Genomic DNA, 249,363 nt, shown 5'->3' with positions numbered 1-249,363 from the left:
GCTCTGCCTCTTGTTATCAAGTTATTTTGCCTCCTTGCTTCAGTTTCTTCATCTGTTAACTATTGACTACATCATAGGATTGTATTGAGGATGAAATGAATCATATGTGGGAGATATTCATTCAGTACAGTGCTTGGCATCCCCTGAGAAGTTAATTTTTCTTTCTATCGTCATTTTCATTCTGTTTCTGGGAAAAAATAAGACTGACATCCTCCCTGAAATCCACATGGTTTTATCTGTGCCTGTATCTCTAGTCTCTCTGTTCTGTTTAAATGATGTCATGGCTAAGTAATTCCAGAACATCAAAAAGCTAACTTTGCTCACATGTGAGTGACAGCCAGCTCCACCTAGTGGTGACGATCCTATCTTCTAATGTATCCCTCCCAAGTAAAGTTCCCCAGTTCCTTGTTTGCCATGGTTTCCCAACTCTAGAACTTTTCATATGCTGTTTCTTTTACTTGAAATGTCTCTTAACTCTACCCAGTCTCTCCACTCTTCTTCTCCACCTCCTACACGTTAAGTGCTGTCTTTATTCCCATAGCATTTCTTTTCTTTTTTGGTGTTATTGGGGATTGAATCCAGGGGCACTTTACTTCCCAGCCCTTTTTATTATGAGATTGGGGCTCTCATTAAGTTGCTGGCCTTGACTTGTGATCCTCCTGCCTTCTTTTCCAGAGCTATTGGGATTACAGGCATGCACCATTATATCTGGTTCTTTACGTTCGTTTCTTTATCAGAGTACATACCATATTATGCTACCAGTTTGCGTCATCCACACTAGGCTGAGCTCCATGAGTCCATGGGATCAGAAACTATTTTTGTCTTTTTATTACAGCTAACCCAATTCCTGGCTCACAATAGGCATCTAAAAAATGAATAACTTAATAATGTAAAACATTCTTGAGTAAATTGTTATAACCAAATCAAATCTCAAATTAGGTTATGGTGGGTTCAAATTTTTATGAGATTTGATTTGGTTGTAACAATATGTGTGAAGACTGTATCAGTCTAGCATATTCATAACAGTAAGTCTGTCAGCAGCTAAAATGATTGTCAGAAGCTACAAACATGCCTGAAACTGCAGGACTGCTGAGCGATTTGCAACCATCTTATACCAGTTTTCAGTTAGAGTAGAAAACTGAAATTACAGGTGCTAAAACACTACTTTTGTAAAACTACAGGGGCTACGGTCTTGAGTTAAATGGATCAATGTAGGTATAGTCACCAGTTTCCCTCTGTTCTGTGGAGTTGAGGACAGTAAAACAGACTAAGGGGGCATTGGGAAGAGGAAGAGTAAGGCAATGATCAGAATTCTGACAAAATGGTATGTCTGCACTGTCTACCTACAAGTCTCTATGCTACTATCACCACTCTGTGACCTTGGGCAAGTTAAGTAATTTCTCTGACTCATTTTTTCACCTGTAAACTAGAGGTCTCTCTTACCTACATCTGAAGTACCTATCTATCTCATGGGATTATATATTTTTTTTTTAATATTTATTTTTTAGTTTTAGGTGGACACAGTATCTTTATTTTACATTAATGTGGTTCTGAGGATGGAACCCTGTGCCTCATGCATGTTAGGCGAGCACTCCACCACTGAGCCACAACCCCAGCCCCTGGGATTGTAATTTTAAGATTAAATGAGATCATTATTATACGTGCCCAGTAAATGTTAGCTATTATAGTTTTTTCTGTTTCAAAATGGTGAGAGGATCAATTGAGAGAAGGTCTCTGACATTAGAGATCATACCTGCCTCGGTCACTACTGCAGCTCCAGCACTTGGTCTGCATATGGAGGCTATTTAGCAAATGTTTGTTAAATTACTACATAAAGACAATTATGGTAGAGTTTTTAGAGATCTGTGAGTATTGTGTTCTTTCCTAGCCTATCTCTGGCTCATGAAGCACTTCACTTCTACTGCACAGTACTTGGATTCTTGAGTTTTCTTAATACTTCTTGTGTTAACTTTGGACTATTCCAAGAAAACAAATATAACTCATTCCTATTAGGAAGAACTGGTGTCTTATCAACACTTAAATCCCCCAAGAATGGCAGCAATGAGGTTTCTATCTGAACATTTATTCCACAGTCATAGAAACTGAAGATGGAGAAGACCTGAGGACATCTTGTCCATCCGTGTTGTTGTACAAGAAAGTGGCTGGAGCAAAACAGCCTGTTCACTTGATGCTCACAAGACAGCTTTTGGTTCTTGGAGCATAGGGATTGCACACATTAAAATGAAGACACAATGCAAATACTCTTCACAAACCTTCAGAAAATACTTATAATTACATTATTTTCATAAAATGATCAGTAACTAAGAAGAGTGAGTGAATCCTGGGTTAGATGGGCGTTTGAGGTGGGTGAAGAAAGAGTAACTGAACAATGCAGATAGTGATTTTAATGACTAGAAAGCAATTTCCTTGGGATTTTCTGGTTTGCGTATCAAAACATAAATTGGGAGGAAAAGAGGTTTTAAAGTAGTTTCTTTTCCCTTTATTCTTTGTCCACACCAAGGAAGTGCTTAACTTGCTCCAGGGCTCAGACAGACCCAGCACCAACACTGAGACAGATCATAGCACTGTTGCACTGGACTCTTGTTCCACTTAGCACTTCTTGGGCTGACAGGGAAACAACAGCTCCTTATAGGGTTTGTGCATCAGCAAGATTCATGAAAAATGAGGAGTCTCCTCCACGCACATTAAGACCTCAACTGATTGGGCTCTGTGGCTAGCTGCCTCACTTGGCTGTCCCAATCTTTCTTCCAACCTACTTTTATTTATTGGAGAAATCGCCTTTCTCCTTTACCTTGTGGCATAAACGCTTTGGGGCCCTTATTATTTATATGAACCAAGAAGACATCCATTTCAGCTTGCCCAGTATGCTGTATGTGCTTTCTGTGCCAGGATTTCCCCTTTGGAGGATGGGACATGTACCAGGTTTCCCAGCACCAGAGCTTGGAAGAGAATAGAAGTCTTCCTGATCTCATGAAATAGAAGCCAATGAGAGGAGGCAAGGTAGCTAGCATCTCTTAGCTCTTTCTAATTTACCAAAATGCAACCCTCCACCTGAAGTACCTGAAGTCTTCTGATCTTTGTTGTTGGGTCTTTTTTTTTTTTTTTTCTGAGCCTGAGGAGGGAAGTTGAGAGAAGAGAGGTGGAATAGAACAGAAGAGTTTCAAGGACCCACCATTTCATGAAGTCTTTTTACAAAACACAATACACTGTTTCACAAATTGCAAAACACTTTTCAATTACTACCATTTAAAAAACCATTGCTACTGAACATGAAGACTGCTTCATTTCAACACAAGCAATTATGGTTTTTCTTTACCCAAGACTTGGGAATATTTTAAGCAATATTGACAGCAGTAAGCCTGCCTTTGCCGCCTGCTGCTTCTCACTGCATTTGGCCACAATTTTGGCCAGGTACTTCCTCAGAAGGTACTCTGTGGATAGGGTGGTATGATTGCCACCGCTCAGAATGCCTCAGTAGAGAAGCTTAAGGTAAACCTGATATACAAAAATCCAAACTTACAAAACAGATACATTAAGGGATAATTAATTGCATTACAAAAGGATTCTTTACAAAAGAATTCACCTCTGGGTTCCCTTAAATAGCTTCTCAAGTACAGTCACCATATGAGTTGAGTTACAAAAATGTCCACATACATTAGGAGCATGGCTGTTAACACGAATTGAGGTACACCTGTACATCAGCCTTCCATGCTGCACAGATATCCAGGGGTGCTCGGAGTCTGGTGGCAGAATCTCTAGATATCCTTGTTGGTCAGAAATGGGTGGGGATGGCTAAGGGGCATGATCTTCCAAAGGCAGCTATAAACCTACTTTTGGGCTTAGGGTAGGGTTGTGGGGAGGGGGAAGATACTTTAAAGCAAATTGTCCTTTCTGGTTTGGGAGCTCACCTGATCCCTCACTGTTGAACTGTTTCGTCTGAAGTTGACCGCAAGTCTAATTTTGGAGTCCTCTTACCTCCCTTATACGCATCTCTGAATTTATCTCCACTCCTGAGTTTTCTCAGTTAACTAATTGCTAAGGTGTTATCTAATTACAGGTTAAAGTATTATATTTCCCCTAGAGCACTGGATAGCTCTTGGTGGAATTGCAGACATAGTACTAAAAAAAAATAGAGGACAAACTGAACTTTCTAAAGATCTGCATACTTCTTGGCCCACTGCTGTGAACTTACTGTAGATATTCAAACTGATCAGGGTGGGGAAATGAATACCGAGTGGATAAAGCAACAATTGATAAGAAAACCTAGTCCTCAATGGTGCCCTAGGGTCAGGGTGCACTGTGAAAGGTGAATCAGCAGATTGTGCTGAACTTAAAGGAAAAAATTCTCAAAAAGTGTCTCCACACTTCTCCCCATGCATGATGGCAGCCAAACTGAACTTCCAAAGTAGTGTTTCTTCATGAGTAATTTTAGGACCCCTGCATGTGTTCCTAGGGGAAGAGCTGTTAACGCTGTTTCTGAGCCCACCTCCCAACCCCAACTCCCATAATCTCTGGGGAAATGTCCTGGCCATCAGCATTCTGAGGAGTTCCTTAGTTGATTCTCATCTGTGCTAACACCTGGGAACTGAAGTTCTGGAGTTCATATATTTATTTCTTTTTGCATGCCCAAGCTATTGTTACTGGGAAAAAAATCCCTAGGCAAGGGGGAAGCTAGGTTATTTATATCAGTGTTTGATGGGTCCTGGAAGATAATCAAAGGGATCCAAACCTGTTCTTAGCTCCTCAGAAGTGAGTGGATTTGAGGATGGGAGATTGACTTGGTAATATCCATATAGTTATGCAGAGCACAGACTACTGAATGCTGAACCTCCTGATGTTCTTGGGCTGAAGGTTCACTTTTTGGATTCTTATGGCTGATAAGTGACTGCTGATCTGAAAATGATGTGCAGAGCATTTCCCTTAACCTGAAGTCCAATTCACATGCCCTATTACAAGCCATAAACAGGGATATTCCAAGTTCATCCTAACATTGCTTTGCTTTTCTCTTTCCTTTATAAAAGGCACGCACTATAGTGGAAATGCTTAGTTAGGTTAGAAGTATAATCCTATTCATTCTTTAGCCAAATGGCCTATCTGGTCCAGAGATTTTGTTGTAAAAGCATGGTGTGCATTTTTCAAGCCCTTTTTGCCTGACCTCTGTCCTCCCTCACTGCATTCCCATTCCTTTTCATAGTGGCATGTAAACATGTTCCTATTAAATGTTAGGATGGTGTCAGAGATCCAGAACCTTCTCAAGAACTTGGCTCTTTGCCTGATCCAGTCAATCCTTGCCTGCAATGATATTGAGTTTGCTTTATTTTTAAGTATGCCTTCTTCCTCAAGTTATTCTAGCACTTATACTGCTCCCCATTCAGAATGTGGGTACAAATCTAGATTGGGGAGTTGTACCAAAAGCTATAGCCCTGGGTAATTCTGTTTTATGTTAAGATTAAAACCAACAACCCAGTAAGACACAGGTTTGAGTAACAGTTTTATCTCTGGTTGATAGTGCAGAGAAAGGGCTAAAACTTGGAAATATTATTGTGGCACCTGGTGAAAGGTTAACAGGAGCTAGGGGTTGTCTGATTGTTCACAGGTCCCTTATACAGAGGTTACTCCTAACTTTGGACTCCTGGTAGGAAAAAGCTTTTTACCCTGGAGACCTAGGGGGTGAGTTTGGAAAAAGAATCACTGCCGCATGATAGTCTGGGGAGAGCTGACTTGACCCCTAGAAGACCTAGATAGATCTTGGTTTCCCTCTCCTTTGTCAATCCTTACAAAAGAGCATTACAAAGTATCTCGAGGGCTCAGGAAAGCCAGGAGTTGGGGGAGGAGGGCAGCCTGATTGCCTAGGACTCACAAGTCCGATTTGTCCTTTGATACTCTTCCAGCTCCGTTTTTCTGCTCACAGCCAACTGTAGCTCCTGGCGGATCACCTGAATCTGCTTCTCCAGCTCTGAGAGTTCCTGCATCACTGAATTCCGAGCTACGTTGAGGTTGTCGGCTTTCCCATTGGTGGTCAGTGAGGCAGGGAGCTCTCTTCTCCTTGGAGGGAGAGGGATGTCTTGGTGGGTCCGAATGCCCAGCTGGTTTTGTCCTCCCTCATCACTAAAGATGTATTTTCGTTGGTTGTCATGACTCAGATTGGAAGTATTCCACACCATGAGTTGATGGGGTCCTATGTTGGACCTAGGAAGCAAAGACAGTTCAAATTCAACTTCCATTATGCAGCCTTCCAGTGCTCTTCCCCTGCTGGCCATGTCCTGCATGAACAATATAGAGCTGGGTATGCCTTTCAAGTTGAAGTTACAAAGCCATTGATAAACTTGCTTGCTAGGTGGGTGGTGGGGGACTATAGGAGCCATGAACTTTCAACTGAAGTTCAAGGTCTTGTCTCTTTTTGAAAAGAGAGAGAGAGAGAGAGAGAGAGAGAGAGAGAGAGAGAATTTTTTAATATTAATTTTTCAGTTTTCGGTGGACACAACATCTTTATTTTATTTTTTTTTATGTGGTGCTGAGGATCGAACCCAGCGCCCTGTGCATGCCAGGCAAGCACATTACCACTTGAGCCACATCCCCAGCCCCCTTATCTTGTCTTTTGTGCTTTAGAAATGGAATAGGGTATCATTTGATGGTATGTGGTGTGGCACATTCTTTTGTAAAGAACCTTAGGTGCCTTCCTGCATGGGAAGCACAGTAAGCAACTCTGCCTTGAATAGCCTATGACTGTAAAGATGATGATTTAGTAAGAGTGAAAATCTCTTTATTCAGATGTTGGCCTGCAAGCATCAGTCTGCTGATAGATATAATTATATGGCTTATCTCAATCTCACAGGGCCATGCTGATGTTTACTACTTGATTAAGAGGAGAATAAAAGTATATAAGCCACAGGTTTCAGCAAAATGCTTTTTATTACAGGGATTTTTTATGTAGTTTGAGAATGACAGGTCAGATCTGATGCTTAAAAAAAAAAAAAATCCCAAGAAAGACTCAGGTTCTTGCTGGGATAATGAACGTCAAGTAGAAATGCATTTGAGGTTTGTGCTCCTCTTTCAGGCTTGCATTGTGACTCCTATCATCATTGTGGAGAAGTGGCTATAGACAGTAAGAAAGTTATTGCTAGATAGGTACAGGAGGGAGGTGATCTTGTTTCTGAAATGCACTTTGGTAGTTGTATGCAATGCGAAGAGTTTCTCACTACAAGAACAGTTAAGAGCCCTAAGCAGTAAAACTGATGACTTCTATCCTAGGAGAAGACCAAGGAGGAAGATTATGACTTTATGACTGCTTTTTCTGTCTGGGCAAAATGCAGTAGAAACACTCTATTAAATCCTTGTATTTTTGCTCCCACCCACATTACTAAACTGACTATTCCTTTTTACCTGCCAGGGAGAAAGGGAAGGGGGAGTAAGGGCAAGGGTGATAAAGTCTTGATGCATTTACATGATTGAGAACAAAAACACAAGGACTTTTGCTTGCCCTGAGGTAGATTGGAAATGTGGTCTGGTCCTTCATTCCTCCTTTCAGCCATGCTCCTCTGTCATGGGACTTGGCTGTAAATCCCTATCAGGATGCTTCCCTTCTCTTTGAATGAGGACTGGCTTTATAACTTGTTTTGACCAATAGAAAAGGTGGCAGTTCCAGCCTAAGCTTTCAAGAAGCATTTCTCTTCTAGTCCCCTGTTGCTACAATGTGACAAGTCCACATTAGCCTGCTGGGTGATGACAGACCATGTGGAGAGAGTCCTCCATCGCCCTAGTAGACCAAATGAGATCAATCATAGGCCAGGCAGCTTTTAGTTACTCTCCCCCTCCCCAAGCTGGCTGCAAACATAAGGAAGCCTGGTCCAGCTTAGCCAAATCTGGCTCAGATCAGCAAACTGCCCAGCTGATCCATAGATTAGTAAACAACTCACTATTGATGAAAAAATTAAGTATTAGAACAATTTCTCACACAGTGAAAACCAACTGCTACATTCCACAAGCCATTAAAGCACACAGACATACCAAACTACCCTTTAGTTCTTTAATGTTTCTCTTAGTTTGTTTCGTATTAATGAGCAGAATGTACCAGAGCTCAGTTTTCCTATGTCCTAGACTGGGTAAAAGTTCTATAATGAACCCACTTAGAGCTCCCCTAACTTTAGATTAGAATCAGAGAGAAGACAAATAATAATTTTTCTTCTGGCCTTAGGGTCCCCTTAATTTTTCACATGTTGACTATGTATATATAATCTCTTGCAATATTCATTTGTTTCTCTGCATTAAATCAAAAAGGAACAACATCTGCCTCCATACTAGGGCTCAAAATTTTTGCAAGACTTTCCTCAAGATCATGTTAATAATTCATAATTCGTGGGCAAAGGAAATGTGGGCCCAAGACCACCTCTCATTCATAACAGAAAACAAAGGGGTGGGCAGCATGGTTGTTTTTCATAGCTGTATCTCCTATGGGGCTGCTGCAGTCCCTTCCCTCCAGGTCACATCTAACTAATCAGGAAGGTTTCCACTTTTCCTTACAGCCTCTCTTTCCAGTCAGAGAGTGCTTCCTGACCCCTGTCAGTCTGTGACATTCCTGTATCACAGTTCAAGTCTGTTAGTGACAAACTGTTGGTTACTCAGGTCACAGCTATGAGGACTTATTCTGTCTTAGCTTTGCCTCAAAGTAAGAGATTCAGAAAGGAAATCTGCCAAGAAATCCGGTAAGTTGAATGAGCAGACACACTTGGCTCCCAATTGAGGTGAGATAGATGTGAATAAGAATGGCATCACAGTTGGAGACGAGATCACTGGGCTTCCTGTTTATTGCTGGAAAACAAATGTTTTGTCATTGTAAGACTGCATCTTTGCTGCTGCTGTGTCTTCTTGTGTTCCTCTCATTAAAATTTTATGTTAAAAATAATTATAGAAAAATCTATGTAACGTGACATGGAACAGCTGTGACCCGATTAGGCTACAGCTTGTCACTAAGAGACTTTCACTGTGATAGAGGAATGCCACAGACTTGAGAGGGAGCAGAGAGTGCTCTCTGACTGGAAAGAGAGGCTCTAAGAGACAATGGGAAAGATTCTGACTAGCTAGATGTGCCCTGGAATGAAGGGACTGCAACAGCCCCATAGGAGATACAGCCATAACAAAGAACCATGCTGTCCACCCCTTTTTTCTTCTATATAAATGAGCGGTATAAAAATCAGATTTCAAACCTACCTAGAAAATTACACTTTGAAGCTGAGATACGCCATGGATTGCAGAGTTGCTCAGAGCAGATGCCCCCATCTGAGGCCTCTGGGCACATGGAAGAACCAGCAGGGCATAGGCAAAGAGGCCACCAGAAATGCTTCTGAAATCTTTAGTCACCATGAATGAGGTGACAGTCGTGCACAGGTGGCCATGGTGAGGATGTGGAGTTTGAAGTTTCAAATGTCATTGATGCATTTAATGTTTGCTATTTTCTGCCAATGAAGTGTTGTTTTCTAGGGAGTTCTAAGAGTGAAATCTAACGAAATAGATTAGGAAGGACACGTCTGTTGTGTATTTCAAATACTCCTAGGAGTGCTGGAAAGAGGTTGGAAGTAGAAACATGCCCAAAAGACAATAGCACATGAAATTATAGCACTCATGAATTCAGTTTCAACTGTATTCTGTACATAATAATAGTTAATATTTATTAGGCATTTGCTTTGATTTCAAGGTTTGGCAAATATTATCTCTTTAATCTTTACAGCAACTCTAGGAAATAAATATTGCTTTTCTCAGTTTCACAGATGAACCTGAAGCACAGGGAGGCTCAAGAACTTGTCCAAGGCCACACATATTGTAAGTGGTAGAGACAGAAGGATCCAGACACTTGACTCCAGCGTCCACACCTGCACTTTCAACCATGACAGTATTGTGCCTATTTTGCACGTGTGTGTGTGTGTGTGTGTGTGTTTTAGTTTATCTAAAACTATATGTACTTGTATTGATTTTGTTTATCAACAAATTGTCCTGATTTGATCTGAAAAATTATTTAATCATAACTTCCCTTTTGGGCATGGGTTCTCAGTTATGTCTCTAAACTTATTTTAGCAAGTACAAAGACAGCTGGCATTGGCCTCCTCTTACCTCTTTTCCACACGTTTGGTCTTGAAACGCTGTTGCTTTTCTTCTACAAATGATGTGTTTAATGCTCTATGAAATCTCTGGTGGAAAGAACAGATTCAGAGGTAGAGATCATTAGAAACACATGGGTCAGGAGACAAAGTACCGCTTGGGATTTAATGGAGTATCTAGTCTCTACAAAACTTGGCCTCTTTAACCAAATTTCAAGGATGCCTGAAAGTATATCAATATTCAGCCTCAAACCTCAGGATAATAAGAATTCTAGTTACATGCTATTATTCTACTTGGAGGGGGAAAAAGAGATCTATTAGGAAGTTTGGAAATGTTTTGGATTGTAAAAAGGTGTGTGATATAAAGAAGTGTGAACATAGCCCATGTGAAGTAAGGCCTTGTACATTTGCTAAAATGATCAAAACCTTGTTCCTACATTTTGGCAAGAGAAACATAAATCCTGAGAGTTAAACTAATTGTATTAACATATTAGCATACAATGGAGATCACTTTGTGGAACTCTCCTAGGAGATCAAGTTCTCCCGGGAAGGAAGCAGGAAGAATAGGATTCGACTGAAACCAAACCAATGATAGTATTCTATATAGAAAAAGAAAAGGTACAGCATTAAGGAAGCCAGAAGGTCAGCAAGAAAATAGACAAATGGGGGCAAGAGAGGCAAAATACACAGACTCACTGGTGAGAAGTGACCCGGGGTGTCCAGGTAGAGGGATCCCGCAACTGGGGAAACCAGGACCACCCACCCTCCTCACCTTAGCGGGTGAAAACACTCTATTTGTGAGAGCCTCTCCATTATAAGACACCCTCTGATCACATTTTGGTTTTCCATGCCAATATCCTGCAGGTAAGTATGGGAAGGATACATAAGGGGTTGTCAGAATGGTTGGTCTGCCAATGGTTTCTGTCCTCCCTGTACATCCAGGTGATGGTGTCTGGGTTGCATGCAATAACTGTGGCACTATTAACCTTGGCTTGAGCACCAGCAGGCTAAGAGGACCCTCAAACCTCTGGACTAGAGAAAAAAACAGAGAACAGGGCAAATAGAGTCACTCAAAGGGAAATAGGGATCTTGAATTCATTTAATAGGGTTCAATTTTGGCAAGAAAAGAATCTGTAGGTAATACATTTTTCACACCATCTCTTAACATGGTCACCATTAAGTGGAACCTCATTAAAAATAGTTCTATTTATTCTGTTATGAGCAGCAGTGGAGAGTTATAGGAAAGGAAGGGACACTGGGATTGCCTAATTTAGGGGGAAGGCAAATCAATGGGACAGAAGAAAATCCATCTTCTAATTGAGTGCCTACACTACTCTTGTTCTTTTGGGGGTTTGCCATTTGTCAGTCTGACATAGGGCTCTAGATCCTCCCATCACTGAGTATGGGAACATTGAAGCGAGAGACCTATAGCACTCACCTGACTGGTGTGCAGCCAATATTGCAGTTTGGATTTGTTTTTGATTCGTGGTAACAGCAGCCTGTACACTATGTGCTCTCCAATGGTTGTCAAGATGGACAGACCAAATCCAATGCACAGCAGCACGAAGAGTCCAGAGAAATGTTTGATGCCCATTTGCAAAGTCTGTGACAAAATAGGAAAGGCCGTGAATGTGATGCTCCATGTGACCCAATGCCAATTCATTTTTTTCTTTTCTAGAGTAGTACCCCAGGGCTTGTGCTCTGCTCCCACCCTCAGTCCAGTACTGGCTGACATTCACACAAGCCCTGGGGTACTACTCTCATATTAATCTCATTGTATGAATAACACCTGGTGTTGTGCCAAGGCCCTGGGTGTTAACAATGTCCCACGCCCCTTAGAGATGGAGAAAGTAGAGACAAACAATTTAATATGTTCAAATGCTGAATAGCTGTGAAGGAAAGAGACTCTCTCAGGGACAGAGAATAAATAGATTTAAGGAGAAAAGAGATGCCTTTAGTAGTTGTGGAATTTAGATCTGACAGGGAAAATGGAAATCATCTAGTTCAATGCCTTCATTTTACAGATAAGGAAACAGACCAAAGAAGTGTAGTAAGTTGAACCAGGCCATGAAATGAGGTAGCTGAGGAGGAAAAAGAGAAGGAACTTAATATTTATTGGTTGCAAACTTTTTGCCAAGTATTTTGCATTTAGATAGGTATTATAATACCCATTTTATAGTTAAGGAAACATACTATGCAAGTCCTTGGATGCCATGCTAAGGAATATGGGTGTTATTTGTCATCATTACCACTGATAATTATTTAGCACTTACTATGCATCAGACACAGTTCTGAGTACTTTATCAATGTAGCAACTTGCCTAATCTTCATAACAATCTGTGAGGAAGGTACTGTTTATATCCCTGTTTTATAGGTGAAGAAACAGCAACAGAGAAGTTCAGTAACTTGTCCAAGGTCACATAGCTAGAAAGTTAGTGCTGGGTCAAGACATGCAGTCTATCTCCAGGAGAACCACACTCTTGACTTCCTCATCTGTCTGATGTGAGTGATCCTCCTATTCTCTTTAAAGGATTTCCTTTATTTCATTCTCCCTGACTCTCCCCACCCAGTCCTGGAGAAAAAGCCAGCCAGGCATGGTTCAGACACTAGGTGCACTGGGAAGTCTATCTTGGGATCAAGACTGAGAGATGGAGCCTAGTTCATTGATTCTCTTTTCCTCCATGATAGGACTTTGGGCAAAGACTGTAGATCAAAGATCAGCATTAGAATCTCCAAAGAAGGAAAGAAAATAGCTGCTCAGGGGCTCAGAGCTCTAGGAGACTAAGATATAGGCAGGAAAATGAGGCAGAGGACTTCAGAATAAAGGCAGATGCCTAGACCCTGCTGGTCTAGGAGAGGGTTTAGTGAGGAGGTACACTGGGCCCTCAGGACTACATAGGTACTGGGCCTTTTCCCTGGGAAATCTCTGTACAAGAAGTGACAAATTACATAAAATTAATCTCTAGAAAGTACATACAAATGTGTTGAAAGTAGATCTTGCCCTGTGTTTATTGTAAGGTGAACAGGACTGGCTATTAGAAATATCCAATGAGGAGTTATTGCTATGGATAAAGGAAAAAACTGGGGAAATTCATTTTGGACTTTAACACTAACATCATCAGACATTCAGTAAAACTCTGAATAGACAGATGAGCATTGCTTCCTTAGGAAGCTAAGACATTGCCAAGATAAGGAAGAGAAATGAATACAACTTATAACAAAACATCTTGCCTTTGAACACAGGGTTCTCTCTCTGTTTTTCTGTGCATAACAGTAATTAGTCTCATTTTCCTCTGGTGACCTCAGTAATAAGTAGGCTATATTCAATTTATATTGCATATTTCTTTCTTTAAACTTCTGATGTTTATACCCTCATACTAACAGATTATAGAAGTAGTTGTATTTTTATTAGGCATTTAATATGTGTGCCAGAAGCCACATATGCACATTATGATCTTAAAATAACCCCATAAGTTAAGTACTATTACCTCCATTTCACATTTGAGCAAATGGAGGATCATGGAAATTAATTACATTATCCAAGATCATACAAGCAAATATGTGGGGGAGTCAGACCTGGTAGTGAATCTGGGCAGTGTTATCTCTTGAGCAAATGCCACTTATAGGTATCCTTTACTCTCTGAATTTTCACTTTCTACTCACTGTAACAACTTGCAAAAGAATTTTATTAAAAAACTCAGCATCTAAATTGAAAATCCATTATAATCTGCCTGTAAGCACCAACCAAAATGTTTAAGTTGTGTCTGAGTCTGAGTGATAAGATGTGCAGCTGCAGTTGATGTGCAGCTGTGGTTGTAATTTGGCCTTTCTTCCCCTAGGATCACGGATCTTTAAATGTGCTATGCATTGGATATTCACATCCACCCCACATTATCAAGTGAAAACCTTTTTTTTCTAAAAAGGTGGAACTTGCTCAACTCGACACTCATCCTTGGATAGGGGGAAAAATAAAAGAGGAGCAATGAATATTCGTTGTCAAGTATTTAAAATAAATTTAGCTGATGCAGACAAAAAGATCATTGCAGTTTCAAATGACATGAGCAGAAGTATATTTAAAAATGCAATCATGAGCCTGTTCTCATGTTGCTGAGAGCTGTGTAAGTGAAAGCTAAAAGAATGCAAGCAAACTAAACTTTTGAGGTTTTTTTTTTTTACTCCGTATTAATCCCATTGCTTCATCTGCAGTTTCGTTTGATGGCTTACAGCCACCCTCTTCCAGAGCCTCCAGCTTCAAGAGAAGATTGTCCCAGGGTTTAGCCATGGGAAAATCTTATATAGTTAATGGCTTCACTTAGTTCTTCACTTAGTCCTACCCCCTTTTAGGCAAATCTTTCATCAGTAAGTAACCATTCAAGAAACTGCATTGCTTATTTTTTAAAATTTTATTTTATTTATAATATAAAGTATTTCACTCATCATTTGCCTGAGATGTTACTGATCAAATCCTATGCAACTAATCTTCTCTACCTCCAATCCACATCTCCCAACATATATCAACATATATATTATGTTTGGCATTCTATTTTTTGTTAATTTATATTAGTAAACATTCATTGCACTGTGGAGGGAAAGCATAGTTTGTATCTGATATCATACTTTGCATATTGCACCCAGGGATATCCACTAAATAAGCACTAAAGAATTGGCATTATAAATACTCTATATTATGCAGAAATTCTTGGTGGATTGTCATATAAAACAATCTATGCATTGTGCATTAGGTATTTGACAATGATAGGTGTCTAAGAGTATTTTAGTGATACTTCGGGAAAAAGGCTGGGATTCTTGGATATGGTGAGAATCATTTTTTATAATTTTTTCCATCTGGAAATTCACCAGTGAACACAGTTCTAGGAGCCGACTAGATTCAGATAAAGAGGGAGATGCCTTTGCTATTAAAAGTGTTCTTTTTGCCCAGATCATCAATGCTTCCAGTAAAATGTAGGGGTCATCATTGGTGGGGGGAAGAAGCAGCAATTTTGCTGCTGCCCAAACCTTGTTTTGCATCTTGCTCAGATGTGGGCACTTGAAACATCTGACATCTGACTGGATAAGTGACAAGTTTTCAAGCCTCCAGCAAGAAATGCAATTAAAGTATTTCACTCATCATTTGCCTGAGATGTTACTGATCAAATCCTATGCAACAAATCTTCTCTGCCTCCAATTCACATCTCCCAACATATATCAACCGTTCAATTTCTCTGGTTCTCTACAGTTTCTATATTTATTGGTTTCAATTCTCCTCTCATTGTCTCCTGGACCCACTTAACTCAAGCTTTTGTTGTCCCCTGCCCTGATTACCTGTCAAGCAACTCCTATCAGTCATCAATTACCTCCACATTATCAAATTCAGTGATCAATTTTCACCTAATTCTTGTATCCGCAGCTTGGGCATTGTTGATTGCTCCTTCCTCTTTGATATCTTTTCTTCAATTTGTTTTTGGAATACCCCTATCTCTTTGTTCCATCTCAATCTCTTGCACTGTTCCTCCGCATCTTTCTGACATGCCTTCAATCCTTTGCTCTCACTTTCTCATCCACAATATGGCTTTAAATACCACCTATACGTAATGATTCCTAAGAATTTGGGACTTTTATTCCTCAACTCCCTATTCAACTTCTTTACTTGATTATCTAATGGACATCTGAAACTTAAAACATCAAAAATGAACTCCTCAGAATACAACAGACACTAGTATGGCAGTATGTAAAAACGTGGATGTGTAACAGATGTGATTCTACAATCTGTATACGGGGTAAAAATGGGAGTTCATAATCCACTTGAATCAAATGTATGAAATACGATATGTCAAGAGCTTTGTAATGTTTTGAACAACTAATAATAATAATAAAAAATAAAAAAATTATAAAAAAATGAACTCCTAATTTTCTCCTTGAAAGCTGCTTCTTACATTGTCCTTCTCATCTCAGTGAAACTCCATCCTTACAATTGCTTAGGGCAAAAGCTGTAGAGTCATCTTAGACTCCTCTCTTTCTTTTGCATTCTGTATCTCATATGCCTCTAAATTTGTGGTGGACCTGATGTTCAGAGTTGATCCAGAATCTGATGACCTCCCACCACTTGGACCATACACCCTGGTCCAAATTACCATCACATCTTACCTAAATTATTGAAATAGCTTTGCAATTATTTTCCTTGACCTCTTCAGCTTGTCTTTTACACGGCAGCTAGAATGACCCTCTCAAAACATCATGTCCCTCCTGTGTTCAACACCAAGGTTTTCCATCTCATGCAGAGTAAATTACAGAGTTTTATAATGGGCCTCAAGCCTTATGTGATCTTGTCTCACATTTCCTAATTGCACATTCTTTCTCATTTGTTACTCTGCTCAGCCTGTGGGATGCCTCAGTGTTCCTTAAATCCAATCAGCAAATAGTTGCTCGAGGGATTTTTATTTTCTGCCTGTAAATTCTTCTGCCAGGAGTCAATATTGCTTCTTGCCGACTTTTCATCAAGTCTCTGCTCAAATTCACCTATTGGTGAAGTCTACCCTAACTACAGTGGCTCTTCTCCCTCCTCTCTCAGACAATCTGTCCTCCTAAATCTTATTGATTTTTCTCTTGACATATATTTATGTATTCATATTTCCCTTCTCAAGTAGAACATAAGCTTCAGGAAGGCAGGGATTTTGTCTATTTTGCTCAGTACATAACCTGATTATCTAGAACAGGGTCTAGCACACACCAGGTGTTCCATAAATATTTCTTAAATGAATGAGAACATCTAAAAGAATCTTATTTGTGTAACATAAACTTGTATATTTTCTTCAAACACTTTCATAAACCTCAGGAGTTCATAGAATAGTTTTGTGAGGAAGAAAATGAGAGGTAGAGATTTTCAACTGATAGTTGAGAAAAATAAAGCCCAAAGAGCTGGAAAAACTTGCCTCCTTGACCTGATTATGCTGGAAGCTGGAATTCATCAATCCAAGGAGCTAATGTGGGAACTGGGAGGAAAACTATGTTTTAAAATACAGACAAACACTGGGTACTGGACACAATAATTTCAGGTGTTTTGTGGTGAGAGAGAGAGAACAAATCTTTTTTTTTTTTTTTTATATCTTGTAGATGGACACAACACAATGCCTTTATTATTATTTTTCTTTATGTGGTGCTGAGAATCGAACCCGGGTCCTGCCCATGCTAAGCGAGCGCTCTACCGCTGAGCCACACTGTACTGATTTTTAAGATCCTTTCCCTGGGAAAGTGCTCTCCTCTTACCTCATGTGGTTTTGGTGTTTACCTATCAATCATATACTCATTGTTCTCACCAGTCCCTGGTCCTGGGCCAACCATGTGACCCAAGTAGGCAGAGACATTTGGAATCTAGGTGGTTGGAGCTGAGAGACTGCCAAAGTTAGTGCTCCCAAGACATAGTCCTCTAGTTGCTGCTTAATGACCCAGGAGTCCTGTGGTTTCTGAAGCCTCATCTGTTGCTTCTTTCTTCCTTCAGAGAATTGAGCTTCCCCATTATTCTTTTGATAGTTTTCTTAAATTAATCTGTTGCTTAAAACAAGAAAATCAGAGCTGATAGACTATTAGAAGAATTAGGTGTGACTCCAACCTCTTTTGAGGCAACCTCTATTTCTCATGGAGCTTACTGAGAGGAGTGGGTAGAGCCTATTTGAGGAGGATTTCTCTGTGTGGGGCTGCGCCTTTTTGTGTGTCTCCAGAAGCAGGTGCTCAATAAATGCTTGTTGAATGAAATACATATCTGGAAAGGAACTCAGTTGCAATTACACTCAAGATTTTCTATTAATACTTTTCCCCAGGGTCTGATGACTACAAGAGCCTGGGGAAGTCATTTTTATTTTTAGCATCTAAGTGTATTAAACTTTGCAGGGATTATCTCCTCTCTGAGTTTGTAAATCCAAATCCTGATATTGAAAAATTTTTTTTTTCTTTAATAAGAGGGCTGGGGGTAAAGGAGGAATAACAACTTTATTGAGAGGTAAAGAAAATGAAGGCAATAGTACTCCCCAAATATCACTGACTCTTAATAGAACAGAAAAGGAAGAATTGAATACCATTTTCTAAAATTGAAGTTTTTTTTCCCTCCTATTTTCCCCAGCATAATAGTAGCTAAAAAAAAAATTATTGGCAGATTCTCTGTTGTGCTTATACAAATGGCCTTTGTGGCTCCATATGGGTATCAAGGCAGAGTGTCCTGGGGAGATAAGTTTGCTCCATTGGAGAAAATGGGGTAAGATTGTGTGATGTCCTATTTTGGAATTAAAAAAGAATCACTTTAAAACAACCAGGAGAGAGAGGAAGAAGCTCACTCAGAGAATCTGGAATTTTCTCATCAACCAAGACAGAGTAAAAGATCATACTTAGCTGGGTGTGGTGGTGCACGCCTGTAACCCCAGTTGTTTGGGAGGCTGAGGCAGGAGGATTGCAGGTTGGAGGACAACCTCAGCAACTTAGTGGGACTCTAAGCAACTTAGAGAGATCTTGTCTCAAAAAAATAAAAAGGGTTGGGGTTGGGACTCAGTGGTTGAGCACCCTTGGGTTCAATCCTTGGCACAAGGAAGGAAGGAAGGAAGGAAGGAAGGAAGGAAGAAAAAAGGATCATACGTAACAAAAGAAACAGAAGAAGATGATTTAGCAAATCCAGGGAAGCACTGTATGAATCCACATCAGCAGTGCTCAGGCATTTGGATAAGCAGAAGGATTCCCTAAGCAATCAGGTCGGCTAAAATTTCCCAGCAGGTCCTGGAGTTTGGGGGCTGGGAACTCTTTGTCTTCCCTATCCTGGAAATTGCTTAGCAGCTCATCCCCCAGGGATTGCCCTTGTTGCCTCAGGCTCCTCGAGCCCCCATGCTTTCCAAGCTTGGGCAAACATCTTTTATGCTTGAAACTCTATTTAATTTGCTACATTAATTCCATGGTTCAGTCTTTTGAAAAATTTGACTTATTCTTAAAAGAACCCCAAAAATTGTTTTCTAAAAATAAATTTGAGATTATTCATAATCCTTTTGCTATAAAATGATTACTTTGGATTCTCCCTGTTCTTTTATGAACTATGATCATATGCATACATATTTTCCAGAGTAGTAATTGTGCATTATGCTGTTTAAAAACTTGCTATTTTGTAAAACAATAAACTGTTTTAATATTAATTTAAAAAGTATTATTTTCTAAAAATTAATTATCTATTAATTTTAATGTGTTAAACCTATCACTTATTGTTTTACATAATCAACTTGAAGATTCTCAAACTGTCAGTTACTATTGTAATTTTTATATATGAGAAAAATATTGCTGTAGTTAAAACATTTTGTGTATTGCATTTTAAAATATCATTCTAGATTATTAGTTTGAGATAAATATTGCAATGGGTATGGTTACAGAATCAAATGATATAACTGTTTTAAAGGCTGGTGATGTGTGAAATTTTGCCCTTAAGGAGGGCAAAACCCATTCTCAATGTCACTAAAGTCCTACAAAGGCCTGGATATTCACATTCTCACTCACTTTGTTTTATAACAACTTTAATTGTTTGAATATGTTGTTTGTTATAATAAATATCTTGTGTCTATAGTGCTGTAATTTTAAAAAAATGGTTAATACTTCTGTTCATGTTGAAAATTTTTTTTTTTGAAGTGCTGGGGATTGAACTTATTATGCATAGTAGGCAAGTGCTCTACCACTAAGTTACATCCCCAGACTTAATTTTTTTTTTTTTAACCTGAGACAAGTTCTCATTAAGTTGCCCAGGTTGGTCTTGAACTTGTGATTCTCCTGCCTCAGTCTCCCAAGCAGGTGGGGTTATAGGTGTGCACTCACCACCATGCTCAGCTCCAGCTTGAACTTTTGTGCTAAGAGTGGAACTATCTTAATTTCTCTTCATTGAAACTTTTAATTTTCTCCCAATATTCAGAGGCTTCTCGACTCACAAAAGGCCTCTTCCATCCTAGGGTGGCCTCATTCCTTTATGTTAATTTTAATTAAAAAAAAACTTCAGATTAAAAAAATGGCAAATGATTAAAGATCATTGTGAGAATAAACACCATGAGAAACCAACACCAAAAAAATGCACATTTGTGACTTAGCTTTAGCCTATGGACTATCAAATTATGTCCTCCAATTTACACAACTTATTGCATGTGTCATGGTTTTCATTATGAATCAACTAATTCATTTAAAAAGGTGATATGACACATGGTTTATGTTATAGTTTGGAGATGGAGTATTTCCTAAAAAGCTCATGTGTAAGGCAGTAATGGAATGTTCAGAGGTGAAGTGATTAGATTATGAGAGCTGTAGCCTCATTAATGGATTAATAATAATTTTGATTAATAGGTGGTAACTGTGGGCAGGTTGGGCATGGCTGATGGCATGGTCTTGAGGATTATATTTTCTCCCTGGCCCTTATTCTCTTTCTGCTTCCTGGTTGCCGTGAGCTGAGCAGCTTTCTTCTGCCTTACCTTTCTGCCATGAGGTTCTGCCTCACCTTAGGCCCAGAGCAATGGAATCAGATGACCATGGACTGAACCTTTGAAACTGTGAGCCAAAATAATAAGTCATTCTTATCAGGTTTTTCAGTCACAGTGATGAAAAGTTACCACATTTTATAAGTCACAGTCACTGACTACTAACATAGGTATAGTAGCTAATACAATAGAAGAAGAGTTCAGAGCTTGGGGTTAGCTCAGTGGTACAGCACTTGGCCAGCATGTGTGAGATCTTAGGTTCTAACCTCAGTACATATATACAACCCCCATGTGCCCCCCTCCCCCCAAAAAAGGAAATAAAAAAGGAAAAAGAGGGGTCCAGAGTCTAATCTGAAGTCTGATTCTCAGACTAGTGGCTTCAGTTCTCTACCATGAACACCTATCTTAAAAAGCCTCTGAGTGCTCCCTTTTCAAAACATGGAAAATAGATAAAACACCACAGCCAGACTACCTACCTACTCTATATCCTAACAGAATCAGTAGCATAAGTGAAGGATGAATTTGTAACTTTTAAATTTCTGGAAGATTTTCCCTTGAGAATGTTTCTAAAGCATGATAGACTTGGAATATAAATCAATTGTGCTGAGGCCATATTTTCCCCTCTGTTTCAAAAAGAGTGTTTCATGGCTTGGAGACGGCGACATATGGTAGCAAGCAGACACAACTCATTAGCATAGATTCATAACAACATATTGTTACTAATCTGTGCAGTCTCAGAGCATATTGGTTGCTGTTTTCAGTTTAATCTAAATACTGTCACCTTTTTCTCAAAAGATGAGATGAAGGAGGAAAATGGTTTTAAACTGTCTTGTCTAATATATTTGTTTCTTTGCTAAAAGTGAAACCAAAGTTATGGGGGCTGGCTGCTTGCTTCTTGACAAGTAATTTACTTATTTGGGCCTCAGTTTCCTCTTTTGTGAACATTAAGACTTGATTTGATTACATTAATAAGACTAACAGAAATAATTTGAGACAGGTACATATGGAGCCACAAAAGAGGAATGCAGTTGAAATATAAATGAAGCGCAGGGTTTGGGGTCAGAAAACCTGGTATAAATCCTTGCTTTGTTACTTACTGAATGAATGGCCTTGGGGAACTTCCAATCTTTCTATGCGTCATCTGTAAAGCTGAGATGATGGTGCCCATATCACAGTGTTGATTAAATGATATAATAAAGGTTGTACCAAGAATTATTGTAGCTCTATAAATGGTAACTATTATTGTCACTCCAAGGAGTTGTACAAAACTAAAATTGTTGACAACTGGCAATCAACTGAGAGGAAAAAAACAAAACAAAACAAAGAATTCTAACTTGGAAGTAAGTATGATCCATTTTCCCATCAGATCTTTCCAATGCCGAAAACAGAAACAAGTTCTTGATTCAATTATTGCCACAAAGTTTTGGGCAGCTATGTTAGGTAGATTGATGAAGCAATCATTTAATTCTAGTCACTCCAGAAACTAAAATATTTTTCTTTTCCTTGTTACATTTGCATACATAATCCATGTTTCAAACCCATGTTCATAATTTCAAAATCTCCATATTTTGATGTACACATTGCCACTAAAAATAATGTCCCTCTTTTAGAGGTCTTCTTGGCCAGCATGACATGTGCTCACTTTCCCCATGTAAAATTCCCTCCACAAAGTCAAAGAGGCACTGCCCTCTTTTAAAGTTTCCCCAGTTCTCAAGGAGTCTATTATTCCCTCTGAAAATGGGAGGTGGGAGGGAGGACATTGACATTGTTTCCATTGTTTCCTTTCTGGGCAAGAATCACAAAGATATTCAGTTAACTTTAGAGTGGGTTTGGCTAGGTAGTAAATGTTTCTACCTCACTGTTTTTATGGTCCCTGTATTTACCTGTCTCAAATAGTGTTATTACTAGAATCAAATCAAGTATCAATTTTCATAAAACAGGAAACTGAGGCCTAAAGTGAACTTTGCTTATTATGAAACAAACAACGGCCACCTCATGTCTCCTTTACATACTGATAAGGGAAAGTAGGGAGAAGGGAATCAGTAGCATGAACATATTGTATTCTAGGTGCTTTACACATTTTAAATGGTATAGATCCTCATTTTAATTAGGTGGAAAGACATAAGCTAACTTGCTCATGTTCAAATAGCTAAGAGACTATGATAACCCAGTTGCAACTGAATTCAAATCCAGTGTGTTTGCATCTTTGGTCTATATTACCCTGCAATAGGGTCATGACTCATATCACTATAGGATTGGGAGTGTTTATGATTGTTAATACATTTCTTTAGGACTGCACATGAATTAAAGTGACAGGGACTCCTATTTGTGGTTCTTTAAAGTATAAAAAGTATGTCAGAATGCCTTGCAGATAGTTGTCCTGCCAGTCTATAAGTCTAGTTGCCAGCTTCTTCAAAATGAAACAATAATAAACTTATCTGAAATGGATTTTTCTTATCCTGAGAGAAATCACCTGAATGGTTTCCCTTGGCTAGGTAAGTGTAAGAAGAGCACATTTCATTTTTCTAGCATTTTGGGAGCCTTAGACATCTTTATGGGGAGTGGTCCTCTGTAAGAAAGAAAATTATAGTGAAATAGCAATGTTACAGAAGGAAAAGAGCTTCTTGAGAGGAGTTTTCAGTTTCTCTGCTCTGCCTCAGATCTAATTTCAAAATCAGCCAGTGCTGCCACCATTCACCTCTGCTTAGAGACTTATTTGCAAATCTCTGCATCTATGAGTACCAGAAGCAACACTCCTTTGGCATTCCCAGGAGAGTCACTGCAGCCAGAATCTTTACTGACTCTGTCCTGTGGGAAGGCTGACTCTATATCTCTCCCATTTACTCCAACTAAGTGAGCTGACAGAGTTGAAAGTGAGAGTGCTTTCTTGGAAGGTCCCTGCCTTGTTTGACTAGAAGATCCCTTTTCTGAACTTAATACTGGAGCTGGTAGCCAACATGGAATATCCACTGCCACTGCCGGTTATAGTTGGGCTGGGCACTTGGTGCAGGACTCACAATTTTTACATCAGCCCTGGAGGATCCCTACTGGACTCTTTCCCCTGAGTAGATGCATCATGGGGAATGGAGCTGCAGCCTACTATGAGAAGAGATGAATTTTTGTTGCATGGAGAGTAATTGAAAGACGCTCAGTAGGGAGTCCTTGTGGCTACAACAAGAAGTTAACAATCTGTCAAAGGCATCTGAACACCACAAGTGAATGAATGGTTCACCTAACACCGATAACAAATTGTACAATTTCTTCCTGCATACAAAATCATGAGAAAGGCAGGCTAAGGTATATATTTTCTTATTTTAAAGTTTTTGACTACAGTTTGGGATCTGAATCAAAACAAAGAAAAAGACATTTATAAAAGACTCTTTTTTTTTTTTTCCTTTCCCACTTTGATGCTTCATCTTGCTCTTCCCCCATTTGGGGTGATACCCTGAACCACTGAGATAAGAATTAATAACACTGAATTGGTGATGAAGCACATGTTAGAAAATGTAGCTTCCACAAAGAGAAATACTTCTGGGTTAAGTCAGAGAGACAGTTGATGGATGCCTGGAACAGATCTTGTAAGAAAGAAGAAAGCTTTGGGCAAAGTTGTTTGGGCAATGTTCTTTGAAAACAGGCTCACACAGTCACTATCAACTTCTTGTGGACTTCCAGGTCTCTGACCACAGCACTGAATTCCTCAAAGGATAACTTCCCATCGCCGTCCTTATCCATGATGATGATGGTTTTGTCCACGAGCTGCTGTAGCTGCCAGTCCTTGAGGTTGTTCCCCACCATCATCTTCAGCACCTGGAAGAGCTCCCCGTTGGAGATGTAACCATCTTTATCTACGTCGTAGATCCTGAACGCGAACATCAACTTCTGCTCCTCGTCCCCTTTGACGCTGAACTGGGAGGTCCCCCGGATGAATTCCGTGAAGTCCACTTCTCCATTGCCGTCGGTGTCGAAGATGTCGATCACTCGCTTCACCAATGGGTTCTGCTGCAGCTCGGGCAGCGACATGAACTCATTCACACTCAGAGCGCCCGACTTGTCAAAGTCCAGCTTCTTGAAACTCCTGCCCAGCCTTTTAATTTCTTCGGGTTCGAAGTGGCTGCACATCTCCTTTGGGTAACTGGCCTCGTTTCCCATTGCGGACGCGGAGTAGCGGCTCGCAGGGTCGGAGGAAGGAGCTGGTGCTGTGGGCGCGCTGGGACCGTTGAGTCTCAGGACCGGCAGGGTCGGGGCTCGTGACTGCCTCGTGGAAACCAGAAAGTGGGCAGCGATAGGAGCAGGGCAGAGAAGAGTGGGGGTCGGTGAGGAGAGGAAGAAGGAGAAGAGGGACTTTGGAGGGGGAGAGGAGGGCGCAGCTAGGGGATGCCCAGCAGGCAGATAGATGCATGGAGGGCTGGGCTACCCTACCCCTCTCTTCTATCAAACCTCTTGTAGGGTTCCATTATCAGCCCTATTTCCCTTAAAATCATCTACTCATTTCCTCACTTTTTTTTCCCCCCACTCTGGGAAGATAAACCCCAAGTGAGCAAAGGCCATGTCTAGATTATTTCACTGCAGTATCCCCAGCACAGTGCCTAATATACAATGTGTGCTTAATAAATTTATCTTGAATGACTTCAGTGAACAGCATGTCACCCAGGACTCCGTAGGATTTCTTGGGAGGCCTAGAATAGGCTTTAAGTGAAATGACATGTCTAAGTGTTGCTATTATATAAATTTCCCATAATTCCCAGGGTGGGCATTCTTCTGGACCTTTGTCAGGACATGGGGTTCAGAATTTCTGTAAGAGACCCCACCCAGCTGTCACACAGTTTTCTTATATGGATCATCTATAGGCACTAACACATTCTTGGGAAATACACACAATGCTGCAAAGGGGCATTTTTCAAGAAGACACAGGTCCCAAGAACATAGCCTCTGTTACTCTATTACTTCAATCTATGCTGTCTGGTGCCTGGCAGATGCTGCACAAAGACACTGGGGACCAGCTGCCATGGGCCCTATATGTGTGTTGAGAGTGATAGTGGTCTCTAAACTATCTCACTTCCCGCTCTTTGCTTCCACTAGATTTGTTCTTTCTGTTGAAGATTAATCTTATAGGTTCCCTCATATTCCTTCCTCCTTTAGGAGCAGCAAGCACATCAGTTAACTCTAAATACAAAAGAAATAAATGTGGTCCAAGAGCAATACAGTTCAAAGGGACTTGGGGGAACCTCAAGCCACTAAATCAAACCGAAGGGGCAAATTCTCCCTTACTTTAAAAAATATGAGCATGTTATATGTTCTGTAGTTCAACTGAAAGATCAGTCTAAAGGTAACCAGGCTGAAACTGGCACAACGAAGCCACTGGATACCTTACCATTAAGTATGGTACTTTTTATTTTCCTTTGTAAAAAAAATGATAATCCATTGATTTTTTAAAAAAAATCATCATGAGTATTAACTAACATGTATAACAACTAAACAGTAATATCATACTGGGAACATGTTTGGCCCTACTTACTGGCTTGCTTTCCAGTTGCTCAGAGAAATGAACAGGATACAGTTTGAGTATAAATCTATTGAATTTGCAATGTTAAAGGGATCACTTTAGATTTTAATCCAAGATGACTAAAATCAGTGTTGTCTCTAAATGCTACCAACGTTTAGAGACCAACTGGTTTATTTCTAGAGCATGAAGATTTTTCTGGACTCTGCAGGGAGATACACAGGCCCTACAGCTACGGTTCTGAGAAGTCACAAGCCTCAGGGGCAGCAACAGAACTCTATCTTTGGGTCAAGGTGATTTAGGGTTTCTACAATTGTGTTATTGGCCCAATCTTCTGTCTTTAATCACAGTGTTATTAAAGATCCTTGGTTTAAAGAGAACTAACTTCTAAGGAGCTTAGCAAAAACATTTTTGGTAAGAATTTCACATAATTGAAAAAAGAGATAGACGATTCAGTATTAGGAAGGGTGAAGATCCAGCTGGATTTAAGGAACAATTGGAACCAAGGCCACAGGGTTAGTAATATAGTTTGTAAGCCCAGAATAAAATGAAAATGTAAGAACTTTTTGTTTGAAATTTATTATACATTTCAAGTCATCCACAGAAGAGCATCAAACCAGATAGGGGACCCTGTGAGACCCTGTGAGACCACAAGGGCCGTGTGCTCATAAAACTAATCCTGTAGAGACTTGGGTCCATTTATCTCTGTATCTCTCACCTCTGCTTCTATTTGCTTCACTCTCTTCTATGCTGAAGGAGCTTCTACCACATAGCAGAGAACCTGACCACTGACAGATTCCAAGTTAAGACCCTCGGGGTTTTATCATTAGAAGATTGACTTTCCCTTGTTCTGGTTAGATGCCTACAAATCCCAGAAACAGGCTTGGATTGGTCTCAATTGGATTGGATTCCCACTTCCCAGTCATCAGACATGGCCTATAGTAGACGGAAACTTGAACCTCCTGGCTGGACCTGGGATCTTGAGTGGGGGTCCGGTAAGAAGAACAAATGCCAAAGAAGTATTTGTTCTTCCTTATAAAAAGAGGTGATGGTGAGCAGACGGTACAATAGCTGGACATTAGATATGACCACTAGTGCTGACTCCATAGGAGGGAGGAGTCATTTTGTGTGAAGAACTCCCTCAATTTGACCAATTGATAGGGCCACAGGATTTGCTGTAGCTGCAGGCCTCCACTTGCTAATGAATTTCTGCCAGGTTCAACTAAATAAACTTGTTATTTATCCCCCAAATCCTTTCACCTTTGTGTAGGTTAAATTAGTATCTCACTTGCAGACGCTGCGCCTAGTTTTATACACTGGGTTGAAACACATTAGTAGGTTGGGAATTTAATTTTTTGGGTTGCAACCAATGTTAAAAAAATAGAAAGGGAGATAATTGAGAAAATATTAGTAAGGGGAAATTCATTTCTCTGAGTAAACATTACTTAACAAAACTGTTCATTTAGTTATATTGATATGTAATTATATAAATCTAAATGGAATATATTTATAAAATATAAAACAAAGCTAAATAGAATATATTTTATATAAATAGAATATATGTATATATGACATAAACATACCAGGTTATTCTGGTTTTGCAACAGGATGGAGATATATATATATATATATATATATATATATATATATATATATGATTATTTTTGCCATGGATTATGGTAAATGATAAAAGCAGTCTGTCAGATACCACAGAACTCAGAGTCTGAACATCTTTGTTATAGGCTTATGCTGTGAGAATGATTCAAACTGAAGAAATTTTGTTCCTATTTTATTCTGATGTCAGCCTGTGGGGAATAAAGTTGATGAAATTTGAAGCAATAATCTATAGCAATACTGTCCAATAGAAGCATAATGTTAGCCATCTATATAATTTAAATGTTTTTAGTAACTACATTAAAAAGCAAAAAATGAAGACTGGGGATGTGGCTCAGGCAGTAGGGCACTCGCCTGGCATGCGTGGGGCGCTGGGTTTGATCCTCAGCACCACATAAAAATAAAATAAAAGATGTTGTGTCCACCGAAAAATAAAAAATAAATATTAAAAAAAATTCTCTCTCTTTAAAAAAATGAAATTAATTTATATTAATATAAATATATTAACTGATATTTAATAACATCTTTTATTTAATAACATTTAAATTATATTAATGTTTTACATTTTTCAACATGTAATCAATATTATGATTTATTAATGAATTATTTTACCCAATTTTTGTTTTGCTAAATGTTGACTTTATACTTCTAGCATTTTGAGTGCTCATTAGCTCTCATATTGAATAGGATAAACTGAGGCAGTTAAGGGAAAAAGAAAGATTTGGAAGCAAAAATATTTGATGATTAAATTCCAGCTAACTGAATTAATAGGATCTGAAAGAAGCATTATAGGGTGAAAAGTATTTAGAACAGGATAACCCAACATCAAACTTTAACTGTCCACCTAATAGTAAGATGTTGAACTAGTTGCTTGACATTGGTTTTCCCATACAAAAAAATGGGGCTACTGCCTACTTTGTATAGTCTTACAAGGATTTAAGCAGAGATTAACCAATATGATATATTATTGTCATTGCGTTAGTCACCTTTTGTAAAATGGTGATAAAAACTATACCTGCTCTCTCAACTGCACAAGCTTTTGGTCACCATGACCAAAATACCTGACAAAACGTAAGGAAAATTTTGCTGGGTTTATGGGTTCATTCCATGGTTGGCCAACTCTATTGCTCTAGGCCTGAGGTGAGCAAAACGTCATGGTGGAAGGATGTGGCAGAGGAGCCTTACCCAGCTCATGACAGCCAGGAAGCAGAGGGAGAGAGGACCCAGGGAGAGAGATATATAAATATAAAACTATCACTATATATATAATATAGTGACCCCAGTGACCTATTTCCTGTAGCCATGCTCTACCTACCTATATTTACCACCTATATTTACCACCCATAGTCCATTCAAATTATTAATCTATCAAATGGAATAATCCACTGACAAGGTTATTGCTCTCATAATCATTTCGCCTCTCAACATTGCTGCATTGCCTAACATATGAGCTTTTCAGGAGACATCTTTTTGGATCCAAACCCCAACGGTCATTGTTCACTTTGCTAACTTTATTATAATTTGCCATGCTAGCAAAGATGAGGTCTTAAAGCAAGAGTACCTGGCAGTTCCAGGCACATAAGTATAGGTCTGTCATTTTAACAAACGCTCCTTAGATATCAGTTACAGTCTGCTGCATATGACTCTTAAGTGCTTTACCGGCATCAATTTTGGTTCCTCCATTCAGAACTCTTCCAGGACTGATCACAGACTTCCCATTGCAGGATTGAGGACCACAGAATGACCATAACTGACCTATCAGACACTTACAGATTTCTTTCTCTCTTTGCCCTGAGGAATTCCCTGATGGTCTTTCTTGAGAAAGGAACCACTGATATGGACACTCTTCCTAAGCTCTGTGTGAGTCCCCAATTTGGAGGCAACAATGGGGTGGCAGAGAGAGAGTTCAGGAGTTAAATGGTATAGCTCCAGTCTCACTTCTGCCTCTTATTAGCTGTGAGGCCAGAGTAGCCATCACTATGCCAGTCCCGGTGTCCTTATTTGTAAAATGGTGATAATAGCTATACCTGTTTGTCTACTGCACAAGATTATTGTGAGAGGCAGACAGATAAGGTAATGTATACAGGTGTTTTATAGGCGTAGAAACTTGTCATAAGTATTAACTAATTTAATGAATGAACAGGCAATACTGGCAAGATGGTGCCATTTCAATGACTCTGATGTGCAGGAAGAATCATTTATTCCCATGGAGTAGAGCATGTAACATTATGTGGGAGCTGGAGATTTAGTTCACATGAAGTTGAGTTCCCCATTGTTCTGCATTTCATAAACTTTACGATTCTGCATTATCATGCCACCCAATGCCGTGGTTTAAGTTTCCTCTAGGCATTATTCTTAGGCATTTCCATTTCCATGGAAAACACTATTTGTTACTCTTTCTGTTTATCACTGTGGAGTGATGTGAATCACAGGGCATTCACTGTGGTGAGTAATTTAAAAGGGTAGGCCGATGATTTGGAAGAAACCAGAAGCCTGATGGCAATTCGATTTCAGCAAGTTTTCATTTCTTTGCCTCAAGGGTTTTCAGATTAAGAACTATGAAATGGTCACATGCAAAAATAACTGATATTGGAAAATACAACAGACAGAAATGGAAATGATGAGACCTGAGGCTCATGTTCAGCTTCCTCTTCCATGTCTGACAGGAGAATGAGTTTCTGAGTCACACGTTCATTCTAGAAGCTTTACAGGAGATCTGGAGACTCAGCTGGAAGCTCTCCCCTCCTTACGGTAGTTCCTGTCACCATATTTAACATCTCATGGTACTGACATCGGCCACAACCACGAGTGTAAACTGTTTCCAAACATGAGGTTTCCCATCTTCAAGGCAGGAGTGATATCATGTTCACAGAGTTACTGTAGGTGTATGTGAGATAGTATCTAAGAAAAAAGAATTATTTATTTAAGACGTCTCTTAAAATAGTGCTAGCACACACTAGGTACTCAATATGTTTTATATCCTGTCTCCTTTTTTCTTTTCTACTTTTTTGTTTCTTCTTTTCTCTCTTCCTCTTTTTTCTTCATTTGCTTTCTCAACAAATATTTATTGAGCATCTTTTAGGTGAGAGGGATACAACAGTCGCCTTTGCTGTCTCTGTTTTATGGAACTTAGAGTTTCAGAAAGAAGACATTAACCAAACTATCACATTCGTAGACATCAAGATGCACTACCTGTGTTGAGTGCTACAGATGACAGGGATGTAGTGCTAGGAGAATTTGCACAGCAGGAAACCTTTATTGGGGAAGTGATGATCAAGCTAAAATCTCAAGGAGTAGACAAAGTCAACCAGGTTTTCTGGGAAGGGATGAGTATTCCAGACAGAAGAAACTCCATATGCAAAGGCACTGGGCTCGGAAGAGCGAAACAGGGACTTCAAGGTGGCCAGTGTGGGCAGGAAGGTCAAGAGAGTGGATGGTTAGACATTCTCCTGAACTGCAGAAAGGACAGAATGAATTATTTCTTATAGGACATCATTTAGGCAACCATGGAAAGCACTGAGGGTATTCAGAGATGATCCCTGCTCAGAAAGCTGACTGAATTAAAGCATAAGAGAATCACAACACAAGATAAAAAATGAAAGCTGTCCTCCAAGAGGTCAGGGCAAAGAGCTTCAAGAACTCAGAGAATTTAGAAATCACTTTTGTGGGGAATGCTTGGAGGAAGTGTTTATTATTTTTTCTAAGTTTTTATTTTCAGTAAGTGTTGGATCCAGATGGAGACGAGGTGGACTAGTACTACAATCACAGAAGTGAAAAAATGGATGTGGGCCAAGTGTTTTAATGAGCCAAGTATCAGGTGTGCTGGAACAAACCAGATTGTGGAGGGTGTTGACTATTGGGCTAAGACATCTGGTTTCTATCTGGCAGGGAAAGCACAGGTTCTAAACAGAATAATAGTCTAGAAAATCCACCTGGCACCATGAAGGGTGGATGGAGCAGGGTGAGAGCCTGGCAGCTGTGAGAACAGAGGAGCAATGACAACCACGCGTGTGTCTGGAAAACTAGGGCCTCGGTGAGGGGATGGAGGCACTGGAGGGGACAGGCTGGTGTACTAGGTTCTCTAACATTATGTGGGAGCTCTGAAGCCTCAAATCTAGGAACATGCTCCTTCTGCAACCTGTAAGGCAGTCCTTCTTTACATCCTCCTAGTTCTCAGGGGGTTGCCGGGAATCTTTGGCATTCTATGGTGCTGTAGTTTGGGTCTTGGATGTCTCCCAAATGCCCTAGTGTTAAGGGCTTGGTCCCCAGCTCAGAGCTATTGCGAGGAGGTGGAATTTTTAGAAGACTTAGTGGGAGGTCTTCCGAACATTGAAGGTGTGCTCTTGAAGGGGACGGTGGCACCAGAACTCCTTCCTCTCCTTTGCATCTCTGCTGCAGTGTAGAGTAGTTTGGCCTCTCCCACGTGTACTTCCTGCCATGATGGGCCGGCTGCCTTGCCATGAGCACAGTGGCAGGGACCACTGACCATGGTCTGAAACCTCCAAAACTGTGAGCTAAAATAAATTGTTTCCTCTTAATAAGTTGATTATCTTAGGTATTTTCTTACAGTAACAGAATGCTGACGGATACACTTGGCCTGCAGCTGCCTAAATCCATTCTCTGCTTTTGTCATCACACAGCATTCTCCCTGTGTGTCTCTATTTTTGCTCGGTAGTTGTTTTCTTATCAGAACACCAGTCAGAGTGGATTTTACGGTAGGCCCCACCCTACTGTAAAATATGTGAATCTCAACTAATCACATCTGCAATGACCCTACGTCCGAAACCAGGCCATTAGGTGCTGGGGGTTAGGATCTTAGGATCTCAGCATATGTTTTGTAGGAACATAATGCAATCCATAGCAGTAGTCTTGGATTTTTATAAGCTAGGGTAGAGAGAGGAGGCAAATGTGAGTCTCCAAAGGGAAGTCCCCTCTACTGTAAGGGCTCCAGGCTCCTCGCCTTTTCATCCAGCACCTACTGAAATTCCAGCAACTCCTACCATCACTGCATGGGGAGGAAGTCTCCATAGAAGCCTTGGAGAAAAAGTTGGGGCAATTTCTCACATTCTTGTATTTGGTTAATGCCATTTGTGAGAAACAAAAAAAGAAGGCTTTTGTGATATTCTGCAACACCTCTCTTCAGAGCCACTAGATGGCAGTCTTCACCCATTTCCTTGCCTTCTCTGTTTATTTCAAGCAGGACTCTTCAGAGCCTGGAGGCAACTACTCTGCACAGGGAATGGAGATCAGGGAAGAATTCCTTTTCATGAGACCCCCCACAGTGTTTGGAAGTCTAAAAAAAAAAAAAAAAAATGGAAGGAAGACTCTCTCACAATAGTTCTAATCAGTTTGAGAACTGTTATACCTTCTAGTTGCCTAGTAAATATTCTGGTTTTGTAAATATTCATGAGTTCATTGGATTTAACTAGGAGAAAAGCAAGAACTACTAACAGTATGTGGTCTTGGATGTAATTTATACCCAAGCATCTCTTGTATGTAAAAGAGGAGACCCTTATTCCATGAGATCTGTTTACTTGCTCATTAGCAAAGGTAAAGGGGATACTGACTGGATTAATCTTTCCTTGTATCAGAATGCAAACTTCTGTCATTTATAATAATCAGAGAGCAACAGAGAAGTAGCCCTAATTTTGTAATATGGGGTGAGGGGAAGAAAGACTGGAAAATTGTAGGTTTCTGGCCTTCCCACTTAGCAACACACTATGGAATACACTGACGACATTTATAGACAATAGCTACTGTTGTTTCTTTAAAGATCAGCTGAAGGTGCTGCCTAATAGTTTGCAAAACATGTTTTCCCACTCAAACCTAGATGCTGCATTGGAAGAAAGAAAAAAAAATACTATAAATCTAGTCAACCTAGAACTTTGCAAAGTAGAAAATTCCAGAATCATGCATTTCTCAACTACTCATCAAAAAGTCTTTGGTTCTGTAACATATATAAAAAATAATCAAAAATTTGTGTTCAAATGATAAGGTGCTTGTAATGAAGAGGTGCTCCTACATTTTTGGAAATGGGTCCAAGGGGAAAATTTGAAGATGCAGCAACCATAATATCTCAGGGATTGTTATTATTCACCAAATATGTTTTTCATCTTTGTCTATTGTTCTGTATTCAGGGAAGGAGGGAAGAACATTTATTATGCCAGGTGTTTTTCATAAACTATTTCATTAAGTCAACTGCTTACTTTCGAGCAGTCCCTATTATCTCTGGTTTCTAAGGGGAAGGTCTGAAATGTGGGAAGTCGCATGGCTTGCAGAGACACAGTGGAGCGCTGGAGTTGACATTGCTATGTCTGTTTCCTGAGCTGAAGCTCTTTGTTATTCCAGGTTGCCTTCCACATGAAGACTAGGAAAGATGCCCCAGCCCTTGCGAAGGTTGTAGGGAGGTTAAAAGCCTATCATTCACTTGTGGGTCTAGCTGTGGCCATATAACAAGTGGGCCAAGGGTGGGGACCACCTATGATTTTAGGATCCCTGAGGCTCTCATGATCCGGTGCGGTGTCTTTGGAGGGCAGGGTTAAATTGCATTGCTTATCATTTCAGGTCTCTTTGGCTTGCTCATACTTTGCCTGGAGGGTTCTTCTCCCTACAGGGGGTTGCCTCTTCCAGGAAGCCCACTGTTTTCTTCTTGCTCTTCCATGAGTGAATCGTGACCCGGTTTGTGTCACTGGTCTACTTTGTATCTTGCGTCTTCCCCTATTGCTGTCCCTGTGGTGGTGTGGAATAGGGTCTGAGCAGGAGCCTGTCTCTCCCTGCCTGTGACCTCTGTGTGAACCTCTGCATTGTCTGCACCTGGCACTGGACCCGGTACACAGGAGTTCAACACGTGTTTGCTGGTGGGTGGATGGAAGAACAAATGAACGCATGCGTTTGTCCTGGTGGCAGAGTAGAGGAAGGTGAGGCCTTCCGGAGACTGCTTTCCTTTATTCATCCCAATTCTAGTCTACATCACAAAAGGATACACGCACAACTTTGTGCTCCTTTGGGTTTCCAGAAAGTACTACCTGGACAGGTTCCAGCTGACCTTATGCTTGGCTTAAATATTAAACTTAATTACTTAGGCTATTCCAAGGGAAGCACTCAGCTGTCACGGTGGCTCCCGACATACACGGGTTTTCAATTTAAAGCAATCTACAGTCATTAACTCTCCTTGCCTCGCCATAACTTTCATCAGGTTGAATAGCAGACAGTGACATTTTAAATTGAATAGGGAAGGGGTAGCGATGAGAGGGGCAGCAGGGTGTTGAGATGTGACCTAGTTGTCAAGAGCAGAAGAGACTGTTAAAACTCGCCCCTCTCCCAATGCCCTAATCATTCCCTTTGGGTTTTAAATATGAATTAAAGATAAACTAGGGGCTGGGGATGTGGCTCAAGCGGTAGCGCGCTCGCCTGGCATGCGTGTGGCCTGGGTTCGATCCTCAGCACCACATAAAAACAAAGATGCTGTGTCCGCCGAAAACTGAAAAATAAATAAATATTAAAAAAAAAATAAAGATAAACTAGATGGAAGACGGGCACTAAAGCTTCTTGATGGAACTTGTGTGATCCCCTTTGGCTTTCGATGTACAGTTAATTAACCCTCTTCTTATGTCTCCCTAAAAGATTAGCAGAGGGGAAATGGATATGCTATGAGAAAACTATAGTTTTCTTGGCAAACGAGTATTGATACATCAGGTATGCATTTTGGGTGGTAAAATCTGGCGCAATGGTGAGGGGTGGAGAGGCCAGATTGGAAGTCAGTCAATCCATGGTCCCTGTCCTCCTTTATTGAGTCCCTATCTTTGGTTAGATAAGATCAGATTCCTTTAAAGAAACCTACTTGAGAATAACCACATCCCTTTGCTGGCTGTGGCCTTTTTAATTAAGGCAAGGAAACAAGTTTAGAGACATTAAGTGATTTGCCACAGGTCATGCAACTGGATCACGGTAGAATTGAGACAAATTTGCTAACTACCATCCATTCAGCACCTACTATGTGTCAGACGCTTATGGACATTATCTGTATTCCTTATTCCAAGCCAGAAACACAGAATATCATCTCCATTTTGCAAAGTAAGGAACACAGAGAGGCTAAGTAATTTGAGCTCATGACATTTTGATGTGGTTATTTTGATATCATGGTTATTTTTACTTTTGCATCTATGCAGTGATCCTAGGTAACAAGCCATTTAGACTTCATCTTTTAAAATTGCCTCATAATAATTTTAACAGATATTGTCACTTCATCCCTGCCCGGCATCCCCTAGGGGGTAAAGTTCAAAGCTGGGGGTCGGGGAGGCTGAAGATAGGAAGGGGCGAGAATGGACGAAAGCTCAGGTTGGTCAGGAACAGGGTGAAATGAAGGATGAGATAAGTTCAGGAATGGGCCTAGTTTCCTGTGGTGCACTTTCCTTGATAAAAGAAACCAAAGTGTGGTGGTTTGCTTTTATACAATTTCAAAATAAACTCCTTTTCCCCATCCCATGCGATTAAGGCCTCCAGTTCCTACAAAAGAACTTCATTCCCGTGTTCAGCCTCTTGCTCAGTATCTTTTGTTTCCCTCAGTATTGAAACTACCCAAAGAGGCTCCTGGATTCAATCAGAAGCCCTGTAAGGATGCAACAAGATAAACATTAACTTGAGGCTCAGAAAGGTTAAGTAATTTTCCCAAGGACTTAGAGATGCCTCCCCACAGTATTGGTAAAGCCAGGGTGGGTCTGACTCCCAAGACCAAGATCATTCCAGTGAACTTGGTTGTATTTATCTCTTCTTTCTGAACAGGGCAAGGCAGTCTCTCTCTCTCTGCAGAATGGACCTGTGTCTGAAGGTGAAGGAGCTGCCCATTCTCAGATGGTCAGGCTGTAGACACTTCCCTGAAGCTGGCTCATTCCCCTTTCACTTGCCACAAGGGCTGTGCTGGATATTCTTTTGCCTTCTAGATTCATTCTCCATTTTTCTTCGTCCTTCCTCATACCCTGGGAAGTGACTTGATGGACCACATAGACAGGCTCCCTTGATCAAAGGTGGAGGTGGAAGATGGGAGGGTGGTGGAAGCTGAGGGAGAATATTTATTCCCTGGTTCTCTCTCAGTGAGGTCACCATGGGAGGGCTGTGCACATTATCAAATGGCCGAAGCTCTTAGAAAGCCCTTTCCTGTGTCTCCCAGGTTCTAGGAACCTATCTCTCCATTTTCCCTCTCCGGCATAGGGGTGGTAATGTCTTTCTTAACTTACCCACTCGGGGAGACTGCATTGTTTCTGTTGATTTTCTTAAATCACGGGTTTGCAAATAGTTTAAAAAAAACTCTCCTCTGTCTCTTGGAATATGCTCTCTGTTCCTTGCCAAGACCACTTTTTCTCCTTCCTTCTTAACTAGACCCATTTAGCTAAAAGATGCAATTATTCAACCCATTATTTAAGGGACATTTGCAAAAAGAGAACTCATTGTATGTCTTAATAATACCTTGAAGAAATTTAGGAGCTTGCTCAGCTGTGATTCTCTGTCTTCCTTGCCTGTTTGAGAATAACAGATTACATAAAACTTTTGCCTTGGAGCTCTTAAATTTTGGAAAAAAATTACATTTTTTTTTTTTTTTTTGGCTGAGTCAAAGGGAGATGAAGGGAATTTACACCCTGCCATACATTTTTCCCAGTAGAATTGATCGACAGTGAGCCCACTGTGGCAGTGTCACAGTTGTGCTGGAAGGACTATTGGGGAAGCATTGAGGTCAATTTAAAATTCCTCTCTGAAAATTGCCTAGGTTTGGTCTGCAGAATTGGACGTGCAATTTCCTGGGAGACTCTGGGGAGCAGACAAAGCCTTGGAATTTTTTTTTAAAATGAGTTTATCCTCCAGAGAAACTGCAGCTAGAGTGCTCTGGTGTTGGAAAGAGATGGGGGAGGTGGTGCATAGATCAAGGTCTGCACATGAGGCCAAGTATTAATGTCTGCTGGAAATGGTGGAAAAGCATCTTTCACGTTTTAGTACTAGGTGATTATATAATACGTTTATTCAAACTAGGATTTTTTTTTTTTTTTTTTTAATTACAAGAAGGTGTTGAATCGCTCTGTGGCAACAGAGGTGGCAGTACTTGGCAAAATGGAGTGTGAGGTCAGAAATAAATGAAAAAATATCTTCATTTATTTAGAGTACCTGTTGGGAGAGGTACTGTCCAGAGCATCCCTCCTTCTGCTGCACTGTGCTCGGTGCCCCTTCTCCTGGACAGGGGCAGAAGAGTGGATGGGTGGGGAGGGAGGAGGGCCATGCTTGTTAAACTGTGATCTTATTTTCATCTCACAAGAGCCACTGAGAGATGAAGAATTTGAAATAGAGCTGGGTAAGTTGATTTTCCTAAGGTGAGCTGATGCTAGGGGTAGGCTTCAAACATGAGTTGTCCGATTTTGAAGTCAGTCAATTTCTTTGCACTAACCCAGCCTAGTAGTGCATGGCATTTGAGACAAAAAGAAGGCAGGCAAAGTACTAATAGGCATGCTTTCTTCTTGTGACCTTTTCTAGGAGAAAGCAGAAAAAAACAAACAACAAACAAACAAAAATAGCAGGTGGAGACTCCATGTATTGGTGTGTTGAGCAAAGGAAAATCCAGCAGGCAGAGGCCCTTCACAGAGGAGACCCAGCTCAGCCCCTGAGCTGAAGACTGGTTTCATTTAATTGCATTCTATCTTTAGGTCCTGAGAGGATCAGTCTGAGGTTGTGTCTTAGGTGGTTCAAGACAAATATGCCAGGCAGTGCACAATCATATGTATTACTGCTTAAATGCACACAGGTGAGCATGTGAACATCATTACGAAACTATCGTTGCATAGAACAGGATATTCCATAATGCAGACCGCCATATCTGGAAAAGAATACTTCCATGTGTTTTAATTACATTCTCTGAATCTGGGGCTCCTCTCCCATCTCTACAGTACACATTGATGTTACCAAGCCCTCTTTTACTTGGGTCTCTGAAGTTCTAATTATATGCTTCCATTCTCTTCATTGCTACTACTTTCTTCTTGCCAAATTCAGCTGACCTGGGAAGTGGACCCAGGATGTCTTAACAACCAGAATTTGATCTGAAAATGGCCTCTAATTGAGTGCTTCCAGCTGACTACATCAAGAATTCCCCAATTACTTTCCTTAAAATAAAATAGTGGTTGAAAAAGTGTAAGTGTATTTTGTATGCAACATCTAAACCAGCATCTTATCAAGTAATGGTTTTGATGTTTATTTGTTTCTTTCCCCAAATCTGTCTCTTTTTTGGTACACTCTTAATTTGTTTTTGTTTGAAAATGCTGATAAATTTGTATTGCCCTGGACATTTATAGTGAAACTTCATAATCCTTGACATAAGTAACTTCATGGTTATCATATTTGACTGTATGTTCAATATTTTAAAAGCCTTAGTTGATTTAATTTTTACCATAATCCTATTAAGTAGGTATTACATTTCCCCACCACTTTTTTAGATGCTGAGGCTCATAATGGTAAATTAACATGACTTGTGTCAGATAACTTGTAGATCTGGGATTCAAATATAGAACTGTCTCCAAAGACAATACTTTTAACCACTATACTGTAATCTAAACTTTATTAAATATTTGTACTTGAGGTTGACATTGATATTAAGGGAAGCCAGAATCACTATGGGAGGACCCTTGCAGATGATTAAATTCAGATTCCTATACAGATGTCTAGAGGAGTGGAATGAGAAAGGAAGCACCTTCCCCAAATCTAGAGTTACTTATTGGGGATTTTTCTTTTCTTTCTTTATTTTCCTATCTTTTCTTTTCTTTCTTTCTATTTTTAATGTAGGCACTCACAGCTATAAAATTTTCTCTTAGAACTGCCTTTGCTGTGTCCTAGAGATTTTGGTATGTTGCATTTTTAATATCATTTAATTTAAGAATTTTTAAATTTCTCCTTTAAATTCTTCAGTGGCCTACTCATCATTGAAAAGTATTGTTTAATCACTATGTCTTTGTATAGTTTCTCTTGCTATTGGTTTATGATTTATTTCCATTCCAATCTGATGAAATGCAAGGAATTAGTTCAACATTTTGGTATTTACTATGATTTACTTTGTGGCCTAAAATATGATCTTTTGGAGGAAGTTCCATGAGCAGCTGAAAAGAAAGCATATTCAGCTATTGTTGGATAAAATATTCTGTAGATATCTGTTAAGTTCACTTGACTTACAGTGTGAATGAACTCTGTAGTATTTTTGTTGATTTTATGTCTGGATGACCTATCAGTGAGAGAAGTGTATTGGAATCACCTAGTATGATTTTATTAGGGCCTATTTGAGCCTTTAAGTTGAGTAGTGTTTGTTTCATGTAGTTAGGAGCACTGAGATTTGGGGCATAAATATTTAATATTGTTGTTTCTTCTTGTTGGATTTTTACTTTACCAATATGTAGTGACCTTCTTTGTCTCTTCTAACTAATTTTGGCTTGGAGTCTGCTTTGTTGGATATGAGAAGAGCTACTCTGCTTGCTTTTGAATTCTGCTTGCATGGAATATCATTTCTCCATCTTTTCATTTTCAGCCTGTGGATGTTTCTACATATGAGGTGTTTCTTTCAGGCAGAATTTTATATATTTCAGAATTTTATATATTTCTTTCTTATATACTTGGGGTCTTTTTAAAAAAAATCTAATTTGCCTCTTTTAACTGGAGAACTGGAACCATTTATATTCAGTGTTATTATAGAGAGGGATATATTACTTCCTGTCATTTTGATTTATTTCTAATGTTTGCTTCAATACTGATTCTCATTTGCTTGTCTACTCTTCTAATGAGATTTATTCTTTCCAGAGCTCTCTTAGTTGTTTATCCTCTTCTCTATATAGGATCCCTTTAAATATCTTCTGCAATGCTGGATTAGTAGTCATGAATTCCTTTAGTTTATGCTTATCCTGAAAGGTTTTTATTTCTTCTTCAATGTGGAAGTAAGTATAGCTTCTTTGTATATAGCAATATCGATTGGCACCTATTTTCTTTCAAGGCTTAAAATGTGTCATTTCAAGCACTCCTGGACTTTAGGATTTCTGATGATTGGTTTTCCATTAAAGATGACCTGGTGTCTCTCTCTTATCTCTTATTTTTTTTCTTTGATCTGGATTTTTTTTTTTTGCATTTTAATATGTTGTGGAGGGGTTCTTTTCTGGTGTTGTTTATTTGGGGTTCTAAATGTCTCTAGCATATGGGTGTACTTCCTGTTCCCAAGGTTTGAAACATTTTCTGCTCTTATTTCACTGATAGGCATCCATACCATTAGCTTGTGTCTCCGCTCCTTCTTTGATGCTATGAGACTTAAGTTTGGTGTCTTAATGTCCAAGAGTTCTTTTCTATTCTGATCATAGTATCATATTTTTTCTTTAATTACTATCTGAATGTTCAAGTCCATCCACTTTGTTTTCAGGCTCTGAGATTCTGTCTTATACTTGGTTTAATCTCTTTTGAGAGATTTTCAGCCAGCCAAGTTTGTTTGTTTTTTCCCCCCAACTACTAGGAACTGAATCCAGGGGTGATTTATCACTGAGTAACATCATCAACCCTTTTAATTTTTTATTTTGAGATAGGTCTCACTAAGTTGCTGAGGCTGCCCTTGAACTTGTGATCTTCTTGCCTCAGCCTATCAAGTAAATTGGATTACAGGCAAGTGCCACTAAACCCAGCTTCAATAGAGTTTTTTTTATTTGACTTTTTGTGCCTTTACCTTCTAAGATTTCTGTTTGTTCTTTTTTCCAGAATCTTGATCTCTTTATTAAAATGCTCTTTCATATCATATATTTTTCCCTGTTCATTCCTTTTATCTTTTTAAAATTTATTGATTATCTTAACAGCTAAATTTAAAAATTTTTTTGCCCAGCATTTCACTCAATTGCATACCTATAGATGGATTTGTTGAGGGATTATTAATTTTTGGAGCATCTTTTTGCCTTGCTTCCTCATATTTTCAGAGTGTCTATGTTTTCCTGCATCTCTTGTGATGAGTTTCTTTTCTTCTATTATGTGAGGTCTTTTAGAAAGTAGCGATCTCTTTAATATACGTCCTGCACTGGCATATCTTAGCATCAAAACATCCAGGTAGCATAATCGAAATATTAAGTTCAATCATCAGCTCTGCTTTGAGAGGAGAGAATAACTGCCAATAACAGTGATAACTAATTAATGAAACCTAATTAATTAAAATGCACAAGATTAGAAAGAACTATGAAAAAATAAATAATGAGGGAAAACACATCAAAATACTTTATGTAAAACAGCTAATGCAACAACCATCATAAAAAGATTCAGTTTTCTTTTTGCCAAGGCATTTCAAATAGCAACCCTTTTTTCCTGGGCTTCAATTTTAGGATCCCCTGGCTTTGAAGAGGTTTGTGGGACACAATTATTATATTGTTTGTCTTTTTTCAGCTCTGACCCAAAACAGGCAAACTTACTGGGGGAATCGGTATGTTGAGCTCTGCCCCTCCTTGTCTGCAAGTCTTGGGGGAGCTTTATTTGTTTCAGAGCAGAATTCATCCTCAGCATCACTGTGCTTTTTGGATCTGGGGTGGGAGTGTTATTCTGGTGGGAGTTGCCGTCCATCTGTCTGGCCCAGATAGCTTGTTGACTGATCTAGATTACACCACACCTCTCATTCTGAAAGCCTCAATCCATGTGCCATGGGAAGTGTGTGGGAAGTGCCCAGGTCATGTCTGAAGATCCTTGAGGCAGTTTGGGCATGGGGGAGGTGACAGGGCCTGCAAAAGAATTCTGTGGGTAGCAGCTTTCCACCTGACCCAGAGCCAACCGGCTTCCACTCCCTGTCAACCTTGCTCCTTATCACAGTTTGAACCACCAATTTCAAAGGAAAACGCCCTTCACTTTTCTCTGCAGACCTGCAGACTAGCAGCTGCAGCTCCTGTTGCTGTCCAGAGCTCCCCAAAAGTCCATGTGATAGTCTCACTCTTGTGCCCAGATTGACTCATGACAAATCCAGTAAGAAATAATGCATGGAAAGTTTAAACAATGAGGCTTTTTAAGGTAGCACTGCTTTCTCACTTTTACTAAATCTGCTTGGAAGTACATGGTCTCTCTCCCATGCTGGGACATATCACTCCTGCTTTACGTTTTTACCTTCCAGACCCCTGACTTCTTTTCGGCTATGTTATTCAGTTTATCTGATTTATCTATTCGATAATTACTTATTGAGTGCCTGCTATGTAGGACACACTGACAATATAATAGTAAGTGAAGGTTTTTTCCCCCCCAGAACTCTTATCATCTAATGAAAAAGAGATATACTAAAAACAATTATTGGATTAAATATATGCTTAAAATAGTGAAATTTATAAATTATGTCCAAGTACTATGAAATAATGTGAGATATATGAAATCATGAAGAGACATATGATTCAGATTGGTCAGCATCTATCAGGGTCTAAAAAAATGAGATTTTAGCTGTGAGTTTGTACATGAAGGTGTTAGCTGATCAAATATCAGGGGTAAGAGCATTTGACGGGGACTAGGTAACAGCAGGTTCAGGGACCTCAAGGCAGGGAAGCTACTAGTGTATCTTCATGTAAAAATGATCATTGCAAAGGAAAAAAAATATCCATTGTATTGCAGCGTGAATGAGCCAGGAAGAAAGTGTCAGGAAATGGGGCTGAGAATTGGGCAGGCAGGTACCAGGCGGCATTGTAGGCCATGCCAGACCTTCAGATTTGTCCTCATGAACATGGGAGGACATTGCAGGCTTCTAGCAGAAAAGCCATCTGCCCATGTGGAAAGCAAATTGGAGGGAGGCAGGAGTGAAAACAAAGAAACCAGTCAGGAGGGCTTTTGGAGTGGTCCAGGTGAGGGATGACAGCTCCAACTAGAGTGACGACGGTGGAGATGACAATAAATGGCATGTTTGAGACATACTTTACAGGAGGAAATGATATGGTTTGTTGATGGATGCAGAAAGTGAGTCATGAAAGGCATTAACGATCCCTGCCAGTCTTTAGGATGAGTAACTTGATGTAAAGTTACCATTATCAAAATGTGAAACGCAGGAGGAAAAGCAGGTTTGGGAGGGAGGATGGAGGATTAAGGTTTTGAGGAGTGAAATTTGAGATGTCTGTAGGATATTTAAGGAGAGACATCAAAATAGGAGGGTGAGTATATATGTTCTGAAGTTCAAAAGAAGAGTCTGTGTTCAAGTAGAAATTTGAGAGTACCTGCACACAGAGACTACTTAGAACCATTATTATAGTATTCATTTTTTTTAAACATAAGGCCAACCTTGTACTTGTTTATTTGACTTCTCTCTCTCTCTCTCTCTCTCTCTCTCTCTCTCTTTTTAAATATTTGGGCCTGTTACTTTGGTTACACCTTTCAATATTCTATTTTGGTCATCCCAATTCCACCTTATTTTGTAGGTTTCTAATTACACTGTAATGACAGAGTATTTCAATAGAAAGAAGCAGATTTTGACTTTTTGTGTGCCTTGGGCAAATCACTTAGTTCTCTGTGTATTAATTTCCCAATAGTAAAGAGGGGAATTGGTTGTGTTTAGTTTTAAAAATCAATGATTCTGTAATACAAGAATTATTGGCTAAGTTATGTCTAGATTTTAAATCCATAAGGGATGACTAGATAATTATCATTTGGAAGTTAACAAAGGCTTAGATTAGCTATTGCAGGATATTCTGAAGTTCACATAATAACCAGCAACTAATGGTTAAATTAAACACTACTGATGTAATTCCCAGAGTCTATTACTGTAATTTAGAGCAGTATTTCTTCTTCTTTTTTTTAATGTTTTTTTTTTTTAAGAGAGAGTGAGAAAGGGAGAGAGAGAGAGAGAATTTTAATATGTATTTTTTAGTTTTCGGCGGACACAACATCTTTGTTTGTATGTGGTGCTGAGGATCGAACCCGGGCCGCACACATGCCAGGCGAGCGCGCTACCGCCTGAGCCACATCCCCAGCCCTAGAGCAGTATTTCTTCTTCACTTGTGAATACAGATTATAGGATCAACTAGAAAATTTGACATTTACCCATCAAAATAGCATCACCTTGAAATCTAAGACAAGCATGTTTCACTGAAAATTCTTATAGGTATGGTCACTCTTTAAGCAAAGTTAGGAATAATCCAAATATCATGGAGAGTCCTAGTAAATTAAATAGCTTGAATTATTGACCACAAGGCATAGGTAACAGCGTTTCCTTATATTATTCAAATTAAAGCTAGGCGAAGTGTCAACATTATCAGCAGTTTTTCCATACCTCAGTGACAGCGAAAGTTCTCTTGCCACAGGGAACCATCTTGTACCACTTGTCGTGTAGCACGTCCATAAACCCATGTGACTTATATTGGCTGATTAGCTCTGATATATTGGAGGTCAGTGGAGAGTTGGGTGGAAGACCAATGCCATATCCTAGGAGAAAATAATCTCACATGAGTTTTTCACATTGTTCTTGAGAGGTTGCCACCATAACTATATAGCTATTGCTATCAGATCTGACAATAAAGGAATGGTGGGTTTGCATGATCTTTCCTCCAAAGGATCCTAAGACATTCTTAATTATGATTACTTTTAGAACAGCCAAATCTCTGAATAGATGAGTTTGAAAAGGATAGGGGTGGGCTGTGCACAGTTTTCTAGGAGAACACTTCAAAATAGTCCTTAGATGCAATCTTTGAGGCCATTACCAAGGCCAGGATTTCCTATTCATCTCTCCAGAATCCAGCCTCTGGATTTTAAGTAACAAAATTGGATTCATCATAATCTTTGGTTTATGACATTATCTTATTATTGTTAACACATGACCATTTTTTACTTTTGTGATTCATTTTATTCTGTTTGTGGATAATATAATAAGATCATGTGGACATTTAATACAGTATGTAAAGTAAAATATCCAACAAGAAATTATAATGACTTCAATTAAAAAGTCTGGTAATACCAAGTGTTGGAGAAGACGTGGACCAGTCAGATCACTTATACACTGCTTGTTGAAACACAAAGTGGTATGATCATTTTGAAGAACAATTGGTTATTATTCTTTTATGGTTGAACATTTATATACTTGAAGATCAGCAATTCTGCTCCTACGTATACTTTCAAAAACCTCTACAAGCATACCAGGAGATGTGATCAAGAATGTTGTTAGAAGCACTATTTTTAATAGCAAAAATTGAAACCAACACAAATGTCCAAATGTTCTTTGGCAAGAGAATAATTAAATAAATATTATAACAAACTGATTTGAATATTATACAATGAAAATATTTGAACTAGAACTAGACACAATGATATGGATGCCTCAGCACTATGTTGTTAGGTGAAATGTGACAATCCCAAAAGATTACTTGGAGTATGAATGCAAGGTGTAGATGTAAAAACACTCAAAACAAGACAGTGTATTATTAGGAATACATATGTATGTGATGAAGTTTTATTTATGTATTTATTAATTTATGGTACCTGGGATTGAACTTAGGGGCACTTAACCACTGAACCACACCCCACCCTATTTTGTATTTTATTTAGAGACAGGGTCTCACTGAGTTGCTTAGGGCCTTGCTAAGTTGTTGAGGCTGGTTTTGAACTAGCAATCCTCCTGCCTCAGCGTCCGGAGCTATTGGGATTACAGGCATGTGCCACCTTGTCTGGCTGAAGCCGTATTTTGAAAAAAAAAATAAGAATATGATAAATTAAAGATCCAAGATTGAAATTATATAAGGCACAGGAGCATAGGAGAAAGGGGAAGGGATGGAGAGAGAGAGAGAGCACCAAGATGGATATGGTTTTATTAATCATCTTAGTCTCTATATTCTCATTCCATGTAGCTTTACTTCCTTTCAAAATTGTTCCTACACTGTTAATATCTTTTATGAGCCACGTGAAAGAGACTAATAAACTACATCTTTTTTTTTTTAGCTGTTAGATACCATGGTAAAAAAAAAAGATTATTTTTGCCCTCAAGATAATTAAGGAAGATAAATTAAAAATGCAGTTAGTTCCTTTTTCACAGATAAAGACTAAAAGCCTGTCAAGAATCCAAAGATACTTAATGGAAACAAATATTTGCTATAATTATTCTATCTTAAAACTCAATGCCAAAAATATTAGCTTTTGTTCCTGTTTCAATGCAGGCATTCATTTTTAAGAACATGAGGCTTGAGATGTGTGTATAACCAATGAAAGGGTTGAAATAAATAATGCCAAATAATTTTTGAGTGTTAAAAAATTGCACATTTTTCCCCTGATAATTTTGTTTGTTCCTTAACAATAGGGAGTCAAGGAAATGATGACAATGTCAAAAACATGATTAGAATTTTCCATTCAAAGAGCTATTTTGAGTGCCTGTCTTGTGCCTATTAGTTTGGTTTGAAAGGAAAGACTGATGATAAAAGACTTTGGATGGACAGCATTTTCTTTTTCTGATGTTATCATTAAATAACATTTTTAAAAATATAATGGGCAACTTTTTATAAGGAAGTTACCAGTTTTCTTTAGGAATCTCAGTTGCCCACACATGTATTCAGTACTTGTTTACATGCCAGTTACAACATTAGATACATAGGCAATAAGATTCAACAATTCACTGACACACATTCATCCATTCATCAAATATCTTATTGAGTAAATAGGCTGTGCTAAGTGTTCAGGATTTAGCAGAGAGAAAAGCAGACACTGTCTCTGTTGTCACAGACTGTCTTTGGGGAGACATTAAACAGTGCATCACATAGTGATTATTTTATTTCAATTGAGACAGATGCCATTAAGGAGAAGAAATGGGGCAGGTAAGAGTTATCTAATGGGAATGTCTGGTGGTCAGGATAATTAGTTTGGGTCAAATTTGATGAATATTATTGTGTTTTCCCTTTAAAGCAATAGGTTTCAGCAACAACAATTTCTAATATTTACTGAGGGCTCACTATATCCCAAGTAAAATTCTTGGACAAACGTTTTGCATTCTCTACCCTATTTTGTGAATCATGTACTGGCCCAAGATTGTGTGCTAGATTGTGGCAGTGTGTTCAGTTAAATCACTCTGGTATCTCAATAGTAAAAATTAGGACATTCTGAGCCTTCCTTTGTGCCAGACATTTCCTCAATGTATCCCTATGTGCACCCATGACAGAGTACATACTACTCAGAGATTCAGAGATTGAATAAGTAACTGATAACATCACATAGCTAGCTTAGCTGGCAAAGTCAGTATTTGCAAAGAGATTTGTTTTATTCTAAAATCAGTGCTCTTTCTACCATGTCCATCTCCACAAGTCGAGTAAGGGAAATACTTGACCTATTTCTTCCTTTTCAGTACTTCCTATCACTGTAGCCACATTGATGCACTAACCCCCAAATAAGGTAATTCATTTAAAAACCACAACCCTCAAAACTGGTGGTTTGTTCTGAGCAAACACAAATATTTATTGTTCACAGGTAGATTTTATTTATAAACTTTTCAGCAAGTGGTGTCAATGTAGTAAGTTTGCATATGATTATATATGCTAGGAAATTCCCTAGCAAGGATGCTTACTAATTATAATGTTTCTCCTAAAAATCCTCTTAAAGCTAATAATTCCAACCTGCATTGGAGTTATAATAGTTTTCATTTGATAGGCATTTATTGCATACCTCAGGTTCAGAAGGAGAGATTGCTATCAAGTAAAAGAAAGAGAGAGGCATATTAGACTAATTCTTGATAGTGACATTTTTGACATAAGGCAAAAATACACAGGGAAGGGCTGGGGATGTGGTTCAAGGGTTCTCACCTGGCACTCATGAGGCACTGGGTTCTATCCCAGCATCACATAAAAATAAAATAAAGATACTGTGTTCACCTAAAACTAAAAAATAAATATTAAAAAATACATAGGGAAGTTAAAAAAATTTGAAATTAATACAATAAATCTACATAATCTAAGAACAGAATTTTGATACTATAAGAAAAATGTTAAAATACTCTTAAGAAAAAAGCAATATTAAAGTTGCAAGACAGTTATAAAAAAATTGCTATGCAGGAATTAATAAATATTAAATCACTCCACTCCATCATGCTTAGTTTAGTTTGCAATCGGCTGATAAAAATAGATTGTTATCCTTTTAAATTTTTCTATTTTAATACATATATTGGATAGTGACACTGTAATAGCTCTATTGCTAATTATTATTAGCTAATTAAAATGAATTTTGATATGGAATGAGGAAAGAAATAGGAAAAAATTATGTGGCAACGAGAACAGGTCTTTGTTAAGAGATATAAATATCCATTTTGTTCAGAAACATAAAAAAGTAAAACCTTGAAGGTTCCATTTCCATACTTCTGTTTTCTCAGTTGCTTCTCAAATTTGATTGTGTTCATTGGTCAAAGAATTGTTATTTTTAAAATGCTGAGTCAGCCTTAGTTGCTTTCATTATCATTAGAAACGTAGCTTTGAAATAAAGACAGGGTTGACTATTTTGTGGTTGATGGATGAAGCAAAATGAAATCCTTCAACCCTAAAGATGAAGGCGTCAGGCACCCTGGAAATTGGATACAGCTTAATAGCCCAAGAGAACAATTTTCAGAATAGAATCCTGATCTTTTCCCCATGGATAAATCAGCTTTACTCAGCTAAGAGCAGAGGGAATATATTTTTGACTAGCAAATGTGTAGTTAGAAATTCATAGACTAAAAGAATCTTCCTGAAAGGTGGTTGGAAAAGAGATATTTTGAAAATAAGACCTTAGATAGGGTTAAAGAGACTTCGGGAAGGAAGAATCATTCAGTTTTGTACTCTGTCCTTGTAATACCAATTTTAACCACTTTGGGACAATGGTTGAGAATATATTGTGAAAGTCCCAATTGCAAAGGGAACTTTATAAATGGATTTCCCTTACCCTCCCTTACCCTTAGCACATCAAACGGGGGAGAGAAGAGTCTGGGAAAAGCTGAGATCAATGAAGACTATCCTGGGAAATTTTGTAGTGTATTGGTCTCAATTTATCAATTTGACATATTGGGTAATAATTTATTGATGACTTCCTATGTACCAGGCATGATTCTACATGCATTCTGTTTATTGTGTTACTTAATACTTACAACATCACTGTTATAGGTGTATTATTCACATCCTCATTATGCAGATGAGGAACCAGGAGAAATGATTAAGAAATTTGTCAGTTATTGAGAGCTTCTAATCTAAGCTCCCAGACCCCAGAACCAGTGCTCCAAGCAGTGTATTAAATAATTATTGGCAAAGCAAGAAAAAGAACAAGCTGAAAAACAGGCAAGTCTTTGGCAGAAAGGTCACAGATCATTATTTTGCAGTTACATTGGTCTTTTTCCTTGTTTGACCTTTATTGTCCTGATTCATGAATTTGGGACATGTATTCATTTATCTCAAATCTCTCTCTTTTTTCCCCCCAAGAACACAATATGTCTTTATGTCCCTAGCATTTAAGTAGCATTTTGACCAAAGACTTTCCACATGCTCTTGAATTGAGCCAAATTGTAGGATGGATTTGCTCCATTGTGTACTATTTAGTAGCAAAGAATACCCATCATGAAGGGTTTTAAGCTCAACATGGAGCTACTGTCTCTCACTGGCCTTACTTTTCCCTTTTGAAAATAAATATGCATAGAAGGGTGAATTTGTAGGTATTTTAGTCTCCTTGAGTTACTAGAGCAAAATACCAAAGTCTTGGTAGCTTGTAAATAACGGACATTTATTTCTCACAATTTTGAAAACTGGAAAGTCCAGGATCAAGGTGGCAGCAGATTCAATGTCTGGTGAGAACCAGCTTTACGGCTCATAGATGACATCTAGTCGTGTCCTCACATGATAGATGAGTGAATGAGCTCCCTCCCAGTGGCCCATTTGATGAGAACACTAATCCTATTTTATAAGGGCAGAGCTTTTATGATCTAATGACCTCCCCTAAGAGCCGCATCTTCTAGTTGGGAATTATGTTTTGACATATGGATTTTGGAAAATATGCAAAAATTCAGACAATAGCAGTGAATATAGAAGTCACGTAGGAGTCAATAGATTCTATTGTCCCTCTTCAGTTCCTGAAAATATTTAAGCCCTTGGAAAACTATGTGCAAACCATCAGGATACTTTTGATTAACAATATTTGTAAGGGAATTAGGTTCTTATTTTGAATTTAAACTAATCAACTATATAATTGGTAATACATCAATTATTATATGATTGCTGTATGACCAGGATTGCAGTAGGCTCTGTGGAGGGATACAGATAGGCATCTGCAACATTTCTGAGTTTACTGGGGAAGCATTCATCATAAACTGCTATGATGATGTTTTTATATTTATGCAATCTAATTAACAACAAAGCCTACATTTGAACAAGTTCAAAAAACCTAAATGTTGTTAAAGAAAAGCATCTCATATTCTCAAAAATTTCATTAAAAAAAATAAGAGAGGGCTGAGGTTGTGGCTCAGTGGTACAGCCCTTGCCTGGCACGTGTAAAACACAAGGTTCAATTCCCAGCACCACATAAAGATGAGTAAATAAAATAAAGGTCTTGTGTGCATCTACAACTAGAAAGAAATATTAAAAAATATATATAAGAGAAAATTTCATTGGGAGATATTTTTCCCCAAATTCTTGAGTTAAACATTAAAAAAAAATCAGCAACCAAGACTTAGCTTTTTGTTGTTGTTGCATGTAATTTATAAGAATCCTCCCTTTGAGTTTTTTCAGGGTCTGTTTTTAGGTTGTGAACTTGTTGGCAGGGGCAATATTGAATTAAGTGTTCTGATTTGTACTTCATCCATTATGAGTATGTATCAGTAATGATGACGATGCTCTCTCTTTTGGAATCTGCCATCCTTCTGCTGTCTTACCGGGAGAGCTCTTCCTTGTGTCACTTTGTTTATTCTCTTTGAGAACAATGTGGTGTCTAGAGATGATAGGAACTGCAAGACACCAAGTCTCATGAGCACAGATGGAAATGGAAACAGGAAAACAGTGGGGAGTTAATTGTGTGGCATCTGGCACTGTGGTCCAGAAGAGGCAAAAAAACCATCGTATTCTGCCTTTTGACAAGATCAGGTGGCCCCCCCGAAGACAAAGGTGGAAAATGAAACCCCTCATTTTTATGCCCATAAATTATTTATTATTAGTAGCACTATGGCAGGAAAGACTTCCATTACCCCACACATTTAGGATGTAAATAAAATGTAGTATCCTTTCCATATCCCTTACTGCCACACACACACAAAAAGGAAATTTTCCATTGTTACATTAAAATGGGGTTTACTGAGCATATACTGAACGTTCTTTTGGTTTTCTAGTGTTTGCTCTTTCTCTCTTTCTCTCTTTATGGTTTTGCTATTCAAGACTGCAGTCTTAATAAAAGACCAATCCCACTCTCTTCCTGAAGTCCATCCCTGACCCAGGTGGGGGTCATTTTGTCTAGACTGAAGACTGGTTTCTCCTTGGACAGGTCTAAAGAAATAGCATCAGCTGTTATATTCTCATTCATCACAAAAAACAGACTGAAGCAAAAATATCTGCTGATGCGTTTAGGAGAGACAGAGACCAAGTATGATTGGGAAACTGGGAAATTGGAATAAAATAGTCTTGATACCCTAGTTAACATACAGCAAAGCACAGATTTCTGGAAATAGGACTTGTGCACCCCCTTGGGATTGTTTCAAGCCAAAGTGTTTTCTGACAAGTGAGCATGGCTGTCTTGAGAGCTAGCATGCATTGTCAGGGAGGGAAAGCTGGGAATTGGGAGATGTGAAATTTGCTGGTTCAAACTATCAGCTCCATATATCAACTGTCACTCAGAATGAAAGAAGCTACTGACAAAGCAGTCCTTCTTTGGTTCTGAAGTTTGATTGATTGGTTGATCTAGTTGGAAGCAAAAATTGCTGCCAGTGGGGAGAAAGGCAAACCAAGGGTCCCAAACAAGGTTTTTGTTTAGTATCTTAAAGGGTAGTAAACATTAAAATGAATCCCCCCCCCCACTTACTTTCCAACTAGTGAAAAACACTTATATTGGAAACTGAGATTTGGATTTTAATCCCACATTATCATCTAATTATATAATTATGAAAATATGATACAATATCCTTGGATTTTCTTATGTCTAAAATAGATATATTGGATTAGATCAATGTTGGGGCTCTGTTGTAAAATATAATCATTCTCTCTTTCTTTTTTTTTATTTTTGGTATTGGGGATTTAACCCAGGGGCACTTTACTACTGAGCTATATCCCCAGGCCCTCCCCAAATTTTTATTTTGAGACTTATTAGATTACTTAGGGCTTTGCTAAGTAGCTGAGGCTAGCCTCAAACTTGCAATCCTTCTGTTTCAGCCTCCCAAGCCACTGGGATCTCAGGCATGACCACCACACCCAGCTTAGTCTCATTTTTGTATCAGATTTATTACAGTGTTTGGCCATTCAAAAATAAAGATGAGGGGCTAACGGTTTAGCTCAGTGGTAGAATGCTTGCCTACTCTGTGCAAGGCCCTGGGTTCCATATCAAGCACCAAAAAACAACAACACTAAAAACAATAAAACAGGGAAAACCAAAATTCAAACAAATAAAAAACACAGATCAAATTAAAACTGGACTCCCTCTTTTTGTCACCACTCCCAGATATCTGAACCAACACATTTGAGAAACAATTATTTTTTTTCACTAACAATTGCATAAATAAATATTTGTTGAGTTGGAGAAAAATAATTTCTAACTTCAGCAACTTAATAGCTAAGTGCTTATGAGTTGAAAATGAAAACAAGGGAAGATGAATAGCTCCTTGCCTCCGACTTTGGCATTTGTGACTTGCTAGGTTAGCAAACTGAGCACATCCTGAGTAAAAGCAAATCAAGAGTGACTGATTAATACCTTCTATGGCAAACGGCTTCCCCACGGTTAGAAGTTTACAGTCAGCATCTATTGACACTTCATAATCCAGAAGAGCTTTGTCCATGATGAAGGCGTCTAGTTTCTCTGGATCATTCCTATATTTAAGACCAAGAGAGAAAAAGTGAACATGATTCATTAATGGGCAGGAAGCATTAAGCCTGACAGTTGGCTTCTGTTTAGGGGACAGACACCTGAACACTAAGGGCAGCACAAGCTTGCTTGCTGCTGACAGATTTGTTGACATCTCACTGACCTGGAGAGTACAGATCAGGGGAAACAGATATTCTTACAAGAAAACATGATAAACCTCTGTGTTTATCTACCAGTCTCTTTCATGACTTCTAAACCCAACAACAAAGCCAACGTGACTGAATTGAATAGGAAGGTGTACAGGGAAGGTTACTTCCTGGTAGGTTATCAGAGAAACTCGTGTTAGGTATTATAGTCATTGTCTTCCATACAGTTTATCATTCATAAAGGCTGTGACGTAATCAATGAGAAAACTGAGGCTCAGAGAGTCGAAGGAACTTGATCCAGGGGACATAGCTGATAGAGTTGCAGCCAGTTGGTCTCATTAATCACACGTTGAAAGTTTAATCTTTTTTCCTGAAGATCAATATCATATTATTCAGAGATCAAGTATTATTTCATATTTATGAGTAGTTATTAAGGAAATATTTAGAAGAGATCTAGTATTCTTGAGAAAAGGAAGTTAGAATAGTCTAAGTCCATGGGCTAGCATTCAACAAATGGAAGGGGAAGCTGATGTAATAGATCTTAGTGGTCCAATTTATTAACATATCTACAGAAATTCATGTTACATCCCAGTAGGTGGTTCTGGCAATGATAATTTACAGCAGTTGTCCCTGGGCTGTATTAGTGAATTGGCAATGGGCTCAAATTGCTATCAGAAGTCTTGGGGCACTTGGGCATCCTTTATGAAAGTCGTCTTCTTTTTTTTTTTCATACTGGGGATTGAACTCAGGGAGCTTAATCACTGAGCTACATCTCCAGTAACCTTTTTATTTTTTATTTTGAGATAGGGTCTGGCTAAATAGCTTATGGCCTTGCTGAATTGTTGAGGCTGGCTCTGAAATTGTGATTCTCCTGCCTCAGCCTCCTGAGTCACTGGGATTATAGGTGCATGTTTTTCTGAACATTAATGCAGAAGAGGTTCAGGGGAAGGCTATGTCTCAGCATAGGCGGAGCTCCAACTTATAAAAAGGGCAAGGGCAGAGAAGTAAGAAAGTGAGCTGTTTAGGTCACTTTTTTTTTTTTTTTTTTTTTTTGTGTGTGTGTGTGTGTCTTCAGCCAGTAGGACATACATATACTGAAGAAAGGCTATTCTATACTCAGGATTATCTAAACAGCTTTGCAAAGAAAACAACTCTTCTCTATTCAATTTGGCCTCAATGTGGTATCTTAGAACAAGGAATAAGGCTGTTCAAATTCAACGCAGAGAAGTGGTTTCTAAACTCAGAGAAGAGCAAGGCGAGGGCTCATCAAAAATTTAAAAGAGAAAGACGTCTCAAGACAGGAATAAAGTTCATCACTTGGCAGGAAACATATCTTTACATGGATGGATTTGTTTGGACCACAGATGGACACATAGTAAGTAGTTTAACTTTTCTTTTTGGTGCCAATTACCATTGCTTACTTTTCATTCTCTTCCAGTAAGTGAAATAAAAAAATTTAAAAAGTATCCTCTTTTCCAGAGGTATTGAATTTAAGTGATAACAAAGTTCATGTTTGGCTTTAACCAAAATGAAATCACCTCTCAGTTCCATCCATATATTTATACAACTATTCTTAATTTTGGAATGAAAAAGTGCAGTTGGTTATATCAGATTTCTATTGCATAGGAACTAGAAGCAATCGTCTCACACAGACTCCCCTGGGACCATGAGTCACTGGTGAGGAAGTGGCCAAGTGTGATTCAGGTATTACAGCTTCTGGACTGAGTCACCATTGTAGTTGATAGGGCCTCCAGTTGATTCTCCCATTATAGAATCATGCTCTTTTTTTTTTTTTAGCATTTATTTAAAAATACATATTACATGCTACAAAGTCATATATTAATATACTGAAGGAAGTGTACATTTTAATAGGATTAATTTATTGTTAAATTGTCACCTTAGGGAGCAGGGCCCTGAGAGAGTTGGTATAAGGCTGAGAGAATTTTGATGGGAGAGGCAAAGGACACAGGAGACTTTCAAGTACAGTGACTTTGGGTGTTGTTCCCTGTAAGTAAGAGCTTTGGGATGCTAGAGGGGCAGGATAACATGAAGACTGCAAATGCTTTGAGTAATGTCTAAGAGTATCAGTAGTGACTAGGTCAAAAGTAGAGAAACAAGGATGAGAGAGCAGTGAAGTGGTAGTAATGATAAGCTCTGCCTGTATTTCTCTTCCACATCAATCAGTGACCCATCTGGGGAACTTGTTGCAATGCAGATTTGGATGCAGTTGGTTTGGGATGGGGCCTGGCATCTTGCATGTCTAACTAGTTCCCAGATACTAACTGGAACACAGATGTTTCTGTAACATGGACCATTCTTTGATCATCAAGGACCTTTCATTATGGTTTCCAAACCAGCTTGAAGTAGCGATTGGATTACAAAGAACTGGCTCTAGTCCTGATTCTGCCACTTGTTAGCTGCATTACCATGGAAAGCTTACTTATTTCAGGCCTTCTTCATCTGTGACTACTTTTCTAATGATTGCTTCTCTCCAGGCTAAGGTGGGGCCAATGCTGGGTAAGGGAACCTTCTCAAGTAAGGTCACTGGAATAAATGAATGCATGGAGTGAAGAGGAAATGCTGGGAACCCCAGCAGTGGTTCATCTCATGCTTGTCACACTGCCAGCAGAACTCAGTTTGTCAGCCATTATCTAGCTGGGAGCCCAATGCTATTTCCCTGACATCTCATTCTCTCTCTCCGCTGTGTATTTGCCTGAAGGAAGGAATACATACAGAAGAGGATCTGGGAGGCAATGGAGCTCTAAACTCTGTGCCAGAGAGGGACTCTAATGTTTTGATGTTTTTGCAAAATTAAAAGTGCCATTTCATAGTACTTAAGCATCATATATACTTTGCAAATCTAAGAGTGTGTGGCTTCCTCTCCAAGCTCTCATTAAAAGTCCATAAAATTGTTTAAGGGGCTGATTACTAGAACTCTTAAGAAACACAAAGCCCTTATGTTCCATAAAATCTTTTATTTCCTCTCTTTTAAGAACTTGAGGTGGCAGGCCCTGTTGTCCATTGGGGAGATTATTGTAGCTGATCATAGAGAAACCAGCTTCCCAATGCTGCACAATTATAAGGATTGGAGGGCTGGATGCCTGTTATTGCCCTGATGCCAAGAGGGAGGGCGAGAACTGCTCACCCTCAGGCAGTGGTGCTTGTTGGGATCCATGCATTCACTTTCCCAGGCAGACTAGACAAGCAGACCCATAACTGCATGGTCCTCCTCTGCATTCAGTTCACTGAATCACAGGCTCTGATGATCTGCCATGGCAATGTGATTGCCTTTGATTGCTTTTCATAAATTCTGATGAGAAGGATGCAGACATGGGAAGCACTGCCTTCTATCTTTCCTCTTTTCTACAGGAAATCCCTAAGATAAATTCCATTTCCTCATGGCAAGAGTAGGCATTCCATGGGCTTAGAGATTCACTGTGAAGGAAAGGGTTGCTTTGGGACACTTTATCCCCTGGCCATATTCCCTGTGTGTTTGATCATTTCAGCACCAGTGTTTTCTCAAGTGATGTCAAGCCAGCTTTTATTTCCCCCACCATCTGCTGCAATAATGACTCCACTGGCTCTTGGAGCAAAACTACTGCCAACTTGAGACTATGCAGGTAACTAGTAATAGAGACCACATAATTAAATGCACATATTCCATACTGCCATACTACCTTCTGGGTCCCACACAGTGTGATACTACTGAACACAGTGGAAATACTTGTCATTAAAAAAAACCAGCAACAATAAATCGCACCAGTAGCAAAATGACATCTCTTTCAGTGAGAACTTTTAGGATCCAAGAGGTTGACACTCACTTGAGATACTGCACTCCATCAGGGGTGGCTGGAACATTGTACCTCCTCATATACTCATGCATCTCTGGGAAGCTTTGCCTCACATAATCTTCAGCACTGCTCTCCCGGACAGTTCCAAACCGGAAGCCTTGGGACGGATGGTGCAGCTGAAGGAGAAAAGAAATGGTTTTAATATAAGTTACTATTAGAATTGTTTCCAAATTTTTCCTTTTTCATTATTATTTGGAACCCAGGGATAATTTTTAGGACTTTTAAAACACACAGAGGCACAAACATATAATAAAGATGTGCAGATACAGGTACATCCTCTTCCATATCCCAGTTTTTACATCAGAAATTGTTCTATCTTCAGAAGCAAACAGATGGGAACAAGAAATCTAAACTACACAACATTGTTTTTTCTTTATATTGACAACCTATGATAATGCTTTAGAAGCTGTACAACTTGGCATGTAGAATCAGCTTCATATTCTAAAGTGTATTTTGAAGTACGTAATTAAGATAATAAATCGAAGATTATGATCCCCTTAGTTAGACCTACACAGAGGCCTAGTTAGAAACCTTGCATCCTCAGATTAAAATATACCCAACTCAACATTGTGAACATATCCCTCTCTTTTTAATTTTAATTTTATTTTTAATTTATATATAATAGCGGAATGCACTATAATTCTTATTACTTTCTTAAGTATCAGTTATATTACATGTTAGGTGTGTTGATTTTATTTTTGGTATTATTATGAAATGCTCTTGTTCCTTTATGAAACTGTATTATCCAATGCTGAGTCATGCTGTATATTTCCTCAGAAGGAATAGTGTGTAAGAAAGTTGAGATCAGTGGAGGTGGGGGGTAGCAGGAGTAGACTCAGTAATGTCATAGTTCTCCAGGATGCAAGACTGCATGGTGAGGCTGGGCAGTGCACTGGGAGTCCTGCTGAGACCTTTCCGTCACTAAGAATAGAAAAGATACATCACATGAAATGTTACTCAGTGAAATCTGGGAGAAGCCTTAATATGGGATCCAAAACTTGGACAATTTCAAATTTAAGAACAAACTGAAATTGGGCCATATTATGAAAGTGATGAAATATCCTGAAATTTTTTTTTAAGTTGTTGATGGACCTTTTATTTTATTTATTTATATGTGGTGCTGAGAATTGAACCCAGTGCCTCACATATGTTAGGCAAGCACTCTACCATTAAGCCACAATCCCAGCCCAATAACCTGAAGTTTTAGGGCTACACTTCTCCACCAATGTTACAGTAAAGTTTTTGAACTTTTTAATTCTGTTTCATTTTGATGTATTTTATACCACTGGTTCTGACTATAAGTTGTGGGGACCATGGGTCCATAGATGGGCTTCATGAACTTCAAAAATCTGAAATTTTGGGCAATAGTTTATGTAAATACATATTTGTAAATTTTACCTATGGAAGGAGAAAATACAGCACTCTTTAAAAATTAATTAGGCTTTCAAGTTGTTTACAACCCCCAATGAAAAAGATAGAGAACTCACTGGATATGGTAACAAATACCTTATAATCAAAGATGAAGTAATTCTGACACACACTAAAGGCAATATGACCATAATTAAATAAACTATATAGCATGTCCTTATAAGATGTCATGAAATCTATAAAACAAGTTTGTAAAATATGCTTATAAAATCTGGCAGCTGCTCCTATGAAAAAATGGAAAAAGTTTTTATATCATGACCAAAATTAAATATGTGCATATTTATTTAAATACCATAATTCCCATAAGTATCACATATGAACAGGCACACACACACACACACACACACACACACACACACACCTTGGAAGAAAATATATAAAGGTATTAGCAATGGCTGTATGACTGGTGATTAAATAATAATAAGTTTATTTTTAAGTTATGGGTTGTCTTCAGAAACATATATAATGTTTATAAGTAGAAAAAACTTCCTGCAGTCACTGCCATATAGGAACGGATCCACTGGTTATTCATGATATTTCTTTGGATACCCCACTGGGGAGTAGGTAATATGGTATTATGCCCTTTGTTTAATGTAATTACTTCATACAAATTCTAACATTTTATGTCAGTGCAACCTTAATGAGGCATAAACAATAACAACAGTTAACATTTACTGAGTACTTATCGTGTGCCAAACATGATACTCAGCACTTCATGTGCATTATCTTGTTTAATCCTCATGATGGCTTCACAGGAGGACACTATTACCACTTTCTTTTGAAGAGCAGTATACCGCAACTCAGAGAAATGAAGTAATTGGTGTAAGATCATGCAGCTGGAAGTAGTAGGGATTGGATCAGAACCAGAATCTGTCTGATTTCAAAGCTCTGGTTGTTATCCACCCCATCATCCTGTCTTCCAATTCATAGCAGTAACTGGAGTGACGAGATTATTAGAGGGAATTCATCAGCCTTTTCTTAATATTCTCATTGAGACTTCAACCCCCTGGCAATTCTCACAATAGCAAATTGCTGTCCTATGGATGGAGAAAAGCAAATTCATCAGCATTTTCTCTGTACAACACCTATTCATTTTTTTTTAGGCCTACATCAAGATCTTCTGTGCGAAGTCTTTGGTCTTATATAGTTTCACCCTCCTACCCAAAATGATAACAATAAAAGCGATTAATTGCTTATTTATCTATATCAATACAGCAAACTATGTACTTACAAACTATGTACTCTAGCTGTTTATTTAAGCAAACCTTTACATTTCCATGAATCATTTCTTCTGATCCACCTGAGAAACCTGTGACCTAGGTATTTTCACTATATTCATCTCACAGATGAAGGAACTGAACATTAGAAAGTGTGACATTTGTCCAAGGTCACAGAGCTAGTAAAAGCAGCACCTGGGATTTGAACCCAGACAGTCTGATGGAAGAATTCGGCTTTGACCCCTGTAAAACACAGCTTCTGACATATGTCATACTCACTCCCTGGGTCTGATCTTTGCAAAATCTGCTAGTTATGTGCCAGAGTTAAGGGTTTCAAACCTTTATAATCCTCACAATAATCATGGAATAGATGTTATTTTCTTATTTTACAGATTAAGACACTGAGGTTTGGGTAGCTAATGACCACATTTTCATAGAGATTATCAAGTCTTCATATTATACATAAAGATGCATTTCTAAGCGTAGTTGTGTTAACATTTCATTAATGCCTAGATTCTTAACTTCTTCACTGGGCTGTAACTCTGTAAACAAGAATCCTGTCTATTTTAACTCACCATGGTATTCCCAATGGCTTCCATCAAGTAATTGATCAATGGAATGCTTGATAATGGATTAATTCATAGATATTCTTTGAACACAGGGAGATGATGGCTTTTTCATTCATTTAGTACAAAAAGTGCTAACAGCTTGGCCTACCACTTAAGCATTGCCATTAAGCCTTTTCTTTAAGGTCAAGGAACATAGGATCATTAAATAACATACTTTTGTCTTGTATATGAAAAGACTCTCTTCCTGGAGTCTATTTCCTCACCTTATCCAATGGCAATACTTTTATGGCCAATGAACAGTTTCTAGGCAAACTCTGCCTTTCTGGGATTTATTTGCTCTGCTGAAAAGAAAGGGTATCCTTTCTTTTCCAGGCACTAGGAAGGAGGAAGGATCCAGTAGACCCAGGCTCAGAATTTCAGTTCAGGACTGGCTCTTTGTATTTTATCTTTTCCATAACTTTTGGCTGCTATTTGCTCATTAACTTTCACATTGGCCTCATGTGACTCTGTGGAGGCAGTGGTTTTGAGGTTTGGAGAGTGGAAAGTTCCCCTAAAGCATGAATGAATAGGAGATGATGCATTCTGTTAGCTGGATGGGAGCCTCACTCTTACGTGGAGATGTTTTACCTACAACTTCAATGGTCTGAGTCATCATAATCTCCACCCTCCACATGTTCCTCTCCAACTTCCTCAGTCATCTTAGAACTCAAAGATGATCTGATCATCATTCATGGCTCCCTATCCACCCTTGGGATAAAGTCCAGACTTTACCCTGGACTCTAAGATTTGGCATGATTCTATTCCTGCCTTTTTTTTCTAATTTCATTTCCCTATTCTTACCCCTTACCCTCTGTACTTTTGTCAGTTTTCTCAGTTCTTCCAACATATACATCTTGCTTGATCAGAGCTGTTTACACAACCTTGGCTCTGTCTGGGGGTGATCTATTTCCCTATTGCTACTTCTCCTTTATCTCGTTAACTCTTACATGCCATTTCCTCAAGGAAGCATTCATTGACCCTTGGGGTCAGTTCATCTGAAACACTCGTATTGCAACTTCAGTTTCACATAGCACTGATAATATTGGAATTATTTGCTAAATCTGCCTTCCTGGCTAGATATAAATTTCTACTAGCTCATTCATGTGGTCATAAGTCCTCAGCAAATATTAGCTGCAATCATCATCATCACCATCATCAGCAGCATCATCACCATCATGCAAAGATACGGTACTTGGCACTTAGGAGATTCTTGGTACATACAGGGATAATAAGTGAATCATCATTTTTGACATGAAATCCTTTTAGGGTTGATGCATTACAAATTTCATACTTTTATCCTATCTCTTTTTCTTTTCCCTTAAAGATTATTTCCCCCCTCTAATTGTTATCTTAATTCTTTCAAAGTAAGATATTCTTTTTTATTATCTGTGTGAGGTTCTAATGGAAAATAACAGCATACTACTCAGCAGTCACAGAATAATAGAATTGGAAAAGTGATCTAAGAAGCGATTGATGCAACCCAGTGGGCCAGCGTAGTCTGCCCTGTGTGTAATTCAGCCATCGAGGGATGTCAGAAAGCCTGCATCAAGGAAGGAGGATAAAAGTATACAAAGAGCTAAAGTATTTGAGCTGTATTACAACCATCACCAGGAAGTCCCAGAGAGAAAAGCATTCTTTAAAGTTTCAGCTGAACACTTTACCAGCTCTTCCAATTCTGTTTATATTTGCATAAACCTCTTTGAGCCTTGGGGAAATATCTAAGGTTAAACTATCTATTTGTATGTGAATTGTTCAGTATTAATGAAATGCTGAACTCTACCTAGAGCACATGAAGAACAATCAGACATGCATTTCCCAGAAAGCAGGGAAGTAGCTCAAAACAAATGGAAATAAACTTAGGAAAGAAACCACTATGACCAAAGTAGGAAGGATGCCTCAGATGAAAAATAATCCCAATGCTCTAGGGTTTATTTAAGATCTATATTTGTACCTTAATGCGATTGGTACTTAAATCATACATGGAATGTAGCTACTGGACACTGTACAATGTTCTTTGGAATTGGGTGGAAAGGGTCATTTTTAGCTTGCCCGGTAGAAGGGGTATACCAGCTCCTTCCCATGATGTTATTTTATCCACTCCAAACCCATGGACTATAATGCCAAGTGGTCTCAGGTTTCAGAGTGACTTTTAAATCATCTATGTACTTTAATCCACTAAAGTCTGAATCATTCATAACATGGTAAAATGTACAACACTGAGTTTCTTCAAAATAAAGTTTCTTAATCTTTAGGTCTAGGTTGGAGATTTTGCATGAAAGAATTCCTGGTTGATGATGCTACCATGGTTCGTGGACCAGACTTTCAATAGCAAGTCTATAATCTCACCAGAAAGTGCTGTTAAATTGGTTTGCATGTCTCTAGTGTCAAGCAAATTACTCCTCTTGAAGCGTATCTTTCACTTATAAAGGATGACTTTGCATTCCCACTCAACAAATTTATTCCATTTAAATATATAATAATAATGATAATAGTAATAAAATTAATGACAGTATTTTTGGATATTTACTGTATGCTAATACATTTAAATATAACAAGATCACTACTTTTATTATTTATTGTTGCGTATGAAAAAACTGAGATTCAGGGAGATTGAGTGCATTGTTTAAAACCTGCAAAAAATAAGATTGGATTTGAACCTGTCTGACTCAAAGCCCTTACTTCCTCTTATCTAGTATTACATTCTGCATTTATAGACTTATTGTTCAAGCTTTGGTGAAATGGTAAGTATGTACCTATTTGTGCAACAATTTCATAACAATTTTGGTTATTATACTTGTGGTCATACAATTTATATTGTAAACAAGGACACTTTTTAAAAAGAGGTCACTGTTGGTAATTATACAGGAACAACGGACACACGAGAACTGTCCCTATCTAACAAGGACATATCTTCCTCCTGGCTATTATTCATGCTCTGGACTTTAGAATACAGAAACATAAGGCTGAAAATGATGTTTTTGAGCCCTTCAAAAGTGAGTTCTGGTTACATCTTATGCTTCATTTTTTCCATGTTATTCTTCTTCTACAGAAGCTGCTTTCTCTATCTAAAGTTAAGCAGTTTACTGCCTTTCCCTTCATTTTCTGTCTGGAGATGACCCTTTATGTTAGGTCAGCTATCTATAGTCAAAAACATTCTTCAACTATAAGCTTGATTTATAGGAGCTTTGGACCTGTTCCTTCTGACAACTTGAATCATTGTATCCAGTTCATATGTAGATGACGTGTCAGCAGAATAGGGCCCATGGGCCAAATTCAGCCTGCCACCTGTTTTTGTAAATCAGGTTTTATTGGACCATAGTCCTGCCCATTCATTTACATATTGTGTGTGGATGCTCCTGTGCTATATCCAGTGGAGCTGAGTAGGTGCGCAAGAGACTGTCTAATTCACATAGCCTAAAATTTTTACTATCTGGCCTGATCAGAAAATGTTTGATGAACTTCAGTAGGGACAATGTAGATATAACTATCTCCTTAACTCCCACATTTCTAGTTTTCCTCTCCATTCTACAATCCTAACATTCTTTTGAGAAGATCCACATTTGCAGGTGAATGAGCAGAGGTAGGTGTGATTAATCTCAGCAAGCCAATACTTAGGCTTTAGTACGATGACAAACCCATTTCCTCTGCCCTGGTGTATCAATCTTCTAGTAGGTCCTGACAACTATAGTCCTTTGTTTCTTTCAATGGCCAATAAGTAAAAGAAAATTCTGGTCACCAAATTTCAAGTTGAAGTGATAGTATCACATGCGGACAAATTTTAAATGCTATCCTAAGGGCAGGTGTTTGGGGACAACCTCTACAGACCTGAGTTTATGAGAACTGACTATTTCCATACCTACTAACGTTAGTGGAGTTATTCATTCCATCTTTTTTCTTTGCGCTTCCCTCTATTCCTCAGCCTTTTGACCCTGGCTTTTTATACCTGCCGACTCATCAAAGCTGGAATTATATATTAATTGTATATTATGTCTTCCATCATTTTCTTTTTTCTTATTTATTTCTTACATACATGACAATAGTGAAATGCATTACATTCATAATTATCCACTCACAGCACAATTTTTCGTAACTCTGTATATAAAGTATGTGCATGACAAATAATGCCATAATACATGAGCTCTCTCTTTTTTTGCATTACAATTCTTAATACACCTTTATAACACAATTTATCATATCTCTGTTTACACACAAGGCATTATTTTCTTTTTTTAAACATCATTTTTTTAGTTGTAGATGGACACAATATCTTTGTTTTATTTATTTATGTGGTGCTGAGGATTGAACCCAGTGCCTCATGCATGCTAGGAAAGCACTCAACCACTGAGCTACAACCCTAGCCCTTCCATTATTTTCCTAATAAGCTAATCCTTACTGGGAGTCTCCTCCATTCCAGGCACAATGCCAAGAACTTAAATTCATCACCTCGTTTAATCCTCATAACAGCTCTTTTTAGGACATACAGTCATTATCCCCATTTTAAAGATGGAGGAACTGGAGCTTGGAGTGATTAAACAACTTGCTCAAAGCCATACAACCAGAAAATAGCAGAGCAGGGAGATGAATCCAGAAACCTGAGAACTTGTACTATTAATCTCTAGTTCACTTATCTCTAGTACATATTATCTCTAGTATATTGTATTTCTCCAGCACATTGTTGCCTTCAGGGAAGGTTTCTCTTTTTGAGAAACTATAGATAAGGCTTATATCCCTCAAACATAATGATCAATTTAATCCAAATGACTAAAACCAGCTTACAAAAATAAGACTAACAGCCCATTCCCTTTGGGTTTTTAAATAAGATGTTTATCACAGTTTTAGAAACAACAGCAACAATGGCAACATTTGAACTGTGCTGTTTACAAAACTCATCCATGCGTATTATTCCATTCACAAGGCACAAAAAGTCTGATGGCTTCTATGTTCAATTCATAAATGGTAAAAAACAAGCTAAATGGATTGGCTAAGTTACCTAAAATAAGACGTGCATCCTGTGTCCTAGGGGTTCAGATACTTGGGTTGGCTGTCTAGCAGTCCTGGCAGTAGGTTTAGGGCTGAGCCCTGCTCCTTCCTCCCTTGTATACACATCCCTCCACCCCGTACACATACACATCCTTATACACATCTCCCTTGCTATAGCAATCACCTTTTTGTTTATTTTTTCACTCTACTTGGTTTTTGTTTGGGAGTTAGGGAATGAATTAGAAGGGAGATGCTAAAGTTGGGAAACTATAAAAATCCAGGACAGTGGAAAGATGAATAACTGGAGGAGATGTTAAAGATTATTCAGTCCATTCATTTATTTTCCACATCTTTTTTTTTTTTTTTTTTGGCTGTGTAAACCCAGGGTCACTACTGCTGAGCTATGTCACCCCATTCATTAATTTTATAGGTAGCAATATAAATAATTTCCATTTGTTTGACTTTCCCCATGTGTCAAACATTGTGCTAACACTTTAGGATGGATTATATGATTTAAAGCACACAAAGATGACACTAAGTATTATTATATTTATCTTTCGTGTGAGAAACCAAGACTTTAGTTTAAACAACTTGCCCCAGAGAATTCAGTCAATAAGCATAAAGAAGAGTTCTGAACTCAGTCTGACTCCAGAGCCTGAACATTACACTGTCCTCCTTCTTGAAGGAGATTTAGGCCCATAAGGTGAAAAGTAAAGAAGGAACTTGCTCCAGGTCACACAAATAATGCAAATGTGAGCTTGATAAATCCTAATTTGGGATCCAATATAATCTTCCCCACATGAATGTGACTGATGAAATAATTATTCAACAACATTCCCCCATCTACTATTTATGAAACATAAGTTTCCAGTCTTTGTTTCATCCTAGAAGAAATAATCTGAATTAAATTTGCTTAGCAAATTCCATGAAATAGCCTGCATTAGCCTGCAATAGTATGCATTTACTGAGCTTCTAGAAGTCCCTGGCATCTCATTTGGTATTTTGTTTTTTTTGGTAATACAACAATGGGGTCTATTGTCATGGTATCCAAGTGAAGAGTTTGCCTTTAGACACTCTAAAGATAAAACCAAAGAATTATAGGATTTCTACAAAGGAATCATTGCTGTTCTGAGACAGATGTTCTACTTCTTTGTTTCTGGTTCTTTCTTTTCTTCCACCAAGGTCATTTTGTTTTGCTTCTTCTCTGTCCTTGGTCCTAATGTCGTCTTATCTTGTTCATCTGTAACAGCCTATCCTTCTCAGTTTACTGAGCCCCTTCCAATTGTCATCTCAAAAATCTCCCTCAAATCCTATTTTAAATGGACAGATAGACAAATGGAATAAATTCACATGTTTATAGCCAAGAGACTTTCAACAAAGTTCCAGAGAATCCACAATTGGGATTCATCTTTGATAAATGATGTTGAGAAAACTGAGTATACATATGTAGAAGGAAGATCTGTGTCTCATACCATATACAAATATCAACTTGAAATGGATTAAAGACATAAATAAAAATTGAAACTATGAAACAAATAAGGGAAAACACAGGGAGGACATGTTTTCTTCTCCATGACATTAGTCTGGGCAGATTTTTTTGAACATGACCTTAAAAGCACAGACAACAAAAGCAAATATGGACACATGGAATTATATCAAAAACAAACAACCAAAACAAAACTTCTGCACAGCAAAGGGGGAAAAAAAATCAACAACATGAGGAGCAACCTACAGAATGGTAGAAAATATTTGCAAGGTACGCATCTGACAATATGTTAATATCCAAAATATATGAAGAACTGAATGCAATAACAAGAAAAAAATAACACTATTATAAATGGGCAAAAAACCTGAAACAGACACACAGTTGGACAACGGATACATGAAAAAAATATCTCAACCTTACTAATCATGAGCGAAATGCAAATCAACATCACAATGAGATATCACCTTGTGCCTGTGAGAATAGCTATTACAAAAATCACAAAAGATAAAAAGTGTGGAAAATGTGAAGAAAAGGGAATCTTTGTACACTTTGGCAGAAATGTAAATTAATATAGTTGTTATGGAAAGCAGTATGGAGCTTCCTCAAAAAATTAAAAATAGAACTGCCATCTGATCCAGTAATCCAGCAGTAGGGTATATACCCAAAGGAAATAAAACCTGCATGTTAAAGAGCTATCCATACTCCTACATTTGTTACAGCACTGTTTGTAATAGCCAAAACATGAAATCAAACCAAGTGTTCATCAGTGGATAAAGCTAATGGGGTACTTACATACAAAGTAACACTAATTGGTAATAAAGAATAAAATCCTATAATTTGCAACAACATGGATCAACCTGGAGGACATTATTGCTGAGGGAAATAAGCCAGGCACAGAAAGACAAAAACATGATGACGTGAATCATAACTGAAATCCAAAAAGAAATTGATCTCATAAAAGTTGAGGGTAGAATGGTGGTTACCAGAGTCTGAGGAAGTTGGAAGGTGAGTTGAGGAGTTAATAAAAAAATTATGGTTATATAGTAGGAATAAGACTTATTATACAGATGGTGAATATAGCTAGTGATATAATCTTGAAAAATACTGAGAGTTGAATGTTAAGTGTTCTCATCACAAAATGATAACCATATAAGGTAATTCATATATCACTTAGGTAGATTTATCCATTCCATAATTTGTATACATTTAAAACATCGTGTTGCACATAACAAACAGTTTTATTTGTTACTTTAATCAAATCAGGAAAAATATCCCTTTTCCTGTTGGATCATCTTGTGCAGTTAGGTCCATTTCTCCCTTACATGTCTGACTATTTCACTAATATATGCTGTTAATACAATTTTCTCTGAACAAAGAAGCATGGAGCAATAATAATTACAATGGTGATGATGATATAGCTCAGCATGTGCTAGGCACTGTTGAAGTGCTTTATACAAGTGAATTTTCAAGATCTTTACAACAATCGCCTGATGTGGACTCTATTATTTGACCATTTATTTATACATGAGAATTCTGAGGTGCAGAGCTGCTAACTACCTTACCTGAGCTGATGGAGCCAGAAAACAAGAGAGCTGGACAGATTGTGTGGTTCTGTCATTCTGGACAACAACAGTACGCAGTATAAAAGTTTTTTGGCTTTGCCAGCTATTCGCCTAACTACTGCAAGACTCACAAAATCTGCAAAACGGCTCTTTGAAAGAGTTCAGTCCTCCCACATGAAGCTAATAGCCCAAGGTGGAAACTTAATTAATCCCTAATAATTTGTCAATATCAGTAGCTATTATTTATTATGCTGATTATATATGTGGCCCTTATAGTTATCATCTCATTTCAGTACGATTATCCTCCTATGATGTAGGTTCTGTTAATAACTCCAGTTCATGAGTGGGGAATTTAAGTTCAGAGATATAAAAGAAAATTTCCCCAGGTCTTCAACACATGCTGTTAGAGTAAGTTGCTATCTAGACATAGGAGCTGATTCCAGAACCTAACTACCATGTGAGGTATTTTCTTACATGGGATTTTCAAAGGAAATTAATATCATAATATAGTTTAGAATCATCATTCCTCTTAAGCTGTGTTTCCATGGAAGGTGGAAGACTTGGGGATTGCACCAAGTAAGCTGGGGCCAAAACTGAGGCTACAGAGGCTCTTTCAAAAAAAAGGAAAGGAGTAATCCTTTAAGCCACAGTGTCAAAATAACCCTGGATTTTTGTTTATATAATTGCCTTGCTATACAGCCAAATTTCTAGGTGAAAAATGACCTGTGGTCTGTGGAACTCAAATTTCTCACTCGAGTCATTGCCCCTCACCAGCAAGGTATTTACTGTAGGTTGCAGACTGTGCAGGCAGAAAGGTCCTTGCTGAATCTAGAGTCAGCAATTCTGGGCTGATTAAATGCAAATGAACGCAAACAGCTATAAATTTACCTCCAGCCTAGTGATGTAAGGCATTTGGCACAACTCTACTGACATCCTCATGGCATTGGACTTTTTTTTTTTTTAATGCCAGTTTTTATTTCATTATGTAACTCAGATGAATTAAATATCAAAGCATGTCCCATTTGGCCTTCATACAAGGTGGATTGGGTGTAAAAGTATCAGTAGGAGGTTTAGCCTCAAGGTCAGCAATCCTCTGACATAGACCCTAGAAAACCAGCATCTAACAGAGGATGCTCCAGCAAAATGTCAGATAAACAGAAAGACAAATCCCTGAATAGCAAGTAGTAAGAGAAATCCTTTCCTCTTGTTTTATTTTTCTCTTGGGTAGCACTTGGGGTGACTTGCCTGTATCTTATACTTTCATTTGCCATGATTGAATGGCCAATCTGTCTTTTCTCTGGAGTACTCAAGAAATTAGTGATTGAGCCATTCATTATGAGGAGGGGTCCCTCAAAAATCCAGGCACCTATTCCAAATGCATTCAGGGAGGATAGGATGCCTCCTGTCTCTCCTTCCTCCCCCAGGGAAGCCTGCCTGTGGCATCCCTCCCAGCTTTTCTACTTGAAACCATCTCTGAGTTTATGACTGAGCTAGTGTTTGCTTATCTTTCTTTCTCTATTCAGCACATTTGCTCCAGTTAAATGAATCACAAGAGCAGCACAACTAAAGTCCTATTTTGTTTTGTGAGCCAAGCATCAAGGGCAGCAGTCAGCTGAGTTAAAAAAAGCATTTTCTTTCTCTTTCTTAGGCAAATTTGAGAAAATTTTCATGCTGTAATAAAAAAATGCAATGATTCATAAAGTTTGCAGTTGAAAAAAATGAGGATCAGTGAGATTAAGCAATTTGGTTAAGATAAGACAGCTAAGTGGAGCTATGTCATATACACATTTAAAATATTGCACTTGTGTGCTGCCTCTGGGACTTAACCTGAATGTCAATTCAGTTTCCACAACCTTGAGTAATACTCACAGCACACAGAGTAGGAGCATAAAATGAAAAGTTCATAATTCATGTGTAGAAACTGGCTTGGTAAAACCTGGAAGAACAGATCAGCTCCATGATTTGACTTTCTGGGTGACTAGATGGTAACAGTAGATGTTTATTAAGTGTTAGGTGAATGAACATAGCCATACTATAGACAAAGAGTAAAGGAAAACTGACTCATTGTGTCAATTTATACAATCACACAAATCAAATGTATTTCATTGGTTTAAAAAAGTGTCAGTGGGGCTGGGGGTATAACTCAGTGGCAGAGTACATGCTTAGCATGTGTGAGGCCCTGGGTTCGATCTGCAGCACCCAAAGCACAAAACAAAACAAAACAAACAAACAAAAAAGCAATTGTGAGTGATTTCTATTTGACCATTTTAAAATTATCATGTTATATCAGTATTCACTTTAAAATAACAACATATTTTTAATTAAAAAATTGATGATCTTGCAAGCCCCCAAAGACCTCAAATAGACAAAGTAACCCTGAGCAAGAGGAGCAAAAAAGCCACAGGAATAACACTACCTGATTTTGAAACATACTGCAAGGTTATAGAAATCAAAGCAAAATGGTACTGATATTAAGAACAGACTCATAGACCAAGAGAACCGGATAGAGAACTCAGAATAAACCCATGCTTGTACGGCCAACTAATGAATTTCAACAACAATGGCAATAATATACAATGGAGAAAGGAGAGTTTCTTCAATATGTGGTGTTGGGAAAGCTGGATATTCACATGCAAAAAATGAAACTGGAGTCTTGTCTTAAACCATATGCAAAAACAACTCAAAATGGATGATAAATATAAGACCTGAAATTATAAAAATATTAGAAGAAAACATGACAGAAAAGTTCCTTGACTGTGATCTTGGGAATATTTTATAATTATAACTCCAAAGGCACAGGCAACAGCTAGACAAGGTGATGCACACCTGTAATCCAAGAGACTTGGGAAGCTGAAAGAGATGGATCATAGGTTCAAGTCCAGTGGGGGCAACTCAGTGACACTATACCTCAAAATAAAAAAATAAAAAATGATTGGGGATATAGCTCAATGGTAGAGGGCCCTTGGGTTCAATCAATTCCCTGTACCCAAAACAAGCTAACAAATTTCATAAGCAACAAAATCAAAGATAAACAGATGTGACTGCATTAAACTAAAGTTTCTGCATGACAAAGTGGTAAAAAAAATGAAAGGACCATCTATGGAATATTTGCAAAACAGTATGTCTGATAGTGGGCTAATATCCAAAATGCATAAGAAACTCATACAACTCTATAACAAACAGACATTTCCCAAAAGAAGACACATAAATGATTGCCAGGTATATGAGAAAGTACTCAAAATCATTACTCAACAAGACATGCAATGAGAAACCACAATGCATTATCACCTCATACCTGTTAAAATAGCTTTTTAATCAAAAAATCAAGTGGTAAGTGTTGGTAAGGTTAAAAGGATATACATATAAAGTATGTACACTGTTGGTGGGATTATGAATTGGTATAATCATTTGGGAAAATAGCATGGAATTTCGTAAATAAAACAATCATAAATCCAACAATCCTACTTCTAGGTACATATCTAAAGGAATTGAAGTCAGTAACTTGAAGAAATATCTGTTTATTGCAGCATTATTTTCAATAGCTAAGACATGGAAGCAATATAAATTTCTGTGATAGGTGGATGGATAAAGAGACTGTGGAAAATATATAAATATAAATATATATATGTATACAAATATACATAAAATATGTATAAATATATATGTATACAAATATATAAAATATATGAAAATATATATAGTAGAATACTTTTCAACCCTATCAAGGAAGAAAATCCTTCCATTTTTGACAATGTGGATCAACCCAGAGGATATTGTGTAAAATGAAATAAGTCAGATACAGAAAGACAAATTCTGTACAATTCTACTTTAATGTGAAATCCAAGAAAAAAAATGAACTCATAAAGCAAATAATGTCTGACAGGGGCTGGGTGGAGAAGATGGGGGATGTTGGTCAAACGGTATAAACTTTCATTCATAAGATAATAAGTTCTGAGAATTAAAGACTATAATTTACAGCACTGTATTGTATATGTGAAAGTAACTATATGAGGTTATGAATATGTTAACCATGGTAATCACTTCACAGTGTATATAACAGATCAAAACATCATATTGTACACCTTAAAATATATTCCACTTTTATTTGTCAAATACATAAAGTAGATTTTACAAATTTGCTTAGTTATTAAAATCTGAATCAACTCTTCCTTTATTTTTTTCTTTTACTGATAGTTTTCCGATGATTTTGAGGTAAGCTGGTTCATTTGCAAATGGATAGTTTCTTTCCAGAATTAAAGACTATAAAACTAAAATGTTTAAAATGATGTATAACTTAATTCAAAACAGAGGAAGAAATCAAAACTGTTCAAGTATGAGTGACTTGTCCAGACCAAAGACTTGATTATGGCAAGGTAGAGACCAGATCTAGTTTATGAGTCAAGGAGACTCTACTCCTTCCTCCAGATATAGCCATTGTGGGTGTTTTGGGTGGTTATCATGAATATTCTTGAAGTCATCTCATTCTCCCCCTTTTCTGGAGCAGAGTTTGGCATTTAGATGTCCTTTTTTTGATTATAGCTTGGAAAATTTCTAGGCATTTTTGAGACAATAAATTTCTTAGGAACAAGAAGTAGGGGTTTAAGTGTGTGACTATCTGGTGCATAAACCATGAAGGGATACCAATCTCTTAGATTTCCTTAACTTTTTTGGGTATTCATGTATTTATTTTTAGTTGAAAGACTTCAAAAAATGCTTTTCGTACATTTCTTCCTTACCACCCTGGGATGTCTGGAGGAGAATTGTGTCCTTCATTTAATGAAAAGGGAACCAATCCTAGAGAGATTAAGTGGGTGGTGTGCACTGATTATACTAATGGGCTTCAATTCTTTCCTATTTTTTTTTTTTTTTGCTTTATGGTGCTAGAGATAGAACCCAGGGCTTCCTACATGATAGACAATGCTCTACCACTGAGTTACAGCCCCAGTCCTTTTCATTTTATTCTGATGCAGGGTCCTGCTAAGGTTGCCCACCCTGTCTTTGAACTTGTGATCTTCCTACATCAGCCTCCTAAGTGGCTTGGGTTACAAGTGTGCACCAGCATGATTGGGTTATTCCTCCTTTTTGACTCATACGCTTTACCACATCACTGTGAGTGTCCTCTCTCTTTGCCTCTGGTCCCAGCCATGTGACTCGCTTTGGTCACTGCAGTGTAAGCAGACTTGATGTCAGCATAGAATTGGAAAAGTATTTGCACCTTTTTGTTTGTGTTATAGCCCCTGCTATCACCATGGGAAGACATGCCTTAATCAGCCTATTGGAGATTTGATATTTAGGGCAGAGTCATATCACCCCAGGAAATTATTGAATCTATCCTGTATTATCCAAAACCCAGCAGATTGTAAAATATGCAGAGTGTTGATTAGGTCAGCTAAATCTGGCAAACTTGAGAGCTACATAAATGCTCTTTGTTGGATTCCACAACTTTTTGTTGGATTCCACAATTCACAGTTGCTTGTTTTGTGGTATTATTGTAGGAACCGGTAACCAAGGCCATGTTAACAACTCTAAGTGAGAATCCAGAAACTGAACCAAGATCTTCAGTCACCAAGCTCAGGGCTCTTGTCATTTGGCCTCAGTCTTGCCTTTTACCATTTGCATAAGCTGTTACTTCTATCTGGAATTTCCATTTTCTTTTGGTTCCAGAGTAATCACCATTCGGTACCCTTGCACTCTACCATCTTCTTCCAAAAGTTACTCATCCTCATGGGTTCTATGTCTCCCTCTTACCTATTTTTATTGTTTCATTAATCACAATGTTTTATAATTAGTTGTTTACTTATACATCTTTCTAAAGGAAATTTGTTTTTCTGAAGTCTTTTAGAGCCTATTGCAGTGCCTCATTATTAATTTTGGAATTCTATTAATTGGTAGAAAAAAGACTTTAGAAAAAAAAAGAAACAAAGGTATCTGGATGAAATGTTTGAATCATATTTCTGATTGATCTCATCTGCCACCTAAGGATCCCTGGATTAGGTGACATGTTTGAGAACAAAGAACCCATCAATTCATCATATATATACACATTTATGAAGGAGAAAAGTGGTGTGATGTGATAGCAATCCTGGTGGGGAAGCCACTCTAGGATAGACGAAGATGCTGACATATTTATTGAATGTCCAAGGGTGAACACACTTCTTTTCCGTGTTTCATTGTATTTTAAACTTCACATGATTGTAAATTTTCTGAGGACAACAATTATGTTCCTTATTCTTTGGATCCTCCATAGACTACACATAAGAGAATCGCTTGTTGGCTGATTTATTAGTCTGATAAGGAGGAACACATAAAAGTTCATATTCTCTCTCTGTCTCTCGCTCCCTCCCTCCCTCGCTCCCTCCCTCTGTGTGTGTGTGTGTGTGTGTGTGTGTGTGTGTGTCTTTCTTTCAGATTTAAAATTTATGTGACTTGCTTAGAGGGTTATTATAAGTCTGTAAATTCTACAAATAAATTTCATATTCCTTGGTAATGCTTCTGAGTTTCTTCTGAGATTCCCTATTTAAAAATGGTCACAAGCTTTATTTTAAAGATGTATGTCTACACAAATCCTGAATACCATGAATGTTGGCTGTAATTCTTTCTGGAGAAGTGAAGGATGCATTTGGTCTTGTTCTATTGTTAAAGGTATAAGAAAAAAAAAAACGGACTAGAGTGGGTCCTCAGGTCTTATATTTAATATAAAAAGTCCTTCATTTACCTGGTCATTACAACTGAAGTTATAAGGAAGTAGAGAATTTAGGTGTGACAAAATAATTACAGAGTATTGATACTGAGCAGCCATATGCTGAGGGATTTTATATGCATTATCTTATAATCGCCCAAGGACAACTCTACAAGTACTTAAGGTCACAAAGTCCAATTGTGTAGGAGAGACAAAATTCAACCTCAAAATTGAGAAATCTTGAAATGGAGTTTGGTAACTCCCCCTCTCCCCCAGTAAATGTTTGTCAAGTGCCAGGTACTTCATATTTTAGAAATAGAAATCACATTTTGGAAATAGGGTTGCACCAGATGACATGGGGAGGTTCTCATAAGGTACTTTCCATGATACCCCATGAACCTCAGAAGAAGAAAGGGAGACAAGAAAATGAAGAAAGAAGAGTAGATCGGGCTGGGGATGTGGCTCAAGCGGTAGCGCGCTCGCCTGGCATGCGTACGGCCCAGGTTCGATCCTCAGCACCACATACAAACAAAGATGTTGTGTCCGCTGAAATTAAATAACTTGTCTAAGGCATATAGCTAATAAATGACAGTAAAAAAAATAATATTTCTTGGAAGAGTAGATTTGAGGTACTCTGCATAGCAGTTCGCCTATTTACAAGAGTGACTCTTGTGTTAAATTCCCAGGACAGCCTGCGGTTTCCAACTTCCTCTTCCCACAAAGGTACAGTTCCCAGTGATGGAATTGACCTCTACTGGGTCAATTAGGAATCTCAGGCAGGAAATCCTGTAGTTTTCATGCCTTTTTGAACCTCTTTGGACCAGGTATGCCTTGGATTGGGACAGACTACTTACTTTTCACATTTGCCGTCAGGAAAAACTAGTTGAGTAAACTTGTCTATTATGAGGCTTGATTTTCTCTCAGCTTTTAGTTTTTTATGTGTTCAAACTTTCCTCTAATATGCATAATTGCTGAAAGAAAAAGGCTGTACAGCAGCCATGAATTATGGCTTTTAGGGAAATGAGCATTGCAGTTAATGTTGCAAGACAGCTTCCATTATAATCCTCTGTTTTCACATCCTTGTGATTTTTTAGGTGGGGGATGAAAGGGGGGAGGAAGAATTTTCTTGTGAGCTAAAATTTTCCATGGTTTGACTCAGCCCAAGGTGATTTTTGAAAATGAAACATTTTCAAAATTGTTGCATTTGGAAAGTGCTTTTCATTTTTACTCCAAGTATTATTAATGCATAAAAATTCCAAGTATGAATGGGCTATTAAAACTTGTCATCACATGTCACTTGTCTTAGGAATGATATCCAACTAAGATTTTAACAGAATTACAATTCCCAGAGGCTAGGTTCTTCCTTTTTAAAATATATTAAAGGGTTTAGTACAAAAATGGCTAAAATATTTCATTATATTCATAGTTTCATTATAGTACTTGTTTAGAACACAGGCTTTCAGAGTAAATAAATATTTAGGTCACTTTTACTATTTAAATTTGAGATAAACTCTAAAAAGACAAAACATATTTTATAATAATTTCTGTACTTTTTCAACTATATTCATCAAGTTTTTGATTTTTTAGGTTAGGTCAAAGCATATCTTATGGCACATTGTTGAGACATTTCCCAAAAATATAGTTCTTTAAATGAAACCAACTTTTAGGGAGTAGGATTACCAATAATTACTTAAAAATATCAAAACTTTTTTTTTCTTACAAATACCTATTTAGAACTTGGGACGCATATTCAAATAAGAATTTTGATCTATTGGTTTGTGTCTCTAATTCATTTTCTCCATAAGATATTCGAGATATAATCTTTCTTGTGTCTATTTTTTACTTTCTGTGTATAATTTTAGATGATTTATTTATATTTAACTATGCTAAAACTATACTGTTACCATATCTTGTCACTAAGCTGAGAGTACGTGATATTGTAAAATATAATACAAATGAAAATTGTATCATTGAAAATAATATAATTTGTTTGAAATGATGGCAAAGTATTATTCAGAAAAGACTTGTGTGGTCAATCACATGGTGGAAATCTTTGTATTCTCCTCCAAAAGAAATTACATCTTCACTAGTTAAATGTTTCACATTGAATAACCTCTTGGTCTCTTTTAGACTCCTGTACCTGTTTTTCCATTCAATACAGTATTTTATGATCTTATCTGATTTTGTCATCCCAATTACTCTTTGAATATTATCTCTATAGTCTTTGCATCTTAAAATATTTTTTTCCTTCTGACTGCAAATGAGGCATTTTATAGAACATGGTTTGGTGTTTTATCATTGCAAATTCTGCTCTGGTAAACACACATGAAAACATATATATGTGTATATATATATACACACACACACACACACATATAAGTATATGTATACATACATGTGTACATACATAAAGTATATATAGCTTTATATACTATGTTACACATACTTTGTTTCTATATATGCACAAAATTACATATATGGAATATATGGCATTTATATGCTACATACAATATAATACATGTGGTATACTTATATCTATATATTACATACCTATATATGTAATGAAAAATCTATGTGTTTACATATCATTTTTAACTGATGTCCTGGTTACATCATTTTTATTTTACACATTATTTTCTGATTCTTTCCCACTTTTCCCTCTAGCATATCCACACAGCTCTTCCTCTTAGTTAAAGGGAAGTTGGACCTCTGTGTTCTCTTTCCACAGTCTCTTTGGTTACTTGCTTGTTAAGAATGAACTTTTTATAAGAAGTTGTGAGGGGAAGGGGAAAATAAACAAGGAGGGAAATGAATTACAGTAGATGGGGTAGAGAGAGAAGATGGGAGGGGAGGGGAGGGGAGGGAGAATAGTAGAGGATAGGAAAGGTAGCAGAATACAACAGTTACTAATAGGGCATTAGGTAAAAATGTGGATGTGTAACCGATGTGATTCTGCAATCTGTATTTGGGGTAAAAATGGGAGTTCATAATCCACTTGAATCTATTATATGTAATATGAGATGTCAAGAGCTTTGTAATATTTTGAACAACCAATAAAAATAATAATAATAATAAAAAAATTTAGGTATAAAAAAAAGAATGAACTTTTTAATTTTCCTTTATGATTGTGATCCATCATTCAGAGTTCAGTTTTCTGTTGACTTCCTCAAGGAGGCTTTGTCTGATGGTATTTTCCCCTTCCTCCTCAAGTTGGTGAGTTCCTGCTAATGCACTTGGCTTAGCACTCTGACCATCATCTAGACATTTCATGTCTTATTCCCCTACTGGAATGAAAGTTCTTTGAGGGAGGGGTTAGGGATCTGACTGGTCTACTTATCTTAGTGCCAGGTATATGGTGACTTACAAATATTTATGGAATGGATGTATGAATGATCGCCTGCCTGCCATTCTCATTTTAAAAAATAACTTCTATATTTGAAGTCATTAGTCAACATGACTAGGCATTTAATATAGTTTTTCCTATAATTGCTATAGAGGACAGGCTAGTTATGGTACTCAATGGCTGAAAGCCTTTCAACAACTTTTGCCCATGGGGAGCTATAATTTCACCTTATGATATCATAAACCACTCAAGGATTTCATGTAGTTACCAGAACCTTGGGCTGAAATTATAACCCTGGGAACCCTTGGTGCCTATTAGTCATTTGGTACATGACACAAAGCAAAATATATTCTGTGTTCTTGGACTTCAGTTTGGCTCTCAGTGTATTGACTGCTTGATTTTATATTTGACCTGCAAAATATTCAGCATCCTGAAAGTTAAACCATTGAAAAACTTGTGGTAATTCTAAAGTACTATATTTTCATTGAACAATAATTAAATGAACATAGCATGAGTTTCTTATCTGTTTTGATACTTATTTTTAAAATATTTATTTTCTAGCTGTAGTTGGACACAATACCTTTATTTATTTATTTATTTATTTATTTATTTATTTATGTTTTGTGTTGCTAAGGTTTGAACTCAGGGCCTCACAGGTGCGTGCTAGGCGGGTGCTATACTGCTGAGCCACAACCCCAGCCCTGATACTTATTTTTCTCAAACAACAATCTTAAAATTCTGAATAGGGTTTTGGTAGCCAGAGCATGCCCATCATAGTATGTTTAATATCTTTTTGAACATAGCTTAATATACAGCAGCACATTGTACTGGAAATTGTGAGGGATCTGAAATTAGGAAACTTGAATGTAAGTAGCAGTTTGAGCCCTTGGAAAAATCACTTTACACCTCTGAGCTTCCATATTCTCCCTTGTTAAATGCCTTTTCTACATCCCAGTCTTATGGTTAAGATATGAATTTTCCCCATAAGCTCAAGTGTGGGACAATGCAAGAATGTTCAGAGGGGAAATGATCCCATTGTAAGAGCCTTAACACAAAAGTGGATTAATCCACTGATGGATTAACTGATAGTAATTGTAGTCATGCAGGGTCTGGGTGGAGAAAGTAGGTCACTGGAAGTATTCCTTTGGATTTATCTGTTATCCTGGTGAGCATAGCTCTCTCTCTCTATTTGTTTCTCATTTACTGAGCTGCTTCCTTCTACCATACCCTTCCCACCATGATTCAGCCTCACCTTGGACCCAGAACTATAGAGTTGTCTGACCATGAACTGAATCTCTGAAACCCTGAGTCAAAATAAACTTTTTATCCTCGGGTTTATCTTGTTGGATCTTTTGGTCCCAGGAATGCAACACTGACCAAGACAGAAATTGGCACTGAGAAGCACGGTCACTGCTGTGACAAACCTGCCTAAATGGTTCAGAAAACTTTAGAGCTAGTTCATGGGAGGAATTTTGAGAAGTTTAGAGACTCAAGTTGGAAAAGCATTACAATTTTATAAGTAGAGCTTAAGGGGTGATTTTTATGGCAATTCAGAAGATAAGAATGTCAATAAGACTGTGGACAATAGACACTGGCCTCATGAGGTTTCAGAAGATAAGAAGGGATTTTCTGGAAATTGAACTAGACCCCATTTGTGTTACATTCTGGAAAAGAAGTTGTGTATATTTTGCCTATGTCCTGAGACTTTCTGTGAGACTGAATTTAAAGGAGATGGGCTAATTAACCTGGTGGGGAAATTTCAAGGTAGCTCAGCATTCAGGTAGTAACATGGACACTGTTGGTGGCTTTTAGCCAGATCTACTGTGATAATCAAGTGCACAAAGCAAAGCAGAGAGATTTGAAGAACTTGCAGTTTGGCCACAAAAGTGTAAAACTGGGGCTAAGAAAAGTATGGTTGTTAAAGAGATCATAGCAACTAAAGAGATGCTAAGTACTTTGAACAGAAACAATAAGAAAGATGACTAGAGGGTATCTCAGGAATTGGTGATACCATACTCTCAGGCTCAAAAGTGAACAAATAAAAATCCTTTTAAGAAGACATCATGGGGTAAGCTGATTGCACAGGGATCCCTAGAAAGTTGTTTTATTGTGCTCAACCACTTAGACACTAAGAGGTGGTTGCAGCCAGGGTCCTAGGAAGCTTGGCTACCACTTGAGATGGTGGCAGATTTTGGTGTCCACCACATGACACTGGTTCTGAAAGAATGCAGGATGCTGGAATTGTGGTCATGGAGACTTCCACTGAGATTGCAAAGGAAGGCTTGGGTCACCAGGCAAGGTGTGTTAAAGTTGGAAGTCCTTAAATCAACCCTTGAGAGAGTGAGCATGAAGATATGAGAAGGAAGCTGAAGCTGCTGTGTAAAACCTTGAGATTAAGAGATGCCAGTAATATGGAAAGTCTGTTGAGCAGTTGCAGGAATCCAGCATAGACAAGCCAAGTGAGAAGCCACGTGGATTGCAACCAGCAAGGCCATGAGGGTGGAACTACATGAGCCCTTGAACTACATGAGCTCATGATGCTATGAGCCTTACTTAGATAGTAGATGTGGAGGTATTATAGGACCTCTTGGCCCAGCTGGATTTTAGTCTTGTTTTCATCCCACTTCTTCTTTCTGTGATCCTATTTCTCCCTTTTGGAATAGAAATGTTTATTCTGAGCCATTATATACTGGATATATGTAACTTGCTTTTGATCTTTACAGGGGCTCAAAGGAGTTTGCTTTGAGGGGCTAGGATGTGGATCAGAGGTAAGTGCTTGCTTAGTATGTGCAAGGCTCTGGGTTCAATCCCTAGCACCACCACCCCCCCCCCCACACACAAAATGGTGGGGGGTTTGATTTGAGTCTTAGATGAGATTTTGGACTTATACTTTTGGGCAATGCTGGTAATGTTAAGACTATGGGGATTTTTAGACATGGACAAAATGTAATTGGAATTGTGTGATAGACATGAGCTTAGGGGGGGCCAGGGTGGAATGATATGGTTTAGATGTGAAGTGTTCCTACAAAAAATCATATGGTAGACAACACAGGAATGTTCAGAGGTAAAACAATTAGATTATGAGTGCCTTAACTTAGTCAATGGGTTAATCCATTGGTAGGGATTAATTAGGTGGTAACTGTAGGCAGGTAAAGTGTGGCGGAGGAAGCAGGTCACTGGGGCTATGCTTTTGGGGTTTATATATTGTTCCTGATGAGAAGAGCTCTTTCTCTCTCCTACTCATTTCCCATGTCCTAAACTGCTTCTCCCTGCCATGCCCATCCACCATGATGTTTTGCCTCACTCACAGCCCAGAGCTATGGAGCTGTCTGACCATGAACTGAATCTCTGAAACTGTGAGCCAAAATAGACTTTTCATCCTCTAGGTTGTTCTTGACCAGTCTTTTGGTCACAGTGACACAAACCTGACTAAAACACATAAGGATGTAGGAAATCAACTGAGTACTGAAGTGAAGGTGCTTGGGAGGTAATGAAGGCTTTACGAATGTTGTGTGTCATTGTTGTCACAGTAGTGAAGCAAGATAATTTTTCTAAAAGCATGATAAAATGAAAAGAAAATCACTGAATTGAGATAAAAGCTTGTACTTCTGCTATGTAACACTTTTCCCTCTTTTAGCACTCAAGTACAGATGAGAACCCGTGTCAAAGTGCCAGTGGTAAAGTTAATTGAACACCAGGGCAGCACCTTCCATTTCTCCAGGGGAGATGGAAATAGTGATTTGTCAACTGGTTTTATAAGATGTGAGGAGCAGATGAGAACTGGGTTAATAGTTGCTTACCAAAGAGGCTGACGAAACTGGGTACTATTTCCATAAAGCAAAGAACAAGAGTAAAAAAGCTTTTTTGAAGGAAATCCTGTCTGAAATTTCTTAGAAGAAGAACCCCGTGTGTTTCTGGTTTGGCTAGAAGGCCCAGAAGTAGAATGGATTGGTTTGTTAGAGGTTGTGGGACAATTCTGTGTAGACAATGTAAAAGAGGACTGTCTAGGTCTATTATCTAAGACGTCAACAAGCTGGGATAAAATCCTCAATGGCAAGCCAGGTGTAGATACTTGGGGAGAGGACCAGAGCCAAGCAGGATCACATTATGGCAGTCACTGGAACATGGAACTTCTTAATAGGACACAGAGCCAATTCTAGTATAAGGGAAAGTTTAGTCTTAGAAAAATATCCTGGATTCAAGGGTAAAGAATAAGAGTTGAGACAGCAGCAAGAGAAGCCTGATGTTGGGTCATGTGGGAACTGAGGAATTGCAGTCATTTTCTGATTGTATCCACAGCAAAATACCCAGAGATCTTGTAAAATGCAGATTCTGGTTTAGGAGGTCTGGTATAGAGAGTGAGGATTTGGCATTTATAATAAGCTTTTGGAGATACCTAAACTGCAGTTTGCTTGAACCACACACCTCTGAGAAGAAAGAATCTGGAGAGAGCATGGTAAATCCTCCCTCTGTGAGAATAGGGTGAGTTCTTGGGCCTGGTTGAGGGAAAGGTAACTAAAAAGATAGTGCTTCACCTGAGGGTGAAGGAGCCTCAGCTATGAGAATCAAAACTGACAAGGGGCTGAGTCTTGGCAGGAAGCTGGACTGCCTGCCTTCTACTGTGGCCTCTCTTTCCATAAATCCAATGGTTGGTGTCTCCTCCATAAAATTCATCAAACTGTTCAGTGGTACATGGTTTCTTGCTCTCAATGTCAGCAGAATCATCCCATCTAAATTAATAGCCCATATAAGAAACTAACAGAAGTCTCATTTGTTTCAGGGAACATTTGTCTTACCTTAAAATGTATGCAGGATAGTTAGGGGCCCTTCTAGAGGAAGGTTTCTTAATGTATAAGAAATGGCTTTTAGGAGAGTTTTCAGAGTGTGGCAGAAACTGAGATGCCTCTGAAATCTTTATGTTCTAGTGGCAAGTAACTCTTTACACCAGTGACAAGTCAGTAAAGCTAAAATGTCAGCAGAATGTTTTGACACACTGTTTTTTAAATTTTACATTCATATTTTAAAAAATTTCTCATTTTTTCCCCCTTAATAGCAATACTGGATTCCAACAAAGGATTGAACTCCACTTAATACAACACGTTTTCTTGGTGACTTTAGATTATTTCTGATCCTTCAATAGTGTAAACAGCATTCTGATGAACAGGAACTGATTTTATGCTTTGAACAACATCTATGTGGATTGAGCATAAACAGTGCTGAATATGGGGTGGAGCAACAGCTGGAGAGGACAATATGGAGGTTGACTGGCACCAGAGGTCAGAGCTCTGATGCTGCAACTCCATTTAGAGATGATCCTGGGGGTGGGGAGGCAAGAAGCTGCTATTTCACGGGGGTGGTGGTCAGGGAGTGGGATGGCATCTGAGACCTTGAAAGCATGGAGTGGATGGAAGACACCATGCAGATAAATACGTTCTCAGTCTATGAAGTACACAGAAGGATCTATTCCTGCTTAATACTTCCCTGAGCAGGATAGTAGGGATCATGATGGTGTGTGTTGGGGGATGAGTTAATCCCTTTTGGGTATGTGTCTCTTTAGATTCCTTAGCCCTTACTGAATTATACTCTGTGTGTGCACAGATCCAACTGTTCCCGCCTTTCCAGCCATCTCTGCTTTTGAATCTTCTTTGTGGTCTGAGAAGCCTTACCAGCCTAAGTCTTGGAGTAAGGAAAGGACTGGTTGGAATAAATCAGGTTAGGGAGCACATTCTTACTGCATGTAAATGAAATACTAAGTAGGAATAATTCATAGTCCCATATTACTGGGTATGAATCCTCCATCTGTCATTTATTAGCTATATGCCTTAGACAAGTTATTTAATTTCTTTCAGCCTATTCTATTTATCTGTGCAGAAGTAGTAAAGTTTAATTAAATCTATTTAAATTAGTGGAATTCCTGGAACACAGTAGGTATCCAATGTATATTATTATTTGTTGACATTGATGTTTTTAGTTCCTGTTCCTGAAATTACATCTCTGGCCTCATTACAAAGCCAAGTCAGTCATGTATGACCTTTGGTATCATGACCGATTATTACATAAAGCACATAGATCATAGGAGATACATATATTTACATAACTATATTCACTTAAATCTTATGTGCCAATAGATCCAGCTACATTAATTCGAGGCAAAAACAAAACAAACAAAGAAACTAACAACCCCCCCAAACAAAAGCCTAGTTGAAATATAATTTTAAAAGCATTTATAAGTGCTGGTTTGGTTGGTCTTGTTAATTATTTTTCACTTTACATCTTTTAGGCAGCACCTTCTTGATGAAATACTATGGTGAGTGTACTTTTTGAATTTGAAAGACATTAAAAGGTTCTGACAAGATGCTTTTCTGAACTTAAGCAAGAATAACCTCATATACGTATGTGTGTGCACTTGGCTAGAGCAGGCTTGCATCTAGATGTAATTGGGAAAATTGAGCCCTAACTGGCCAAATTTCCCAAACTGAGTTCACAATGGAGCTGAAGTCATTTGTGATTCCTGATTTGTCACTGAATACAGCAGTGGTTGGGTTACACTAGCTCCTGATCTGATTAAGGATTAAAATATCCAATTGAGGCTAAATCAAAAAATTCAACATTCCACTTAGTTTTCACTATGTTTTCAGAGCTAAAATGTATATTTCAGATATAAAAGGAGCCCCTTTGGGAGACAGCTTGCAATTTCTTCACAAACACATGAATATTTATTGAGCATGCAAATGAGATTGTTCACAGGGAAATGATCATTAGCTTAGTGCTCCCTAATTTGTAAGATGTGTGTCCATTTAGCCTGTATTAACCTTTTAAATAATATAAAATATCTGTATTTACATAGAGCCAATAGACATGCATATGATAATTGTTCATAATTATATAAGATAGAAGTGACTATGGATATCTTACAATGTAATCTTTGGTATCAAAGGAATCTATGTACACAGAGAGTGCTTGCTAAGAACGTTAATAATGTAAACAAAGTTATAAGCCAATTTCCCCCTAATTTAAGAGAAGGCTTTGCAAAATGTTGGCATACTCTCTGTTTGTATTCAAACGAAGGAAATGATCTTAGACATTCATTAAAGCAAACTCAGCAGGGTGTCTAATTGAAAATACTTTGCTGCAGTTAGTATGAATTACTGTATCTATTTGAAAGTAATAAAACTGCAGTTATTCAAAAAATTATGTAAATACTCCATTTCAAAATGGTTTTGGAAGTAGGTGAAGACATAAATATATCACATGCTCATTTGTTTTGTTTTCTATCTATCAACTTGAATTAGCAAAATCTTGATGGTTTTCCTAAAGTTCCTTAAATTGGAGAACATTAAGGAAGGGAAACAAAATAATTTCTTCAACTCCTAATAATTGCCATGCACTGTTAGTTTGACTAATACTGAACTCTAAATAGTTCCAACTGTACCACCAGGGACCCAGAGCCACCCAGGCTGGGACAGCAGTACATGTCTTATGTTGCCTCAGAGTGCCCTCCCACTTCAAGATTCTACATTTCAGATCTTGACCCCACTATAGGGATTATGGTCCTGAGTTTTCTTTGCTTTGGTATACATACAATCTCCTCGCTAAAACTCTCTGGATTATTCTTGGATGTAGTTTGGAACTCATCTGGCCACACCTTCCAACTGCAAGTGAGAGGTGCTCTTTACCTTCTGTCTGTCCTGCTAGACTTATAGTAGCCACTTCTGCTTGGTCTGACAATCACATCCATTTATTTACACTTAGCTAAACAAATGGTTGTCATATGCTTAGGAATTAAGGCTACAGGTGCATAAGACAGATTTGGTCTCTATTCTTATGGGATTTATAAAATCTTGTGTTAGAGGGAAACAGAACATCGGCTGGATATTTCACCTTCATGTTTTCCTTTAATTCTCTAAGATGAGGACACAAGGGCCATGAGAGGCTCAGGAACTTGCCAAACTTCACATAAGCAGCATGAAATTAACTCAGATATCAAACAGACCTGCAATCAGAACTGTTGCTTTGCAATATATTACTTTGTCCTTTACTCAGGCTTTCTTTCTGTTTTTCTATAGCATCTAGTAGGAGACCGATTGTGCAAAATTGTATCAAAAGCATTGATTTCAGGTGGCCAGTCCCGCGCAGCAGTTTGGGAGGAGCGGCTGGAGGTCTTTGCTGGATTGGACGAGGCCCACCTGCATTATGATGTGTAGTCTGCTTTTCCCAGGATAGAATTTATGTTAATCTCCGAAACAACCTCCGAGACATACAACATTAACCATTCACGCCCCACAATGATCAGTTCTGAAACTGAGACTTCATGGCCTTTTGCAACCTGTGCCCCCAAAGTTGCATGACTTCTTTTTCCCACATTCTTCAGCTGGGCACAGACCCTCAACCCCTTCCTTGATGGGAAGAATGTCAAAGAATATGCAGTCTTCTTTTTTAGATGGCTGCTCTCTATATTGGATATCTCAAATTTGATAACATCTTTCAACACCTTTCCAAGAAATGGAAATACTTGAGATCCAACATGGCAGCAGGAGCAGAGAGATCAAGTCTCTGACCTCTCCAGCTGCGCAGGCATAGGGAGTTGTAAACTGTCTAAATGATGTTTGCTCAGGATCACTAGGCAATGCTGAGCTGACGTGGATCTGGGGCAAACAGTTTGGGCCTCTCAGAACACACACCGAGCCCAGATAGGCTGCATTCAATCTCCGGTTTGGCTGCATTCAAGCTCCGGGTCGCCTGCGTCTCGTGACTCAGCACCAACGATCCCGCTGAAATAACTGGTCGGCCCCTCTGAATTTACAGAGGTAAAACCAACCGAGCCTACATAGGCAGTGGCCACAGGACTGAAATGGGGCTTGGGAGAGACAATCAGGACCCACCCGTTGCATTGGTCACCCGGAAAAGGGAATGAACAGTCACCATTTGCATGGGATTACTCCATGGCAGAGAACTGACGTCACTCGGAGGAGGAGATAACTTCATTGAAATCAGCATTGAAATCAGCAGCGACAGGTGTGTAATCCCCTAGCCTTCCCTCTCCACACAGTGGGGAAACCTTAAGGGCCCCTCCCAGCTCTCCCGTGAGCGCGATAGCCAGACCCAGGGAATAAGGAGTGGCGTGGGACTTGCGGCGGGGGACTCACGGCGGCAAGGAACTCCCAGCTACCGCTCCCACCAGTGCTGACAACTGAGGTCTCCTGCACCATCTATTGGGGACATGGCTACTGGAGTGCAAGCAAATTCGCTGGGGGTTCTCAGCCCCAAGCTCTATAATCTTAGGGTCTGAGGGAGGCAAACAGGGAGAGTGTGCCCAGGCGTTCATGAAAACAGGGCTCCCAGGAGCAGCAGACCTGGCGTGTAGCCAGTATTGTGGTGAGCGTCACAGGTGAGCGGGGCCTGGCTTGAGGAAACACAAGAGAAGGCCCTAGGCACTCAGGATTGGAGACCTGCCCAGTCTGGGAGGAAGAGCTGCTGCACAGTGATTGGTTCCCACCTACTGAGAGGAGAAGCTTGGCCCGGTGGGCACAGCTCCACCTACTGGAAGAGAAGTTAATCAAACTCTATGACTGCATTTATTATTATTATTTTTAATTTGGGTCTTTTTTCTCTTTCATTTTCTTTCTTTTTGTTGTTGTTCTCTAACCTTTTTTTAATGTTATTAATTTTTTAAAATTTATTTTATTTTATTATTATTTTAAATTTCGATTTTCTTTTTATTATTATTATTTTTTTAAAAATATTTTTTTCTTTATTTATTTTCTATTTTTTTTCTTTTGTCTTTTCATTTCTTTTCAATTTTCTTATTCCCTCTTCCTTGAATTCTACCTGCCTACTCTCATTCTCTTTAGTGACTTCTTCCCTTCCCTTCTAATATCTTTCCTCCCAAGCATCAAATAAATTTATAAGAGTAAACAGTAACTCAACAGTCACACAGAACAAGAAGTAACATGAGCAGCATAAAAAAGCAAGGAAGAAAAGGAGTACAAAAAATGAAGGACAGCCTAAATATTCAGGAGGAACTAGAGTCATCAGAAAAATGGTCATATAAAGAACTCAAGGAATACCTTAGACAGATGGAATGGAACCTTAAAGAGGATATGAGACAGCAAATCCAAACAGTGAAAGAACACATTGAAAATGAATTATATAAACAGATAAAAGAAGAAGTTAAGCATCTTTATCAGGAGATAGAGATTATAAAAAAAAATCAAACAATAATTCTAGAAATGAAGGAAATGATAAACCAAATTGAAAACTCAATTGAGAGTATCACTAACAGAGTGGAGCAAGTAGAAGCCAGAACGTCAGATAATGAAGACAAAATATATCATCTTGAAAAGAGTCTAGCTAACTCAGAAAGGCTGGTAAAAAATCACAAGAAAAACATCCAAGAGATATGGGATAACATAAAAAAAACAAACTTACGAGTCATCGGGATAGAGGAAGGTACAGAGATTCAAACCAAGGGAATGAGTAACCTACTGAAGGAAATAATTACAGAAAACTTTCCAGAAATAAAAAAGGAAACGGATATACAAATTGTAGATGCATACAGGACACCGAGCACACAAAATCACAGTAGACCAACGCCAAGACACATTGTTATGAAGATATCCAATATACAGAACAAAGAGAAAATATTAAAAGCTACAAGAGAAAGGAGGCAGATTACATTTAGGGGTAAACCAATAAGGTTAACAACGGATTTTTCATCACAGACTCTGAAAGCGAGAAGATCCTGGAACAACGTATTTCAAACACTGAAAGACAATGGATGCCAATCAAGAATTCTGTATCCAGCAAAATTAAGCTTCAGGTATGATAAGGAAATAAAAATCTTTCATGATAAACAAAAGTTAAAAGAATTTGCAGCCAGAAAACCAGCATTGCAAAGCATCTTGAGCAAAACACTACACGAGGAAGAAATGAAAAACAATAACCAAAACCAACAGTGGGAAGTACCTCAGTAAAGCCAGAGGGTGAGGGGAAAACTAATCATGGAGAAACAAACCAAATTAAAAAAAAAAAGATAAATAATCAACCATGGCTGTAAGTACAAACCATATATCAATAGTAACTCTAAAAGTTAATGGCTTAAACTCTCCAATAAAGCGACATAGGCTGGTAACATGGATTAAAAAACAAATCCAACAATATGCTGCCTCCAGGAGACACATCTGATTGGAAAAGATATACACAGGCTGAAGGTGAAAGGTTGGGAAAAAATATACCACACACACGATCCTCGTAAGCAAGCAGGGGTGGCCATTCTCATATCAAATAAAATCGACTTCAAGACTAAGTTAATCAAAAGGGATAAGGAAGGACATTATATACTGTTAAAAGGAACCATTCACCAACAAGACAAAACAATTATCAATATTTATGCACCAAATAATGGTGCTGCGACATTCATAAAACAAATTCTCCTCAAGTTCAAGAATCAAATAGACCACAACACAATAATTATGGGTGACTTCAACACACCTCTCTCACCATTGGACAGATCCTCCAAACAAAAGTTGAATAAAGAAACTATAGAACTCAATATCACAATCAATAACCTAGACTTAACTGACATATATAGAATATATCAACCATCATCAAGTGGGTATACTTTTTTCTCAGCAGCACATGGATCCTTCTCAAAAATAGACCATATATTATGCCATAGGGCAATCCTCAGTAAATAGAAAGGGGTGGAGATAATACCATGCATTATATCTGACCATAATGGAATGAATCTGGAAATCAATGATAAAAGAAGGAAGGAAAAATCCTACATCACATGGAAAATGAACAATATGATACTGAATGATCAATGGGTTACAGAAGACATAAAGGAGGAAATCAAAAAATTCTTAGAGATAAATGAAAATACAGACACAACATATCGGAATCTATGGGACACAAAGAAAGCAGTTTTAAGAGGGAAATTCATCGCCTGGAGGTCATTCCTCAAAAAAAGGAAAAACCAACAAATAAATGAACTCACACTTCATCTCAAAGCCCTAGAAAAGGAAGAGCAAAACAACAGCAAATGTAGCAGAAGGAAAGAAATAATTAAAATCAGAGTGGAAATCAACGAAATTGAAACAAAAGAAACTATTGAAAAAATTAACAAAAAAAAAAAATAAGATTGACAGACCCTTAGCCATGCTAATGAAGAGAAGAAGAGAGAGAACTCAAATTACTAACATACGGGATGAAAAAGGCAATATCACAACAGATGCTACAGAAATACAGAAGACAATTTGAAATTACTTTGAAAACCTATATTCCAATAAAAGAGAAGATAGTGAAGACATCGATAAATTCCTTAAGTCATATGATTTGCCCAGACTGAGTCAGGAGGATACACACAATTTGAACAGACCAATATCAGTGGATGAAATAGAAGAAGCAATCAAAAGACTACCAACCAAGAAAAGCCCAGGACCGGATGGATATACAGCAGAGTTTTACAAAACCTTTAAAGAAGAATTAATACCAATACTTTTCAAGTTATTTCAGGAAATAGAAAAAGAGGGAGCTCTTCCAAATTCATTCTATGAGGCCAACATCACCCTGATTCCGAAACCAGACAAAGACACCCCAAAGAAAGAAAACTACAGACCAATATCTCTGATGAACCTAGATGCAAAAATCCTCAATAAAATTCTGGCGAATCAGATACAAAGGCACATCAAAAAAATTGTGCACCATGATCAAGTAGAATTCATCCCTGGGATGCAAGGATGGTTCAATATACGGAAATCAATAAATGTTATTCACCACATCAATAGACTTAAAAATAAGAACCATATGATCATCTCGATAGATGCAGAAAAAGCATTCGACAAAGTACAGCATCCCTTTATGTTCAAAACATTAGAAAAACTAGGGATAACAGGAACTTACCTCGACATTATAAAAGCTATCTATGCTAAGCCTCAGGCTAGCATCATTCTGAATGAAGAACAATTGAAGGCATTCCCTCTAAAATCTGGAACAAGACTGGGATGCCCTCTATCACCACTTCTATTCAATATAGTTCTCGAAACACTGGCCAGAGCAATTAGACAGACGAAAGAAATTAAAGGCATAAAAATAGGAAAAGAAGAACTTAAACTATCACTATTTGCAGATGACCTGATTCTATACCTAGAAGACCCAGAAGGGTCTACAAAAAAATTACTAGAACTAATAAATGAATTCAGCAAAGTGACAGGATATAAAATCAACACGCATAAATCAAAGGCATTTCTGTATATCAGCGACAAAACTTCTGAAATGGAAATGAAGAAAAACACTCCATTCACAATATCCTCAAAAAAATAAAATACTTGGGAATCAACCTAACAAAAGAGGTGAAAGATTTATACAATGAAAACTACAGAACCCTAAAAAGAAGAAGATGGAAAAATATATCCTGTTCATGGATAGGCAGAACTAACATCATCAAAATGGCGATATTACCAAAAGTTCTCTATAGGTTTAATGCAATGCCAATCAAAATCCCAATGGCATTTCTTATAGAAATAGATAAAGCAATCATGAAATTCATATTGAAAAATAAAAGACCCAGAATAGCAAAAGCAATTCGAAGCAGGAAGTGTGAATCAGGCGGTATAGCGATACCAGATTTCAAACTATATTACAGAGTAATAGTAACAAAAACACATGGTAATGGTACCGAAACAGGTGAGTGGACCAATGGTACAGAATAGAGGACACAGAGACTAATCCACAAAGCTACAACTATCTTATATTTGATAAAGGAGCTAAAAGCATGCAATGGAGGAAGGATAGCATCTTCAACAAATGGTGTTGGGAAAACTGGAAATCCATATGCAACAAAATGAAACTGAATCCCTTTCTCTCGCCATGCACAAAAGTTAACTCAAAGTGGATCAAGGAGCTAGATATCAAATCAGAGACTCTGCGTCTGATAGAAGAAAAAGTTGGCTCCGATCTACATATTGTGGGCTCGGGCTCCAAATTCCTTAATAGGATACCCATAGCACAAGAGTTAATAACAAGAATCAACAAATGGGACTTACTTAAACTGAAAAGTTTTTTCTCAGCAAGAGAAACAATAAGAGAGGTAAATAGGGAGCCTACATCATGGGAACAAATTTTTACTCCTCACACTTCAGATAGGGCCCTAATATCCAGAGTATACAAAGAACTCAAAAAACTAGACAATAAGATAACAAATAACCCAATCAACAAATGGGCCAAGGACCTGAACAGACACTTCTCAGAGGAAGACATACAATCAATCAACAAGTACATGAAAAAATGCTCACCATCTCTAGCAGTCAGAGAAATGCAAATCAAAACCACCCTAAGATACCATCTCACTCCAGTAAGATTGGCAGCCATTAGGAAGTCAAACAACAAGTGCTGGTGAGGATGTGGGGAAAAGGGTACTCTTGTACATTGCTGGTGGGACTGCAAACTGGTGCGGCCAATTTGGAAAGCAGTATGGAGATTCCTGGGAAAGCTGGGAATGGAACCACCATTTGACCCAGCCATTGCCCTTCTCGGACTATTCCCTGAAGACCTTAAAAGAGCATACTACAGGGATACTGCCACATTGATGTTCATAGCAGCACAATTCACAATTGCTAGGCTGTGTAACCAACCCAGATTCCCCTCAATAGATGAATGGATAAAAAAAAATGTGGCATTTATACACCATGGAGTATTACGCAGCACTAAAAAATGACAAAATCATGGAATTTGCAGGGAAATGGATGGTACTAGAGCAGATTATGCTTAGTGAAGCTAGCCAATCCCTAAAAAACAAATGCCAAATGTCTTCTTTGATATAATGAGAGCAACTAAGAACAGAGCAGGGGGGAAGAGCAGGAAGAAAAGATTAACATTAAACAGAGACATGAGGTGGGAGGGAAAGGGAGAGAAAAGGGAAATTGCATGGAAATGGAGGGAGACCCTCATTGTTATACAAAATTACATATAAGAGGTTGTGAGGGGAATGGAAAATAAACAAGGAGAGAAATGAACTATAGTAGATGGGATAGAGAGAGAAGAAGGGAGGGGAGGGGAGGGGGGATAGTAGAGGATAGGAAAGGTAGCAGAATACAACAGTTACTAATAGGGCATTATGTAAAAATGTGAATGTGTAACTGATGTGATTCTGCAATCTGTATTTGGGATAGAAATGGGAGTGCATAACCCACTTAAATCTAATGTATGAAATATGATATGTCAGACCGGAGCAGGAAGCCGCGACAGCTGCCCAGCCAGACCGGAGCAGGAAGCCGCGACAGCCACCCAGCCAGACCAGAGCAGGAAGCCGCGACAGCCGCCCAGCCAGACCGGAGGAGGAAGTCCGGTCCTGCCCCAAGCGCTAGTCTCCAGGATGCCCATCAACCCTTAAAACCCATCAAAGTGGGTGTGGCTACCAGCACAGTTGCGGCTGATCCAGGTACCCGGTTTCCAACTCCCCCACCCTTAGCTGCGATAACTCAAAATATTTCCCACAAGCTTTTGGGGATTGTAGCTATCAACACAAAACAACAACTGTAGAGGCACCTGGTTTCTACCTCAGAGACTAGAGTAGGGAAGATACAGGTGGAAGCTCATTTCCCTTCACACTGGCTATACCCACCACCCTGAATACAGAGGCTCAAACTAGGAATAGACAACGCCACCTACTGGAAGCAAGGAAAATAGTTTTCTGAGAGACTTTTTTTTTTCCTCTCTTTCTCTTTTCTTCTCTCTCTTCCACAACTTCAGCATATGTGAAACCAAGAACTGAGCATGAACAACTGAATTACCAAAGTAATATAATATAGAGGAATTGCATATACCCCACCTCCCCCCTATTTTTTTTTCTGTATTTCTATCTTACTTCCCTTTCCCTTCTCTTATTTCTCTTTTCTTCCTTGTTATTTCTTTTCTTTTCTTTTTTTTAATTCATATTCTCTCTATACCACTTTCAATCTCCTAACTTTTGCTATCTATACATAGGGTAACTATCTAAATAGGAGGTTGAGTCTATACATTCTTCCATAAATTACCAGTCGAGTGGTTAGAGTTCTCCAAAGGTGCTAAGTTAGTTTAACCTCATTCCCTCACTCCTTTCTCTTTAAGTATAACATCCTTCGTCTGAAATTAAGTTTTCTATATGCCACCAGATATGGTACGCCTTTTATGAAACTAAGGAATATATTCTTAAGTAATAATTAAATCCAATATCTATAGTCTTAGAATCTAACTATAAATGTGTTAATAATGAAAACTTGTCCTTAGATAATGTACTGTTGATATTGGGATCTGTTAACATTGTCTTTCTCCGAAAAAGAGGGATATTGGAGCTATTCAAGAACAATACAAATATATAAGGGAAAAAACATTAGCTCAACAGTTTCACAAAGCTAGAAAGAATCATGAGCAGTATGAAAAGACAAGGAAAGAAAGGACCACAAACAATACAGGTTAATCCAACATTAGATGAGGTAATATCTGCAGCTGATGGAATGTCAGACAAAGAGTTCAGGATATACATGCTTCAGATGATCTGGAGTCTCAAGGAAGACATTATTCATCAAATTCAGACAATGAAAAATCACTTTGACAATGAATTACATAAACAAATCCAAGAAGCAAAAGATCAACTCTATAGGGAGATAGAGGATATAAAAAACAAACAAACAGAAATCCTGGAAATGCAGGAAACAATAAACCAAATTAAAAACTCAAATGAGAGTATTACCAGCAGAGTAGAACACTTGGAAGATAGAACTTCAGACAACGAAGACAAAGTTTTTCAACTTGAAAAGAACATAGACAGCTCAGCGAGAATGTTAAGAAATCAAGAGCAGAACATCCAAGAATTGTGGGATAACATCAAGAAACCAAACCTAAGAGTTATTGGGATACAAGAGGGTACAGAGGTCCAAACCAAGGGAATGAGTAATCTATTCAATGAAATAATACTAGAAAACTTCCCAGACTTAAAGAATGAAAAAGAAATGCAAATACTAGAAGCCTACAGGACACCAAATATACAAAATCATAAGAGATCCACACCAAGACATATAATAATGAAGATGCCCAACATACAGAATAAGGAGAGAATCTTAAAAGCCACAAGAGAGAGGAAGCAGATTACATTTAAGGGTAAACCAATCAGGATAACTGCTGATCTTTCAACACAGACTCTGAAAGCTAGAAGATCTTGGAACAACATATTTCAAACGCTGAAAGAAAAAGGGTTCCAACCAAGAATCATGTATCCAGCGAAATTAAGCTTCAGGATTGAAGATGAAATAAAAATCTTCCACGATAAGCAAAAGTTAAAAGAATTTGCAGCTAGAAAACCAGCTCTTCAAAACATCCTTGGCAAAACATTACAGGAAGAGGAAATGAAAAATAACAATGAAAACCAACAACGGGAGGTAGTACAATAAAGGAAAAACTAAGCATAGAGGAAAAACTAATCATGTTAAGTATCATACATAACCAAATATGGCTGGAAATACAAACCATATCTCAATAGTAACCCTAAATGTTAATGGCTTAAATGCACCAATCAAAAGACATAGGCTAGTAGAATGGATTAAAAAAAAAAGACCCAACAATATGCTGCCTACAGGAGACTCATCTGATAGGAAAAGACATACACAGACTGAAGGTGAAAGGTTGGGAAAAATCATATCACTCATACGGACCCCGGAAGCAAGCAGGGGTGTCCATACTTGTATCAAATAAAATAGACTTCAAGCCAAAGTTAATCAAAAGGGATAAACAAGGACAATACATACTGCTCAAGGGAACCATACACCAACAAGACTTGACGATCATTAATATATATGCCCCAAACAATGGTGCAGCTACGTTCATCAAACAAACTCTTCTCAAGTTCAAGAGTCTAATAGACCACAACACAATAATCATGGGAGATTTTAATACACCTCTCTCACCAATGGACAGATCTTCCAAACAAAAATTGAATAAAGAAACCATAGAGCTCAATAATACAATAAATAACTTAGACTTAATTGATATATACAGAATATACCACCCAACATCAAGCGGATACACTTTCTTCTCAGCAGCACATGGATCCTTCTCAAAAATAGACCATATATTATGTCACAGGGCAAAGCTTAGCAATTACAAAGGAGTTGAGATACTACCATGCATTTTATCTGATCATAATGGAATGAAATTGGAAATCAATAATAAAATGAGAAAGAAAAAACCCTACATCACATGGAGATTAAACAATATGCTACTGAATGAACAAAGGGTTACAGAAGACATCAAAGAGGAAATTAAAAAATTCTTAGAGGTAAACGAAAACTCAGAAACAACATATCGAAATCTTTGGGACACTATGAAAGCAGTACTAAGAGGAAAATTCATTTCATGGAGTTCATTCCTTAAAAGAAGGAAAAGCCAACAAATAAATGACCTCATACTATACCTCAAAGCCTTAGAAAAAGAAGAACAAATCAGCAGCAAATACAGTAGAAGGCAAGAAATAATTAAAATTAGAGCAGAAATCAATGAAATCGAAACAAAAGAAACAATCGAAAAAATTGACAAAACTAAAAGTTGGTTCTTTGAAAAAATAAATAAGATTGATAGACCACTAGCCACACTAACAAGGAGAAGAAGAGAGAGAACCCAAATTACTAGCTTACGGGATGAAAAAGGCAACATTACAACAGACAATTCAGAAATACAGAGGATAATTAGAAATTATTTTGAAACCCTATACTCTAATAAAATAGAAGATAGTGAAGGCATAGATAAATTCCTTGAGACATATGAACTACCCAGATTGAATCAGGAAGATATAAACAACCTAAACAGATCAATATCAAGGGAGGAAATAGAAGAAGCCATCAAAAGACTACCAACCAAGAAAAGCCCAGGACCAGATGGATATACAGCAGAGTTTTACAAAACATTTAAAGAGGAACTAATACCAATACTTTTCAAGCTATTTCAGGAGATAGAAAAAGAGGGAGAACTCCCAAATTCATTCTATGAGGCCAATATCACCCTGATTCCCAAACCAGAGAAGGACACCTCAAAGAAAGAAAACTACAGACCAATATCCCTAATGAATTTAGATGCAAAAATCCTCAATAAAATTCTGGCAAATCGTATACAAAAACATATCAAAAAGATTGTGCACCATGATCAAGTAGGATTCATCCCTGGGATGCAAGGCTGGTTCAATATACGGAAACCAATAAACGTTATTCACCACATCAATAGACTTAAAGATAAGAACCATATGATCATCTCGGTGGATGCAGAAAAAGCATTCGACAAAGTACAGCATCCCTTTATGTTCAAAACATTAGAAAAACTAGGGATAACAGGAACTTACCTCAAAATTATAAAAGCTATATATGCTAAGCCTCAGGCTAGCATCATTCTAAATGGAAAAAAACTGAAGGCATTCCCTCTAAAATCTGGAACAAGACAGGGATGCCCTCTCTCACCACTTCTATTCAATATAGTTCTCGAAACACTGGCCAGAGCAATTAGACAGACGAAAGAAATTAAAGGCATAAAAATAGGAAAAGAAGAACTTAAATTATCACTATTTGCGGATGATATGATCCTATACCTAGAAGACACAAAAGGGTCTACAAAGAAACTACTAGAGCTAATAAATGAATTCAGCAAAGTGGCTGGATATAAAATCAACACGCATAAATCAAAGGCATTCCTGTATATCAGCGACAAATCTTCTGAACTGGAAATGAGGACATCTACCCCATTCACAATATCCTCAAAAAAAATAAAATACTTGGGAATCAACCTAACAAAAGAGGTGAAAGATTTATACAATGAAAACTACAGAACCCTAAAGAGAGAAATAGAAGAAGATCTCAGAAGATGGAAAAATATACCCTGTTCATGGATAGGCAGAACTAACATCATCAAAATGGCAATATTACCAAAAGTTCTCTATAGGTTCAATGCAATGCCAATCAAAATCCCAACGGCATTTCTTGTAGAAATAGATAAAGCAATCATGAAATTCATATGGAAAAATAAAAGACCCAGAATAGCAAAAGCAATTCTAAGCAGGAAGTGTGAATCAGGAGGTGTAGCAATACCAGATTTCAAACTGTACTACAAAGCAATAGTAACAAAAACAGCATGGTACTGGTACCAAAACAGGCGGGTGGACCAATGGTATAGAATAGAGGACACAGAAACCAATCCACAAAATTACAACTATCTTATATTCGATAAAGGGGCTAAAAGCATGCAATGGAGGAAGGATAGCATCTTCAACAAATGGTGCTGGGAAAACTGGAAATCCATATGCAATAAAATGAAACTGAATCCCCTCCTCTCGCCATGCACAAAAGTTAACTCAAAATGGATCAAGGACCTTGATATCAAATCAGAGACTATGCGTCTGATAGATGAAAAGGTTGGCTCCGATCTACATATTGTGGGCTCGGGCTCCAAATTCCTTAATAGGACACCCATAGCACAAGAGTTAAAAACAAGAATCAACAAATGGGACTTACTTAAACTAAAAAGTTTTTTCTCAGCAAGAGAAATAATAAGAGAGGTAAATAGGGAGCCTACATCATGGGAACAAATTTTTACTCCTCACACTTCAGATAGAGCCCTAATATCCAGAGTATAAAAAGAACTCAAAAAATTAAACAATAAGAAAACAAATAACCCAATCAACAAATGGGCCAAAGACCTAAACAGACACTTCTCAGAGGAGGACATACAATCAATCAACAAGTACATGAAAAAATGCTCACCATCTCTAGCAGTCAGAGAAATGCAAATCAAAACCACCCTAAGTTACCATCTCACTCCAGTAAGATTGGCAGCCATTATGAAGTCGAACAATAACAAGTGCTGGTGAGGATGTGGGGAAAAGGGTACTCTTATACATTGCTGGTGGGACTGCAAAATGGTGAGGCCAATATGGAAAGCAGTATGGAGATTCCTGGGAAAGCTGGGAATGGAACCACCATTTGACCCAGCTATTGCCCTTCTCGGACTATTCCCTGAAGACCTCAAAAGAGCGTACTACAGGGATACTGCCACATCGATGTTCATAGCAGCACAATTCACAATAGCTAGACTGTGGAACCAACCCCGATGCCCCTCAATAGATGAATGGATAAAAAAAATGTGGCATTTATACACAATGGAGTACTACGCAGCATTAAGAAATGACAAAATCATGGAATTTGCAGGGAAATGGATGGCACTAGAGCAGATTATGCTAAGTGAAGCTAGCCAATCCCTAAAAAACAAATGCCAAATGTCTTCTTTGATATAATGAGAGCAACCAAGAACAGAGCAGGGAGGAAGAGCAGGAGGAAAAGATTAACATTAAGCAGAGTCATGAAGTGGGAGGGAAAGGGAGAGAAAAGGGAAATTGCTTGGAAATGGAAGGAGACCCTCATTGTTATACAAAATTACATATAAGAGTTTGTGAGGGGAATGGGAAAAAAATAAGGAGAGAAATGAATTACAGTAGATGGGGTAGAGAGAGAAGATGGGAGGGGAGGGGAGGGGGGATAGTAGAGGATAGGAAAGGTAGCAGAATACAACAGTTACTATTATGGTATTATGTAAAAATGTGGATGTGTAACCGATGTGATTCTGAAATCTTTGTAATGTTTTAAATAACCAATAAAAAAAAAAGAAAAAAGAAATATGATATGTCAAGAGCTTTGTAATGTTTTGAACAACCAATAAAAAAATTTTTAAAAAAGCATTGATTTCAAAGTGACCATTGCAGAATGTTCTGCCTTTATTTAATGGTGCTGTTGCTTTTCATTCATTTAATTGAACAACGCTAAGCAACCCTGTGCAGGGTTCTGAGGACCCAGTGGTAAGCACAGCAAAGTGGGACAATTAACAAAAATATAACACGACAATCACTGATTGTGTTAAATCCTATGAAAGGAATAATCTGTGTGGGAATGAAAATTTGCATCCAAAAATATCCATGGACAGTATAAGTGTGTGTATTATGTAAACATTCCATGGTGATGCAACTCATAGGGGAACTCATCATTTCATCTGGATTTCAAAGACTGAATCGTGGCAGCAAACATTGCAATTGTGACTATTTCTGTTGCCGTGGATGTGTGTGATGTCTGAATTGTTCCCATTCCCACTTGGTTTATTAAGTGCTTTCTCATTACATAGGAATAGAGGAACACTGGAGAAATATTTATTTTTTTAATATATTAATTATATTATTCTATTCACTGTGTAGTTTACAGTAAATATTTATTGTGTTTTCCACTGTAGAAATACACTAATATTTCTTTTAATTACATTACCCAGATATCAGTGCTCTGATAGCTTATGTATATTATATCATATACATTGTGTTGTATTTCCTTCTAATCATTTCTCTCTACAACATGCACCTAGATATGTATATTACACAATTGGAAATGTGCATGGTTTTGTATCCTGACTTTTCACTTAACACTATATTTTGACTTTTTTACATCTTTAAAGACTCTTCAAAAATCATCTCCACTGGCTGGATTTTTATTGCATATAAGAATATTATAATTTATTAATTGTGCTATATGTTAAACACTTATATGGTTTCCAGGTTTTTGTTATTTTGACTAAGGCTGCAGTGAATACTTGTAGTAAAATGTTGCATTCATACTAAATTATTTTGTTTGCACAGATTCCTAGAAATGGAAGCCAAGGGTGAAAGGGCATGCACCCTTTTAATGCTCTTGATAGCAAATGACCAGGTAGATTTATGAACACAACCATAAACTTACTCTCCAACGGTGTTGTTTACTGGTGTTTGTCTTATTGTGTATCTACCATGAATGAGCACTATCCATAAAAATTTCTAATTTGATAGGTAAAAATATAATCTCATTACTGTCTTAATCAGTTATTTAATTACAAGTAAGATTTAAATTTTAAAAATATTTATTGTTTGATTTTCTTTCCTGAGTTACTATTATTTATTCACTTGATTTAACATTACTGTACTATCTATCTATCTATCTATCTATCTATCTATCTATCTATACACACACACACACACACATACATACACACACACACACACACACCTTGCTTCATTCTCAAAAAGATTTAAAGATCACAAACAATACAAGACCTTATAAATTAAAATAGAATAACCTAAGAAAAAGAAATAACAGGAAACCAGGAATCATGCTTAAAATGCACACCACAGTAACAATAAATCTGCTATTAGTGGACAAGAAAATAATCTCTAACCTCCATTCTAGAACTTAGCTCAAAAGGGGAATCTTTCCATTTACTCAGTTCACCTTGACACTGTGTGTGTGTGGGGGGGGTGAGAATTGGTATAAATATAATATTGATATTCTATCCGATAAGACTTTTAATTTTGATATATAATATCCGATAAGACTTTTAATTTTGGTAGTATTATTTTGTGTCCTCTATGTATCAGATACTGTGCAAGGTGCTTTACTTTGGGTTATAATTTGGATCTTAAATGTACCCCAAAGGCCCAGGTGTTGAAGGCTTAGTTTCTAGCCCATGGTACTACTGGGAGGTGATGGAACCTTTAGGAGGTGGGACCTCATGGGAGGAAGTTACACTTGAAAGGGATTTTGGGAACTCAGCTGCTGTTTCTCTCCTTGCTTTCTGGCCACCATGAGGTGAGAAGCCCTACTTTACCACATGTTCCCCACCATGATGATCTGCTTCACCAAGCCAAGCAACTATGGACGAAAACACTGAGTCAAAATAAACCTTCTTTTCTTTAAGTTGTTTATGTCAGGTGTTTTATCACAGTGACAGAAAGCTGACTGACACACACAGGTTATTTTATTTAGTCTCTATAACACTTAATAAGGAGAGGTATTGTATTTGTTAGTACTAGTATCTGATATGTGAAAAGTGTCCAAGGAACATTATCTTTTCTGTTTCTGCTCATATTAAGTATTTCAATATCTACAGATGAACCAAACTGAGACTTTTAAAAGAAGATTAACATTTATGTATATTTTTATCAGTATATCTTTATTTAAGATTTGGCAATAACTAAACAAAAACTCAAAAGAATCTCTTTGGGGTTTTGATTGGATTTTCTTTAAATCTATAGACTAACCAAGGAAACTTTGATGGCTTAGCATATTGAATCTTTCAATTTGGTAATATGGCAGTTTATTTTATCCAACCATCTTTTTATTTCTCACTACATGATTTTTTTTTCTCTTAATCTAATACTTATACAGGGGGCTGGGGCTGTAGCTCAGTGGTAGAGTGCTTGCCCAGCATGTGTGAGCCACTGGGTTGGATTCTCAGCACCGCATATAAATTAATAAAATGAAAGTCCATCAACATAATATTTTAAAAAATATTAAAAAAATACATATACAGGACACTTCCATAGTCTGCTATGAATTTTTCTTGTTAGAGTAAATGAGATGTTTTACTTGTTCTATTTTCTATTTGCAAGTATGCAACGCTTGTGGGAAGCGCAGTTATTCCCTGACAATGGCATTTCTTGGCATTTTTTTTTTCTTTTAAAAATGTGTGGTACTCAAAATCCTCTCACCTGTTACTTTTCCTCATTTCATTTGTCTTGTCTTGGCTTTCCAGCCAGTCTTGTAGATGGTGATGGAGTGGACTCAGGACTTCTGTACACGCTACCCTTCACCCTAACATGCATTTCCCTAGAATCCTCCTCAAATCCCCCGTAGCTCACTGACCTCCTGCAGGGGCTTCTCCTAGTCTCCATTCAGATCACGTCTCCTGCAAGGCTCTTAGCTTACGCTGTGGTATTTCCCTCCACAGTAACTTTACTATGGTTTAAATCCTTAGTTGATTTGTGTGCTCCCTTGATTAAGTGTCTTCCTTTCCCATTAAATTCCACTTTGCAAGGATGGTGTCTATTTTGCTTACTACAAAAATCCCCAGTCACCTAGAGTGGTTTCTGGCATAGAAGCTTCTATTATTGGATGAATGAAAGAAAGAAAGAATGAAGGGATCATTGTACTTGTCTTTTACCTTCTCTCAAGCCCCATTTTCAGCATCTTGTTTGCCTTGGAGTTATGGCATCCCTTACTTCTTCATGGTCAGCTTTTATTATATGAATTTATAGGTTTTATTGGGCAGCCACATGCTGTTATATGAGGATCAATAAAGGTGGTTTTTATTATTTTAGAAGCATTTCCCATATGGCTATGCTAGTGTCTTTTGCTTCAATATTTCTGATTGAAAGTTCACTCTTGTCCTCATATCAGGTTTATTTAATTTTTAATATTTACTTGAATGTTCATCAGGATTGTTGTTATAAAGCAGTACTGTCATTTGCCATACAATGACACTAGCCTTATATTTGCTCTAAGGAACCAACCCCTTCCTTCCTTCTTTCCTTCCTTCCTTCTTTTTTTCATTTCTTCCTTCTCTCTCTCTCTCTATCAGAGACTCAGGGATAAAGGGGACATTTTATGTGAGAAGCTGGAAAAGAAGTACTAGAAAGTCTGTTAAATCAGCAAATAGCTCATTTTGAATCCTCTTGTGCCCTTTCAACTGAGCTAATTTAGTTCTATGAGGGGTTTTATTTTCCAGTGTACTTCATGATGTGTGAAGTGATTTTCTCATCCTGTCTTATATCCCAGCACAGTGGATGCCAATGGCTGGAGGTTTCTAAGAATGCCCAGATCTATATCTTAGACCATAAACCCACACGGAGGTCTCACTAGATCAAAATAATGCTGTAGATTCTGTTTACCTATCAATCATCCTAAAATGCTGAAACGAAATGACTTTGAATGATAGGCGATGGATGCTTGATTCCATCTGTCTATTTTCTGCATCACCTATAGTGAACAGTGCTAGTTTATTTTGGGGAAATATCCAAATAAGCTCTATTAAATATATCACTCATAAATTACTGCTCTCTTGGTCTCATGCTTCAAGAGCCCACCAGTTTGCATGGAACTTGCTTTCCAGAGGAGTAGATGGGAGGCTGCAAGAAGCTTAACATATTACTTTTAACATAAAAAAAAAATTATTCTGGAAAAAAGACTTAAAGAAAGATAGAATCATCTCTTGAATTTCATGTGCATAGTGGGCCAGTCCCTGTCCTGTGGGGTTATCTGTAGGAGCAGCCAGCAGCAAGATTATCTTTTCTCTCTGACCACATATCAGGGAAAAAATTTCCAGCCTGTATAGGCTGCTGCAACATTCAGTGAATCATAAATCGATCTCTCTTACACAGCCATTGCTTTTAATTTCATTTCTGATTCAAAGTAGTTGGTTGAAGCCAATCCCAAAACAGTGATAAAATATTCACCCTCTTAATTCTTAACAGTTTTATTAATCGTGTTAAATGGATAGCTTGCATGCTAAATAATTATGATCAAGAGGAAACATGGAGCCATTAAATTTATTGTTAGTTATTTGAAATCAGGCTTATAGACACTTCTGCTGCCAGGACTCAATTTGCAGACGAACCTATGTAAATAAAGATCATCACAAATCTTGCTTTTCGAGTTAACAGATTTTTGTTCAAACACATAAATTTCCCATAGAAATATTTTATAATTATAAGACTAGTTTTTTTTAAAGCAAAACCATAGCTAGAATTTTGGGCTAGAACCAGAAACTACATAAAAGTAAGAGAAAGCTGTTATTAAACTAATTTAAAGTATTATATGGAAAGAAAAGTAGTTTAAGGAGAGTATATGAAACTCTTGGGAGTCCCTTTCTCAGATTTAGGGTGGGTGCTTAAATAGACTATAAGAGCTAATGGCATCAATTCCTTGGAGCATATTTTTTTCTTTATTTTTTTGATCAAATATATTTTAAAACTGATATATAAAATCATAAATTGTACATATACAGGGGTACCATGTGATATTTTGATACAATATATGTTGTGTAATGTTCAAATCAGGGTAAACATTTCTGTCTCCTCAAACATGTATTGTTTCTTTTGGGTGAAACACCCAAAATCATTTCTATATATATATTTGAAATATATTTGAAATATATTGTACATAATTGTTATTTATAGGTGCCCTACTGTGCAACAGCACACCAGAACTTACTCTGGTGTAACCAGAACTTGGTTCCCATTGATCAACCTGAACACCTTTCTCAATCAAATGCTTCTAGAGAATTCTGCAGGTTGTCCTTCTCAAAGGTCTGGAGTACACAAAATATAATAGAGAGAATGAAAGGGAGTATCCCAACATAATTAAAAGAGAGCTACAGGAGAAGGGATGGAGGCAGGTATTCAAGGGCATTAATGTGAACACACAGGAACTTCTCTCTGAGGTAAAGGAACTGGATTGTGAATAAGGAAAACAGGAAGAAAAAGGCAACATGGTATAAGGGAGCCACCCTGCCATCTAGCAGATGACAGGGATGAAGGGTGTGAAGAGAAATGAGGCAGACAGTGCCACGGAGGTGGAATAATCTCCAGAGTGTGACCAATATTTCATATAACAAGTCGTTTCTGGTTCAGATTGGGAGGATTTTCAGCTTACAGCAGAAAAACAAATGTCCCCAAAGAATCACAAGAGATCTGTGACTTCTATGTAAATAAGTTCTCTTTCATCAGAACTAACATGCTGTGAAGTGAATTCGAAGAATGAGATGGGAATTTTAAACAATTCCAGAAAATAATCAAATCACATAAATCTAGTTTTATGAGACACCACACACACACACACACACACACACACACACACACACACACACTTACTAATTCTCCTGGTTTGAACTGGGCACTGATCCATCCTCGTCTTCTCTTACAACCACGGGTAAGAAGTTAAGTACAGCAAGGAAGGATAATACCAACCTTCTTAAAAAGTCAGTATTCAATCTACTGAGTGGCACTGAAGGGTCCATGTGACTTCACTATGGGGCACTTTCTCTCTTTCTCTTGCATCTCATCTCCCCAGAGTTCTTACCCTCCAGCACCTGGTGTGTTAGTCACCTTTCCCTCACTGTGAGAAAAAAACCTGACAAGAGAAACTGAAGAGGAGAAAAGTTTACTTTGGACTCATGGTTTCAGAGATTCAGATCATGGTCTGCCAGCCCCATTGCTCTGAGCCCCATCTGAGGTGGGACATCATGGCAGAAAGGCATGGTGGGAAAAAGCTGATCGACACCTGGCAGCCAGGAAACAGGAAAAGAAAAGCATCAGGGACAAATATAAACTCCAAAGGCATGCCCCCAGTGACCTACTTCCTCCAGCACACCCTACCTGCCACTCAGTAGAGTAGTCCTTTCAATAATCCATCAGGTGGTCAAGCCACTAGTTAGGTTACAGCTATCATAAGCTACTAATTTCACCTCTGATCCTTGCTACATTGCCTCCTGAGCTTTTGAAGGACACCTCATATTTAAACAACAAAACTTGGGGACTCCTTATTTATGGTGCTTTCCCTCAAACAGCAATTTTTCTCCCTACTACTTTTATCCCCTGGGGATCTTACACTCTTCAAGGGCTTTAACACAGCTTCTCTTCCCCACTCAGGGTTCCTACTAGCTTCAATCTCACTCCTGAACTCTGGCTCCATATTTCCAAATGCCAACTAGATTTCACCTGAGTATTCAAAATATATTCCCTAGCCTAGAAACTGCTTTGTCTGCCTCCTTGAATAGTATCATCATTTTCTCAGGCACTCAGGACTACATATTGAAAGTGTGACTGTTTGTTGCTTCTCATGCCCTATTATTTGCTAGGTTCTGCTGATGTGATCACAATATTTCTTGCATCCTTCCTTCTTCCTATCAGTGACCATAGCTATAACTTCAACTCTGTTTATTTTGTTTTTCTTTCAGTCTTGTTTGTTTGCTGCTCCCAATCAGTCTTTTTTTTTTTTTTTTTTGGGAGTGGGGGCACTGGGGGTCAAATCCAGGGCCTATAGCATGAGAGGCAAATGCTCTGCCGCTGAACTACATCCTGACTCTAGCAGTCAGGTAAATGGATGCCTTTCTACTGTGCTATTCCATTGTTCTAAAGTGGTGGTGAGGATCTATTATCAGAAGTTCACTTTTCTTCCCTTGACATTCAAGATCCTCTGTTACCTCACCTCAACTTGCTGTTTTCAGACTTGGATCTTATATCTCTCCCCTGCTGTAACACCTGCTGTGGTTTAAATCAGACTCCATCTGAGTTCTTGAAAGTGCTTCATCCTTTCCACCTCCAAGTAGTTCATTATGCTCCTTTGCTTGGAATGTACATTCATCCTCCCCTGATGCATGTGTCTAAATTCTGAGTGTTCTTCGGGAAAAAGCACAACTTTTGCCTTGCTTTCCACTTAGTAAATTAGTTAAATTACTGAGTTGAAGGTGATCTTTCTTAAACTTAGACAGATTTAATCTGTTTCTTAACTTTGGAATGTTTATGATTTCTAAGTTGTTTCTCTTTTTTTAAAATTTATTTTTTATCTTTAGGTGGACACAATATCTTTATTTTATTTTTATGTGGTGCTGAGGATTGAACCCAGTGCCTCACACATGCCAGGCGAGCGCGCTACTACTTGAGCCACAACCCCAGCCCTCCAAGCTGTTTCTCTTTGTGTTTGTCTTTTGACCTTACTTACTTAAGTCAAATTATTTGAGTTTTTTACCTTCAAATTTCTCCACATCACTCAGTGTAAGAAACAGGTAGAACTCTCCTCAATGTAGCATCGATAGGAAAGAAGAAAACCTCATGCTAGTAACTATGATATACTTAAGAATGAGTGATCAGCAGGTATGAAAATTATTTTTATCTCAAGTCTCTGTGGGAGGGTGAGGCTATTATGCAGTTTACATAACATCATGTGTCTGGATGAAAACTGAAAAACGGATACTAAGTATACCAAGTATGGATACCAAAATTTGGTGTAGCCAAATAATATTGGTGCCTTTATGTGAAAACTCTATAAATGAGAGATTTTTTTAAAACATAGAAACAGTACTAGTACAGAAACACACACACACACACACACACACACACACACACAATTTTTCTGAGCCTTCATTGGAAATTCATTCATTATCTCAAACTGAAAATGGTTTAGATTAAGGTGTGTCCCACTTCATCAACCATCATATGACCCAACTATCACATTCCCTGATATTTACCAAAAGCATTGAAGTCAGTGCACCACAGTGATACAAGCACATCCATGTTTATAGTAGCACAATGCATAATAGCCATTAGGATCCAGCCCAGGTGTCTTTCAATAGACATATGGATAGAGAAATATGTGGTCTGTATACACAATGGATTTTTACTCAGCCATGGATAAAATGAAATCATGGTATTTGCTGGTAAATGGATAGTATCTGAGAACATCACACTAAATAAAGGAAGCCAGTCTCAAAAGAATCAAGGGTCAAATATTTTCTCTCATATGTGGAAAATAGAAAGAGAAAAAAAGGAATAAAATGGGGATCTCACGAAAATAGAAGGAAGACCAATAAAGTAGAGAAAGGCAGTTCAGAGGGAGAGAGAAGGGAAGGGGATGGGGAAAGTATGCTGTGTCCATGTATGAATATACCACAATGAGTCTGCTTTCATATATAATTATGATGCATTAATTAAAAAAGTAATAATAGAGGGGAGACCAGTAGAATAGGGAGGGGAGTTATGACGACTGAGATTGATCAAATTATGTTATGTGCATGTAGGAACATGGCATAAAAGATCCCACTATTATGTATAATTGTAACACAACAATGAGAGAGAGAGAGAGAGAGAGAGAGAGAGAGAGAGAGAGAGAGAGAGAAAGAGAGAACTGACCACCTATAATACTAAGCTGACTTTTTCCAGTTTTTCAGACATTTTCATGGGGACTGGGTTAGCTTTCTCAAACTTTCACTTCTTTATTTTGCTGGAGTTGAGGATGGATTAAGTATTCCTTTTGGCTTAAAAACTGTTTTACTATCATGTATTGTTTATCCATCTGATTTCTTTTTAATCCTCAAGAATAGTCACTACTATAAGCCTTTCATGTAACACACCCATGACTTAATTTTGGCAATCCTTGGTTCTAATCAATGAAACTCTAGTTATAATTGTGTTCAACCCTTTATATCAGATAATGTTTGCCCAATGGGAATATATTGTTTTTCTCTAACAGATTGGATTGAATGTTTTCATTTTGAGTTTATAATTTAGATGTCACATTGGCAAGATTCTTGCAGAAAAACTCTGTAACTATCTGGTAAGACTGAATCTTCAAAAGATCTACAGGATTACTGAGGAAAAGGGCAACTATGGGATGCCAACACTGCTGTTGAGTGTGAATGCTGGCTTATCACCAGAATCTCTCTTTGGGGTGGGGTAATGCAATTTTTTATGTTCAAGAATTTATTTATGTTCACTGTATTCTAGTTCATGACATAAAGTCCTGAGTTTTCATTAAGAAGCAACATGATTATTTGCTTAGTTAGTAAGGCATTGTTAGCTCTATTTTTTTTTTTAATAAAGCTTGTGTCACTCATCAGGAGGTTTGCTGTATATATGGGTCAATTTTCTTATGTTCTTTCGGTTGCAAAACAGACTTTACATCCTAATTGAAACTGTCCATGAGAATTCTCTGAAGTTGCCACCAGATCTCTGGTCTATTTCATCAGTTGCTAAAGATAGTTGCAGATGTCCTATTTGTTCATGCTCTATGAAGTTAATTTTAAATGTTTAACAGAAATTTACAGTAAATGATTCAATACCTTGAGATTTGGTGTGACACAAGGTATTTGAAAACATATGATGAGTATTTCACCATTTGAAGGACTCAGCTTAGTTCAAATTGCTTGGAACATGGTGTGTTCTGAGTGAGCCCACTGAACTGGAGCATCTTGCAATCTTTACGAGGTGTGTCATACATAATTTGAATGCACTGCTCAGGATCTGTATTCTGTTCCCCATCAGGACTGCAATATCACCTTGAGACTCATGCCGATGGTCTTAGTCCTTGACAACCTCCTTCTCTTTACTCCTACTGGGTGGGCTAGATTCTCCATACACCCAGTCACTCATAGGGACCTTGTTTTAATCCAGAGAGAGCATAGATATGACTGTCTTTACCTGATTGTCGTCATGCTCTACTTGTTTCACTGCATTCTGTCCCCATGCTCCTTTCTGCCTGTAAGATCAGGTGTCTCTAAGACATAAACATATCTTAGATAGATGCAATTTTCTTGAACACACTTTCCTTGAATGTCCCTGGACATTAATTATAATGTGACTGCTGGAAACCTTCCTTTAGCCCAAAGGGGTCAACTATGATAACCTGCCCTACTCTATTAGAGCACCTTGTCCTTGTTAATTCTGACATCCCAGTTCAGTACTCCTTGTTCAGCATATCTATTGGCATGCTTATGGCAGAATATAAGTTCTCTCAATTTTTTTTAAGCAAAAATGCTTTACTATCTGTTATGGTTTGGATGTGAGGTGTCCCCCAAAAGAGACAACACAAAAAGGTTTAGAAGAAAAATGATTGGATTATGAGAACCTTAACCTAATCAGTGTTTTAATCCCCTGATAGGGATTAACTGAGTGATAACTGAAGGCAGATAGAATGTGGCTGGAGGTGGTGGGTCACTTGGAGTGTTGCTTTGGGGTACATACATTGTATCTGGCAAGTGGAGTTTTTCTGCTTCTAATCATCGTGAGAGCCACTTCCCTCTGCCACATTCTTCCACTATGTTGTTCTGTGTCACCTTTAGCCCCGAGGAATAGAGCCAGCTGCCTATGGACTGAGATCTCTAAAACCATGAGCCCTCAATTAAACTTTTCCTCCTGTACAATTATTCTGGTTTGGTCTTTTAGTCATAGAAGAGAAAAAGCTAACTAAAACATTATCTAAAATATGGATCCTCTTATTTATTTCCATTAAGTCCTGAGAAAAGTATTTAATCAGTTTTGGAGGTTTGCTTGGGTAAAAATACTTTGGAAAACTATTTCCTGATGGATTCTTTCTGTCCAATGGTCAAACAGCACAAGGAGAAGCTGTACTAATAGATGTTTCTGTTAGAAATACTTTCTCAAGAACAATCACCCACTGAAACACCTCACTCTTTTGTTTCATTTAATAAAACAATAAAATATTTTGGATAGTCTCTTTGTTTTCTGAGAGACTATTCTTGCATTAGAGGAAGAAGATATGCATACTATAACATAAGACATAGCATATGGAGTTATAATGGCAAATAACGAAAGAGTAAAAGAAAGTATTACCTTAGGGTCATGTATTCCAGAAAGCTCTTCATAGATCTTCTCACCTACCATGACAGCAGCCAAATTTGCTGTATATGTAGAAAGGCAAAACATACAGAAAATGGCCCAAAGGTTCATTAGAAATCTTCCAGTCCAGCATTTTGGAGGTTTGATGGCTGCTGTTCTACCAAACAAGAGGGCATAACAGACATTCAAGGCTGAAGAGAAGGAGAAGACTTTATTTCTGTTCCGCCCCTTGGGAGTCATACCAAATGGACTTTTCCATTCATACAGAGTGAGAAAGATGGCAGTGATATGCAGAGCCACAAAAATCCCCAGCCACATAGTCCAGTGGAGTGGCCACATGAAGGCTCCAATGGGAGCTGCTGTATCTCGGGTCCTCACTAAAATGCCCAAGCTGGTGGAGAAGAAAGGGCTAGTGAAATCAATCACCTGGCTCCGTGCAGTGTTGATGCTGAAGGAAGTGACTGCCATGTGGGCAGTCCCACTCAAGAGATCACCCACCAGCCCAGTCCAGTGCCCATTTTTCCAAGCTCCATACTTTCCATCCCCAACAATATAGAGGTCAAAGTCAAAGTTCATGTCTTCTGCTAGCTTTTCCAGCAGATCAATGCAATATCCATAGCAACACTTCTTGAATTTGATTGGCACTGTATCATTACTGCTATGGAGGCTACTAAATAGGCCGTCCAATAGGGAGGAGTCATTAGTCATAGGGTCTAGACAGAGTTGGCCAGCAGGGCACAAGCCTTCATCATCTACTTCCCTTGTGAAGACAAATGGGTGTTCAATCAGGGTAACCACCCTTAAGTGTAGCTTACTTGGGTGCTGGAAGTGGGTTTTATGCCTCTGGGCCTGTTCTGGCCAAATTCCATAGTCCATGACAATCTTCCCGCCCTGCCAGCTGCCCAAGCGGGTCCACATTGGCTTTTCCATAGGGTCATGTTGCAGATTCCAGATGAAAAAGTTGTTTTCTGAGCTGATGATGGTGGAACCTTTTACTTTGATGGAACCACTGAGGCCTCTGAACGTGGTGTTGGCTAGAAACCTAGTAAAGAGGAGCAAAGGCAAAAAGTAAAGAAGAGGTGAAGCCAAAGGTAGTAAGCCATGCTTATCTTTGCCTCTCTGTTTTAATAACATCCCCCCCCCCTTTTAAAGGTATTCTCCATACTTTCTTCAGGCATTAATAAGCTAAACTCTGTCTGGGAGAATATTTCTATTTCTCTGAACTAATGAGAGCTTACACTCAGGTTTTAACATCCCAGCCAGATGTTTAAAAATTGGTCTTACTCCAGATCTCTTAATTTTTAGCTAAGTGATGTATTATTGTTTTATGTTATAAACTGTTACTTACTTTAAAAGCTTTTCAAGTTTGGGAGATTCTGAGCATCTTTAACATAAACAATTTATCCATTCACTATATATTTCATTGCAACCAAATCTGCTCAATAAATATTTCTGGTTTTAAAGTGAATTTTAGTAAGTAAGCAAGCATCTACTTTTATAATCACTTTAAAACTGCAAAGGTTATGTTTCAGTGGGGCTGGGATTGTGGCTCAGTGGTAGAGTGCTCGCCTAGCATGCATGAGGCACTGGGTTCAATCCTCAGCACCATATAAAAATAAAAATTAAAGATATTGTGTCCACCTAAAACTAAAAAATAAATATTAAAAAACCCTGCATTCATAACATCAGAAATAGCCAAATCTTGTTACCATGTTTCTCCTTATAGAGTGTTAACAATTAATATATCTTTCCACATGGGGCCAGTTCAGCGCTGTATATTGGATATAATCCATGAAACAAAGAAAAGAATGATAAATAAACTTGCAGTTCTCTGGATAGCTTCAGGCTACCCTCCCTTGTCATTAGAGAAAAACAATTGGCCTTGGCTCTAGGGAGATCTTCTGCCAAAAGTCAAAGAAAGGAAAATTACCAACTAAATGATAAACCCATTCCTAACTCTATGAATTCAGGCACTTTCAGTACATGTTCTGATATAAACTGGACAGGAAAATGCTTGGTCATAGCCTCTGTCTTTCTTGAGCCTGAGAAGATGAGAAATAAGAGGTAACACATAAACTGTGGCATCTCTATACTTGCCTTCAAGGCCTCCTGTCAGAATAATAGCCCCAAACTTTGGCATCAGATTCAACTGCATTTTAATATTGACCCAGCCACCTGCTAGCATTGACCTTGGTCAGTTTACTGAACTGTAGGCTTTAGTTTCATTCTCAGCAAAATGGGGAAAATAATCCTTCCTCCATTGTAAGGGTTGAACATAATGCATATAAAGCACATACTATGCTTTCTAATATGGAACAAATATTCTAGACATGATAGCTATCATTCAATGTCATTCAAGTTTTGTTTTCAATTGAGGCCATCCCCAGGTCTCTTTTTCAAGTCTTTTATTATAATTTTTCTAGTTGGACACACACACACACACACACACACACACACACACACAAATACTGCATTAAGATAAACCCATAGCAGTGACTCAAGACACATTTCAAATTAAAAGAAATTAAATTGAAATGTGGAATGTCACATAGTAGGTATTCTGAGGAACCAGATGACATAAGTCTAAGTGCATAGCAAAACACATTCACCCATTGCCTGTCATGAACAATACTCCATAATCTACAATTGCTAATAGAAGTAGTATCCAGTTATGTTGCCACAGAAGGGACATAGAAAAATCAGAAAGTGTGAAGTATGCACCAATGTTCAATAGAGATAAATGTAAATCATATTTGAAGATGCTACTATCATTATATGCAACGAAACTCTTCATTTTGATAGATTGCATGTAATAGCAATTATTCATGTTAGCACTCCCTAGTGGGATTCTATCACTTAAAATAATTTCTATTATTCAACAAGTAATGAAGTCTCAGCTATCCTAGACTTTAAAACAGTTTTCTGCTTCTTCAGAGAAGCAGGGAACCAAATCATTAAAATATACAGATTAATCAATTGATAATTATCTTGGTCCCGTAAAGGAAGGGGGACTATGATTGTATTTCTGATAAGAAATCTACTTTTAGATTTCTTAAAACATGGACATATGAACATTTGCTGACATAACCTAGAGAATAAAAAGGCCATTAGTAAATAGGTAATTTTATTTACTCAGTTTAGTAATCTGGAAAGCAAAGTTGAAAGTTGTAGAAAGGGGATTCTTTCATTATTTTAAGAATGTTTGGGGCTTGATGATTATGGATTTTTAGCTTGATGAACCCTTGAGGGACGGCCTCTGAATAAGTATATCCTTAAAGCATCTCAGAAGGTGGCACTAGAAGGCTTCAGAATTTTTTTTTGCAGATAATACAGCTCCCTCCTTTCAGTAAAGCCTATTCCTCATTAGCAGTGGTAGCAGTTAAGATGACCATGACAGGAGGACAGTACTCAGTTGGCTTTGAGACAGCCATCTGTCAAAGAAAGCAAATCAATCAGAATCCAAAGGTCTCCAGCTTTCCCAGCCCAGAAAACCCAGAGTCTTTTTTCACTGTGCAATTGGCACTGATATATTGGGCGCCAGAGAATCTCCATTTATGACAGATTATTTATGCCTAGTTTATTTTCAGACTTACAGAGAGGGTAAATTAAAGTAATCTCATCAATACTTTTTAGCAACAGTTGCCTTCTCTATATATTCTTTGAAATGTAATGATAATCAAGCAGAGTATAAATGCTTACTCTATTAGTTGAAAGATTAAAAGTAGTGCAAAGTTATGTTGCCATCCTGCTCTTGCATAAATTGAATTTTACCATGCTCCTTTCTACCTTGTCCTGGACTCTTGAATGAACAAGAACAAGAACAAAAGCAACTAGGCACAGTTGTGATGGCATGATAAACTGAGAAATACCAGGTACCATTTTACCACTAATAGTTACAAAGATGAAAACTCATTAGTCTTGAAGAGCTCAAAATCTACTTGTGGGGGGAAAGAAAGCGAAGAAGCAATTCACACCAGTTTAACGAGTATCCTGATAGAGGGAAATCTGGTGTCACCGGAAGAGAGAACACAGCCACCTGCAGGTTTCACCCTAGACCGTGTGCTCAGGAACGCTTCGTAGAGGAGGAGGTAGCAGCAGAGCGAAGTCTTGAAGAAGAAAATACAGTTATTCAGGGAGATAAACTGGAAAATAAAGTTATCAGCCCCGAGAGATGCACAAAGTCCACAGGTGGAGAGTGCAAGCTGTGGGACAATAGGTGGTGAGAAATAAGGCTGCGGATGAGGGTGGGAAATGAATTATGTCATCTCTGAGGTCACATGAGGCCATGGGGAGACACTGAGGAGCTTCTGTCTGAGGAGGGACATGATCATCAGAGATAATTTTAGAATACCTTTTCCCCTTGCTGGTTCTACAGGAAACAGTTTAGAAGGAGGAGGTCCCAAATATAATTCCATGTGCCAGGCCGAGTGCTTCCTCCTTCTCTCTCCCTCTCTCTCACTTCTCCCTGTGCTAATTTTACAAGGTAGTAGCAGGAAAAGTTGAAAAAAAGATGGTATGATCAAGGGATATTTTGTCTTCATAAAAAAAGCAGTGATTTTTCAGAGGGTCAATGCATAGGATCATATTTAGCTCACAAACCACGCCAAAATGGGTCATATAAATAAGACCTTCAGTATTTAGTTGAATGTAAGCTCAGTGTAAGCCCAGAGAGCAATGTGTGCATAAGAAAAGATCAAACTAATCTTTAGTTCCTTTAATAGGAATTAAGAACTTGAATCCAAGGGAATAATACCAACACCATTCTTTATGCTGATCAGACAACTGCTCCAGCCTTGATATGCACCGTAAACAAATCTTCCAGATTCAGGAATGTTATAAAGATAAGAAGATGAAAAGCACAGTGAGGAATGTGGCTCAGTGATAGTGTGCTTGCACAGCATGCACAAGGCCCTGGGTTTGATCCTTAGCACCATCAAAACAGAACAAAACAACAAAAGATGGAAACTCTGAGAAGGGTCAGTAAGCACAACAATCAGATTGGAAAGCAAGGTGGAGAAATATTTGAAACAGAAAAACACACTGCAGCTAGACTGCAGAGAATTTTTACACACTCATTTTATGAGATTGGATTTTTTTAATAGTACAAAGGGAGCAATGAAGATTTCTGAGCAGTGTAATGATATAACCAGAGGGCCATATTAGTAATACTGACCTGCAAGCAAGTAAAATGTGTATATAGGAAAGAAGAGATGGTGACCCAGAGACCACTAAGAAGAATATTACAACACCTTTGCAATCATATGAGGACCTGGCTCTCACTCTAGGAGTGAGGACCTAGCTTAGCACTGTGCCTTGCACACAGTGATGTTTAAGAGACCAGTCCAGTAACACCCTCACTACCACCGCAATCCTCTCTGCTTAAATGAATGAGGCTCGTTAGTTAATTTTACTTTATTGAAAGTTCCTGATTATGTCACTAGTTAAGAATAAGTTTGATTTGTATGGCACCTGAGATAAAATTGGTACTTTGTAAATTACTTTAAAATGTTTTGAGACAGTTCAATATATAACCAAGATCTGTATTTACTATATTTATTATCTACTCTCGAAGCCGTATTAGCACACGAAATCCCAACATACTAATTAAAGGATTTTCATACTTACTCATTCAAACAAATGAGCAAAGATATTAACAAACAACACATTACCCATTCAATCATTTATGCATTCAACGATACTCACTAAATGCCAGGCACTGGTCTAGGTGCCTAGCAGTGAATGAAGACAGGAATCTATGCAGCTTATATGCAGCTTATATTCTATGGAAGGAGGCAGAACAAATATGCTAAATGGATAATATGCATGAGATATTAGATGGCACTCAGTGCAAAGGACAAAAATAAAGTAGGAAGACCAGGGAAGGCTTTCTCTCTGAGAAGGTGATATTTGAATAAAGAGTTGAAGGAGGAGAAAGAACTGGGCATGAGGATATCTGTGTAAGGAGCATTCCATGTACAGAGAAAAACAAGTCCCAAGTCACTGAAGTGGGAGTGTGTCTGGAACATCTGAGGAGGGATGAGGGCAGAGTAGTTGAAGACGCAGTCAGAGAAAATTTGTAGGAGGGTGGGTTTGGGAAAAATAGGTTTTTCTAGGTCATTGTAAACATTCTTTTTCCTTGATGTGAGATGGACAGCCATTGGTGGATTGTGAATACAAAGATGATTTGATATGACTTGTGTTTTAACAGGATTGTCACAGTGCTGCTAAAAATGGACTTCGGTGACAAGAGCAGAGACAGAGGGACCAGTTAGGAAGCTACTTCACACATGTAGACAAAAGGTGATGGTGGTATGGACTGAGGGAGAAGTTATGGTGGTGGGAAGAATTAATTGGATCTTGATATGTTTTGAAGCTGGAGCTGACAGAATTTTCTGACAGCTCAGACAGGGTTGCTAGGAAAAGGAGGGTCAAGGATGCCACGGAGGTTTGTACCCTGAGCAGCTGCAAGGATGGAATTGCCATTGAGACAAAGAAAACCATAGGGGAATCAGATTTGAGATGGGAGAGAACCCAATTTTATGGCTGTTAAGTTTGAGATAACTTATAAAGATACAGACTCGTGTCAAGTAGGCAGTTGGATCATCTGGAGCTCAAGAAATAAGGTCTACACTGCAGATGCAAATTAGGAAACCATCAACATATACACAGCATTTAGGACCAAATGAGATCATTATGTGAATGATTATAGGTGAAGAGAAGGTCAGTGAATGAGTCCTGGGACACTCTAACATTAACAGGTGGCACTGGTGAGGAAGAACTATGAAAAGATACTGAGAATAACCACAGATGTAGGAGAACAGGCTGTGATGTGTTTTAGAAGCCAAGTAAAAGGTGTTTGAAGAAGGGAACAGTGATGGAATATATCAAATGCTTCTAGCAGATGGATCAAACAAAGACAGAATTGACCATTGGCTTTAGAAATGTGTAGGTCACTGGTGACTTCTGTAGGGTGATTTTGGTAAAGTGCTGAAGCCTAATACCTCAGTGGGGCAGATTCAAGGGAGAATGTGAAGAGAGAAATGGGAGGTAACTCCTTAGAACATGATGGTGTAAAGAGAAGAACACAAATGGAATAGTGATGGAGGGGGAAATCAAGTAAACATATACATGAGTATGTGTGTATATCATACATGCATAGGTGTATATATTTCAGGTGGAAAATGATGCACTGGTTCTTATGCCAATGGGAATGATCCAGTTAGGTGGAGAAATCATTGATGTATGAGAGACTACAAAGGCTCAGCAGTAGAGCCTTTGCCTAGCATGTGCAAGGTACTGGGTTTGATCCTCAGCACCACATAAAAATAAACAAATAAAATAAAGGTATTGTGTCCAACTATAACTAAAAAAAATGAAAGGAAACGTGGTCTATATATACAATGGAGTTTTATTCAGCCATACAGAAGAAATAAATTATGGCAGTTGCTGGTAAATGGATGGATCTGGAGACTATCATGCTAAACGAATAAGCCAGATCAAAAAGTCAAAGGTTGAACATTTTCTCTGGTACGTGGAAGCTAGTTCAAAACAAGAAGGAAAAAATAAGAGAGAGAGGGAGAGGGAGATGGAGATGGAGAGGGAGAGGGGAGGGAGAAGGAGAGGGGAGGGAGAGGGAGAGGGAGAGAGAGGTGGAGGGAAGGGGAGCGGGGAATGGAATTCCTTGAGAATATAAGAATGGTTGGTGGACTAGATGAAGGAGAAGAGGGGGAGAGAGAAGGGACAGGATAAGGGAAGAACAGAGGAATGAATCTAACCTAATTTTCCTATGTCCATATACAAATATACCACAGTAACTTTTACCATTATGTATATCTATAAAACACTAACCCCCTGCCTCTCCCACAAAAAAATCTGAAAGTAAATAACAGAAAGATCAATAGAGTAAAGAGAACATGGAGAGGAAGGAAGAGAGGGAAAGGGGAAATACTGGGGACTGAATTTGAGCCAATTATATTCCATGCTTTTAAAAAATTTTATTAAAATGAATCCAAAGGTTGTGTATAACTAAAAAGGAACAATAAAAATAAAAATTAAAAAAGTAAATTATAGATCTGATTATACTTTACCCCTAGGTTTTATTGTACTTTCAAAATCAGGTGGAAGGTAGTCTTAAAAGTCCAGGAAGGGAAGAACTTTCTATAAGAAACATTTTAGGTAAATTTCAGTTGAAATGATTAGTGTTTTGCTTTTCCGTTTGAGTTTATGGGTGTCAGTTCTAAAACTATCTGGACCTGGCACTTAAAAAAATATAATCCTGGGCTGGGGTTGTGGCTCAAGCGGTAATGTGCTTGCCTAGTGTACACGGGGTGCTGGGTTCGATCCTCAGCACCACATAAAAATAAAATAAAGATGTTGTGTCCACCAAAAACTAAAAAATAAATATTAAAAAAATATATAATCCTTCAATTCATTTTAAAATTTCTTCTATTAAACTTTTTACTTTTCCTGGTCAATTTTGGCAAATGATAGTCTTCTGGGAATGTGTTGCTAAAGAGGTGCATACAATGTCATTTATGGTAAATTAGGAATTTCTCCTCAATTAATTTTGACTTTTCATTTAAATTTATCTCTTTGTTTTTTAAAATATTTTTTTAGTTATAGATGGACACAATATCTTTATTTTGTTTATTTATTTTTGTGTGGTGCTGAGGATAAAACCCAGTGCCTCATATGTGCGAGGCAGGCGCTCTGCCACTGAGCCACAACCCCAGCCCCTACCTCTTTTTTTTCTAACTTATTTATTTATTTATTTTTTGATGAGTATATATCTGTGCTCACAATTTATTTTATAATAATAGAGGCATTTAAAGTTATAAATATACCATCAAATAGAGCATCTTTATTTCTAATTGTATTAGAGGAAGTGAATAATAAACTATAATTTTTTTTTTCGGTGCTGGAGATGGAGCCCAAGGCCTCATGCATTCTAGGCAAGCACTCTGCCACTGAGATATAACCTCAGTCCCTAAAATGTTTGCTTTTTATTTTTAAAAAATTTAGTAGAGTTTTCTTTGTAAGAAAATGCTTGTTTGAGTTTTGTACATGTATAATGGATGAATAAAAAATTTATTTTAGTTTTACATCTTAAATAAAACTTGCTGTGTTTTTTATGTTTTCTGTGTTCTTGATTTTAATTTTCTTAGATTATATGACAAAGGGCATGTGTAAATCTCACACTTTTTCTGTATGTGTTTAAATTATTTTCTTTCTATTATTTAAAAAAATACTTTAACTGCCATATGCTACATAGATATTTGGTGTAGGTGATATATAGGGTTAAAAAATATTCTATTTTTTTTTTTTGGCTGTGTTTTTTTCTTTAAAAAAAAAACCGTTTAGACAGATCTGTATGTTTAGAAGTGCTTTTTATTGCTTTTTAGATCAAAAGTAGTAAAACTGGTGGTCCAGAGTTTTGCAATATATATATATATTTTTTAAAAAATCACTTATGACAACATAATTAATAATCATCTAAGACAACCCGTAAAAGTTGATGGATTGGGGTTGGGTTGTAGCTCAGTGGTAGAGTGCTTGCCTGTTATGTGTGGGGCACTGGGTTCAATCCTCACTACAACATAAAAATAAATAAATAAAATAAAGGTATTGTGTCCATCTACAATTAAAAAAAATTAAAAAGTTAATGGATCACAGAACTAGAAATAATTGAAAAAAAATTAAGATAAATAGAACACCTGTTGGAAATGGACCCCTATTCTAGAAAAACAACAACCATCTGGAGCTAAGGAGAGACTTCCCTTTGGATGGGGCATGGCCTGGTCCACCCTGGGCCAGTGGGTACATATGCATCTGTGCCAAGTACCATTCTATTTGTTAGTATTACAAATAAGAGTAACAATGTCTGGTATTTCAATTTATGGTCACTATTTAACATGGTCATAGTATTCAAATTCATTTTGATAATGTATGGAAGTTTCTTGGCATGGTGTTAAGAACAAATATTTAATATATGGTAACAGAAATTATTTTTAAATAGCTAACCTTGAATTGTGAACTAAGCACTCTGGCATATAATCAAGTTATTTTCCATCTTTTTTTTTTTTTTTTGCATTGGAATACAGTATATATCTCATTGGAATTGTCTATTTCTTAAAGATTTGAAAAGCTGCATCAGTGACTCATCCATTTTAGGTATATTTATTTATCTTACGGTCTAGTGTGTGTGATCTTTGTGTGGTGGTAAACATTTTGATCATATCTATATTAGTTAATTTTTTTGGTCTACTCAAATTTTCTACTTGTCAATTTTAAGAATTTTGTGTTTTAGTAGAATGTCACACACTTTACTGACATTTCCAAATTCACTATATGTATTGTTTTATTATAATAGAAAAACCCATTTTCATATGCTATACTCACCCTGTTATTAGCAATTTGCTTTTTAATGAGGCTTAAAGAGATTTAAATATTTTTTAAAAGCAGCCCTTGGATTTATTTGATTTCATTATTTTGATGTTTTATAGTATGTCTTTTATCTTATGTGTTAACCCTCAAGTTTCTTTCTTCCTATTTCCCATGTTTACTGTTTCCTTTTTAGAATTTAATTATTGAAATCTATCAGTTTAACCATGATTATTGCTTTGTTCAGATGTAAATGATTTTAGTATGTTGATCTTTTGTTTTCTAAATAGCTAATAATTATATTACTGAAATGGTTTGAGCTTTAGTTTTTTGTACTTTCCATATAAAAGTGTACTCTCTTTTTTATTTTTTATTTTTTAGGTTCCAGGGATTGAACTCAGAAGCACTCAACCACAAGTCACATCCCCAGCCCTATTTTGTATTTTATTCAGAGACAGGGTCTCACTGAGTTGCTGAGCGCCTACCTCACCATCGCTGAGGCTGGCTTTGAACTTGCCATCCTCCTGCCTCAGGCTTCCTAGCCTCTGGGATTACAGGTATGTGCTATTGCACCCGGCTACAGCCTGTTTCCAGTGCTACTGGCATTTTTGGTAAGTATTCCATGCACTTACTGATGTGAGTATATACATTCTCTATGCAACGTTAACTGCAGTGTTTATCTTAATTTTTCTGATCAATTACATTATTCATGTTTTACTTGATTTTTATTGTTTACTTAATTTGCATGAATAATTTATATTATTCATGCTTTACTTTTTGTTAACTTGCTCTACAATTTACTAGAGCCAGATTTTTAAAAAATCTCCCACTAGAAATACTGCTCTCTTAAAGACTTGTGGAACTGTTTCCCCTGATTTTTCTTCTTATTCGGCATATAAAGTTTCACTAGTCTTAGGTTTTATTTATTATAAATCAGTATTTTTTCCTGCTTTTGTAATGGTTCTGTAATAGTCCAGCTGTTTCTAATCTTCATTTGGCAACGCATTAATGAACTCTTGTGTTGTTTAAAGGCATGGACATCCTCCTGTGCCCTTTTCATATTCTAAGTGTTTACAGGTCATACATTTATTTTTACTTTGATTTTTTTTCACCCATCAACTTCTTTGTATATCATCTTCTCTCGCTTGTGTTCTGTTTCTTTGAAATTGCCCTATTATCTCTGCTTTTCCCCTAATGTTGCCTTCCATTAATCATATCTGTACATGTGAATATCTATTTTCTCTGTAAAGCCCTGAAATTTATTTTTCCCTCTGGGAAATTTCTTGGTATCATTAAAAAAAAATCTGTATCCTCATTCTTTTGTATCTTGAAAAATGATCTGAATTTTTCCCATGATCATCTCATCATATTTAATATTTTCCCCCTGAGGAGTGAGAGATTGGCTTCATCCTCCATAATGCTTTATCATTTTTTTCTTGCCTGTGAGAACTTAATTTTGTTTTTTGCTTTTGCCTGATTAGAAATCTTTGACAGTATTTTTACCATTGACCTTCTCTCAAACTCCCCCTAATCTGTACAGCACCATCTAATTCTTGTTAGTTTACTGGGTTCAGTTGTCAGTTTTACTGGCTCCTACACACTGACTCTAAATATTTGCATCTTGTTCCTTTTTTTTATTTGGCTCCAGATACATCAACTCTTGATTACAAAACCCATCTCAGTAAAGGCGTTTTGTAATGACACAAAGAAATGATCTGAAGGTTTCCTAATTTTCTGGGATCGGAGGAGACTTGGGAAGAGACCCATGGACATTTAGAAATCCTATCCTTTCTTCTGATGACTCATATCTGCCTTGAATCTTCCAATAAAAAACACCTTTGCATTTCTCATAAGCTCACACTTACACACACATTTCTCCTCTTTTTTACCAGGAGCTCCAAATTATTCTGTTTGGATAGTCTTTTAGAAATCTTATGCCCAATTCTGATTATTTCACAGTCTACACAGACCTCCCATTGTCTAATTACTAGCTATTTATATTTTTCTGTTTGTATTTTAATCCATGTGTGTGATATTCCTTCATATATCAGAGATTGTCCCTAGACTCTCCTACTCCCTACATTCTCATTTCATGTCTCTTTCTCAAGCTTGTAATTCTTTTTCTTCCTTCCAGTATTTTTAATGGTTTTTGGTATGAGGGTGAATCTACAGTTATCTTATTAAATATTCTTTGTCTTATTGTACTGAGTTTCTTCCTTTCCTCCATCCCTCTGCCTCTGTCTAATCTTTTGGTGCTCTCCATGCAACATTCTGTCCTGTGGGCAGAAAAGCTTATCTGTATCAACTCTTGACCATTCCCACTTGAATTTCTACTTGAATGGACTTTTTCTCCTTAGTTGCCACACTAGTTTCTCTCTCCCTACTCTCTGGAATGCATCTATGTACTTCCCTTTATTTATTTATTTTCCAGTGTCTGCTTTTGTCAGCCCACCCTTTTTCTTCCAGCCCTGGAGGATCCTTGTCTATACGCCATGGTTACTAGTTTATCTCTCACTTGGTGGCTTGTTTCACAGAAGGAGACCCTTGTGGTATCTGACACATCCTTATGGTATATGACATTATAAATTTAGCCATCTAAGCCACAGAGCTTATCTACTACCCTATTTATATATTGCCAACTCTTGATTGACTTTGTTCTTCTCACACAGGACCACTCTCCAAATGCAACATTAGATGTAGATGATTTCTTGAACTACATGTAAAATGACTCCTTGAACATCCTAATCTTCCTTAGCAGCCTGAAGTGCAAGTATTTGGCAGTTGATTAACCTCAGCTCTGACTTTTTAGACTGAGATCCTTGAAGGCATGGACTTTGACAGACTACACATCCCTAGAGCCATATCTTTAGAGTTGCTGTCAGGAATGAACACCCCCATCCTGTTCCCATTACTCTGCACCATACCACAACAGGCTGCTAGGCTAAAAGAGACTTCCGTGTTCATCTAAGCACCAATCACACTAAGTCATCTGAATCCTGGGCATAACACAGTACCTGGCTTTGCAATTAAATACATGTCTTCTGCTCAAATCAGACATGTATCTCCTTAGGAGTTCATCACTTTCCAAAAGAATGAGACTCAATCAGCCAGGAAGCATTTGCATTTGCAATTTGTAGGTTGTTTGAAGCATTAAGATTCTAATACATTTTCCTCCTGAATAATGGATAGTTTTAAAAATAGAAATTAGCTCAATGGGAAGCCTCTCTGATAAGGAATTTAAAACCGCTAAATTTCAATCCTGAGCAGAGGGTCCTATACGCTGTAATCATTTATTATGTTATCTTCTCAAACAATATACAAGGCCTATTTTTTAAAAAGTGGATTTCTATTAGTTAATGGGTAATAGCAATTTACTAATATATTAAGTATATACATATATACGAATCACTTGGGTCTATGTTTTGCCAATATCTACAAAATCCAGTTACTTACAAGTAAAACCGTGTAGTGGAAGAAGAACTTCTTGTATTTTTGAATTTTTTCCCCCAAATGACCTATGTGATTAGGTCATAATGTAATACATGCTTTGGGCCGTGTTATTATTGGTGTGTGTTGGGATGTGAGTGTATCAAGAAATCAAACATGAATTTGGTACTCTCTTTTTCTTGCTTCCATGTGTTATAAATGACACTGTTCCCCCATGGTTTCTTCTTCCTTATGGTACACAGCCGTTACCTCTGTTCCATATTCCCAGTCATTGATTTTCTCCTTGTGGCCCTGACTCTTCTCCATATTTATGGTCCGTGCTTACCCTTAAACCATTTCTGGTCATTATGTATAATAACCAATTTAATTTATTCTGGCTCTTTTGACTTGGACCTGGTGCTAGCCCAGGCACTGATTTCCCCCGGTATTCTCTTAGAATACCCCCAGCAATGGAACATTGTACAGAATTTGCCAGTGAAACATCCCTCAGAAAGTTCGTAGGGCATGGAGATTGAGGTAGTCCTGAGACAGCCATTGATCTGGAATTTGGAGTAAATTTACAACATTAACCCTCTATAACTTTAAACTTTTTGGGGGGCATATTTCCAAATTTTACAACATGCAAATAAGGTCAAAAAGTTGACAAAGAATATGATTTCTTCTCAGGCAAATAAAAGCTTGGGAGTTTCTCTACAATGGAAAAATGCCAGTTTAAAGCTTGCTGGAAACCTGGATTAAATTCATTTGAGCTGTACTTATCAAAATAGGGTCATGGAGGAATACATATTTTCCACTGTTCCTTCTTAAGTCCCCACGATTTAGTGAAAAATTTAGACTTAACTCTTTTTATGACTAAAATGACCAGAATGGGGAAAAAATTCAAAGGATTTCAGTCAGTTAGTCCAGTGACAGGGAATCCTGATGGAAGTATCTGGAAAGGCAGGTCTTACACATTGCTCCCTGAGATCATGAGAGGTGTTCTCCAGAAGTTTTAATTCCTTGGCAGCTCTGGCTGAGTTAGTTAACCTAGGAGGGAAGCTGGATGTGGTAGGTCACTTACAGCAGTGCATTTTTCCACAGGGCTGCAGAGAGCCAAAGTTAAGCAGCATCTGACCTCTGGCTTTCACACTCAATGCAACTTCTTTTAAATACATGTTGAAACCTATAGGCTAACTGTTTGGATTTGGCAGATATCTTTAGGACAAGAATCTAATACTGAGGAAATTACACCTCAGATTTTATATTGCTTTTGGAAGAAAGAATATAAATTACAAAGTAATAGGATCCCAATTAAGGTAGATTTATGTTAATTCCAAGAGTCCAGAACGTGGATTTCGGTAAGCTGGTTTTAATCAAGGTACTAGCTAAGTGACCTTAGGCATACAAACTTAAGTTTTTGAGATAGGAATCTTTGTAGTTGAGAAAATTAAGGTTTATAGAATTTAAATAACTTTGCTAGCATCGCAATGCTGCTATGTTATAGTGGTTGTTAGATAGGAATATGCAAAATTAAAATTATACCATGCAGTCTCAAGTGTTACTGGAATTCTTCTGGGATATCCAGGAATAAATTATGGAACATCATCAATTTATACCTTGGGTTTTTTTGAATGGATATTTGTTTTGGTATTTTTTTCTGAAACTTTTTCTAGTATCTCAACATACCTGGCACATAATAGGTTCTTTTTAAAAAATTTTATTTGTTATTTTTAGTTATAAATGATAGTAGAATCTATTTTGATATATTTACAAGAACACAGAATAGGTTCTCCTTTTATAATTATAACTTCACTCTATTTTTGGTAATTTTAGTAGTAGATGGACACAATAACTTTGTTTATTTTTATGTGGTGCTGAGGATCGAACCCAGTGCCCTACATGTGCAAGGCAAGCACTCCACTACTGAGCCCATTAATAGGTTCTTAATAATATGTGCAGAATCAATAATTAAAGGATTTGCTGTTAATGAAAGGCCAATTAGTCTTTGTATTGCTTGACCCATGTAAACATCCAGATGAACATAATTTGTAGGAGAAAAAGATTTTAACAGGCCGGATCAAGCTTCAAGGTCAACTGAAAGGGGGACTAGAAATGCCAGCTAGTGCCAGAGAATAATCACAAATAGAATGGGTATTGGCTCAATAAATAATGATAATCAAATATCCAGGTCAAGAAAAATGGATAAAAGTATAGATAATTAGGTGGGTCTATCCTTTGCTGGTGTGAGAATAGATGCAAGGGATTGTCAGCTTCTTGAGAGCAGGACCCTCTATTTCTTACTCTTTGTGTCTCCAGTTGAGGGTTTTTTCTACTTAATATTAGCAAATTTCAATAAATGTTTGAATGAATAAATGAACTAATTATTTCCTGCTTCATAGAACTCTTGGAGGATACAGAAATGAAGTTCAGAAGCTGTTTGAAGAAGAAAGTCAAGATTTCACATCCCTCTTAGAAGCTCAAATAACTATCAGGATTATAATTACTTGGGCAAATGGTCAGGGACTTTTTTCAGGCCAAGGATAAGGGGTATTTACTGGGGTCTATACTCTTAGAAATTTAAAGGGTAAGTGCCCTTGACCTGACTGTGAGTAACCCATGAAGGTCTTTCTCTAAGAACAATGGATTCATTAGCAATCAGGGCCTTCAAATCAGCAGGTGCAAATCTTATTCCTAGGAACAGCAGGTAAATCCTCAAACTTTTGTTCATTTTTATAAGTTTAGTGTTCATGGTACAGGAAGGAGGGAAATGTGGGCAAGGCTGAAATTAATTTTGTGAAATAAAAATAATTTTTGTATCCTAATGGTTTTAAAATTTATTTTCAAGACTTTTATACTCTCTCATTTTATTTAGTTAATTTGTTACAAGACTATAATTTTATAAATGTGTCATGGCTAATGTTCTGCCATTCTGCTGATGTCTACTGTGCTTATGATGCAAACCCTTTTGTGTAGCATAAAAAAACCCGAGTGCTATGCTGTCAACTTAATTACTTTTCCAGAGTCATCTCAAATCCTCTTCATATGCAATTAATGCTCCAACAGTACTAAATTTCCTTTTCTGGTCTTGAAAAATCCGCATATGACATTTTCCTTGCCTGTCCATTTGTTCCAAACCTGAAAAAATCAAAGTCCATCACCAAATATCTAAGAAGAGTTAGTTATTTATTTCTCTGTGTTTCTGAACAAATTTTTATTTTTATTTTGGTACTGAAGATTGAATCCAGGGGTGCTTAACCACGCAGTTAAGCCCTTTTAATTTTTTATTTTGAGACAAGGTCTTGCTAAGTTCCTATGGCTGCCCTCAAACTTGGGATCCTCTACCTCAGCCTCTTGACTCTCTGGAGTCAAGAGTGTGCCACCATGCCTGGCCACATTTCTATTCTTAAAAATCACACATCGCATTGTTTATAACTCTTACTTACTTTTAAACCTCATGTGTTAGACTGTCAACTCCGAAAATGGCAAGATTTGAGTCTTTATTTTATTGACTTCTCCCTAGTTCAACAAATGGTCATTGGTTGGACAGATGCATCCTGACATGTGCATCTATGGAAGAATTATCAGAATAATGTGCCAGCTATACTGGCTCCAAATAATTAAGATTTAGTAAAGCAACTTGTAAAGAAATTATTAAATATCACACAAGAAACTGGGTCCCCAAACAGTTTTTGTGCATTTAGTTATGATGGACATTTACTCTGGCATGCAGGGAACTGGGAAGAATAAAATCTTTTATACCTGTAATTATGTCTATGTACTCTGCCATTAGAAATGATTTTTCTAGTCTAAAAGTCTATACTGAAAATGCCATGTTTTGGGTGATTCTGTTAACATTTTGAAATGTTAACAATACTGTCAGCCCAAACTGAAAATGACTGTGTGAGAAATGAAAGCTTGCATAACTCTGACATGGCTCATTATCCTCCTGGTTTTTATTATGCAGTGAGGTAGTGGGGTCAGCCTCACAAAATTTAGAAACAATTAAGAAAATTACTATATGCAGATGTGACTTATGGACTGAGAATAACTAACTTTCTAAAAGATTGAATTAAACCAAATAAATAAGGATGATGAAAGATCCACAGATGTTTCATGGCTTAAGGCAGATTCTAAGTTATTCATTATAAAGACTCCTTCCAGGGTTTCACCCACTTCCCTTGACCCTTTCCTGAACACTTTGAAAGTTTCTCTTTGACTGCATTCCTCAGGGAGTTGAAGAAGTCCCAGGCATAGTTTCTGAAGTTCTTTGAGTTCATTTCTCAAACACATCTATGGGGATGAAAATATTGTCACTGACCCTAATACGTTGTGAATTGCTGCTGGGTTCCAAACTTCACACTCTTCTTTCACAGTTTTCAAAATTTGTGGAATAAAAATGTGGAAATAGTCATGATGAGGTTAGCAATAATCCACTGACTTAACATTCCACACACATACAAAAATTTAAAAAAAAAGAAAGAAAGAAAGAAAAAGAAAAAGAAAAAAGGGAAAAAAGATAACCAGACAGTATTATCTATGTAAGAAAAAAATGTTTATAATTTAGATAATATTTTTCTACCAACTATCCATTTTCTTCTACAGCAACAGAAAATTTAGGATATGCATATAAAAGTAAGTTTCCTTTCCTTCTTCTTTTGTCCATAAATATCTATTAAGTGCCTGCTGCATGCTAGGTTTTGGACTGGGCTGAATCATACTGTCTCCACTTAATAGAATTTATATTCTAATTCAGAAGTGAGACACAGAGACAAATAATGGAGACAGAGTAGAGTAAGTGCCATCATGTACTTTCAAAGTGCAGGGGATCCTTGTGGAAAGAGGCACGTCTTTTTGATATAAACTACATCTTGGGGAACCAGATATATTGGTTGATCTTGATAAAATGAATCCCTAAGATATATGCAACCTAAGTCAACAAATATTCTTTGTTTAGGATCCACACAGAATCATTTTTCTTGTGTTCTTCATTTTACATGAGGACAGAAAGATGGTAAACAACTTAATGTAGCTTTCACTAGTGGTTTTTCTTGTCTGTTGTTTGTGATTCTCTTTCCAAAATAATGCCTGTTTGAAATTATAAATCAAAGCTTTGCTTATATGTTTTCTGTGAAGGGGAATGTTTCTTTTCTTAGATAAAATCCTGAGCTTCAGTTATCTATAAAGAGTAGATTAAACTGGACAACAATTGTAAAATAGAATAGGCATAGACTTTAATCTTATGAAGACTCAAAGGTAATATCGAGAAATGGAAAGTTCTGATGATGATAGAACATCTAATTTTATCATTAACAGATTTTTAAGAAATAAAAGTCTGAATTATTTTATATTTTATCAACAACATTCTGAAAGGAGTTTGTAGATTTTGCTTAGTCTTATATTTGGCATTTAGCATGTTGCCTTGAATATGGTAGTACCCAATCCACAAATGTAAAATTCTGAGGCTCCCCCTGAACTTTTATTCTTTAAAGGCAAGACACTACGAGGTTGTCTTGTGTTTCTTTGTATTGTTAACTGTCATTGTTCTAAGAGGACTGCCTAAAAGCAGGGCCTAGACTACAGGTGAGGTCTCACCTCTGGAATACCAATAATTCTCTGACTTGGCATCTCTGACCATAGGTGATCCTTTAACAGAAGAAAATATAGGCCCCTACAAAATATCTTCTTTTCCCAGGTATTATGAAAATCATTTCCATATGACGGGTTACTCTTTATTTTAAATAAGCTGTTTCATTCTAGCTTTGGAATCAGTTTGAGGTACTAAGTAGAAAGGTGCCTAATTTGAATATATGTATGTGTAATTATTTATGTCCCAAATAATAAATAATAATTGCTAAAAATAAAAAAAAATACTCTTATGGAATTCATAGACCTATCTTCCTATGTATCTATGAATCCATTTATCTATAATATATTCCAATTCCATGGGTCACAGGATCCAGTGCCATATCCATTTTATTCATAAATTGATACAAAACATAAGAAACTAAGACTGAGCAAAGTTGAATAACTTGATTAGGTAATGGAAGTAGTAAGTCACAGAGCTAAAATTCAAACTCAGTCTAACTCTAGATTCTGTCTTTAATCTTTATAACTGTTCTAAGTATCAAGGCCTGCGGGCAGAGAGAAAAGTAGATTTCCTGCTTGAGTAATTTTGTCTTCTTTATATATTTAGAAAGATTTTTTTTAAGCCTATCTATATGAAAAAGAATAGGCAGGAAAGAAATATTTTTATTTAGTTACCATGAGTCCATATGGTGTTAGGTACTTTTAATGTTAATTAAGATACTTTAATATTAATAATGGTGTCATTATTATTCTCTATCCAGCTAGTTAGAAAACCAAGGCTCAGAGGTTTTAAATAACTTGCCCAAACCAATGGTGAGTAAGGGGGTAAGCCAAGATCTAAAAGCAAGACTGAGTACTTGCTGTCACATTGGTACATCAAATTACAGCTGATAAATGAAGATACTAACCTTAGGTAACTGGAAGCACTTTCAGAAATATTACTAGAGTTCAAGACTACTCAGAATCATAGGGGACAGAGAGGAAAATCTTACTTCCTCTCATGGCCCTTGAATCCTACCTTGATAAATATTGTCCTGAAGTGAGATTTGTAGTTTTCACTTCCATGCAGTTCATCGTGCTGGGAAGGAGAGCAAGTTCTGGCTGGATCATGGTGGCGGTGGCTACGGCTCTTGCGACCAGTTCCATGGCATCTTGCACATAGTGCTCAAACACTGACTGGGTAGTTTTCCCATGAGCAATGAGCCCTAAGGGTAGACCTTCTGTCCTCAGTTCCTCCACATTCTGGGAATCTCCCAGCACCCAATGAAGCTCAAGGGGTGTTACCCCGAACTGGGTGGTAATTTCAAATATCTGCCGGATACTCTCCATGTCGCAGCCAAACATCACCATGGTGGGTGTGCTGTTCTTAACGCTCTCCAGTTGGACCTGCAGGAAGCTCAAGAGGTCCTTGGTGGAGGAGAGGTTAGCCGTGATGTTGATGATAGACCCGAGGTGGAACTTGGAATTGTTCTGGGTGAGGAGGAGGAAGTCAGTGATGTTCCAGTCTTCCTGGCACAGCAACAAGCTAAAATTGTACCAGTTGTTCATGGTCAGGATTGAGACAGTGACATCAGCATCAGAACTTAATGAATTTTCTAAACTCAGTTGTAGGTGAAGGGGATTCTGTATTTAAAGATATGAAAAAGAAGAATTAGAAAGCATTGGCCAAAGACTGTAACACTGGGTACTTTCTGCTTTCCTATGAGGCTAAATTCTTTATTTTTTCCCTGTGGTATTCAGATACTTCTGTGATAAAATTCCCATACTTTTGGAAAATATGCTTTCTATCTGAGGGAGACATTGATTCCTAACACCTTATTTCCTGACAATTTTTGCTACGAACACCAGAGGACAGATGGTTCTTGGCCTAAATGCAAGAGGTGGCACACCAAGCATTTGGTCTTTGATTTTTATAAGGCTCATCATCCTTATAGGCAGTTCCCTTTATGCATCCTATTTCTTAGATTTCTGCTAATAACTCATTTGTTAAGGTTTCAGGTGAAATAATTAATTACTTTTACTTTCTTTAAAAACTAATAGAAAAACCTTTTATTCTTCTTCTTCTTCTCCCCGCCCCCCTTTTCCCAAAGAAATCTTAACACAGCATAAGTTCTTACATGAGGAAGTAGGGAAGATGAATAGATCATAGTTCCCTAAATTCTAGACCCTTGAGTGAAGCACGCCTAATATATATGGAGTTATTAGCAATGGTGTTTCAAGATCAATATGTGTTTCAAGATCCAATATGATGTTGAAGGCTTGATTATATTTCTGTATCTACTAAGCTTGGATTCTTGATGTGAAATGTAAAATGTGTGCAATTAAACACATTGATGTAGCTTCCATCACAATTCCTTCTATTTATAGAACTCATCAATTCAATGGGGGAAGAGTATCTGGTTTGAAAAGTCACAAATTATTAATCATATGGATGAAGTATAAATGGTCTTCTAGTATTAATAAATATGTGAACTATTCTTCCCAAGAGCAGACATTTGACACATTTATCCTTTAACAATGGCAGCCTAAGAATGTTTATAACAATGCCTTGTACATATTGTAGAATAAATATTGGTGAGGTTGAACTAAGTATGTTCGAATTGGGAGTTATTGGAATATTTGTGAGCCCTTACCAAAAATTTGGGTCAATAATACATGTTCAACAAATGAAGAGGGTTTTCTCAGTTAAATTTTAAGCCCTTGTATAAAATGAAAGTGGCATGGATTCCCCTACCTGCCCCCCCCCCAAAAAAAAAACCAATGTGTAGCAAGAAACAGAGCTAGGGTTGTAGCTTAGAGTAGAACACCTGCCTAGCATAGATGAGGTTCAATTCCTACACTGCAAAAAAAAAAAAAGAGGAAAAAAAGAAAAGAATTTGAGTTGAACTTTGAGCACTGAAAGGTTTTGACTTGGGTATAATGAAGGAAGGGATGCTGAGGGTGTTTACAAGAGGAAAAGTATGATCACAGGCAGAAAATGAGAGCACTCATGAGGGTAGATAGGATAGGGGTTTTAAGTATATTCTGAAAATTTGACTTTTGTCCCCACAAATTTGGCTTTTTTTTTTGGGGGGGGTACTCGGATTGAACTCAGGGGCTCTTTACCGTGGAGTTTCATCGCCAGTCTTATTTCTTTTGAGGAAAGTTCTAAGTTGCTGAAGCTGACCTTAATACTTGCTGTTCTCCTGCCTCAACCTCCTCAACTTCCCACTGAAGTCTCTGGGATTGCAGTCCTGTGCCACCACAGCAGCCTAAATTTAACCTTTGAGCAAGGCTCCTGATGGTAAAAACAATTTGGTGAGGGTGATCTATGGGATATTTAACAAGAAGGGAGAAGAAAGGCCTCCAGAATATTGACTAGGTGCTGAGTGGTTAAACTGGAAACTCCTGCTGGTGATGGCAGGGAGGGCAATGAGAAAGGTTTTTCAAATTGAAAAGGATTTAGGGACAAAATCAAATGTAAGAAGCAAAAGAGGGGATGATATCAACATTCAGGAGTCAGTATTCACCAGGTAGCTCCTGGTCTCCAGGCCAAGATGCCAGAGAAGATCTGGAGGTGAGAGGAATGGAAGTTTCACTTCCTCTTTCCTCCTTTTGATGCATATAAGTTGCTCCAGAGAGTTCTTTCTGTTCTCTTTTAGCTTTCTCCTTTTCCCTCTTCCTTTTCTTTAATTCTCTTCCAACACAAGAGAACAATGGAAGGCAAGCTCCAAATTTAGCTGGCAGGAACAAATTATTCCCAACTATTTTCTTGGCTTCAGCTCCCTAGTTTGTAGCCAGTTTTGTTTTGTTTTCTAAAACGCACATAAGACCATATCATTTTCTAGTACTGCAACGTCTGAATAACCAATGGATAAATTTCACAATCAATAGTATGGCATAAGGGGTCATCCCTACCTCATTACTAGCTCTATTTCCAACACTGCATGTGTGCTGTAGAAGAGCAGAATATGCCACTCCAAAGCACGTCCCTTTAGTGTAAAGATTATTTTGAAAAAAAACCCAAAAACCAAAAAACAAACCTGCAGACAAGAGGAGAAGCTCTGGGAGCAGAGCAGAAGTTAGCTTCTATATGGGGAAATTTACATCTATGAAGGAAACCTTCATTTATGAAAGTTTTCCTTTTCTGTAGCAGGAAGAGAAGGATGAGTCAATAGAGAAGGTAGCATAAATCTATATAGTGACGCTTACTCATATTTATTGTGCTTTTCCTGGCTATTTTCCTATTACCTGGCTATCTACTTAGCCACCTTCTATCTTTGTTTCAGCTAAAGATGGTATTTAAACACAAACTTAAAGTCATCTTTTAAAGATTTGCTCACTTCCCTGGGTATCTCCCATGAGATACATGTGTTGTTAAATTTCTGTTGTTTTTTCTCTTGTTAACCCTGCCTTTTGTTATAGAGATTGTCCCAACTAAGAACAATGAAATATATAGAGATAATTAATTTTCCACCCCTGCAATGCACACCAACTCAGATCATATTGAACAATTTGTTTTTCTTGAATGGGGCAAGCATTGTCATGCTCACACAAATTTGATTATACTAGCTTTCTAACTAGAAATGGATTTGCCTATATTCTTATTCAACTTTCAAAACTCAGCTCCTCCCTGCAGATTTTCAGAAACTATTTTTGCATTGTGTTTACTACTGCTTCTGCTGAGCTTTTTATTTGCTTATATGCAGCTGAATTTCTCTGAAGAAGCCACAACTACACTCAAGACGTTGCAGACTAGCTTTAGCTGAGTAGCACATCATGGTTGTGGAGAGATGATATGTTCCATGTTTAGAACTAACATTGTCTAGGGCTATGTTAAGCTCTTTAGAAAAATAGTCATTTACTTTTAACTTTGTATCTGACCTAACAGCTTTGTGACTATTAGTGAACCTCTGGGGATGTGTTTTCAATTTATCTGATCACTAGCCTCTGCCAACTCTATAGCTTAGAATTCTGTAAGATAATATCTGAAATCTATAGGAAAGAATTCCCTAAACTGTAGTAGCCTGTCTAACTAATGCCCCCACCAGTGTATTTACTGAATGGCTTTTGTGTGAGGAACAAGTTTTCATGGGAGCAACAATGGACTGTAATATTTTTCTACAGAGAAAGTGAAATTAACTAATTATATTGAACAGTTAGTGCTACACAGAGAAATAAATGCATCTGGCATAAGAAAGCAACATGAGATTGAATTAAAGACCCCTTCTCCCTCCCCTCAATGGATAATGTTTAATCCCTGTAATCATGCTCTACCCACAAACAATTCTACTGAGAAATTCCAGATGTTGAAGTTAATCATTTCACAGACTTAAGGGACACAATTCTTCAAATAAATATTTATTAAGTAATAGTTTAGAAGCCTCTAGTGATATATTATTTGCTTAGCGGCCTCAAATTCATTGTCTTCTATCACTCCACATGAAATGATAAAGTCACACATGCACAAAGATATGAAAGCTTATAACACTGAAATTCAAACCTGTAAGTATAACTTTTGTCTAAATCTGGGACAAAAACTAAGAAAGTGCTATAGGGCCAAATTAAGAAAAAATGGAAAGAGAAAAATAATAGAAGGGTCTTGCCTTAAAGAATATGAAAGCACATTAGAAAATGTAATTGTTGGGCTGGGGTTGTGGCTTAGCAGTAAAGCACTAGCCTAGTACGTGCGAGGCCCTGGGTTCAATCCTCAGAATCATATAAAAATAAATAAAATGAAAGTGTTGTGTCCAACTACAACTAAAAAAATCAATATTTAAAAAAAAGAAAATGTAATTGTTATACAGCAATAATAATTAAAACACTGAATTACTACCAAAAGGATTAATAGGGAAATAAATAGAACAAATGCTAATGCATGTAAAGAAGAACCTCAAGTTAATATAGTAAATTAATATATTATACATGAAGAATCATAAAGAAATATGAAGGAAATATGAGATTACAAGTTGAGAAAATAGATTATTTATCAAAATAAAATTATTAATTACTAATTCTATCATGTATCAAAAATAAATTCCAAGCCACTTAAGAGCTAAAGGTAAAACATCAAATCATTAATGAAACTCACCATTCTGTATCATTAATATGCACCAATAAAAAAAGACCAAATATGTCTTAGACATAAAATATGTCTTAGAAATCACCATGGTAAAGAGCAATATACTAAAGTTAATCTAATGTTATTCTGGCATTAAACACCTATCATAAACCAAAAATAACACAAAAAATGAGAACATTAGTAGCAAGTTAGTAGACAAAGAGTTAGGTTTACAAAATATAAAGAAAATTTATTAGTCAAAAAGGTAATAAAATCTTTTACTAAATACTTATTCAACCCAGAAAAGTAATTTTAACCTCCCCTACAGTAAGCCAGGCCCACTGTAAGATATTTTTGGTTGTCTATATAGTAATGAAAATATATAATTAAGTAGACAAATAAGCATTTCATATAATTATAAATAATAGAAATTACTATAAGTGAAACTAATAGGATAGGACAAGATGGAAAGGGGAAGAAAAACATCCAAGGAATAGTTTATTAGGGATGGGCAGATGTAGGTATTAGTGCTGTACAAGCACTGTCTAATTGGGACATTAAGAAAGAATTTGAAAACATTCATCACTATCTAGGTAAATACATACAATGATTTACTGTAAAACATAAACATCTAATTAAAAGTTAATCATTTAACTAAACATCTCATTGGGACCATCCATTCTTCTTTGACTATTATTTTTCTAGTACTAGGTAAACAATTGTATCTACCACCTATTCCTATATTCCCTCTGTTTGATTTTGCATTGTCTTCTTTAGTAGCATCTACAAAGTTCTCATTTAGGTCTCAAGTTGTCCTTGCTCGTGGGGCTACTGTCTTCTTTGGTTAGTTGACCTTTTCTTGTTTCTTCTGAGAAGCAGTGGTTAGGACTTAAGAGTCAGGGAGATCTGTTCATAAATGAGGTCTCCATATTTCTGAGCCATGTGGCCATCTGCAAGTCATTTAGCATTTTGGGGTCAGTCAGGCTTTCCTCATCTCTAAAATGAAGACAATACCACCTCCTACCTATAATTCCTTATGCAAATTAAATATGAAAAAGTGTCTGGCATAGAATGAGGCCCCGTAAGTGGTAACAGTTGTGGTTTACACATAGAATTTAGTCACTGTGTTGGAAGTGCTTGCTAAAGTGATTGCAATATGGTCTTTTTCTTTGCTGTTGCTCTTTCTTCTGTGTCTCATCTATTTGCAAGCAATGGTCTCAGCAATTGATTGCTTTTACAAATATCAATTACATCAACTTCTTAGCAGGAAAATAGAAGCTCTAACTCATGCTGGGAGAGGCTATTTATTTGGGAAATATTAACTCCACAGTACAGTCTCCCCACCCCTACCAACTCTCCTGTCTTTGGTAATAAGTTCCAGTACTGCTTCACCAATTGAGGAGTTTTGGGCATCCACTTTTGGAGATTCCCCCATCACTCTTTGTTCTCCCAGAGAGACAGATTCAGCTCTTTTCTGGGGGCAGTAAAAGTTTGAAAATCAGAATTGGCTTCAAGAAAGAGCTTGCAGAGAGCTTTGAGATATACCCTGACAGAAGAAATGAGGTAACAAAGCTGGTTTACTTTAAGAGTGGAGAAAAGATGAAATTCTCTCAGCTCCTTCCTGGACCAGCAGACCCAAATGAGGTAGGGCAAAGCCCAGAAAGCTCAATTGAGCCTAATATTTCCACTGCTCTTAACAGATGAAAGTGCCTCCGTCCATGGGGAGGCTGCAGATTAAACACAGTAGAGGGCTCGGAACAGGCTTTCCACCCTGGCATAACTTCTTGTCAGCCAGGAGGCCACAGGAGGTTTCGTTTCTCATTATCTCACACCTCATTTGACCTATGTGATATAGAAAGCCCTTTTTTTTTCTTCTGAAAATTAAAGCTTATTCCTTTAGAAAACCAGGCTTTTAAATAAATTAATTGTTTTTATGGTTGCATTAAAGATTTAGGCAAACAGAAGGCATAGTTCCTGCCCAGAAATTGTAATCTAATAATAATTATAAAAAGAACTAATGCCTCCCGACGTCTCAATTACATTATGCACATTGCCTTATTTCATCTTCACAGTGGTCTCATGAGGTGACTACACTGATTAGCCTTCTTTAACAGATGACAAAACTGGGGCTCAGAAAGAGGAAGGAATTTTCTCAAGGTGGCATAATTACTAAGGAATAGAGCCTGGATTTAAACCAAGAAGTTGGTATTGAAAGCCTGTGCTGCTGACCGTTTCCCTGTACTGTCCCCTTCACTTGACATGACCATGGGAAGCAGACCCCTGGCGTTGTGGATTTAATATTTACAGCTCCAATTATATGCAAACACTTCTAAAAGCTCATGAAAGGAAGTCATTTTAAGATGCGTCACAGTATGTGTTACAATGACATACTATCCAGGATGCATATGGCCTCCTGGCCATTTCTCTTACTCATCCTCCTACATGTAGCAACTTCTGCAAAATGCTGAAACTTGCATTTCTTCATTGGCGATAATTTTTTTAAAAAGGAAAGATGATTGCATAATTAATAACATCAGTTTTATGTCTTGTAGAATAAATTTGGAAAAGAGCACTTACAATTTTCAGTATGTATAGAGATGTCAGATTTTAGGAGACCTATACATCAAGATGTTTGAGTATCTGATATATACAGCAGTGCATATTAAAGTTGTATGATACAATGAATGCTGCTGAAGGCAGGGTTATGAATACATGATGCAGTTGGCATAATATTGTTGGTACCACTGAGAGTTGCCTGTTTCACTGGAGAAGTGTGGGAAGGGCTGAGAAGTGTGGGGACCTAGAATGTGGCTCACTCTTGGAATAGAGCAGACACTGGTAGAGTAGCCCTGTACCATTTAGGGGGAAGTGCTGGCTTGCGAACACTATTGTCTTCATAGATAACTGTCTGATTCTTTCATCCCACAGAACATGTGCTGAAAGTCCATTATATTCCAGGACATCAATACAGACATGCAAGTTTTGGGGCAGAAGAAATAGCAGAAGCATGCATACTATGCACTTTGAATGAACTCAATCCTTCTGAGCCCCAGGCTGATTTTCAGAAAGGAATGTTAGGGGCATTAGTAGGTGGTTTTTACCACTCACTCAAGCCTCCTACACTGGGCTCTTGATCATAGATTTTTTCCCATTCTAATTCCACCGAATGATTGATAGTGGACCTGTCTATCTATATTCTACCCCACTTCTGCTTTTTGCTCTGTATGGTTATACTTTGTTTCTCAAATCTATCTCTTAGTAATCTTGAAAGCCTTTGGCTATGACTCATTTTTTGGGTCCTCTTTTATAGATGTGCCCTACCCTGAAGCAACTACTGTGGCCTAAAAGCATACTGGGGAAGGGCTTTCACCAGGAGGGTGTGGCTACAGAAGATCAGCTTAAACAATCAGCTTAAACGAGATGTCCCAACACAGGGATGGGTAACACAGGAACAGGATGACTTTGGAAATGTGGGCATTTGACATCAGGAAAGATTGTGAGTAAGCAATAAGATTCAAAACCTTGACTTGAGGTTCAGAAGTTCACTGAAATTTCCAGGAGAGTCTAGAAGAGAGAACATAGGGCTGCCTTTGGAATCACTCAGATTCTGTTTGAATTATGGTTGTGTGTATCAGACTTTGTGAAAATCATTTAGCTTTCATTTTCTCCTTTGTGCAATAAAAATGATATTATCTGCCAAATAAGGTTCATGAAAATTAAATAACATCATGTATACAAAGAAGGCCCCTTTTTTCCCCCTCATATGGTACAGCATATAGTATATCCCCAGAAAGTGGTGCTTTGTAACCATGGTGATAATGACACTCCTGATGAGATTAGGAACCTTATACAAGAGGACCAATGTGTAGGGACCAGCTAGAGTGGTAGTACATTGAAGCTTATTTAATAAGTGTTCAAGCACCTATTTCATGCTACTTATTGCTAAGATGACAGTAGTGAATAAGATCAATAAAGTCTTTTTTTTCAGGATCTTAAAAATCGAGGGGATAATATTGTCTGTGCTAGGACAGGAACTGAGGAGATGGACAAGAATCAAGGCCTGAAGTCTGAGCCAGTCTAAAGTGAATAATGACTTGGTATTTGAGTTTTAGATCACGAGGCAAATATCTTCGCAGCTTTCCTACCTACGATTTAGACTATTCCTGGTCACTCTAGTAAGACTGAGTCTGCAAGTGGGAGTCCAGGGACCGTAGATAAGTGGGAAGAGGATAGGAGGCTGAAAGACAGAATAGCATAGTTAAGGATGCTTTATCACTTGTCTGATATGTAGTGAGTTCTGGGTAAATATTTGCCTTGTTATTACTGTTGTTCATAACAGCACACCTCCTTGGACTAGCATTCGGATCCTTGCCTGAAGACAGTAGTGTTCTGATGTCAGCACCAGTCACAGGGCCTGGCAGCAGAACCATGATGTTCTCAGGGCTACAGAGGCAGCCGGTTTCCAACTTCACCACCAAACCAAGTGAAGTTGAGCTTGTGGCAATGCTGGGGCTCTTGATTCTCTTTAGAGAACATATTTTCTTTCTTTTTTGCTAGTGTCAGGTATCTACTATCTCTGTTGGTTATTCCAATGGGCCTACTTTCATTAATCACTTTTTTCAATCCCATTTAATAAGCTTTGAGCCGAAAAAAAAGTATAATTGGCATGTCATAATTTTACCCCAAAGAGTAAAATATATCAAGGTCCATTCTATAAGAAAAAATGGATTGACTTTAACAGCATTGAGAAGGCCAAGGATTTGAAATCAAGGCTCTTCTGACAAACTTCAGATTTCCATTTTTGCACTGTGACAGAAGAATAGTGTTAACTATCAATCACCTACTTCAGGGCAATGTGGATACCACATGGTATTATATATATTAATGCTTTATGGAGTGGAGAGCACTATAAAAATAGAAAACATCATACATTTGTTTATCTATTTCCAGGATGATAGGGATGGCTGGATCAATAATCTAGAAAGGGGTGAAAAGTAGGCCATTCTGTAGTAGTATATCATAATTATATAATTTTCAAATTCTATGCCAATTTTTCCATCTTTATATTATAAAAAGAAAGATTATTTGTTAAATTTTAGAAACTTTTGGAATAAAGATGTTGCTTCAGGGCTGATTTTAGTTCCTATTTTCACCCCTTAGCTTTGGTCAAATTTAGTGATATCTATGGAACACACATTTATATGTATCAGCAGGCAGATGATTTATAAGATCATTAAAATTTATTGAATATTCAAACTATTGTTATAGACATTCTCGGTGACAAACTCAGGCATATTTTCTTATAATGGGAACTATTGAAATATGTACCAGATAATTAAGCTGTCTAGCATGGAAGTTAAATTTCCTATGGAAATTTGATTACTTTATGTCAATGCAGCCTGAAACTATTATTAAGAGATGGCTTATGTCACATGCTAATTTGCTTTATTGCACTAAGAATGAAAACTCAGCTAAATGTTGATTATTTCTATTTTAAAAAGGCTCTAGATCAGACACCAGAGTTTACATCAACTTTTTTTTCTTCAAGTTCATAAACCATTTTTTAAAAGTACAGGTTTTATACATTTAAGCCATGTTTCAACTTATTGTAATGTAATATATATTTTATTTTTTCTGGTTTTTCACTCCAGATTATTTTCATAATTATTAATTCAGTTTAATTGCATAATGACTTTTTTTTTAACCTGGAAATTTAAAAAAAACCCCAACATTATTGACTCACCTTCTTGCTTGCTACCTGACTTTGACCAGTTTAAAACTAGAAATAGCATTAGTGGGTCATTAAACAGTATCTCAGTACATTTCCATTTTAGCACCTTATTTCAAAACTTGTGATCTACTAATTATGATTAAGCTTTGCTGCAATGACATTCGATTTCACTTGAATTGCTAGGAGAACATTTGTGTAATTAATTCTTTGTACCTTTCAAATCCTTGTTCAAAGTAAGAAGGCACTGGCAATGTTGAACTTGGTTCTTAAAGTCTTTGGTTACAGAGGCAGGATTTTCCAATGAATTAGTGATAAAACTCAAGGGCTCTTTAAGCAATCTGGTGACCTTACGTCCAGGACAGCAAATGCTGGATGAACAGGTCTGTGTTCTTTCAGGAAGGTCTATGTAAGCACCATTCAGAATATGCAATGAAAAAAAGCCTAGTTGGCTGATTTTCAAATTCAAGACTTGGGTTCCATCTGGCCTTTTTGTGAACTCACTTGCCAAATTATTGCCCACATCTACTCAAACCCCATAATCAGATAGGGCTGGAATACTAAGTTTGAACTTTCTATCAGATGTCAATTATTGAACCTATGATTTCATCACTTGGTTTGAAAGGGAGCTTGAAGCTCATTTCTCCCAAACTCCTATGCAGTTTACAGAAGCCACAAATTAAGGAAAAGGAGTGAAGTAGAGGCTTTTCTCTTTCTACTAAAAATTTTGTTTAATTGAGGTTATTTGTCCTCATTATAATCTTTAGTGAATATGATTAAATTTTACTTGATTAAATATGTTTAATTTTACCTCCTGAATTAAAAAAAGGAAGATTCAGGCTCAGCCAAAACTTGCAAGCAGCCTAACATCCCTGTAGTATATAAGTCATGTATAATTGCCCTTTATAAGGAGGTAGAAAGAATATAATGCTTATGAATTTACTAGTTTTACATTTCCACAGTGACAACTGTACACAATACATGGAATCACAGTGTATCTTGTGAGCATAGAATATTAATTATTAATATATGTAATGCAAAAAATGATCAAGTAAAATAAAATGAATCTTCTGGTTTCAAGTGATTTACTATAAGAACTCTAGAAATATTTATTGTACATATATATTCATTTCTGTTAGCATTATTTGGCATCTCCTGGCATTATTTTATTTAAAATTCATGCATATTATGCCAAATCCTTTTAGGCTTTAAAAATGAGAAGAACCTCCAAGGACCATTATTATGTTTCTTAAGTCAGTCCAGGGAGCATAGACTCACAAAGATAGCAGGGACCTTGAGAGGTTATTATTTCTGAAAAAAGAAAGGAAGAGAGAGAAAATGAAAGAAAGGTAGAAAACAGACCATTAAGCTTTAATATCATAGTACAAAATGTGAAATTCACAATGTTGACCATTTAAAAATTTTTCTTCTCTGAGTCCTGAGTGGTGACGGAAGCTCAGAATCTCTTGCCTCCCTCCCCAGTTTAAATAAGACCCATCAAAGTAGACAGCTGCAACTCTATGTGTTCTAGCTCTCACATGCTTATTGGAAGCACAACAGAGGTGTCACCTTGTCCTGCTTATTCAGTTGTATAAATGTATCTCTGCTTCTGATTACCTTGAAGCCACTCCAAAAAACAAAACAAAACAAAAGAACAGCCTCCAAACAAAGAAATGAAAAACAACCCTGGAATTCTGCAAGTGCTCCACGCTATCTTGCCTCTACCTCCATGGGTAGGTCATTTTCTTTGCCCAGAGAACTTGAAACCTCTTACTTTGCATTGTAAGCTCCCAGTCATCTTTCAAGTCTGTACTCAGATTTTTCATCTCCCATTTAAACACCCTGACCTGTCTCACTCCTAAGTTGCAATACTTGCCTCTCTTTGGTCTACTGCCCACCACTCTCTGAACATACATTCCTCCGTCAGTTATTACTTGGTCGGTATCAGTACTCATCTCTCTTCTTCCCTGGACTGATTGGGGGCTAGGGATACTTCTTTTGTTTGTTTTTTGTTATTTGTCTAATAGCAAAATTCAGAGCAACCTTGCTTAGAAAATAACTAACTCAGTGAAGATCTGTTGATTGAGTGAGTAAATGAGTAAGTGATGATGCATAGAAGCTAGAGAGGAAAAAGGAAAAGAAATCGGGGAGGATCTCATGAAAATCAAAGGGAGATCAGTAGAATAGAGAAAAAAAACCAGGGGGAGGGAGGAGAGGAGGGAAAGGGGAAAAACAGTGAACAAATTATATTGTTATATTGTGTATGTGTACAAGTGTATAACAACAAATCCAATCATTAAGTGCAACTATAATGCACCAATAAAAAAAATATCAGAGAGGGCTGATCTTTGGCTGAGGTGTCTATTTTTCATGAGTCATTTTGCTTCCGATATGACTAATATGGCTTTTCTCTAGAGGCAAGAGTAATTATTATCTGCTTTCCCATAAAATATTATCTTTTCAGATGACACAAATCTTCTCTGATGTCAATCAGAAAAGTGGCACCTTGAATGCTGAGAGGATTGACAGAATCCTTCAAGTGCATATGTGCCTGCGGCACTTGTTAGAAATACAAGTGAATCATGATATGTGCAAACTCAATGTGTGCCAGTTATTTTCTTTGCACTAAAGATGGTTGTGGGGAAAATATTTATTGTGCTTTATACATTATTCATCACTGAATTTGCTTAAGTGCTCCACACCGATGCATTTAAAACATGATTCAAAGGTATTAATATTGAATCAACCTTTCAACGGATTATCTGTTAAATAAAGTGATGAACACTTGAACGGGAGACATGGGTTTGAAATCTCAGTGACCATGAAGAATGGTATCCTGATGAATTAAAAATGGAAATGATAGCAAATAAAGGGGAAAGTGTTAAGAGGAAGAAGAGGACAGATAAAGGAAGCTGTCAGAAGTTTTGGCAAGATTTTTGGAAGTTAAATAACACCCCTATTATCATTATGCATAAGCAGTCTGGCTTCTGTTACTTGAATTTAGAGACACAATCAGAGAGGATGGGAAGAGGGGGAACATGGACAACCACAGTATGAATTCTTCTCTGCACTTGCCCTGATTAGTCTGGTTTGCCACTGGGTGTATATGCTGCAAATGTGAAGATGCTTATTCCTGAAGCAGGGAATAAAATTTGGACGGCTGTGAATTGAAATCAGGTGATACTAGAATTTGTTCCTCAAGTGCCTTGCAACTTTTAGCCATAAAGAACATCAAGAAGTTTTTCATTTTTCTGTTACGTCCCCAGTGACCTTGCTCTGGAATCTATCAGTAGTTTCTCCTTCCTCCCTGGGACCTCTCATAAGCTTATAAGTATACTTACTATCATCTTTTTTCCTCTGCAAAACACTCTTCCATATGTTACTTGTTTTTAAGCACAAATATGAGATTTATCTATATGAACTTACAATTGCTAATTCTTTATTTACTTTCTTGTCTAATCAAGCTTTCAAATTGACCATAAATCAACTTTAGTTAAAGCAATCAATGACCACATCTTGCTGAAAATTTAATTTTCAATCTACAGGAGACTCATCTCTCAACACCTTCACTCTCTGGTCTTGTCAATTCCAGAGGCCTTGTTTTCTTCTAGCAAGTTGATGTGTCCCAGGGCCCTGCTCTTGTGTCTCCTCTGGTAAATATGGGCACCACCTATACCTTTCATTCTGTAACCCAGACCTTGTGTATTCAACTGTTTTCTCACCCATCTTTTGGGTTTCTGTTAGGTACTTGAAACTTAAGAAGTCCAGAGAGGTATGTTGCTTTCTTTCTTCTTATGCTCACTCCAGACACTCCTCCAAAGTCATTTCCCTCAAAGCTTCTCCACATCACCATAATCATACCATCACCCACACCAGTGACTCAGGACAAAAAATAAGAAATTAGCTTCTAATCCTTTGTTGTTCACATTACTCCTTAATCCACTAGTAAGTTCTATTTACTCCAAAATGTAACTCAGGATTCTATCATTTTTGACATCTCACTGCTTCTAGAAGGGAGCCTTCCTGGTCTATCATCTGGACTAGGATGACAGGATAGTGTGACAGATTCACAAGTCTCCCTGTCTCTACCACTGCCTGTCCAGCAATCAGTTCAACATACAGACAAAAGTGATATTAAACAAAACAAAACAAAAACAACTTGGGCTGGGATGTAGCTCAGTGGTAAGGTACTTATCTAGCAAAAGGCTCTGGAATTGATCTCCAGCAACACACACCCACCCATACACACCCACCACCCCGACACATACACAGACCCCTTCTAAGATTACAATTTTCAGTAGTTTTCCATCCAACTAAAGCAAAATGTGAGTTCTTTAACATTCCTTCCTAAATGATCTGGCTCTGCCTATTGTCCTAACCTCACAGACCATGCATGGGGTCTCAAAGCCATGGTGCTAGAGCTCACTGTGGTCCCACAGCCATAAAGTTCCTGCTTCTGATTAGAATGCTCTTCCCCCACATCACTACATGAGGAAGAGTCTCAGCTCAAATTTCAGCACCATCCATCCACCTTAACATGAACAGCCTCCTGCTGGCACCCCCTCCCATCAAGTCCAACATGTTCTTCATATTCTACCTTCTTTGAAATACTGTCAATTACTGAAGTTATTTTACTTGGTTCCTTATGAGTTTGTTGAATAATTTCTCACTCTGGAAATCCAAGTTCCTCAAAGGCCCAGAACTTGTTTCTCACTATATCCCCAGGACCCAGGACAATGCTCCACACCGTTTGGTGGCAGACTTGCTGACTCAGGATGCTTCTGTATCATGCATTGAAATTTATCTCTGTTCTGAAAACTCCAAAACTCATGTTTTGATGAATAAACACACTTCTCACATTATCCTAATAGAATTATTTTGGGGTTTACTGCTATTGTTAAACTTTGAGATTTAATATTCATTACTTTGGGCTGACCTGTAGAAATCAGTCCCTATGTTCCTGCCTGTCACTCCCACTGCCTCCTTTCCTGTCTCTGTCTCTATTTTTGTCTCTCTCTTGATCTTGATCTTAGCCTCTAAATCCCTCTATCTAAATATTTGCTTCCTTTGTGGTTCTGTTTCTTTGTCTTTTGTTTAAACAGAAGGCAAAAGGCTTCCTTTAAACAAGCATAATAATAGCAAAATAATGTATTTACTGAGCATTAGAAACCATTATCATCATATTCAAACAGCTTGCTACTTTGGCTAATGTTTTAAGAAGATGAGCTATTTTAGCTATTATTATTATTTTTTTAAAAGAAACCTCATTATGGCATAGCTCTTTACTGCAAAATTGGATATCCTGTGGATCCAATCATGTTTCCTAAAATATTCTCAAATAGATTTCCTGAAGGGGTAGAGCTGGTCCATTCCACCTCTTAATTTCATGTCACACAGAGGCCCAACTTCATCTTTTGGTGTTTGAGGTCATGTTCACTACCAGAGTAAATCATGTTTCTAGGCAATATATTTTAGACTTATTGATTTTTTACTGTAAATAAATTTGTTGAATTCCTAATGTATGCCAGGCATTGTAACATGTATTATGAATGCAGTAGGAATGAATGAACAGACATATTCTCTGCCTCCAGGTTTTCTTAAGAGGAGGGCAAATATCCATAAGATTGATAATGAGCCATATAACCTATCCATAAGATATATCCATAAAATATCCATAAGATTAACAACAAGCCAACATGTATTAGGTGGCTATTATAGTGTGGCAGGCACTATTCTGATTGCTTTAAATTATTCACTCATCTAATCCTCATAAATCTATGATGTAGAAACTACTATAGTCCCATTTTACAGAGGAGGAAACTAAGGCACAGAACTGGCAAGAAGCCAAGATGGTATTCAAAATCAGGCTTTAAGCTGGGTGTGGTGGTGCATGCCTATAATCCCAGAAGATGGAAGGCTGAGGCAGGAGGATCATGAGTTCAAAGCCAGCAAAAGCAAGGTGCTAAGCAACTCAGTGAGACCTTGTCTATAAATAAAATACAAAATAGGGCTGGGGATGTGGTCAGTGGTTGAGTGTCCCTGAGTTCAATTCCTGGTACCAAAAAAAAAAAAAAAAAGAAATCAAACTTTAGAGGATATATATATATATATATATATATATATATATATATATATATATATATTTTTTTTTCTAGTTGTTGATTATTTATTTTATTTATTTATAGGTGGTGCTGAGAATTGAACTCATTGCCTCACACAAGCTAGGCAAGCTCTCTACCACTGAGCTACAACCCCAGCCCCTAGAGATTGTATTTTTAATCAGTACATTTTACTGGGACTTTGATAAAATAATGAGAAGAATTATTGAAAGTGACATTATAACAAAAAGTTCTATGAACCTATTGTAAGGAATATAAAGACAGTACATTCCCCAATTTCCCAGAGTGACTTAGTTTGGAGAATCAGGGAAGATTTTCTTGGGTGTCAGAATTGAGGTGGTAATGCTTTAATTAATTTACATTTCATTCTCTTTATCCCTGTTCTACCTCATACTTAATACTACTCAAAACTTCTTTTGAAAGGAATATGGATAGAGGCTCCTCATGGACAATTTGGTGTTAATTCATACTTCTGACCTTTCTACTACTTGCAATGTAATCAATCTTTACTGTTGCTCAACATAATGCGAAGTCAGAACAAATGAACACAGATTAGATGCCCTTAAACAACTCCCGTGGTTCGCACAGTTTGTCTCGAGGATGGATGTAAATTTTTGACACCTTTAAGGGTTACCCTATGAAGTAAACAATATTAACTGATTCTTTTGTGATCTATTCTAGTCCCTTGTAGATAAAGCTGTCATTTGGAGAGAGACTGGAGGCATTTAAGAATGTCATAATTAGATTAAGCAATCAGGGCTCTAGAAAAACAGATATGATTGCTTTTAATTTCTGATACGTACATAGTAAACTATTTCAGGGAAAAAGTGTCTCTCCTTTTAAAACTGGTCATTAGGAAAAACCTCCTCACTGTGCATATGGCAGAGCACTGGAATGTGCTGCCAGAGAAGGTCACTATAGGCTCCTTTTAAGTAAGAGCTCGTTTAATTCCCAGATGGCCTAGAAAGCTTCAATTTGTCCCTTGGACACGAATTTCATTCTTCACCCCCACACTTATCTAAAAACATAGAATGTTGCACACAAAGGAAGAAACCAAGAGAAAGGACAAGAATGAATGTATTGCCAAATGACAAGTTTTATGGTCTCTCAAGTATATCGATCTCTTTTTCTTCCCTCTCACTTGCTGATAAAACTCACAGATTTCAGAAATGAAGCCACAGACTTTTAATGAGCCTGTGAGACTAAATCAGCAAATGAGAGGCAAGAAGCATCCCACCAGCAATTATTCAACAGCAGCTAAAATTTGCAAAAGATGCCAGTATCTCCCAGGAGAGTAAACAATTGTGATGTTGAAATGTCAACTGTGGAAATAGCAGGTTAAAAATGCAGTGCAAAATTTCCCAGCAGTATATTTTGTCATATGGAGTGCGGCATTACACAAAGAGTCCACAAGTAGCCCCCGGGGTTGTAGCTCCATCAGCAGAAATGGGAGTCGTGTAAAGAACTGAACCGGAACACACTGGCTAGCTTAATTTATTATCACCAATCATTGTTGATGTCTAATGAGGTTAAATGATGGAATCCAAGCCCATACGCCAGTTTGACTGCTCTTCTTTGTGGCTACTTTATTATCTAATTCTGCATATCTTTGGCAGAGTCAAGAAAGGTTTCCCTTCGGCTTGACTTATTGATGCCTTCTTCCTAGGTCTTCTAAAATGTACCAGATCTGCACTTCCTCAGATATGAGAAATGGATACAGATAGGAATCATATTATTTTAAAAGTTAACTAATTTTAATAGATTCATTCCCCTAGTTTAAATAAGTGCTTCATTTGTCTTATTTTAGCTTTTTACAGTTGTTCCCAGTAATAACAGAAACATTTCAACACTGCATATGTGCCCACAATTTTAATATAATTTTGAGATGACTGTTTTCACCCTTGACTCTGCCAGACAAATCTTTCTAAGGATTTGAGATTAGTGAATAGTGAACTTTTGCATCCTTCTTAGAATACAGTTGCCCCTCATTACCCACATTGGTCCAGGATTCCATGTGAATACCAAAATCTCTGAATGGACGCTTAAGTTCCTTATACAAAATGATGTAGGGTTTGCATCTGCTCACATCCTCTTGTATACTTTACATCATCTCTTATTGATTACTTATAATTCCTAGTACCATGTTAATGCAACAGAATCATTATTACATTCTAGGGAATAATGATTTTAAAAGTCTCCATGTGATCAGCACTAACATACTTTTAAAAAAAATATTTCTTAGTTGTAGTTGTCGATGGACCTTTATTTTATTTATTTATTTTTATGTGGTTCTGAGGATTGAACTCAGTGCCTAACATATGCTAGGCAAGTGCTGTACCATTGAGCCATATTCCCTCCCCTCCAGACACAATATTTAAAGAAATTATTTTTGATATGTAGTTGGTTGATACATAAATACAGGACCCATAGGTATGAGAGGTGATTATACTCCTTCTTGGGAGTTTCTGGAAAAAAGCCTGTTTTACAGAGCTTCATGCTTAATGTTTCTACAGGGAGGGAGTGAGAAGTAGCCTGAGGTTGGAAGTTTCTCTCTTCTTTATGGATAATTCTTTGGCAAGGCTTTTTCTTCTTCTTTTTTTTAACGTTGATAATTGCACCTTGTTATCAGGTGAGGAAAAGGGAGAAGATGGGGGCAGTCTATGGAGTGTGGGAAATCTATGCAGGTAGTGAACATGTAAGAGACTTAAATAAAAGGAGAATGAGAGCAATGTTACAAATTGGATGAAGAGTATACAATGAAATTAGTTGATGAGACTATTTTCATTCTAAGGCATGCCGAGGCCATGTCAATGAATGACCACTAATAAGTCAGTGGGTCATGGAGTAAATACAATGATCTGATTTTAAAAACCTGAATAGCACATTGGATTTTTTTATTTTCTGAGATTTAATATTATTTACTTTGGGCCATCTGTGTTCCAGTTTTGGGGAGACTTGCATCATGTGTCTTTTAAATATCTCTCCAAACAAGATGATGTCGTTTTCATGATGTCTTTATAAATAAAGCCAATTAAAGCATGTTCTTCTCCATTGGCACCAAGGGGCTATTTGTTAGTATTTCTTAAGAATAACAGGAAAAGAAAACACTATATGGAAGGAGAGATGATTTCTTGTGGCATACACTGCAAATGATTTCAGTGTCATAGATATTAACAAGGCTTAGAAAATAGTTATATGATACCTACCATGATAAGGTTCTGTCCATATTATAGTTAATAAAGGGTCATTTTGGCTTACAGATCCAGAATTAAATTTATCATCTCTATTTAAGGCATAAATCTTCAGAAATAATGGAATAGCAATTTATCTTATGCATTTCTATGGCTAGCCTGACATTTTTATGCCAAATGAGTGAGCATCTAGCTCTCACATTATGAGGTCTACACTAACATCTCCCAGATGTTTATTAAAAGTCCTCAAAGTAACTTTGCAGATTCTCACATAAAATTTTGCAGTAAATCTCTAACATATGAATATGTCATAGAACATATTTTATGAATCTCACATAATGGTAGAAAGCTCAAGATTGAATTTTTAACTGTTGTAAATGTTTTCAAAAACCTCTGAAAAGGATGTGAAATAACCATAACACACAGGCAATTTCAAAATGCTCCTATGACCCTTGGCAATAGACTGATTCTTTTAATAGCATGTTCACATATTCCCAGCCATAACCTGTATTCCAGTTAAGGATTTCTCTCTCTCTCTCTCTCTCTCTCTCTCTCTCTCTCTCTTTGAAACTTATTTTTCCTAGGAAGATGGGTTGCTTAACATTTCTAGAGGCTGAACATGAGTAAAGAAAGAAAATGGTAAGTATGTTACTATATCTTCAAGGTCAAATAGGTCTCAAGAAATTCCAATAATCTTTTTTGTAAGAAACAAGATTCATTATTTATCCATCCCTCCATCTCTTATTTTGAGATGCTGAAGGGTCGTCTAAAGGCAGTTTTGAAGAATATACCATTTATTTAAACAGAGAAAAACTTGCTACTTTATGGTTTCTTTGGTAGAATATCCCTGGTTTTCTGAGGAAGCAATATCTGGTGAATAAATTCTCAGGATGTTTGATTTCTAATGTTATGTTGTAGTTGTTCATCCAGTTTCCACCTAAGCTCTCAGAAAAAAAAAATTATGTATATATGGTTAAATGATGGAATCCAAGCCTATATATATATATATATATATATATATATATATATATATATATATGTGTGTGTGTGTGTGTGTGTGTGTGTGTGTGTGTATGTGTGTGTACACACACATATATATATTATGCATCTGAATCTGGAGTGATTTAACAGGAAGAGGATTAGATTTAAAATCAGAAAATTTCTTTTAAATACTTAATTGGTAAAATAAGCTCCCTGAGCCTCAGTTCCACCATTTGAAATTTGGGGGAGTGCTATGGTTTCAATAAGAATTGTCCCTACTGAAGGTCCTATTGAGGCTTAGTGGGAAGGTGGCAGTATTTGGAGATGGGACAAAGTGTTTAGTAGAAAGCATTTACATCATGGAGACAGAGCCCTCAGGAAGTGATTAATGCCTTTCCCCTGTGAGTTAGCTTTTCTTTCATTGGAATGGTTTACTTACCATGACTGCAGGTTGTAATGAAGCAAGGCCACCTTTTATATTCTCTCTCTCCTGCACATCTCCACTTACCCTTTTAATTTCTGCCTTGAGTTGCTACAGCACAAGGCCCTCACCAAAAGCTGAGCAGATGTGGCTGTTTGATCTTGGACTTTCAGCCTCCAGAATCATGAGCCCAAATCAAGTTCCTTTCTTTATAAATGACCCACCGTCAGGTATTTTGTTATAGAATCAGAAAATGGACTAAGACAGGAAGTAATGTCTTCCTCCTGGAGTTATTGTGTGTTGTTATATATATGTGAGATTATGTGACTGAAATCACTTTGTAACGGGTAGAATCCTTATCAAATATGAGTGATTTTTTTTATTATAGGTATACCTGAGACCCTAATGGAATGAGATACTATGCCTTAAATTCACCACTGCACTTCTTCTTCTTCTTTTTAAAAATATTTACTTTTTAGTTGTAGTTTAGGACACAATACCTTTATTTTTATTTATTTTTATGTGGTGCTAAGGATAGAACCCAGGGCCCTGCACATGCTAGGCGAGCACTCTACTGCTGAGCCACAACCCTAGCCCTGCACTTATTCCTTTTTTAGTTATCAAAGTTTGTTACAGAAATGGTATTTTTATAATCTATCAATGTAACAGTGTAAATGGCCTTTTCAAAAGTATTGTTCATCTGCTTCGAACTTAAAGCTATTCTATATACAATCTATCTCCTTTACTATTATTCTTCTAAGTTGTTTTTCATGGTAATTGTTTGTTTCGTGAACTCTTGAGTGAATCCTAGTCATTTTGGGGTTTGGGAGAAGGAACTCTAAAAACATTAGACTTGAAATATTTGCAGTGTCAGTCCAGTATTTACAAACTGGAGAGGTATTTAATAACAGGTGAATAATAATTGTGAGTCTAGACAGAGTGGGGGTGGGTAAGTGGAAATTAGGGAGCTAGGATAATTAAGGCTGTAAGTCTCAAACATTAAGAAATTTTGAGTGACAGGAACTTTTTTGTATTCCAACAAATTTTTCTATCTCAGAGATTTCTCAGAATTTTTTGAGTCTCAAGCATAAATGCAAATTAAGACAAAACTTCATTAATTGTTGTACAGAAAATGCCAAATATATGCAAATATTAGCAAATTTTGGCTGACATCAGTGTATATATTAAGTTTTGGCAGATGATTGATGCTCCAAGTCTGTACTCAAGCGATAGTTTATTCTTTGGACAGAGATATTCACTAGTCTATAGAGATCATATAGATCCACATTGTAACTCAGCAATTTCTATGGGAAAAAAATGTATGATCAGTTTACCCAAGTTGTTAAGGAAGGGCTGCTGAGAAGTGCTAGCCTCTGGGGATGTCTTTTCTAAGGGAGGAATTTTGCCAAAATTATAGGGACATTTTGTGGCACAAAGTCAATTTGCATCCAGGCATTATTCCAGGCAATTTGAGCAACAAAATAGATGGCCAAGGCAAATAATTCACATTAATATAGTTTTTTCTAAAGTTTGAATTGTCTGATTTGATTATATGTTTAGTCCCGATGAACTGGAAAATTGCCCAGTCTCAACAGCTCTGAGCAGTTAGGCACACAGGCCTAATGTACTAAGTTCAATGTTGTGAAATAATAACTTTATTGAGACTAAAACAAAAGCAAACAATTTTGAGCAAAGAGGCATCAGTTACTTACAAATGCATCTCAGTATTAGAAGAAATCATAGTACCAATACTATCCACTGGAGGAGGCAGAGCTGCATAGAGGCTTTGGAATTAAAAAAAAATGAAGCTTGATTCCCTGGCAGCGTCTCTTACCACCAAGATGGAGATAAAAATTGAAGCCACTTGAGAAGATTTAGTAAAAATTAAAGGTGATATTATGTGATGCCTATAACATGGTAGGGTGCAAAGAGTGCCCACAATCATTAACTACTTCTTCTTTGATAATCTGGGGGTGACTCACTGTGCCAGATATGGCTATCAGCTCTCAGGTCCAACCCTCTCTTTCTCTTCTCCAATTTGAGATGCTGGAGCTAGAATGCCATAGTACTCTGTCAAGTGGACCCTAGAAGGATCTGCCAATGGAGGTTGCTAGGAGGAGAGTGCCAGGAAAGAAGAGAAGGGGCTTGCCTCTTTCTGTTTTCTGTCTGTAGGTTTTCTGTGGAGTTGAGGTTCTTATAAGCATCAGCCCAGCAATACTTCTTCATCCATGCAGAGAGGTTCCTATCCCAGGCAGCAGCTTTTCCAATGTTTGCAGAACCATTTTATTCTGTGTCCTCAGAGGTTCCCAATACCAACCAGCTTGAGAGGTCTGGTGCCAATCCCCTCAGGGGCCTTCCTTGGCCTCAGAGATGCCATCATCAGCTGAGCAGTGTGCTTTTTCTTAGATATCTTGAATTTCAGCTTTACAGTGCTCCCTAAGTATTCTTATTTCCAAATTCTTTATTATTTCTTTAGCTACATGCATGCTAAATGGTTGGAAAATTACCTGTCTTCATGATACCATAGAGTTTATTTATTATTCTTCCAGTTACAATAATTAACAATTTTGTTCTTAGTTAATAATGCTTTACTTTGACTTTTCTCTTTTTATTGACTGACCTTCATCAAAACATGCATTATGTTTATATATATATAAGAGCACCTGGACAGATCTTGGTTTGGAGCTACATTTCTCTCTTAGTGACCATCATCACAAGGGAGTCATAGAGAGAACAACTTTCTTCCTGGATTCCACTAGCTTATCTAGTTTTGGCTTGTTTCAAAGCAGGTTCTGAGTTTCAGCACACTTCAGAGCTGCTCCAAAGTCACAGAGTTAAGTGGAAGAAGAAATGAGGTAGACAAGGCAGCCAGTAGGAAATGGCATGAAGGCATAGATAGAAATGAAATGATTGACTTTCTGTGCAACCTGAAGCTACAATGATGGATCACCATTCTACAACTTATCCATAAAATCTAATAAAATGCAGAAACTAATCTGATGCAGCACCCCTCAACTTTCCACCAAAATATCAAATATGACATACAAATATGAAAGCTCACCACTCTAAAAACTTCTATTAGCAATCAACACATTGCTAGAATGGAAGGATATTGCACAAACTACAAGCCAGTGGAATTAGAATGTAAAATTGATATTGACTTTAAAAATCATACCAGATAATATTTCTTGACCACAGTATGAACCAGGGAATTCTTAATGCTTTCTATAAATTATTTCTCTTTATCTTTCTTAAAATTCAGTGAGATAGGTGCTGATATTCCCATAATATAGATGAAGACTCTAACACACAGAAAGGTTAAGTAACTTACCCCACTGAATTTAGCTAGTAATTAGCAAATATGGAATTAAAATCAAAGTAATCAGGGTCTTCTGACTTTTAATTTATCTAATGACAGACATTCTTTATCATTTAGTTCAATTATAAGAGTCACTGTGGCCCCTCTACTGCATGGATTTTGCATTTCTGAGGCAGCAAGAATAACATTCGATCACTTCCCTCCTCCGATTAGCATCTTTATTTTTAAATCTAGATAGAAACTACATTTTCAAGGAGAGTGTGTATGTGAGAGGTTTAATATCATAAGGTAAACACACTGGAAGTAGCTGAATTAGGAATTACCCTACTGGACATGAAATCTGGCAACTGTTCTTTTTTTCTCAATTTTTAATATACATAATTGGTTTAGATCATGATTTCCAACCAAGAAAGAACGTCAGAAACACATGGGATTTTTTTAAAATCATACTCTAGCCTATATATCCTAAGATTTTGAGATAGGAGGACTATGGTAGAGTCCAGGTGTATACTTTGAAAGAGTTGATTGGGTTGAGGAACAGATTAAAGACCACTGGCTCAGATAATCAGAAAGCAAAGCCCGCAGGGGAGAAGCAGATGCCAGCCTGGCTCAGCAGAACCACACCACATGCCTGACGGCTGCTAAAGACTGGGATTTGGTAAAGGAAATGTGCACAGCCACTTAGTGCCCACCTGTATTTATTAGAAAAGGATTCAGCCTGCATATGAGTGAAAGCAAGGTAAGGCAATTAGCAAGTTCAGTAACCTGTTTGTTGGCAATCAGAGGGGATGGGTTGATTTATTTTTCTAAAATAAAAACTCCTGCCCATTTACCCAATTAAAACAAAACAAAACAAAACAATATGGGTCCTAAACAAATGCTACAAGGAAAAGAAAGTCACATTATGAAAATGATTCTAGAAGCCAATAGAAAATTGGAAAACAAAAACTCTGGCATTTAAAATCAGGCAGGATAATTTGATGTTTACGAAACATAAAAAATTCACAAAAAGAGAACATGTGAGGATAGATCATAGTGGGACGGGATGGAAAGGAATAGTGTTGATAAATGGAAAGAAACAGAGAAGGTGCAAATCCAACAATAAATTTGAAATTATGCTTTGAGAGCAGAAAAAGCATGACAGATATTGCAAAACCCTGAATTAATGAGATGGAGACAAAATTAAGAAAATCTTCCAGGACACAAAATAAAAGGATCAAGAACTATAAATAATGAGAAAGACAACAGGTAGGTGGCTGTGTGTCAGTACTCAGATCACCACTACTCTTTCCTCTTTCAAAATTTCCTCAATTGCACTTTGGTCACCTAGGCTAGGTAAATAAAGAATATAGGATCAATATAAGAATTATAGTGTAGTTAAGGAAAAAAAAAAAGCAGTAATTAAAAGACATCTGAACTTTTTTCCTAGGATTAAAAAAATCTGAATTTGATGGGCATATCACATTCTTGACAAAAATCAATAAAAGTGAACTATACCTAGACATATCTGGCAAAGTGCTTTAATAAAAAAATTCTGTCAACCATGCAGGAAGAAAGAAAATTAAAAAGGTAACCTTCAAAAAGATAAATACCAATACCATGGGCTTCTCATTTCTGCTACATTAAATTCTCAATGATGGTAAAGTGATATCTAACTGAGTTTGTTTGGGAAAGAAATTTTATGCCCTGTCAATCTGTCTTTTATTTGTAAGAAAAATAACAAAGACATGCTGGGATACATATGAATGCAGAAAATACGCCATTCATAGACCCTATGTGAAAAAAGTCTTTGGAAATACTCTAATTAGCTAGTATTTATTTTCCTGTTCTAGGAATCTATGCTAAGAAAACAATCCACAAAGTGGGAAAAATGTGAGAGAACAAAGATCTTTGCTGTGGAACATTTTGAGACAAAAATCATAACCATCTTAAATGTCAACATTCCAAACATATTTGATAACCTGAAATACCATTATTTTAGTCAGCTTTTCTGTTTCTGTGACCAAAATTTCTGATAGGAACACTGTGAACAGAAAAAGTCTACTTGGTGCACTATTTCAGAGGTCTCAGTCCATAGGCAGCCAACCTGTTGCTCTGGGCCTACTGTGAAGCAGAACAGCATGGCCGAAGTGTGGCATAGGACAGCTGCTCAGGACATGACAACAGGAGAGAGAGAGAGAGAGAGAGAGAGAGAGAGAGAGAGAGGGAGGGGGGCGGAGAGGAGAGAGAGGGGGAGGAGAGAGAGAGAGAGATAAAGAGAGAGAGAGAGAGAGAGAGAGAGAGAGAGAGAGAGAGAGAGAGAGAGAGAGAATGCTTTCTCTGCTCATCAGGGACAAAAATATAACCCCTAAAGTCATACCCCCAGTGACCTACTTCCTCTGGTCACACCCTACCTGCCTACAGTTACCACCCAGTTAATCCACATCAGTGAATTAATCCACCCATGAGACCATATCTCATAATCTAATCATTTTAGCTCTGAAAATCCTGGTACTGTCTCATACACAAACTTTTGGGTGACATCTCCTATTTACACCATAACAACTATGCATTTAATAATGTAATGGTGTTACTGGGGTTCCCCTTACAAGAGAAAATACAAACAATGCCATATTAAATAGAAGAATTTGAGTTAAAATATTCCATTTTTTTAAAAAAAAGTCTTACACAGAAAATTCTAGAAGAAAACATCTCAAGTTAAGAGTGATTGTCTCTGGATAGTGGGATTGACAGTTTTTTCTAAACTTTCACATTTTCCAGATTTTATAGTCAGAAAATGATTAGCAAAATGGGTAGAGAAGTATGATTTACTTGGGATCTGCAGAGACTTATAAAATTTTCAGCATAATGAAGTGAGTAAAGCAGAATATAAACTTGATTGTACCTCATTCATCCCTTAAACAAATACTTGAGTGACTACTATGTGCAAAGCACTATGATAGACTCTTGAATTGCAACAGCAAATAAATCATAAAACAGAAGACTCCCAGAGATAAAAACACAGACACAAGAGGACAAAAATTGGAAATATAGATAAAATGTATGTGAAGATAGTAAAATTATTAGTCTTTTAAATTGTAACATTTTAGAACATAACTATGAAATTATTTTCATATGAAAATTATTATTTTTTAATATCAGTATATAGCAGAGTGCAATAAAATGAAGGCAACCTTCCTGGCCCACAGTGTTATCTGCTTTTCCAGAATTATCCACAGGAGTTCTTGAGACAGCTTATTTAGTGGCTTTCTTTGCACAGGATTTGGAGCCACAAAAAGTAGAGGAAAGAAACTCAGGGATGGAGGCAAAGACATTCTCCTATTTGAAATGACATTTCTCAGGAGATTCTTGAATCACCATCTTGTTAATTATCTCATTAAAGAAATGTTATCAAGAGAGTGTGTCAGCTCTTTGCCATGAACCTGCTTTTCTTTAGTGCCTGCTGAATTAGTGTGAGAAACAGAAACCTAAGGAATGGGAAAATAAATAAACACTTATTTTATTTATTTTTGTGTGTCTGGGATTGAACCCAGGTCTTTATGTATTCTAGGCTTGTCCTTTACCCCTGAGCTACATGCCTACCCTTGCCATTTAAAAAAAAATGGAATAGATATTATGTCAGGTGCTGCTGTTAATCCACTCAAAATAAACTATTATTTATATAGTATTGATTAGCTAATACCTATCAATAAATACATGATTCTTATATTAAATATGTATTATTTATTGATAGATATTATTTAATCAATACCTTAAATACTACTTAATTGATACCTCCAACATTATAAGTAGTTATTATCTCATTATCTCTCTTTTGTAAGTTTTATAAGATGCATTTATGGGCACACCAGGAATAGATTATATTCATTCATTATCTGTTAGCACCTTTCCCCACTTTTCTTCTTTTGCTTCCAAATGAAGGTGTCTAGCTCTCTCCATATGAACTTATTCTAGCTCTTTCTAGTTGCACCTTAGAGGTATCGTACTTGTAATAGCTACAGGTCTGTCACCTCCTATTACTTAGGCAGGCATCAAGGCATTCCTGGTTAATGCTCATCTGCTACGAATGCCTTGACATTTCCTAGTGACCCTCCAGTGCCAGCAGTCTGGAAGTTTGTTTTTTAAACAGTAACTGAGTAGTCAACATTTAAAGATATTTTTTTAAATATTAATATAAATATAATTTTTAATATAAAAAAAAAAATCTGGTCTCGCTTTTTTCAAAAACGATATCTGGCCAGATTCCCTGTGAATCACAGCTGGTTGCAGCTCGGTGGGGCCGGCTGCCTGCTCTGGAAAGGTCAGCACTCTTGCGTTACCTGTGATTTTGCTACTCCCTACTGTATTATTTGGGACTGGTTTTGCACATTTTCATTACCTTCCTGGCCCCTACAAAGCATCTAAATTTGCGATCTCTGCCCTGGGTCATTAGCTCTCAAACTGTACTGTGCATATGTGAATTACCTGGGGGAGATTCTTTTTAAAAATGCAGAGAGGAGGCCACAGCATGTAATTTTGTGGAACTTAGTGAGGCTGAGAATCTACACTTTAAAAATTACCAAATGTGATTTGGTTTCAGGGGGGGTCTCCAGTCACATTTTGCAAATTATATGAGATGAGACTCTTAGGATAATATGGTCCCAAAGAATGTTATTCAGGATCACTAGCACACACAACCACCTGTGCTGTTTGTATTGTAGATAGATTTCTATGCTACAGCCCCAGGGCTTCTTATGTGGTGAGTCTGGGAACCCATATTTTGAAAAGTTATCTAGGTACTGCTAAGATGCCGATGGTTACCTAAAGAGTTATTCTTAGTGACAGCCAAGCAGTAAGCTCAATGGAGAGGTGGGGACAGCATTGGCAGAGCCTAGACAGGTCTGATTTCTTGTCGGAATTTTCTTTGATAGGAGATGACAGGATAAAATATAACTCCGGGCTTTTTCTTTTTCACCAATGATTAATTCCAGGAACTTTACTTTTCATCAACTTTGACTTTTTCTAATTTTGAAAGTCAGGAAGAATCTTTGGCTACACTCTGTGGTGAAATTACCTGAAGGGAGGGAATGAAGGTTTGAGTAAGCAGTGGCTCAAAGACCAGAGAACAATGCCACTTTTCTGTCACTTGTGGCCTACAGGAAATTAAAAAATGATCTGGGGACAATGAAGTCAGTACAAGAAGTTTAACAGGGTCATAGAAACAGGTTTTCTATTTCCTATGAAATCAACTTCCCCCAAGGGCCTTACTCCCTCAGCTTTGTTCTCCACTGAGTACTAAATTCTGGGCGGTCCTGACCTCTACCTTTCTGTGAATGGGGAACCTCTTTGTATGTCAGTCTACATCCTTAGGTTCACATCAAAGTACCTTGAGAGACAGTGGGTTTTCCACAGGGGTTACATAGCTCTTTTACTCAGGAGGGGATGGAAAGATCATCTGTTCAATGTAATCAATAATCACTGGGCATCTATTATGAGCCACACACAATATGAAGAGCTTAGAGTTCAGTCTGGTTGAGGAGAGTTGCTTTACTATGCAATCTAGAAAGACAAAGCCACAGAGAAGGGAAAGGAACTGTAATGGGGGACAGGGGGAGGCAGAACTCCATGTTCAGAAAAGGTGATGTTAGAGCAAAGGTTTGAAGGTTGAATGGGAGTTTCAGGCAGACCCAAGGGGAAGGTGCATGCCAAACAGTGAGAGCAGCGTGTGCCAGGGTTTGGTACAGCACTGCCCCTCTAGGCATTGCTGGAGAACCAAGTGCAAAGGCCAAGGCTGCTTTTAAGAAATAAGCAGAAAAGTTAAGCAAGGACAGGTACAAAAGGGTCTCTAATGCCACACCAGGCTGCTCAGAATTCATTCTGTAGGTTAGTGTTTGGCAGACTCTAGGTGGTTCAAGGCATGATTTTAGGTGGTTCATTAAACAACACTGAACCACACACTGAGAAACTTAATCCCTTTTCAATTTGCATTTCATTAGGCTGCTTGGTCAAGGAGAAGCCTCTGGTGTCACTATGACTCTCACACTTCTCTAGCACCTAAAAATTCCTCCTTTAAAAAGGGCCTCAAGTTCAGGCCAGGGTATCTAGCTAGAACCCTTATGTTTTCATTGCGTACTTATTTTTACCATTACTTTCTATTAATGGTAGGCAGTACTAGTTTTTCATTTATGTTATGATGAAAAGATTTTTAGAAATATGTTTATTCAAAACAGCAAATGAATTTAGAAAATGAGTAGCAGCAGGTGATGCAGAGATAGGGCAAAATTATGAAGCAGTATGCAAATCCTGAAATTTGGGGGCACACGGCTCTCATTTTGGAAAAGTGAAAGGGCGTAAGCAGACTAGAAGCCTTCTTTTCTTTCTGACAGCAGCTTGTAGAATAGAATAGAGATGGCAGAGAAGCCAGGTAGGAGGTACTGAAGTACTGCAGGCAGAGGTGGTGTGGCCAAGGCTGTGTTTATTGATTTATTCCTGATCTTTCGGACTGTGACTGCCGTCTACTTCCGCAAAGGATGTACTAATGGCTCTCTTATACTAACCCGTGTCCTAGCTGTAATCTACCTTTCCTGTCAGCTCTCCAAACCCCCTTCTTCCCTTGTAGGCCTCAAGGCAGGCAGAGGAGTTGATTGAATTCCCCTCCCTGACTATAGGAGCATCAAAGATGGAATGGATAAAGAAATGTGGTATATATACACAACAGAATATTACTCAGCCATAAGGAAGAACGAAATATGGCATTTGCTGGTAAATGGATGGAACTGGAGAATATCATGCTATGTGAAATAAGCCAATCCCCCAAAACTAAAGGCCAAATGTTTTCTCTGATATGTGGATGCTAATTCACAATAAGGAGGGGGGCATGTTAGGGAAAAATAGAAGTACTTTGGATTAGACCAAGGGGAATGAAGGGAAATGAGGGGGAATGGGAACAGGAAAGATAGTAGAATGGATGGGACATTACTATCCTATGTGCATATATGATTACACAACCAACATAATTCTATATCATGTACAACCAGAAGAATGAGAAGTTATACTTACATATCTATAACATGTCAAAATACATTCTACTATCATGCATAACTAATTAGAACAAATTAAATAAATAAATAATAAATAAATAGACAAACAAATGAATAAATAAAACATTTTCGAGGTCCTGCTTGGGAAGTGTGAAAACTTGTTTTCTTCTACCTGCTTTTCAGTTGCTGCTGACCTGGTAGAAGTTATGGTACAACCACTTTGGTCTACCGCAGCAGGATAGAACAAGGGTAACCTAGACTTCCACAATTGAGACTAGGGGTGAATTTTCTTGAGGAAAAAGATGTTTCAATAATAATGCCTTTCATCTGTTTTCAAAAATATGAATTTGCAAAGTGTTTCTTATGTACATTAACTCCCTGAAACCTGTGCTAGTTTTTTATAAGAGCACAGGAAGCACTCAACAAGTACCTGTTAAGTGGGTGACTATTTATAATTCATATGGAGGAAACCAGGCTCTATGGATGATTCTGGAACTCTAACCTGAATGAAGCCAAGTGTCTTGTTCTCCTTCGTGTTCCACATCCCTTTGATCTCAGACAGAAAGTCTGTTATAGATAATGTTTAGTGCCCATAGCTATTAATACCCGAGTTCAGCTATATTGTGGGTCAAACAGGCTCTTGTGGCCTGGCTTGAGGTCTGAACAGTCATAGATAACATTGTTTTGATGGAAAAATCAATCCCAAATTAGAGCATAATTCATCTGAAAATTGTGAAATCTTGGATATATCTCCTTCTTTCTATATAGTTATATAAAAGAGAAATGCTTTTTAATATGATGATTTACATTTATTGATTTTTAAAAAAAATTATATATACATTTTAATTCCAAGAGATCTTGTGCTTTCTGAGTATCTGTATCTCAACAGAATATCATGAACTGGAAAGGGTTCATTGCATATGTTTGTAGAAGGCTCTGGGGACAAGTTCTGTAAGTTTGCAGATGACTGACCTGTGTTTCTCTGGCCTTAGGGGAGGCATGTCAGAACATTAGCATGTCAGTGGGGATGGAATGATTTTTTTGAATTATAAGCACTTACAAAACCTGGAGAATCTGATACATTCTCCAAAGGGTAGTATGCCCCACTCCAATTTTGTGTAGTACTGTTTTAGTGAGTCATTGTTATTTAAGGTGTGTGTTTCATCCTGTTGCTGTACTGAAACATGGAAAAGCAAAGAGAATATTGTGTAATAAAATGAGCAGGGGTACCATGAAATTCAGTGTATTATACTTTCATGAATAAGTGAATAAATGAAAGTTGCTTCAGGAAGATTTACCTAGCAGCAGGGTATAGCATGGTTTGGTGGAAAGAAACTAGAGATTTAGAGGCTACTCAGGATTGTTGGTGGAAGGACATAATGTGAAAATAAGAAGGAAGGATTGGACTATGAAAAATATGTCCAGGAAGGTAACAGAACCTGGCAAGGAAAGGTAGAAGTGTAAGATGTTATGAGAAGTCTTATAGGTGTAACAGAGCCCTTTCTCAGGATGTCTTTTAATATTTTCAATCTAAGATGTTGGAGCTATAACTGGAAATTCCATTTAGAGATCACTGGTCTTGCCACATGCAGAGGTGATTTCAAGATTTGAAACATGGGAAATGCTAAAATGGGTATACCAGATCAGGTTATTTCCTCCCTATTTACACGTGCTTTAGACTGTGTCCACTAACAAATTGTGTTATGGATGTCACTAAGAATAGTCCATTTGTCCAAAAAAAAAATGTTTAGAGTTCTGCTTCTTCCTACCTCAGGATCTTTGCACTTTTCTCACCCTTAACTTGTAAAACACTTTCCTTAGAAACAGTCATAATTCTCTCCTAAACCTCTTCTCTGCTCAGATGTCACTCCTCAGACAGGCTCTCTTTGGCCACTATGGTTATTATCTAATCCTCTTTCCTGCTTTAGTTTTCTCTAATGTACTTGTCTTTACTTAAAAATAACATCCTCTATTTATTTGTGGCCACATTTTTTTTTGTTTGTTTGTTTTTGTTTTTTGTCTGTCTCCCCTGTTAGAAGGTGAGTTCTTTGAGAGCAGGGGCTTACATAATTTATTTACTGTTGTATTCTAAGGCTCACACTGAGTACCTAACTCAGGAATCTGGCCATTGCTGATTGGATTAAGGGAATACATATGATTTGGGATGGAGTGGGACCCATCTGTGTGGGTTAAGCCAATCTGATGTTGGGAGAATTTAAACTAAAAATAAAATGTAGTCAGATGATTTGATTAGAATTGTGAAGTCATATAGAGATCAGGCTGTCCTGTCAAAAGAACCATGAAGTTACACATAGTAAGGCAGGGGGAGAAGTTAGTCCAGAGTGAAGGATGAAGGGATATGAAGTGAGAAAGTAGGAGAAAGCCAGTCAGCAGGAGCCCTAGAGGAAGGGAAAAGAAATTAACTGTCAAATCACTTCCCAGTGGTGCAGACTAGCAACCCTTTACATGTTCTTGTTTCTTCCAGTTTCCTACAGATTTTCAGCACAAACCCCTGTCCCTCATTTTGAACTTCATGAGTGAGTTTTTCTTCCTTGCAAGTATAATTCTTTGATAGCTCTGTCCAGTAGAACTTTCTATGAAAACAGAAGTGTTCTGGGTCTTTGCTATCCCATACACTGCCCACTGCCCATAGGTGCCCATGAAATACTTGAGAGATAGTCTGTACACTTTAGGAATGGACTTTTAAATTTTGCAGAATTCTAATTAATTTAAATTTAAACATACACATTTGAGTATTAATTATCATACTGGATAGCATAGCACTCTGGTTGTTATTAATAAGAGGTCAGAGATAAGAAGCATAATCAATAAAAAATAATAAAAGAGCAGGAAAAAGGAGGAGAAAATTCACAGAACCCAAATATGAAGGTGCTCCATAGTATAAGAAACAACAAGAATATTAAGAAAGACTAGTCTGGTAAAGTCTCATTAGTGGCAGTGCTATGTAACTTCTAATGAAAACAAAAACAAACAAAAAACAAAAAACCTGATCAAACAACAAGGGTTATGTAAATAAATCATTAAATAACCCATTCAGAGGCAAACTATGCAGCCATTAAAATAATGGAAAATACTGATTACACAGAAAGATGATTATTATATATGGATGAGTTAAAAAGAGAATTAATAAAATAGCATGACCTTAATTTTATAATTCAGACAAATATCTATAGATTTAAGGGCTCTGGATTTGTGGACAATTTCATTATTTAGCATTTTACTAAATTTCAGAATTACTCACAGGCATATATATTTTTTTAAATCAGAAATAAATGATATGCTTAACACAATAAAATGGCTGCATCTTTTCATGTTTCTTTAGGAACATAGTGATACAAAACAGTTATTTAAAAAGTATCCTCAAGAGCCGGAGTGGTGGTGCACACCTGTATTATTAGGCTGAGGCAAGAGGATCATGAGTTCCAGGCAAGAGGATCACGAGTTCAAGGCAAGCCTTCACAACTTAGGGAGGCCCTGTCTCAAAATAAAAACATGAAAAGGGATGGGGATGTGATTCAGTGGTTAAATGTTTCTGGGTTCAATCCATGGTACAAATAACTAACTAAATAAATAACCTCTATGCAATTCTAAATTTATTAAAAACCTTCATGTTTTTCTCTCAATCCCTCTGGACACACACATTAAGATTTCTTACTTTGTGGCTTATAGCTGCAATTTATAAATATGCTGGCAGAAGAGCGTGGTTGTTGAAACTTTTTCTTAATGGAAGGCAGAAGTTCTTCTCTTTGGTGGATTAATCTAGACTTCCCACAGTCAAAATACCAGGAAAGGAGCTAGTAATAGCTGCTTGGAATCCTTTCCAGTCCTGAGGTTGGATTCCTAGGATGCTTCAATTTAGAGCTGTATTTTGGAGACCACTAGATGGCGCTCTGTGCCTGTGACCAGGTGCACACTGGTTTCATTCAGGTGTGGACTTCTCATTCCTCTTTAGATACACATTGAAGCATTTGTGTGTGTAACCCAATGCACCAAGAGACTCAATACAACAACATCTCTCTCTTTGTGTATCTGTATTACCTGCTTCTATTACATTCACAGTATAAAGAAGCAAATTATTTGTTTAATGGAATCCCCATTTTAGAATCTTTGATTGGGATACAACAAATAGCGTTCCATAACCAAAACTGATCATAATTCTTTTAAGTAAAGACATGGATGAGCATTTAGCTTTATTTATGAAAGTCAGTAGCTTTTAATTTTAATCTGGAATATGAACCCAACTTTTGATTGGCTTCGAGTTGAGGAGTTCAATACAAAAAACATCAACAGGTTGCTGCAGTTTGTGTAGCCATCAAAGTGCTTGGTGTTCTAATGTTCAGTAAGTTCAGTTAATGACTACCTCTAACTGAGAGGGCAGTAGTGGCAACCCATTTCTAAATCATTCCTAAGAATGCTACTGAAAGATGTAGGTTGAACTATTGTTTGGAGCTATTCAGATTCAGCCGCTTTCAGAATCATTAAAAAATACAAAGGCAGGCTGGAAATACACAGGAAAATCCCACCTTTTAATATAGAAATATTATAAGCTCAAAATTCCCACAGTTCAACTGCCTTGTCAAATCTGACTTTTCAGAATTTTAAAAATGGACTTTCTTTTACTTTCTTCTCCTTTTCTTTGCCAATGCATAATTAGAATGTCAATAGGGCTTTCCTTAATTGAGAGAATAAAATGCATGAAAATGTTACTCACAGTTATCTGTGGACATGCATGAGTAGTGGCACATATGCAGTACTTTTGTAATCAGAAAAACAATTGCATTTAAAAAAATCCCTCCAGGTTGTGTGCACCAAATGGCTTAGATATAGTCAGCATCTAATAAAACACAAAGAGTTTGCTTCATAGATGCCTATTTCTACAAGCCTTAGTACATGGCAGGGGTACTAAGTATCCCTTAGTTATTGGGATTATGGTAAGTCACAGTCAGTTACATTAATACAGATAAAGCCTTTGGAAAAAAAGGGAAAATTTTGAACTTTTATTCCGTGTCAAGTTAGACTCTGCCCTTTTTAACAAAAGCCTAAAACATCAGTTAGGTCATGATTACTAGGGAGTGAAATCACTGTATTTTAGAAGACAGGAACTCAACCTTAACATCTCTTCAGTTTTTTTTCCTCCAGCTATAAAATGTATAAAATGAAACAGAACCTGCTTCCCAGTCTCAGACAGGACAGGTTCTAAGAAGGGTTTCAAAACAGCAGATTTCTCCATTTTCTCAGACTTGGCTTGCTGAGGCAGGATGTCCTAAGCTTGATTATTATATTGTATACATACTAAAAATGCATGTAGAAGTTCCCTGAATAATCAGCTAGAATACTTGACTTCATATTCCGATTAGTTTCTTATTCATTCTGCTGTATTGACATGAGTAATCATCATCATGATCATCATCAGAACCCGCTGTGCACTATGTTGCACACACGATGTGGTCCTCACCATAAACACAGGAGAGATTCACATTTTGATTCAAGAAATTGAAACATGGAGGTATTGGGCAAGATTCATAAGGTCCAATGTCTAAGGAATTGTAGAGCTACGACTTGAACATAGTTCTGTGCTTCTAGTCTCTTAACTCCTTTTCGTTATTGTCTAAATTTTCTCAATTGCATTACAAAAATGAAAATATTTGTCCTGCACACCTCACAAAGCATATCTGAGGTTAAAATGATAAATTAGGTGAAAAAGGACTTTGATAAACTTAAACATGCTGTGCAAAATATTTTTTCTGGAATTTGTTTTCATATTAAAGTATTGAAAGGATAGATGTGGAAGTATGCAGGTAACATCTTTTTATCTTATTTTTAATTGTATAGGATTATATATATATATATATATATATATATATATATGTATATATACACACACATATATGCATACATATGGATAAATATATGTATGTAGTTTTAGAAAATTAGAAGCTTAGAGAAGACAAAATGTGGACTTTTACCATCAAATTATTACTTGGTTTTATATTAACATTTCTGTTACCATTTTTACTGAAACAAGGGAGCATTTTTACATTTTTTTGTGATTTTTTCCACCTGTGCCAATATATTTATTTTAAATGACTGTATAGTATTCCATATCATGATTCAACTAATTAAATCCCCATGGTTAAACATGTAATATTTAACATGTTTTTAAAAAGCAAACTTTGATCCTTTTATTTAGGATAGGTCTATTCAGTTCTTTGGTTGTAGACTGACAACATGCTAAATCCAGAAAGAGCTATTGGTCTAAAAAGGACTTTTGAGGACTTCTCACTTCCATCAGTGCATAAGCTCTTTCAACTTCTTTATATGTTGCTTATACATTGTCATCTACCTTACAGGGCTGTGAGGAGGATAATACTGAGTATTTGTGAAGAACCCTTGAAAAGCACAAATGCTACAAAAATACACACAACTAAAATGTTTCTTAAATCTGTTTCAAATGAATAATGATGAGGAATAACTCAGCACGACTAAGAATCATCCTGCTTAAAAGTTCATCATTTGAACCCTTGAAGGGGCATGTGCATTGCTATACAAGTCCCAGCTAAACAGAGACCAGCCTTCCGGTGTTAGGGCTCCCTCCTGCTGACATATCACCCAGGTCAGGGATCAACCTGCTCCATCAATGCAGGAGATCAAACACAGCTGACAGTCTCTCCTGAAAGTGCATGAGTCCTATACATTTTCAAAAAAGGAAAAGATCTGAGAATATGGCTGAGGCATCAGGTTAAAGGAAGGGGAGAAAATTGACTATTCTTAGCTTGCTTTTTCCCCACTGTTCTTTTCTCCCATCATCCCATAAAGGAAAGATCAGAGAAAGAAAACTGAGTAGTGGCTTTCAGATTTCCAGGAGTTTGTTTCTCCTGCATTCATTCAAAAACAATGTGGCAGACACTAAGAGATGTTCTTTCTTATTGTTTAGTTTTATGGATTCCGAATCACATTTCTAGTGCTGTGCTCTTCTCTATCTGTGGCAGCAGGGACAGTAGGCAGGAGAAAAGACAATGAGATTTCTCATCTCTACATTCAGTGGTGTCATCAAATTGAACAATGCTTTGCTATGATAGCCCCATGTAGTTGCCCAGGGCAAAGGTACTTATTATCTGTCTGTGATGAAATAAAGAGCTTATGCCAATGTAAGTCGATACCCTGCTTTTTTCTTCAAGAAAGGCTTGCCATGAAAAAAAAACGTTGGATGAGCCAGCCAAGTAGTGTGCATAGTGGTATTGTCAATGGGATGGAAGTGGGTGGGATGAACTCCTGTGGTAGTAGTCTCATAAATGACAAATTTGCATGTAGAAAAAACTTATGACTTATATGAAGGATCAAGCTTTCTCAAAAACACTGGGCTTCTTGCCATAGCTTCTATAATAGTTCCCAAGTTTCCGGAAGCTGTATTGGATATAACAGGTAAGAACTGTCACTGATACAGAAAGAATACTGTGGCCTGTCTCCTTTTTCTAGGCAAGTGTACAACCTATTTAAGGAACCTAGTTTTTTTATCCCCCTAAAAATATTTACTTTTTTTCTTTTTAAGAGAAGAAAAATACAAGGGATAGGTAAGGAGCAAGGTGGAGGATGGAGATGTTATACTATGAATCATATCTCATTTTGATAACTAATAGAATTAGGACTTAATGATTCTTATCAAATTATATTCATCATTTTTCCACTAGTTATTTGACTAATACTATCAACTGATCCAAAATACTCTCACTTTCTAATTTGATTCATAAAACACTTCTCTTGGATTGATAAGGAACATTCATTTGACTGATAAGAATAGATTCTCCAAGAGAAAGTCACGTGTCCAAGTTTACATGGCCAAGTAAGCAAGAGGCAGAAGTAGATTGGAAATCTTCTGACATTATTTCATATACTTTCCATTACATTGTGCTCTTTTAACCAATGTGATTGGAATTTAAGAGTGTTCATGAAATAAAAATTTAATGGTACCAAACCCATTATGTCCTTTGCAACATCAAAAGATAAAACACTAAGAATTTTACGTTCAACTTGGTATTCAGATAGCTCAACAGATTCAATCTTATTAACTCCATGATACAATAATCAGGAAAGATCAAGAACAAATATACATTATTTATGGGTTAAATGATACTCCTGTGGTAAACACAAAGAAATGTGGGTTAGACAGACTGCTTGCCCAATAAATGGTGTCTGCTAGTTTCTTTCTTCCACTCTACTTATCTGGAAAAATAAACAAATAATATAAATAAACCACTAAATAAAAAAAATTCCAAATTAATCCCAGGTCTCTGCTCTTTAAGAGGAACCTAGAAAAGATCACTACTGAGAAAAGTTTTCATCACTTGACATTTAATTTGAAATGGTTTATCTTCAAGTGAGCAACAATTAGGTGCTACAATCAGCCATCCATCAAGAATTGTAGAAAAATACTTTCCCCAGAGGAGAGTGAGCCAAGCTTTTTGTACAGCAACTCAAGAAAAAGCAACACAGTTGAGTATAGATGTTTTAAAAACAACTGTCCTTTACTGGAACCCTGACGAAGCACCTAAGTTATGTAGTGGTATCATTCTTCTGTCTACTGTACCTTGCAAAAGTTATGCTGCACTAGTCAAATTCTAATAAATGGGTGTCAGTATTTAACTTTCTGTTGTCGAAGAAAAATGGACTATCTATAACACTTGCATGGAAATAAACATATTAATTAGCATGTATGGTTCATAAGACGGGCAAACTTGTGGTTGATATATTCAATAAAAGTTGAAAATACTCATGTAGTCATTTTTGAATTGTGCAGGTTTGAATCTATGCCAATTATATTACTTCATTAACTCTGCCTAATGAAACCAATATGGAACTAACATGAGATATATATTTTGGAAAAAAAGTGTGCATCTGTCACTGTATCAGCAGGTAAATTTTAAGGATTTAACTTGGAAGAAACTACTTAAAACCCCTAGAAGAAAACTTAGTTTGGGAAGGGAAGAGAGAGAAAAAATAACTGTTGGAACTTAATATAACTTAAATATAAATGAAACTGGGTTCATATGTAGTATCAGTTACTTGAAGGTCACAGGAATAGAATTTATAACTAAGAAGTGATCATTTTAATAATAAGGGCTAGCCTCAAGTGGGAATTTGAGTGTGCTAGGTAAGTCAGAAATTTTTGGATGGAAGTGAACTTTGGCCCCCTACTTTGTGGAATGTTTTGTTAAGCTTTTATTATGTGCTGACAATATGCATGTGTTTTCCAAGAGTGGGTAGTTAACTAACTTACATTTAATGGGTTTTTCCCCTGCCTGAAAAAAAGTACGCCCCTTCTAAGCTGATGATTGACCCTATGTATTTATGCTTTGAACAAACAGCATATTGAAATAAGCAGTAAGGATTTTTCAGGAATTGGATCACCTTACTGGTATCTCTTTTTGTTCAAGAGTTGTGGCAGGATGTTACCAAGTCACTATTTGTTAATTAAAAACCTTCCTATGAAGGGAAGCAGTAAAAAAGGAAGGGAGAGAAAACAGCTGTTGCTACTCCTACTCAAAAAGCAACTTTGATTTGCTTGAATATAAGGGAAACAATTTTATTTTAGTTGGTTGTACGGTTAACTCCACTTTCTTTTAGAATAGTTTGTTCAGGCACTGGTACAATCAACAAATTAGGTCACTGGGCAGTAGACTTCAAGGACAGTGACTAAATTAAGTCAATTTTATTTAATGTGAAAAATGACTTTGACATCCTTTAATATTTATAAGTTAAAAAAATCAGTGTAATAGAGAAAGGTCCACTTTTCAGGAGAAGCGAGGGAAAGATCAGTTATTAATTTTGCTGAGAGCAGAATATGGTCATATCCTAAAATTACATATTACAGTGACTTGACATTAAACAGGATATTTTTAATATAGAATATTACAGAATGACATGATATACTAAAAGTGAGACAGGTTAGATATATTTGAATTTAAAATCCAAAGGGAGATGAAAGAAAATGTTGTCAGTTGAACAAACTAGATCTCATTAATACAATAATCCCTCCCTCTCAAAATGTGTACCATGAAAGTGACAGTGGCAACCATGATTTAAAATACATTTCTGAAATGCAATACAGAAGTAAATGTGCTTGGCAGAGTATTTATTTTATAGCCAGCTTGTAAGGGTTGTCCCTGAAGGTCTTTATATCCACCAGTGATCTCACAGCTCTGAAGTTTACTGATTCTGGATGCTGTCTCATGGTTTTCCTCCTCTCCTTGGTGTAATGTGCTGTATACTGCACACATCGATCATGCAACACAGGCAATTTCCCTTCTAACTAAGGAACGCTCATTTTGGGAGAAAATTCTTGCTCTTTAAGACTCTTGCCAAACAATCTGCAAATGGAAGGGAGTCTAGAGACTGTGACCACTATTGGCAACTTCTGAAGTATTAGGTAATAAAGAAGTAATGATGAGAAGCAAGCAATGCTGACTCCTGCATTTCATTAGATCTGATTCAGTATGTATATTAATAATGCTGCACCCTATGGATGCAATTTCATGTTTATAACCCTTTGGCCATTGGCAGTGTTGTGCACCTGTGTTTTCTGTGTCTTCCCTTCTGCTGCCTACAGTCATTCAGATTCTGGTGACAGAAATATTTTAGATAAAAGTTAATTAGCCTGCACTCTGCAGATCAAATCTCTAGCTCATCATGAAATGGGAATCTTCTGGGCAATTGCTGAAAGTAGTTTGTACTTGTCTTTTCAAAGATTAAAAATGGAAGATTCATTTTTCTAGAAAAAGAAATCTTTAGTACTCCCTTGATATTTTATACATAGATTCCATCAAACTTTTCACTTGTATATTGCCCTTACTCATTTTAGCTTTTATGTCTGCATATATATCAAAAGTGGAAGAAGAGAGATTAGAAATGATTTTTTTCAACTAAAGGGACAGAATTGAAAATGATGTAGAATAAGAAATCTTCCAGGGCCTGAGCAATATTCATCCAGACTCTGAACTTTCCTTGGTTTCTCAATCTTTAAAATGGGGCCAATGTCAGTTATCTATTTGCTTAATAAATATTTTGTGAAGGCTAATACATCTTGACATTGTCATAAGAGCAATATATAAAATGTAGAACACTTTTTCAGCTAAAAGGACCCTAACTTCTCTTTAATATCCACTTCTTCATATTATTGGTAAACACTTAGGTTCATATTTTTTTTCTCTGAAGACATACTTAGCACTTTAACCCATAGGAAACTAAATAATTAGATCCTTGTTCCTTTATTTTTGGAGAATGATAGCAGAAATGGGCTGAGCAATTGCATACTAGCCTCTGAGTCCACATCACATAGAAGTAAGGTGGGGACAAAGAAGCAATCCCCAAGTGACTTTCTACATTCATTTTTACACTATCAGATACTATGTCTAAAGCTTTCTAATACCCCAGACTATTAACCACTCTTATTTGCCTATGCTGCTGTGCTAGTTGGAGATATTCTATTTACTCAAAACAATTCAGAGGGATGCGATTTCTTACACCATCGCCCAAGGCTCAGACACGCCTCCTGAAGAAGTCATAAAGAGCAGATGCTGTTTTTTCTGCCACATGCTCTCAGAATTCCTCTTGGGAGGGTAAAATTGTAGCAGTCAGGGATCCCCACCCCCATTCTTCCCTCAAGTCTTCAGAATCTCGGTCGCTTTCCACGGTCCTGAAACTTGACTTTTACTTCCGTTGGGCATTCACTGGATTTCTCCCAGCTAATCAAAACATCATCCCCCGCCCCCCGTATTCTCCCCACTTCCTTCCATCCACGACCCCCGCCTCGCCTTTCATTTCCTTGTGCGCTTAAAATGTTTCATTCAACTTCTACCCACGTCTTTCTTTCTACCACCTATGGGCATGGTCTAATCCTTAAACAATATCAAAGTTATAAAGCCCCAAGTCCCTCCAGACTCCCCCCAGCCTTTTCCTCCCCCTCCCCCTCGCTCTGGTCCCGACTCCAGCAGCGCACAGCTCCACTCCACGCTCCAGACTCCTCTCACCTGACTCTCCCGTGGAAACTCGTGGCGGACGATGCTGATCACTGGAATGTGCAGGACCGAGCTGACCAAGTCGAGCTCCATCATCTCGCCCTGGCTCTGGGGAAAGGCCAGCAGCGCTGATACCCCTTGCACCACCACAGTGTGGCACACGCTCTGCAGAAAGGAGAAAGGGTCACTGCTCCATGGCGAGCTAGGGGAGGAGAAGGGCAAAAGCGGCAGATCGCCCAGGCCCGCCTCGATGGCCATCACTACTTCCAAAGACAGGTTGTAGGGCAGCAGACCTTCCACGCGGTTCAGGTTGTCCACGGCGAACAGGAGGGCGTCCCGTGGCCACAGGGTCTCGGCCCCGGCGCCCTCCCCTGGCTTTCGGGCGCTCGGCGGTCCCCGGCCATGCAAAGTGCTCCCCAACCAGCGTGCGCCCTGTGAGGGCGCCGGCGGCCGCCAAGTCCCTGGCTCTGGCTCATCCCTCTGGGCACCTGCCCTGTTGCCGTCCAGAGTGCGGCTAGTTAGGCGTGGGGCTGTGGTCCAGGGCTGCAAGTGAACGGCGCCCACCCTCACCGCGTGCCCGATGCGCTTGAGGATCTGGCAGGGCTGCGGGTGCGAGCAGGAGCCGGGTACCCCGGCCAGCACCAGCGCGCAGGGCGGCGGCAGCAGCAGACAGACCCTGCTTAGCAGCCACCACAAACTCAGTCTCCTCATTACTGAGACCCGCAGGGAGAAAGCGCGCCCCCTCCTGCGCCCGGCTCGCCCCTCTGCAGCCGCCGCCTAAGGTCTCCGCCTCCGGGTCCCGAGCGCAGCTTCACTGGACGAGGTGAAGCTGTCCCAGGGGCTAGAGCGGTCTCTGGGCCATCCAAGTTGGAGTCTAGCGCGTACTCAGCAGTCTCAGATCCTACTCCCGGGTTCCTCTGTCTTGCATCCTCTGCCCGCCGGGTCCGTCCGCCGAGCGGGGCAGGCGGGCGGGCCAGCGCCTGTCACCCGCGGCTTGGGCGCCGGTTCCCCGACCGCCCCATCTGCAGGGCGCCTAGGGCACTGCGTCCGGCCGGGCGAGACGGCTGGGCTGAGAAGCAGTCGGAGTTCCGAGGGAGCAGAGGTGAGAGAAGAGCAATGCTCTCACTTGGATTCTTTTCCTTTTCCGCCCAGGCGAGACTCACTTATTTCCTAAGGTCGCGTTGGAGAGGGCGTTCACACCCGGGATGCGGGGAAGCAGCCAAATCCGCCTTGCTCCCCTATCGGCCACCCTCCCGCGGATCCCCCAGCGCTGGCTTCATTTTCCTCCTCGCCTAGCTACTTCCTCTCTTCCTTTCTTCCGTTTTCTTTCCTCCCAGTCGCCAACGCCGCTTGCTTCCTCGGAGGAGCGACACGACTGGCCAGCAAAGGGTGGTTCTGCTCGGAGCGCCAAAGTTCTCCCCGCCTCAGCCGGCGCCTCCCTGTTGCTGAGCCCTGGCGCCAGTCTGTCGCTTGGCTGCGCTAAACGCCCACTGATGGTGAGATTCCCGGGTGGCACATCCCGCGCCCCTGGAAAAGTCTTCTTCCCTCAAAGCCTGGGAGTCTGTAGTTTGGAAATTCCCTGAGAGCCTAAGGCCGAGAGGGGACGATGACCCCAAGTCGCCTAAAATGCTGAATTCAGAGTTGCGCCTGGGAGATCTGAAGTCCTGTGCTTCACTGAGATAGATTCAAAGAGGCTGTGACTTTAAGGAGCTTCCCTTTGATGAGCCGCTATAAAGGTTTTTCTAGTTAAGGGTATTAAACCAAGAATTATTTACACATTTAATCTCCCCAGCTTCTTGCTCTCTGGCATGTGGACCTCTGTATTTTTTAAGGAGCCTTGTGTTTTTAGGTTGTCAGGATTAAAACGAAATGAATTCAAGGCAATTATTTATTCAAGAAATTGAAGTGATTAAAGATACATTTAGTTTTAAACACAGTCAACAGTAGTTCTTAGTATAGGCCAAGAATCCCCAGGTTATGGTTTCCAGTAATTTTTAAAATTTTTTAATTGTTTTTTTCATTTGTTTGTCAATACAGTGAGGTCAATGGGCATATGATCCATCTTCTCCATGATCTGAATAATCAGGCAGTTCCAGCAAAGGAGAGGGTTAAGGGCAGGCCTATGGTTTCCACTCTTACACCGGATTAATTTTATATCACAGCATCATTTACAAAGGAGGGTGGGAGAGATATCCATGGGGCAGCAGGCACTGAGGATCAGCAATTCTGAATCCACTACCACTTCAAGAGAACCATGACCTTGGCAATTTATTTCACCTGACCTTGCCCTGCTGTTTGGTTCTGCTAAATTGTTATGCAAATGTAGCTAGCTTTTAGCTCCGAAGAGTTATTTTGATTCATGAGCTAAAGTTTCCATCATGTTTTAATCCTTAGGATGAAGACACTCCAGTTAAATAAAAATCCCAAGAAGACTGGCAAACTGAATGCTGCTTCCCTCAGCACAAAATGATTTTTCAAGACAAAGGTGCTAGAGAAACAAACCAAATCAAACCAACCAACCAACCAAACAAACAACATCTCCCACTAAGGGTTCCAGGGTGGCTCCAGCAAAATAATCCAGGGTAAGAGAGAGTGGTAGCAGTTCAGGGCAGAGAGGTGGCAGACAGCATAAGCCAGTAAAGAACTTGGGTTTCTCCTCTGAATGGGGTGAGGGGGAATGGCAGCAGGGGACTGAGCAGAAGATTATAGGACAGAAGCTTTATTAGAGCTGTTCTATTTGTAGTAGATGGAAGGTAGGCACAAATAGAAACAACCAGATTTGAGGCTATTGCAGTAATGTACTTGAAATAACATTACTGTCAAATCACAACAACTTTATAAGATTAATGTGATCGCTCCCATTCAAAAATTAGGGAACCCGGGCTGGGGTTGTAGCTCAGAGGTAGAGCGCTCACCTAGCCCGTGTGAGGCACTGGGTTCAATCTTCAGCACCACATAAAAAGAAAAAAATAATAAAGGTATTATGTCCACTTACAACTAAAAAATAAATATTTAAAAAATAGGGAACTGAATGTGAGGAAAGTTATTTGTACAAATTTGTCACACAGTGAGTGGCTTCAAAATTCTGAGTTCATTCCTGCTGCACTGTTGGTAGAAAAGAATCAGGCAAATTTCAAAACTGGCTCACCCAGGGAACAGGAGGAAGCTTTGCTTATTATCTGATTCAAAATGAGAACTACTGATCTAAGGACCCATGTTGGAAAGTCAAACAAACAAAAACAAATCCAAATGCTCATAATTTAAAATGTGCTTTTATGCACATCTGTGCTCTCTGATACCAGCAATGGTTGGACCAAGAGCTAGGATCTTGTGGAGGTAGCCCACGAAGGCTAAGGGAAGGATGCTGTGGGGACTTGGAATTTAAATTCCCTTCTCAGCACTATTTCCCCATGGGGGTGACATTTCCCCTCTTAGGTTGGAGCTTCCTCCTTTGTATCACGGTTGCAGTGAGAGCTCTTGACAGTTGTCTAACAGATATAGCCCTGTGAGGACTCCTGGCAACTTTTTCGAGTTTCATGGAAATGGGAGGCTTCTTGCCACATATTTATAATGGTTTGAAAACCTATCTTTTTTTCCCTCTCTGCCCTAACAAAATTCAAGTTGAACCTATACCTAGCTTTTTATTTTTTCCTTTTTGTAAATGGCAATAATACTAAGTGGCATGTCCCCAATTATGGGTCAATGTTTATACAATAGTAACTGCTTAGGTTTTTATCAATATTCAGATGGAGAAAGTGCTTACCCCTAAGCTAATGTGTAGTTGTGCCCTCTCCCACATCAGCTAATCAGCTTTTTTGGTGTGTGTTTGCTCCCACAGTCTTTCTGGATAACAACAGACACACATATTTTACCAAATAGAGCTTATAAAGATCTAGGGTTGGAGAATTTTAGGAGGGAAGGAGTCTAGAAAAAAGCAATTGTTTAGAAGAGCAGACCCCGAGGACTCATTTTTCAGCAATTGAATTATTCTTTTCTTATCCCCCCAATTTAAAAAAAAAAATAAGCCTATAATGACTTGATACTTTATGACCCTGTTCTAATTTTGGCAACAATTATCCCCTTCTAAAAAATGCAAGTAAATTTTATCATTGTGGGACCATCAGTCCATAACACACTAGTATAAATTAGTTTGCCACAATTGTTGCAAAGTTAATATCTTTTTGGGAATTTTGATGGCAGATAAAAAAGATTTAAAGAGTTCATTTTGCATTATAAAGGAATTTGTGGATATGGGAGACTTTAAGGAAGGCTTACGGATGATGTGTAAGAATTATAAAATGATCATTATTCTAGAACTTTCATCTCGAGTGACTTCTACATGTTGGGAACATTGCATGCATGATCCAAGTGGGAAATCATTGGAGGAATTTTGGGCAGACTGAGGGAATATAAATAGGAGAAAAGGAGCATTAAAAACTAAGGCGATGGAGTGAAAAAAGAAAAGCAAAAATTCAGTCTATTTCATTTGATTCAAAATATCACCTTGGTTTTGAGTGTGCTGAAAAACATCTTCCCTTTTGCACATGATACCTATACCCAGGAAGCCATTGCTGGCTCAGGCTGTCATCTGTCTATAAATTAGGAACTGCCAATTGTTTCCCTTTCCACTGTGAGAAAGAACACTGCAGGGTCCTCATTCCAGTCGTCCTGGGGGAGTGAGTTATCAGGTGTGACAAGTGTGTGGCATCTCCAACAGCTGCCAGGAGTATTCTCTGAGGGTTTGGATTTCCTGATCCCTTTTCTAAACTCCTTACAGGGAACTCAGGGCTCCAAGAGTCTAACATGGCAGCCTCTCTCAGGCTTTCTCCCCTTTGTGCAAATAATCATTGCAATTTAGTGTTTATCCAAATGACTTATGGAATAAATCTTGGCCCATCACAAGCTGCAACATTTCTAAAGGACTTTCTCATGCCCAGTTGGTTGCACTAGTTTTGTAGCTAAAGCCAAAAGGATTTGGGAATTTTCTCAAAGCTGCTTGCCTTTGTGGATCTCATGGCTAGCATCTGTGAAATCATTTTATTTAAGAAAAAAAATTTTTTTATTCCTTTAGAGGGAGAGTGTACGTAGGGAAGACTTTCAGAAAATGTTCAAAAATGATGAAATATTCAATATTTTAGAGATTTATCCTAAGTGAATTCCATATGCCAGGCACTTTGCATACATGATCTCCCAATTTCACAAATGGATTGTTATCCTTATTTTATAGATGATGAGTCTAGGGTTGGTGAGAATGTGTCATTTGCTAAGAACTGGGATGCAACCCCAGACTTGGTCCTTCTTCTCCTAAGTCCATGTTCTTTTCATCTCCCCTTCCTGCATTATGGCCTGAGTCACTGTAAAGCCATTTACTGTCTACTGGCAGGGATAAACATAACCACAAATTTATTTTATTATGTGGTACTTAATCAGAGTATATAAATGAAAACTCCAAAAATTCCCACATGTGAGATTTTAGGAAATGGTTTTGTTGCTATTTAATACTCTACATAAATAGACCTAAATCATTATCAATTTCTATTCTTTCTTTGGGTCACAAAACATCCAGCAAAATAACATTCATCTATTTCATAAGAGAAATGATTCTTAACCTTGGCTATAGCTTTAAACATCATTAGAAATATGTCATCCTTTTTAGGGTCTTTGGGCAGCAACCACATACTCAGGACATCAAGGATATTTTAATATGCAAGAATCTGAATGATTTTGGATGGTGTGTCTAGAATATTCTACCTGGAAAAGTTAAATTTTACAGCAGTCCAGGATCTTCTTCTTGTCATATTCTGACTGACAAAATTCTATCTCGATCAGAGTATTGAGGACTTTGCGGGGCATGAGCAGGCACTCTCAGAAAGTGAATCTGTACATACTTCATACCATGATGTGTGAACTTATGCTAAACAGAGTTGTCCTTCACGCCATTTTCAGGTTCTACAATGGCTGTAGAATAATCCCATGAAGATGAGGAGTCTTCTGGGAATTTAACCATTCTTTGAAAGAGGGCTAGTCATCTAGATAGTGTTTTTGAACGAGAATTAATTTTTCCTGAATTTGAAACATTGTGCTTTTTCTTTTGGGGGTACCATTGTTGGGGTCAAATCCCCACAATCCATCCCCCATACACACGTCATTGCAGTATACACAATGGAGAGGAAGCCGAGCCAGGCTGAGACAACAGCAGCAGTGATTAGATTATGATCACATGGAACTCTACCAAGAACTCAATGGGAAAACATTCTCATCCATTAAAAATACCGGTACAATGAGACTGATTTGGATGAAAGGACGTCAATAATAATTACTGTATTTTGAAGGGGATGATACCTGTTTTTGTAAAAAATTTATTTTTTTTTACAACTTTCTTTCTCATTCTAAGGTTAGATATGTTAATATATAGTTTTAAATCAGTTGTGATTAACTGATGCTCAAGGCAGGGCCAATAAATGGACATCCCACGATTCTATAGCTGAAGGCAGATGCAATAGCTGAAATCCCATTTCTTATCTAGCAGTGCAAACTGGGAGGCAGTATTTACTATGACAACCGTGGGTGGAGGAGTGTGTCCTGTGGAGGCTGCTGTTTCTTCTCTGATCTACTCCAGGCAAGACCCCAGTTTTGTTTTGTTTTGTTTTCTGACATTTCTGTCATGAAGTTGAGGGCTGAACTTTTCTGATAAAGAAAACACTCACTTCCCCTTTGTTTATCATGACACATCTGCCTTCATCTTCCTTTATGCTGTCTAACAGGGGAGATTTGCAACTTTCTCCTGCCTTGGTGTGGTTTCCTCATGGAGCCTTTCATCTGGTGGGTGTCCCTGTCATGTTACTTTGGAGTTTTGAAAATGGGTTTTGGCAAAAGCAATCTTCCTTTTCTATTGTACTTGCTATTCAATCTTCCTCTTTAAGTCTCTCTACCAGCTCCCTGCTGCTTTCTAAATCAAGCTGTGATTTTCCTGGTTTATCAGCCTCTCTATCATGGGGTTTAAATTTGCTATTACAGATTTTTTTTTTTTAATATCTTTCCCAGTGCTAAAATACATTGCTTTGCCTCCAAAAGTGGGTGGCCAGGACTAGTATAAGACACCAAATACCATTAGTTGAACAGACACTGATAGGTATATTGGGTAGGTATAGGAGGTTGCCTAGGTTTATTTATTTGTTTGTTTGTTTTGCTTTGTATATGGTTTTCAAGTGACTAACAAGTCTATAGACTCTTGATATATCATTTCATTTTGATTTTATGCTAATATTAACAAGTTTGACATGTCTACATAGTTAAGGGATATAATTTAAGTATATAAAACTAGCCAAGATAAACTTTAGCTATATTTTTCACAAGATGAGAAATTATAATGATAACAAGAATACAACATTGAATTCTATGAATTTATTAGGAATATCTTTAGCCATGTATAATGTATAAATAATGCAAACTATTATTTATATATATATTGTATGTAATACATTATAATTATATATATATATATATATATATATATATATATATATATATATATATATATAAATCTAGCAACATGTGCATGTTGAATTATTAGTCTCAACTCTTTATTCCCCTGTGGTAGTAATATCACCTTAGCTTAGTAGGAGTGTATCCCAGTCCTTGACTTAGAGCTTGGTTGACCCCTTGCTTTGACCAATAGGTTTTAGTGGACTTGATGTAAACAAAACTTTGAAATGTTCACGGACACTTGGACTTGTTTTCTTGGGCTCCTGCCTTTCACTTCGTGAAGAACAGTTTAAAATTTTCTGCTGGTCCCAGGACCATAAGAGGGATGTAAAAAAGACCTGGACTTAGGAGATAAGTCCAACTGATCCCACTGAAGAACAGCCTGATAACTAAGAGAAATTCTGTGTTTTCTACCCTAAGATGTTTGTGGTTATTTATGATGCAGCAAAGTACTAATGCATATGTATGAATTTGGAGAAAAAAAAACTGATTATATGCATTGTGTTCACTTTTAGGAAAAATTATTCCAAATATAAAACCCTCAAACCTCTCTATAGTGTATCCTGGATAGCCTACAGTCAGTCCGAGCACTCTCCCTTTCCTCTTCACTCTCATACAGTTTGTGATTCATACTGTTGGTATGGCCCAACACAGTGGTGATCTTGAACTATCAAGAAATAAACATATCCAGCATGTTGCATTTATTAAAAATAATTTCATACACTAGTATAATACCTAGGGTGACTGGTATTAAGCTTAAAGTAAACATAGCCTGTCCAAAAAAAAAGTCTTAAAGCTGGGCATGGTGCTGCACGCCTGTAGTCCCAGCAGCTCAGGAGCCTGAGACAGAAGGATCTGGAGTTCAAAGCCAGCCTCAGCAACTTAGCAAGGCCCTAGGCAACTCAGTGAGACCCTGTCTCTGAATAAAAATACATTTCCATTTTCAAAAACCATAAGAAAGACATACCACAGTAACATTTAAACATTTTTCTTAATTTTCTCATCTGTTTTCTGTATTAACTGCAAATGTATCCACATTTCTTTCACTCTAAATTATCCCTAAAATATCCAAACCTTTCCTTATTTGAAGATTTTTTTTTCAGCCATAGCCCATGGCCTCTTAGTCTTTTACATCTAGCTTTCTTCTGCATTCTGAAGAACAAACTTCAAGAAAACAGATCCAAGCTATTTGACAGCAGAATGAGGACTTCAAGCCAGAATCTTCTTTAATAGCCAGGGTTCCGATAAGGGCTGGAAACACTTATAGTTTAATAACTATTGACACTATAGTTGTAGAAACTAAATCAGCTCTGTGTTAAAGACTTGCTAGATGTTTGGTGTAGAATACAGAAATAAATACAAAGATTCCTTCTTTGAAATCTCATTAACGTTGGGGGAATTTTGTTATGCCAACAAAGCATTAAAAAGATATGAGAAATATTTTAAAAAATTTTTATTCTTCTTTGTTATATATGACAACAGAATGCATTACAATTCATATTACACATATAGAACACATTTTTTTCATATCTCTGGTTGTATACAAAATATATTCACACCATTCTTGTCTTCATACATCTACTTAGGGCAAGCTATTCTGGATTTTTCTAGATGAATTATGACTGCTTTTTCTATTTCTGTGAGGAATGTCATTGAGATTTTTATTGGAATTGCATTAAATCTGGATAGTGCTTAGTAGTATGGTCATTTTGACAATATTAATTCTGCCTATCCAAGAACAAGGTAGATCTTTCCATCTTCTAAGGTCTTCTTTAATTTCTTTCTTTAGATTCTGTAGTTTTCATTGTAGAAGTCTTTCACTTCTTTTGTTAGATTGATTTCCAAGTACTTTATTTTATTTTCTTAGGCTGTTGTAAATGGGGTAGTTTTCCTTTCAGAGGATTTGTCACTGATGTACAGAAATGCCCTTGATTTATGGGTGTTGATTTTGTATCCTGTTACTTTGCTGAATTCATTTACTAGTTCTAGAAGTTTTCTGGTGGGATTTCTTGGGTCTTCTAGGTATAGAATCATATCATTGACAAATAGTGCTAATTTGAGTTCTTCTTTTCCTATCTGAATCTCTTTAATTTATTTTTTCTGCTAATTGCTCTGGCCAGTGTTTCAAGAACTATGTTAAATAGAAGTGGTGAAAGAGGGCATCCCTGTCTTGCTCCAGTTTTTAGAGGGAATGTTTTCAATTTTTCACCATTTAGAATGATGTTGGCCTGGGGCTTAGCATAGATAGCTTTTACAATGTTGAGATATGTTCCTGTTATCCCTCGTTTTTCTAGTGTTTTGAACATGAAGGGGTGCTGTATTTTGTCAAATGCTTTTTCTGCATTTATTGAGATGATAATATGGTTTTTATCTTTAAGTCTATTGATGTGATTAATTGCATTTATTGAGTTCTGTATGTTGAACCAGGCTTGCATCTCTGGGATGAACCCCACTTGATCATGGTGCATTATTTTTTGATGTGTTTTTGTATTTGATTTGCCAGAATTTTAGCATCTATGTTCATTAGGGATATTGGTCTGAAGTTTTCTTTCTTTGATGTATCATTGTCTGGTTTTGGAATCAGGGTGATGTTGGCTTCCTAGAATGAGTTTGGAGTGCTCCCTTTTTTTCTATTTCCTGAAATAAATTGAAGAGTATTGGTATTAGTTCTTCTTTAAAGGTCTTGTAGAACTCAGCTGTGTATCCATCCAGTCCTGGGCTTTTCTTGATTGGTAGGCTTCTGCTGGTGTCTTCTATTTCATCACTTGAAACTGATCTGTTTAAATTGTGTATATCATTCTGATTCAATTTGGGCAAATTATATGACTCTAGAAATTTGTTGATGCCTTCGATATTTTCTATTTTATTGGAGCACAAGTTTTGAAAATAATTTCTAATTGTCTTCTGTATTTTTATAGTGTCTGTTGTGATATTTTCTTTTTTTTAATGTGAGAAACTTTTGACTATATTTTTTTTTTGAGAGAGAGAGAGAGAGAGAGGATTTTTTAATATTTATTTTTTAGTTTTCGGCAGTCCCAACATCTTTGTTTATATGTGGTGCTGAGGATCAAACTCGGGCCACACGCATGCCAGGTGAGCGTGCTACCGCTTGAGCCACATCCCCAGCCCCAAGTGATATTTTCTTTTTATCATGTATGTTAGTAATTTGATTTTTCTCTCTCCTTCTCTTTGTTAGCATGGCTAAGGGTTTGTCAGTTCTATTTTTTCAAAGAACTAATTTTTTGTTTCTTTTGTTTCAATTTCGTTGATTTCAGCTCTGATTTTAATTATTTCCTGTCTTCTACTGCTTTTGGTGTTGATTTGTTCTTTTTTTTCTAGGGCTTTGGGATGTAATATTCTTCTTTTAAGAAATGAACTCCATGCAATGAATTTTCCTCTTAGAACTGCCTTCATAGTATCAGAATATTTTGATACATTATATCTGAGTTCTCATTCACCTCTAAAGTTTTTTTTTTTAAATCTACTCCTTGATGTCTTTTTCAACTCCATTGTTCATTCAGTAGCATATTATTTAGTATCCATGTGTTGTACTGGATTTTATTTCTTATTTTATCATTTATTTCTAATTTCATTCCATGATGATCTGATATAATGCAGGGTAGTATCTCTACTTTTTTATATTTGCTAAGAGTTGCTTTATGGCATGGTCTATTTCAGAGAAGGATATGTCCCTTTTGATTAACTTTGGCTTGAAGTCTACTTTATTTGATATGAGTATGGAAATCCCTGCTTGCTTCTGCAGTTCATGTGAATGGTATGATTTTTCCCAAACATTTACCTTTAGTCTATGGATATCTTTTCCTATGAGATGAGTCTCTGGGCGGTAGAATATTATTGGGTCTTTTTTTTAAATCCAATCTGCCAGTCTATGTCTTTTGATTGGTGAGTTTAGGCCTTTAACACTCAGGGTTATTATTGAGACATGATTTGTATTCCTAGCCCAAAAATATTTTTATATTTTTTGGTATTTAACTTGACTTGATTTATCCTTTGATTAGTTTTTCCTTTAATGTAATACCCCCTTTGCGATTTTCATTGTTGTTTTTCAATTCTTCTTCATAGAATATTTTGCCAAGGATTTTCTTAGAGCAGGCCTTCAAGTTGTAAATTATTGTAACTTTTGTTTATCATGGAAGGTTTTTATTTCATTACTCAAATCTAAAGCTTAATTTTGCTAGATATTAGATTCTTGGTTGGCATTCATTTTCTTTCAGAGCTTGATATATGTTCTTCTAGAATCTTCTAGGTTTCAGGGTCTGGGTTGAAAAATCTGCACATAATCTAATTGGTTTCCCCCTATATGTAATATGATTCCTTTCTCCCATGGCTTTTAATATTCTCTCCTTATTCTGTATGTGAGGCATTTTCATTATAATGTGCCTTGGTGTGGATCTGTTGTGATTTTGTACATTTGGTGTCCTAAGTCCCTTGAACTTCATTTTCTAATTCATTCTTCATATGTGGAAAATTTTCTGATATTATTTTTTTGAATGGATTGTTCATTCCTTTGGTTTGGAACTCTATGCCTTCCTCTATCCCAATAACTCTTAAAATTTGGTCTTTTTATGCTATCCCATATTTCTTGAATGTTCTGCTCATGGTTTCCTACCATTTTCACTCTGTTGTCTACATTCTTTTCAAGATTATACATTTTGTCTTTATTGTCTGAGGTCCTGGCTTTCAAGTGGTCTAATCTGCTGGTGATGCTTTCAACTGAACTTTTAATTTGGCTTATTGTTTCTTTCATCAAGGGGTTTTGGTTTTTTTTAGAACCTCTATCTCCCTATTGAAGTAATCTTTTGCTTCCAGTTTTTGTTTATGTAGCTCTTTGTCAAAATGATCTTTTACTGCCTGTATTTGCTCTCTTATATCATCCTCAAATTTGCAGAACATTTTAATTATATACATCCCGAACTCCTTCTCTGTAATTTCTTCTGCTGTGCTGGCCATGGATTCTAATAAATTGGTATGTTGATTTGTTTAGGGCACTTTTTTCCCCCTTGTCTTTTTATATTGATTGTGTGTCTCTCCTAGCCCTGTGGATCATAGGCATTATGGTTTTAACCTATAGACTTATAGTGCCCCTGTAGGGATCCAATATGTCTCCTTTGAAGTGAAGGACAATGTTATCAGATCCCAATATAAACAATATACACCCTAAAGCCAAATGTTTGCTATTAAAACATTTATAGTTTGGTCACCATATATAGAAATTGTGAATTCAATTCTTTTCTACAATATACTCAATAGGTTTGTAAATGGGTTTACAGTTTCTTATGGTGGACAAAGAACTGGGGGTGAGGAATAGGAAGATATGCTGAGGAGATAGAAAGTGAGGATAAAAAGTTGTTATATCTTAGGAATTGTGAAAGAGAAATCTAAAGAGGAAGATTAGTAGCAGGACAAGGGAGAGGAAGTAATTTAGGGTAGACAAGTAAGTGGGAAGACAGTAGAGTACATAAAACACAGAGACATATATATTAAGAAAAGTAAAAAACAAATGTTAAAATAGTAGAAATTGGTGGGAAAAAGAAAAAAAAAAGAAATACAACACAACTGTAATACACTATTCAGATGTCCCAGTCCTCAAAATCCTATTTCATGCAAAGTACCTGGTTTCACGTATGTTAGAGACGTGAAGGTGGGAGAATAGAGAGGGAAGAAAAAAAATCTTGAAGGAAGAAACAGGGATTGTTTTGGTTGGAAATCAGTATTTTTCCTGATTCCCTTCTCATTCAGTAAGTAGGGTCATCTGTTGTGAGCTGGTATCTCCACTCTCAAGGTGGTGAAGGTAACCAGGGTGTCACTGTGCCAGGGTAGTGGCTGCTGGGGAGAGGGGGGAGTTAGAAATTTAGAAATTGTGTAGCTGGCCAGTTCCGACCTGGGAGTTGTCCCCACTGAAGATGGTGATGAATGTGGCCCAAGATGGAGGTGCCTGCTTTCAGCAGTGGTGTGTCAGGTCGGGTGGGGGGAGCTGAGCGATGGTGTTGGATGATGAGTTCAGAGACAGTGTGTGACTGTTGGCTGACTTCAGAGCCTGTGGGAAGTTCTTGGGTGTAGGCAGGCTACTGCGCATAGAGGACTATCTCCACTGCTACAGAGTCCCAAGATGGCGGCGACCAGGGAGCCCCATGTTGGTAGCTGGGGGTCCACATGGGAGTGTCGCCCCAGTTCCTACTTCTGGGAACCTGGCGGGTATCCTGCCGTTTGTTATTTCTGCTCGCATGGGTGGCCGAAAGTTCTGTGGGGGTGCTGATGGTTCTGATTGGTAGTCCCGGTAGTCCTGCGTGGGTGAGTAGGTGGGAGACCTGCTCTGACCCTGAGGCCTGGAGCCCTGGGTGGGCTGGTGACCCTTATTCCCACGCGGGAGCAGGAATATTGCTCCAAAAAAAAAGCAGTATTTTCACTCCTTGAGACCCAGGTCACAGAGCGACACAGAACGCTGCCTCCTTCTGGCCTGCCATCTTGGATCCCTCCTAAGAAATAATTATTGAGATGGAAAAAAAATCTTCTTTAATTTTACAAATACAAAACATAAAGGAATCAATGAAAAAAAATGTTAGATAATAGGAAAGTAGAGCTTATGCCAGAAATGAGAAAATGGATAATAGTAAAATAAAGCCCAAGTAGGCTATTTATAAATATATATACACACATAAATATATTTTTTAATATGTCATAGTAAATATAATGGCTTATAAATTATATGGTCTCCAAGTGGGTGGCATTTTGTATTGCAAAAATGTCACTTTACTTCTCTATAACTAAACATTAATTTAGCTTTCAAATTTTCTATTTCTACTAATGGTGGAAATCTTAAATAGACTATTTTTTAAAAGAAATTCAGACTGAATTAAATACAGTTCATCGACTTCTTTTTTCCCCCATTCTCCTTCTTTTCCAGAAAGTGGGCTTAAGAACTGTGCTGGTGTCACAGGAAACAGGTCAGCTTTGTGAGTGCTTTTCTCTCTGCGAGGCCTCCACTGGTGTCCTCTGACATGAACCTGCATTTTCTGTTGACGCTTTCAGTTCCATATCCTCCTTGTTTTCACTTCATTTTTTTTCTTTTTTTCCATGTATGTATTTCTTAGGGAGTTGTGAGGGATTTCTGAGATGCACCCATGCAATGCTGAGGCATGTGGAATTTTGGGGAGGCTGACCACCGGCCTCCACCTAGACGGTTCCCTCAGTGAGTGTTCTAATGCTCAGGGGCTATCTTGAACTTGGACCTTCTCTACCAAGTTTCCGATCTCACGGGCTATGCTACATGCTGTTAGATAACAGTTCCTTCTGCTGTGGGATCCTTTACCTACTTGGGTTTTGTATAATCTATTTCCCTCTTGTGGATTTCAACCCTGTATTTCTTTTTTTTTTTAATTTATTTGTTTTAATTATTTTTACATGACAGTAGAATTCATTTATGCACTTTGATATATCATGCATAGATGGGATATAATTTCATTTTTCTTAATGTACATGTTGCAGAATCATATTGGTCATGTAGTCACATATATACATATAATAATAATGTCTGTTTCATTCTACTGTCTTTTCTATCACCACATTCCCTCCCCTCCTCTCCCATCACTTTCCTCTACCTAATCTAAGGTAATGCTATTCTTCCCTAGTGCCCTGGCCTTATTGTGAATTAGCATTCGCATATTAGAGAAAACATTTAGCCTTTGGTTTTGTGGGATTGGTTTATTTCACTTAGCATGATATTCTCCAACTCCAACCATTTACTGGCTAATGCCATAATTTCACTCTTCTTTAAAGCTGAGCAATATTCCATTGAGTATATAGACCATATTTTCTTAGAAGATGGAAAGATCTCTCAACCCTGCATTTCTTTTGATGGTGATAACAAATTACTGCAGAACTGGCAGCTTAATGAACACATGTATATTGTCAACGGTTCCTGTGGGTGAAAAGTTCAGCCTCTTCTCAAAGTCTCACCAATTAATCTGTTGGCCATGCTCTTCAGAGGCTTGACAGGAAGAATCTACTTCCAAGCACACTCAAGTGTTGGAAGAATTTTGTTTCTTGTCTTTTTGCTGACTGTTGGTTTAGACTTCCCCCAGATTCTAGAGACCACCAAGTAGTTCTGGAAGCCACCTCCAGTCTTTCCTGTTGGACTTTCCAACATGGTCCTTTATTTTATCAAGTTCTCAAAGAGAATCTCTGCTAAGATAGAATCATACATGACATTATATAATCACAGGAATGAAATCCATTGCCTTTGCCTTAAAATATAACCTACTTATGGAAAAGACATCCTGTTAGCTTTCCATATTCTGTTGGTTAGAATCAAGTTGTGGGTCCTGACTCCACTCAAGGTGGAGGGGGAGAATTATTCAAGGGCTCAGGCGTAGGAGGGCAGGCCCAGGGGAACACCCTGGAGTCTGCTCATCACAAACCACAAAATGAAGTGGGAAAATGGAAATGTTCAGAGGTCCTCTGCAAAAATGTGATTACATCCCCCTAATTCTCCTCCTCCTGGTAGCATTTTTATGATCTCTGCTGACTCTTACATCATCATCTTTGCTTTTTCTAATCTATCTATGGATGAAATTTATAATCTTTCCAAGGGAAGAGCTCTACATCTTTCAAATTTTTAGAATCCTACAACAAAAATGTTTCAAGCTTGACTCTTGAAAATATGGTCTTCCAGAATGGTCACCTCTTCCATAATTTTGAAAATGTCTAGTCAGGAACCAAAAAGTCAAAACTGTGATTCTATCCTCTGTTCTCCCAATTCTATCTAGTTTTAATGGTAGAATGGTTACTTAATTGAAAACAAATTAACTTTAGCAACATGTCAGATACTATTTCAAAATATAATTCTTGTCCATAGGCATAAAATCGGTAGAGTATGCTTCTATTTAGAGACTGTTTATTGGAAGCTTTCATATTGGCATTGAGAAAACTCAACTTTTACAGAAAATACATCAGTTAAAGAGCTAAATATAATCACACAATATTAAAAGAGCACTTAAGGTTGGATTTTTTACATTTTAAGGAACTAGGAATAGTCCCAGTTATCAATCCATATCAACCCTAGATATCAACTTATATGGAAGTTCACACACAACCTTTGATCTTTCAAATAAAATGATATCATTCATGGAAATTAATACCAAAAAAAAGAAGAGAGAAAAAGAAGAAAAGGAAGAAAAAAAGAATTGAAAAAGTATATATATATGAGAATTTTTAATAGCACAATTAAAACATTGTAGAAATTTATAAAGTAATACAAATACAAAGCTATAGAGGAATAATTATTTATGGCATATTAGGTCCAAATAATTTCATTCAGTCAATTAAAATGATGAACATGGAAATTTTAGCTTTTGGTAAATCACCTATGGAAAAAAATCAATATGAATTGCATACCCTTTGATTATAATACTGTATGTTACATTTTCATTTACACAACAATAGAAATTGCAGAAGATCTGAAAATATTAATATAAAAATAATGGATATCATTGCTTTTCAATTGATTGTGATTAATGATTAATATCAATGACTAATTTTTTTTTTTTTTTTTTAGTACTTGGGATTGAATTCAGGGGCACTCAACACAGAGCCACATCTCCAGCCCTATTTTGTATTTTATTTAGAGACAGGGTCTCACTGAGTTGCTTAGCATCTCCCTGTTGCTGAGTCTGGCTTTGAACTCGAAATCCTCCTGTCTCAGCCTCCTGAGCTGCTGGGATTACAGGCGTGGGTCACACGCCCAGCTTTTAATGACTAACCTGAATCTTAACTAGTAACTACTTACTACCCAGTTACCTCTCAGATTTGAAACATCTAGGAGCCTAAAAATAAGCAAACATATATTGAAGGGGACCAAATAGACATTGGCATATCAATGCTCTGGAGTTCTCACGTTTTATTTATATTCTAACTTTTACTCAGAGCACTCCAACAAGAATGATTCTTATAGCATAGCAGATTAGAAGAGACAATAAGAGACAAAATGAACCTCAGAAATTAATAATACCTTTGTAATATCTTGTACTATATAAAGTTCATTCACATAATTCTTTGGTTTGGATATATTTTGAGAGTGTCCCTCAAGTGTTCATGTGGCAGAGACTTTGTCCGAGTGTGGCAGTGTTCACAGGTAGAATTTTTAAGAGATGGAGCCTAGTGAGAGGTGGTAAGATTGGCTTCTCCCCCTTAGATTTCTGGTTCTGTCTGGTGATGTGATCTCTCCCTCTCTCAAGTGCTGCTATCCATCATGGGCTCCTCACAGAGCTGAACTGATGCTAGTGCCATGCCCTGAAACCTTCAGAGTTGTGGGCTAAAAAAGTCCCCTTTTCTTATGAAGTTTTCCAACCTGAGCTATTTCATTACAGTCATGGAAAACTGGCTAATATGCATGCATTATTTCATGTGATTTGTACAAGAATTTTGAGATATTCGCATGTGTATGTCTGTCTTACCTCTCAATACATGTGGTTAAGTATTTTTGCCTGAGATCATGCAACTTAAACTCAAGAATTCTAAATTCAAATTCCTTAATCTCTTTACCTTAACTGAATCCTCTAACTTGCAAACTGGTAGACAGCTTACTATTTTTACACTTTCATATTTGATGTTATTTTTAAGGTAAAATACCTGTAAAGATCATATATTGGCATAGATGTTGCTTTCTTTTTTTTAGAACATGCTTGTCACACTGAATGTTTACAGTTACCTTAAAGTCTAGGGTTCTCATTCCAATCATGAAATCAAAAATTAGCAAAATTGGTCCTTTTTATGTAAAAGTAGCAATTTTCATTCTGGAACAACTTAATGAGTGGAAGTATCTAGAATTTTACTTGATGCTTCTTTATATCATGGATTAACAACACAAGGCGTTTCAGTTCGGTTTTTCCTCACTGTGAACAAAGGCCTGACAAGAACAATTAGAGGAGGAAAAGTTTGTTCTGGCTCATGGTTTCAGAGGTCAGAGGCAGCACTGACTGCGTAGCTCTGGGCCCAAGGTGGGGTAGAATGTCATGGGGAAAGGGCACAGTGGAAGAAAGAAGCTCAGGGTACGCCAATAGAAAGCAGATAGTGCTCACCAGGGACAAAATATAAACCCCAAAGTCACATCCCCAGTGAGTTACTTCCCCCTGCCACACCCTGCCTGCCCAAAGTTATGACCCAGTTAATATCAGTGGATGAATTCATCCGTTAGGCTACACTTCTCATAACCTAATCATTTCACTTCTCGAAGTTCTTGCATTGTCTCACATGTGAGGTTTTGGGGGATATTTCACATCTAAACCATAACAAAAGATCAAGAAAATATGGACATCAAAAGCTTCTGTTAGAAGAAAAGGCTTGTGTGGTTTGTATAAACCCGAGTCAAGTAGTTCTCTTTTAAAACACCCTTATTCTTTTTCCTGTTGCCTCTGGCTTCATGTGATACTTAACATTTTCTAAGGTCCTTTTGGCCATAATGATATTTTCTAGGTTACCTGAAACTCACAAACATATTGTTTAAGGAAATAATTTGGGTGCTGGCAGTTTTTCCCGATGCAAACAAAGACACATACCAAATATCTTAGCATTTGCTATATTAAGTGCATTCTGTTGTGCCTGGCTTTTTTTTTTTTTTTTTTTTTTTTTTTTTTTTTAAGTAGTAGACTTTTGGACCTAAACAGCATATCTGATGGTGTGTTCCCATCTGGAGATAATGGGAACCTCTCTTCCTTGGATGATATATAAAGCTTAATTCTTTGGTACTTACCAGACTTGCTGATACAAGAGATGCACAATAGCTAGTGGTAAACTCAGATTCCCCTGCTTCCAACAAACTGCATAATAGCTGAACTAACCATATTGTACTTATATTCTAGCAATTAGAAGAATAGATGTATCACAGAGTTGGATTGATAAGTGGGTAAATGCCAATAGGGTCCCAGCTCTGGCCCTCTCTTCCACCTTAAACCTCAGATTTTCAAGCATATAGTGTTTCATAACATAAACAAAATGAAAAAAACAAAAGCCACCAATGAAACAAAAATCCTTACTCCTGAGCAAACAAACAAGATGAAGAAGCCCCTGGTAAAAGCTGTGGGGGCCTCCACATGTAGACCATCTCTCCACAATGACAGTCCCTGACTTCCCTTTCGTAATGCACTGATGAACTTGTGACTGTGTCCAAATAGCAGCTGTCTCTGCCGGGACCCGATCTTAGGTTGAAATGTTCTAACATCTGTTTCTTCACGGTAAGATGACAAGTGATCTGGAGAGTTGCTACAGTGTTTTTGAAAAATTCAAAAAGACAAACGTAATCCATCTGATGTATAGAGGGAAGTAATGGGTCATATATCAACATTAGGGCCTATCCTCTGAATAGGAGAAAAGGTTCCAATTTTTGAATGGAGAAACCTTTCTGAGCTCCTGAATTGTTACAGTGGCCCCTAGCATGCACTCCATTAATGTTAGTTATTATTACAACTGAAAGCAGAACTCTGTATACCATTAAAAACAACAGCAATAAAGTGAGCTCTAGGAAGCATAGGGCTTCAGAATATAGGCAAACTGTGTTACATAACTCAACAGCTTTGAGAGCATTGCTACATTTCAGGAGAGAGCAACCCAGGGCAAAGATCAGTTCATTCTTTCAATTAGATTGAATCACCACAAACCTACACACTTGCATTATAGTTTATTCCTATGGATAATTCTCATGTAATAGTTACTATCACATACTTGCCTTTTGTTTTTCTCGCTACAAAAAAAATTGCTAGAGCATTTATTGGAGACAAGGTTAAATATTTTCTTTACTAACTTAGTCTTTATATAAAATTTTCTATGAGCTATTGCTTTAGAAATAATTTATAGGAAAATCTAGTTTTCACTTAAGAACTATAATACCCTTCTTTTCTGGAAATGAGAAATATAAATGTTTCCAATTACCCTTTTCACTATCTTTACCAGGAAGCTCAGTGCCAACTTAGAAATTCTTACAAAGCAAGTATGTTGACATTATTTTTTCTTTTGCATTAATTTATTATTTTTGTATTTTAACATGTACATAGATTCTGTTATTGCATTTTATTCTTTAATTGCCAGTTGCCTCAAATCCTTTGTGAAAAATAGTATAACCAAATTCAATCAATCAATAAGTCAATTTTACCCTGCTCTGGCTGTTTGAATTAAGAAAGAAATGTACAAATGATACATTATGCATATATCTAAATTTATTAAATCTGATGAGGGAAGTTCCTAACCAGAATTCAATGAAGTAGATAATAGACTAATAATATTGTAAGGGACTTTGAAAGTCACCTAGTTGTGCCTTGAGTCTGATTCAGTTTTTTCATTTTCATTGACATCATATTTTCTGGAGATTTTATAGACTTAGTGTATAATTATTCCATCTTTATATCTTATGATAAATAAGCATATTAAAACAGGCTCTTTTGAATTAAGGTAGAAGTGCTTAATAATGATAATGTGCATCACAGCATATGAAGTAATTTTAATTAAAAGTATTTTGATCCCTTTTATTTTTTTTCACAATTTATACACTTATAAATATCCTAATAGTTCATTCAAACCCCTTGTTTCTGAATAATTTACATTCATCTAATTTGGGCCTTTGTTAACTTTTCTAAGATCATTTGTTCTGAAAAAAAAAGTAAAGCCAATTATGACATTATTATTTAAATATGGGCCTACGCTGGAAATGTAGTAAGTTTCAAAAACTTAGAAGCTTGGTGAAGAGTGACTCTTACACACAGGCATGCCCAGGGGCTTGTAAACTTGTAGCTGTAAAGGACAGCAGGAGCCCATGGTGGCTGGAGTCAGTTACAGCCCACATTCCCTGCAACCCAGGCAAGTGGCAGGCAACCTGGGGAGATTGCTTAGCTGCCCTGGAAAACCTGACGGAGGAACTGGCGACATCTGAATCATACAAGTGGCTGCCAATGAAAATAAAACTGCTAGCTTTGGTGGGTTCTGTGCAAGAATGGGCAGTCGTCACAGCTGGGCTTGCTGAACTGCGCTGGAGAAGAGACTCCTGTTGGTTGGTGTGGTAGAGCCCCGTCTCTTCCATCCTCCAAGACTTGATTCAGTGAGCTCCTCAGAGCAATTGCCTGTGGGAACACTTCATTTTAAGAAACCTTGAGTCATATGTCAAATGGTTGTGACATTCTCTTTCCCTGATTGGAAATGCAGAAAGGCTTCATTTGCTTATTTGGGGGGTTGACTTACAGTCTTCCTTTAGAGAGCTTCCGTGGCTGCTTAAAAAACAGCAGATGTGAGAACTCTCTGCAAAACGATCCTTGTGTCCTCCAATTTGAATTTTTACCAGTGCCAAAAATAGGCTGAGGGACATTCACAAATGAAAGACCATGGGCATTTTTTTTTTTTTTTAATGATCAAATGCCTGCTGCATTTCCTCCAAGGCTTGCATCTTTAGTGACAGCTTGTGTTTGCTCTTTTCCTTATGTTTGTGCTTTGTTGGTATCACTTTAGCTCATCACATGTTCAGTTAGCCAATTAGTGTAAAATTACTTTATTGTCATATGTGGAAGTGTTTGGACAGAGATAAAAATATACAAGATTTTTATTTTCAAAATAATGTCAATCTAAGTTCATTCAAAAAGTAATATTCCATTTAAACGTGATCAACTGTCAGGTGAGACAATTTTCCAGAGCATGGATTAGCCCTCATATATCCCCGGTCAGAATTAAGAGTGGATCATTGTGTTTTTAAGCTCAGGCCTTGAAAAATGATGAAACAAGATTTTCTTGGTTAATTTCATTAACCTATACATAACTTTATTATCTGTGAAGGATGTAGACTGTTGGTTATGGGTCATGAAGCTCTCGTCAGCCAACCCAGATTATGTAAATTTGAAGCCTTAATCCATCAAGGGTTAATCTGAGATACAATTTTTTTTAAGTATAATTTAGAGAAGTTGCAAGTTTTACTAACTTTGAGTTTTTGAGATATAAATATAAGGGCTGATATTATGGATAATATTATAATATTGTGATATGGTGAATAAATCAAATTAGGATTATTTTGAGGAGGATGCTCCCATTTAGGCACCCAGATTCACAAACAAATGTAAGGATCTTTTAAATTGGATAAAATTTTAGACTTCTTTGAAAACTCCAATTGTGGCATGATTTAATGCTTTTATTTTATTTTTTTAATTACAGTGGATGAATCAATGCTACAATTGTTAAGTAATTTTATGTACTTTTATTTTCAGTCTTTTAATGAAAAAACTGTATGATGGAGTCAACATGGAAATAGGAGGGTAGAGGAAGGTGTGTATTCAGAAAGGTGTTTGGGTAGAAATGTAACAGATGACATAAATGGAATGGGCTTATCATGGGAGAGCCCCGCTGTCTGTGTTTTGCAAGAGATCTGGGGTGCAGTTGTATGAGAAAAGACACACTTGTGGACCACCTTGTGGTCTGAGGAAGCTGTAAGGCCCTGTCTAGTTTTCTGTCATGGTCTTGCCTTAGGATGTCCAGAAATGAACTCAAACTGAAGTGGGACAGAACAGGCTGGATGCCAGAGGAACTTTCAGAAAGCAGGTTTATTGACTGCAGTCAGTCCAGAGGGCTATCGAATAGCCTAAAACACTCTCTGGACAAAGATTTTGGAAATTCTTTGAACTTTATATCTAGTGGGAGGAGGGGCTTAGAAGTTTATATAAAAATAATTTTTTCTTTGAATTCCCAGAAAGTGCTTTTTAGGCTAGACAGAGGTCTTATAAGTCTTTAACAAGAAAACAGAGATTTTTTTTTTTTTTTTTGCACAACAAGCTTGACTGTAGATTCTAACTCTATCATATGTTTTGTGTGCAAACCTGGCATTTGCTAAAAGAAGAAACTACCAACCACAATGCTCTCTGCAGAAGCTTTTGCTGACATCCTCTTTGATAGGCTAAGAGGAACTTACTTGCCCCAAATATGGGAGGGATTTCTGCTTAATTATGGTAAGAGTCTTCTGAGTGGGGGTCTCTGGCCTGCTTCAGAACATGGAGATTTGCATGCAGAAAGGGATGTGCCTGGAATAGCACCTGTTGGGGGTGAGGAAAGCAGGATTGAGTAGAGGAGAAGGTCATGCATGTGCAACAGAGGCCTCAGCAGATTGCTCAAGAATGTTGGAGCAGGACTTGCCTCTCAAGAGTTGTCCCAAATTGAGGCAAGGGGGCCTTTGCCCTCTTTCTGTCAGCCTTCCTTACCAACTAGATACTGGAGGAGGTATGTCTTGAGAGGTGTGACCTTGGGCAAAAGTAGGACATTTTTATCAGAGTGTGTTATTAAGAGAGGAACTTGTTCGTGAATTGTCAGCCATCAACATTCCTGGCAACTGAGTGTGATGGTTAATTTTTGATGACAAATTGACTGGATCATTGGGTATCCAAACATTTAACTAAACATTGTTTCTGAGTGTGTCTGTAAGAGGGCTTCTGGGAGAGCTTAGCATTTGAATTGGTGGACTGAGTAAAGCAGATGGCCCTCCCCAGTGGGCATCACACCATCTGTCAAAAGCCTAAGCTGAACAGAAAGATGGAGGAAGGGAGGGTGTGATCTCTGCTGAGACATTGGTCTTCTCCTGTCCCCAGAATGGGACCATTGGCCCTCTGGTTCTTAAGTTCTGGGGCTCAGACTGAATGCCATCACCAACTTTCTAGGGTTTCTAGTTCACAGAAGGAAGTACTTCTCAGTCTCTATAATCCTGAATCAGTTTTTTGGTAATAAATCTGGTGAATTCAGAATATACAATTACTATGTTACTGTAGCATCAATGATCTGAGCTAATGTTTATTCAGAATTGTTTATGCATTTTACTGAGACATCTTTAGACATTAAACAGCATGTCTAACGCTTTATGAGGCTGACCACTTGAAGTGTGACTACCTTGTGAGGCAATAGAAAGAACTAGATATAAACAGGGTTTGGAATCAAGATGCTCAGGTAAAATTCCAGCATAGCCTCCTACTGTCCAGCTGTGCAACTCAGAGCAAGTTCCTTAATTTTGTGGATGCTATCTCACAGGGCATAGGTCAGTTTGGACTCAGGTATATGTTTGTGGCATTCAGCATTTTACTCACATATAACATGTTATAACCTGCTAAATGTATGTGATAAGTAGAGGTCCAGAAAATTGAGTAGATATTTTCTCTAGGCCTTTGGGATGAGAGGGTGAAACCAAGTGAAGAATAGTGTCATAAAATAATATCAGTTCTTCAAACATTGCATCAAGAATCTACCTTTAAAGAGAGCATAAATATTTGTTTTTTTTTTCATTCATTATTCCAAAAAAGTCTTTTGAGTCAGGCTACTGTGCTCTAGTGTTGGATCGAGGGATAAAGTGGTTAATAGAACCAACACGATTGCTGCATTTTTGATCAAATTAAAAAAACACATTAAATTTTATAAAAGAAAATATAAACTATGTGAATAAAGACGAAGAATGAGCTTCAGATTTAGTTAATGCTTAAGTACCTACTAGTTATGGTTGAAACTTCCACTCTGGTACTCATAACCTGCATGAATCATTGACAGTAACCCTGTTTTCCTGATCCTTTATGGGACCCCAGAGCACATGGTAGAAGCATATTATATGTGCTCAAAAGAAAAATAAAAGATAAAAATTCTTAATCAGGCAAACCATTTCACTCAATAGCTATATGCCCTGGAGAGAGCATGGGCAGGAGTTACTGCTTTACTTTTCAGTCAGTTGACTTCAGTTTCCATTTACTTTTTACAATATGAATGCTTTATTGAGCTGAATATTATGCGTATGTTAAAGACACTTAATTTTCAGAAACATGGCCTCTGAACATAAACTAATGATTTTATCTTTGCTGCATTGAAGAAATAGCAATCTGTTTCCATCCTGGAGGAAAAATTTCTGGTATTGAACTTATTGGTCTCCAATGTACCATAGAGTACCATCATGTATGGCATGTGATCTGTGATTAAAAGGATATTTAGTCATAGTTTTGATAACATGCAATTTTTGCCTTATGTTCTGATTTTATTATTTGGTCTTCAGGTAAGTTGTAACTCCATGTAGTATTTTTTAATTTTTAAAAATTTTTTTTAACTAGTTATACATGACAGTAGGCTGCATTTATGCACTTTGATATATCATATATAGATGGAATATATGTATACATATATTCTGAGTATACATGTTGTAGAATCACATTGGTCATACAATCACATATATAATAAAGTAATAATGTCTGTTTTCTTCTACTCACTTTCCTATCCCCACATTCCCTCCAATACCATCCCCTCACTTTCCTCTGTCTAATCGGAGTAACTTTATTCTTTTCTAGTGCTCCTCCCCCCTGCCCTTATTGTGAATTAGCATCCTCCTATTAGAGAAAACATTCAGCCTTTGGTTTTTGGGGATTAGCTTATTTTGCTTAGCATGATATTCTCCAGTTCCAACCATTTACTGGCAAATGCCATATTCATTCTTCTTTAAAGTGGAGTAATATTCCATTGAATATATATACCACATTTTCTTTATCCATTTGTCTATTGAAGGACACATAGGTTGGTTTCATAGTTCCGCTGTTGTGAATTGAGCTTCTATAAACAGTGTCTGTGTCACTGTAGTATGCTGATTTTAAGTCCTTTGGGTATAAACTGAGGAGTGGAAAAGCTGAGTCAAGTGGTGGTTCCATTCCAAATTTTCTGAGGAATCTCCATAGTGCTTTCCATAGTGGTTGCACCAACCTATAGTTCCGCCAGCTATGTACGAGTGTACCTTTTTCTCTACATCCTTGCCATTATTTATTGTTGCCTGTATTATTGATGATTGCCATTCTGACAGGAGTGAGATGAAATCTTAGTGTAGTTTTGATTTTCATGTCTCTAATTGCTAGAGATATTGAACATTTGTATTCAAATTAGAAAGCTTCTATTCAGCAAAGGAAAAAGAGAGCCTACAGATTGGGAGAAAATCTTTACTACATGCACCTCTGATAAAGCATTAATCTCTAGGATATATAAAGAATTAAAAAAACTTAACACCAAAATATCAAATAACTTAAATAAATAAATAGGCTAAGGAACTGAACAGACACTTCACAGAAGAAGAAATACAAGTGATCAATAAAGATATGAAAAAGTTTTAAACATCTCCATATAGTATTGTCCTTGTGTAAATGGACTCTGGACCCAGGTAAACTTGAGCTTACATCAAAGTTGCATCATAAGTGGTTGTGTGATGTTGGAAAACTCAATGACTTCTCTGTGCCTTGTCATCTCACTCTGTAAAATGGGATTTATCTAATAGATTATTATGAAGATTAAATGAAAACATATATAAAGCCCTTATCTCAATGTTTGTTGAGCAATGAGTGGTCTATTTAAAAAAGTTCTTGCCAAACATAGAATTCTAGAGAGTCAGAGTTGGTCCTAGACCTAAGACTCATTTTTGTTGACATGTGTAGTAGGATCTAGTAAAACAGGTGAAAGTAGTATATTAAACAGTGAATAAGTTTAGTTTTGTAGTTAGTGTTGGGCCCCAAACTCTATATACTACCAAGTTTTCTTCAAAATTTTGGACAAATTCACTTAACTTCTTTAAGACGTTCATCTGTAAAATGGCTCAACCAATATGTCCTGCTCCACAGGGTTGGAGGTGAGGACCGAATGAAAGAAACTTAATAAGTTCCTGGCACTCACTGTGCTTCCCAAGGTGTTGGCTTTTATGATAGGGTGGGGTTTCACACATTTCAGTGTTTTATCCTGTCCACAGTTATTAATCTTATAAATATAAGAAAGAAAGTTCAGTGATTTATCTGACTGGTCAGTGGTGATGCTCATCTCCATCATGGATCTTTTGACTCTGAATTTCCAGGAACCTACTTCTTTTCCATCTCTCCCTCCTTCCCCTGTCAAGACAGAGTTAAGACTCATGCTGACAATATAATTTTATAAACGCACAGACATGATTCTTAAAATTAATACTGCAGCTAAAATTAAACTCATGAAAACCCCCCTGCAAGGTTGCACTAACCTACAGAAATGTTAAACTGTGAAAAGTCACAATACCAGAACAAGAATCTAGAAATAATTCAGAGCAATATGTCAAACTTGAATGTTAAGGCAGAATTTTAAGAATAAAATTAAAGATATCTTTCTGCAAATACAAAGTACAGAATAGAAGTGGCAGGAGGAAGATTTAAAAGTGATTTTTCATTGTAGGTATCTCTTTAGGGAGAATTCCCAATTATTTTACTTCGTGGTCTTGGGAAACAAGTATAGGTCTTGTTTCCTGATTAATTTCAAAGTTTTAAACTAGTTACAGAAGTTTCTCATTATTTATAGCTTTTAAATCATATTTTTATAAACTACAAGTAAAAGCATTTCCTTGAACAGAAGAAACGCGTTAAAGTAGGATTTTCATTGATTAGATAACTAATGAAATTGGTCCACGGCTTTGAACCCTAGACTCTCCTATGGTAAATAGATACTTAAAATCATATTCAGAGTCATTAGAGCCCTGCATTCAAAGTGCTTGCCGCATATGATATCTTTTGTACAAAGAAACAATACATAAATTCAGGGTGATTGTGATTTTAATCTAGTCTGTCTAGGTCATGGTCATTCATTCTCCACTTGGTTGAGGTAAGCCCTTATATCCTTTGCATTTAAGCCTGCCTAAAAGCCACTGACTCATAAAAGCAAGACATATAGTTCCAACAAAATGGATGCAATTGTCTTGCTTGCTCTTCTATCACTGCCTATACTTATTCCAGCTCAATTCCTGCTTGATTCCTGGCCCTGGACTGAGCTGCTCCTACTCCTTACATTGTGTGAACTTTCTGTCACCCTCAAGGATTTTAATGCCCTCTTGCAGGATACCTGGTAGTAAGTGGCTTTCTGGCTTAACTACTGATAGCCTAGGAAGATGAATATGACCAATGCAACTGATTAGAAGCACCAGGCAGACTTTTTAAATACCCCTTCCTCTCGTGGGAATTTAATAATCATTGCTCAGCACCCCACTTCCTCCTCACATAATGGGAATTTTATGTCTAGATACATTATTTGAATCTTACTTTGTTTTTCCTTCTATTTTTTTTTAAAGATAAGTCCTTTTAAAAATTATTTATTTTTAACATAAATAACAATGTGGATACTTACGATGTACAATGTGATGTTTTGATCTATGTTACATTGCAGAAAGATTTAAACAAGCTAATTAACACAAACATCACCTGAACAACTTGCCATTTTTTTTTTATGGTAAAAATAAGTCAATGTCATAAAAATAAAAAGTAGAAAAATGGGTAACCAGAGGCTGAAGGGAGTAAGAGGGAAGTGGAGATGTCACATGGTGACCATGGTTAATAATAATGCATATTTAAAAATTGCTGAAGAATAGATTTTTAAACATTCTTTTAGTTATTGCTTTATAAATCACTTTTTTTTGGTACTGAGGATTGAACCCAGGGATGCTTTACCACTGAGTCCCATCCTCATCCCTTTTTATTTTTTATTTTTGAGACAGGGTATCAGCTTAACTACTTAGGGCCTCACTAAATTGTTGAGGCTGGCTTTGAACTTGTGATCCTCCTGCCTCAGCCTCCTAAGCCACTTGGATTATAGGCATGTGTCACTGGGCCTGGCTAAGTCATTATTTTTTTAATATGAACTCCTCTGTTCAATAGTACATGTTCAATGGTTTATTAATGCAATCTTATTCCTGGACAGTATAATAGTAGTTAATATTTATACAACACTTACTAGATGACAGGTAGTATTCGAAGCACTTTATACACATCAAACACATTTAAGCTTTAAAACAACCCTATTAGGTAGGTTATGCTAGCTACATTTTGTACATAAGACAACTTAGCTGCAGAGAAGTTAAATAATTTGTCAATGGCTATCTGAAGCATTCTTAAGTGAAACTTATACAACATTCTAAAATTACAGATGACATTGATTCTTCTTAGCCCAAAGTGGGTATAATATTCAGCAATATTGTAACATACATTTATCTATATTGTTTCTCTTTCCTTTCCTTGAACTAATTTTCCTGTTGAGGTATCATTATTTCCCCCAAAGCCCATTCTTTCAATTGTCTTCTCAGGAGAAAAGCAATTGTAATGGAAAAAGTACAAAAGATGTAAAAAGTAACATGACTCAGAAGAATAAAAGCAAATGCTTCATAAACATATGAAAAGATGCTCAACTTTAAAAATAATCATGAAAATGCAAATAAAGCCATAAGATTTTTTTTTCACCTAACAAATTGACAAAATTTTAAAAGACTGGTAATTGTGAAGCGGTAAATGACAGAGAAGTTCTATTTGTGCTCTTCCTCTGGATGTATAAATTGGTATAGCTTTTTGGATGGCAATTTGGAAGCATCTAATAAAAAACTTAAATATGTGTAATCTCCAAAGCAATAATTCTACTAAGTATATCTTAGAGAAATATTCAGACATGGACATATTAAGTAGAAGGATGTTCATCAAAGAAGTATTGGAAGAGCAGAATCTCTCAGTAATCAGTGCCTGCCTTGGTAGAGACCCTGTCTGCAGGTCTACCTTTCAATTCTGAAGATGCTGGAATCTGTCCAGGTGCTCCTGGAGATCTGGTGTCATGGAAGCAGAGGAGAGGAGTCAGCATCTTCATGCTGGGCTTGGTGTAAAAGGATTATGAAGAGCACTGGCTACAATAAAAGCCAACCTGTGACCTTTGTAGACTTTCTGCTTTTATTTTATGCACTTAGGAGTAAGAAATTTGAAACCCCTTAACTTCTTAACTATTCTGAAGAGATTAAGAGGAGGGTTGTCAAACACTCCTGAACCAGAGCCTTAATGGGTGAGTAGTGCAATCTCCAAAGACTGGCATGGTGGTGGTTGCAAGAAGGGAAGGTGGAAATTAGGAAGAACCTAGTGGCGATTACTTGGTGCCGTTTGGACATTCTTCTTCCAGAGTTTCTGGTCTTAGTTTAGGAGATGGTTTTCAGATATAACTGTCTTTAGAAGAAGTAATTTCCTCTGTTTTGGGGTATTCAACAAGAAGCAGGATGACATCTCCTCAGGGTGTCATAGAGAAATGCAGAAATCAGGAAAAATGAGAATCCTAGGTGATACCAGAAGGAACCTGGGACTCTTTGGATTTAGAAGCACTAAGTTCTCCATGTTAGTTAAAGATGATACGAAGTCATAAACTGCAGTTTATTGATTATTTTGAGATACTGGAAAAAGCAACACAATAGATACTCTATCGTTAATTTGGGTAGTGGCCCCTATGCTAATCATTTGACTGTACAATTACCCTTGAAGTTCCTAAGCTTTCATATGTTTTCATATGTTTTCCTAAATTATGAAGATCTTATTCTTGTAAAAGAATTAAAATAATACATGCTAATAGCCAATAAAGACATTCTTCATACTTTTCATACCAGTATTTTGAAAAAAAAATTATGCATAAAATATCTTCATATGTGTTTGTGTTTTCTTTAAAATAACCAAGTGCTTAAAATCAGGGCGTGTGCCACATTGTTTTTCCAGCTACAGTCATTGAACTTTGCTTTCTTTCTCATTTAGATTTATAAGATTTGGCCCAGCACCCAAGTCTTTGGGTGCACATGTTAACATGATTTGGATGCAGTAGAGTGCTTGATTTGTGCTGTTAAAACAGATTTTTAAAAGTAATAACAAGGCTTGAACTTAAGCTCCATCCTGGCAAAAGCCTGTTTAGAAAGAAAACATTTGCAGTTTGAAAATCAACTTATTATTTGTGTTCTAAGGATAATGAAAAGAAGCACTCAGCATAACCAACCAGCAATCTTCCAGACTAAATGCAGTGCAGTGAGAGCATAACCACAGTTCCACAATGTGTCATGTTCCTGGAAATTTGAAAACAGCGAACATCCATTGTTCTTAAAAAAATATAATTTGTTTGTTCAACCCTTCTTGGTCCTTATTGTTTCTATCATCCATTTACAGGATCATTTTCTAGGGCAATCATGGAAATAGAACTGATTTTGTAGCCCCTACCAGGACACAGCTCATTTTAGCCCTGATTCAATTAGAATATGAGTCAAACTTGCAGTTTGTACACAGTTTATATTGCAGATTTCATAATATAATGTGAAAAGCCTCTAAATGCCTACCTCGGTTCTTGTCTGTGATGTTGTATTTGCAGTCCAGAGACAATGATAATAATAACAGAGATAGTTAATGCTTATTGAGGCTCAGGGTATGCCTATTACTCCTATATTTAGAAAAATATTTGTATGTGCACACAATGTCAGAAAAATGGTACTGATGATATATGTGTTTGAGGATTTGAGTTATTAACCTGAAAAATGCCCTGCATTCATTCCTGTCTCCCTGATTTTAGTTGATGATTTGACCTTTACTTTATCACATTTATGGCCTTTCTACTCCATTTTTCAATATGGCCACTCAGTGGATTGTTTCTTTGACTTGAGCATCTGAAGGTTGAAATTTCTAACTCAAGAAAGGTTTGACTCCCTGAGATTTCCTCCTTCCTTTCCCAGACTGGAGTATACCTGTTCCTGGCTGGGTCTTAAAAGGTTTAACTATTAAATATGTACTTGTCATGTGGCAGGTGACAGGACTCTACTTTCTACCAGCAAGGATGATGATAACAATTATACATGACCACTGCCTCCCACAGGTAGGTGCTCTGTACTAAGGAGGACATACAAAGCTAGCATATGCTCATCACTGGGTACTGATATGGCTTTTTGATTGCTTTGGCAATACTGGGGATTGAAACCAGGGCCTCTTGCATGCTATGGTACAATGTTTTAGTTGTCAGTCTTTGGGGTTGGATAGTCAGCTCCTTGAATTCATTCTATAATTTTCACTATTATGTATTAAATTCCCACCATAGTACCTGGATCAATAATATTTGCCAAGGTAATGGTTAAATAGAGAAAGAGATACAAACATATATTCTAAGAAGTGATAAAGGAACAAGAGAGATGATGCTAAAAATAAAGATCAGAAATCACAAATACTGTTCTTCCTTAATGTAGTATGTCAATATGGAGAAATTTCTGTTATTTTATCTTAAGTTTTATGGTAATGATGATTATGATGATTTAGTTAGTATAATAACACCTACACTATGATATATAGCTTTTAACACTTTTAGGAGATTTCTCAACCCATGCTTTATTTTATAATCACAATGCATAAATCCACTTTCTGTTATTATAACAAAATGCCTTTATAAAGAAAGAGGTTTACTTACCTCATAGTTTTAGAGGTTGAAAGTCCAAAAATCATGACATTGACTCTGGTAAGGGCCCCTCTGTATCACCTCATGACAGATGACATCATGGTGTGGGCACATGTGAGGGTAGGAGATCACATGGAAAGGCAGAAAGCTAGTGAGTGATTCAGGGGCTTGGCTTAGGCTTATTTATTTATTTATTATTCATTTATCTATCTATTTATTTATTTAATTTGTTCTTTTTAGTTATAGATCACAGTAGAATGTATTTTGACATCCTACATACATAGAGTCTACCTTCTTATTCTTGTGGTTGTGAATGATAAGGAGTTTCACTGGTTGTGTATTTATATATAGACATAGGAAAGTTATGTCCAATGTATTCTGTGTCTTTCCCATTCCTGTTCCTCCTCCCTTTTCCCCTGTCCAATCTGGTGAACTTCAATTCCTCCCTCTCATCCTGCCTATTTTGAGTTAGCATCCGCATGCCAGGGAGAACATAGGTTTTTTTGGGGTGTGGCTTATTTTATTTAGCATAATATTCTCCAGTTCCATCCATTTACTGGCAAATACCATAATTTCACTCATTGTTATGGCCAAGTAATATTCCATTGTGTATATGTACCAAATTTTCTCTATCCACTCATCAACTGAAGGGCACTTAGGTTGGTTTTATAGCTTAGCTATTGTGAATTGCAGGTTTAGACTTTTATAATGACATATCTCCTGAAATCTAACTCAGGAGTCTTTCAAGAACTACTTTAATCTCTCTCTGATAATGTGTCCAATGACCTAAAGACTTCCCACAAGGCCCTGATTCCTCTTAAAAGCCCTACCATACCTAACCACAGCCACACTGGGTACCAAGCTTCTAACACATGCACACTTAGGGAACACACTTAATCCATATATAAACCTAGCATATGATATCTTTTGAAAAGGTGCACCACCTCTTTACCTTATCTCTCTTTATTATTAATGTCCACTCATTCTTCTGGCTTGGGGTTAAAGGTAATTTCTTTTGAATGTCTTCCTTGATTAATAATTCTATTTAGGTAATATACAGCACCCCTCTACTTTATCTCAATAGCTTTCGAAAGAGATTAAGTTGCTATGACTCTCATTTAGCAAATGAGAACATTGAGGTAAAATGTGGCTTAAAAAAAAATAGAACTCTTTCCAAGCAGCTCCATTATTGATACCATTTCTGACAAATAAGAAATTCCTTGACAGAAATGTGTTTGATATTGGGCCCTATCAGGTTCTTGGAAAGTAATTGATAATAGTAAGGGATGACACGGATCCAAGACCAACCAATCAATACGCAGGTAGAATACAAAAGAAATCTGAGCCTATAATATTCTATTTCTAGAGAGAAAATGGTAGAATCCTACAGAGCCAAAGTCATGAGAGAGCAGAAGCCATGAGCAATAGACAAATTTAGTTTCTTCTGTCCCTGAGGCCAAGATGTGCAGGCTTTCATATGTCACTCATATTGCCTGCAGGAACTCAACTGAACCTCTGTTTCTTGTAACCCCAGAGATTAGCAGAGGGGTGCTCAACCATGGTGCAGAGGTTTGATGACAGCTCAGGGCCATTGCTGAAGCTGGGCTAACTTGAGACCCAGCAGGACTGGGCACGTGAATAGATCTTCTCGTTCTAAGAATCTGGCAAGAGAGAAAGTGACAGGTGATACATTATTCAGACTAGGATGTAGGTTGGACTTGAGACCGTGGGTATGAGAATAATCTGAGTCCAGCAGTGAGGCCCCACCATGAGGCCATGGGCCAGTGCCTCTCTGCTCTGGGGCCTCCTCCTTCTTCTGGACCAAACCTAATAGTGGCTTCTGAACCTAGGGCCAGATTGAGAGAGCTGCTGTGCTCTATATGTTTACAATTACAATTCCCCAGTCTTATCTCATCTTTTCCATCCTTACTGACTCTACTGCCTAGTCCCATTGCACTTTTTCCATATCTTGAGTATTGTTCTAATTTTTCTCCTAAAGGCCTTACTTTCTCCTCATTATCAATGTCTGTTCATTCTTTGGGGTTTGAGTTAAATGCCCTTTCCTTGGAATATCTTCCTTGAATAATAATTCTAATATACACCACCACTTAAAAACATTTTGTAGTTTTCCCTCAGAGTTTTCATAATCACATATTTACTTATGCTTGTTTGTTGAATGTATGTTTTCTCCTCTGGACCTTACAATCAGGACTTAAGTTTTGTCTTAGTAGCTTCTATATCCCTAACACCTATTCTTGCTGTCTCAGAATTAGCTTTTAATAACATTTGATGAATGAATAAATACCCACATAGGAATGAAGAGATGTAGGAAGAAGGATAGTTAGGTAGATCTTTATTGAACCACATGCTTGTTTTCCTTCAATACAAGACAATTATGGGTATCTAATGGTAATTTTCTTGTTACTGCCCAACTGTATTCCAGTTTTAGTGATTTTAGTTTCGTCAAATGGCTTTTTAAAAAGCTTATCATCAAGGAAATTTCTTTTCTTGGGTGAATTTTCTTGGTGTTCCATGACTAACACATACTGAGTGATAGTGTCTAATGATGGTCTTAAATTGCTGCCTTCTAAATACTTCTCAAAAAAGCTTTCCAACAGAAGGCTTCAGAACACAACTATCACTCTTAAATGATGTCATTCTTTCTTGAAAATTTTGCATTTGTTGGTTTCAATTGGAAATCGGAGTGTCTTTAGAAAGAGTGACTCAGAAGTTTTTAGTCTTTAGGATTGAGCATCTGATCCTGATAGCTTAGATTATGCTAGCCCTGTAGAATCCAGCATGTCAAGTACAATTTTATCCATTTTTCATATCAGACTCTATACCAAATTCACAGTTGGATCTAGCAGAAGGTAAGGCAGAGATGTCAAAGAAACAGATGTTGGCATTGCAAAAGCAGATGCTCCATGCTCAATTTTACATGCCAAAGAATTCTATTATTAAAATCCAACATCTGTCTTTTTAGAGGAATTACACACTCTCAACCAGGTTGAAAGTAAGTCCTAGTATTCAATTGCAGGAAGCTTTTTGATTCCAAATGCTACCCATTTGAAAATCAACTCAATAAACCAGCTGCAAACCTCTTCTAATATTGCAAGCATTCACAGTGATGTATGCAAGCAGATTCAGACATGAAAAGTTTCTTATATGCATTTCATCTTATTTTTATCTCCCGAACACTCCCTTCTCCCTTGAAGAGTCTGAAGATGACAGGGATGTTGGTGTAAGACTACCATTTAGAGGGAAGCTTGAAGAAGCAGCTTTAGTTTCTGAGGAACTGAAGTCTGAGCTCAGGAGTGCTCCTGGGGAGACTTCTGGTCAGTAATGAAGGGAAACCTACCTAAGCCTGTGCTTTGAAATCCTGCATCCTTGATAAGGTCAAAGATACAGAGCTAGCTGCCCTAGGAACCTAATTAAAGCCCTGACTCTCTGAGAGAAATTAAACATTGGCAGGAACGCAGGCACCAGCTGCTGTCAGGAAGCCACTTCTTCAAGGACAGCCGCACCTTGACAGCACTTTTAAAGTGTTTTCCTCATCTGCTCGCAAACTCCTCAAAATCAGTCCTTTCATCTCTGATTTGTCAGCTGGCCCTGAACAATCCGGTGAGTCCATGCTCCTCTTTCTTTGCATGAACACAGTTCGTGCAGATTCTCATCTGTGGGAACTCAATGTTGCAGTGATCTGACCATGAGATGGTGATGACCCTTTCGTTAGGAGGTAGGTGAAGGAAAAGCTTTCTGTGAACCAAGGAACCCGAGTTTCCACCCCAATGCATTTCCAAATGAGACTTTAGAGTTTCAGTGCAGCTTTTCACTTGGTTTTCAAGGAAGAGAGCTGGGGAATCCCTTTAACCCCACAGAAACTGGATGGCAGGAAGTCACTTAGGTGGTGAACATGTGTTGATTGGTTTTCAGACATTCTGCAGGCCTACAGAGAAGGGTGCAATGCCTCGGGGATTTCCATAATGCTTCCCAATATGGGTTCATGTGAGTCCACTGCAATTCACATCAGGAAGCTTCAGGAGGAAATTGCTTTTAATCTGTGGTTTTGGCATCTAAATGTTGATGCCTGCAAGAAGGATGAGGGATGGACAATGACCAGAGGAGGAGAAAATCCATAAAGGGATATTCTGCAGACAGAAGAGAAAAATCAAAAACTTCGTTAAGAAAGCTAGAGTATAAGAACATATTTTCTATTACAAGAAACTGTCAAAATGTACTTCACTTCTTGCTGAACCCTGAATTTGAAAGTTGGGAGGCACGCATTTTATAAATATGTCAAGATTCTGATGAACTTGAAAGAAACCAATGTGGTAATGTTTACAGTGGGCAGTTTTCTTGCTCAGGACTAATGGGAAGCTTTAATAAGATAACATCTGAAGACATCCAGGACACTGTTTTACAACACTGAGATCAGCATTCAAAGCACAAAACAAAACACAAGCAGCTGTTACATAGGCATTTCTTGTAGCACTTGATATCGCAAAGTTTTCCTTTCCAACTTGTGTATTCTGAGCTCTAGGATACATTTGTTGGTTTTCCATAGAAAAGGTTATGGCCTCTTGAAAAGGTCAATTATTCCGTCCAACTTTACCTTGAGGAGCTGGTGCTGAGGTAGAGTGACTGTACAAGTGTGTTCCTTAGTATGTGAGAAGAAATAATACAAACCACAAGTCTGTGTTATTCTCTGATCTCACCTAAAGGATTGTGGTACTGACTATTTTCTCTGGCTGCCTCTAAGGCCAGTTGCTCTGGAGAAAGAGGCACCCCAGTCTTCCTGGATGAATGAGAACACTTCCCATAAGTGCTGGTATTTTGGCTGAGATCTAAAAGGAGCAAAAGTTTGCTGAGCATTTAAAACAGGTGTGAGTGCAAACATACTGTGTGCAGGAACCTACAAATTGTGCTCCTATCTTTGTTTCCCATGATTCACTTACTCTTTACCCAGTAGCCAAATACTCCTAATGAAACATAAAAATACATCTGTCTCATCCCCCTGCTTGGTATGCACCTGTTCTCTCTCTCTCTCTCTCTCTCTCTCTCTCTCTCTCTCTCTCTCTCTCTCCTAGGATTGAATCCAAGGCCTTGCACATGCTAGGCAAGTTCTCTACCACTGAGAGACATCCTCAGACCTTGGTGTGCTCTTTTGATTTCACACTGCCCCTTACCTGTCCTAGTTCGCTCTGACCTGTCCATCATGGACACACTGGCCTTTCTGTTCCTTGAACCTGCTGACTTCCTTCCTCCTCAAAGTCTTACCTGTTTCCCTTTCCTGTAGAGTTGTAACTCCAAATTTTCAAAAGTTGACTTCTTATCATTCAGGTCTTTCTTGACCACCTTCCCAATCATGTTACTTCACTGATTTATTTTACTTATAATATTTATCCCTCCCTGACTTTATTAATTTTGCTACTTATTCTCAGACTTTAAGCTCCATGAAATCAGGTACATCATCTAGCTTTAGAAAATTTCTGGCAGTTGAAACAGAACTGCTGCATGTGGTCAGTCAATGCTACACAAAGGCTTATTGAGTGGATGAGGGAAGACCAATGAGTGAATATTTCCATAAAGATGAAAAATAGTGGAAATGTCAGAAAATGTTTTGGGAGGTCTAGAGATGAGATAATAAGGGATGTGTTCTGTACTAGGAACTTTAGATTTTATTCTGAATGAGCATGGAAAGTATTGAATAGTTTTGAGAAGGAAGGTTACCTTCATAATCATGATTTAGAAGATGTTATTCAACCCTATGTGGAGGGGTGGATTAAGGAACAAGACTGGTAGTAAGAAGATGAGTTTGATGTGTATCCAGAACTCTTTGGAGTAGGGGTGATGGCAGGAGGCTGGCATGGTGGTAAGTTAAACGATTTGTGAAGTCATATTGCATGGTTTGAATAACGGCCTCAGAATTTTTCATCTGTGAAATCTTGGCAAATTGCTGATGCTTTCCAAGAAGGTTATAAAAATATGACTCTTGTGTCCTTGACTTCAGGGAGTGTAACAACCTTCTGCTGCACTCTGCAATTCTTTCCTGCATTCCAGAGACCACATTTCCAGGGCTGCTACTGCCCCATAACTGCATGCTTGGGATACAAGGCAGATTGTTTCCTGAGATGTGGGACTCTTCAAACAATGTATTTACATTGAGGATTCCTCAGCTGCTGCTTCTTCTTCTTTTTTTTTTTTTTTTTGGTACCAGGGATTGAACCAAGGGGCACTTAACCACTGAGGCACATCCCCAAACCTTTATATATATATATTTTTAGAGACAGGGTCTTGTCGAGTTGCTTAAGGCCTCGCTAAATTGCTGAGTCTGGGTTTGAACTAGCTATCCTCTTGCCTCAGCCTCCTGAGCTGCTAGGATTACAGGTATGAGCCACTGCGTCCAGCTACTTATCTTTAAAACTCTTAGGGTGCACTTATGATTAAGAGCTTTCCATTCATTCTTCCTTTCTTCCTTCTCTCCTTCTCAGAAGTTAGATCTGCATCTTGGTCTAGTGTGTCTTCTAGCCTACTATCTAACTCCCATCTTGTTTTTCTCTCACTGGTGTTTTCCCATTAAATCTCTTATTCAACCTGAGTTGATGTCTACTTTTGGAGACTTAAATTGATGCATTATTTCAGTCTTACTTTCCCCATTTATGAAAGGCAACAATTAATAACCATATCGTAAGTTGCTATGAGGATTCAATGAGATAATATTTTGCAACGACTGGCATCATTTCTAGAGCTCAATAACCACTGCTGTTTTTATTTTTAAAATTTGAAAGGCAATTAAAGAAAGATTAGATGGAATGTTGTGATAGCCTGGATGTTTACAGTGGAGCAGAGGAAGAGTGTTCTCCCAGGTTTTTGGTCAGTCATTCTTAAGTAACTGAGGCAAAAGAACAAGGAATGTAAGAAAAGAATTATGGTTGCAGCAAAAGGGAAAGAAAATCAATTTTGTTTGGACCTGATACTTTTTTTTTTTTTTTGGACCTGCTATTCTTGAGGCTTCTCTAGCACACCTTGAGTAAATGCCCAGAAGGCCACTTGATCCATGGACATGGATCTCAGAGAAATTTTGGACCTCTGATTTTGATGTAGGTGTCATCAAGTGTGATTCACAGTACATGCCATAAGAATGGGTGAGAATGTAAAAGAAGGACCAGAGGAAAGAGGAGAGCACTGCAGTGGATGGTGATTTTTAAAGTGTATAAAATTGAGGAGGTGTCATCAAGGAAAGATGACAGAAAGCCAGTATCAGAAAATTTATTGGAAAGCTCTAATTAAATTCAAAATCATGAATGTGGATCAATGCAGTAAGAAAAGTCAGAAAATGACCTTGAATTTTATAAAATTTTTATGTGACAATATAGGGAAATTAGAAAAATTTTGGGAGCCTTGGAAAGAGAATTTAAACTAGCACCTTGTATGATAAACCTAATTATAGGAGTATGTAGACAGATGAGGTATGAGTAAGTAGATAGAGGAAGTAAGCCAAAGAAAAAGGTCTAGTTTGTTATCCACCCAGTTTTGATTGGCGATGAATAGAGTTGCCAAATTCTGAAGTATTAATACTTTACGTTTATTTGGAAAATATATTCAAATTCAAAACATTTAAAACACTTGTAAAATTAGAATTCACATAATCCAAGTAAAATGCAAATCAGCTAATTTTTCAACATATCAATGTTTGTGTAAAATGAGGGACAAAGGAATTATATCAATTTATCCTATAGAATGTTAAAAATTCAATAAATAAATAGGCAGAAGGCATATAAATAACTCATAATAAAGAGTATAGTTATAAGCAAACATATGGAAGATTTTCACCTCATTAGCTATGAGACATATGGAAGAGTATTCAACCTCTTATCCAAGTAAAAAAAATTAAAACCAAAATATATGTGGCATAATTTTATAACTTTAAAAGAAACAAAATAAAAACAACTTGACAATTATTATATATTCCTTCAGATATTTTTTTCTCATATTTTATTGATCATTAAATTAATTTATTATTTTAGCAAATATGCACTAAATATCTGTTTGCTAGATACTCCTCTAGGCACTAAGGAAAAGGCATAGATAAGGAAGATGAGGTCTTCTGTGATATCATTCACTAGAGTGATTGCTCCTTTCTCTCTCACTGGTATTGCCTTCAGAGTTAGAGTTTAGTTATTTAGTTAATTGGTATGGCTGCTACGGACATCAGTTAGTATGGCTGCTACGGACATCAGTGTGGAGGTTTCTTCAAAAGCTAAAAATAGAAATCCCATTCAATCTAGCTATTCCAAGCCTTGGTATTTATCCACAAGAATTAAAGCCAGCATAGTTCAGGGATACATGAATAATACCCATGTTTATTAAAGCACAATTCCAAATAGCTAAGTTATGGAATCAGCCTAAGTGTCCATCAACTGATGAATAAACAAAGAAAATGTGGTAACAAATACACAATAGAGTTTTTATTCAGTCATAAAGAAAAATGAAATTATGTCATTTTTCAGGAAAATGAATGGATCTGAAGACAATGATTTTGAGTTAAATAAGCCAGACTCAGGGAGAAATGTATATTTTTCCTCATATTTGAAAGTAAGGGGTGGGGGAACAGGTAAAAAAGGGGATGCCATCAAAGTAGATGGGTATAACCATCATGGTAGACAGAGGAGATGTGGGGGCTGGATGGGAGGAGAGGGGCAGAACTGGAGAGTGGAACTGATCAAATTGTGTTTTTATATGTGTGAAGGTGCCACAGTCAAACCCACCTTCTGAACAACTGAGATGCACCAAAGAAGAAGTGTAAGCATTCTTTATTTTTTGCTGTGGTAGCAATATTAATATTCTGAATTCTTTTACTTCACCTTACTCCAATCACTTCTTCGCCTTATTATTAGTGTGATCATTTAAAAATAAGCTTTTGTAAACTTTATACTTATCAGGGTACATAAAATATGAAGCCTATAATTGTGATTTTAATTTGTATTTTATTATGATTAATAAAGTAGAACATCTCACGATTATGAGCCATTTATACTTTCTCTTCTATGAAATCCATTTCAAATATTTTCCCTGCTTTCCTCCACTAATTTGTTTTCTTTATAGTGATTTGTAGGTCTGTATGTCCTATGAACAATAATTATTTAATATTTGTGTGTTTGTCTCTCTCTCTCTCTCTCTCTTTATATATATATATATATATGTATACATACACACACACACACACACATTTTCTACCTTATTAACAGCAGTTCTTAACTTTAATTTTAATGTGGTAAAATTTGTCCATCTTTTCTTTGTGGTTTATAGTTTTTTACTCTTCTATGAAATATTTTCCTATCATATATTCATAGAGATAGTCTCTATATGGTTTCTTATATATTTTATGAGTTTTCACATTTATTTTTAATCCTTTAGGAGTTGACTTTGATATATGGTGTGTAGTGAATATTTAATTTCACTTTTTTGTATGGATAAGCAATTGTTCTAGCATCATTTATTAAATAGTCTATCATTTTCCTATAGCTCTGTAATACAAGCTCTGTGATAAGCCCATTTCTATGTATGTGTGGATGTATTTTGGGGGTTCCTTATTTTATCTGTTTCTCTACCCTTAATAAAATATCACTTCTTTAATACTATTTTATTATATATCCTTATATACATACATATTTAAATGGTAAGGAAAATCCTCCAACCGTATTTCTTTGATAGGACTGTCCTATATCATTGTGGCTCATTGCTCTCTCATATGAATTTTAGAATCAGATTGCAAGTTCCACGAGGAAAAAAAAAATCCTGTTGGGATTCTGATTGGAAGTGCATTGAGTCTATAGATCAACTTGAGGGAATTGACATCTTTATGATTTTGAGTGCTTTTATCCAAGAGGTTTATTACTCCATTTGTTCGGGTCGTCTTTGATAGCTTTTAACAAAGTTTTATAGTTCTATCTATAAAGTTTCTGCACATATTTTGTGAGATTTATTCCCAGGTGCTTTATATTTTTGTTGCTACAATAAATGGTTATATTTTTAAAGCTATATTTCCAAACTGTTGCTGCTGTTCAGAAATGCAATTGATTTTTGTATATTGATTTTACATTCAACAACATTATTAAAATCTTTTAGTTTTCTTCCCCAAATTTGTCAATTCCTCTTAGGTTTTGTTCAGAGCCAATGATAGCATTTGCAAATGCTAGCAAATTTGGATTATTCATTTCTTATCACTTTACTTTTTCCTAAACCCTGTGCTGCAGAATTTCTTATTCCATGCTGCATAGAATTAGAGTAGACCTGATATCTGATTTTATAGTATGGGAAATGCTTTCTTTCAACATTTTGCCATTATGTAAGATATTTGTGGCAGGATTTTGACAGCTATGAAAGTTAAAGTTAAGGAAGATTACTTCTAGCCTTGTCTTCTGTATTTTGAAAGGATAATGGATTTTTCAAAAATAATTTTCCCTATTCTGAATGATCATGTGATTTTCTGCTTTAATCAATTATATTACATAATATTATATTGGATTTCAAATAATAAACTGGTTTACAATTCTGAGATAAATCAATTTGCTCATAATTAGCTATCTTTTCAAACATTATTTGATTTAGTTTTCTAAATTAAAAAATTTGTGCATTTATGTTCATTATAAAATTCTTATTTTATTTTTTGGTTTTGCTTTAGTTAAATTTCTGTATCAAGGTTATACTAGCTAGTATGCTGGGAAGTTCCCTCTTTCTTTCTAATCTCTGGGATCTTTGTGTAAGATTAGAATACCTGTCTGAATGTTTGGTTAAAGTCACCTGAATTTCTATTTGAACTTCTTGTTTTCTTGATATAAAGATCTTAGCTGGCTCAATATCTTTCCTGGTTATAGGACTATTAGGATGTTCTATTTCATCTTGAATCAGTTTTGGTAAGTTATGCTTTTTAGGAATTGTCTGTCTTACCTGTGTTTATGAAAGAATTATTCATATTATCTTATTCTCTGTTTAGTCTTTGCTAAAATTGTGTATGTGTCTTTTCATTTCTAACATTTTCATTTTGTTTTTTCTTACATGTTCTGATTTTTTTCTGATTAATATTGCTTCTGTCCTATCAATCTTTTCTAAAAACCAACTTTTTGCCTTGATGATCTCTTTGTTCCATGTTTGGTTGCTAGTTCATTATTTTCAGCTCTATTCCTTTGTTAACTTTCTGTCTGCTTTCTTTGGCTTTATTCTAATGCTATTTTTCTAATGTCTTACTTTGTATTCTTAGTTCATTAACTTTGAAATGTTTTTCCTAATTAAAGTGATTAAGGCACTGTTTCTCTCTAAGCACTACTTTAGTTCTGTCCAACAAGTTGCAATATGTCATATTTTCACTATTGCTCAATTATAAATTTTTTCAGATTTCCATTATGGTTTCTTCTTTGACCTATGAGTCATTTAGAGGGATGCTTTTAAATTTCCCTGACTCTGTAGGATTTTCTAATCTTATTTTTATATAATTCTTTCAAACTTGTTGCATTGTTTCAGCAAGTACAGTCTGTTTGACACAATTCTCTGAATTTTATTAAGGCTATATTTGCAGCCCCATAGTTGGTCAATCTTTGTAAATATTTCCTCCAAGCTTGAAAAAATCTGAAGACAGTAATTGTTGGTTGTGATATTCTATGCACATCTATTAGATCAAGCTCCTTTATTTTATACTTCACATCTTTTATACCCTTACTGATTTTTGTCTTTTTTAATCCCAATTATTGATAGAGATATTTTAAATTCTCCCACTGCACTTGAACATGGCCCTGGTTCTAGGAATGGTTAAGGAAAATGCAGCATGGACCTGCAACATCTTATAGAGCCAGAGAATAGGAAATGCTGAAAATACAAATGGATGGGGGCATGTCAAGAGGACACAGGGACCGCCTTCATCAAGCAGGGTGTCTGGAACACAATATCACAGAGTGGGTGTCGGCAACAATAACCATTTATATCTACAGTTTTGGAGACCAGAAGTAAAAGATCAGGGTTCCAAAATATTCAGGCTCTAAGAGGGTCTGTTTTTGGGTTATAGACCACTGTCTTCTCTCTGTGTCCACACATGGTAGAACAAGAGTGACAGAGCTCTCTGGTGTCCAGTATTATTCATGAGGTCTCCTCATTTGCACTATAATGACGTCTCAAAGATCCCATCTCCTAATATATCACCTTGGGGTTAGGACTTCACCAGGAGTTATTGGGGGGTGGGTAAAAGCATTCAATTCATTGCAGGGACCAGCCTAACAGAGCTCCCAATGCCAAAGCTAGAACATTTTGAGCAACAAAGCCAATAATGTGCTGTTGGATTATAACTCAAAGTATAAAATGCATCCGCACGAGTACAAACTGAAACAAATAAGGGATTAAAATAAATAAATGTGGAAGGAGGCAGATTTTGTTTACAGAAGAATTCCAGATAATTTATGTAACGATGTCATTTCTAAGAGATGAAACTTAACCTCCCTGCCCCCACCCCCAAACTTCACCCTGCTCCCAGTAGTATGGCCTTCACTGAGCAACATTTTTTTCCTCCAAAAGAATAGAGAATGAAAGAAGTAAAAATAAGTGGAAAAGCCTAGAAAACTCTACCTTAGTCAGGGGAAGAAAGTTAACACTATTAATAATAAGTAATGCAGATTCCTGTGCACTCTCCTAGGTGCTCAGCACCATTATAGGCACTGGGGATGTGGACGGGAACAATTTCTGCTTTTGTTTTGCTTACATTCCGGGGCATGGAGACAGACCATTTTAAAAATAAGTAAATTACCGACTGCTGGAAGCTGAAAGCTCTTAGGTTGATAAATAAAACTGGGTGAGGGAAGGAGATGCTGATGCAGCTTTGAACAAATCAGACATCATGAAATGGAACTTTTGAGTAGACACGAGAGGAGCAGGGGAGCTATACAAACATCCAAAGGAAGGGCGTTCTAGTCAGAGGAAACAGAAAATGCAAAGCTCTGAGTCAGGAGCATACCTAGGTGGTCAAGGACTAGCAAGTAGGTGAATGGTGGAAGCAAATACCAGATAGGAAAGGTGTGAAAATAGGAGAGGAATCCAAGTCAGCAAGATTGGAGAACTGGGGGTTGAGCCTGATGTGCTTTACCACTGAGCCACATCCCCAGCTCTTTTTTATTTTTTTATTTTGAAACAGAGTCTCACTAAGTTGTTGAGGATCTCAAAAAGTTGCTGAGGTTGACTTGAACTTGCAATCCTCCTGCTTCAATCTCCCAAGTCACTAGAATCACAGGTGTGTGACACTGTGCCTGACAGTGTGAAGTTTTCCTATAGAGCAATGGTTAGTAGTTGGGACAATCTCCTCAGGGACCTTTGGTAATGAGTGGAGACAGTTTAGATTTTCATGACTGGGGATGGGGTAGGAAGGCTCCTGGCAGCTAGGTGACCAAGGACAGGAATGCCGCTAACCATCTTGAAATGTACAGAATAACCTTCACTGATATAGTAAGACCATTCTTCATTTCTCACTAAAACTCGGTTTTAAAATTATTGTTCTCCATCTCTATTATATATTTTCTCTTTGTTGTAGTAATTGGACCTCCCTGAGGGGGTTACTACTTGGTTGTAGAAAATCTTAATTCTTGGTTCACTGTCATTTTTTCCAATAGTCTCCATCTCCATTCTTGTTGATTTCAGATACACAGAGAAAAGCCTTCCAACATTCTTGGTCTTTCATTTCCTTAAACTTCTTTCCTTCAGGAAACTTGACTTTTGACTCATCATTTCCAGGGTTTTCTCCTGTGAGGCCTCCATAAACTCTTCTGAGCAGACCACTCACTGACCACTGCCTTCTATCTCTGTTTGCTATTCTGATTCCAATCACGTGATTCAATGGGTTCCTATAATCCATGTGTCCATCATATTTTATTGGTCCCTCACCTGTTTCATAGTTTCACTTTTTTTTTCCTTTCTGGCTAAATCATTATAATTGCTCTGTTACACACGACTTTGTCTTCTTCATTTGTATTTTAATTCATTTTATCTATGTTGCCACAACCAGGCCCTCATTAAATCCAACTGTCTTCCTACTTTTCCCCTGTCCTTCTGAAGTTGAATAGTCTAATTTAAAATTTGTGACCACTACCCTTAAGATTATTAATGTTTCCAACAGTCATATTTTCTGATTCTGTTCATTCTACAACTCTTCTAACAATTATTTCATACTTGTTTAAACTCCTAAATCCTTCCACCCATCCCCAACTTACTCTCAGTGATAGCTTTGCTTCCTACTTTGTGGACAAAGAGGTCCTCAGAATAGAACTTCTGTCAGCTCCCTGTACCACATATACCTCTGCCAATATTTGCAATCATGAGCTTGCATTCTCCCTGGTACTAGAGTTGAATGTTCTGAACCTATCCATTTGGAGACTAGATCCCTTCTATCTTTTGTTTTTGATGGTTTTATATTTTTCTCTTTTAGGGGAGTTTTCTACTTGAGGATTTCTAAATTTTATCTTTTTAAAAAAGATTTATTGGGATTATTTGATCTGTGTCTGATATCTTTCTGTATTTCTGGTGAATAACTTATATTATTTCTTGGATCCATAGATAATGTGAATTATACTCTTTTCCAGGTAACCTGAAACTTTTAGTTAGTTAGAAGAATTTATCATTTCTCTGTCCTCCATTCACTTAATGACAAATTGGGACTTTTCTCCTCTGTGTATGAGTGTGTGCACACCCTACATTCTGGAAATTTATTTAAGTCTCTTTTACTGTTTAATACTTCTCTCTTTGCCTGTGTCTCCTCATCTGCTAAACACTTCATTGATTTTTAAAAATTCAATTTGTTAAAATTTTTACTTCTTTGAAGTCAGTATATACCTGCATGCCCATGTTTATTGAGGTACTATTCACAATAGCTGAGATATGGAATCACCCTAGATGCCTGGCAACAGATGAATAGATTATTATTCAGTCATGAAGAATAATGAAATCATGTCATTTCTATGAAAAAAAAGGGTGGAACTGGAGGAGATCATGTTAAGTGAAATAAGCCAGACACAGAAACATGAGTATTGCACATTTTATCTCAATGAGGAAACTAAAACAAATAAAACAAAACAACCCTAAAACCAAAACCAGAAAGATGGCCTGAAAGTAGAAGAGGGACTCTTAGAGAAGGAGAAGGCTCCAGAGGGGAGGGGACAATAGGAGAATAAGAGAGGGGAGTAAGGAAGGTGGGCATGATCAAGATACAATATATGCATGTGTGGAAATGACACGCCCATTAATTTGTTAAATTAAAATGCATTAATAATTCTAATGATTTAGTAAAGAACTCATGGAGGCACAGAAAGACAAATACTGTATTGTCCTACTTTGATGTGGGATCTAAACAGGTTGAACTTTAGAAGTAGGAGGTAGAATCACAGTTACAGAGATTGACATGGGGGTGAGAATGTGGAGTTGTTGGCCAAAGGCTAAAATGTTTGGTCAGAAGGAATACATTTGAGATCTGTTGCACAACATGGTTACTATAGTTAATAATTCTGTATTGCATAGTTAAACATGCCAACAACGTTCTTGCCACCAAAAATGTCAAATACATGAGATGATGGAAACATTAATTGATCATTTCATAATGTAAACCTGTATCAATCATATTATACTCCATAATTATGTACAATTATTGTTATTTAAAATTTTTTTAAAAGTATTTTATTTCCTAAAATTCTTTTTATTCTGTTTTCTAACTTCCTGGTCATTTTTGAGTTTTTCACTGTTTTATCTTGTATTTAATCTCTCTTCTTCCCATTGAACCTGGTTTTACTTATCTTTCATTGTCTGATAATTTCTACATAGGAAATCTTTTCATTTTACATCTATTATTTGTTGTTTCTATTTCTCTTGCTCATTGTGATTTGTTTCTTTCTGCATTTTGTGGGTTAATTTAATGTGAGAAGTCATAATTATTTGTTGAAATTCTGTATCTGAGAATTCTGGGAATTTGAAATGTGGTCTCTTCTACTTGGAAAGATTTGTCTTGACTAGTTACCTAATTCAGACTTGTATATTGCTATTATTAGCTTGTAATTTCTGGAATCAGTGAATGATCTGTATTCAATCCCCAAAGCTACCTATATCTAGACTGGTGTCTACACATTCCCAGAGAAAATTGTTTATTTGTTTCCATGCAGACAAGACCGCGAACGTCAAGCATTATACCTAGGCTCCCTCTGATTTTAAATTCCTTCGTGCCCACAGATCAGTATTTTCCGCTAGGGTATCCAAGTGGTGTTGAAGCTTGCTTTTTCCTTGATTTAGATTCTCATTGGGTTCCCATCTTCATCAGTTTTCTTCATTTAAGGTTTTTAGAGCATTTCTTTCCCCCATTCCCTACCTTCTAAACTTCAGCAAGCATTTTTAGGTATGTCAAAACATTTCATGTCATCTCTATAATACCCCGTTGCTGGAAAATGGAAGTCTCATGTGTGCTTTCTAGTAAGTGATGTTGAATAAAAAAAATTCAAAGAATCAATAATGGAAAAGAAACACTGGAAGGCAGTGATCCGCAAGCCTGGGCCTACAGGACAAATGAAAGCACTACTTCTTTTTGTAGGGCCTGTGAGCTGAGAATGATTCTAACATTTTTAAAAGTGTGAACAAAATCAAAGAATTAAGTATTTCACAATGTGAAAATTACACTGAATTCAAAATTCAGTGTTCATAAAGTTTTATTGGAACATGCTCAAAGTTTTATTGAAACCCATTTAAACCCATTCCTGTAAGTCTATGTCTGCTTTAAAACCATAGTAGCAAAGCTGTATAGTCGCAACAGAGACAGTATGGCCCACAAAGCCTACAGTATTTACTATTTGGCCCTTTACAGAAAAAATCTCTACTGTAAAGCAACACCTTTCACCATGTTTACCCAACACAGAGAACACAGGGTGTTGAGAGATAATATTGCTAAGAAAAGGATCATTCCATTAAAATCCACAAATATGGATATTTATTTACTCCAAGTTTTTTTTTTCCTTGTCTTATTCAAACACTCCTGAAATTCTCTTTGGCACTGGCAATCAATATTTTCATGCTATAGATCACATTATTCTTAATGCTGTTCTTTCAAAACATGTCACTGAGATCGCCATCACTGCATGACAACCAACAGAGTTTGAAATGTCTAACTCTGTTGCTTCTGAGTTCCATATAGCATAGGAATCTTCCATTTACTCTGTAAAAAGCATGTGACATGAGAAGAAAATAAAGTCTACAGTTGATGTGCATTAAAGCAGTTTTCTTTATTTCAGGGAGTTAAAACCATTTTGTCAAATAACTTAAAATAACTTTCCTCCTTTGGCAGAAAATGGACTTCCTGCAGCCCATGGTAAAACTGTTAGATAAAGGAGGGAGTGATCTGTACATTTATTGTTTAACATTCACCATCATCAGCCCTGTTACAAATGTACCTGGGATCATCTTCCATAGTATATTTTTATATCTTTCATTCAGCCTAATGAGATTCCTAAGTCATCTTATGTAGAGAAACTTAAATTAGAGGAATTAAATCACCTCCTTTTCCACACATTTTGGCTCTCCATTAAATAATAACAGTGGTAATTTAATAAGGTACGTGTGGCACAGAGGCAAGAGTCTGCAGGGATTCTGAACCACTGATGTTTAATGGGGACCCACATTTTTCTGCACTTTGATTTAGCAGCTCATGAGAAAGGTTAGTTGGGAGAGGTTTGTTTCTGAGATGAATGGGGTGGGGGTAACTAAGCAGTGAGTCTAGAGTGGAGGAACCCAGGACAGGATACATTTGTGGGAGGGAGAGAAATATTACAAATCTAAATGTAGAGGCTAAGGACATTTTAGAGACAGAGAAAAAAAGTAACTTCATGGATGTTCATAGGGAAGATAATAGATAAGGCATGGGTTCATTGCTATAAGAAGTTGGGTATTTTGGCCCCACATGGTGGCATACACCTGTAATCCCAGCAGCTCAGGAGGCTGAGACAGGAGGATTGTGAGTTCAAAGTCAGCCTCAGCAACTTAGTGAGGCACTAAGCAACTTGGTGAGACCCTGTCTCTAAATAAAATATAAAATAGGGATGGGACGTGGCTTAGTGCTTGAGTGCCCCCAAGTTCAATTCCCAGTACCAAAAAAAAAAAAAAAAAAAAAAAAGAAGTGAGGTATTTTGTATTGGGTAAGATCCAATTTCCTACTCTTGTGTTTTGAATATGGCTAATGCAAATAATACTTATTCCTGATGGCCAGAATATTGTTTTAGAATGCTTTGCAACAAAAAGTGAGTTAAATGAGATTTCTAATCAAAGCACCTCTTCTGATATGGAGAAGGAACAGGACTGGGGACCTTTTGGGCAAAAGCCAGGTAAGTAGGGATTTCTTCTCATTGTAACCATTTCTTCCATTAAAAAAAATAGCTTTAGCTAAGCCAGTGATTTGCATCCCTGGTTGCATAGCACATTAGAATCACCTGGGAAACCAGGGAGAGCCATGTAACTAATACCACCCCAAATCATTTAAGTTTGAATTTCTGGGTCTGGGAGTACCCAAGGAAGGACTAGCATTTAAAAACGTTCCCCAGATAAACCTAGAGTTTATTCAGAGTTAAGAATGTTTCTCAATTTCTCCATCTCAGAGCTCTTGGTATTTGGGGTCAGATTTTTTTGTGTGTGTGTGGTGGGAGCTATCCTGTGTCCTGTGCTCTGTAGGATGCTCAGCAGCATGTCTGGCCTCTAAGATGACAGTAGCATTTCCCATCTTCAAAGTTGAGGCAACCAAACACTTCTCCAGGTACTGCCAAACCCTGGGGGAATAAAACTGCTTCCAGTTAGGAATCACTGATCTAGGCCAAATAAAACTAGAAGGAAACAGACAGGTGCTCTGAGGTGCATTCTAACTTAAGGAGGAGCTGATGACTTTGATAAAATGTCTTAATAAATTCAAGTACATTGAATGGACTCTCTCTGTTTTTCTCTTCATGTTTTAATAGACGAAAGTGGTTCTTTCTCTTGAAGATATCTCTCTCCCCTTTAGGCATGGCTTATCTGAAGCAGCATGGTGATCTGGGGTGCATGTATATGAGGGAAAAATTAATGAAATATTAAAATAAACATAATGCTTTTTAATTTTTAATTATTAGTTGTATAGTATAAACACAGAATGAGATTTCCTAGTTATCTTTCTTGTGAGTCAAGTGATCAATTTGATATACTTTGAAAAGAAAATTCAGCAGAGATTAACCAGTAGATATGGAAGACAGAATCCCACAATCTGCAAGGGTTTTTAGGAAGCAAAATGGGAAATCATGATTATAATGATGATGAATACTTTTGCATATCAAGAACTGGTATAGATGGATATCTCAAAGTTCATCAGTTATCCCTATTTTGGAGATGCAGTAATATAAAGGGAAGAAAACCTTTTGAGTTAGAGTTAGGTTTGGATCCCAACTATACCAATTGCTTGAAGTGTATTCTTTGATCACTTATCCACTTGCTCCTGTTTCTTATCTTTGAGATAAAAGCATGATGCCCACTGCATGTGAGAATTAGAACTCATACATGGAAGATGCAGAATTATTATCTAGGCATAGCCAATATACAATAAATATTAGATTTCTCTCTTTCTCTTTCCTTTTTACCAAATACTGACTGCGTTTTTCTCATTTAATCCTTGTAACAGATGTGTGAGGAAAACATTATTATCTTTATGTTACACTTGAGGAAACTAAGACTCAGAAGAATTAAATAAATGTTCCAAAGACAAATGCTAAGTCACAAGGTAAGGATTTGAAGTTGTGCCATTGCCTGGATTAGACAGCTATCTAGGTGGTAGAGTGGTATCACTCAGTTCTCTAAACACGCACATGATTCCTTCCTGCTTGATGTTCTGCTAACAAATACAGGGTGCTTCATAGAGAAACAGAAATAAATAGGGGAATTAAAAACATTTAAAAATTATATCCTTTAATCAGTTATAGACTCCAACTAATACCAGGGCTGAGTTTTTCATAGTCTATTCCTTGACTTACTTTTTAGGTTACTGACTAAAAATCCTCTATATCCATATTCTTGTGATTTTATTCCAGAGGAGGGCGGAAAGAACTTCTTGATTTCTCCCCAATTTCCATTCTGTTCACAAAATCTCTTGTAAGTTACAAAGTGAAAAAAAATATGTTAAATGATGGCAGTTCAAGGCTAGGTTCCAAGTTTGACCAAAGTCCCACTTTTTCTTAATTTCTGCAAAACAGGACTAACTCAGGTGAATTGGTGAGTTTTAGGTCATTGATCAAATTTATCTAAGTCCTGAGAATAAGTCAAGATGTTGTCTAAGGAGAAAGTAAATCCCAAGTAAATAATTATATTTCATTATGATGTTATTTAATGTTAGAGTTCATTAATTATCATAAAACAAAATGAAAGACAAATAAAGATTTCAATGAAAATCTCAAACAAATCTTAAAAGAGAGCAACTTGCCAAAAACTACAAATAAAAGAGTGAAGTAAATAAGTAGAAAGAAAAACCTGAAATGAGATGAACTTATGAAAACATAAGTAGTGTATCCTCTCTCCCATATTCTGGACAATGTATTCAATTACCATGGAACTTTCCTGAACTTTCTTAATGGGTCTGAACTGCAGGGTTTACCACTGAGCCATGGACATCCTTGATTTTCTCACTTTTACCAGCAGAGTCTGTATTTTGACATAAGCACAGATATTTGGCTTTCTGGGCTGTTAAGTTCTGTATATTTTGGAAATATCCCCGGAAAATAATTGAAATAGATTGAATTAGCAGTTGAAACCAGAATGTAGTTGGTGTTCCAATCTCTCCAAAAATGTTTTAAAACTAATAAAGTAAGACAGGCATGGTGGCATATGCCTATAATCCCAGTGGCTTGGGAGGCTGAGGCAGTAAGATTGCAAGTTCAAAGCCAGCCTCAGCTATGGGGAGGTGTTAAAAACTCAGCAAAACCCATCTCTAAATAAAATATAAAATAGGGCTGGGGATGTGGCTCAGTGGTCTAGAACCCATGAGTTCAATCCCTGGTAACAACAACAACAACAACAACAAATCAAACAAACAAACAAAAACTAATGGAAGTATTTTCAATAGATTTTTAAAGAGGTAACTTCTGTATATCTACATATCTCTATTTTTTTTTCTAGAAAGTGGAAGACAATTAATCCTAATTATCTTCAGTGGAAGTTTAGAAAGAGTAGAGGTTTTTTAGAGCAGAGGAATAGAAAGTGAACGCTTAAGAGTTTTTTTTTTTTTTTAAACAACATATGAAGGTTAGTTCTTTTTTTAGTTAACAGTACAGTAGAATTATGGGGACCCTTTTTCTTCAATACTCTTTTGTGTAAAACAACAAATCAGTATGTATTGGCATTCTTTGATGCTTAGGCATAAATAAGCTTTAGAAATCTGACATTTTCTTGTAACAAAATCCATCTGAATTCTAGATTCATAGAAATGTTTTGTATGGTGTATCTGTGAAACAGTAGGATATTCCACAATAGCTACCATATTGATTTGCAGAAATAGCTGATGAGCTATCTGGCATTATGGTTGAAAACATGGCCCCTGACACTTAGTCTTGATCTTGTTCTCTTGCAATTAACAGCTTCATTAAATGAATCAGAAGAGCAAAACATCATATTGAATTTGTATTTCCCCCCATGTGGCAGGACTTCAAGCTTAAGAATGCCACACAAACACCCACACTTTCATAACATGTTGTGAAAATGGCTCTCTGATAGCAGTGGTTAGAAAAACCTATGAGAACACTAAAACACAGTTTTGTTCAATTTGTTTCCAAAATCTTTTGGTCTCTGAAGTAAGGATGTTTTTCACAGTTGTTTAGGAGTGATTTGACTGTGATGTATGAAGGTTAAGAGATTTGGCTTTGGGGTTAGACAGATCTTGGCTCTGTTCTCTACCACTTAGGAGCTGATTAACCTTGAATAATTTATTTAGTCTCTCTGATCCTCAGATTTCCCATCTATAAAATGCAGATATTATCTGACTTTATAGTGTTGAACCGAAATTAAATGGACAATTAATTTAAAGCACTTAGTACTCAATTATTATCGGCTATTAATATTTTCATTGCTTCACATTTCCTCCATATTTATGAAAACTTAGTTCATACAATGAGGAGGTTTGCATAAAAGTACAGTCCAAATGACTCAAATCTCTAATGATAATAACAATAAGTAGGTAACATTCGCTGGACTCTTTCCAAGCATTTTAATTTCATTACCTTATTAGATGTTTCACAGTATTGGACTTCTGGCCAAGATGGATGAGATTTACCCTAATGTCTGAAATAATAATAATAATAATAAAGATACAATACATGAGCAGTTTTTATAATATTGAACATGAAGCAATTGTAGAGGAGAAATTGCTGAGAGTGGGGATTAACTGAGGTGAGGTTTATCGTCTCCCTAGCTTACTGGGAATGTTTCCATGTCATGGTACAGGGAAGGAGGAAACCAGGTTTGTGCCAGGAGACTTCTTGAGTTGAGAAGTTGAAGACGTGAAAGGTGGCTGAAATCCACAAAGCAGAGCAACAGAGAAGAGAGAGTGACAGAGAATTCTGGAGTGTGCAAAGATCCCTCCTTGAGTATTCAGCAGAGTATTGATCCATACATGCCCATTTAAAAAACCCACTTAAGCAATGAGTGGGAGAGAAGGGGTTAGGAGGACAACTTGAAAGGATTCAAGGGAATTGTCGTTGGCACTCACATGACAAAGAATAATACTTGTTCCAACTAGCCAGACCAGAAGACCTCATGATTCATGCAGCTCTGGATAGAATACTCAGAAAGGACTGGCCTTGGTAATGAGAAATCATTGACCCAAGACTACATGCTGCTCTGGTTTTGCCCAGCACATTTTAAAATCAAGGCCCCGAAGGATTAAACTGTTTCTAAGTGCATCCTGGAACAAGTTTGAGAATATTTGTTGAACAAAAAAGTCTGGCACCAGACAAGATAAAATTCACAAAATCTGGCATCTAACAAAAAATAATCAGTCATTCAAAATAATGGGAGAATAAATTTTATAAGAAGAAGAAATGTCACTAGATCAAAATGGAGTTAGAGCTGATATAGATATAGCAGCAATACCATGAAAAGTTAATATAACTGTATTCTTTAAAAGCTTCTTAGAAGAAAGGTTAAACAGAAAGAGGAGACATGAAAGATATTTTTAACAATTTAAATTTTACTTCTATATAATGTGTGATATGCAAAGCACATTGGATGGGATGAATAGCAGATTAGACATTATAGATTAAAAATACTATTGAACTTAAAGACATAAAAGTAAGGAAAAAGGAGTAGTAGCAGTAGCAGTAGCAGTAATGAATAAACAGAACATTGATAAACTGTGAGACTGCTTCAAGTGACTTGCTATGTGTGTAATCAGAATTCCTGAAGAAAGAGAACAGAAAAGTATTTGAAGAAATAATGACTGAAAAGTTTCCAAATTAGAGAAATCTAAGAAATTCAGTGAACCTCATGCACAAGAAACAAATAAAATGCCACCAAAGCATATCATAAATAAATTTCTCAAAACTACTGATGAAAAGAAAATCTAAAATGATTACAGTTTAGAAAAAGGTACTCTATGTTTTGTGCAACCCTCCAAAATAAAAAAGCAGGTTTCTCATTGGAAGCACTGCATGTGAGATGATGGTAGAGTAATGTCCTCAATATTTTGAAAGAAGAAGACCCCAATGTGAAATTCTATACCTATTAAAACTGTCTTTCCAAAACAATGGTGAAATAAAGTCCTTTGTATTTTATGAATATGAAAAGAAGTCCTTAGGGTAGCAGGAAAATGATACCATATGGAAATATGGCAGTATTTCAAAGGAGTATATTAAATACACAATTAAGGTTATGAATTGACAGACTGGATTAAAAAAAAAGAGACCTAAGTATATGTTGTCTATAATATGCTTTAACTATAAAGATGAAAGTGATTTAAAAGAATAGAAAATGAGAAATCTGCTAAAAGCAATCACTGGAGAAAACTGAAATGGTGATTTTAATATTAAAGTAGATTATGGAGCAAAGAGTTTCACAATATTCCCATGAAAGTATGTGTAGTAGGGTTCTTCAGAAAAACAGAACAATAAGATTGTGTGTACGCGCATGTGCGCGCACCCGCTGCCCTACCTTCCTCTCTTATTTCTCTGAGACGCAGGGAAGTTGGAGACCTAAGAGAGAGTTGACAATTGCAGCCTTGAATCTAAAGACAACGCAAAGACCAAACTCCTTCCTGCCAAGGGAATCTATCTTTTAAGATTTTCAACTGATTGCATAAGGTCCACCTATATTATAAAGTATAATCTGCTTTACTCTAAGTCTACTGATTTAAATGTTAATTGCACTTAAAAAATACCCTCTAGACGGCTGGGGATATAGCTCAGTTGGTGGAGTGCTTGCCTTGCACGCACAAGGCCCTGGGTTTGATTCCCACCACCACCAAAAAACAAAAAGAACCAGCCTCCTAGAAACATGTAAATTGGTGTTTGACCAAATAACTGAGCATCATAGCCTGGTCAAGTATATATAAACAATTAATCATCCCAGGTAGGTTAATATTTTTAGCTGATGAAATAAACTGAGGGTCAGAGAGATAAAATAAATTGCACGTGAGGAATAAGTTGCAGAACTGAGACTCAAACTTAGGGACACACTTCTCTCTGTTCAATATACTCTTAACGTGCCAAACTGAAAAAAATGTAAATACGGCAATACAGAATTATGTCTTATTTTTATTTAATTCCATTTGATCCAAGTCACCCTTCTCTATTATCTATTTATCCAATCAATATATATTCAAATGATATATACACACACACCCCTTCATTGAATCTTTATTTATTATACACTAAATGTTGACTGGTATTTCTTTGATTAAATTTGTCAGGTGAGATCAGATTCTTCTAAGGTTTACTTAAGCATTATTTAGTGCTTAGCCTATGGATAAGCAACACACAGGGGGACCTAATGGAAATAATACTATCTTACATTTGTTATGTGACCACAATGAATGGAGACATTTTACATGGATTATATAAATCTTAGAACATAGTAGGTGTTATGAAAATTTTATTTCCATCGTAACTTTATGTATCAAATAGTATGAATAAATGGTCACATTATTTGGAAAAAAATATTCCTTTTGACTTATTGTTTTGTTGTTGTTTTGAAAGATTTCACTTGTGTACTTTTGTTTCATTTTCTTTGATCAATAAACAACAAAGTATTTAAAAATATGCTTCCTAAAAATTAGGGCAAGAAGAAGAGAATTTTGTGTTTCCTTCAACCACAGTTGCTCAGGTTTTCATATGTGCTGTGAAATTCACAGAGCTCACTCAGCACCATGAACTTTTATATCTTTTATAGGATTGGCACCTAAACAGTTAAACAACCAAATTCCTGAGCTAATTCATGCAAAGAAAATGTTTAATAGCAAGTTACACAGAAAGAATAGTGGTGACCTTATTTCTTCTCAACGTGTTATCCATTTTCTATTCAGAGCCAAACTTGAAGTTCCTCTTCCTGCCAAAAAGAAGTGGGATAACCCCCTGTCTATCACACTGCAGAGCAGAATACTGATTCTGCAGAGCACAGGCAGCCAGCCAATAAATAAGGAACAGAGAACAGAATCTGCTCAGCCACGCTAGGAGAACGAGAAAGAATTCCTGCAGGAAAGAAGTAATCCGTGGCAGACATTTATTAGATGATATTGGAAGTATACAAGCACTTTCATACTTAAAGTTGTTCCATCAGGTAGAGAATGAGGCCAAAGATTTTCTTCAGTTACTAATGGGCATACTGCTGAAAGGAAGTAGAGACCAGTACAGGTCAGTATGAGGTAGAACACAACCAACAGAATCAACTGAAAGTGAATCATGGAGCAAAACCTAAAATAGACTAGAAGAGGAAATATTGTCTTAGTCAAACCAGAAAGGAGTTTTTCTTGTTCATTGGGCAACATGCACAAATGAATCTCCTCCATTTATTTTCATTCAACACATATTTTTGGAACAACCCTAGGCTGCTGGGGAGAAAAGGAAGCCAAGCAGATATGGTCCTTGTCTTTTTAGAGATTACAGTTCAAGGAAGAAGACAGATTAATGAAACAATCAAAATGCACTTGTGAAGTCACAACTTTGAGAAGTCCTCCCAGCCTAGAGCATTTGCTCCAGCTCTCCCTCTGCCTGTGGCTTGCTTCTCCAGCTGTCAGTTCTCTCACTTTTTTTCATGTAATTGCTCAAATCCTGTCTTCCAAAGGAAGCTACCTCAAGTCACCATATTAATAGCATAGCCTTTATCCATCTCCAGTTGCTGGCTCACCCAACCCCTTGTCCCACACTCCTGCTTCCTCTTAGAATTCATTATACTTTTAATATGAAAAACCTTTCATTTTAAACATTTTAAATACCTTTACTAACTTACAAATTTATTGGTGCTGTCTGTCCATGGCTAGATATATTTCTGTAGGTTAGATATATTTCCTGAAAGTAGGGAACTTAGTTTATTTTGTTCATTAGGTTCATGTCCCCAAACATCTAAGACAATATCTGATGCATAGTAGGTGCTCAGTACTTAATATGTGAATGAATGAGGTTCCGAGGGTCTGTCAACACATCTTGAAGTGGTCAAAATGGTTAACATTGTTATGAATTACTGTACTTGACTTAACTCCATAGTAAATGTCATTCTGCTTTTTGTTTTCCCCAGGTATTTCACTTAAGTTTTCAGTTTTCTCAATTTCTTTGTAATCATGAAGAATTATTAAAAAAAGAATTATTGAAGAAACAAATTATTAAATTTTAATTAATTTCAAGAATAATTTTTAAAAATCTCCTCTCCCCACCAAAACTAAATAAGAACAAGGCAATTTCTATTTACTCTTCATTCTAAGGCTGATATTTAGATTGTGTCAATCAGGTAAGTGGCTTCTTTGTAGAATGTTGTCTTAAAATGATTTAGTTTTATTGAAAAGTGCTGGGTCTTATATAATTCAACATTACACACCTGGACGTATGTAACATGGGTTTGTATCCATTGTTTTCATGAAAAATGACAGTGTTTCCATGACCTCTAATTTATCAAATGTTCTCTGTTCTTTGTTTTTTTAAACACAAAAAAAATGTTATTACATTTCTTACTTACTGGATTCCCTCCATTACTATTTTTATAAAAATTTTAATTTATGGAACATTTCTATGGTTTACAGAGGAGAATATTTGAAATCATAACTGTCCTGGAAAAATTAGGTTACATGGGCACCATCCCTGCAACAGATCTTCAGCATATAGTTAAGCATTGATTATGTGCCAACATCTGGGGATTTAAAAATGAGAGGACATAGAGGATCCTTAAGGAGTTGCTTGGCTCTATTAGCCTTGGAATTGAGCCATTAGAAATGCTTCACTGCCGCCTAAATTCTGGGCCAATCGTGTATAAGCGTTGTCATAATTTAAAGAGCCCTGCTGAAACTAAAATTCTCTCCTTAATGTTCTCTTTTTTTCCCCTCCTTTCTCTCTAGTGGCCCCCTCAGAACTTTCCTGAATTCTCTGCAGAAACCAAATCTATGTGTAACTGGCTATCTTTATTCACAGAGCTGGAGTTCACTGGTTTCCCCAGAAACTGCCACCCTTCATTCTCAGAGACTTTTTTAAAACCTGGGAAATGGTACAATCAGATGCATATTTAGGCAGTAGTTATGGATGCAGTATGAAGAGTGGAGTGGAGGTGGTGGGATGAGATGCAGGATGTCATACTTGAGGAATGAATTAGAAAAATGGCGAATGGAGAAGAAAGAAATGTAGAGATTGCCTTGAGGTAAGTGTGTGGAAGAATTAGAGAGGATGAAACAAAAGATGGCACCCACATTTCTGGCTTGAGCACTTAGGTGTCACTCTCAGAGAAGAGATCAATTTGGGGAAATTGGAGTCACCCATGGTCAAACTGAATTTAGATGTCTGAGTGTTATCAAAAAGAATATTAGTTTAAGCTGAGACTTTGGGGTGGAGATTAAATTTGGAATTTATTAGCATGTCAATGTTAATTGAAACCATATTTATAGATAAGAAGGGTTTGAGTGAAAAGAAAAGACTACCTTGTGATTTTACTACCACAGCGACATACAGAGGAGAAGATCCCATAAATTAGACTGAGACGGGGTTGCCAGAGAGAAAGAAAGACCAGAGGCTTTCATATTCATAAGCAGTGAACCTGTTATAGCTCCCATCACATCCATGAATCTTGAATCCTGCGAATGAGAGCAGAGTGGAGGGGGAGACAGTCACTGTGCAGGATGTTAAGGTTGAAGAATGACCACATGAGAATGGATGATGTCTACTGGCGGTGATCAGAGGGAGAGTGTGCTATGACTGGAAGGCGCGTGCTTCCTGTTGGTAAGAACAAAGAGTTCTTTAGGTGTGAAAGGAGGAGACACTTTTTGAGAAGATTGTAGGAAAACAATATTTTGAGAGGAGAAACAAAGTTGATTTAAGGCACTGGAAGGATGAAGGAAACATTCAGTTAAAAGACTCTGGATACAGAGGGATTTTAACAACTAAAGGTTTGGCAAAGTAGAAAGCTTTAGAACCGAGGGGAGCAAGAGGTAATTGTGGTAAGTGGAAGGCAGCCTAGAGTATTACAGGGTAGTGACATGGGAAACAACAGCAGAAAGGCTTTCGTTGGGTATTGTCTAAAGATAGCAGGGATTTGAAGCAGATGAGTTTGACTGTCTCTACAGTTACTAAACTGTCTTGGCTCCATCCTATGTGGCTGAAGTTTTTGTAGTTTCTTGGGGAGTTTTCTTTGGCCTATGAATCTCTGCCCTTTCACCAATGAATAGGTCTAGAAGTGGAAATAAATCACCCAAGGTCTGGATTGATTGGTGTAGACTGAGTGAGTTACCCAATTTTCTTCAAGTAGCCAAACAATGTTGATTTCTATGTGCTAACCTTTGAGCTACATTGAACACCTCCCATCCCCGTTTTTAGGTCACAGTTTGAGATGTGAAGTCTTTTTGTCACTCCAGTCATAGTCAACTGGTTCCTTTAAGTGCTCCTATAGTATCATATGATTTTTATTGTCACAGTACTTGTTCTAATATGTTGTTTTCAATTTATACAGTTATACCACCTGATAAGCCATACTATTTAAAGGTCTTTTTAAAAATCCACTGACATATGTCCAGAAACTAGTTTAGTAAGTGGAATATTTATGCACTCACACACAATACATGTTAGTATTTATTTATTCATTTATTAGTTTTTTTTTTGTACTGGTGATAGAACTCAAGGACTCTTAACCACTGAGCCACACCCCAGCCCTTTTTACTTTATTTATTCATTTTTTAAATTATTTTCTTTCTTAGTTGTAGTTGGACACAATACCTTTATTTTATTTATTTATTTTTATGTGGTGCTGAGGATCGAACCCAGCGCCTTGCACATGCTCTGTGATTGCTCTACTGCTGAGCCACCACCCCAGTCTCCTTTTTATTTTTTATGTTGAGACAGGGTTTTGCTAAGTTTCTTAGGACCTTGCTAAATCATTTAGCCTGGCTTTATACTTGTGATCCTCCTGTCTCAGTCACTGGGATTATAGGCATGAGCCCCTGTGTCCGGGGCCTGTTAGTCAGCTTTTTATTACTGTGAAAAAAAAAAAAAATTGCCTGAGAAGAAGAATTTAGAGGAGGAAGTTTAATTTGGGCTTGTTCACAGTTTCAAAGACCTGAGTCCATGGTTGGCTTGACCCTATTGCTCTGGACCTGAGGTGAGACAAGATGGTGGAAGGGTGTGGCGGAGGAAAGCAGCTGAGGGGGTGAGGGGAGAAGGGGGAAGGGAGCAAGTACAGTACAGATATAGCTCCCAAGGCCATGTCCCCAGTGACCTCCTTCCTCTGGTCATGGCCTGCCTTCCCATAGTTAACCATGAAGCAGTCTGTTAAAATTATTAATCCATCCAATCAATTAACCCACTTGGTAATATCAGAACCCTTGCAATCCAATATTTTCACCTCTGAACATTGCTGCATTGCCTAATGTGTGAGCTTCTTAGGGGCCATTCCTAGATCCAAACCACAGCACAAATATATTTTTCAAAACCTGAAGCATGTGGGTGGGGCTGGATAACCCTGCAGCTACTGCATCTACTCTCTGCAGAACTATATGGGCCTGGCTCAAGGGGACTGCTCCACATTAGGGTGGAGTTTCTTCCCTCAGTGTCTAGGAGGATCAGTAGAGAAGAGGGGTTACTTTGCTTGTCAGAAGCTCACATTGATTACGGCCAAAAGAGGGCAGCAAAGGGTCACATCTGAAAGGTGATTTTAAGAGGTGCGGAAGAGTGGGTGCAAGATACCAAATCAAGAGTTAAGAATCTTGGGTGCCAGGGACAAGGGTGGTGTTTTTTACAGAAACTCACCCTGGAAATGTGAGGGGAGGGGAAAATTTAGTAAGGAAAGAGTCTGTAAATCTCAGGTCTAAAGAGCATGGTTTAAAAAAAAAAACAAAACTAGAATCTTAAAACCAAGGAATGAAGAGGATACAGTAAGGCATTTGCTCTTTGGTTAGGGAGTAATAATGATTGTGTTTTTTGCTACTAAGAGCATTCTATATTCAGGCCACCCCCCCACCTCTGCTTCTTATTTCATAGGTACCAAAGGTTGACCTTGGATGTGTGACCTGCCAGTCACAGAATGGGTGGAAAGATAGGATGTTCAGAGGAGTGAAGGAAAACTTCCATATACACAGGATTAAAGGCTTTAAGAAGATATTGGAATTCTGACTGTTCTTAATGGCCCAAAGGGAGAACCTGGACTAATGAGTCGAATGTCAGGGAGAGTGATTTCAATTTAAAATAAGGATTTTCTACTTCTGTAATACAATCTCATGTTATTCCTTTCTTGTCCACTCTGCTCCAGCCACACTGGTTTCCTTTCAGTTCCTCAAACCTGCTTTATATTCCTTCATTGTTAGCATGGTTGGATATCTGTTCTCCCTCAGAACTTGACTTCAGAATGATTTCTTAAGAGAGTTTTTTTCTCAGCATCCTTTGGCCTTCTCTATTACAGCATTGTGACCAATCCCTGTACTCACTTATTCCTGTAGTACAACTAGTTACCATTTATAACTATGCATTCTTTTGTTTTTCTATGCTTATTATCTGCTTCCCTTGAAGCACAGGGCCACATGTATTTTATTCCCCATGGAATACCCCACATGTAGTCTAACACCTGATTTGTGGTGGTAGTTTAGTCAGTTTTTGCTGGACAAATATACTGAATAGGTTGCCCTTGGAGTTGCTCATCATGGAAGGTATTTAACTTACAGTCAGCTAAGATGTTGTATAAAGGATATGAGGCTCAGACGGATGGTCACTGAAATGACATTTGAAGTTCCTTTCTATCATTCAATTCTATTATTCCAAGAAATGAAGAGTATAAAATAAATGACTTTAGAATGGAAGCAATAATGAGTCAATGGTCCATCAATATGAAAAGGAAAGAGAATAAATGTGTCTGATTAGAGAGTAATGGAGATCTTGTCAAGCCATTAATAAAAGTAGAAAGTGTAATATGTAAGGAATCTGGACCTTGGATAACTCCATAGTCTGGAGTAAGTTCTTAGGGAAATACTGAGGGACTAATACAAAAACATATCTGAAAATAACTCCTTATTCTCTTTGTATCTTCAGTAACTCCCAGAGTATCAGATGCAGCAAGTGAACAATACATAGTTGCTGAATAAATAAATAAGAGAACTTTTAGAAACCACACCAACAAACTTTCATAAATCTTTCTGCTGTAGAGCCTGCCTTAGACATCCCCTTTGCTCAGTATCATTTTGCTGTTGATGGCTTAACATTCTGCTGCAGATAACTTACTGACAACATGTCTTTCGACTAGAGATAGAATGGTAGAAAACTATGGTTGTCATTGCTGGGGGTGGGTGCAGGACCAAATCATTGCTCAAAACATTTTTAGTTTTCTGAGATTTGCCTAAAGGTTGCTTTTACATTTTGTTAAACTTGTCATTTAAATAGATACAATAATAACTAATGTTCACTAAGAAGATAGATTTAGATAATTAACTTTTCTGAAGTTTTTCTTAGCGCACATATCACAAGCTGTCAAATATTAATACTAATAAAATATGTATTTTAACAGCCACAATTGTGTTGGATAGACTTTAAGGTGGCCCCTATGATTTCCAACTCCTGCTGTTCGTGAGATTCTTTAATCATGATCCCATCATAAGTGTGAAGGGTTCTGTGTGTTGCTTCTCATTGATAAATACAACAAAGGTGTTAAGATCCTGCTCCTGTGCTTGTGCTATGGTATATGAGACTCTGTTTTGCTGATAGACTTGTCTAGAGCCTCTCTCTCTCCTCCTATCTTTGAAAAGCAAGCTTCTATGAACCCCACAGGCACAAGAAAAGTGAATTCTGCCAATAACCTGAGGAGAGGATACTTTCCCAGTTGAGCCTCCAGATGAGAAGCTGTCTCTGCTGATACTCTGTTGGTAGAGTGATCAATTAAGATATATCAAGACTTCTGAGCCACATAGATTAGCACATGTTATATGTATGTTGTTTCAAGTCACTAAGTTTGTGATGACTTGTTATGGAACATTGAATAGAATCTAGCCATCAGCACATATCACAAAATATAGAGCACGACTCCCCAGAAGCTATTTATTTAGGCTTCAAAGCAATAAAGAAACAATGATATATCTCATTTTAATATCTGATGATTTATGCCAATTTTCAGACTCTTGGGTGATTTATGCTAATTTTCAAATTCTTGCTGAACCTTTGTTTCATGTTTAATCATTATACAAGTTCAGCTTGGTGGTCTATTCCCTGGACTCATTCACATCCCATAGGGAGCTAAAGTTCTTATTAACTGCCACTTGTCTCAGATTCATGTGGATGCAGAGATGTAGTTATTAGCACTGACCATGAATCATGCCGTGTGACAAGCATTTGTGTTGCAATGGGTTATTATTCGCAATTCGCTTTTATGAGCGCAGTTCTCAAATTGGATTTCCTTTTCAGCAGGAATCTCTGCCTATAGTATGACTAACATTTGGAAAGGGACTGGAATAAATGTGGGGAAAATCACTAAGAAGGCAATGCAAAAAACTAGACAAAAGATGACAGTCACTTGGGCTGAAATGGTGGTCATGATGATGGTAGAAATGGAGAGAAGTAGACCAATGTAAGAGGTGCAAAGATACAACAGGACTGGCTTTTTTTTTTTTTTTTTTTTTTGTCATGGAACATGTAAATGGTGGAGACCCACTGCTCAAGATTTCAGTGCTCCTGAAAATCCAGTGAGCCTCATTCATGGTTCTATGCTGCTGAGGTCACGTTGGCTTCCATCATCGTGGTGTGATCTACATGGATTTGGAACTGGATGACATCCTTGTAGATGAAAACAGTTATTGCAAACTGGCCAATTTGGGGATGTGGAAGGAAGGAATTCTGAACGGCTTAACAACTATCACATTCTGTGGGAGTCCAAATTGCATAACTCCTGAGATCCTGCAGGAGTTGGAATATGGCCCCTTAGTGGACTGGTGAGCCCAGGGGTGCTGATGTACAAGATCATGGCTGGCAGCCCCTTTTAGGCTGATAACGAGGATAACCTATTTGAGTCTATCCTCCATGATGATGTGCTGTACTCATTCTGGATTAGCAAGGAGGCTGTTAGCATCTTCTCACTGAGTTGCTTAGGGCCAAGAACCCACATAAGCGCCTGGCCTATGTGGTCACACAGATTGGCGAAGATGCCATCAAGCAGCACCTTTCTTCAAGGAGATTGACTGGGTACTTCTGAAGCATAAGACTAAGCCACCCTTCAAACAGAGAATTAAAATCAAAAGAGATGTAATAACTTTGATCAAGACTTTACCTGGAGCTGGGTGAGGTAGCACATGCCTGTAATCCTAGTGACTCAGGGAGGCTGAGACAGGAAGATCTGAAGTTCAAAGCCAGTCTCAGCAATTTAGCAAGGCCCCAAGCAACTCAGTGAGACCCTGTCTCTAAATAAAATGCAAAACAGTGCTGGGGACGTGGCTTGGTGGTTAAGTGTCCCTGAGTTCAATCCCTGGTACCAGAAAAAAAAAAAAATAAGACTTTACCTGGGAAGAGCCATGCTCATGCTGTGGTTGAGGCAATAGTGAAGCAGATCAACCAGGAGGAATTCGAAGCCTTCAAGCCTTCTCCTACTTTGGTGAAGACCTCATATCTTGAGAAGCCACTGTAGGCATGTGGAATTTGCTGATGCTGCAAGGACTACTGAGAAGATCCTGTGTCCAGAGGCTCAGAAGTTCTTGAACTATTCCTTCTACCCCGAGCCCCAGTCCCATGTCCACTCTCTATTTATTATATCCCCATAACCCAGGCCATCTCTCCTACTCTACCCTCCATCCTCTTGATGACCAGAAGGTGTTCTTGGTTCTTACCTCACCATAAATGCAGACTTGAGTTGGGTCAGCAGTAGCCCGTACATGCTGCTGTGTTTGGACTGTCCACAGCCTGGTTCCACCTCTTGGGGACTTCTGGTAGTGAAACCAACTTCATTTCTTCTTAATCACAAAAGAAAAAAAAATTAGGTAAAAAGACTGTCAGAATGGCAATCATAAAGAATACAAGCAACAATAAATGTTGGCGAGGATGTGGTGAAAAAGATACACTCATACATTGCTGGCAGGATTACAAATTGGTGCAGCCAATATGAAAAGCAATATGGAGATTCCTCAGAAAACTGGAATGGAACTACCATTTGATCCAGCTATCCCACTCCTTGGTTTATACCCAAAGTACTCAAAATCAGCATTCTATAATGACACAGCCACATCAATGTTTATAGCAGCTCAATTCACAATGGCTAAACTATGGAACCAATCGTTATGGCTAAACTATGGAACCAATCGAGGTGTCCCTCAATAGATGAATGGATAAAGAAAATGTGGTATATACACTCAATGGAATATTACTCAGATTTAAAGAAAGGTAAAATTATGGCATTTGCCAGTAAATATTGGAGTTGGAGAATATCATGCAAAGTGAAATATGCCAATCCTACAAAACCAAAGTCCGAATGTTTTCTCTAATATGTGGATGCTAATTCACAATAAGGCAGGGGGCACTAGGGAAGAATAGTATCACCTTAGATTAGGTAGAGGGAAGTGATGGGAGGGAAGAGGAGGGGATGTGGGGATAGGAAAGATAATAGAATGAAATAGGCATTATTACTGTATGTATATATGTGACTGCATGACCAATATGATTCTGCAACATGTACACTCAGAAAAATGAGAAATTATACCCCATCTAAGTATGATATATCAAAGTGCATAAATGCATTCTACTGTCATGTATAACTAATTAAAACAAAAAAATAAAAGACTCTGAGCACAGGCATGATTCTTCCCAGGTAAAGTCCTTTTTTTTTTTTGGTACCAGAGATTGAACTCAGGGACACTTAACCACCAAGCCACGTCCCCAGCACTGTTTTGCATTTTATTTAGAGACAGGGTCTCACTGAGTTGCTTGGGGCCTTGCTAAATTGCTGAGGCTGGCTTTGAACTTCAGATCTTCCTGTCTCAGCCTCCCTGAGTCACTAGGATTACAGGCATGTGCTACCTCACCCAGCTCCAGGTAAAGTCTTGATCAAAGTTATTACATCTCTTTTGATTTTAATTCTCTGTTTGAAGGGTGGCTTAGTCTTATGCTTCAGAAGCACCCAGTCAATCTCCTTGAAGAAAGGTGCTGCTTGATGGCATCTTCGCCAATCTGTGTGACCACATAGGCCAGGCGCTTGTGTGGGTTCTTGGCCCTAAGCAACTCAGTGAGAAGATGCTAACAGCCTCCTTGCTAATCCAGAATGAGTACAGCACGTCATCATGGAGGATAGACTCAAATAGGTTATCCTCGTTATCAGCCTAAAAGGGGGCTGCCAGCCATGATCTTGTATATCAGCACCCCTGGGCTCACCAGTCCACTAAGGGACCATCTGCCTTCAGATATAGAATCCTGACACCTCTTGCTTCTCATCCCTCATGTCCTGCACTTTTGCCCAGGAGAAAAGACTTTGCTCTTCCACATGAGGGCAGATGCCCTTGAGTCATCTCATATGGAAGGAGCCCAGGAGATGCTCCAGGTGGCTAGAGGTATCGGTTTGCTATAAAATGGCTCATTTTTGTTTGCTTTGGTCTTTTGGGCATAACAAAGTTACATAAGTTTGTATTTCATGAAAAAAGTCATTCTTTGTAGGAAACATAATTTTGATTTTGAATTCCGTTAACATATTATCAAATTTGCTTTCTAATTGCCCCAAATACAGAAATTCCAGTATGAGTCCAGGCAGACATTAAATGATTAATATATGATGAGAATCCAGTAGTCCAAAGTTTGTGCTGTTGAACATTTACTGACACATGGGAGCTGTATGAATATAGAGAAAAAGAAGCAAGTGACATTCCACATCGCTTAAGTTCTACCTGAACACAAAAGCCACCAGAGCGATGGTCAAAACTCTGGGTTTCTTGTGAAACTTGGCTCCCAAATTTTCTTTCCAGGTTCATCTTAAGTTTTCAGTGTAAATGAAATGCTATTTATTTTCTGCAGCAGTGTGTGATTTTGGCACAATTCTACAGGATAGGAATACTACTGCATTGTGGTTTCTTAAACTTTAAATATGTAAAGTTAAACATGAAAGATCTGCTTTTGGAACAAGTGGAATGAGACTCAACATGGATTAGGCAAAGGGTATTGGGAGATGAAAGAGCAACTGGAGAAAACTGACAATGTGGCAAGACGTCCCGGGAATTTTGTTTCTGTGTGACATGCAATGGCAACTCATGTGGACATTTAAATGGATGTGATGCTTCTTCCTGTAGACAGGCCAACAGTTCTATGTTCTTTGATTTCCAAGGGTTCTTTGTGTATTTCCTCAAGGTCATTTGATTACCCGATTCTGGAATCCATTTCAACCGTTGCACCTAGATTTCCCAGCTGCCCCTAAATACATGAACATGCAAGTGGCAGAGTGGCAGTAATGGAACTTTTTGCCTTTTGTACATTTGAGATTTTTGTATATAATTTGCTGCAGGTCTGTGGAATTAATTCACTGGATTTAAAAGTATCAAATGCTACATGTTTAGGCATATTAGAGAACTTTAGTCAATAAAGGAATAGACTATATCTGTCAGTTAAGTCTAAGTTATTGATTGTATTATTGCGTTCAGGGTAGTTAACATTTCCATCTCCTTAAATATGTTTTTAAAATTTCCAATTATAAAGGAATAGACTAAAGTTATCTAATATGCCTTAACATGTAGCAGTTTTCAATACTCTATAAGTGTATTTGTTCAAGTTACTGAGAGAGGTTTGTTCTGGGAGGGGAGTCCTTTTTATTATTTATTTTAAAAGCTGTATTAACTTTCACATATAGTTTTAAAAAGACTTTAGTTCTCAAACCCTAGGGCACTACAGAAAGCTAATAGGTGACTATGGAATATTTTAAATTTTTGAAGGAAATACTATAATACTTGACTTCTATCAGGTATCATATGAACTACTAACTCAAGGTAGTTCAGTTTCAGCATTAGATTGTGTTACAATTTTTCTGATGATGTTATAGCTTTGTGAAGTAGAGATTTTGGTGAAGTTTGAAACAAAATGTAAGTACTGTCTGTACATGGATATGGAACAAAAAATTCAAGTGCAAGTGTCCAATCTGTTTTCAAGGTTTGAGAAGTCACATATTGTCCAAGTACTTTAGTTAGTAGTTGAGGTCATTTAAAACATGCATTTTCTCAATGGCTATAAATAGGACACAAATGCCTATCAAGTTATTTGTATTTTAACTACTTACAGAATTATGGATGTTAATTTTGGGTTCCATGAATGAATCACTGAGACACTAAGGATGTTGTAAAATGAGAAATGTTTAGAAACTTCCCCCAAAGTGCTTAAATCACGACACTTAGCAATGACTTTTAAGACTTTATCTCTAATAACAAACTCAATAAACAAGCAAATGCATCTTCTGGGTTATAAGGTTTGTTGTTGACTAAGTTTCTGTCTGCATACTGTTTTCAAATTTTATTTTTAAAAGATTTTTATTATTATTATTCACATTTGTGGGATACTGTGAGATAATTCAGCAAAAGTATACAGTGAGGGTGTAATGACCAAATCAGAGTAGTTAACATTTCCATCTCCTTAAACATGTTTTTAAATTTTTCAATTTGTGCAGAATAATTGTAGACAATAGCTAAGACATGGAATCAACATGCACACATCAGTGGTTGTATAGATTGAGAAAAATCATAAATATATATATTCATATAATGTATATGTGAAATTTATTCAAACATAAAAGGAATGTTGTCTTATGAATTGTGGCAAAATTGAAGAACTGGAGGATATATTAAGTGAAATGTCAGATGTAAAAAGACAAATTATACATGTAAACAGGGATTACTAGAGGTTGGGAAGGGTGGGGACAGAGGAATATTGGGGGGATAGATAACAAGTCCCCAAACCAGTTGGATTGAAGAAGTCCTAGGGTTCTGCAGTGGTAGGATTGTAGTTCACAGTAACCTTTTAAATATCTTATGAATGTCTAGAAGAGAGAAGCTGAAAGGCTCTTAACACAAAGTAATGATAAGGATTTGGAAATGTTATTTATCCTGGGTGTACTATTAAAACGTCATATTGGTAATAGAAACAAGAATAGACAAATGGGGACAACATCAGATATAGATCTTTGGGGCATGAAAGTGCACGATCCATGAAGTGAAAATGCAATATATGAGAGAACGTATTTGCAAATAATATATCTAATAAGAGATTAATACTCACAATATATAAAGAACTACTACAACTCAACAACAGAAAATCAAATAAGCCAATTAAAATAAGTATTTGAGTAAATAAATTCTCCCAAAATGATATACAAATGGGCAGCAAATATATGGAAAGATGCTCATCACTAATCATCAGAGAAAAGCAAATCAAAGCTAAATAAGATATCATTTCAAACTCTTTAGAATGACTGCTATCAAAACCCAGAAATAATTAGTGTTAATGAGGATGTGGAAAATTTAGAACTCTGGTATGTCATAGGTTCTGGAATTGGGAAATTACGTAACTTGGAAAAACAATGTGGGTTAATATTTTAATATTTTCAAAATATTAAAAAGAAAACTTTCAAATGTGCCAGCTGTCCCACTTCTAACTCTATATTCAAAAGAATTGAAAGCAGGGTCTTCAAGAGTTGTTTTTTTTTTTTTTTTTAATCTCATGTTTACTACAGCACTACTCACAGTAGGCAAGAGGTATAAGCATTCTAGATGCCCATCATGGGTTAATGGTTAAATAAAATGTAGTATATACATGCAATAAACATTATTTAGTGTTTAAAAAGAAGGAAATCCAGTCACATGGTACAATACGGATGAATACTGAAGACATGGTGCTAAGTGGACCAGGTCCCGCCCACACCAGGACAATTACTGTATGAATTCACTTGTAGGGGGTATCTGAGGAATCAAGTTCATAGAAACAGAAAGCAGAATAGTAGCTATCAAGGGCTGGAGGAGGGGGAAATAGAAAGTTTTTAGTGAATATGAAGTTTCATGTTTGCAAGATGAAAGAATTCTGTAGATCTATCTTCCAACAACATGAATATACTTATCTCTATTGAACTGTACCTTAAGATAAATTTTGTGTTTTTTTAAACACAATGAAACTTGTCATCATTTAAATATATATATTCTGAGAAGCTGATTTCATATTCCAGATTCATGGAGCAAAACATTTTAATTCATGAACCTTCAGAATATACCTCTGTGCTCATCTACCATATTGGGAATAATGTGAGTGAAAGGAGTCAGGACAGGACAGGCTTGGTTGTGTAGTGACAGCTTCAAGAATAGCCCCTGTTCCTCCCCATAAATGCCAAATCAAATCAAATAAATAAGGGAAAGGGAAGGAATCTGCATTTCAGTTCTGTTTTATTTATATGAAGGCCTGCATGCTGTTCATAACTCTAGGATTTGATCCAGGACATTTGGTTATGTTACTATAACTCCCCCCCCACTTTTAATTCTCATA

The 249,363-nt window shown here is 37.4% G+C and overlaps 2 protein-coding genes across 3 annotated transcripts; both read right to left on the bottom strand.

Moving 5' to 3' along the window:
- Window positions 1-5,870: 5,870 nt before the first annotated feature.
- Grin3a (glutamate ionotropic receptor NMDA type subunit 3A) lies at window positions 5,871-177,139 on the bottom strand. 2 transcript variants are annotated; one of them, XM_076843235.1, is made up of 9 exons: window positions 176,441-177,139; window positions 132,597-133,201; window positions 112,181-113,228; window positions 57,646-57,791; window positions 53,568-53,683; window positions 44,968-45,119; window positions 11,551-11,715; window positions 10,126-10,202; window positions 5,871-6,273 (listed from the first exon to the last, which is right to left on the bottom strand). In XM_076843235.1, exons 1-9 carry the CDS (start codon window positions 177,137-177,139, stop codon window positions 5,871-5,873), a joined length of 3,411 nt encoding a protein of 1,136 aa, XP_076699350.1. The 2 variants fall into 2 exon arrangements, with proteins under 2 accessions (XP_076699350.1, XP_076699351.1); XM_076843236.1 differs by having other exon boundaries at window positions 5,871-6,210.
- On the bottom strand, window positions 24,227-24,739 carry Ppp3r2 (protein phosphatase 3 regulatory subunit B, beta). The gene has a single exon (XM_076843233.2). It carries the CDS (start codon window positions 24,737-24,739, stop codon window positions 24,227-24,229), a length of 513 nt encoding a protein of 170 aa, XP_076699348.1.
- Window positions 177,140-249,363: the final 72,224 nt, after the last annotated feature.

Source organism: Callospermophilus lateralis, chromosome 2 (genome assembly GCF_048772815.1).
Source record: "Callospermophilus lateralis isolate mCalLat2 chromosome 2, mCalLat2.hap1, whole genome shotgun sequence".
Lineage (NCBI taxonomy): Eukaryota > Metazoa > Chordata > Mammalia > Rodentia > Sciuridae > Callospermophilus > Callospermophilus lateralis.
The sequence above is the reverse complement of the archived record's forward strand: the minus strand, read 5'-3'. Positions and strand labels throughout refer to the sequence as shown.

What these genes read in the sequence shown, in the direction of transcription:
- Ppp3r2 (XM_076843233.2), bottom strand. Translation starts at nt 24,739, where the DNA reads ATGGGAAACGAGGCCAGTTACCCAAAGGAGATGTGCAGCCACTTCGAA.
- Grin3a (XM_076843235.1), bottom strand. Translation starts at nt 177,139, where the DNA reads ATGAGGAGACTGAGTTTGTGGTGGCTGCTAAGCAGGGTCTGTCTGCTG. An exon ending in TCAGGACAATATTTATCAAG is followed by an intron (nt 113,229 to 132,596) that starts GTAGGATTCAAG and finishes CCTCTTTACTAG; the next exon opens with GTTTCTAGCCAACACCACGT. An exon ending in ATTGGCTGCACACCAGTCAG is followed by an intron (nt 10,203 to 11,550) that starts GTGAGTGCTATA and finishes TCTTTCCACCAG; the next exon opens with AGATTTCATAGAGCATTAAA.